Source organism: Lacerta agilis, chromosome 9 (assembly GCF_009819535.1).
Source record: "Lacerta agilis isolate rLacAgi1 chromosome 9, rLacAgi1.pri, whole genome shotgun sequence".
Lineage (NCBI taxonomy): Eukaryota > Metazoa > Chordata > Lepidosauria > Squamata > Lacertidae > Lacerta > Lacerta agilis.
The window spans coordinates 45,895,369-46,183,726 of NC_046320.1; the positions used below are offsets into that span (position 1 = coordinate 45,895,369).

At 41.4% G+C, this 288,358-nt stretch overlaps 6 protein-coding genes and 1 long non-coding RNA gene across 14 annotated transcripts; 2 read left to right on the forward strand and 5 right to left on the reverse strand.

Moving 5' to 3' along the window:
- Window positions 1-39,369: 39,369 nt before the first annotated feature.
- Window positions 39,370-47,248, reverse strand: SPRY1 (sprouty RTK signaling antagonist 1). 4 transcript variants are annotated; one of them, XM_033160011.1, is made up of 3 exons: window positions 47,089-47,247; window positions 45,694-46,500; window positions 39,370-41,675 (listed from the first exon to the last, which is right to left on the reverse strand). In XM_033160011.1, the coding sequence occupies exon 3, from the start codon at window positions 41,618-41,620 to the stop codon at window positions 40,658-40,660; it is 963 nt and encodes a 320-aa protein (XP_033015902.1). In that variant the 5' UTR covers window positions 41,621-41,675; window positions 45,694-46,500; window positions 47,089-47,247; the 3' UTR covers window positions 39,370-40,657. The 4 variants fall into 4 exon arrangements, with proteins under 4 accessions (XP_033015902.1, XP_033015903.1, XP_033015905.1 ...); XM_033160012.1 differs by lacking the exon at window positions 45,694-46,500 and having other exon boundaries at window positions 47,089-47,248; XM_033160014.1 differs by lacking the exons at window positions 45,694-46,500; window positions 47,089-47,247 and adding an exon at window positions 42,224-42,390.
- A 10,337-nt stretch (window positions 47,249-57,585) lies between these two features.
- Window positions 57,586-204,753, reverse strand: SPATA5 (spermatogenesis associated 5). Of its 3 annotated transcripts, none has more exons than XM_033159729.1 (16): window positions 204,665-204,753; window positions 200,899-201,023; window positions 198,839-198,996; window positions 197,960-198,018; window positions 196,448-197,083; window positions 195,126-195,255; window positions 194,763-194,819; window positions 193,953-194,076; window positions 193,281-193,536; window positions 178,917-179,071; window positions 177,700-177,909; window positions 174,806-174,859; window positions 172,820-172,899; window positions 159,969-160,095; window positions 88,624-88,788; window positions 57,586-57,793 (listed from the first exon to the last, which is right to left on the reverse strand). In XM_033159729.1, exons 1-16 carry the CDS (start codon window positions 204,666-204,668, stop codon window positions 57,617-57,619), a joined length of 2,517 nt encoding a protein of 838 aa, XP_033015620.1. In that variant the 5' UTR covers window positions 204,669-204,753; the 3' UTR covers window positions 57,586-57,616. The 3 variants fall into 3 exon arrangements, with proteins under 3 accessions (XP_033015620.1, XP_033015619.1, XP_033015618.1); XM_033159728.1 differs by lacking the exon at window positions 204,665-204,753 and adding an exon at window positions 203,011-203,292 and having other exon boundaries at window positions 200,899-201,020; XM_033159727.1 differs by lacking the exon at window positions 204,665-204,753 and adding an exon at window positions 203,011-203,290.
- On the reverse strand, window positions 131,783-141,499 carry LOC117052689. Its single transcript, XR_004427310.1, has 2 exons — window positions 141,014-141,499; window positions 131,783-132,115 (listed from the first exon to the last, which is right to left on the reverse strand). It is a non-coding gene; the product is annotated as an uncharacterized LOC117052689 (long non-coding RNA).
- On the forward strand, window positions 204,724-219,292 carry NUDT6 (nudix hydrolase 6). Its single transcript, XM_033159730.1, has 5 exons — window positions 204,724-205,009; window positions 205,628-205,831; window positions 209,768-209,823; window positions 216,417-216,471; window positions 218,795-219,292. Exons 1-5 carry the CDS (start codon window positions 204,754-204,756, stop codon window positions 219,184-219,186), a joined length of 963 nt encoding a protein of 320 aa, XP_033015621.1. The 5' UTR covers window positions 204,724-204,753; the 3' UTR covers window positions 219,187-219,292.
- A 272-nt stretch (window positions 219,293-219,564) lies between these two features.
- On the reverse strand, window positions 219,565-239,402 carry FGF2 (fibroblast growth factor 2). The gene is made up of 3 exons (XM_033159731.1): window positions 239,188-239,402; window positions 221,643-221,746; window positions 219,565-220,018 (listed from the first exon to the last, which is right to left on the reverse strand). The coding sequence occupies exons 1-3, from the start codon at window positions 239,372-239,374 to the stop codon at window positions 219,833-219,835; spliced, it is 477 nt and encodes a 158-aa protein (XP_033015622.1). The 5' UTR covers window positions 239,375-239,402; the 3' UTR covers window positions 219,565-219,832.
- Window positions 239,403-277,053: 37,651 nt separating this feature from the next.
- BBS12 (Bardet-Biedl syndrome 12) lies at window positions 277,054-282,308 on the reverse strand. Of its 3 annotated transcripts, none has more exons than XM_033160527.1 (2): window positions 282,275-282,308; window positions 277,054-279,538 (listed from the first exon to the last, which is right to left on the reverse strand). In XM_033160527.1, exon 2 carries the CDS (start codon window positions 279,531-279,533, stop codon window positions 277,320-277,322), a length of 2,214 nt encoding a protein of 737 aa, XP_033016418.1. In that variant the 5' UTR covers window positions 279,534-279,538; window positions 282,275-282,308; the 3' UTR covers window positions 277,054-277,319. The 3 variants fall into 3 exon arrangements, with proteins under 3 accessions (XP_033016418.1, XP_033016417.1, XP_033016416.1); XM_033160526.1 differs by lacking the exon at window positions 282,275-282,308 and adding an exon at window positions 281,071-281,164; XM_033160525.1 differs by lacking the exon at window positions 282,275-282,308 and adding an exon at window positions 280,469-280,605.
- A 329-nt stretch (window positions 282,309-282,637) lies between these two features.
- Window positions 282,638-288,245, forward strand: LOC117053303 (caltractin-like). Its single transcript, XM_033160937.1, has 5 exons — window positions 282,638-282,765; window positions 286,044-286,199; window positions 287,107-287,235; window positions 287,324-287,461; window positions 288,039-288,245. The coding sequence occupies exons 1-5, from the start codon at window positions 282,676-282,678 to the stop codon at window positions 288,126-288,128; spliced, it is 603 nt and encodes a 200-aa protein (XP_033016828.1). The 5' UTR covers window positions 282,638-282,675; the 3' UTR covers window positions 288,129-288,245.
- The last annotated feature ends 113 nt before the right edge of the window (window positions 288,246-288,358 follow it).

Consider the following 288,358-nt stretch of genomic DNA (forward strand, 5'->3'; position numbering starts at 1 on the left):
CATTTGTAGTATACTAGCATTGCAGGAGGCAGGTAAAAGCAACATAAACAATTAATAGCAGCAATTATTTTTAAGCTTTTTCTACAAAAACTGTGCTTGAACAATCTTTGTGTTTCTGTAGGGAAGTAATAAATACAATTTTGGCAAAAATCAGGAATAGTTTTGTGTTGCCAGTATACTTTTAAATGCATTCTGAGGATCTATCCTTTCTTCAATTTGCGATGGACTATGTTTTCAGTTTGTTAGATGGAGAGATGGTTCAAAGGCAATAGTTTTGCTGCCTGACCCTGGGCCTGTTTTTGAAATATCTTTCTGCTTTTGAAATATTGGGGAACATTTATCCAGCAACGAGTGAGATTTAAAGCAGTATCTTCCGTTCTAAATTGAGATAGTCTGTCACAAGGCTATTCTCTCTTTTTCTCCCCTCCCACTCCCCTCACAACCCAATAGCAGGAAATCAGTGCTGTTACCCTACGGGTAACACCTGCTTCTTGGGAGAAAAGCAATGACAAACCTAGACAGCATCTTAAAAAGCAGAGACATCACTTTGCCAACAAAGGTCCGTATAGTTAAAGCTATGGTTTTCCCAGTAGTAATGTATGGAAGTGAGAGCTGGACCATAAAGAAGGCTGATCGCCGAAGAATTGATGCTTTTGAATTATGGTGCTGGAGGAGATTCTTGAGAGTCCCATGGACTGCAAAAAGATCAAACTTATCAATCCTTAAAGAAATCAGCCCTGAGTTCTTACTGGAAGGGCAGGTCCTGAAGTTGAGGCTCCAGTACTTTGGCCACCTCATGAGAAGAGAAGACTCCCTGGAAAAGACCCTGATGTTGGGAAAGATGGAGGGCACAAGGAGAAGGGGACGACAGAGGAAAAGATGGTTGGACAGTGTTCTCGAAGCTACCAACATGAGTCTGACCAAACTGCGAGAGGCAGTGGAAGACAGGAGTGCCTGGTGTGCTCTGGTCCATGGGGTCACAAAGAGTCGGACATGACTAAACGACTAAACAACAACAACAACAATAACAACCCGGGTGGGGGGAGAATTCAGCTGAGAGCTAACAGAAGCAACATTCAGGGTTGGTTTTTATCCACTTTGCATGCTACTGGCAAGCCAAAGATTAGATAATGAAAGTACCAAAAGATTAGCTTCATAAGGAAAGGAGTTCTTTGCCGTTCTTCTTCCTAACATGCATGGCTATGAAGTGAAAGGCATGCCACAGCTACCCATGGCACTCTACAACTTCAAATGTGGTGTCTGGCCCAATTGCCCATGCAGGGGCGCAGCTGGGTACTTATGCCCTGGGCCTCGGAGGCCTATGCTGGCCAGGAGGTTTTGCCAGGAAGTGGCTGCTTTTTCATGTGAGGTTCATACCTTTATTCTAACAAGACTTCTGCCCGGGGCCTCAGACAAGCTCTGCACAAGCTTGATTGCTGTTCCTCTCTCTGAGCAGTTGGATTACAGCTAGCACCTTTTACAAATTCGTGTAATAAAACTTAAAGGGGAATGGGAAATGAATTAGCTTCCAAAGGTCCGAGAGTAGAAATGCAAACCACTGTTAGTAGCAGTATTCTTGTTATTATGTTTATGTGTGTAATGGGTGTTCGCTAAACATAATAAATCAAACTGAACTGGACTAGACTGGTATCATTGGTAAGCAGTTTTCACAGGCAGGTACCCACCTTCAAGCAGGCAGCCTTACAGAAGGGCCACAGCTCAGTGGTAGAACATTTACTTTGCATGCAGAAGGTTCCAGGTACAATCCCCGGAATCTCCAGGTAGGACTGGGAAAGATTCCTTCCTGAAACCCTGGACAGCTGCTGCCTGTCAGTGTAGACAGTGTTGAGCTAGATGGCCATTGGTCTGACTTTATAAAAGGCAGCTACCTATACTCCTAATCACAGTAAGCAGTATCCTCAATGCTTCTTCCACCGTAATTTATGTGCAATTGCTTCTAATGCATTTATTCAATGAGAACTGCAAAATTGAAACGAAATATACTATCTCCTCCATTATGCACATATAAGGGGATTTTTGGAAAGACCTTTCCCTTTACGGCATTGGTTATTCTGCCAATATAATTTAGAAGATTTAGAAGATTGAGATTCTGTAGCCCATCATAACTTTGCATTCCCGATTATCAAAGTGACCCCAAACACATGCAAAATGAGCATTTGGTCAGCATACCTTTTCTTTTTTGCCAAAAAGCAATGGAAGATATAAGCATCTCTCTCACTTATCTTCCTAATTTCCCGAGTATGATATATATTTCCCCACATTGAGTCATATGGCTGGGCAACCAGGGAATCTCAGTTTCAGGGGCCTGCTCTAGCCTGTCAAAAGAATCATATTACAAGGAATGTTGATGTACTTCTACACCAAGGAGAAATGGAGGGAAGAATGAATAGGTTTTGTAAGACTTTCGTAGAGAACACTTGCCCCAAACGTTGAGCTGGCTCTTGTATCACCAGAAACTAAAATGTTTGATCCATTTTATATGCATGGATCCAAATATGTTTTACTTAGGAAGTTGTCTAAAGTGCATATCTCATATTTTATTTAGATTGAAAAAACCTACAGCACATGTAGCTAATTTTCCGCATTAACAGCCTGATGTCCTGAAAGACTAATCCAGTATTTAAAGCAATGTCAGAACAGGAAAGTGGGGGGGGGAGAGAATTAATCATAAAGACATAATACGTGATAAGAAATGTCTCTTGCTGGGAAATACAAAAAAGAAATCAAGGAATGAAAGGGTGCAAGCCAAATGAGGCATGTTGGAGCATCCTGTCATTAACCCATCTTCCATATAATAACTTCAATATACACGTTTTCCTCAAATGCAGAATACTATTTATTTAGCTGCTATCATCTCAGTTTAATACATACATGTAAGTATGGAACATCAATCTTTCAAATAGGTCATACAATATTATAATGAACTAGGCACAGTTGATAGGTAAGTTCTAGTGAAAGTAGGGACGTGGGTGGCGCCTGTGGTCTAAACCACAGAGCCTCTTGAGCTTGCTGATTGGAAGGTCAGCGGTTCAAATCCCTGTAACAGGGTGAGCTTCCATTGCTCAGTCCCAGCTCCTGCCAACCCAGCAGTTTGAGAGCACGCCAGTGCAAGTAGATAAATAGGTACCGCTCCGGCAGGAAGGTAAATGGCGTTTTCGTGTGCTCTGGGTTTGATTTTGCTTTGCTTTTCAGATTTTCCCAGCACTGGCAAAACAGGAAGTCACTCTCAAAAATGGGTGGGGTGGATTCTGGTTGATGGAAAAAATCATGTGAATGATGCCCAGAAATTCTTGACTCAAAACTCATACTAAAGCCCAATGTGAACAAGCCCCTATTTTATATTCTGCTGATCCATGACCTAGTAAGTGGAAGGCTGGAGGGAGATTTGAATTAGGAATGTGCCAGGTTGCACCACACACTATGCCAAACCGTGCAGATAGGCATAGTAAGTATAGCTTTAAAATCAAATACAGCATGAAAAAGTCCCATATCAATATCCTAGATGGAGGCGGAGGGGGGAGAGTAGCCTTGCTACTTAATAAATAGGGTCTTTTGTCTTTAGGATGGAAATGTTAGTGACTCCTTTCTAAAACACAGCTCTATGCACACTTGTTAGCAATTGACGTGTTCCCAACTAGCAATTTGCAATCAATTGTTGCTTAAAGGTGATGGAACAAAAAGAGGGGGGGGATTTGAAAAGTGTATATATATTTTCCTGCTCTCCTATACCCAAATACCTTGAGTTTTTCCATGCCAATGGCATTTGGCAATTATAATCACACAGTAAAATACCTAAGGTTAATGAGTAACCTCAAAAGGAAGTTACTTCACATAATGACAGCAATTTCTCTGAACTAAATGTTAATAATAAGGCCTGTAATACCGTAAGAAGGAAATGGTGGCAACTGGTAAATGGAACCCCGTTGCCTAGTAACAAGTCCTTAAGGTATGAGCTTTCCCCCTTCTTTCTTTATCTCTCTCTCTCTCTCTCTCTCTCTCTCTCTCTCTCTCTCTTTTTTTTAAAAGCAGCAAGGAAAACATTTCCAGCCTGAGCTGATTGTGGAAGGTACACATTTTATAACTCCGGCAAAGTTCCCCTAAGCAGGAAAACAGTAGGAATGGCCTTAGTTTTATTAACAACCAGCCCAGACACTAAAATAAATACCGTAAATATAATAGTTAACAGTACAGTTTAAAGGCCCGCCCTAGTGTGTGATAATCAGTTTTAAAGAGACATGGTAGGAGACAAAGAAAAATAATAATTAGATCACAAAAGTCATTTGAAGCCACTCTTCATGCAGCACTTTTGTGTTAAAAGCATTAAATAACCAAGCAATGATGCAAAGGGCTAGATGGCACCCTTTTCAGAGAGACAACCAAAGGGTTGTGCAACCACCTGCACTTCAGTAAAATTTCAGGAGGCTGTCTCACTTGAGTCAGACAAACAATGCCCTCCAGCAACGAGAAGCGTGCGCTAAACAAGAAGCCACACTTTCCCCAAACTGAGTGTTTTTTAACCCCGCCAGCTACTTAGTAGTGGCAAAGTGTTTGGGGTTTCAGGTGATACTGGGTGCTTCCAGATGTGTGGAATATGTGCGTCTGAATCATTCCATTATTTTGCGGTGTCTCCACGATGTCATTGGCATCAAGACGCCAGCCCATTCCACCACTTCCCTCTGCCCATTTCTGGGGGAAGGGGGAGTGAATTCGAGAAGTAAAAAATCAAAAACAAAAACCACCTGCTGGCAATAACCCTTTCACAGTATGTTACCAATCAATTCACAGATTTAGCTCTGTCTGGAAGCGACTTAGTCTGAAACCTCATACTAAGGCTTCACATTTTAGGGTTTGTTTTTTCCTTCTATCATGTCCTTCTATATTGCCCTAAGTTAGAAGATCTGGCATTCATGGAAAGGCAATGGGTTGCCCATGCAGAAGCCCAGCTCTTGGGAAATGTGTTTCAGTGCCTGGTATCAGGGTGATGGTGGAAAGGTGAGACCAATAGAATGGATATATCGCTTGTTTATACCCTAAAGACATAAGCCAGTCAATTCATACTGCAGAAAGGGCGACAAGGGTGTCACATGACAGCAACTGTCCATTCATGCATCTTTCTCCAAATGACCCTTAGAACAGGACAAGCAAGACAGAATGCAGATAGTCATCTACTGTATGCAACATCTGCTATTCAGAGATATACTGCCTCTGAGCTATGGCTACTGATTGACCTAACCTGCATAAGCATAGGCCAAGCACTGAGCTACATTTTGAAAAGTCACATGATGGTATCCTTCCTAGGCAGTATGAGTTAAAACCAAAAGTGGGGGAGGGAAAACAATTTTTAACACCTCCCCCATAAAAACAAAAAATTCCCTGCATGTAGAAAACCAGCACATCAGGAAAAGGACTGTGTGAAGTAAGCCTTAGTGAGAGGTGGCGGTAAGCCTCACTGAAGACAGTAGGACTTACTTCTGAGTAGATGTACATAGGATTGCAGTGTTAGTATATGTGGAGTCTGTGCAGAATCTACTGTCAGTCATTTAATTGGATGGCCCTGGTTTCTATTTCTTAGAGTGAGCAATTATTCCCATTCACTGTCTCCACACTGTCATTGTTGTTTATTTTATTTATGAATTGCTTCCCATGAGGCATTCCGACTTACAAAATAAGAAAATTGCCAGATATGTTTTTTAAAAGTTAAAATAACTGCTTATATAAAACATTTTTTAAAAATCACACACACACACACAGACGAAAACAAGAATAGCACATATACATTCAAATCCAATACAGATAGATACCTCCAATTAGAAGGCTTCTTGAAAGAGGAACCTCTTTAGCAGGCATCCCCTCCCCATATCAAAACAATAAAGAAGGTGCCTGTCTGATTTATTACTGCAGAGAGTTTCAAAGGTAGAGGTTTTCACACTAAAGGCTCAATTCTGACATCTTGTGGAACGGACCTCTGGATGGGATGGTATCTGCTCCGGCCGAACACAGCGATTGGTTGGCCTTGTATGTACAGTGATGCTACTTTTTTAAGTGTCTGTTTATATCTTTCAAACATCATTCCCTTTAATTAACCTGTTTATAAATTCCATTGACTCCACATCTTCGGCATTCTTCTTCTTCTTCTGACTACTAAAATAAGATGTTCAAATCCCTTTATCATTTTAGTTGAGCTTTTCCAGCTCTTTGATAATATCTGAAAAACAAGCCAGTATGCACTACAATATGCAATTTTCTAAAAGTTGGTGGTGTCTTTTTATCTAATGGCACTATGATACTTGTTGCCCCCCTCCCTTTTAACCTTCAATCCCTTCCTAATTATTTCTGACAGTGAATTTGGTTCTTGTTTTTCCCCACCCCACCCCCAGTGCTGAAACGCCCCAAGCTGCGATTTTCAGTGAGCTGCCAGGTATCATAATCTGTGCAGTGTTATGTCTACAGGAAGAATGTGTAGTTCTCCCATGTCTGTGTTTACAGGAAGTGGTTCGGTGTATAAGGGTTAAAAATATCACAAGAATACAACATCCTCATTGCTCGGGAATGAAAAGCAAAAGAATACTTCCTGGATAAAAGTACACGAGAGTCAAGAAAAAGCAGTGCTGATTTCACTAGATCAGCTTCCAGTTTGGGGACTATTTTCCACCTTGAGGGAACCCAATGGTTTGGGCAGGGGTTCCTAAAATGTGGTTCATGGACCACCAGCAATCCACAAGCTACATACTAGTGTTCCATGGAATGCGTCTGTGGTTGAAGATAAAAGACGGCACATCCATTGCATTAAGTATCCATACTGATATTTAATAGTCTTGCTATTGCTTCTTTTATTTCTTATATTGCATCTTGTTGTATTACAGTCTAAATAATATGGAATTCAACTTGTAATAGAATAAAATACAATGTATGGAAAATAAAAAGAGAAATAAAAAGACAATGTAGCATAGGACAGTGCATTTGCTAAAACGGGCCAAAAAATCATTAAGTGGTCTGCCAACGCCATCAATCAGCAATTTTCAGGTGGTCTGTGTACGCGAGAAAGTTTGGGAACAACTGGTCAGGGGATCAGAGTTTTGGGATTATCCCCTCTCAGCATTCAGGCCCATAGGGTGACCATGGGCCAATGACACCCTCCCAGCCTAAACCATCTTATATGGTTCTTGTGAGGATAATGTAGTAGGAAGAGAAAAACACCAACCCTGCCCTGAGTAACTGGAGGGGGCTGAGGAATAAATGAAAGAAATAAAGTGTTCTTAACTATCGGTTCAGCCTGTGACATGCAAGAGGCTGCATCATGTCATAATATCGCACCAAGGTAGCTTCATTGAAGGCCTCGGTTCCCATTCCTGTGAGTGACATCATGTTAGCTGTAGAACTTGGGAGCCGCAGAATCTAGAGAAGGTATGAACGTAAATACAGCTTACATGAAAAACTTCCAATTTAAACGTCTTAAGTAAGTACAGGTGTTTTGTGGTTGCTACTTGCTGATCTGGCAGCAGTTGTTAGTCATTTGATCAGAAGGCCCATCTGCAAAGATCTAAAAGATAAAAGCTTTGATTGTCTGGCCTTTATATTTGTCTGGCTCCTCTTCACTCATTCTTGCAAACTGACAAAGCTTCCAAGCAGTAAGAGAAACCTACCCAAGCCATGCTGCTTAACAGATGTGCAAAAACTGAGCTGCTGCAATATGTAGCTGATAGTTTGATTAACTGTTCCTAATGGAAATCACAGACTTCATACTCCTTACAGTTACAGGGTATAATTTCAAGAGGGGTTGTTTTTTTTAAGTTTGTCATAAGCTTTTCTCTGGGTGATACTTGAGTTAGCTTACAAACAAACTAACATACTCCCCTTAAACATCTTCCTGGCTGTGTGGAATATTCTTCTCCATATCTGGGGTGTGTTAAGGGTCTGGATGTGTGCAATGCCAGCTGTTGTCAGAGAAGGTATGGGTGGTCCTAGGACATCCAGGATGTTTTTCAGGATCTGCACTGATCTCATCCCATCAGAAGGAGGCAAGTGACTGAAGGGATTTAAACAGTTTTGCACTGCACATGCAGTAGGATTCATTTTCTGAAAAAGTTAGGGACTCAAGAATCATGAGTCTAGAACAGGGCTTCCCAACCTAAGACCTGGGGGCAGGATGCGGCCCAATCGCCTTCTAAATGCAGCCTGCGGACGGTCCGGTAATCAGCGTGTTTTTACATGAGTAGAATGTGTCCTTTTATTTAAAATGCATCTCTGGCTTATTTGTGGGGCATAGTAATTTGTTCATTTCCCCCCCTCAAAATATAGTCCCGTCCCCCCCAAGGTCTGAGGGACAGTGGACCAGCCCCCTGCTGAAAAAGTTTGCTGACCCCTAGTCTAGAACAAGCACACAGCCAATGGTGGAGAAAGTAGAAATGGGGAAAGTCAGGAACACATGGTAGTTCTAAGAATACATATGTCTGCACAGGTTCAAAAACCATGACCATCCTTGGAGTCCAGAAAGACACAAGTTAATAAGCTGCATACAATATGGTGCTATCTATAGCAGGTATGTCTAACATTGCACCACAAAGAATGAATGGCAAGTCTGCTTTTGCAAACAGAGGAAGATGTGGGATTCACTCCTATTTGTGTGTGTGTGTGTGTGTGTGTGTGTGTGTGTGTGTATGCTCATGAGATTTGAACAGACAGTGACTGACCAGGCAGACACCTCAGGGTCCTAGTGGAGAGACCAATGAAGATGTCAACCCAGTGTGTAGCAGCTATGAACATGGCAAATGCCATAGGAGGGATCGCTAGGAAAGGAGATTGAAAATAAAATTCCCAATATCATAATGCTGTTATACAAATCTGTTGTGCAACTTCACTTCAGATACTGTATACAGTTCTGAGTGCCTCAGCTCAGAAAGGATTTTGTAGAGTTGGGAAAGGTTCAGAAAAGGGCAACCGAAATGATCAAGGGGTTGGACAACTCCTCTATGAGGAAAGGTTACAACCACTTAGACTCTTGGAGATTTGGGGAATATTATGCAGCTTAGTAATGTAAATAAACAAACCAACAAATATTTGGGTCTTTTCAGATTTGGGGGGGGGAATGAAAAAGGGGAGACAAACGGTACATGATAGAGGATGTGTAAAATCAGGGGCGTCGCTAGGGGGGTGCGGTGGGGGCGGTACGCCCCTAGTGGCAGGCGCGACAAGCAGCGGGTGGGGGTGACAAGCGGCGGCCCCTCCCGCCACTCCCCACGCAACGCCGGTCACCCTGGGAGCAGCAGCGCTGCACGGATGGGGTGCTCCCTCGGCCGTGCGCTGTTGCTCCCGGGGCGACAGAGCAAGCGGCGGCGCATGGGGTTGACAAGCGGCAGCCCCTCCCGCCATTCCCAAGCGCTGCTGCTCCCTCCATCACCCCAGGAGCAACAGCGCACGGCCGAGGGAGCACCGGGTGACCGGCAGCGTGGGGAGTGGCAGGAGGGGCCAGCGCTTGTCACCCCCACACGCTGCCACTGGCTCAGTCGCCCCGGGAGCAGCAGCGTCGGACCGCCGCTTCCACAGCCTCCTTTTGAGCCGCAGAGCTTAAAAGCGGGCTCTTCGGCTTAAAAGGGGGCTGCAGAAGCGGCGGCGGCACTCCCGGAACGCCCCCGGGGTGGGGCATCGTGACGTCACAATGCGACGTCATGACGCCCCGCCCCCGGGGTGTTTCCTTTGCCGCCCCGGGTGCCGCGGAGCCTAGCTCCGCCACTGTGTAAAATTATGCATGTTGTGGAGAAAGAAGGTAAAGGAAAGTCCCACTCCCTCTCTCACAATACCAAAACCCAGGACCATCAATGGAAGTTGAATGTTGGGAGTTTCAGAGCAGACAAAGGAAAGTATTTTAACACTCAGCATATAGTCAAGTTATGGAATTAACTCCTACTAGATGTAGTGATGGGATGTGGGTGGCGCTGTAGTCTAAACCACAGAGCCTGGGGCTTGCCAATCAGAAGGTTGCCGGTTCGAATCCCCGCGACGGGATGAGCTCCCATTGTTCGTTCCCAGCTCCTGCCAACCTAGCAGTTTGAAAGCACATCAAGTGCAAGTAGATAAATAGGTACCGCTCTGGCAGTAAGGTGAACGGAGTTTCTGTGCGCTGCTCTGGTTCGCCAGAAGCGGCTTAGTCATGCTGGTCACATGACCCGGAAGCTGTACGCTGGCTCCCTCAGCCAGTAACGTGAGATGAGCGCCGCAACCCCAGAGTCACCTGCGTCTCAATAATAAAGTACTTTTCTATAAAAACAGATATACCGGTACCTCTAATGATCTCAAAATGTACAATTTGATCCTATGACAACTCTACTGGGATACTTACAGTGGTGGCTGGTGCCCATTGGGAGTGGTGGAGTGGCAGGCATGGAGGCCAACAGTAGGTGGCGCTGGAGGCAGAACTGACTAATTCTACTTTCGCCCCCATCCTCATCTCTGTCAAGTTCCACAGTGGCAACAATGTGAGAAATGCCACCCCTCCCTTGGACTGAAAGTAAGAAGGTAGGCCGGTGGCAGAGTGAGTTTGGTGGGGCAGTGCCCCATTTGCCCTAGTGAACCATTCTTCACAGGATACTTCTATGAATCAAATGAATCCTAACAGCAAAGAGCTAATGGGGAACTTGTTAACAACAGCATGGATGCTGATAGCACAAAGGGTAGGGATTGTGCTCCATCAATGCTGAAAGAGTGGTTGATAAAGTTTTGGTTTTTTTAAAGAAATGGCCAAACTCATGAAATTTGTGTGGCTAAGGGATGGAGAATTTCAGGAATAACTGGCTCTCATTTACTAAATTCATAAAAACTAGATACAATCTGGATATTGACAAATGCATAGGGCATTTCTCTGAGGCAAAAAAAACAAAAACCCACCAGGATAACTGCAGGCTTTTTTATTTTACTTTATTTAAGTGGTTTCCATGTTATAAAAAAATTAGTATCTATGTTTATATAAATACCGTATACTATATACATTGTGTTTATTCATTATTCAAAATTTTATTACTCTGCTGCTGTCCAATATTTATGGAATTTGTTTTTTTATTTTAAAGAAATACACTATTCTTCAGATTTTTTTGCCTTTTAAATAGTATTCTCTTTTAATCACCACCTCTCTTTTGAGTATTGGTGGAAAGTTAATGTTTGACTAGACCAGGCTTGGGCTCTATTTTCTCTCTGCATTGCTAACAATTCTTTTGAGTGACACCCAGCCTAAGCATAGTCATGGTTAAATGCATTCAACAACAGCTGGGAAAATGGGTCACTTGTTGACAGCTGACTAACCCCGTTTCAGAGTGAAAGCACAGGATGTGTTCCAATGGCTCGACATCCGAAGGGATCTTTCTTTCTTTCTTAAATAACTTACAATGCTTTCTCTAGGGAATGACAAATTTCTCATTTCCAGGACTTGTTAAAGCAGCCGAAATAACCACTTCTAGGAAATTCTCATCAGGCTTCAAGAACTAGTGGCCCTGTCTATTTTCGCGCACACACATACAAATGCACAAATACTCTTTTTTTTAAAAAAGAGCTCACAATTCCTTTGATAAAGTATGCTTGAATAAGAGTCCCTTGTAAGCTGAACCTACACCATTTCTGAATCAGCCCTCAAAAAAAGTCAGCAGAAAGCATTGGGAAGTTATCCCTTCCCCCTCCACCTTATGTTAAGTCGGTGAGAGAAACAAAAGTGTTTATTGCACACCAATAAAACATACCCAGGCTCGAAACACTCATAGAAAGTGGGTGGAGAGGACCATTTCCTTCTTAGTCTTTGCCCAATAATTGGGGGTCTGGGTGCCAATTTCCTTTCTGGGGGGCCTCCTGTGGTCACAGGCAGAAATTTAGCAGGTAACACTATTCTGAAAACCACAACTTAATGCCAGGCAAAGCTCCACCAACTTGTTGTGTGTGCAGGTTTGCCAGGTTAAAACGCACACTGCAGATTTTCTCCCGGCAGGTAGGGGGTGAGCAGCGGGGGCAGAATGTGGTCCAGTCCAATAAACAAAACTTCTCACTTATCAAGTTGGCCAATGAATTGTCTTCCCATCTCTCAGACAAAGTCGTGGGTAAGGAAAGAATTCAAGAAGGAGGCTACCTTAAATGGTTGAAAGAAGACAAAATACCCCCCTCTTCCTCATTTAAGACAAAAACAAAGGTTGTTGGGGGGGATTGCACCATCTGTCCATGTCTGTGCTCCCTCTTGCTCCACACTGAGAGGATTTGTGAGGGATTGAAGTGCACCTTATAGACTAGAAAAATCCTTGGCGGCTGCTTAAGCCCTGTTGCCCAGACAATAGCAAGGCCCGAGAATCCCCTTCCTCCTTCTTCCCTGCCTTCCTTCCTGTTGAGTGTTCTGCCTGACTAAACAAACTAAATGTGCCTAACTCCCCTCTTGCAGCAAGTGGACTTGACCGGAGTTAAAACCAACAAAGACGGATTCTGATGGGAGCTGCCCAAGCGCTGGGCACAGAGTCAACAAGCAGGTCTCATTGAAATGCTAATGAGGCCATGTACTCCACAGCACCTCCAGTGTCCTTAACTTTTCAACCCCCCACCCCAGCCCAGCCAACAGCAAGCTATTTACAAGCTGCTCTAATGACTCACTAGGCTAAGCCCAGTGGCCTAGACTCAACAGCTGAAAGGGTTTGCAGGGTTATCGCATTCAGCGGGATTTCACGGCAAATCCTCCTCATCTGCCGTTATTTTTTTGTTTTTGTTTATTGATATACTGCTATATAATAAAAAATATACCAAAGCGGGTTACACAAGGCTCTATTTGCAATCACTTACTGCTATCGCAAAGTGCCTAGATTTACTGAAAGGGTAAAAAGGTAAAGGTATTAAGGTAAAGGACCCCTGACAGTTAAGTCCAGTCGCGAACAACTCAGGAGTTGCAGCGCTCATCTTGCTTTACTGGCTGAGGGAGCCACCGTTTGTCCGTAGACAGTTTTTCCGGGTCATGTGGCCAGCATGACTAAGCCGCTTCTGGTGAAACCAGAGCAGCGCACAGAAACACCGTTTACCTTCCCACCGGAGTGGTACCTATTTATCTACTTGCACTTTGACATGCTTTTGAACTGCTAGGTATCTTTTTGCAAACTGCTTGAAGGGTGGGTCTTTTTTTAAAAAAAAAAAGCAATCAAGGTGTGTATACATCTTATGAAATAAATATGTTTAAAATTGTGCATTGGAAAAAGAAGACATTCAGACACACAAAATAATCAGTTGTTTCTGGTGCCCTTCCATTTACCATCAAATCTCTCTGCAGCTCTTGCAATATGGTGAAATACCTCCCAAGGACACTATAAAAAAGTCCCGTTTCCATTCACAGGGACATTGTATGCATGCAGCCAGATGCCCAGAAGTGCGGATGTATTGACTTCTTCGTTAAGGCAGTGGTGATACACTGGGCTAGAGACTTTGGATATAATATCCAACTTTCATCCTGGGAAAAGTTATGGAAAGAGGAAATAAAATTAACTGTATGCTGTTCGTTCAAAGAAAATTATATGAAAATGATGTATCACTGGTATCTAACACCGAGTAAAATTGCTAAAATGTACTAAACAAGTTCTAAACCAGGCTTCCTCCAACTTGGCCCTCCAGATGTTTTGAGACTACAATTCCCATCATCCCTGACCACTGGTCCTGCTAGCTAGGGATCATGGGAGTTGTAGGCCAAAAACATCTGGAGCAGGGGTCAGCTACAGAGGTAAAAACACGATGATTCCTGGACCGTCCGCGGGCCAGATTGAGAAGGTGATTGGGCCGCATCCGGCCCCTGGGCCTTAGTTTGGGGACCCCTGATCTGGAGGGTCAAGTTTGAGGAAGCCTGTTCTAAACTGTGTTTGAAATGTAAAGAGAAAGAGGGTACTTTTTACTCTTTGTTGACATGCAAATTGGTAAAGGCTTTCTGGGAAATGATATATAATGAGTTAAAGAAAATGTTTGAAAATACATTTGTTAAAAAACCAGAAGCCTTTTTACTAGGCATTATAGGTGAAGAGTTCCCAAGAGAAGATCAAATACTTTTTATGTATGCAACAACGGCAGTGAGAGTGCTACTAGCCCATAGATGAAAGGAAGGAGAAATACCAACAAAAGAAGAATGGCAGATGAAACTGATAGAATATGCAGAAATGGCAAAACTGATGAGGAAGATCCGAAACAAGGAAGATCAAGTATTTTCTAAAGACAGGAATAAATACGTAATCTACTTAAACGACCACTGTAAACAGTTATAATCTTTGGCAGGCACTTGTAATGTGGAATTGATTTAATCATAATTATAGTTATATAATAGCTAGATAAGGGTAAAAGATGCAGTAAATTTAATCTTAAAGGTGGAACCCATGGAGGGATGGAAGGAGGTCTAAGAGTTCGAAAGAACTCTGTATTTTAATGTTTGAAATCACGATGTTTTATATGTATAAAAACTTTCCAAAAACTTTATTTAAAAAAAATATATTAAAAAGAGGAAGTGTGGATGTGGTTCAGTTGTGGATGCCCAATCATTGTATCTTAAGAAAGTCTTGAACCAAGAAGGTGGTGAATTCAAGACAGTTCAGTCCAGAAGGTACACACTTTGACTTAAAACAGTTATTCAAAAGTTGGTTTCTCATCCTGTCGTGATGGGTTTGTTTCAATTTTTGTGCTTAGACATATGACTGCACTCTATAGCATCAAAGACCTCATGCATCATTCTGTTTCTACCTCTTCCCCTCCTAAAACTTGACCTTACTAGCTTTTGCATACAGGTACTTTTAGGGACCCAGGTGGGGCTGTGGGTTAAACCACGGAGTCTAGGGCTTCCTGATCAGAAGGTCGGTGGTTCAAATCCCTGCCACGGGGTGAGCTCCCGTAGCTCGGTCCCAGCTCCTGCCCACCTAGCAGTTCGAAAGCATGTCAAAGTGCAAGTAGATAAATAGGTACTGCTCTGGCGGGAAGGTAAACAGCGTTTCCATGTGCTGCTCTGATTCGCCAGAAGCAGCTTAGTCATGCTGGCCACATGACCCGGAAGCTGTCTGCGGACAAACACCGGCTCCCTCAGCCTATAGAGCGAGATGAGCGCCGCAACCCCAGAGTCGGACACAACTGGACCTGATGGTCAGGGGTCCCTTTACCTTTTACTTAGGTTTTTGCTACTGCTCTCGAGGAGGCTTCAAAAGACTTGGTTTTTTTTCAAGCAATAAATGGCACCAGAATTTTTGCCCCACTCCTGCTATAGGACAACTATGTTTGTTTTTAGCTATTGTAAATAAAGGCTTTTAAAATAATATTGTTTGTATGTGTGTGCTTTTAATAAAGGGAGAGAGGGAGGGGAAGATTTGTTATCTGTCTGGGTAAAAAGCGTGGGGTTCGTAGTCAGAATAGAGGTGGTAAAAAAAAAAAGTACAAAACTGGATCCTATCCAACAGGACATAAACCCAGAAGAATTGCTTGGTCTTGTGATATAAATAGATGTTATATAATAATTGTTATCTTTTCCAAAGGTTTACAGTCATACACAGCAGCACTGCTCCAAAGTCTGAGTGTAATGAGTTGTTACTCTGACTTTCAGTGCAGGCTCAGTTGGGTGGCAATTCAATGCTCAAATTGCCCCACGCTTCATGGAGTACCAATCTTTGTACAGTCATACCTTGGAAGCCGAACAGAATCCGTTCCAGAAGTCTGTTCAACTTCCAAAACATTCGGAAACCAAAGCGCGGCTTCTGATTGGCTGCACAAAGCTCCTGCAGCCAATCAGAAACCGCAGAAGCCCCGTCGGACATTTGGGTTCCAAACAGCATTCACAAACAGGAACAATCACTTCCGGGTTTGTGGCATTCGGGAGCCAAAACGTACGTGTACCAAGGTGTTCGAGATCCAAGGTAGGACTGTATTCCTCAAGGAAGGATGTCAAATGGCTTTACCACTTGAACTTGGAGGCTATTGCGGTTTCACAGCCACACAAGATTTAAGATGGATATCATATGACTTTGCAGCATAATGGTATACTTTGGCTTATCATGCATTTGATGATGGGGGGGGGGAACAAAAGCTAATCCAGAATAAATATATTAGTCTTTAAGGTGCCAACATGCATTCTACTCAAAGTAGAACAATTTAAAGTAATAGACCTAAGTTAAAAAGGTAAAGGGACCCCTGACCATTAGGTCCAGTCTCAGGTATCAGAATAAAGACTGGAAGCTTTATAAAACATTTTAAACAAAGGGAAGATGAGAAAGAAAGAAAGAAAGACCACACTTTTCCATGTAAATTACTTCTCAACACTTTTAAACTACTGCTGTCCCCACATCCAAAACTGAACCCCCAGGCATTTGAAGGAAATGCCAAGAGAAGAACAAGTGACTCATGTTTCTTCTGACACTGCTTCCAGGTCTCATTTGAAGGAAGGAGATGCACAAATCCCCTGTGGGGGGAAACATGTGTTCTTTCATCACAGGGGGATAAAATCACATTCCTGGAGATGTCCATCTTTCACTTCCTATGAAACCCAGAAGCAAGGGTCACTTGTATTTCAACTCTTCCCTCTTTGTTTGAGCATCCAAAGAGGCCCTAAGCTTCTTCCAGAAGTGGAATTTACCATAAATGTTACTGTACAATAGCTATTACCTGACCCAAAACCCTTTAGATAGGTCAGGCTGTAAATCTCTTTAGCATAAGCAAAAGCAGGAAACAAGGCTTCTAGCTGGAGCAATGCAGGAGGGAAAACAGCTCTGCCTCAGGATGTTTTATAGTGTGGCCTCTTATAGCTTAACGCACCACTATTAGCATATTGCTGCAATCACCAATGGCACTTTCCCCTTTAACTTCCCCTTGAATTGCCATCGAAGCTCATCAAATGCTTCCGATAAAAGGAAGCCAGCCTTTGCTTTTACTACAGTGCTCGGCAATGCAGATAAATTCTGGGGCTCAGACACATTCTCTCTGCTGGCCCCACTATCAAGAATGGAAGAAAAGTCAGCTGAGGAACCCAGTGTGATTTTTATAGAAAGTGTACTCTATTGGTGGAAATACAATAAGGTTATCTGTTTGGGGGATTTGTTTCAAATGAATATAATATGAAATCCAGTAATATGTTGGGGGGATTAGGGGAAAAAAGATCATATTTGCCAAGTAAACCAATTTATCTTATATCAAATATCTGCACTGAAGGGAATTGTACCAAGTCCATCCTAACAAGAATCCCAGCATGGGAAGATCAGCCATGCTTCAACTGGAGATAGATACAGTATATTGATATATATAAAGATATATGCCAATTAGCAACTGTGCCTTTGGTTCTGTCATGATGAAACTGATCTCCCTGTTATTCTTGCCTTGTGTATCTTGTCTTTTAGACTGCAGGGACATCTTATATTTATTTATGAACAGGGGCTAGTTAATGCAGGCATTCTAGAAATAATTAACAACTATCACCATGGGGTTTTGCTTTCTGTCAATCATATACAAGCAGAAGTGTTGGAAAGGGCCCCACCGCTGCCACCTGAAACTCAGTGTATCTTTGGGCTAGATGAAGAAGGGGCTCAGGGCTACTGGTATAGTCTTTCCCCATGTTTAGGGGGGGATGTGCATCCTGTTTTACAAAGGATACTGCTCTGTTTGAAGGACTGGCAGAGGGCCGTCCTCTTTCTGAAGGCAACCTCTTTTTCAGGTGTGTGAAATCTTCTCCAAATGTTATTGAACTACAACTCCCCATCATCCCTGACCATTAGCCATGTAGCTGATGGGAATTATAGTCCAGCAACTTCTGAGGGACCAATGTTTCCCTGTTCCTGTTTTATTTGAAGGGTGGTTTAGTATAACTCCAGTTTAAATATTTTTAAAATGAAGGGGGCCTTGAAGTTGCCCATACCTGGACAGCAGGCTGAGAAAGTACCCATGATCACTTTCCCACTGTGATGAGGTGTATTTAAAAAGAAATTATGCAGCCCACACTTCCTCCCAAGGAACCCATGGTGGAAAATATGTCAATACTAAAACAATGTAATTAAAACTTCTAAAACCAGTTAAAAACAACCTCCTAAAAGGAATCATTCTCAAAACTAATGATTTCACAGTTGCCAGGAACAGATCTTTCGGCCATCAAATGCCTGGGTAAACAGGAAAGGTTTTTTTTTTTTAAATCCCTAAATGTTAAGAATGAAGCAGAATGGTGGGAGGGCATTCCACAAATGGGGAACCACCACTGATAAGGCCCTGTTACGGGTCAGTCACTACCAACTGGGCAACCCCCAATGGCAGCACCAGAAGGTGGGAGAGGGAACTGGCTAGCAGCCAGCCCCCTGCCCCTTTGAAGAAGCTACCGTCTCTAAGCTCATATTTCTGGGAAGCATTTACCTCAGGATTAGGTTCTGCTGAGGTTGTAGGCCAGGCACAGGCAAACTCGGTCCTCCAGATGTTTTGGGATTACAACTCCCAGCATCCCATCATTTGGGAGTTGTAGTCCCAAAACATCTGGAGGGCCGAGTTTGCCTATGCCTGTTGTAGGGCCATCTGCCTGAGTGTCTGCAGCTGTTCAGGATACTCCCCGAACTAGTGAACCATCCACTGGTGCTGGGGAAAGGAGAGTATAAGGACAGCCTGATGGGGATAGTGGGGGTGAGGTATGTGGGGGTAGGATTAAGATTATTAAAATGCCTTTTACTGGACATGGTTTTGTGCATGGCATGGTGTCCTTTCAGGGTGGGGGTGGGGCTGTTGTGTTTTCCTTTAGGCCGTTTCCAGAGACTGGATGTCGTCCAAGTGAAAACTGGTTTCATGTGCCTTGAGTGAGAGTCCAACCCGCCATGGAAAAGTGCCCTTCTTGGGTGGGAGGCAGGAAGGAGTGATTAGCCTGTGTCCCAGGTGAGAGCATTTGTTCTGGCTCAGTATTGTCTAGTGCAACTCTTCAGCATTTCACTGAAAGGATACCTACACTTTGCCACTGTGCTAGATGCAATCCCATAGAGGGGGATTTCCCACAGGGCCAAGCTGACACCCTGCTATGGAAGCAGGGTGGGGGGGTGTTTTCTTAAAGGCTGCGTATTCTCCACAATAATACAAAACACACTGCCCTGCTCTCAAGCAGCTCCCATGCATTCTAGTCAGATTGCACCCGCAGTTAATTATAAACATGCAAGATGAGGGAAGCCCTGCTCTTTAACTCAGCTTTCTCATAAACGCATCACTGCTTCTTAAAAGCTTTTTAATAAAAGAAAAGAAAAAAATCAAATGCGCTAGATGATGATGATTATTATTATTATTCTTGAGCCCTCAGACATTGGTGTTTTTCTTGAATCTCCTGCTGAGGAAGATGAGGCACCGCAGCGGCAGCAGGTGCAGTTTGATTCACAACCACGCTGACCTTCTGTAGGAGCATGGCAGGAATTTTAAATAGGATTAGCCAACCCAGACAAGAAAAAGGTCACAGGACATTTCCACTGGAAATTCTCATGCAAATAGGCCTTTTGATACGCATGACGTTTTTTTTCCACACACATCTAATAGCTATGCATACAGAAAAAAGGAAATACTGAAACATGATGGCTAATGTATGTTAATCTTGTGAAGGTGTTGACTTCCCAGAAAATGTCGGGCTGCCAAAGGATAAGGGCATCACAGACCCCGCCTAGAAGAGAGTTCTAGCAATATTAGGACCTTGCAGGGCTTGTGTATTTTGATTCCCCTTCTTATTTCTGGTATTTTCTGTGTTAAGGTTTAAATTATGGGGAGAGGGGGAATCTGTTTGCCTTAGTTTGAGCCCTTTTAGAGGTCATGTACTTGCTTTAGATCTCAAACATTGCAGCAGTTACTCAGTGGTAAGGGGAAGCACTCCAAACATGCTCAGAGGCACTATCCTCTTTACTATTGTGTTGAAAGTAGAGTCCTGGGCAATGGAAAACAGTTTGGGGAAGTCAGATTCTTGCTGTCTTCCTCTCCAATAAGAACATGAGCTGTACTGGATAAGGCCAATCTGTTGAATGTTACAGTTTAAGGTTCATTACTGTTCCACATAAATATCTCTTTAAAAGAAAGAAGGAAATGAACTGACCTAGTTTTGCAGCTGTGGGGCAGTACAGCAGGTGATGTTAAGTTTGTATTGATTTAAGGCGTATCAGCAATCAGATACAGTATATAAGGAGGTCTGCGTACCTCTCTCAGTACCCTAGGTGGTGGGTCACTGGATGGGTCAGGTTTCTGTAATGTTCTTATAGCTAATGTAATTTCTGTTATTTTTCCTTTAATTAAATCAACTCCTAGTTATGCTTTACAGTCTCCTCAACCCTTTGTTGCACAGTTGCTCTTTTTAAATATGCCAACACAATCAAGTCTAGCATCCTGTTCTCACAGTGGCCAGCCAGATGCTTATGGAAAGCCCACAAGCAGGACCTGAGTATAATAACACTCTTCCTGCTTGTGATTCCCAGCGACTGTTATTCAGAGACATATGGCTTCCAAAGGTGGAGACAGAGCAGAGCCATCATGGCTACCGGCCCTGTTTTCTAATGGGCAATGTTTCTGAGGAGAGCAACTGTGGCATTCTGAAGGCAAGGCAGTTCAACTTCTTCTCTATCCAGTGACTGAATGGCGCCAAACCAAGCTAGAAGCATGCTACTCCCAACAAAATGTCACTGGAATCTATTCTTTTAGATTAATTATGAGGTTGTATTGGAGTCATGTTTGAGTGGGAGCACAATTATAGACACTTCATGTAAGTTTGAGGTAACTTGCCACAGCATGTACATGAGGGCTTGGTAAGCTGAAGGCCTCAACTCCTCTTTAGGGGAATGGGGTGAAACTGGTAGTAGTCCATCCTTTATAAACATTCATCATTTACACCTCATTTGCTGTCTAGAACCCAAGCTATGCTGCCATCATATCAACTGGGGATGAAATATATTGGGTTTACCATGTTCTTGGGTTTAGGGGAGGACACCTACCAGATTCAGATGACACATTTCCTTTGAAAAGCTCCTCCCACTATCTATCCAAGGAAGATCAGTAGCAAGTATGGGATTGGGCATGAGAAAAATGGTAGATATACCAAACATGTTTAGATAAACTACGTTTCTGAATCCCACCCACCCAGAAAAGTTCATGGCTGAACCTGGAGCTCCCTGAAGAGAGTGCCATATTCTTAGAAGGGTGAACCAATGAGTTTCAGTCTTTCAGATAAAGACCTCACTCTCCCTCATCACAGATGGATGTGTGCCTGAATGAATTAGTAATAGTGTGATAAAGGGTAAAGGGACCCCTGGTCCAGTCACAGATGACTCTGGGGTTGCGGCGCTCATCTCGCTCTATAGGCCGAGGGAGCCAGCGTACAGCTTCCAGATCATGTGGCCAGCATGACTAAGCCACTTCTGGTGAACCAGAACAGTGCATGGAAACACCATTTACCTTCCCGCCGGAGCGGTATACCTATTTATCTACTTGCACTTTGACGTGCTTTTGAACTGCTAGGTTGGCAGGAGCTGGGACCGAACAAGGGGCACTCACCCAGTCACAGGGATTCGAACCGCCGACCTTCTGATCGGCAAGCCCTAGGCTCAGTGGTTTAGACCACAGCACCACCCACCTTTTTGCCACTTTGCCCTGGTACAAATTAAGCCACAACAGGGATGGTGTTCTATTAAACAAATACTTTAAAAAAAGAAGTTAGGACTACTGTTAAAATTATGTCAGTTTGGAGTAGGTTAGAAATTATTTTAAAATCGTTACCACTGAAGATTACTGTTTTTCAATTCAAATGCCAGTTAAAAGTAGGTCACATGATGTGATGTAGGTTGGGAGGAAGATCTCAGGTTAGGTACGGAAAGATGAAATAGCATTGACTTAAATGGCATTGGCTTCTTTGCTCTGGCTACATCAAGGGAGATATTGGGGGGGGGGGGAGATGCCTGTTGTCCAGTGGACTTTATTTTTTAGGGTGGAAGGAGGCCCTTCTCAATATGAATGAAAACATTAGCACAGGAAAATTTTAGCAGGGCAACTCCCTCTGAGAAAAGTCAGCCTTGGAAAGAAATGTGTACCATTTGAATTCACAAAACACACTTGAAAGGTAATGATTCTTAAATTAAAATGGCAAATTATGTACCAGGACAAAAAGCTTTTTCCACCCTGATGGGTCTTAACAAGAGCAATAAACCATGTCTAACTGCAGCAATATATAGCTACCATCAGCATATTGCTAAGCTACTGCACTTCTTTGCTAAATCGGTTGGTTTCCTCTTAATTTGCCCTCATTGCTGAAACCGAGGGGGGAAATGTAACATAGTTTTTACAAAGCCTACAAATATGAAAGGGTGAAAAGAGCTGAGAGATGCAAAAGGGCGGGAGCTTATCCCTTATGTACACATTTACTTATTTCACTGCCATATCTGGGACATTCCCTATATTTCAAAATAAGGAAAAGAGCAAGCATTGCAGTAAAAGTTTGCTGCTTAGAGTACTATGTATCTCAGCCGCTCTGCTTACTTTGTTTCCATACAAGGGTGTTTTTGGCAAAATATAAACTTGCAAGAGATTTCCAAAATCCACAGTTGGGCAATATATTAGGATTAACCAGAATGCAACATTATCATGGCAAGCTTTTCCGTTTTCCAGAATTTTTCATCAAGCAAGATATGGCACAGGGTGATGCAGTGGGGTTCATTTTCTTAATGTGACAAGGAACAATACATTTGTTTGCGGAGTTTTGTCTTATGTGACAGCTGAATTTCCCAACTTGGTGTTATTTAATGACACCTCCTGAGTTCACCAAATTACCAAGGATAATGGTTCAGTCTGGACCAGTCATTATTTTTTTATTTAAGTAAGCAGATTGCCTCTTTAAAGCCAGGTAATGCTACTTAAGCAGATGGTAATCTGCTCCCAGTTTGTAGAACATTTATTGAAGGGCAGTGGCACCCCTTTTGGGGGCTTGTTTGTTTGGCATAAACTAGACACGATCATTTGATTTAAAATCAAAGAGGACAGTAAAGAGCCTGTAGGCCAGACCTGTGACCCTCCAGGTAATGTCAGACTACGGCTTCCATCAGCACTAGCTACCATGGCCAGTAGTTAGAGGTGATGGGATTTGTAGTCCAGCAACCTCTGGAGGGACACAGATTCTCCACCCATGCTCCAGATGTCGCAGTTTGTATTGATCTGGATGCAGGTATTACTGGTGAGGGGGTTAATGGAAGATAATCCAAAATTGGATTGAGGTAAGAAATTAATCAACTGGGGAAATAGAAGAACAGGAGGAGAGAAGCAGGTTTCACAATGAAATAGTCACATTGATATTTATGTGTGGTGAATCGGGCCTCATCTCCAGTCCAGTTACCTCTCTCTGTTTATGGCTAAAATGGTAAAACTAGACATGCCCTGGCATCGCCCCCCCTCGTAAATTCTTATAACAGTTTGAAGTACTTGTATTCCTGTTCCTGCCTTCAAGCAATCCCAAAAGGGAGAGGGGGAGAGGAAAAGGGCTCAACTAAGCCAGATCTTTCCAAAGCACAATTACTCGGAATTTAGATCCACTGAAATCAATGAGACTTGCTTACGAGTAAATATGCATCCTGATTCAAAGCATGTTCTCTTTATTTTCCTTGCAGGTTTTTTTTTTAATCACAACTCCTAACTCTACCAGGAGGTCGTCATATATCTCCAAGCATGTGATTTTACTTTGCGATGTACCATTCTTTAACTCACACGCATGATTTATCATGGCCCACAAAAGCTGCTCTGCAATATTCCAGCATCTCTCTCCGCCCCTTGTCGTCCCACATGGAGCCTTAGCTGAACTAAAATTTTTGCAAACCTTTACATTGTTCTTCCTGACACCGGATCAGCAAAGACAAAAAGCAACTGCCAGCTCAAAAGCAACCCGGTGATAGAGCCTGGTGCTATCTAATCAAGGGCAAAAGGTCACTTCCGAACAACTGGGCAATAAAAGATTATTTCCAGCCACAAAACAGAAAGACTCCATAGTGGATGCTTGAAAGAGGAGGGGTGGAAGGAGGGCAAAAGGGCTCCCGTCTGTGGGAGGAAGTGCATTGAATAAAGCCAGCAGACAGGAACCATCTGGCTCTGAGCGTGGTCTGTTCTTAAGAAGACAGAGAAAGCCCCCTCAGAGGGGCCAGTGACTCCATGCAATGATTCAAACTTTTGTTGTAATTTAAAAGCTGCTTTCCCAGGCACCAAGAAATTGAAAAAGACAACTTTCCCAACACAGGGTCTGAGGGACACGTCTTATCGCATGCTGACTGCAAGACACATCCCTCATTTTTTTATACAGCTCTTATTAAAAAGGTTGGATCCTAAGAAGTCAGTAAATTGGAATTCCTGACTGTTAAGAATCGGATAAGCATGAATGCACATTATATTTTAAATTCAGTAATGGTCTCTTTGCCTTTCTCGCTAAAATACCCTTCCTAGTTAGGTGGCCTCATCAGATGAAAGCAAGGAAACGAAAGGAAAGATTAGCTAACTAGCTGCCTACAAAACAGCAGAATGGCTAGTATTTCCATACAAATAGCACTGAAAGTTCAGTAGAGACATATATTACCTTGCTAAACAATCTTGAAGTTCTAAGCAGTTCAGACAGACAAATATTCATTCTTGAGGGCCCAAATATTCACAAGACAAAAAGTCAAACCTTCACAACATGATGGATGGCTGTTCTCCCTACCTACTCCTACATGCAGAGTTTTGGAAAGGAGATGGAAAGTCAGTTAACCATTCTTTACATTGACAGTCACCATTGGCTAGCAACTGAGAACAGTTCAACTCAGAAGCTCAGCTTGATACGCATTCATTTCAACATAGGAACAGCTTCAATACAAGTCATGGCAAGCCTGGAGATTGGTTGGGGCCTAAACAAAAGTTACCTGCTGTCAGGTAACTCTTGTTTAGAAGGTGGATAATTTCTATATCTTTCTGTTGTGAAGTGGTACATCACATGGGAAGATGGGAGGGCTCCAACCTTAAGCACACACTAAATGAGGCCTGAGGGGAACTGGTGACCCGCCAGATTTGTTAGACTCCAGACACCATCATCCCAGACCATTGGTCATTCTGACTGGTGTGGATTTATCCATCAGTATCTGGAGGGACAAAGGTTCCCCAACCAGAGCTGCCTCTCTCCATGTGAACCTACCCAGACCCTCATATCACCTTCTGAGGCCCTTCTTCAGGTGCCTCCTCCACAAGACATCCAGAGAGTGGCAACATGCAAATGTACCTTTTGTGGAGTGGCTCCACATTTGAGGAATGCTGTCCCCAGGGAGGGTTGTCTGGCACCTTCATTATACACTTTTGGGTGCCAGGCAAAAAAACCGGTCCTCTTCAACCAGGCCTTTGGCTGATTGACATCTGATGCCCTTTTAAATGTGTGATGGTGGTGGTGGGGTTGCTTTTGTTCTTATTTTTATTATGCACTTTGTGTTTTTATATTGTAATTTTGTGTTGTGAACTGCTCTGAGACCTATGGATGAAGGGCGGTATACAAGTTTTATTATTATTATTGTTATTATTATTATTAATAGACCAAATCCTACTTCTGAGCAAACACATTTACAAAAAAGCTACAGTAAAAAATAAAATAAAACCCAGTTCCCTATGCACCAAAGGACATAAGCCAGTCCCAGGATATCAAAGGGACATGGAAGACTTTCCAAATGTGAAAAGGCGATGTTTTAATCTCTACCAACTTTTGGAAGAGGTGAATCAAGGAAAGGAGTTTAGGTCTCTGTTAGGACCTGTGGACAATGCCAGAAAGGGTATTCTGCCTTCAACTATACTATAATTGTATTACAACACTTCACAAAAAGTCCCCTTACACATGGCTACTTATCTGTTGATTCCACTGAAAATCATTCTTTTTGAGGTGTTGTGAGGCCCAATGAAAGTTCTTCCTGTGGCAATGGCACATTCACACATGTGATGCTGCAGTCATCAGGCAATGGACAAGGATGCCACAATGCCACATAAACTGTGAACAACCATACTGCCAGAATAAAGTAAGAAGCAGGCTAGACTCATCTCACCAGAAGACGTCACCTTTATTCTTGAGAGCGCAGTTTCCATGGAAGAAGAACTTTGGGGCCTAAAACTCTGACAACATCCTTTCCAATTTTCTTTTCCCCCAGTCAAGCCAAAAACAATTTTGTTGTCATCTTATTTTTGACCAGGTTTTTACTGGGTGCTGTTTAAAAATTATAGATTTCCTAGCTTCTAACTCATTGCTACTTTTTTTCGCCTTTCGGTCCTTGTAAATGGCAACTATTTTCTTATAAAGGGATGTGAGCCCTTGTAAGCTGTGGGACCCAGGCAATTGGCTCAGTGCAGCAGAGCTAAGTTATGAAACAGGAAACTGTGATGTCATGTCTAGTAAAGCATCAAAAAGCACCTTGTTTAAAATAGAAATATCAGATGAGATCATTACTTTTTTTCTTAGCATATTCTAATTTTTGGCATAACACCCACCTATCTAAGAGTCATTGTAAAAAGAACACTGCAAAGACTACCCAGGATCCAACCACAGTGTCAAATATTCCTATGAGCATCACTTGTTTTGGCAAATGAGGTTTCATTGGAAAACATGAAAGGAACATCAGTTTTACGTATAAGGAGCATATGCAACTCTCAGGAAGAACAAATGGTCTGAATTACGATGGGCATTTGATAGAAACCGAAAATCCTACCATACATTTAGAATTTTATTCAACTTGTATGTGGCCAATTTTATCATTGCCATATTTGAGGGTGGCGTGGGAAGAGAGATTAACAGGCTTGACACTGATGGACCATGATTCTGATCTAGTCAAAGTCAAGCAACATTGATTTCAACAGGAAAGAGTCTAGCAAGTGTTTAACTTTCCCAACACAACCAGCAGACCTTAAATATTGGATTCATTGGGAAAGTACCGGTAAAACATTCCGGTTTACACCATTCATTGGATAACTGAAAGTTCTGTTCCTGGCAACCCTGAAATTGTTAGTTTGAGAATAGATTATTGCTTTTAGGCGTTTTAAACTGCTAAAAGGTTGTTTTAGCCAGTTATCTTTGGAAATGTATTTTGGAATGTGCAGGTTAAAAATTGAATACATAAATAAAATATGGAAAGCTATAGGGTGGATCATAATCATGGTCCATCTGTATTGGTCATGTGATAATCCCCCTCCCTCCAACTCTAACAATGACAAATTGTGTCAGCTGGTTGATGAACTGATGTCAGGAAGAACTCAACAGAGCACTGGATACCCAAATTATCCTGACTGGGGCAACAACTCTGCCTCACAAATTCTTCCAACATAGTCCTCAGTGAAAATGTATTCCCTAGTCAAGTGGTCTAAGGGAAACATTACAAGGCAGGCTTTTAAAAAAGAAACTTGAAGTTTAGCTCCAACACCAACAGTCTTTGGAAGTTTGGTCTACACAGTTTGAATCTTGGAATCAAGTAACTATGTGTGGGCACGTCACTTGCTAAAATATTGGTTTACTCTTTAATGCTATGGCTGAATTCAGCACACAGTTCTCCATTATCCTATGGCTCAGACTATGATAATCATCAATACTTTGTTTACTAAAGAATGATCAAGATAATTTGGAGAAAAAACCTATTTCATAAATTTGAGAATATTATTTTCTCTAATGGATTTCATGTAACACTAAAAAATTTTAAAATATTATCTCCCGCTTTTCTGCTAAAGTAACATTTGAAGTTTTATTTGGTTAGAGTATTTTGGGAACTTTGGTTTGGATGCTCAAGTAAAAAGAAGAAGTAAGGACTTCTATGGATTTGCTTGGATAGTATCACTTGGTTGCTTGCCTACTGATAATTTATATGAAGAAAAAAGATCACCATAGACCAGATAAAATGTAGGCAACTAGGTTTTCACTTACCAGCACTGCACCATAGATTGCCTAATGGGGAATCAGGTGCACATGTCAAAAAACAACACCTGCAATATCTCTCTCTCTCTCTCTCTCTCCCCTGGAAGGCTCAGGGGAGAAGTTTGCTTTCCCAGCTGAAACCGAAGGATTTATTGCTGTTATGCAGGTGCAGAAGGTCACAGTTGTGTCCTAAGAAGGAATAGGCTTCTGGGTGAAAGGACATTTACAGCTGCATATTTGGCACCAGCCTGGTCCCGTTTTCTCCACACCAGAAAACAGCTCTTGTTTCCAAGAAATGCAGGTGTTTTTTGAAGAACCAGTGCAGTCCAGTTCACAAAGTTAGGGCTGATTCATACATGCATGTACATTATTGATTTTTTTGGGAGGGGGTCACTTTTACTCCTGCAGAAATGACAGGTGGGGGCTGGCATGTGCTGATGCCATCAGAAAGTACTGTGTTTGAGGTGATGTGCAAGTGCTGAGAAGGCCCATACACAGGTCACAGCTTGATGCTGCAGTCATTCAATGATGAAGATACATGTTAGTGGATCCCAAGACCTGGATCTGGTTGACCATGGTGCCACTTTTGCTGTGGACTCAATATTTAACTTTGAACAACTCACCACCTGTTGTTATAAACTCTGTTGACATGGGGTGCTAATAGTAATTTAAGATGTTTCTTTGAGGAACACAGTGAAGATTTGAAAACACTTTCTAAATGTCTATAAGAAATGTGTGAAAAACTGTTTCCATTGTACATAATTTAAACGCCAATTCATAGTGCTATAAAAGTTCATCTACTAACATAAAAAATATTCTCATAAGTGATAGGATTGTAAAGCATGTAACATTGTTCGTTCCCAGTAGACACAATAGCCAAAGCAACATAATGCTCAGTATCAGTCAACAGATTCTAAAAAACCACACAAATCCAATCCACATTTTGTCTGAAATAAACAATACCCCACACCTCTTCAGTCCCACTGTCATTAATACGAATGCTAGACATCATCATCATGTCTAGAAGTCAACTCCCTCAATTTCAGAAAACAAACATTTCCTAACCCCTAACAAAAAATACAACAAACCAAAACTTCATTAAAAAAAATTAATTGAACAAAGCCCTACCCTTACACGCATGGTTTTCTCCCTGAGGAGGTGAAGCGAGAGAAGAAATAAATCATACCTGACATAAGTTAGTTATGCCACTTAACACATGATAGGAGGGCACTCATAATATGGTGATGTGAGCGTGGAAAAGATAGAGAATATATGGACAGCAAAATCTACAGACCAGGGCCAGTGTTATAATCCAGAGCTTTTTGCCTTGATTTGGGTTCCCTTCCTTCAAGTTAATTTAAGAGAAAAGTTACTAAGGCTGCAAGCCTAACATCCTCATTGAATTCAACTTTGAGTAGACATGGTTAGGATTGTGCAATTAGGGGTGTGTACTTCATTCTTTGCTACCTCTTTAAACTGAATAGCATGCTCAAGTTTAAAACTAAGATTTGCATCTCTACCTTTGTTGTGAAGTTGACACCACAGCTCTCGTCTCGTGATGAAGGTGCAATAAAATTGCATGGAAAAGATAGGAGGATTTTGAAAGAAAACATGATGGTGAGGAAAACATAGCAAAAGGAAAAAGGTGTCCAGCTTCAAGTTGGTGAGGTTGTTGACGCTGCAACGCAGGCCAAATTTTGTTTGTACTGCACATGTCACAAACGGGCAAACTTCTTCACGCAGCACGTAGTTAAACCATAGAACTCGCTCCCACTGGAGGCAGTGATGGCCAAGAGGATTGGACAAATTCTTGGGGGACATGGCTACCAAGGGCTACTAGCCATGATGGCAATGTTCTGCCTCCACAGCTGCTCGTGCTCGGATCCTGCTTCCTGGTTTACCACCAGCCACTGTGAGAACAGGCTGGTGGACTAGATGAGGCAATAGCCTGATCCAGCAGATTCTTCTTATGTTCTTATGACACTATGCTTGTCTATAAATTTTGAGTTTTATTCATCTAAGAGACTCATTGAGTAACCTTGGGTCAGCCACCATGCCTAGCTCACCTCACAGGGCAGTTGTGTGGATAGAATTGTGGTGGGGAGAGGACAACCATGCAATTTTATATCTTTCAGCTCCATGGAAGAACAACAGGATGCAGAAAATAAACCACTTAAGTATCCAGGACCAGTGGATTTACCATTCAGTTCAACTTCAACAGAGGCAGCTGTGCAGGAACTCATACACTCCAGTAGCATAGATTGAAGCCTGGTATGCTGCAAATCTGTAGAGCCACAGAGGGCTAGAGGCTGTTATTTACCTTTTGACAACCTCTTTGCTCCTTTTTTTCCAGAGGGTTTCAGAGGACCACAAGTTGACCACAACTGGTGGATTTCAGAGAGTGAGACTTCCCCCCACCCTAACAATTTGACCACTGATCAGAAATACATTTTTCATTAAGTTTTCAGTATAACACCCAGTTAACTTTGTGATGTTTAACAGTATCCAGCAACTATAAATGAAGCATACGTAAAAACCCCTATTAATGAATATTCATAATAGTAAATACTTTCTTCCCATACCTGATCAGCAAACAATTAAAAATAGGGTGTAATAGCAGAGCACCCACAAAAAAAGATACCAGATCGATGAACAAAGTTGCACTGCATATCACTTTCTCTAATAGTGAATGCAGGTGATGAAAGCTGACTGAAATAGGGCTAAGGAGAAACAAAAGACAGATATTCACATGCTTGGGGAACCTCCCCTCCTCCAATGGAGATTCAGCATACCAATGAGAAACAGAAAGTTAGAATTTAATATTTTGGAGGAGAGTATGACTGGCAGACATTCTGAATAGGAAGACTTCTGTTGAGTAAACACATACTGCAACACCTTGTTGCAGGCCCCAATTGTTGAAGTATAAATTGCCATGTTTCAAGAGGATGAACTTTTAAAAAGCAAACGAACAAGGCAGACTGATCTCTCGCAGTTGTGTTGCGTTTTCTAACAAACTGCTTCACTCTCGCTTTTGCATTTGGGGTGTGTGTGTAAAATTCTGTCCAATCTATGCACCAGCCAGACCCCGAGAGCCACATTTACTAATGCAAAGACAGTGACAGCAGGAACTTACTGCAGCTTTTGAACTGGCATATAGAAGAGTCTTTCAAGCTTTTATCAGCTCTAAAAAAAAAAAAAAAAGGAGGGGGAAAAGGGAAGCAAACATTATCTATTGTTAATTACCTGTAAAGTAGGGCTTTAGCCACTTCCCCTGTTCCTAAGAGCTCTGAAGTGAAACCTGAAAGAAGCCACCCATTGTTTTCTATTGTGCAAGAGCCAGAAGCAAATAGGGCTCAGATTGCAGCTCTGAAAAGCAACAGGAAATTGGCGCACAGCTAATCTGCCCTGAACTATTCATAGTAACAAAAGGCTACATTCCTGCTAAAACATTCCCCATTAGAAATCCAAGGCAGATCTTGGAAGAACGACCCCGCAGAATAAATTTGTGGAAATAAAAGGTTTTTAATTAAAAGACTGGGATCTGGGCATAAGTTGCTGACCATGAAAGTAACATGTATTATGTATTTTTCCCCTCCAGCAGGGCGAGTCTGTTGCAGCAAAAAGAACAAAGGAGTCCCGTGGCAACTTAAAGACTAACAAATTTATTTATATGGCATAAGCTTTTGTGGACTAAAGCCCAGGTTGTCAGACACTGGCCGTGTTAACAATTGTTAAATCTTCTAAGATGCCACAGAAGGGCTTTGATGCATTATGTATGCCTCATCCTCCTTACAACCCCCTTCCCAAAAGCCAAATGTTCAGGAGCATTGTTATCTTTCAGGAGATTCTGAAGGCCAGACCAGCTGTGGCCCTCATAAATCCACCTTTGGAAGCCATCTAATAGGGCCAAGCAATACAGAGAGCAATTAGCGTATTGTTCAATTATTCAGTAATTAAACATATAGGTACAGCCTAGGTAGCAGAGTCTTCCTTTCAAAAGCACCTAAGAGGAGCCTGCCGCATTAGGCCTATGCCTCATCTAGTCTAGCATCCTGTTCTCACAGTGGCCAACTTCATTTCCCACATGACGATCTGGCTGTTTTACTCTCTCTGCAAAAGGGATAGGGAGCCTGTGGGCCTCTGGATGTTGCTGAACTATGACTCATATCATCTCTGGCCACTGGCCATGCAGCCAGCCTGAAGGAAGAGTCCATAGAACCCCCATCTCTTCTCTACAAGTGGAGGACATAAGGGGAAGCCCAGTCTTCTATTTGCACAAATGGAAACATTGGTCATAAAACACTCCGCTTTATGGGGATGATCAGGAACTCACCTCTCAAGTACTTTTAATGACAAGATGTATTTCCAATTTCAGGGCCAGTAAATTGCTTAATTATCTAACTTGGACTGCAATCATAAGCACATTTACTTGGGACATTTCCCATTGAACGCAATGGAACTTTTGAGTTAGGCATGAATAGGATCCAGCTGCTATCACTTCTAGCAATGCTTAATTGCAGCTAGCTAAACTATGTAGCCCAGGTAACTTTGAATCAATGCAGGATGTTTTGCTAACTATACTGTTGGTTTCATAACTTCATTACCGGACTCTTAAGGTTAAAGTAAAATGTATATAGTTTACTATTTTAATGTGAAACAAGCTCTAGAAATGTGGCTGTAGAATTCAAATAAACTGGCCATTATACAGCCTTTAGTTCATGTGAGCAAGCAATGTTGTTCATGGATAGCCATTTTTATCATTAACTTAGAACCCAGCATCTCATCCCATGATGTGTCCTCTCAGAGAGTGGATTTATAAGAGAAAAGCATTCATTTATGGAAATACCACATTCTGTCACTATGACAAAGATGTGGAAAATTAACTGGCAAAAATGAAAATTAACTGGTGTATCTGAAGAAGTGTGCATGCACACGAAAGCTCATACCAGGAACAAACTCAGTTGGTCTCTAAGGTGCTACTAGAAAGAATTTTCGATTTTGTTTTGACTATGGCAGACCAACACGGCTACCCACCTGTAACTGGCAAAAATGAAGTGAATGGTGGGAGAACCTCTGTAAGCTTCAACTGCTCTCTTGGGAGAGATAACTGGTATCCCCATCTTCAGAACTGTAGCACTGTGGCTCCTTAATAATTGTTCAAATGTTCACCACAGATACTTTAGCTGGGCAATCTTGAATAAGAACTCATCACATCTTGGCAGAGATCTCTAAAGGGATTTTCAAGCCATTTCTGTCAGGCCTCTAAACACATTTCTTCAATTCCATATTAATACAATTGTTGTTATTTAAAAAACAAAACCCACAGCAATTAGCCACACAATTTAAACCAATGCCTTGTTGCATGAAGTATATGAAGAAATCAAAAGAAAATACTTTTTAAAAAAGGAAAAGGAAAGAACCTAACAGCTTGGTTGCCTTTCATTCAGTGATCTCCACAGCTGGAAGGCAGCACCTATAAATCACAGCCAATAAGTTGATTCCTTGCATTATCTTCACTCACTGAGCCTCAGGATGAATTCACACATCAGTTCTGAGAAAGTGATTTAGATGGATCTATGCAGAGTCAAGTACCTCCTGCAGCCTTCCTGTTATTGCTTCACCAGATACCCAGAGCGCAGCTCACCTCAAACCAATTATGCCACTGTGTTGCAAACTCCGTTAATACACTCAAGACTACATTCTCAACATGCTAACTTGGGTGTGTGAAAAAGCCTACAGTAAAAAGGAAATATATCTGCTCCATGTGGCTATTTCAAATGCCAGTTAATTAAAAAGTTGGCTAGGGCAGTTGTTCATTTCAGGAGAGCTATTTTGCAAATCAGAACATTAATCTGTCAACCATATAAAGAGATTTCATTCCCATATCCGGCACCTGTCCTAGCAAGCTCATCTTCCAGCTCTCTCTTTTCTTCAGACAGACAAAAATGCTAGCATTTAAAGCAGCAATGTGGAGAACCTGTAGTCAGGGACAATGTCCAGCAACTTTTGGAGAGCCTCAAGTTCCCAAACTCTGATTTAAAGAGCTGGCCACATGACCCAGAAACTGTACGCCAGCTCCCTCGGCCAGTAACACATGATGAGCGCCGCAACCCCAGAGTCAGACACGACTGGACCTAATGGTCAGGGGTCCCTTTAACTTTACCTTACAGCTAATAAAACCATAAATTCACAAAATAATATATAAAATTCTAAATCATTTGCCTTTTGATAGACCTGAAAACCAGTTTGCAACCACCTTTTTTAAAAAAGAAATAACCATTATAGTAATACCAGTTTTGATTCAAACAAAAAAGATCCAATCCACTGATTTACATAATGAAAGAATTCCCAGTATTGTCAAAATATGAAAACTCACTAGCTTGGTTATTATCCACATTACCAGCATTTCATTTAGCTTAGACCCATTGCAAAGTGTTGAAACATGCTTCTTGGCAGAATTATCTCTTGCATGGGCTTTCTAAATAACATGCAAGTGATCAACAGTTACCAAATTTTGATACTTACTGTTAACATGTGTTCAAAGCAAAGTGGGTTTCAGCAGCCCACCACCTCGGTATGGTTGCTGGAAAACCCAAGGAAGGAAGCAGGTGCTCATGCTAGCCTTGTCATCACTTGCTTGGAGGCTAGACACCCTTTCCTGCAGGTGCCATGCATCAGCCTCTCAAAATTGGCTTCTCTCACCCACCTGAATCTATTTACTGATTTTACTTGCAAAAAAATGTCTGTAACCACCAACACTAAGAAAAAAAAATATTGTGGCAGTGAACGGCATAAATCAACTATTACATTCATAAAACAAGTGCAAAATTTAATCTAACCACAGGGCTAGAAATAAGGTTTAAGTCCAGTTCACATGACAGAAGAATCTCTTTCATATCCATCTTTTAATTTAGCTGAAAAATGCATTGAAGGCTGTATACATAACATTCCCATTCATGGGAACCTACACCATCTAACCAGATATTGTGCTATTGGCACTGGGAAAGGACTTTGAATACCACCATCGCATAAAAACTTGTTTGTACTCTTCTTTCTTCTTACAAAATGTACCCATGGAGTCTGGTTCAAATTTACATTTGCACACAGGAATCTGACTTAAACAAAATCAGACCATTTCTCCACCCAATTCAGTATTTTCTGCACTACAAGTACCATTCTTATAGCATCAGAATCTCTGTAATTCAAAAACAAAACTTGATCAAAGACGTAGTTACACAGTGTCTCATTACCCACCCTGTCAGAACACTTCAGTCTCATTCTTTCCTTAATGAGACTTTGAGGCGAAGCCATGCGATTAGTCCAACCGCCTGACATTTTAATATTGACCAGCAGTGCTGTAAATAAACCCAATGGGTCACAGAAGCGAGCTTGATAACCTTCTTCAAATGTTCATATCATTACCGTGGGAAGTACTGAAAAAGGTTCCAACGGAGTCTAAGGCTGGGGTAGCCAGGGTGACTGCCAGATGCTGTTGAATTACAATACACTGAGTACATTTGATCTCAGGCATTCTTGGTAGACACCTTAACTATACCGGTACCACACAGAGCTAAGACACCTGCAGCACGCCCCAATAAATTCCCCAAGTAATCAACGGGTATTTCATTACCCTCATGAAAATATGTGGGAGCATGCAAGATCTAAACTCATTATTAGACAGAAGAGCAGCGTAACTGATCCCTCAGCAGTGTGGTTTAGACTAAACATACTGCAATGTTCAAAGTATTATATTGTGCATACAAAGAGCTTGTTGAAAATTATATATAGCAACTAGTGTTTGTATGTATGTATGATCCATGATCACTGCAGATGGTGACAGCAGTCACGGAATTAGAAGACGCTTGTTTCTTGGGAGAAAAGCAATGACAAACCTATACAGCATCTTAAAAAGCAGAGACATCACCTTGCCGACAAAGGTCCGTATAGTTAAAGCTATGGTTTTCCCAGTAGTAATGTATGGAAGTGAGAGCTGGACCATAAAGAAGGCTGATCGCTGAAGAATTGCTTTTGAATTATGGTGCTGGAGGAGACTCTTGAGAGTCCCATGGACTGCAATAAGAGCAAACCTACCCATTCTGAAGGAAATCAGGCCTGAGTGCTCACTGGAAGGACAGATCCTGAAGCTGAGGCTCCAATACTTTGGCCACCTCATGAGAAGAGAAGACTCCCTGGAAAAGACCCTGATGTTGGGAAAGATTTAGGGCACAAGAAGGGGATGACAGAGGACAAGATGGTTGGACAGTGTTCTTGAAGCTACCAACATGAGTTTGGCCAAACTGCGGGAGGCAGTGGAAGACAGGAGTGCCTGGTGTGCTCTGGTCCATGGGGTCACGAAGAGTCCGACACGACTAAACAACAACATGAACACATAACAGTATCCAATTTGGGAGAAGTGCTAGTTCCCTGCACATGTGCAACTTCAGCCATGTACTGGTTCCACCATTTAGCATGCATTAGCATGTGCCAGCTTCTGGTGCTCCTTAAAAGCAGAGGCTGAAATAAGTGCCTGCTTGATTGTAGGCAAAGATCCATGCTACTTAGGCTTCTCTGGCTGCTTTTCCTGCTGCTTCCCATGTTCTATTGTTGTGAAGTAATAGCCCTAATAATAGATCTAGAAAAACAGCTACAAACATGCCGCTTTGATCATTATAGTACTCTAATTTCCTAGATAGAACTGAATGCTAGGAATAAATTACCCAATTTTTCTTGGGTTGGTGGTTTGCCAGCTCCTGCCCACCTAGCAGTTCGAAAGCACGTCAAAGTGCAAGTAGATAAATAGGTACCACTCCAGCGGGAAGGTAAACGGTGTTTCTGTGCGCTGCTCTGGTTTACCAGAAGTGGCTTTGTCATGCTGGCCACATGACCCGGAAGCTGTACGCCGACTCCCTCGGCCAGTAACGCGAGATGAGCACTGCAACCCCAGAGTCATCCACGACTGGACCTAATGGTCAGGGGTCCCTTTACCTTTTTTTTTTTTTTAAACACTATTAGTTGTGCAGGAAATAAAAGGCGAACAGTCCATTGACCAAGTTACATAATCTGAAAATAATTGTGGTTCAAGTGTTCACATATGAATGTTCTGTTTTAGACTAGCCTGTGCCTTTAAAAAGAAAAAGAAGAAAGCCTGAAAACTAGCAGGTCCAATCCAAATGAATAAAACAGCAATGCTCTTAAAAACTGGTATATCACATAATTGGCATTGCTCAAAGTTCAATTCGCAATTACTATCCTAAACGCAACTTTTCACATCTATCATAGCACACTCAAATCACATTTTACAATATTCACCATATGCCCAAAGTATGGTATCTTGTGCATTTTGAACAGATACAGAAGACAGGAGCTTGCATTCTAGACAGTAACCACAATAGCAACACAAAAGCAATCTGTATGAAATACTCCATTTCACAGACAAAACATACTGTGAGTATTGTGAAAATATATTCTCGAATGAGAAGCACAATCACAAGGGGGCATTGAGTGCAACAGTGAAAAACAGATGTGCAAAGAATGGATCATATCAAAAGATACTAAGAAAAGATATCACAACATCCTTCTTTTCCTTGTGAAAGATAAATGATTTTATGAAAAGCAATTGGAGAATTGGGAAATGAGATCCTGTTTATTAGCCAAGTACCTTGATAAATTATGAGCATTATGAAGATTGTATTATGTTGCTCTTTTCAGAGATCCCTCCTCTTTCTGTTACCACCAAATAGATTATCAGTGCTAAAAGGAAGAGTAGATTCGGTCTCCTATACGAACCAAATGTGCTGTGGTAGCTGACTGTGCTTATGTGGTTTTCTATGTTGGGGGTTTTCTCATCACCACAATCTCTTGTACATGCAGGGTCATATCTGTTTCCGAAACAGAAAACCGCACACAAAATCCAGTATCTGCACTTACTTACACCTGCTAAATCAGGATGCTTCTACAAAATGCCGAGATGACACCAACCCAAAACTTTTAAGAAAATATCCATACTTTTACTAGATAAACTGTTCTGACTTTTTCCCTTGCAAAAGTGCAACTTTTAAGGTCAAGTAACTGACATTACAGTGAGCCTTTTTTTACACAAACATTTTTAATAAACCAACAAAGAAAGAACACAATGAATGTGTCACTGTTGCTTCAGTCACAAGAGCTGGACTCACTTGAATCTTCTACAAGACCGAAGATGGCAATGATCAAGATTTTGGAAACCACTGCTTAGCAACATGTGCTTTCTTGAGAAACTTAAAATAAGGAAGGTTGTTTGTATGGGCACTGCAGTTCCCACTAAATCTCAAAAGGTACAATAGTATGTCCCAACTCCAGCTGTGGACAACAGATTAGAACAGTGCCAAGAGATAGATTGGTGGAGCAAATTCTGTATTAAAATTTCTGTGGAATCATCTGGCAGCTAATAGCGGTGAACAAACAGGCCCCATTGGGCCACAAGAATTAGGAATGCCCAGAAGCTCCTTCAACTACTGGACTTTATTAACACAAAGTACTTTTGTTATTCTGATTCTTAATTTTTTATTCAGATGCAAACTTGAAAATAGATGCATTTTCTTCAGCTGATATGCAATTCAATCAACTAACATGTTGCTGCTAATACGGCACGATTGGCATTTCAGAAAAAGAAAGCACTTAAAACTGCTGATGGTAAATGGAAGTTTCCATAATGCCTTCTGAGGAAGTGAAACAGAAGACTCCAGTTGCCATACCAAAAAATAGTAGAAGAGAGATTCAGCAAGATAGGTCATTTTGAAAACAGGGGTGGGGGACCTGTGGTTCTCCATAAGTTGTTGGACTCCCCCTCTCCTATCAGTCCCAGCCAATGGTCAAGGATGATGGGAGTTGTAGTCCAACATCATCTGGGGGGCCACTGGTTGCCCTCCTGTCTTGTAAATACCAATGAGTGGTATGGATACAAGACATTTGCACATTTCATGAAATTAGCAGATGCCAAATTATGATTGGTTCGGAAGCTGTTCTTATTTTGTAGTACGCTTATGGCCTTGTAGGTTAAGTCAAACTTATTTTGGGGGGGGGGCAGAATCACAATGGTCTTCACACAACTTGAAAAATTAGGAATCTAGACATACTTGCTCAGCTGGTCCTTCACAGACATAGAGCAATTTTTGCAATCCCATTTTCACACTTAGAGCCATGAGGACTACAAACTTTTGAAGACAATGCAAGAATTTGTTTGTAAGTAGTCCACAGAAACATCATTTGGGGTCCACATGTTTTCCACCCCAAACAAAAATATATGAATGCTGTGAAATATGTTAAAAACTTTTCTGAAAACATTTTTTAAAAAAGTGATTAAATAAAACTAGAATACTAGCAGTGGTTTCACAGTCATGAAAAAATGGAAAATAAAAGCAGCAGTAGGCCTACTCTTACTTACTAATACTGCTATTAACAACTTATTGTTATATTAAAAAATAAAGAACCCAAGAGACGTTTTCATTAATTATTATATTTTCTGCATTATAGTTTAACATATGTACTTTCTTCTTGTCACCCTTATTTTCGTTAAGTATTGGTATTTTGTTATATTCAGACAGGAGTACATTTTTGGAACAGTCCTTTGTAATAAATATCATAAAATAATAGAAATTCACATAATAAATATTCTTTACAATAAAAAAGTTTTAACAGACCTTTTGTCTTAAAAATAGTCAGAATTCAACTTTGTGTTTTTACATAAAATATACAAAAGCACCACAATTTGTGGCTAAGGCAATAAAAACAGAGGATTAAAGTTATCGAGCACAGAGTAGAGTTAAATGTCATTAAACCACAGAAATAATAGAAGTGTTAAAGAGATCCAAGAATGTTTACACAACTTAAAACTGTATGATACCTGAAGAGTATTACTCAGATGTGCAGAAATCAACAACTTTAGCATCAAAAGAAGAGAAAAAGGGGGGGTAGTGAAAACCTTGGACCTTGTACAAATCTGAAAACTATAGAAACCAATGAAGAAAGCTGTAGTCATAGAGTCATAGAATTGTAGAGTTGGAAGGGACCCTAAGGGTCATCTAATCCAGCCCCCGCAATTCAGGAATCTAAGCTAAAGCACCACAATATACTCATAGCATTTCTAGTGAAGTTGGTGAGTGAGTTTGTGTGTGTTGGAAACCCAAGCTAGATAAGGATTTGCAATACGGATCACGAAATTCTAAAAGAACTGTTGAGATGGGATTAAAAGACAGGGTGGCTGCAATCCATAAAGACAGCAGGACTAGGTTTGCTAAGTTTTTAACCCAACTATTTTAAAAAAATGTTTTTTCTTTAAAGCTTCATAATTCAGCTCTTTCACACACACAAAAATACTTTGAAATAATCACTTGGAAGCCACTAAAAATTAAGTTAAAAATTGTTATAGAGGAAAAAACAAAAACAGCATCTTTGGAAAGTTGCTTGCAGAGCAGGCGGCTTCAAAAACAAAACAAAACCCAATTCCCTCATTACTTCTTTCAGGAATGGATTACTCACAAACCTGAAGACGACTTGCCATATTGGGAGATTAGATGCAAGTACATGGGCTACACTTACCCAAAGACCAAAAGGGGGGGAAAAACCCAGATTTGCCTTTTGCTGAGAGAAGCTATGGTGTGAGAAGAGGATCATTTGTGCATGTAAGTAAGGAAAAAAGATAGGGGGGTGGGGCAAAGACAGAAAAGCCAGCCACAACCTGAACGACAGTCTGAGGAACTCAACCTTTCCCCGTGCCCCCATAAATCAGGAGGGCTTGCCTTGACCCCTCGAGGGGCAACTTTCCAGCTTACAATAAACTGTGTTGGAGTTCTTGCACCTGCAACCTGGGCGATTGATCCGGTCGTAACACCCTCGGCACAGTTTCAGGCATCCTTTTGCCGGAGGATAGCAGAGCAGGCAAGGCAAAACCAAGGCCATGGCTCCCATGCACAAATACCTAGTCCAGCAATGTGACTGGGAACAAGAGCACGGATTATCTGCGTAGGAGTCCCCTTCATCATCGTTGGAACAGTGGTAGAAGATCCCTTTGACCAGGCACATGCAGGTGCTGTACTCCACCATGCTCTCTGCCGAGCACAAGCACTGCCTGTTGCAGGCCAAGCAAGAGGGCAAGGCCCTGGGTGCTGTGCACTCCCCACATTTGCACTTCCCGCACTGTTCACAGATAAACTTGTGCTGGGCCTGGTCCTCTTTCAAAGGACTCTTCAGGTCCTCCACGACCAGAGACGATGGCTTAGGCTGCGTCCAGATGGGCCTTTCCAATCTGTGGCCTGGCCCTGGCCTGCACGGGGGCGACCTCAGGAGCAGGCCCTGCTCCGAGGAAGCACTGCTGTTACTTCCAGAACTGGCTGCGCTGCCGGTGCTCGTCGACCTGCTGAGCACAGGAGCCCTCGCGTTGTGTTGATGCAGCGCGTGCCCCGGGTGGCTGGGCCGGTGCTCGTAATTATTATTCACATTAATCGGTATAGTTTCGTGAGTCCTTTCATGCTTCTCTTGCCTGGGAGCTGTCCGTGGGGCAGACTTCTTCACCACAGATGGGCCCTCCGTGTATTCGTTGCTGCCCCTGATAGTCTTGATCTGGTCTAGAGACAAGATCGTGGGGGGCTGAAGCTCTCTCTCATAGTCCACCCTTTGCCGGCTGTCCAAAGAAGGCTGCTGAAGGACCACTAATGAACTGCCACTTCCATGCTGACCTTGGGACTCCATCTGTCGTGATCTCTACTTCTGGCATTCACCAGGAACCTGGCATGCATCGGAAATCCTAAAAGAGAGGCAGAGAGAAAAACAAGAGTTGAAAAGGGAGAAGTGGGCTGCTTCTCCTAAAACGAAAACACAACACACACACACACACCAGCAGCAAAAAATAAAACACACCACCCAAACAAATAAAAACATTTTACGGCAAGCCACAAATTGGCCTAACTACCTATTAACAATATCCCAGGGATGGAATTACACTGGCTCCGAGTAAAAGGGAGCATAACAGTTTAAAATAAATACGTATGTGTTATATGAGTAGATATTGTAAATAAAGCACACCGAAGATTAACTTATAGTTTAAGGAACGAAACAAAAATCTTTCATGTTTGCATACCTTTTCTTTCCAAGCATGAAGTTATGAGCGTTATGCATGCACATTTTACTCTTATAGTTATTTCATGCTACATCAAACATAGCTGAAGCTACTTCAGGTACTGTACATTCCCACTCGGGTCTAACCACTGACTGCAACATAAAATGTGCAGTAGCACAACACTGAGCTTCAAGGCCACATTACAGAATCACATTCATGCCCCCAAACTGCAGGACCTGTAAGAAGTTCTTGCCCGTTTTCGCTGTCAAAGCCACATTCCAATATCAAGCCTGATTTTAAACTCAAATTCAGCATAGCTGCCTTTTTAACTGCTATTCCATGACGCCTGAAGCATATTAGCAATGGGGAAAGCATGTGAAGAATTTTTTTCTTTTCTGGGAGTAAATATCTCTTTCCAAAAAAAAAAAAAATTAAAACAATCTAGCACGCTCATTAAAGCAAAACACCAGATGTAAACATCCTGTTACACAATAGGCTTCCAAGTATTCTTGGACCATAAGGCAGGGTGTGAAAGGAGGGAGGTGGAGGCAGCAGGAAAGGGTTGCAGCAGAAAAGATAAGACAAATAAAGTATGGCATTTAATCAGTTGTTTCGGAAGATTATATCCACCTTCACGTGTAAGTGAAAAGTATGTTATCTGCTGCACAAAGTAAGAGGGAGGGGAGGAATAGTTGGACAGGATTCAAAATGGCGTATATTAGACCAGATACACATGAATGTTTTTGTTTGTTTGTTTGTTTGAACCAACTTGGATCTTTATGGACCACTATTGCATCCACAGTTGCAAGACACAACTGAAGTGGTCATCTGTTAATTTCTAGGGAAGCTATTTTTTTTTAAAGTGACAATGTGCTGTTCAAAATATTTTTTCAATAAGAGTGAAACACTTGATTTGAAAAAAAATTCCCGCACATTCCTCACCTGAACAAAACAAACGGTTAACACACTGGGTATTTTAGCAAGCAAGGTCAGCAGGAAGAGTCCATTTTAGGCATAATGCAGCAAAGACTGAGTCTCCTGAAGGAGTTCATAACTGCGGAATATTTGAGCCAGATAGCAGCTCACATGCTTAAGCGCTGCACACACCAGATGCCTTAGTTTTAAGATGCTGCTTCCATGCCTTTATGGAGGTTGATTAAGGTGGGCCACAAATATAGAGCCTTAAATGCCACCTATTCCGACTCCCTGATCAAAATAATAGTGGTTTTTATAAATAAATGTGGATCTGTCATTCAGTAATTAGACAAAAGGAAGTAAGGAAACAACCAACATTTGGTTTCCAACAGCAAATGTCAGGAAAACTGTACTGTCTCACAGCTGAAGGAGCACAACATCTCCCCACCTGTGTTCTTTTTCCAAGACATTTTAAAAACACCCCAAAAGAAATCATGCAGCAACTTAAAGAGGGAAGACTAAGTTTCTTTAATCAGAACATGTGGGGAGGGGGAAGCAAGGAACCACTCAGGTTCACCTATCACCTATTCAAGGTGTAGAGAGCGCAAGACAAAGAGCTCTGCTCAACTCAATCACACCTTATCTGCCTCACACAACTTTTCCTTTTCATAGGCTTTTATAAAGAGCACAAGAGAATTCTTTCTATTGTTGTCCTTTTTTAAGAGTTAGTAGCTTTCAGCCATTCTTTGAACCAGACAGGGTTCTTGGGGTGTTAAAATGTAGGGTGGGAACTGCTACAGAGCTTCTTAGGAGGGTGGGATAGAATTGTTTGCAAAAGTCACACACAAAAAACCAGACAGGTATCCTATCAGTATTTCCTCCTAAGCAAATCCCAAAGTGTTCATGGAGCCTTACTCCAGAACAAGCGGGTTTAGGATTGCAGCCTTAATTCTTCCAACAAAATAAAAACGCAGGACACAGACAACACAAGCAGCAGTTCAGTACAATCCTACGGCTACATAGAAGTAAATGTTACTGTGTTCCACAGGGCTTACATTCAGGTAAAGTATACACAGGACTGCCGTCTGTGGCAGCTATCTATCTTTCTATGTATCTATCTAATATTCTTAACTCCCCACCCAAAAAAGGCTTCCTTGTAAAACATCAGCCCTGCGTTTCTATCAGCAGCCTTCTAACAGCAGACTTCCCATTTGAAAGTGGGGGGCGGCAGGGAGGAGAGAGAAATGCTGTAAAAACTCAGCACTGAATGGACTCTCAAAGAGAAAATGAGAAGCACCAAGGGCAGCACTGCCCACTCTGCAACCCGATCTCAATGGAGGCGATGAATGCAGAGCTGACAGAGAGGAAGAGGAAAAAGTTATGAATGAAAACAAGGGATTATTCCCCCCCCCATCCTCCCCACCCACCCACCCCATTTGCAAGAGGAGGGGAAATGGCTGAGGTTACCATTACCTCAGGGGGACGGACTTTCCAGTACTTAAAGCTGCACTGCACACTCCTTTCTCTACCTTTCAAGACCAATGTGAAAGTTGTGTGTGCTAGTTTGAGCATGCAGGGATTTTTCCCCCTCTCCCCCCTGGTGCTTTCTGAGGAGGCGGAGTGGAAGGACGGGGGAAGCCTTTTTATCTTTGTCTTACCCACCATTTCCTCCTTGCAGCCTCCACGCCTTTCTACTGACCTGCTAAAATCTCACTCAGACTCAAAAGGGGAAATCCCTCCCTCGCTGACTACATTCAATGAAGCGCACACTCACACCACGAAGCAACAGAAGTAGGGAAAGGAATAATCTCACTAGTACGCTCCAACCACCAGTTGCAGCTACCAAAGGCAAACAATATTTTTGAACGCTTGCTGAAAAAAACTACAGATAATACAGTAATGCTAAGGATGGCCGGAATTTCCACCTGCCTCTAGCACATTAAGAGAGACCATCTCTGTTTTGCAAGTGCACCAGAGGTCCCTCCAGATACAGGATGTTAAGAGGCACCTAATCCACATTAAACAACTTGAGAATGGGCAAGCAACTCCAGGTGGGTTCTATGTCCTTTGCGCACTAAGCGAAGGTGCAAATAAGTGTTGATCACGTGGGATTCAAAACCAAGTATAAACCCCAACCCACGCCTACACAATACTCGAGTTAGACAATGCAGCCATAATTCAAATGTCACCCAAGCCACATACTGATCACTTCTTTCTGTGTAAACAAGCCCGCAGATAATGCCAATTAAGTTTCATGTCATTGCAACGAACACCAATGGAAATCAATGGATGTGTCAGCTGCCTTAGTGGGAGAATGCATGTAAAAAACAACAACACGCACACACAGGGTCTCACACCTTAAGCCAGAGGCTTTGAGGAAGTGCATTAGCTAGTTCTCCCGCCAGAAGCACCTGGCAGCAGAGGTCGGTCCTCCCTCTCCCCTGCTTTGATCCACCCGTGTCCCGTCCCCCCCGGGCTTTCCGCAGAGTCCGAGCCTATTCCTTGCTCGCAGCAACAAGTTCAGTAATCTCGCCTGCGCGCGTTGCCGTTCAGCAAAACGCCAGCCGAGCGCCACCCCCCCCCCCACCACCACTCAAGCGCCTGGGGAAAGAGGACGTGCGTCGTGTGGGAAACAGCCTTGGCCGCCGCCGCCAGCCCCCCACCCCACCGCGAGGGGAAGAGGAGCCAGCAGGGCACCTGCTAACCCCTCGGGCTCCCCCGGCGCGAAACCAGGCGGCGGCAGGATCCATATTGCCAAGTGGAAGGCAGAAGAGGACGGGCGCAAACTTACGTCTTCCAAGGGCCGATCCGCGCGAAAGTACTGCCCTGCTAGGTTAGATCCATAGGGCAGCGGGGCTCCGGTAAGTCTCCACGCGCCCAGGCGCCGCAATCCTCGCTCGTGGCCCCCGAGACCCGCTTCTTCGGCGCCCGCTTTTCCTGCTGCCGAGGCTACGGAGCGGTCGCGACGCCCTCGCGCGCAAGGAAATCCGCCTCGCCGGCCCGCCAAACACCTCTCCTGCCGAAGCACGCACATTCAAGGGGGTGCCCTACACGCACCCCTCCTCGAGCTGGTTGTCCACGAGCCGAGCAGGGTTTCTCTCCCAGGAGCAGCGACAGGCAATCCGGTGCGGGAGGGGGGTGGAGGCTGGAGGGGGGAGAAGAGGCGTCTCCGGCTGCCAGGTAAAAAAGGAGACCGAGCTGCTTTTGCAACGGCTGTCGTTCGCTCTGCAGCAATGCAAAGGCACTCAGCTTGGAGAGGGTCGCCTGGAAGCAGCGGAGGAGGTGGGGAGCGAAGAGTGTTTGCAAAGCAAGCTTGCTGCTGCTGGGGCTGCCCCGCCGGTTCCCTCCTGCTTTCCTCCAAGTTGGAGCTTTCTTCCCCCCTTTTTTTCTCCTCTCTCTCTCTCTTTCTCCCCCTCCCTCTCTCCTTTGGAGGCGCACGATTTCCCCTCCCAAGTAAAGCGCGCGTGCAGGCGAGCGAGTCCAACTGCTTCCTCGACTCCGAGCTCTTTTTCACCACATGGTCCTTCGCCCGCAGCTCCCCTCTCCTCTTAGGCTAGCCGGGGAGAAGGAGAGAGAAGAGAACGTGCAACGGGAACGCCTGGGAGAATAACAATAAAAAATATATTTTTTTTTTAAAAAAAAACACGATCTGAGCAAGGAGTTAAGAAAAGAAAGAACTGTAGGCACGAGAAGAGTGAATTCCATATGTAAGGGAAAGGGGGAGGGAGGCAATGGATTCTCTGCAAAGCTGCCATGTGCTTGCTGGTTGACAGTCTTGCTACACCACCAGCATGGCGGGGCGGGACGGGGGACAGACCCCGCGGATAGAATGCAAATCGGGGGTACACACGCACACACACGATCTTTGCACAAGAGGAGCGAACGATCCACTTGCATGAGGCGGGGTGGGGGGACTGCGGATTGCCGCGTCTTCTTCGCTCGAGGCTACTCGGAAGGCTCGCAGTGTAAAACGCACTTAAGTCGCTGCATCGTACACCAGATCGCAGTGAAATGATACAAGGACGTGTTTTTGAAAGCGCTTTTTAAGCGAGCGGTGGGCTGCACGCGAGTCGTCCGCCTAGCTCGGCCGATATGTACGGGCACCGAGCAGCACCTGAGCTACTTCCGAAATGCCTCGCGCGCAAAAAAAAAAGTGGGGGGGGGGAGCCCTCCAGATCACGCTTACCGAACGAACAGGTTCAGAATCCTTTTGCAAAGCCTAATCGCGGCAGCTGGAGGTAAATCCAAGGACGCAGCCCGTCGCCTGCCGTTGTTGCCGCCGCCTGCTGCTATCTCTTCGCCAACTGCTCTGCCGCTTTCGCGTTGCTGTTTCAGAATGAGCCGAGCTGCACGGCAGCCTTGCAGCGCCGAGCCCCCACCTCAGCCTCGCGTCACGCCTCCAATGATGTCAATCTGTCACTCAGGAAGCGGACGGGAAAACCTGGGCTGGATTACTCTCCCCCTCCCCTTCTACATTTATACGTCTTGCTTATTCTTTCCCATTCATTCATGCGTTTACCAGTGTTTGTTTACCAGCCTTCTGCATTTCTTTTGCATACCGCGAAAAAAGCGACGCAGACAGCCTTCCCCTATAGCGTTAGTCATTCACAGACTGTGGAAGGTTTATGGGTACAAAACTCAAACCCAAGTCCTAAAGTACCTATCGAGATGACTTCACCCCAAGCTGTTCTTTTTTGCTTATTCTCTATGTACTCACGAGTGGAGGGCTGTTCACCCTTTCCGTCAACAGAGCATACACGGTATATTAAGAAATGTACCCCATTGAGTTGAGGCACATTTAAATCCAGGTAACTGGGTATAGGATTGCAGCCATAATTATCGTGATTATAGAACCAGAACCTGGTTATTCTTTCGGATTAATTTACCTAGAAAGAGCATGCAATTTATTTATTTTTATTTTATTTTATTTTATTTAAACACTTTATCTACTCCTTAGCTATAATGGTCTCCAAGTGGTTTACAGAGATTGTGCTCTTATAGCACAATCATGTGCATGTTTACTCACAAGTAAGCTGCACTATATTCCCTAGTAAATGTGCATGCAGACTTATTGACATTTAATCCTAACCTTAAACTAAAGGATCAAAATTGATACTGCTAATTTAATAAATGTAAATCCAATTAAATTAAATTATGGAAATATAATTTTGACTCACGAATGCTTTGCATGACAGTGCTTGACCCCTTGCTTTTTCCTGTAAGACCAACTGCAGTCGTTAACAGTCGTCAACAGGTTTTTCACACCTATCAGCCAATCACCCATTCCCACCACCCTTCTGAGTAATACCCCTCCTCACTCTCTCACTATATATAAGGGTCTGGTGACTTCTGTTTCAGTGTATCTGAAGAAGTGTGCATGCACACGAAAGCTCATACCAAGAACAAACTTAGTTGGTCTCTAAGGTGCTACTGGAAGGATTTTTTTAATTTTTAATTTTGTTTTGACTGGCAGACCAACACGGCTACCCACCTGTAACTAGTGCTTCTTTTAGTTATTAACTTTATTTCATCCCCTGGAATTGTACAGTTGTGTAAAATAGAATTAGATTTAGTCAAATAAAATTTGCTGCTCACAAATGCAGGGGGGATGGGAAAGCTGAGGTAAAAGTACCTGTCCAGCTTCTAGGTATATAATGGGAATAAGCACCATCTTGTTCTTCTACCCAGATAGCAAAATGTTTTGGGCCTGTCATAAACAACTAGCAATCCCTCTCAACTTCAATAAAAATCAAGGCCAGACCCACCTGAATTGGCCTGAATTGGTTTGGGATGGGGGCACAGCCCTATTAGCTTCCTGCCAAATTAGATTGACATCAACACAATTTCAAAAGATAGAATTTTGAATCAAGATGGTGGATTCAGTCTAAATGCTTGCAGTTTGGAACAGTTCAGTGAACCATCTTCATTCAAAATGGCATTTGACGGTATCCAAACACAGATCCAAATTGGGTGACAATATCTTCAAATGTGTCCAAATCAGTTCAGTTTGGAATGGTTCATTCTGCCAACTTGATTCAAAATGGTGCCCAACAGTATACAGTCATAGACCAAAACCTGCTCCTCCGTTTTAGCATAGTTTGGAATGTTTTGGTCCACTATCTTGATTCAATATGGGGTCCAATGGTATCCAAACATAGACAAAATCTGGCTCCTCAATCTTGGGAAATGTGATGCCCAATTGGGTGATGATATTACAAGAGATTTTTGAATGCACAGAGGACAGATGGACAAGCAACTTTCCAAAATACAGTAATTGCTGCTGCTGCTACCAAAGTCAGGGGTCACACTTTCTGGAGCTATAGAAATTTGTGACATGTTTAAGGACTGTAAATTTGACTGTACTTGTATTTGTAGGGAGAATGATGAAAGGAGGTGGCTGCTCTAATTATAGTTGATAAAGGCACCAGAGGAAATCTATCATGACTGATAAATAGCACATCACTTCAAAAACAACCGAGGTAGAAATCTTGCCCATTTTTCCCCAAGCAGAAGCCACTCCCTGGGTGTGGAGTAAATTATCAAAGGAAGTGGGAGAGCTTTGCACTAATTTAAATAGATTGCTTTGTGTATGTTTATATTGTCCATTCGCTAGTGAAGACCTGGGATCTTTCTAATGAGGCTGTCTGGAACAAATCAGTTTACGGACTCTTATAACATGTCCTGCATCTCTTAGAACTGGAATGTCCATTATCCTTTAGGTGGTGTAATATGTCACTGTCAGTTGAGCAAAGTCTCAAGGGTACCTCAGTGCTGTGCGTCTGTCTGTAGAGAGAATCAGGTTTGCTATTTTGGCACACCGCAAATTTGCCAATCTGTCTGCTACTCTTTACTCATCCAAACAGCCAACGGGAGGTTAGCCCGTTCATTGTAGGTGCCACAATCCACAGAATTCTCCTTCGTGTGCTTCTGACTCAATGACAAAGGGCTCAACCAATAGCACAGGAAGCTGCACTTGGAGCAAGTCCTCGTCTGATGGTGATATAATAAATTTATTAATCAGGGATAGAAAACCAAGGCTGTTTTTTGTGGGCAAGTCCACAGAGGTGCTTTTTGTTGCAAATGGGTCACTCAGATCACATTTTTCTGTGTGCATGATTGACACACGGCTCTCCACACACTTTTTCATAGGTATCATTCTGCTGTTTCCCATCCACAACAGTGGGCAGTCCATGATGAAATATTTCCATGCTCTTTTCTAGCCCCTCTCCTCAGTTACTCCTCCTCCACCCCGCTACATTTTACCATTCGGAGCATGTGTGCAGGTGTTGAAAATTTAAGTATTAATATAGAGGTATTGTGCAAGACTGATATTTTGCTATGCCACAATTCTGATAGCTATCGGTTCTGATAAGGAGATATTTGGGCAGTTATTATCACCATTCTGATTTATGCACTGTGATTAGTCTCCAAGGCAGGCTTCCTCAAACTCGGCCCTCCAGATGTTTTGAGACTACAATTCCCAGCGTCCCTGACCACTGGTCTTGGTAGCTAGGGATCATGGGAGTTGTAGGCCAAAAACATCTGGAGGGCAGAGTTTGAGGAAGCCTGCTCCAAGGTAATTCCCGTGTTGAAATCTTCACAGAACAGCACTGCTGAACTACGTTGATGAAATCCCAACATGTGCTCAGTGTGCAGCATGTGGAAATGGGCATGCTGCTAGGTTATGCTCAGGTAAAAAGCAAATGGAAGTTGGGGTGCAGCAATAGGAACCACCCAATGAAACATCACCACACATGTGACAACCCCTCCCCCTCCCAAACCCCACAATTGTGCTAATGAGTTTTCATAACAGCAGTGGATGTGTGGATAGATAATGGATCATTTTTGCTTAGCGGATTTTCCCAGTAAAAGGAAATCTGGAATAAAAAGAATTTTGATGATGACAACATTCTATGACAGTACAAAACACCTGCACACATGATGTCCACAATAAACTTGCATCTGGAAGCACCTGTTGCCACAGCTTCAAGCTTGAAGAATGGTTTATTTAAATTATTTCTAAACTGCACTTTGTCCAATGGATTCCAGGATGGTGTAAAATAAACATAATCCATGATTCATACAAATACCATAAAAACAGTACCCATGGGTGAGCAAATACTACTTCCCTTTCTTTCCTGCTTGTCCCAATCTGCTTGGTTCCTTCTTTCCAGACGACAGTCTCTAGCCCTGACTAATTATGCTTCTATTTCCTGTCCCCTCACCATTCTTGACAGCAAAGCAGTGACATCAGAACTGTCCTAACAGCAGGGCTGACAAAAGCCTCAGCATATGTGTATGATGCGTCAATTGTGCATAAACATGCAGTATACATTCAACTGACCCATAGATTCTGCCCTTTTTATGCCACAGAAAGTGGGGCGTGGTGATTGTTTATTGTTTGAACACTTCTGGCCAAATCAATGTAGCGCCGAATAGGCAATTGCATTTCCTGCTTTCAGGCATAACCCTCAGGGAACAAAGCCTCAGCATTTTTCATGGGATCCGAAAGAGACAGTTGCCATGTGCCATATTAACCATATGGCAGGATTAGTCAACACAAATACTTACCAATATTATTCATGGACTGGGATTCACAAATAGCAAATACAGGAATCCAGAACAGTTGACTTGTTCGATGAATGGCATTCTTATCACTAATGAAATTTGAATTTGCAGTTGACTCCTGGAAGGCAGAAAATCTTACAAGGATTTGGAAGCAAGGGGGAGAACGTTCAAGCTGAGGGCACAGTCTCCTGACTGGTCTGTTCCATTCCTTCCATGTGTATGATGTGCAGGGTAAATGAGTTGCTAATTGCTGTAAATAGGGATTCGTTGCCATAAGCACATCTGTCAGTTGAGCAACACAAGGGCAATGTGGGAACATGCACATCTGGCAGAAACTACCACTGGAAGTATTTTAGTACCTTATTAACACTCCTTCATTGAAGCAGTTCCTAGAATGAATATACAGCTCTTGACTCATGAAAAGGAGAACACTTAAATATGAGAAGTAGGTTCTCCAAAAAAATACATTATATGATCATGTAGTTATGCATCTAGAAAGTTTACAATGCATCTGCATACACGCACAAAGAAAGACAGTCTCTTTATACACACAGGCAAGGAACATGCAGACACATACAGTTCCTCTCACACTCATACAGAAAGCTCTCCCTCCATCTGACCCTGCTGCAGCTGCTACAGCTATGGATATTGCTGGGCATTACACATGGACGCACAGAGGGGAAGCAATGGAAAACTAGGTGGGTGTAAGAAATCTGACTTTTGTCTCCCTCACACAGCAAAGGTGCCCAAACCAGCCAGGGAAGTCCGTAAGCTTTTATCTAACCAAAGAAGAATTCTGATTATGTACTTCATTCACCAGTTTATATTCCTATAACTTCCATCAAAACCTAATTGTTCATGCCATTTATTTACAAAAAGTTCAAATGTAACCTGAAGCTTCAAGTGAGGCCACCATGGAAAAACAGACATCTGAAACTGCCCCTTCCCTTTTGCTGAAAAAAGTAACTACCTAGGGGTAAAGCTTCCTTCGTTTTTTTAATAGTTGGGAAATAATTTACTGCACCAAGGATTTAGCCTCACAATGGTAATATTGTGGTCAAAGAAGTTAAACGATCCCAAAGCATTTTGTAGATTTGAATGCCGAAGGTGGGCTATGGTGACAATATACCCACAAACACCCTCCACCCCTTCCTTAATCTATCCCTCTCTTCCTTGCTAATTTCTTTCCACCCATGATAATGGGGGGGGGGGAATCCTCCTGTTTTAGAGATTTATGCTCATCATAATCAATGTGTTGCAAAATTGGTGCAAAAATAAAAATCACCCGAGCACTTGTGTTGTCTTCCAATTCTTTCTGGGAAATGAGAAGGCGGGGTGCGGGGGGGGGGATTTAACAAAGCTTTCTGTGGTCAATTGTGTTATTGAGGCACTTGGCACTACCAGCTGATTCTGACTTACTATTAATCTCTCAGGAAAATAAAACACTCCTTTGTAGTTAAAAGTCTAACCAGTTACTACTGTGTGTTTTCCCTCAGTAAAAGCTTTCACAAAAAAATGCACATGCTGAAAGCCTTGAATAGAATCAGACGGTGACAACTAGTTGTTTCAGTGTTGCTTAAAAGCAAATCAATCAGTTTAAGCAATATTTCTCCTAAGTAACATGAATGCAACACATATTATCATGTTTGTGCTTCCAAGCTCAGTTATGCCCAGAAAAATGACATGCTTGTGATAGTATCTCCAATACTGAGAATATGTAAAGTGTATCACTGTTTTGACAAAATAAAAAAAATCCTTCCAGTAGCATCTTAGAGACCAACTAAGTTTGTTCTTGGTATGAGCTTTCATGTGCACGCACACTTCTTCAGACACACCAAAACAAAAGTCACCAGACCCTTATATATAGTGAGAGGGTGGGGAGGGGTATTACTCAGAAGGGTGGTGGGAATGGGTGATTGGCTGATGTTGTTGTTTAGTCGTTTAGTCGTGTCCGGCTCTTCGTGACCCAATGGACCAGAGCACTCCTGTCTTCCACTGCCTCCCGCAGTTTGGTCAGACTCATGTTGGTAGCTTCGAGAACACTGTCCAACCATCTTGTCCTCTGTCGTCCCCTTCTCTTTGTGCCCTCAATCTTTCTCAACATCAGGGTCTTTTCCAGGCAGTCTTCTCTTCACATGAGTTGGCCAAAGTATTGGAGCCTCAGCTTCAGGATCTGTCCTTCCAGTGAGCACTCAGGGCTGATTTCCTTCAGAATGGATAGGTTTGATCTTCTTTCTGTCCATGGGACTCTCAAGAGTCTCCTCCAGCACCATAATTCAAAAGCATCAATTCTTTGGCGATCAGCCTTCTTGATGGTCCAGCTCTCACTTCCATACATCACTACTGGGAAAACCATAGCTTTAACTATATGGACCTTTGTCTGCAAGGTGATGTCTCTGCTTTGTAAGATGCTGTCTAGGTTTGTCATTGCTTTCCTCCCAAGAAGCAGGAATCTTTTAATTTCGTGACTGCTGTCACCATCTGCAGTGATCATGGAACCCAAGAAAGTAAAATCTCTCACTGCCTCCATTTCTGCCCCTTCTATTTGCCAGGAGGTGATGGGACCAGGGGCCATGATCTTAGTTTTTTTGATGTTGAGCTTCAGACCATATTTTGCGCTCTCCTCTTTCACCCTCATTAAAAGGTTCTTTAATTCCTCCTCACTTTCTGTCATCAAGGTTGTGTCATCAGCATATCTGAGGTTGTTGATATTGGCTGATAGGTGTGGTAAACCTGTTGATGACTGTTAACGACTGCAATTGGTCTCACAGGAAAAAGCAAGGGGTGAGATGGCTAAAAATAGCTTTGTCATGTATAATGAGATAAGAATCCAATGTCTCTATTCAGACCAGGTCTCTCCATGGTTTTAAGTTTGGTAATAAGTTGCAATTCAGCAACTTCTATTTCCAGTCTATTTCTGAAATTCTTTTGTAATAAGACAGCTAAATTTACCCTGCACTGTTTTGTCAGTGGTTTCAAAACTACAATAAGCAAACATCAAAACAAAATGCCAGTTTGCAATATCACTTTGGGATTGTGATTCTTTTATGCCAAAGGAACACACAGAAAGATAGTGTAAGAACACAACCAGTCTGGCAAATTCAACTGTGCAAATGCATCAAGACTATTTCAGTCTTTTTAGGGGGTGAAATTAAATTTTTACAAAATTCTCCAGCAAGCGATCTTAAAAATATGTATTTGGGGGTGAGGAATTCAAAACTGCTATTATTTTTGTGATTGGACAACATTTAGGTTGATAGTCTACTATTGATTATAAAGCATATAAACTGCTTTCAGAAAACCAAATAATTTTATCTTCTGAAAATGCCAGGTAATGCTAATTAATTAATTAATATATAATACAACTGTGAGTACCTGGCAATCATTTTTAATTATTTCTGTGCCATTTTACACACATTTTACTTACGAAGCAAAACTAAATTATATTATATTGATTTAATCAAAATATATTTTGAATTCCCAAGTCATGGTATAAAATGTTAGCACCCCTCATCTTTGGAATTAGAAAGTTGAAAAATCCAACCTACCCTACTATTCCGGGCATCGAAAATAAAAGAAGAATAGTTCAGCGGTTTCTAAATTAGTATTTATGAATTGCACAAAAGCAAGATTAAGGTGCATAGAAACAGTGCTTTTGGGTTCTTCCTTTTACTTCTCTTCAGATAAATCCAGTGTTAGATGCTCTATCATCATATTTGGAACAGTAGCTCAATGTCTTTTAATGGGGGGAAATGCAATTTAGGATGAGGGTGAAGACGGAGAAAACGTTTTCAGCATGGAGGAAGTGGTTTGAACACATAATTGCTCCATTTGTTTTCGGGGCAGTGAAATGGGCATTCAAACCACATCCATTTCTGTCTTCACTCTTACAAAGCTCCTAAGAACACTTACATCAGTGCTGGTCTGTCATCTTTGGTCTGATAGCGTCATCTGTTTTGCTTAAAGGAAGTATTTTGAGTGCTGCCCAAGGTTATATGGTCAAATGTATCCATGCAACCCCCCCCCCCCCAGAAGCCATTATTCCAATCTTGGAGAGAATATAGAAATTTCCAAGGTATGTGGTGGAAGTGGTGCTGAAACATTTCAGATGAATAAATTATCTGTTGTGTGGTGGGGGTGGAATTAGATGAACAATTTTGCAACTAAATGCTGTATATACATTGGGAAGATGTCCCTGGGGAAAATGTATGACTTGAAGCCAGATCCTAGGCACGTTTAGTTGGAAGTATATTTCACTGTTTCCAACAGGCTTAACTTCCAGGGTGTGGGTAAGATTACAGCCTCAGCATATGGTGAAAGTGCTGGAAAGGAGACAAAAGGCTGTATCCAATGCTGCAGGAGCGTTTTGCAGGAGCAATAGGATGACTGCCCCCTCATCTCTTCCCCCCTACATAAACCCCAAATCCTCCAACCATCCGGAACTGGTTTTAAGTCTTCCTTTGATGGAACTTGCTGATATAGCCCACATAAATCTTAAATAGTTTTGTAGAAAATGGAATTTCAGGGAACTCTTTTTTGCTTTTATTGCACTTGGGTTGGGGGGGGGGGAAATGATATACAAGTTTTAAGATGGAATGAATGAAGGTAAACTGTGAGATAAAATGTAAAGAACAGCACGCACGCACGCACACACACAACTCTGATATGAATCCCCATAGATGGAAATGTTATAAAATTATGATAAAAAATTTGGCAGCAATAACTCAGGTATGATTGTTTTTTTACTTAAGGGCAGGCATGATGCCTCCTGCACTTTCCACCACTGCTCCAACTCAAGCCAGGTACATTTCAGGTTATCAAGTTTCACAACAGGAATTTGGAAGAAGAAGTCCTAGCAATCTTTGCCAAATCCAATGTCTCTATTGAGTGACTCACTCTGTTGCCCAGATTTCTCCTAATTTGGGTACAACAGTTGGTACCTGAAATAGACGTGATTAGAATGTAGATACTTAAGGCCCAGGATGAGTAATAAATCCAAAATAGCCATCGGAGCAGGACCAGCATGTGGGAGAGAATGAAAAAAGAGGGAAGTGTGCCAGCAAACCTGACAAATTAGCGAGTTCTTCGTGTAAAGCCTGCTGGGCCATCTTAAGGAGTGGCAGCAACAAACTAGGAAGTCTCTCTAAGCACGCACGTGCTCTGGCAAGTATGAGTGCATAAACATCTTTCCTGAGCTTCGTGTTCAGGAAGCGCATTGGGCTTCGTGACAAGTTACACCCAGAAACAGTGTCCTTTGGTTTATCTGAACACCTCTCATAGGACTAGGGTGCTGAAAAAAATGTGACTTGCTCTTCCCTTTTGTTAGGGGTGGGCTGTGGGTAGTGGTCCTGCGAGAGTCAGGAGTAGGAACTGGGAGCCTGGAGAAAAGGGCAGTCAGGTTCTAAGGTTAAACCAGAAGGCAGGATGAGAGATCACATCAAGCACCAGGATAATTCCACGCCCCTGTCTTGTGCAGCACTATTGCCAACAAACACTTGTTGTGGTTGGGCCAGGTGGACAAAAGACGAGGAGTCAGTGTGGCATGTCCTGTATCAGGAAGTTTTAAATGTTTGATATTTTAGTATGTTCTGATATGTGCTGTGAGCTGCCCAGAGTGGCTGGGGAAACCCAGCCAGAAGGGTGGGGGTATAAATAATAAAAAATATTATTATTATAACACCAGGCCGTTCTGCAGTGGGACTGAACTGAGGTTCATGCTGGTTCTGCAGCAAAAAGGTGTGGGAAATAAAGGGGGTTTATAAAGAGATCTGATGAGCACCCTCAGTCTTTGGAGGCTAGCTACGAAGAGTTTAGGGTCCTTAGCCTGGCTATGGAGCATCCTTTTGGATAACCTGCCCAAACTTGTGGGTCCCTGAGCAAGCTTGGGTCAGGTAGGTCTCTTTATTTACCTATCTGTGGGGTGTGGACAGGGAAATTTCTGGGACACAAAACAAAGGCATGGAGTGCCACATATGACACCTGAATTCAAGTTCCCGCAAACTCTGCTTTAAATTATTTGTGTTAGTTCTAAAGCAGAGAAGGGGAACCTGTGGCCTCCATACATTATTGGATTACAGCTATTCAGCTTATAAAAGAGCCCATGGAGTCACATTATACAATGTACAATTATTAAATAAATCAGTTTCTCAAAGTGAATGTAGCCCACTCTGTTGATGATAGCCGTCATAGAACTTCTGCAGAGAATCTGGAATTCGAGGAGTCACAATAGACAAGGCTTGTTGGAAATGCCGCCCCATAATGCATTTTGCTTGTATATCTTCCTGAAGGGCAAGAAGTGCAGCTTCCCTACAAACCGCAGTTATCTGAAAAAGAAATATATGTATTTAAATAACAAGATTTATTGCTGGAACATTTTATCTGCTGAGGACTGGTGGCAGAGGACAGACACAGAATGAAACAGAGGGCCACATTCATAATTTTCTTGAGCATCTATGGAAGCATCTGAAAAAAAAAATCGTTCCAAGCCTGGCAAAATCCACCAACAACACATTTACATCCTGATGTTTGTTATTGTAGTATACGCTGCCCTCTTATATAAATAAAATATGCATATGGCAGATGCTGAATTAAAAATCCACCAACTTATGCCAAACAATTGAGTAAGCATTCCAGAAACGACTATCAAATCTTTTGTGGCTGCTTTCCTGTCTCAAACTGTAACTTTAAAAAAAAAAAGGTGGAGGGAAGGGGGAAGCAGGGAGGAAAAGCATACAATTCAAAAGGAGAAGCAGGAAGGAAGAAAAAGTGTGGAAAAGAAGACTACTAATATCTTAAAGCCTGAGATGGGTTTTTAAGCTCCCTGGACTTCAGACAGCGGAAACAGCCTCATGTTAATGTCATTCTAAAGACACATTACTGTGGTGAAAAGCGCTTGAGGAATGAACAGGGGGACCATGATTTTCAGTGTAAGAGGGAAAACAGTGATTGATATTGACTGCACCCTTGTGTGTCTAAATGAAAGAGCCAGCTGAAATGCATTTGTCAGCCATTCAGTATATTTTCCTTGTTTGTTCACTTGCTGAAAAGACTTCCACCGCCCATGCAGGACTAATGGCTGCCAAAGTCTTTTAGTAGCTTTTTAGGGGATTTAGCATGTGTTTAGCATGCCTTCAGAGAAGAAGAAGAAAAAAAGCATGGATTTGGACATCTTTGTCAAGTTACTACAATATTGCTGTTAGTTCTGATCAGTGCTCTGCTGCTCTGCATTTTAATGCTCCAGAGCACAGTGAAGACATTAAAGCAAAAAAGAAAAAAGAATCACACACACTGCCATCTCACAGGTTAAAGTCTATGTATGCAAGTTAACGGAGGGAGCACAGCCACAGGAACCCATGCTTATTAATTCCTAAACTCAGAAAACACCCCACAAAGCCTGATAATTTCTCAAGTTAACACATACCTTGATATGTTTTTCTTGTTCGCTCACTTGTTTTTTTGACACCAAAAGGCAAACCTTTCACAGAAAGTCTTATTCATGCCATTGTATGAACTCAGAATGAACATGAACACCAAAAATCAGAATTGTGTGTGAGCAATATATTCTTCCAGTGGTCACATGAAGCACACTCACAACCAGCTTTTCTGCTACGTACTTCATGTTTCCAGTGATTACGTCAGGGGTTGTCAACCTGGTCCCTACTGCCCACTAGTGGGCGTTTCAGCATTTTAGGTGGGGAGTAGGGGGTACTATGGCACAAGCTGAATCCTTCTTCCATTGAGCACTGGCGGGTGGTAAGGAAATTTTACCATCAAGAAAGATGCATTAGTGGGCGGTAGGTAAAGAAAGGTTGACTACCCCTGGATTACATAATCAGTGTTACATGAAAAACTGGTAACCAAAACTTGGTTGCAACACTATCTAAGTAGGGGCATTTGAGTAACAATGACACATTAACAACAACAACAACAACAACAACAACAACAACAACAACAACCACAATTTATTATTTGTACCCTGCCCACTCTGGGCGGCTTCCAACAAATATTAAAAATACATTAAAATGTCGCACATTAAAAACTTCCCTAAACATGGCTGCCTTCAGATGTCTTCTAAATGTCAGGTAGTTGTTTATCTGTTTGACGTCTGATGGGAGGGCGTTCCACAGGGTGGGCGCCACTACCGAGAAGGCCCTCTGTCTGGTTCCCTGTAGCTTTGCTTCTCGCAGTGAGGGAACCGCCAGAAGGCCCTCAGCGCTGGACCTCAACGATGGAGGTGGAGACGCTCCTTCAGGTATACTGGGCCAAGGCCGTTTAGGGCTTTAAAGGTCTATCAAGCATCAGAGTATTTGGATTATTTCTGAGAGTCTGATCCAGTGTGGCCTGTGATGCACTGCCTTCACTGGAGAAGATGCTAATGAGGATAGGTAGTAGATGAATCTCACATGCAGAGCAAGGTGTTCAAGAGGGATGAAGCCTCAAAGTATAGAATGGGAACTAACTATGCCCTTGGAATTGAATGGAATCGAATGGAAATGCAGACAGCAGTGAAGAAAGGAGACATCTGTACTCCTATGCACTCTATCATGCACACTAACTCAAAGTACTGTGGATGACGTGCAGCAGCTCACAGCTTAGCACACGCAGCTGCCAGTGAGTGGTGGAGGCTCAGCACTGCAGGATGCAGGCAGAACATGCAGGCTCAAGCAAGACTATTAACCTCTAAAATTCCCAGCCAGGTCATTCATGCAGTTCAGCAAGCCTACTTCCCACAGCTTGTAGCCCTGAGAAAGAGGCAGTTGCGGCCAGCTGGCAGCAGTCATCCCATGTCAGGGTCAGCAGTGAGTGGTGTGTATACAGTACATGTGGGTGGGACACAATGTCTGCCTGTCTGTCTCAAGAAAGTCACATCCCACATGTCAGCATGCAGACTGAGAGAGCAAAGGTGCTGCTTCTTGCATGTTCAATTTCTGAAGTGCTTTCTATATGCTCATCTACAGTCTGTAGCTTGGATTACTAGTGATCCCTCCAACATGCATTTTCAGCTCTCGGTGTCGTGTATTACCTGACTATCTTTGACACAAGCTAAGCCTCATCTGTAAAATGGGTAATTTTTTTCCTGGAATGTCTTCAATAATATTACATCTCCAATAATATTAAGTATACAATAATATTAAGTATACAATGGTTGGTGACAGGAACTTTACACACAATCATTAAATGTGCTTCTTAGATGAGCATCTTCTGTGCATTTTGCCCATTAAAAATGGGATGCCAACCCTAAGCAACATATTGAGCCCTGCTGTTGGGCTCTATTCAGGTGCCAGAATGGTTTATTTCAAGGATCAGCAATCCTATCTATTAGGATTCAGCCAGTCAACTATTTTGCAGAAGGGAAAACACAACAGTGGTGATACTTGCTTTAAATGGCAAGATCTAATAATAAGATTATGTTATTAGTGCCTATCTTATTCCTGGGCATGTTTTGCAATACCAATCTTTGTGCGTGCACGCGTGCACACACACAAAACTAGAATATTTGACATTTGACATTTCAACAGGACTAGCATGTCCAAGCAAAAATGCCACAGGAAGAGAGTGCAGCACACATCCATGCAATAGCAGCATAGCCCTAGTTTATATATGTATCAGTGGGAAAACTGTCATTTATTTTAATGAGGCTTAGAAGACACCCTAGTTGTTTTGATCTCAAATTATTTTCTATAGTTACTAATGAGTAAAAAAAGAACACACAGAATAGAGACCAATAGTAATATTCAGAGAGGGGGTTCCAATTGTGTCGATCATTTTCTGCTTCCTAGGTGAAAAATACTCTCAGGTATCAATTATTATGCTCCTGAAGCCATGGACGGATAACCTAACAATTCATCTGCCAGGATGAATCAGATAAGATGAATAGCTGATTCAGCTTGCTTGAGTCAGGTCCATTGTGGTTTTAAGCACTAACTTTTTTCCCCCAAAGGGCTGAAAGTCCTTTTCAGTTTCTTTGTATTTGAAGTGCTCCAAAAAAAAAAAAACTTTATAAAGAATATCGAGAGACGGGGTGGGCAGGGTGGTAGTGGGGAGAAATGAGCTTCTGTGTTTAAAGTCTTAGGTATTTTTTAAGAGTGGCTTGGTTAATGCATCCTCTGCCAGGAACACCTGTGAACTATTGAATTTAATTGGGCTGCAGCTGGTGCAGATTGTATGTGCATCCAATGGCAGCCTGATAAGCCCGTCTCGTACATTGTGTTGCATTTTCCTTTCCCTTTCATTCAAGCTTGTCATCCCCCCCACCCCGCCCCCCCCAGATGGTTACAACAGACTGTGTGAGAAAGGGATTAGGGACCTGGAGCAGATTGGCATCCTGTGGTGGTTTGTGAATAGTGCAAATTGTGGAGCTTTCCCGGATGACGACTACCTGCAAGAGTGCAGGCTAGCTTGCCGCACACACACACTCCTAAGTATGTCTAAAAGTAGGATTAGAGAGTGGGAACATCAGCTTTCCCACTCAGCATGAAGTACCGTGAAAAGGCTTCAGAATTAGACCTTTCAAACAATGGTGAAACCCCAAGGGTCCAATCTGAAAACGTACCCCCCAACTCAAGTCTTTTCTGTGACTGACTCTTACTAAATCAGTCGTATGCACCTGCTTACATCACAAATAAGCCCTCATCACAAATAAACCCCAAATCTGACCCCGAATAAAAAAAAGTCAACATAAAGGAGGGGAAGTTTAAGGCTGCCATAGTTTCTTTGGACAAGGAATTAGGAGGTCAAAAATCATAATTTGTTACTTAAGATATCTCTCCTACATCCTGCTAAGAAACTTCATATAACCATCATTTTAAAAAGCCAGCTTTAGCTTCGGTCTTCTTTCATTCAACCCCCCCCCCCCCATTCCTGAGTTTTGGAGTACATTGTCAGCAATATCCTGATGACACACAGCTCTGCTTCTCTTTTACATCTGCAGGTGTGGCAGGAGATGCACTGGACCGTTGTCTTGCCTCAGCAACTGACCAGATGAGAGTCAATAATACTGAAAATCAAGCCAGATAAAAACCGAGGCACTGCTAATCGGTGGTTCCCTAGACTGGATGGATGGATGGAAGGTGGCCTCCTCTTGATGGGGTTATACTCCCTCTGAAGGAACGGGTATGAGACACAGGGGTTCTTCTTGATTATTGCTATTGCTTGAGGCTCAGGTGGCCTCATTGGCACAGTGCCTTCCATCCACTTCAGCTGGTGGCCCAGCTGTGGCCCTATATGGACAGCAATACTCTAACTTCTGTTGTCTATGCTCTGGTAGCCTCTAGGTTAGAATACTGCAACACGTTTTACATGGGGCTGCCTCTGAAGATGGTTTGGAAACTTCAGCTGGTGCAGAATTCAGTGGCTAGGTTGCTCACTGGGGCAAGATGGTTTGAGCATGTAACTCCAATTCTTCCTTGACTACACTGGCTGCCAATTAATTTGCAGGCCTAATTCAAAGTGCTGGTTATAACCTAAGGTATGAAACAGTTGAGCACAGCAGTACCCCAAGGACCTCCTTGCTCCATATGAACCAAGCTAGATCCTGCAATCACAATCCGAGGCCCTTCTTTATGTGTCTCCTCCATGAGAGGTCTGGAGAGAAAGTGGAGGCCAATGAATGTCAAAATTGAGCCCTTCTATTTGATCTTACTAAACATATTAAATTATTAAGCCTAGAGGAAAACACACATATAGGATCTCAGAATTCCAAACCAGCTTTGAAGAAATACTGAAATTCTCAACAAAATAGTAGTAATTTATGCCCTAGAGCCACAACTGAAGGCTAAGTGACTTTGGGAAAATATTGTCATATGAACTTAAGTTTACAGCTTTTGCAAATATCACATGTACTTTATAAAAATAAGATCCGCTTTGTGTCTATATGTATGCTTATCAAATATCCGCATGATACTTGTTTATCTCTACTGATGCTTATCTAGTTGTCATGTGTTTGCACAGACCTAGTAAATGAGAGACAGATGAACTGTGTTCCCAGAATTAACACATGGACCATGCAATAAACAGAGAAGATTATTTGTGTTAGGCTTTTTTATGGGGTTATGCCAAATCCTTGTACACTGCATAAAGGGTCTTTTAGAAAGATCATGTTCATTCTCAATCATTCTGATAAGAATTAACACCCACAGGGTATGTTCTGGATGTAGCTACAAGCTTAGTTTCCCTTTCTTCTGTTTGTGATTTTTCAACTATACATGAAACCTTTCCAAGCAATATATTAAATGTAAATTCCAATTTAACATTTGTAACTACAAGCTCTAAATGCAGCTGCTTTCCAAAACATACTGATTTGATACAGATCCCATCATTCTGGCAAAGGCATGGCAGGACTGCACCTTTAACAAAAGAATTCTGTAACAAAAACAAGTTTGCACATGCTGGGATGGAATATTTTTAAACAACATGCCCTGCCAAGTGCTAGTTTCAGCTGTATTTGTGGAACATAACTGCATACATGCCCTTCAGAATGAAACTACGTTTCATTTCTGGAACCCAACTTCAGAATAATTATTTTTTTGAGAAAACCTCTACAAATCAATCCACATAATCACTTTAATACCCTTGTAGTGTCTCTAGTACAGGCACATTTAAATACCTGGATATATAAGCTCTCGTGTGTACTGTATGTAGGGGGTATCGCTTTCAAGACTTGGCAAATCATAGGGTCATATATCTCAGCACTCAAAGGACCTCATTGGGAAACACTTGTCAGCTGTGGTCAGCACAGTTCAAGAAGATGATGACTGATAGAGTCAAAGGCAAGCTGAAAAGATGACAGAGTAGAAGGCAAACCATATTTTGAAATACTGCAGGAACCAAATATGGTTAAGCCTATGGACAAGAAGATTACCGGGTAAGTGGTGAAACTTTAAATAAAAAAGAAAGCAGAAGTTAAAGAACTGAAGTGCCCAGACAATGGGAGAATAGATTAATGTTCTCATAAATTCATATTCTTAAAATAAGGTCATCAATGCAACAAGTTGCTTAAGGAAGCTATACACTTTCTCAGCCCAAACTTAGACGTCCTATCACAGATCTCCCACATCTTCTAATTTGGCTATAACTCTTATTTCCATTGATACAATGTGTCAGAAATTAGAGCTAATTTTTATAGATAACATTTCCCTAAATACCAGGTTGTACACATACTATACTGATGGTATTCAGATTTTGGTGAAATCTGTGGCCAAAATAAGGACAGATAAGTGTCTCTAATTTCCAACTTGCTGGAAATTTTGGGTGGTTATAGTGCATGTGTCTTTTTCCAAGGAATTCATAAAAGAATTGCCAGCTGCAGGCAACCATCCAAAACACTTTCTGGAAAGCTGAAGAGCAGGAAGATTGCAAAGCTCTAAAATCATCACTGCCAGAATAGATAATGTTCCCTCTAAAGAGATGAAAGTGGCTGATTTTCTGCATTGGGCTATGAGCAGAAAAATGTGTTTTGGCCACAAGTTTGTATGCCATGATGAGAAGCACAACACCTCCCCCCAAATGTGGAATAAAAAATACAAGTCCAATTCCAACCCCCCACACCATCACTCTAAAGGCAGGAAAGAGGTAGCTGAAAGTGGATGACAATGTCAGTTTTTCCTCTGCTATTATGGGACTTAACAATTGTGTGTGTGTTTTCTTTGCACAGATCTTAGCAATTAAAGAATTCTTATAATATAGCTATTAAAAGAATGAAGTAGTATGGAGGTGGGGGGGGGGGCTGAACTACTAGATTGGCATATGGATTCTAAAAAAACTGATGCATCCATGCATGGCTTTGTCAAGAACAAACTCTGTTTATCTTTGTTTTTCAGTCCCCTACCTTGTCCAACATACACAAGTCAGACAGGCATAATACCAGTACATTTCCAAGACTGTATGACGTTTGTGTTATTTTTGTGCTAAAGAGATTTGACAACATCTTTGAAAGGATCAAGGGGATCAAGCTTCAGAGTTTCTGTTGGCTTCCTTCACACAACAGTTCTATATTTACTCAGATAGGAATGTTAAAGATAGGTACATAAAACCAATGGCTTATCTGAATTGTGGATTTTATGAGCAAGGCAGTGCTATGATTCTCCAAATATGAAGTGTAGCCCAGACCATTAGGACTTCCATGATTTTGAGTTCACATGGCCTTCCCTATGAAGCATGAGTCTCACAAACTCCATCCTTCTCATTAAGCTAGATTCTGTACTTGGAAAATGTGTAGTCATCAGACAATTCTTTGCACAGCTGCATTTCTTGTACTGTGGCTGCCTTGCAGCATCCATCTCCTAAGATAGAACCTGGAAGAAGTAAGGGAGGAATCAGAGGATTGGAAAGAAAGTGAGGGTTCCAGTCTTTGTGCCTATCCTAATAGCTTAGGTAGGATTAACAAGGTAGGGTTCTGGGTGTTTGCTCTTTTCCCACAACCATTCCCACAACCCTACCTAAAACCATACAGGGAAGTGTGCAGCTACCCAGGGAGGTAACATAGAGGCAACTCCTTGGAGGTGTAAGGAGATTAATTACTGGATTCCTTCCCCTTAGCTTTACTCACCACAGAAGAAATGTAGAGGAGTTGTCAATGATTATAATAATGCTATTATTGCATGGTTATTAATGTGGAGTTTATTGTATTGTATTTTTTACCTTTTTAAAAATTGTGATTTGTAAACCACTTAGATTTCTGTTGAAATATGAAGCGGTTAAGTAAGTTAACGAACTTAAGAATAAAGAGAAGAAGTGACAGCAACAGCTACCCTGTTTCATGAAGATGCACTTAAAAATGTCTGGCTTGTAACTAGTATAGGGCTTTTGTGAAAATATCAAAGAAGATAAGCAAATGACATTGAGAAAGACAGAGCAGATAGGGGAGAGAGCATGACCAACTGAAGGGAAGTTCAACAGCATTAGCAATTAGAAGCTTTTAAGTATAAACATAAAGATAACTCAGATTTGCAGTCACCAGATTCACACACAGGAATAATTAGAACTTCAAAATGCTAAAATGCTCTGCTAACAAACATGATGCACTAGTATCCATTGCTGGCGTCCTCCAAAGATTTAATGTACTGTATAACATTCTGGATTATTCAAAAACTCCTGAAACGAACATTTTCCAGTTCAGACCATTAAAGAGGAAGAAAGCAGGGGGATCTTTCACCCCCAAAACATATACAATATTAAAATTTCATTACCAAACATATATGTGATGTGCTTTCCAGAGTTAATTTTTAATTTCCTGACTATACCGCATGTGAAATTTTCAAATACTTTTGGCACTCGTTTCATGACATATGTGCACCTTATTGCAGGAAAGCGGAGTCAGCCCAATATGGAAGCCTCCAGACTAACTGAGCAATCCCTGCAACTGTAAATGTTTCAAACTGAGTTTCAGGAAACGACAAAATGTTACAATCCAAAAAGGATTACAAATGCAGTATAATGGTTGCCACACTCTTCCCAAAATCAGCTCCACAATAAGAGAAGGCAGGTGTTTTAGCCAGCTTACATACAAAACTGATGATTTTCTGTTTGTGTTTATAAAAGCCATAATTCATAACTGACAGAAGGCTGTAGAACTTGGCACCTTCCCTCCTACAAAAGACTTCCCCCATTTATTCAATTTATTTTGCTTTACTTTAAGTCACCCTAATTATGCCAGCATCTTCAGCTGATGATTGTATTAGTCCTGAAACAGTCCCTAAACAAATGAGAGCTTTGACTTCCATTGTTAAAAGTCCTGCTTCCAATTTTTGGAGTAGGAAATTAAATAACTTACAAATGAAATACTGGGCTTAGGACCAAACATTTGAACATTGCCCTGTCCTTTTCAGAGCAAGGAGGAAGCGGCTGCTGCAGAAGGGACAAGCCAAGAGAAATAATGTTTAACCTCAGCCCCATGTGAAAGTGATTTGAGATAATCGAAGGAGTCTGCAAATATGCTAAAAATGGGACCACATACTAACAGAAGAGCTTTACCAGGAAGTGAGAAATGCACTGGACCCTTATCATCACGAGAGCTATGTGGGGAAAGTGCTGCTACGGCAGGAGCAATAGTGAAGAAATCTCTTTTTAATTTAAAAGTACAAGATTGTGATAACCTGTCAAGTCCTTTTCCTGTGTCAAGGCTTGGTATACAAAGCAACATGGATTTCAATTACAGGAACAAAGGCTGCATTCCTAAGCATACATAAAAGCGTAAGAAGAACCTGCTGGATCAGGCCAATGTACCCATATAGTACATCATCCTGTTCTCACAGGAGCCAACCAGATGCCTGTGAGAAATTCTCAAGACAGACCCAAGCATAAAAGTACTCTCCCCTCCCATGGTTTCCAGCAACTGGTATTCAGAAGCATTATCTGACTGACTGTGAAGGCAGAGCACAGTCATTGTTGCTAGTAGCCAGTGAGAACCTTACCCTGCATGAATTGGTCTAATCCTCTTTTAAACCATCCAAGTTGGTGGCCATTGCTGCCTCCTGCGAGAGTAACTATGGATTGTATGAAGCAGTGCTTCCTTTTATGTCTGGTATCTTCCAACATTCAGCTTCACTGGATTTCCCTAAGTCCTACTGCTCTCTATCAATTTTATCCATGCCATTACAAACTTCTATCATGTCACTTTTTACTCACCTTTTCTCTAAACTAAAACGTTCCACGTACTGGGAAATACAACCCTACAACCCATTAAGTTCCATAGGACTTTTTTCTCAGTAAACACACACAAGGTTACACTGCTAGCTTATTTTTTAAAACGTTAGACTAATTTCCATTGTTGAAGAAGTGTGCAAGTTTTCAAGTTACACGGGATGTTTTTAATACTCACGTTTTACAGGTGAAAGCCACAGATGCTGATATTCAAATAACACAAGTTCAGTCACTATATATATATATCTGTATAGTACTATTTTACTTATTTATTTGACTGAACAGGATTTCATAGAAACATAGAATCACCGAACTGCAGAGTTGGAAGGGACCACAAGAGCCATCCAACCCCCTGCAATGCATGAACCTCAACATGCGGGCCAATCTGAAACCATACTGGACCCTGCTTTGCTTTGCAAATGTGCTAGCAGTTTTATTCCTGCACCACTGCTTAGTCATCAAAAGCTCAGTTTGGATATTAAAATTACTGATAAAATCAGATGCTAGAAACAAGTTAGTCTAAGATTTTTTGAAATGTAAATAAATTCAGCAGTTTTAAAAATAAGAATTATAAAGCACATGCAAAATTTTCATGACTAGGTAAGGCTTAAACAAAAAAGTTCTTAAAAGGTAAAGGTAAAGGACCCCTGACCATTAGGTCCAGTCATGTCCGACTCTGGGGTTGCAGCACTCATCTTGCATTACTGGCCAAGGGAGCCGGCATACAGCTTCCTGGTCATGTGGCCAGCATGACAAAGCCGCTTCTGGCAAACCAGAGCAGCGCACGGAAACGCCGTTTACCTTCCCGCTGGAGCGGTACCTATTTATCTACTTGCACTTTGACGTGCTTTTGAACTGCTAGGTGGGCAGGAGCAGGGACCGAGCAACAGGAGCTCACCCCGTCGCGGGGATTCGAACCGCCAACCTTCTGATCAGCAAGCCCTAGGCTCTGTGGACAGAAAGTTCCACAAAGTAGGTACTGCCACACTGAAGGATCATTTCCTTGAAGGTGACAAACATAATATTGTCACTTATAAATACTTGGTATTGTAACTTAATTGGAAATCAGATTCCCTTGCTGATCTATCACACCAGAAATCTAATATACTACCAGTCATAAAGGACAAAGTGGTGGGGCAAAGGCTTCCCACGATGACCAAACAGATGGTTCTAGGAACCCCATAAGTACTGGTAGATTTCCGTCTTGCTTTTGCTCTCAGCACTTGATACGCAGCAGCCCATTGGATCCAAACTTGTAGGTGCCAAATAACACAACAGATGTGGGGATCCTATTCTAGCTTTATTTTTTTGCCACATTCAATCAAAGGCAGAAACTATCCTTTTGTAATTTAATATTTGAATAATTTAACAGTTAATATTTTTCCATATGGTACAGAGGACAACTTAAAAACCAAACATAAAAAGTAGCCAAGAAAGAAACCATCTGGGCAGATAACAGACCTGAATTTTATTGTATTTTGGTCTATGATGGTATCAAGCATGCAGGTCTTACAGGGTGATAAACTATTCCCCCCTCCCCCAGAATGTTTCCACCATAAATTCATTTACACTAATGCCTGTAGATAAGCTGGCATAAGTTGTTTTAGTATTCAGTTAAGCAGCAAATAATTCAATTTTGGTTGTGGGAAACTATTTCCTAAGTACCTCCTGCTACACACTGTGCTAGCAGTGGTTGTGTAAGAAATTAATTAAAGTGTTCCTGTTGCAAAACGTTCTGGAGGATGAACAAAAGCACAGTGAAATGCAAGTAAACAAAGGAGGGTAAAATATGCTTACCAAATGTTCAATGTTTTGGCTGGGCTGTGTACTAATTTTTGCATTAAAGGCTTCCATAATTAAAAACAAAATAGCAGCAGCAGGAAGAGGAGGAAGTACAATCAGCAGGGACAGGCTATCCTCAATTCAAGACCCGGGTCAGGATCCTAAGAGCTATTAGCCTGGGTCCTATTCTCTCTACAGCCAGGGCATCTGGCTGGGGGTTCTGACTTTCTGATTTAAACATCTAACCATAAGGATGCATCATAAACTAGTTTTTAATAATTCCCTCTATTTAGTATGGGCTGCTGCTGTTCCAAGTGGGCAGGAGAATCTAGTTTATGGAAAAACTTGTACAGTTCTTTGGATGTGTACCCTAGTGAACCGAACAGGATTCCCATGTGGAACCTAGACTGTTCTAAGTGTAGTAAAGGAGACATCACCATAGCTGTCAAGTTTCAGATTTGAAAATAAGGGATCAGCAGTCTCACCTATCCCGGGGACAGTCACATGTCAGTGGTGGGCAGAGCCAGAAGCAAAAGTGGGCGCAGCAGCAATGTAAACTCCAAGCGGGCTCGGGCTCGGAGCAGAGCAAAGAGGAGGGCAGCCAGCAAAGAGGAGAGCAGCAATGTGCTCCGTGCAATGGAGCCCCATCGTCTTCTTGTCTGATCCCATCAAAACAGGACAGGAAGCAGCAGCTGCTCAAAGGCAGCCAGGCTCCGCCTGCCAGCTAACCCTATTGGCCGGCTGAGGGGCTCGGCGGCAACGGATAGGGGCTGATGCAGTGGGAGGAATACGCCCCCCTGTAAGCATGGGAAACGGCTCCCACTTGCTTTGAGGGCTGAGGCTTTTCTCTCCAAGTAGGCGAGATCTTCCCACCCAGCCCCTGGCCAGCAGGGGAGGAGCTGCTTCCATTAAAAATGGGAAATTTAAGGGAAATAAAAAAATAAGGGAGAGCAGCGGGAAACTGCTTAAAATAAGGGAGAATCCCGGGGTAACGGGATACTTGACAGCACTGGACATCACGCTTTTAATTAAATTGAACACATTGTTATATTTTCTCAGAATATTTATTTTCTCAGAAAAATAATGTACACACACACACGGTTCATCTGGAAGCTGTATCATTTTTCTGGTTTCATAAACATAGGATGACAAGTTTGTACTCATTAGTCAAGGTACTGGAGAACTACTGCTTTTGCATCTGGGCATTATGAAATTCTTTGTTTACATGCTGTTGCTTTGTTTATAAGGTGTAGAAAGAGTACTGACTTATATCAGGGCATTGTAACATTCCCTCCATTACATTCTGTTAAACATTCTGTTTAACCATCTGGCGTGATTTAAAAGAACAAGGATTCCAGCATCCATTTCTTTACTACAGAATGTATGATCCACTGGCACGGTGGGATTCATTTCCAGATAAAGGATTACAGGCAGATTGCTTTCTTACAAACTTATCTAAACACTGTCTGCTCCACAACATCAACACAATATTTGATGAGTAAAGCTGTTGGCAACACTAGTGCAACATCACAAACCATTGTGATATGGCAGGGCTGCAGGCAGTGCCAATTTTGAAATCCATAGTAAAGTTGGGATTAGTACAGATTTTCAAACCAAAGGTGACGTTCATATGCCATTTCAATTGCTACACTCCCTGCATGATGAAATTATTATGTACCTTCAATCTACTTTAAAGCTCTTTGGGATCAGACAAAAGATCCATCTAGTCTACCATCCTGTTCCCCACAGTGGTCCACCAGAAGCTTCTAGGGACATGAAGGCAATCTCACTTTCCCATTGTTGACAACAGCAAGTGGTACTCAGAGAGGCCTTTGATTCTAGAGGTACTAATATTATTTATTTGATTTCTTACTTTCATTTACCACAAGGTCCCAGGGTGGGTTGCAGCAATTTAAAATACAGAATTAAGATCAGTTTAAAACAAATACAGCCCTAAAAATATATGGTAGCATATAGCTATCATGACTTGTAGTCACTGATAGGCTTATCCTGCATGAATTTGTCTAATCCTGTTTTAAAGCCATTTAAGATAGTGGCGAATGCTACATTTTATGGCACCAGTGTCTTTAAATTTTATACTTGAGTTTTGTATTAAATTTGCATTAATTTTGTATTATACATACATGAACTAGGCAAAGCTAAGCACTCAATGGGTAAATTAGAATATGTTGATAAATCTCTCCCACTGCAATCAATGGTATGTATGCGCAATTTGGGTTGCCTCTTCTCCATAGTCTCTACTGTGCATCGGCATGAGTTGAAAATAGCAACATAAAACAAGCTTTGTTGAAAAGCTCCCCGCAACCACACCTAGGGAGGAACTACATATCTCAACAAGATATGTTCCCAAACTTGTTTCCTAAGATAATGCAAATCTCGCTTTATTGGCCAAGGGAGCCAGAGTACAGCTTCCAGGTCATGTGGCCAGCATGACTAAGCCGCTTCTGGCAAACCAGAGCAGCGCATGGAAATGCCACTTACCTTCCCGCCAGAGCGATACCTATTTATCTACTTGTACTTTGTGCTTTCGAACTGCTAGGTTGGCAGGAGCAGGGACCAAACAATGGGAGCTCATCCCGACGCAGGGATTCGAATGGCCAACCTTCTGATCAGCAAGCCCTAGGCCAGGGGTCAGCAACCTTTTTCAGCCATGGCCTGGTCCACCGTCCCTCAGACCATGTGGTGGGCCGGACTATATTTTGAAAAAATAATAATGAACGAATTCCTATGCCCCCCCAAAATAACCCAGAGATGCTTTTTAAATAAAGGTACACATTCTACTCATGTAAAAAAAAAAACCAGGCAGGCCCCACAAATAACCCAGAGATGTATTTTAAATAAAAGGACACATTTTACTCATGTAAAAACACACTGATTCCCAGAACGTCCGTGGGCTGGACTGAGAAGGCAATTGGGCCACATCCGGCTCCCAGGCCTTAGGTTGCGTATCCCTGCCCTAGGCTCTGTGGTTTAACCCACAGCGCTACCCACGTCCCAAATGGGGAGCTTAACTTTATCCAAATACACACATTTCCCCCTACAAATGCCCTCCAGAAGCCATTATCTCTGGTCTTGAAAACCAGGTGGGGAAATAGGGTGTTTTTTTATAGGGAGTGGGAAGCTGAATGCTAAATTGGTGCGTGCAGGAGAGTTAAGAGCACACACATGCTGTCAATTTTCCCATTACAGGACAAACAAACCCAGAGTTAGCAACCCCAATCCTTGTCTTGAAATGTGCTGTTCTACCTCTGCTTTATTTACCTACTTTGTGTATGGTAGTCATACCATATGCCATTACATAGCTTTATGCAAACAGTGTATGCAAACTCCACTTTAAGTTGTTTGAACTTCATTGTTTCATTTCCTTTTACCCACACTAACTCGCCAAAAACAGACCACTGAAAAATTGTACATGGTTAATAATATTTCATAACCTTCATATTTTTATCAAACTAATGAAGAAATATATGACTCTGTGAGCCTATGTTGAAGTGGTATTGGTACCCTCTGATGTGTAACAGCTTTTAGATGGATATGCTATCTTAATACTTAACAGTGATGTGTATTGAGGGTTCACTTGGGATGGGAGGATGTTCTTTCCACTCACTTTATTCCATCATGCAACTCTTGGAGATCTATGGGAATCTCCCTTCCACTTTCCTGTCTAGGATGTATGCTCCTTTATTTTTCCATAAGACAAATAATGTTTGGAGCAGCCCATTTTGCAACCAACCACTTTTGTTCCAAAACATAACCACCTGCAGTTCCTTGTTACTGGGTGTTTCATGATCCATGATTAAACTGGGATGATCTGCACAGGAATCTTGGGTGCACTCAGGGAGAGTGTTCAATTTCTACTTCTCATACATTTACATGACCCACCATGTCTGTATTGCACATTCCCTTATTTGCCCAATCAATACTACGTGCAAAACAGGATTCAACAAATATACCATTGTGAATACTAGGAATGCTTGCAGTAAATACAAATCAACACCTGCCATTCTGGTTCAGAAATAAATGTATTTTTAAATGGCATTAGTAGTGCAAAGCATATTTTTAAAAGATTCCTATCAATTGCAATTTTGCAAGTCAGTTCTGCAGATCAAGCATACAACTAGTTTCTCTAAAACATTCCCTTTGCTATTTTGGAATTGCCCTTCTTGAAATCAATGGCACATGTAAGCACTATACCAAGCAGAAGTAGGATGGAGAAATATACATTGCATGAACCAAATATAAGTTGCATGAACCAAAAATGTTTCTTGTTCTTTCTTATGCTGCTGCAGCAACATAAACAAAATAGTTTCAGTACATTAGCTTCTCAGAAAACAATATGCTTCTTAAACCATATGGCTATTGTGATGATGTTTGTAACATGTAGCCAAATCACACAATTCAACTTGAGCAATTGTCTACATTATATAGACTTCTGGCAACTAAAAATATTTCTCAGTACTAGGTTTTTGGGTCAGTTTACACTATACTTTAAATAATTGATTACATAGGTATGGTTTATTTTAAAGCATTATTCCTCATCATTTCAGAATCGCACCATCAGGTAAGCACACAAAAAGCTGCCACATGATAATTCTTGGCAGAATAATACTGCCATTCATACATTTCTGGCTCTTCTACAATCTCACATCTGAAGCTGTACATGGCCAGAATAAATATAAATGCTTCAGCTTTACTCGTTCTACTGAAGTATTAAGTATTGAACTTAATGCACCTTAACCAGGTTATAGCTTTGACCATGCACAGTTAAACAGATTGAATGAAATATTGAAGAGTTAACAGCCACTTATTAAATACCCCAAATGGGGTTTACAGTATTTTTACTGACTTTCATTGATTTTACTGTTGTAGCTGCACCATATATGTGTGGCCTTGTAAGCCCCTCCTTAAAAAAGATTGCATAAAAGTATTTTAAATAAATAATAAGCACACATTTTTCTCTGTATCCACACTCCTTTTGGTTCAAATTGTGAACTTGGGCACTTTTCTCTCACATGTAATGTCTTTATTCATACAGACAATGGGTGAGAAAAGCTCTAACAGGATAATAGCTTTCTGCTTTTGCAGCAGGAGAGCCCCCTTTTCTCCTCCTCCTTGGACCCCCAAAATCTACAATGGAAGCAGAGGGTCCCTTCTGTGCAAATTTTTGGGACATGCAGGGGGCTGGAAGGAGAAGAGAAGAGAAACCGGAAATCTCATTGTATATGCAGATTTCCGTTGTGCAAGCAGTCATAATTGGATGTCGCCCAATGTTATTAAATTCTTTTCTGGTTTGTTTTCTTAACAAACAGTGAAGTTATATGGGCAGTCACCTGCTTTAGGAAGTGTGCTTTGTGAGCCCAATGTATGAACTCATTCTGTACTGTACCGCAGAACAGGAGGAGAAGCAGCAGCAAAACAAAGATGAATGACTGCTACCTAACATCAAACTCAGAATGCAAGCCTGTCTGTTATCACAGCTCTAATATTAGTGTGTATATTTGCTTCTGCTGCCAAATGTTATCAGTGTTGTTCTGACATGCAGGGAACAACCTGTTCTACACGGATAATAACTGGGTAGGAAATGGCTCCCGTTTATCTATGTGACACTCGTAAGGTAATTTTATCCACCGTGGATATCATAACGTAAATGATGATCATTTGAAAACACTTGGGATACTTGGGTTTCTGACAAAACTAAAGCCCTATCTTCAATCAGAAATGAGCAGGAGGATGTGATGGTAGATCTCAAAATGCCTTGGGTTATCAAAATATTTGAGGTATGAGACATGCACACCTGTTCTGTTTTGTATAGAAGTCTCTCAGAGCTGAGGGCTGAAGCATAATATTGAAAAAGACAAAGTGGAGAAGATCTGTGGCTTTCAAATTAACTCAGAATTGTCAGTCAATAGTCTGAACTTGATTTTTTTAAAAAAACCAATGCATAAAACCAAGTAAGCAATTGGGTTAAAACTGGGAAATCAATAAAAATAAAATTGGCAAAAAAGAAAAGAAGAAAAGGGGGCAGGGTGTAATAGGCTGTGCATGTGCCCACTGCATGCTCTGCCGATGTGTGCAGAGGTCAGGAATGTACCCTGGTGCAAAATTGCCATTGTCTGTACCACATAATACTACTTCTTTTAATTACTGGTATTTATTTTATGGGATAAAATGAGTAAAGAAATTAAGGCAATTTTTTCAACGGCATTACAATTAAGTATATCCTTTCAGACAAGAGGAAAAGCAGTACTGGATCTAGAAAGGCTTCAGTGTGGAAGCCCTGTTGAAATGAATGAAATCTGGCAGAGCTGTTCTTGGTGGGTGGTGGCCAATATGCACAAGCAAAATGCCTTCACAGTGGATGAACCAGCGATAAAAGCTGTGGTTCCACGCACCTTCACTATATGATAACGCTAAATATCTTCATATCATGACTTTAAAAGGTCTGCAGACATGTTACATTTGGCTACAGCCTCTGTACATGCAGGAACAGCCAAGTCCAGTCAGGAAGTTTCTTAACTTGAAACGCTCAATTAATTACTGCAATATATACAGCACAGATTTATGGCTTATCAGGGAAGAAGTTCAAAACATAACATCTTTTGTGACAACCAAATCTTCATTTCCCCCCAGAAAATAATTATATTCTAGAAAGAGTTTATCTGAATAAGGCAGATGACCGATTAAAAGGCAGGCATTAGAGGATGAACAGATTATAAAAGGCAGTATTAAAAATGAAAGCCCACCCCTCTCTCAACCAACCATCCAAACTACCTGGCATAGTTTATCACATATCAGAGGACCTCAGGTTAGTTTGCATGATTTTCCACATACTCATTTAATCCCCACAACCCTGTGAGGTAGGTTAGGCTGAGAGGCAGTGACTAGCCCAAGGCCACCCAGCTGAGTGAGGATTTGAGCCTTGGTCTCCCAAGTCCTAGTTCAACACTCTATTACACTGCACCGGCTCTTATATTCTCATCCTTTAGAAGAGAGGTTAGTGCACTGGTGTTTTAATGTGTGTGTTTGACTGCACTTTACAGCTTGCCTGTCAACAAATGGTGCCAAAGCAAATTACAAAAAAGTCACAATTAAAACAGGTACAATTAACATTATAATAATAAAATAAAACCACAGAGCAACCCATAACCGTATGGCTTGATCACATGGCTTATTGTTTGATCTTGTTGAACTTCATTGCTTGAATCAAATGAAATGATCTGTTTATTTTAATGAAGAGCCATCAATAAATACCTATGTGGTTTTTCAGCTGACAGTGTCAACACATTTGTGAAAGGTAGAAGTATGAGAGCCCAGAACATGTAGAGGTTACTATCTTATACAAATATACATGTTTCTTTATATGCAGCACTTGGCCCTTGTGACTGGGAATTTCATTTAAACTAATAACCCATGTTTTTTTTTAAGCAAGCCAATACATATTTTTAGCTTTGACTATGCAATGAGGCTGAGACCGCCAAAATTCCACTGATTTCATTATCCTTCTCTATTATTTGTACATTAGACTACCTCTAATGAGGAAGCCCAAGAGAACCGTTTGGTAATTTGGAGTGGATGTAGAACAAAGCAATCTGATTTCTGACAAAGACGGGTGTGTGTGTGTGTGTGTGTGTGTGTGAGAGAGAGAGTAATGTAAATTGCTTAGAGCACATTACTAGAGCTTCCTTATAAGCATTTTTTTAAAATTATGAAAATGTATTTTAGCCTATCACTGAAAAGCTTGGGATACCTTCTTTACAACTGCCAATAGCAGGTGCTTGACCATACATACAAATAATGGTGCCTGTAGTCTATAACACGGCATAGTTCAAGACCAAGCAGTTTCCCAGAAAAAAATACTAAGTCTTCATTTTTGTGTGGGCTTTTGGTTATTGGCTTTCAAATCAATATAGCACATATGTATGCTCTTGCTTGCTGTCAAGCATAAACTCTGCAAAGCTTGTACTTACAGCACTATAAACTTAAAGAGCGGCAAGTTTTTCTGATTATTTGGGTTACCTAATCTAGCATAACCATGAGCATAATCAAGTACCTTGTAGCTTAAAAATCCCTGACAGAGGCTAACTACTTAAGAAGCAAAATAATAATAATAATAATAATAATAATAATAATAATAATAATAATAATAATCCTTCCAGTAGCACCTTAGAGACCAACTACCGGTAAGTTTGTTCTTGGTATGAGCTTTCATGTGCATGCACACTTCTTCAGATAAGAAGCAGACCCTCTTCAAACTACAATACACACCCAGCACTTTGGGGGAGGGGATGGACAGACTAGGCCAAACTGGTACCCAGGAACAATCTACTGTAGTAGGACCAACTTAGAAGGCAAAATGACAGGCTACTGTTGTCACAATTTCTAGCTGAAGCCACTCAAACATATCAACAATGATCTATCTATAGCACATCTTGAAAATGATACTTCCCTTTCACAGGTCTTGAGTGGTAGCACTGTACTTGCTTACTGACAGCCCTCAATCTAAAACTGCTGCTCATTACTACCACCAACAGGTCACATAACAGAGATATGGACCTAGGTACTATAGGAAAGAGATGTCATCTTTGTCTACCTACTCTGGCATCAGGACCTTATAATATGCTCCACAGCATCAGGCATTCATACACCTGATCATCTTCAGTGTAATATATGGATATTATTATTATTATTATTATTATTATTATTATTATTATTATTAACCTTTTCCCAATACGGAATACAAGGTGGCTTACATATAAAAATAAGAATTGCTAAGAGCATAGAAATAACAATCATTAAAAACAATTAAACAAATATGACACCAGAAATGACAGTAATCTAAAGCTGATGGGGCGTACATTTCAATCTCTCCTGGCAATGTGTTAAGGGGCTTTCGAGTGGCAATCTTGGAACAAAGGAACTTCAAAGGGAAACTGCAATGTGAAAAACGATTGAATTCATCAAGAGGGTCAGTGGACTCATTTGTGGGCTCAACTGAGACAAAGGATAATTAGCACATTGTGTGTGTTTATTGCATTATCAATACCAGGATGTATTGTGTTATCAAATGTTTTGTGAATTACCACTGTTAAGCAGAGGCAGTGATGATTACTCAATTTTCTCCATTTTATTTCCCTCAATTTTCTCCATTTTATTTCCCTCAATTTTCTCCATTTTATTTCCCCATTTACAGTTTTCTCTAATAAACACAAGCCATATAGATAGATATTGGTATTGAGTGCGGGGATTCTTCGCTGGAGCTTCCCGCGTGCAGGACAAGGTCAACTGCACACGGGATACCAGTTGCTGGGGGATCTGCGGCCAGCGTCTCACGTGCGTCCTTGCACGGGCGCCGGCCAAGCCTGCGGATGGGACGGCCGGTAATTCCGGAGCTTAACTCACACCGCGCCGTGAAGAAAGCTGTCCGCCAGGCTGAATCTGAAGGGTGCGTGAGTAGTTCGGATGAATGAGTGCCTCGTAGATGTACCTGCAAGCACTTGCGACCTCCTAAGTAGTTCCCTAAGCAAAGTACCCAAATAAAAGGTGGCCAAAACTGTGGCCAAACAAAAGCACTGATAAACTGCAAAAAATTAAACTAAGACGAAATGAAGACAGACAACCATGGTTTCTTTTGATGGCTTTGGCTAACCCGCGTGGGCTTTTACTTCTCTCTAAACCTTGTCCTTTCTAAGCCTATTTAAGCTAGCTGACCCTTTCCCGCCAATTCTTCCGCGATCTAACCTCTCTACCTCCTGCACACTCTTCAACCCCAACCAACCCTCCAAAAAACCCACGGTCTAAGACCGTCTATCTTTCCCGGCTTAACCTAACTATCTGTCCAACACGGGGAGCCGCAGCCTTTTATTGACAACGAACAGATAACGTCATGATCAATACTTTTACCAATCAGAACACTGTTGCTGCCCTTGAAAAGGGCGGGAAGCAGATTAACTGACCATTAACAAGTTTAAACCTTCATAGCCAAAAAGTCTAAGCGGAGGGATCTCAGTGGCAAGATGCCTACTGAATCCTGCTTTCACTTTCGCTTTTACTTGGAAGTATACATTAAATAGTGCACATAGTTAACATTCAAACAGGTACAAATAATTGCAGGTGCAAGGGCACCCACGGAGTGTATTCCCACAATTGAGATACTGTAATTCAGGATAATACTTCATGCATCTGACGAAATTGGACTGTAGTCTCCAAAAAGCTTATGTTGTAATAAGTATGTTACCAAAAAGCTCTTTGCAATTTTCCCAACAGATATGTATCCTAGAAAACCTTCAAGGAATGAGGCTCTACAAACTTTTTTTTGGTGCTTGTGCCACTGCAGATGACTTTACAGTTTTTCCTATTGATTAAATTTCAGCAAGGTAGACTTTGTTAAATTCATTGCTTTTCAGTAGGTACAGTGTACACTTTTTTCTCTTTTTGCTTTTGTCTTTTTAAAGTTTGAAAGTTTAGTACAAACAGATGTATGCACTAAAAATATGCAGTTAATTTAGCTTTTCTTTCAATGATATTCCTTTTAGATCATTTATCATACTTGCAGCTTTCTTCTGAATTCTTTTCAGTTTAAGAGCATGTTTTTAACAGAACTGGGGTGCCCACAACTAAATAGTACTCCAGATGGGATCACAGAATTGCCTAGCTGGATTTCCATTCTCTTTCTGAACTCTATCAAATATTCTATTACGGTACCTTCCACATAAAAATATAAATTTGGTTACAGCAAAACCATCTCAATTAGCACACTGCCTTCAAGAGAAAAAATGGATTTCTATTGAAAATGTTTTTTAAAAGGGGAGGATCTTTTTCTAAAAACCTTGAATTTAATAATAAATAATGCATGATTAAAAAATTAATTTAAAATAGTGTAAAATAACTGATGGGAAAGACTTTTCAAAATGAAGTCCCAAGAACTACTGTTCCCACCACACCCATTTTTACACCTTGGCCATGCCCACTTTGACATGAGGACCCTGCAGAGTTGATCATGGGTTAATGTGGCTCTCAGTTTGAAAAAGGTTAGCCACGCCACCTACCCCCACAACATAAAAGTGCTGCATGCAGAAAGCACCAGGCATTTCACTATTTGCTACAAGAACTAAGATTATGATAAAATTAAAAAAAATTCCTTCCAGTAGCACCTTAGAGACCAACTGAGTTTGTTCTTGGTATGAGCTTTCGTGTGCATGCACACTTCTTCAGATTATGATAGTAACTATATCTTGAAGAGAGTAAAACTGCTCCCAAGGAGCATGAAAAATTCTCAAGGCTGACCAGTGTAATTTGATTTGTATTTTTTTTTAAAAAAATGAACTTGATAAAATAAATATAAATAAATATTAAATCTGCAACTTACTTAAAAACAATTTAAAAAACCAGCCTGAAAAAACAAACAATAGCAACTTCCGAAAGAGACCATTTCCTTCTAGAATTAAATTCCCAACGGCTTATAAACAGCAACATGTTTTTCCTTTACTGGGAACCACTGCTAAGTCAGAGGACAATAAAGAAGCATGGCCCCAGGGAAGACTGGGACGGAAGGGGGGGAAGGGGAAGCAATGCTGGATGATAGATTGCTACTTTCCGACTTTCTTTTGTAGCCTCTACTAAGTGACAGCAGCCCCCGTGGTGCTGGCGACACACTTCCTTCTCCTACATTCTACACAGAAGAATTTTTGACAACTTTATGTGAACAAATGTTGGACGGTGGGGAAGATGGAGGAGATATAAAATTAGTAAACAGCAAGTGAAGACTTGTGAAAATCCACTAATGTGTATTTCCTCCTTTGCAGTATAGTATTCATACCAATTCCATATTCTCAAGCACATACATGTATAAATGCCTACCTGGTGGTTAAGCATATTACCCAATAGGTTTCTTGACCGGGGGGGGGGGTAGGGTATCCAGGTTGGTTTTTTTAATAGTACGGAGTTCAATCAAACAATCTTATAGGGAAATCCCTCACCTTCTGGCCTGATTCTGCTAACTCAGAATCTGGACAAGGATACAAGGATGTGCACTCATTTTTCCAGTTGTGGGCCATTCCTCCTCCAGGCCAAAGAACTCAATTCAGTGTTTCTCTTGTCTCCAGGACTGAGGGGAAAGGGCAAGTGTATCCTCTCTCTCCTCCTTCCTGGATAGCTGACTGCTGCCTCCTTCACCAGTGTGCATATACAGTGGTGCCTCCTAAGACGAAATTAATTCGTTCTGCGAGTGCTGTCATCTAGCGAAAATTTCATATTGCGAAGCACCAACGGGGGAAGAGCGGTTTGAAAAAAAAATTGCGAAAATTTTTCGTCTTGCGAGGCAAGCCCATTGAAAAATTCGTCTTGTGAGACAGCCTTCCGCTAGCGAATGCCTTTCGTCTAGCAAGTTTTTCGTCTAGAGAGGCATTCGTCTAGCAGGGTACCACTGTATCTGGAAGAGGCTCACATAATTCCATTATTACTTGACACTAGTGGTGGGGTGGTCGGGGGGGGGCAGGAAAGAAAAGTGGAGAGACAGACTCAGTTCTCTGCTGGCATCACACATGCATTCTACAGATACACATCAAGCAAGTTTATCAAGCGTCCTATCCATTTCTTTATAGTACAGCCACATGACAGAAATTTGAGCTATTGAATGAAAGATACATTCAAAAGTGCAACAAGGCCCACACATTTCTTAATGCTTCATGTGTGAGAGAGGCTGATATAATGGATTATAATAAGTATTGTTATACTACATTTTTCATGTGCTGACTCTGTATGAACAGTCAAGGTTGTGTTGCAAATGTAATTGAGAGTGAGAGAGTCTGATGCTAAGTACAGTGGTACCTCGCAAGACGAATGCCTCGCACAACGAAAAACTCGCACGACGAAAGCGTTTCACGATTTTTTAGGTGACTCGCAAGACGTAATTTTCTATGGCCGTGACTCGCAAAACGAAGGCATTTCGTTCCGTGAGGCATTCATCCACGAGGCATTTGTCTTGCATGGTACCATGTATGGCAGAGCGTGGAGTCTTGCCTGGCTTGTCAGTGAGGAGAGCTGCGGCGGGAGAGCTGCAAGGAGAGCGGCGGGAGAGCCGCTGTATGGCAGAGCGTGGAGTCTTGCCTGGCTTGTCAGCAAGGAGAGCTGCGGCGGGAGAGCGAGCGGGGAGAGCAGGCGGCGGGAGAGCTGCAAGGAGAGCGGCGGTGGTGGAGGGAGAGCGGGGAGAGCCGCTGTATGGCAGAGCGTGGAGTCTTACCTGGCTTGTCAGGGAGGAGAGCTGCGGCGGGAGAGCGAGTGGGGAGAGCAGGCGGCGGGAGAGCTACAAGGAGAGCCGCCTGCCCGACAACAACACTCCCCCTCCTGCTTCCCCTCAGGCACAGCTCAAGCTCGGTCAGGAGGACAATGCCGGGCAGCCCAGCAGAGGCGGAGCTGGGAGTCGCTGCGAATTAATTTAATCTTGCGAGGTACCACTGTATGTTTAATTGGAAAGTCAATGGGGCTTTTTCCTAAAAAGATTGTAAGCGACTCCTGAACCAGAATGGAAATGTGATACAGGAATACTTCTTTGGATGTTTGGGGGTGGGGGTTGTAGTTCCCAAAATAAAATTATCCCCAGTGCTCAGCAACAGGCATGTTCCCCTATGAATTTTGCAAACAGGTTATATTTTTTCCTTGATTTTTATGAAACAAACAAACGAAATATAGTAGAACTCTGTGCAGAGTCATTTCCAGTGATAAAACTGTCTACATTTTCTTTACTGAATAGAAGAGGTGGTTTAAATCAGCAGCGTCCTTCCTCGTGACTTACATTTAATCAGATGTGCTTTAAGGAGTTGAGCTATGCTCTGCAATATGACTTTACGGCAACCCAAAGATGCTTTCCTGACATCAAATAAGTACATGGTGCAGCATGAGTGAAAGTTGATCAGCATTTTGTTGTGCATGCTGTGTGCCACTCTTGTGAGTTATTGCTCGGCAAGGAAGATAAAATTTACACCAAGTCCTCTAGGTATAAGTGATAGATTTGTAGTTTCTACTCACATTTAATGTCTCTTTGGTAAGCATGGTTATATGATATGCCATATAACATGATGCCAGCCTTGGCTCTCACACTATAAACTGTCTGCCATAAAGTTAAGACTGTCTCACATCTTAATTTTCCATAAACGTATGCACCTCAAAGAGATGCATTATACTAGAAAGCAGGATGTTTCAGTTTTTATTGTTCTCAGCAGAATGTTTCACACACATGCTCGACCTGCTCATGAGAGTTGTCTTTATAACTACTTTTGAATTTAAAAATGAATTTGCTTTAGAATTGGAAGGAGGAGATGATAACTAGGCTCTGGTTTCCAGAAATGTTTAAATGGTAATTTCTTTCGTAGAAATCTTATAATTTATTCTATATATTTCCTCCACAGTTTGAAGAGAAAAGATTTAGGACAAAGCAGATCAGTCGTCCTTTTAATTTGAAAAGAAAAATGATGTAATAAACCTCTTTTAAAAGTCAGATTTAGAATAAGGATCAGCATACGTGCTTATTAAAAGAAGGAATCAAGTCTCTATTCTGCCAAGACATGTTTAATCTAAACTCACCCTTTTATTGTAGATAATGTATGATAATTATAATTATATTATCCTTTCCGGATAAGAGAGTTTCCGAATGACAGAATTAGCAACCTGACATCTGTCAGGATTCACATGATTTCATTTTTACTTGCAACAAACAGTTCTTTAGGGCTTCGTGTGCAATTTTAATTACAACACCAGAAAGCAAATTAAGAAAGCCTATGCTGAGCTTTATAGAATAAGCAGCGCCAGTTTTATTGAGACAAATTCTGCGCAATTTAAAGCTGGAAATTACTAAGATGAAGCGACCCCTAAGAAACGTACACCACTTTCCCTAAAATATCCATTTTTTAAATGATAATTTTGAAGTAGTGAATCAAAGCTTTTATTTTATACGAAACAAGACGTAACACTGCAGCTACTGAACTCCTATAAGTAAAACAGCTTGGTGCCTAAATAACCTTTAAAAAAGACAAGTTTTAGAAATCATGGCCAAGTTTAAAGGGCTGCATAGGGAACATTATTATTATTATTATTATTATTATTATTATTATTATTATTATTATTATGTTTAATGCAGTCTCCACGCAAACAAACAAACAACAATTAATTAATTAATTAAAGCATTAAAATTATAGCATCATTTTACATAATCTTAAAGTATTAATGGTCAATATAAGCTCTCCACAAACATGTTTGCAAAATTGGTGGGATAAATTTGCTATTTATTCCCCTTATGTAGGAAAAGAAGGGGGACCAGACTTCATCAAAGGTGTCTCTCTTTATAACACCTTTTGCTAACCCTTCTAAGCCCAGTTAGGGCATAGGGAGCTTTTTATAGGCATCAAGACCCTTCTGATGCACCAGCTTCCTACCACAATTCCCTATACTACCCTGAAAATCACGAAACCCTTTAGAATGGCATGATGCAGTTGTGCATAAAAAAGAGGAAATCCAAGAAATGCATGCACAAAAATATTTGGTTACTCGGGACTTCTGGACCCTGAACCTTGTGATTAAGCAAAGAACTACCCAACATAATACTGTATCATTAACACTACCTTCTAACCTCATTTCCAAGAATCTTTAGAAATTCTGAAGGCTGAAAGTACAGTGGTTCCTCGGGTTAAGAACTTAATTTGTTCTGGAGGTCCGTTCTTGACCTGAAACTGTTCTTAACCTGAGGTACCACTTTAGCTAATGGGGCCTCCCGCTGCCGCTGCGCGATTTCTGTTCTCATCCTGAAGTAAAGTTCTTAACCCGAGGTACTATTTCTGGGTTAGCGGAGTCTGTAATCTGAAGCGTCTGTAACCGGAGGTACCATTGTAAGCTTAAAACTTCTGTTCGTTGGCATAAGAAGTATTCCTTCATTTCAATTGCTGTTTCTGTGGACTGATGAAAAGGCGAGGAATGTAAAAATTAAACACTGTAAGGTGATTTATGCTTTCTACCTTTTCATTAGCTCATCATCTTCTCTAACTTTTGTTCCTTCAGTGGAAAGAAAAGAGGAACATTTGTGCTCAATATCCTGCTGCAGACTTGTTACATCAAAAGGCACACAATCAGAAATGTTCAACGCAAAGTTGATCAGAATAGAAGAAAAAAGGTTTCTCTCCCAAATGAAACTAGAGATTACAGGTAGCAAGGAAACTAATAACAAACACACTATGAGATACAGGTACTTCTTTATTTGGAGGACTGTGGGTGGAATTGCCTGCCTCTGACTTCCCTGGCAAGTTATTTCTTGTAAATAGGCTTTCTTGTCTAAGCTATGCAGCTATTACTTTTAAAAACTACTTTCAAAGCTAGTCAACGAGAAATCTAAACATGAGGCATAACTAGGATTTTCTTCTTTTTCTGGGATAGATGGCAGTCTGATTTGGATACTATGTTTCCTCACAATCTTTTCAGAAGAAAGCAACCGAGTACAATTTTGGAGAAAGACTGTTTATTTGGGATGTCAGTTATATTGGTATTAAAAAACAAACAAACAAATTAATTTTCAGCAAGTTCATGCTACTTGAATAAATAATTCTTTAAAAAAAACCACAACCACCTCTTTTCTAATTCCATAATATTTGATTACTCTGGAAAACTGCTTTCACTGTGCAAAATCTGGTAACAATTTCAGATAAATATTGACTGATTATCACTTTATACTCTCTTACTTACATGGATGTATCTATGGAAGAATGGGAGGGGTTGTTGTTTATTACATATATGAAAAATGAAAAAACAGTAAGGTGCATTAAAAATAATAGTTCAGCACTACATGAATAGTAAAGTATTTGCACTGCTTACAACCCCAGTGGGTTGCAATAATTCTGCTTTTTGCTATAAGTGGTTGCCATAAATCAAGTATGAAGTTATCAACTAAAGTGATTCCTTTTTGTTGTAAAATGTAAAATGCTAAGGCAGGGAACTAGAGATATAATGAGATAAAGCTTGTTAATGAAACTAGGCAATCGTCTGAAAAGCTCCTCTAAAAGGCTCTAAGAAACGGCTATTGTGGTTTTCATATAAACATACACACACATATAAATGTAGTGTTATAGATAAATCTAGTGAGACAATTTCTGGGTGTTAGTCACAGCTCTATTGGCCTCCACCACCAACTCTGAACAACAAATGGTAAGGTCAATCAGTGCATATATACCATATGCACACACATTAAATATAGATCTACCCACTCACTGTGATCACTAGATAAACCCCTCTTGGTTGTGCTTTGTCCTGCAAATATTCATATTATGACCACCTGATGACAGGCTTTCTTTGTGGTGGCCCCCTTATGGAATGGTCTCTCCCGGATATCTGGCAGGTGCCAATAGTACAGATATTATATTCGCTAGTAAAAAAATGTACCTGTTTACTCTGTCCTTCCTGTATCTTTTATATGTTATAGTCATTTTTATTGTTCCTTAGATAAAGCAGATGTAAATCTTTATACTCTAATGATGTTTAATGTGTTTTAGTGTATTATATTATTTTTTATATTATCTTGGTGACACCTGGTTTAGAGATGGATTTTACATGATTTAAATAAAGAAATATGAAATCACTATAACGAATAGGGATTTAATAATGGTAACTCAACTGTTACTGCTGCATTGGTCAACTTTTCACTTTGTACATCACTGTAATCCAACGGACAGCTGTTCTCTCAGAGCACATCTACATATGACTGTCTCACATTCTCAATTCAGTGGACAACTAGAAATATACAAAGCAGTTCTTGATAATACACATACCACAAGTGGGGTGCCACAGGGTTCTGTCCTGGGTCTGTTGTTCAACGTCTTTATAAACAACTTGGATGAAGGAATTGAGGGGATGCTCATCAGATTTGCAGATGACACCAAACTGGGAGGGGTAGCTGAGTGTTTTCTTGATTGGGTCAAAATTATTATCCACTTGCATGGCAGAAATTAACATGAAACTCATATGGAAATCACCATTTGCTATGGTCCTTGATCTTTCTGCGCAAATCACAGCATGCACACATTATTTATGTACTGTAATCTGCACACAGGTTTCACATTAAGTGCTACACAGAAATGCTTTCACTATAGTTTTTGGTTCTTGTTTTTTAAATGTGTGAAGAATTTCCACAGGTGTCCCTAGGGTCCTTTGTACCATTGGTAAGGAGCTGTACTGGTACCGTCACCCCAGAAAAAAATCACTTTACCGCATTTGCCACATTTACTATTTTATGTGACCCAACTACTCAAAGTGTCTGCAATGCAGACAAGGTGAAGAGGAAGGGCAAAATAATTTGCATGTCTTTGTGCCACAGTGCGCAAAGGTTGGGAAGCTTCTCCCGCATTTGATCTCGCCCTGACAGCGGTGGCACTATACCACACACATACTGTATACATCATACATGCCATAGTCTGATAGGTGATTTTTGCATGCCATCTCCCCCCCCCCCCCGGCCAGTTCCACCAGCTACTAGGTATGCTTCTGATATGGATTAGAAATAGACAGATCTGACCAACTGACTGCACGGCCTTGACAGCAATTTGTTCCTCAATGTGTAAAATGCCATTTCACTTATGATGTTATGAGGAGGAACACAAACAAGATTACAATTACAGGAAATCAAACATATAGTAATAATTATTAGGATTTCACACTTTCATATATGGCACTGTGTTCTTACCTCTGCTCCTGAATACTTCTGTGTTTGTTGGACAAGCTCATCTATGTGGACCTCCTCAGACACAGGCATGGCGGAAAACTGGATTTTAAATATTTCTTTACGAGTGGCTGCATCAGGCAGAGGCACGTATATGATTCTGTCAATTCGACCAGGTCGCATCAAAGCCTAAGGTGATTTTAAAAAATCAATTTATTGGATCAGAAGGAAGCTGACAAAGAAAATGACTTACAGAATTATTTTTCTCTGATTGTTGTAGCAGCTTTTTGACATAGGAATTAACATCTCCATTGCAAAAGTTACGTAAGATATAATGCACAACAGGAAGCTGATTTGCACAGTGGCTTTCTAGTAGACATACTGAGAGCAAAACAGACACCTATAATTTGCACTCATCTTTATATGCCTTTTCTAATATTTGCATCAGGTAAGTAACACAGGAAGAAGTAATAAGTGTAGCACCTAACGCAGGATTCCTGCTAAAACAATGCAGCCCATGCCACATTCTCCATAACATATAGGCCCAATTATTTGTTTGTTTGTTAAGAATTATTTGAGCCAGTTTTCAGAGGTGAAAAATATATAAACAAACACGAATTTAATTGCAGCCAGTATAAAACAATAAAGAATAAAATAGTACCATAAGTAAAAACAAAAGAGGCAGTCAAAATACCAAAGAGACTACCTACTGATCAACTTTAAGACTTGCCTGGGCAAATAAATGAGTTGTGACATGGTGTCACCACAAGGTGCATGTCCCTGACCCTACTTAACATTACTGACTGCTGCTAGCTGGAAGTGCACAAAGCATGGTGGATGTTTCCCATGCAGTGACTTCTCATGAACACCAATCCTCACTGAACCAAGGCCCAGTACTAATGAACTCCCAGTGACACAAGAGTTGCTGCAACACTGCTGCTTCCTTGGAAACCCCAGACAGGTGATGCTCACACAAGGAGGAATTGCAGCACCATCATATCCAGCATGCTTGTGTTCACAGGATACAACCATGTTGTGGTAGCTCTCTTGTTGCCATAATAAAATGAATAGGGGGCTTTAGGTCACATACACACCATGTATTTAAAGTACTCTTATGCCACTCTTAAAACAGTCATGGCTTCCGATGCTGAAAGCTGATAGGAGATCCCTCCCAGAACTACTATCCCATGGCACCATTAATCAACTACAGCTCCCAGGGTTTTTTTTTGGGGGGGGGAGCCAAGACTCTTGTAAGAGTAGTACAAATGTGGTTTAAAGGTATGGTTTGAATATGACCTTGGTTGTCAAAAGGATTGCAGCTTATGGGCCATCCTGTATTGGATAATGCACATCAGACAATGCGCACAAAGTGAATGTGGCAGAGTCACATGATATCCTTTTAACTATGTTTAACCTTGTGGAATTGGCCCCATGGTGATGGCACAATTGGGGTGGGTAGTATTCCAGTTGTCTGAATCCTTCCTTATTTCATAAATAATATGAAAAAATAATTTTAATTTGCTGATAAACACTGCCATCTTGTTAAAAAACCAAACAAACAAACAACCCCACATCCACAACAGCTTGCATGCAAATTCAGAATTTTAAACACATTTTCAGCTGGATGTGTTTAAGGCACAGCACGTAACCCAAGTTGTTTTTTATGTTATAGTTCTCCCTTGGGCAGTGTAGTTTGAGTTCCAGTTGACTAGAGATATTGCACGGTTGTCCTGGGCTCTCAGCCAATAAGACTTTTCCCAGCCTGATCATGTCAGTGAAAGTCACGCTGAAAAATAGTAGGAAGAAGCTTTCCTTCCTGCACAGCATTGATCAAGTTAACACCCTTCCTAGAGTTTCTTTAAAAAGACTATTGTGAGTACTCTGGGGTGGAAAAAATGTATTGTGCATGCTAAGAGATGTCCTGTTATTTTTAAAACAAAAGCGCACATATTCTCAGCTAAGGAAACTATACAGCAAGTTCAGTGCAGCCGCCCAAAGGATCATCAGAGTGTTTCCTTAAAGTCTAAACAAGCTAGGAGATATAACTGCCAGCTCATTGTTCAGTCAAGTCACATTTATATCAGGATGCTGCTTTGGAATTTTTAACATTTTGGCACACATCCAGTATCCCTTTAGGTGCACGCAGTAGGCATGCACACTTTTTTAAAAAACAGCAGCAGCAATTCAACATGGCTTATGGCAAAGGCTACACTCTCCTGCTTCATTCTCTTAAGATTTCTGAATATAATTGTGGGAGGGGGGCAGGTTTGTGTGCGCACATTTTGTTTTGCATAGCATCTAAACTTGAAGGAATGGGGGGGGGAGAAGGGTCACTGAATAGCTTTTATTTTCCTTTTCAGGGGGGGGGGGAATTGTTCTCTTTCACCCTCCTCCTTTCCCAAATACTTATAAAAGGATGTGGCAGGAAGAAACAGCGCCCACTGAGTAGAAATCAGGGTGAGCCACAGCAGGTGGAGCCTGATCTAATGAGAGGCAGAGCCAACTAATTCTAGTCTTCTCCCCAAGACGTGTTGAGATTGGTGGGGCAGTGTCCCCCCCCCCCCCAAATGGACCAGCCTCTATTGGAAGAGAAGGGAAGAGACAGAGCATTCCAATTCCAAATCCAGTACAGTACAAATACTAACTGGAATAAAAAGAAAATCCACACTGAAGGCTTGTTGAAAGAGGAAAGTCAATAGGCACTGAAAAGACAAGAGAGATAGATGGCACCCGCCTTAAATCTAATGGGAGGGAGTTCCAAAGATACTTCCACAGTCACCCTGATGCTGACATAGTGCAGAACAGACCTCTTGATAAGATGTTATCTCCAGGACTCCCTCTCCTTTAGAAGGCAGTGATCAATTGGGTACATAAGGGATGAGATTATCTTTCAAGTATCTTTTATATTGAGCAGTACAAAATAAGAAAACATATTTTTGGCCTCCCAACTATGTTCCAGATTTAGAAGCTAGTTTATTTTCTTCCAGAGAACCCAATGGGAATAGCTGAGAACTGAGTCGGCTCCTATTTTCTTGATCCTTTTTTTTCATCTGTTTAATTGCTCTGTCTCCTTGCTTAGTAAGAGCCAAACAACACACCATGTTGGGGATCCACAGTTAATATATTAAATGCAATTTTGATATGCTAATTAACAAGTGCTAATTCACAATCCCTCTCCTCCTCTCTCTCTCTCTCCCTCCCCACCCCCCTCTGTGTGTGATTCAGATCAGGGCTATGGCATGGGAAGAACTGCCCTTTCCTAATCATATACCCCTGGGGTGGCTTTTACATTGCAACTCCCAAACAAGTAGTTTGTATGATGAGAATATTAGGAGATTATGACCAATATAGAATGTTGGGAACTGACTATTTTAGACAGAGACAGGAATAGAATTATTTTAAAGAATCAGGCTGTACAACATTTCTGTCATGTCAGCCTTGCTCAAGACCTGAAGCATTGTGCAAACTGACAAGAAAAGACTTGATGTGTTTGACAGCAGGTGTTCAGGAAGAATCTGCAGTATCAAGTGGCAGTACTTTTGTAAGGCACAGTCAACAAAGCAGAAACATTTTACATGGCTATTACCCAAAAGTATTAATAAAAGGTTGGGGGGAGAGAAAGAAAGAGAGAGAGAGAGAGAAAACAACAGGTGGCTTGATGTTCCTAGCAAGATTTGACAACTCAGGAGGGCAGATTGATGAGATTAATGTAAACAAATAAACACATCAATTTAGCAAAGAGTAAACAAGGGTCTATTCTGGATTTATGTGCATCCAATAGTTAAATGAGATTTGTTAATATTATATTGCAAAACAGGTTATCACAGTGGACCAGAAGAGTAAGGGTCACAAATCGGGTTCTACCATGAGTAAGAGCACGTGTTGCGATCGGGACCAGGCAAGACACATTCCCTTCCTGTGGGGGTGGGGCCGGTAGCCGGCCTTAGTAGCTACTGGTCAGTTAGGAGTTACTGGGCAAAAGTTAATGTTGCAATTTGTGATGGACAGCTTAGCGTCCTATTTAAGCCTCAGCACGCAGGGTGATCCTCTCTTGGCTTCGGCTGCTGATCACCCGTCCCGCCCCCCCTTTTTCTTAGGCCTCTGTGTTGACCTTGCAACTGCCTGTCATGGGGTCGTCTGCTTTGCAGGGGCCCAGTAGGAATTTGTCCATCTGGCCGATTGGCTGTGCCTTTTGGTTTTGCCTACTGCAGTAGCAAATTGTCACAACTTGTAAGGTTGGCAGTTAGGCATTGGTTCCTGTGTGGATTGCTGGTTTGGGCGCTGCCCATCCAGAATCAGGTTGATGCTGGGAATTCCGTTAAAGGAATCCGGCGACTCTTATGCTTTGTCCGAAGCCCCCGGTAGGGGTTAGGGCCATAAGCCGAGTCCCCGGGACCACTGGGGAGAGGGACGCGTTGCTTCCCCCCGGTCCTTAACTCTACTCAGCGGCATTCTCCCAATCGCTGGTTTTAGGCCAGCCTCTGTCCCGGTGTGACAGTAGTCTGAACCAATGCCTACGCAACCACTCACCAAATTTGTATTTAAATAAAGTTGTGGCCCTAAATTATTTGCCAAAAACCCAAACCAAAAATGATGTCTCCTGTGTCAAGTCAATGGGGGGTGGCTTGAGGTCCTCGATACGCAAATCATGCACTTAGGAAAGGTCTCCAAGAGCTGGGTTTAAAGAATTAAACAGAGCTGGGGAAGTGACAACAGAGTGCTACTTAAAACCCTAATGAAATTTGGCTGCAATCCTATGCACAGGTACCTAGGAGTAAAGGTAAAGGTAAAGGGACCCCTGACCATTAGGTCTAGTTGCGGACGACTCTGGGGTTGCAGTGCTCATCTCGCTTTATTGCGAAGGGAGCTGGCATACAACTTCCAGGTCATGTGGCCAGCATGACTAAGCCACTTCTGGGGAACCAGAGCAGCACACGGAAACACCATTTACCTTCCTGCCAGAGCGGTACCTATTTATCTACTCTCACTTTGACGTGCTTTCGAACTGCTAGGTTGGCAGGAGCAGGGACCAAGCAACGGGAGCTCACCCCATCGCGGGGATTCAAACTACCGACCTTCTGATTGGCAAGCCCTAGGCTCTGTGGTTTAACCCACAGCGCCACCCGCATCCCTACCTAGGAGTAAGCCCCATTGAAATAGATAGATATGTCTAGGATTGTGATGTTATGTTAATGCTGTACTACTGCTGCTTCTCCTCTCCTGTAGAGTTATTTTGAAGGAGGAATGGTGAAGCACCTCTAACATCAAATAATGGATGAATGAGGACTTATTATTTACTGATCTAATATTAAGCAACAGCACACACAGGCTGGTGAAGCACAGCAGACAAGCAACAACGAACACAGCCATGGGGAGGGTGAGAGCAAGAGAGAAGGTACAAATATCAAGGCACATATTAGACATATGACTTGCAGTGCCTGTTGAAGACATTCCTCCTTCAAGGAGCTGTTCTAAGTGGAGATTTTTAAAATACTATTCAGTATCTGTACTGGATTTGAACTGATTATATATGTGTATGTTGTTGTTGTTTTAAATTGTGTGTTTGTGTGCGTAATTGTTTCAAATGTCTTTACAGACGCAAATTTGTAATAATTTTTTTAAAAATGCAATCATTCTATGTATTGTAAATGTGTATTATAAATTGCTTTGGGATAGCTCATGGTAAGAAATTCATAAATCAAATAAATAATAACATTCAAACAAGGGTGGTGGTGATGTCACTGAATCAACATGGCAAACTGGGAGCTTTTCTTCCAGCTCTGCAAAAACCTTTTGAAATGGCCTGAAAATGATGACGAAACCTGCCACAAGATTTAATACTGATTTGTTATAACCCAGAGCAGTCAAGGTGCAAAGAAAATAGATATTATCAACTACTCAATCATTATTTTAGTGCACAAGGCCTGGCAGCCCAAAGTGACTCTAACAACCTGATAATGGCACCAAAAACTCCCTAGGTTGTGGAAAGAAGATCTGGTACTTTTCAAATGTATTTTTGAACAATTTAAGAAGGAAATGTCTGCTGACGCTAAATCCATTAAAAGTAAAGGTAGAAAGCATGAAGGATTCCATTATAGAGATAGCAAAAACCACAAACAGCATTCTAACAGCATGCTAATGTTTTCTTTTTGAGTCAGCTTAGGGTAGCCACCCCAACCTAAAGCCCCAGATGTTGTTTGACTACAACTGAAATCACCCTTTGAAGAGTCGATTTAACCAGAATAGGGCAGTTTTAATCATGTTAAGATAATACCAAGTGTGGAACAGTTTTAATAATTAAATATATATATATATATATATATCTTAATAGTGAATTTTTATGTGTGTTATTTATTCATAAAATATGCTGGTCAATACAACAAAAATCCAAGTTTACATAAAAACATTCAATCAACTTGAATTGAATGTTGAAAAAACATTAAATAAAACTTACTAAAAACACGGGGGACATGGGTGGCACTGTGGGTTAAACCACAGAGCCTTGGGCTTGCCGATCAGAAGGTTGGCGGTTCAAATCCCCGCGACGGGGTGAGCTCCCGTTGCTCGATCCCTGCTTCTGCCAACCTAACACTTCGAAAGCACACCAGTGCGAGCAGATAAATAGGTACCACTCCGGCGGGAAGGTAAATGGCATATCCGTACGCTGCTCTGGTTCACCAGAAGCGGCTTAGTCATGCTGGCCACACAACCCGAAAGCTGTACGCTGGCTCCCTAGGCCAGTAAAGCGAGATGAGTGCCGCAACCACAGAGCCGTCTGCGACTGGACCTAATGGTCAGGCGTCCCTTTACCTTTACTAAAAACAAGATAAAAACACAACACAACTATATATCAGAAAAAAACCGTGAACAGTGCACAAAACAAGTCTAGGTAATCTTAAATGTTTTAATGAGACATTTAAAGGTCCCCATCTCACAAATTACCCAACGAAGGGGATTCCTCTATTACCAAGAAGGCCTGCTTCCAAGTTGTCACCAAATGTCGATCAAATGGCCGTGGAATGATTGGCAGAGTCTCCTCAGAAGTTCTTAAAAATCACCTTGATCTGTACTGGGAGGGGGTGTCATTTGTTTTTTAGTGTGTTTTTAAAAACTTAGGTAAAGGTAAACGTACCCCTGACCATTAGGTCCAGTCGTGGACGACTCTGGGGTTGCGGCGCTCATCTCGCTCTATAGGCTGAGGGAGCTGGCGTTTGTCTGTAGACAGCTTCCAGGTCATGTGGCCAGCATGACTAAGCCGCTTCTGGAGAACCAGAGCAGTACACGAAAACGCCATTTACCTTCCCGCCGGAGCAGTACCTATTTATCAACTCGCACTGGTGTGCTTTCGAACTGCTAGGTGGGCAGGAGCAGGGACTGAGCAACGGGAGCTCACTCTGTCGCGGGGATTTGTACTGCCGACCTTCTGATCGGCAAGCCCTAGCCTTGTATTATTTCAGAAAACATCTGAAGCCAGCCCTGTTCAGAGAAGTTTTAATGTCTGACATTTTATTATTTTTTATATTTTGCTGGAAGCTGCCCAGAGGTGGCTGGTGAAACCCAGCCAGATTGGTGGGGTATCAACAACAACAACAACAACAACAACTCCAGTAGTGCTACACCCATCCATTGCCCCATTCCTAGCATAGCACAAGAGTAAAATAAAATAGACACCTTGGACCAGCAGAAGTGTTGCATACTGTTGTATACTGGCATCCATGTGTGCTTTTGCCTGCTCAACACCAATAGCCTGCACAACAATCTCTCCTTCTTTCATTAACATGGTTACATTGGACCTTACCCTGAGTACAGGTAACTCACAACTTACCGTACATGCATTTAACTTGTTCACGTTCAGCTTTATGTGCTTGGCATGCATGCATAAATAAATGGGTGTAGAAAGGGGGTGGGTGTCTGGGGGAAAACCACATTGGCACCCACCCACCATTGAACCCAATGTGTTTTGACTATTCGTGATTTTGGCTTTAGATGCAATTCCCAGAACATAACCCCAGAATAAGTTGAGAATCGCCTGTATAATAATGATGCAATCCTTTACCCATTTATTTGTAAGTAACTCCATTAAACGCCATTAGACTTACTTCTGAGAGCATCTAAATAGGATTTCCCTATAAATTTCACTTCCTAGCCCTTGACTGCAGTTGTTGGCCAGATAACGAATCTATCCCTGACTTCTAGTATTTTTTTTTTTATCAGAATTTATTGACATTTTCACAAAATAACACAAACCCAACCCACACCTACAAATATCAAAACAAATACAAATACACATAATGTCAGGATTCTTCTTCTTGTCTGTATACCTTATTAAAAAAAAAAAATTTCTAGTTCCAAATCTTGACGTTTGACTTCCCCCGCCCATACACCTTCGGTTTTAAAACAATACACTATTTCCTTAACAACTTTTCTCTATGAAAATTTAACTTTACTTAAAAAAGAAAAAACACCTTTGTCTTATTCTTTGCATTATAACCTAGAACTTAACCAAATATTCTTACAGCTAAACTTATTTCTTCTATCATTTATCATGCTGCTTTTAACTTAAGCTCAATATCTCCTTACTTATTTAACATAGACTTGTACTTAACAAACTTCACACTCCGATTTCGGATACCATGGCAGACCATCTATATTATACATTAATTAGTTCAACCCACTCCCCTTCTGTCCATTATCTTCTCCTGTCCTTCACCAGAACCAAGTCTCCAATTATATTCTTCTAAATATCCACAGATCCAGGTTGCAACCACAACGAACCCTGCATCGAGCTCCAAGATGTTCGTCCTCTCCATTCTGAGTTTCTCCGTGCCTTTGTGCCATGCTTCTTCTTCTTGTAGAAATCTTAATTCTATGTCCCTCGACCCCGAGCTGCCACCTCGGAGTCTGGATATTAAAAATCTTTCCGTTCCAGGGCTACTGCCACCCCCTGAAATCGGTCCCTGTTCCATTCGGATTTGCTCAGCCATCTCCAACCATCGTTCCAACACATCTTCCAACTCTTTGCAGAAGTCTGTTTCCATTGAATAAAACTTTCGAAAAGCCTCCTCTGTGGAAAACAAATTCTTTCCATTTATAATCGCACTCAAGGCTCTTAGTTTTCGATCAAGCAGTTCCAGTTGAAAGACAGTAAGTTTTTCCTCCTCCTCCCAATCCTTCAATGCCAACATAAGCGCAAAGTCCAACATCTTCGGGGGGGGAGGTGGGTATCAAGTTACGTTTCCTGTCTTTTCCTTCCTTTGTCTGAATTTTTTCCTACGCAAGTCCAAATCGCCGCCATTTCTTCCGATCCCGGAGTATAAAGACCAAAACTTCAAATGGAGATATTTTTTCCTCCGTTAACCCCCAAAAGGAGATCTCAACAGACTCAGTTCTCAAATGCCAAATGCTTTCTATTGATTGTTGTAGCAGCAGTCACTTAAAGAGTTAATTTCCTTCACCACCCGAAGGGAGAGAGGCGGGCTGCCTTTCTTCTTCTTAATCCCAGAGCTTTCCCGGAATACAAAGAGTCAGTTAATTACTCACAGCTTCTGGTTTCTTAGCAACTCCTTAATGACAGGTAGAACAGAGACGCTCATCACGGACTTTGCCGCCGCATGTAAACATCCCGGTTGGGGCATTTCCCCTAAAGCCCGGCTCCGTGGTCCCTTCACCCCCACTCCCCCTTTACAGGGGGAGCGGGGGAAGGGTTCGGAGCGCAACGGGCACAGCCGGGGAGCCCAGGGCACGGGACGCTCTTCCCGTGCCCCCACCGAAGCCCCGCTATGCGGCTGCAGGGCTCCTAACCCCCGGAATGAACTGGGTGCTTCGCAGCCGAAGCAACCCAGGACCGTCCATAATGGCGCCAGCCGCCGGAAGCCCTGACTTCTAGTAGAATAATTTTCAGTAAAGTTAAAATTAGCTGAAAGGGGGCCAGGGGACGACTCTATTAATAGGTAATACCCCTTTAAAAAATTGCACATTTACATATGAGAGTCCTCTGGTCTCCCAGCAAAGAACTGCTAAGCCTCAGGAATGCTTTATTATTATTATTATTATTATTATTATTATTATTATTATTATTATTATTATTATTATTATTATTTTAAAGCAACTTTTGAGGTGGGGGTTTAAAAGAACCCCTTTAAGAAAAGATAACAATTATATGTAATGAAACCTGGAACCAGACTCTTCTGGCAATTAATCACCCAGGAGCCGTTGCAATCCTGCAGGCTGTTTTTGACAGATTCCGAGTTCTTTACAGGAATCACCAGGGATAAGATGTGCCTGGGCTGGCTTCTGACAGCAACTGCTCATATATAAAGTGCTCAAATTTTAATAATAGGGGGAAAGATACACAGACACGCAATATGCATATGTGTGTGTGTGCATGATCATGCACTAAAACTGTTATCCAAAATCCAGAACAACAGTTTAACTCATATTGGGCAAGATTTAATTTTTTTAAAAAGAAATCTTTTCTTAGCAAAATACAGCTCTCCATCACTTAACAAAGATACTTCCTGTTTTCAAGCAGTTTGGAAGGCATGACTTCCAACCCAAATACTTAGTTTGGCAAGCTCTTACTGTGTTGATAGATGCTTTTATAACCACTTCATTCCACCTGAAGTTTCAGTACAAAAGCAGAGTCCTTCCACACACCCACTTTCTCCTTCTTGGGGTGGGGCAAGGGAAGAGAAGGAAATTGAAGGAATGTTATCACAGCGGTGCAATAATAGAGGTTACCTTAACACCAGCAATATGTGGACATGTACCTTCACAAAACGACACATTTGAAGGAGAAAAATGACGCTATTTGCAAGTAAAGAATGAACAGCAGATCCTAGAGCAAATACAAGTATTCAAAGGAGGACTTGTGCACAGCTAATGACTTTAGGCTTGTAAATTAAGATGAGTTCACTGAATACAAACCAGTCTCATGCTCAAACACTGCTAGAACACAGGACTGTCTCCTCACAGAAGCAGAAAACATATTTAATTAACACTTCTCTTTTCACAAATCCTTTTCTAGTAAACACAGACACAATCAGAAACAATCATCCTTCTTTCACTGATCATCTGCATCTCTCTGTTTTGCCCAATCTGAAATCAATGGGTTTGTGCCAGTAAATGAAGATGAGAATCAAAATGTGGTTTTAAAATCCCAGCTATAAACATATGACTAACTCATTTAAGTTTAAAAAACAAAACAGACAGCAGCCATTCTTGGCAATCCACTTGACTTGCTTTGTTTGGCTTCCCTTGTTCTCATTCTCTCTCCCCACAACAAAGGAAGGAGAAAATATGTGATTCCTGTTTTTCTGAAGGAAAACAGAGTAACCTTAGCTGAAGAACACAGAGAAGAGGAGGAAATACCAAACAGATTACAGGCAAAGGCAGGTGATTTACAAGACGGAATAGCACTACAGGACAGAACCAAAATATGCAGAGAACTGTAAAGATAAAGGTAAAGGACCCCTGACAGTTAAGTCCAGTCACAAACGACTCTGGGGTTGCGGCGCTCATCTTGCTTTACAGGCTGAGGGAGCCGGCGTTTGTCTGCAGACAGTTTTTCTGGCTCATGTGGCCAGCATGACTAAGCCGCTTCTGGTGAAACCAGAGCAGCGCACGGAAACGCTGTTTACCTTCCCGCCACAGGGGTACCTATTTATCTACTTGCACTTTGACGTGCTTCCAAACTGCTAGGTTGGCAGGAGCTGGGACCGAACAACGGGAGCTCACTCCGTCACGGGGATTCGAACTGCTGACCTTCCGATCGGCAAGACCAAGGCTCAGTGGTTTACACTACAGCGCCGCCCCCCCCGGTGTCCCATGCAGAGAACCGTAGAAGGGGACAAACATTTGGAGTCTCACTACAGTGTGTCGTCCAGAAGAATTAGCCACCACTTAGTTACTGTTTACCCCTTGTGCAGATTGGTAAAGGGGCAACCCCAAGTTCCTCTACTCCTGGTCTTCAAAAACAGTATTTTAGTTATGTCCTAACTAGATGCATCCATCAAAACTGTGTACATTCAGGGTTTTGGCCCTAAAGTGGCTGTGGAAGAAAGGGAGCTCAATAATTTGGCATAGACTAGGCACAGCCAACACATGCTTGGACTACACAACTTCCCTTATCCTTGATCACGCTGCTTTAGGATGATAGGAATTGTAATCCAAAAACATCTGGAGTCAACCATATGTTGCCTATCTCTGCATACACTCTTAAATCAAACTCCTTTAATGTTCAGTGCCCAGACTAAATTCCAGAGAGACTTAATTTCCGGATCCAACACATACATAACACACCACAGGGATTATTATTAAATGTGCTTGTACCTAGGCAGGGTAATCAGGGAACTCCTGTCACATCTCCAAATGACTTGAAGTGACACATTTTTACAAGTCAACAGGGCCAATACTTGTGGGTAGGTAAGTATAAAAAAGACCCAGTTCTAACACTCATTTTCATTCTGTAACATAATTCTTCTGGGAATGGTACAAACACAGGAGCTGCATGTCAACTGTTCCCTTAATCGCTGAATGATCCAACAATGCTTTGCATGAGAACTGTCAATAAAACTACCTTGTGAATCGACCATAAGGTATAACCGGAAAGCCAAACATAGGGATGGGAACTGGCAGCCTTGAGACAAAGCTGTCCCCCAAAGGGGTTGGTCACTTGGACTCACAGTTGTTCAACACAAAAGTGAAAGTAGAATGTGGAAATAGAGCAACTTTGGTGGAATCTTCTCTACCACTTTTTACCTGCTTGTAAAAGTGGCTCTCTGACAAAGCTGGACACTTACATAAGTCCCAACAAGTGTGTAAAACAGACACCGTTACCAGATTCCTGAAATACTTTTGGACAGGTGAGAATAAAAATGCTTTTAAATAGCAACTTCATCTCTTTCAGAGTATTGTTTGTGAAGGACAAACACTTTCCAAATGGAAGCCTTTAACGTTACTGAGGTCCAATCCAGACAGTACATTTTTTGTTCATGAGAACCTTCTCACTGTCCCTGGGTATGTACTCCCATGGACAAATGTGATGAATAGACACAACAATCAGAGACAAAGTCTGTAAGTTTTTCTAGTTGCCAGGATCAGAGTGGTTACTGCTAATCACTCTGTTCACAAATCTATGCTTGTCTACATTAGTTGGGAGTTTTTGGGACAATGAGAACTGTTTGCACGGGCAAAAAGTGTACTATGAAAGCCCTGGGATTTCTTCCAAGTCTCAAAATTATTTTCAAAGACTATTTCGCACATGTGGGGAAATATTCCTACTTCAGGAAAAATGTGATTTAAAAATGTAGCTTGTGTACATTGACTCCACTGACATTATAAGGTTTACAAATTAAAAGCATTAATAACATAGGTCACCAAGACCTAAAATAAATGGAAGAGGAAGGAAATCCATCAATTCCCACAGAAACAATTACTACTAGATCAGTGCTACCAAAGTTCTTCCCACAATAGCAATACATCTGCAGAACAGAAACCTCCCGATTCTGATATCTGCTCTCAGCACAGCTGTGTGCAATTCTGCATAACAGCTCAAGAATTTCACAATTCAGCTGGTTTCATAATTTTTGCAAGATTTACTATCCCACTTGACAGCCATGGGATTCTCTGCGAGCAGAGAAATTCCCAAGACAAAAACATTGGAACAAACACCCAAATGCTGCATTTTGTCCTGCTCGCCTTCCTCCCTGCACATACCAACTCCCTATGCACAATTCCAGCCTGCCATTGGCCACATAGTACATCATATTTTATTTCAAAGGTGGAAGTCTTGGTGACATCAATTCAATCATATGCTCAGGACAAGCGGAACTGCTGACACTACAGCTGTGCATAATTATGGGGTTCTGCCTTGCAAATAAATCTGGACTTTGCTAATTGTCCTTACTCTGTTTGGCAAAAGAGAAAAATTAGATCTAAGCATGCATAGCATTCTGCAGCGTGCCTACACCTTTAGGGTTCCCCTATTTTCAAAGTTATTTGAACTGCTTCAAAAGAGATGACAAATTTTTAATTGCATGGTCCAGAAGAAAAGAAAAACAACTTGCTCCATGTGAAAGAGTTGGTTAGCATATGGTAATTATTCACAGCATTCCCCTTACACACACTCGCTCACTAACTAACACCACAACCTTGTTTCATCTGCAGCTGTGGAATTTCATTTTCTTTTTCTTTTTTTCTTTGCCTAAAGAGAACTCTTCCCTCCACTTCATAAGCCATAAATCTGTTGAAACAGACCACTTGGGAAAAATCTGCATTCCAGACAAAAGGGAAAGGGGTATTATTGGAAAAGGGATTGGTGAGCGCATTTACAGCTCACTCTGTAGAGCTATTAACCAAATCTTTAATGGCAATCACAAAACATACTATAAAACAAAGTTAACACTATTCCAAGTATATACCTACTATGCAACCGTATATTTTAACCTGCACAAGGAGAGAAGCATGAGAAATCATACACTACACAAAATATAAAGTATGCAACTTATAACCATTAAAATCAATGAGTGTTTTGGAGTAGACTCCAAGCAGGATGTGGCTTGCATCCAAATTGTAATAAAGTCATTGTTATGATACTAGGCACTTTGTAACTTCCATCCACAAAGACCAGAGCACTTCCAAAAGCATCAATTAAACCTCCTCTAAATAGCTGCACTTTTTTTATGCAGACAGAGATGTAAGATGGCTTAAAATGTGATCCTAAGCAGCATATAATGGAAGTTCGACTGAAATCAATAGGACATTCAGTGACATAATGACTATGATCCAGAAAGCATGTTGCATGCTACAGAAAGGCTTCTGCTAATGGCCACTGCTGACAAAGTGATCCAGATTACTGTGCGCTTCTCTGGCTCACAGCCAATGCCTTTAGGATCAGGGCAGTAGTAATGATTTACTTGAGAATTTACATATGTAATGGCTTCAGGCTGAATACATTCAAGATGAAAATTTGTTTTGATACAGGGTGGCCCGTTGTTGTTGTTGCTGTTGTTGTTAATAGCATTATCATTATTATTATCATCAAATAGCTTATACAAGAAATGACTTTTTATAAGGGTCTAAAAATATGTCTCTTATTAACATTCAAATCAAAATATACCAACACTTATAGCACTTAGGAGATAATTATCCACTTCCTTTTCTTTCAGTTATACAACCTGATCTGACAAAGTGGCAACAAAATGTTAATAGTAGCTACAACCTGTAATACAACCTGCATTAAAACTACATTTTAATAACATTTGTCCCATTTTTGTTTTTATTCTAATTTTGACTGGCAATAAAAATATGCAAAACTTGGTTTTCTGCCACTTCCTAACTTCTGAAATTAACAAAAAGTACAATATTAAGGTGGTGTTTTTGTTGTTGTTGTTGTTTTTTGTTTTAAAAGAGAGAGTTAGCATAATTCATTTCTGGAATTGTTTCCCAAATTTATAGTTTATTTCATTAAATTTCAATAAAACAGGTTTAAGAGGTAATAAATAAAGCAAAAGCATTTAATCTCTAAGCATGAATTTAAACAGTACCTGTGGCCCCACATACTCTTAATGTGAAGTAACTTAAAAGCAAATCCACAGGAATTATTGTCAAACAAAGGCATGATTATCAAAGCAAGTCATTTTACATTAATTGCAAGTTGTAGAAGGCAAAACACATGCAATTTATTCTGCCGCTCTTCCAAAACAGTTTTCATTCAGGAATGCCAAATAAATGGACTTAAAACACGGCACGTGACTATACAATTACATAGGCTCTTTACAGGTGCCAAGTATGTTGCATCACACCTATACTAAAATCCCCAAGGGCTCCTGTCTTGAAGGAATTAACTGGTCTGTTAATCTAAAGAAAATCTTTTACATGAATCCAGGAGCTGCATTAAAAAAAAAAAAAACTATAGGAGTACAAATCATGGAATTTAAAATCAATATTATTTTTAATACTACCTTTTCATTTCAATTCCAAAAGCATATCCAGACATTCAAAATAAAGGCGAGTAAGAAATTTCAAATCTTTGATCAAACAAGATGTGATAGCAGAACTGCCAAAATCGTGTCAAAAGGGAGAACACAGTTACATGAAGTTAGACCACTGATCCATTAGCACAGAATTTTTTTCACAGCAAACCTCCTGACCTAGAGCAATCCAGATTTTTTGAGCAACTTCCACCAACTGTAGCCTGCATGACTGGATTGTGGGAGCTGTCAAGGATTATGAGAGATGTAGCCCAAAACATCAGGACGACACCAGTTTAGAAGTCTACGCTGCCTGAAAGTAACTTTCTAGGGCTTCACATTAGGAGTATTTCCTATTTCAATGCTAGGGACTGAAACTGACTACACGTCTGTACAAACTGCTAGGCAAACCCACCCTAAAAAAGCAACTATCCCAAAGATGCAGATGTTGACCTACTACTAACACTTTTCCGAGGGGAACTGATTGCCTGATCCCTCCTCCCATTTAAATGTGATTCTTGGATAATAGAGCTTTTATTTTGCAGTGGAACTAATGCCTACACAATCCTCCAAATAAAGTTTAACCTGCCTTGCTGCAACTAGAGCTAAAGAGTGATTAATAAATGCATTCACAGTCAGAAAGTTAAACCCTATCCTAAACAAACAGAAATGGGAAGTTCATGTGGAAGATGAATTGACAGAACAATGCATATCCTTTTCTATTTCTTTTATAAGCACCTTATTTAGTCCCTCAAGGCAAGCTGCCCAGCCTTTCTTATTGTCTGAACATGTTACCGTGAACACTTCAGTATCTTCCATATATAACACAATGAGAGGTTGTCCTTGGCTAGTCTAACACAATTTTAGAAGCAGAGACTGGGATACAAGCCAAACACTTAAGGCAGAATCCTGAACACATTAAAGCTATTCCCACTGCTGCTTGAAAACAGCAGTTTTAGATATGAAAAACTTTCCAAAAAAAAATCTACACACTGTTTCTCCTTCAGACCAGTAAGGCTGAATACATTCCTGTGCTGGAAATTAAGTGCAGCATAGACCATTCCAAAGGAAACTCTATGGCAAGCATCCAATGTGAAGGTATAAACTTTCTCCCCTAGAGTTTATTGGAGAACAGTGATGGAGAGTAGGCTAATTTGGTCAGTGTAAAATTATTGGGTCACTGGCAAAGGATGGAAATGGGAAGCTGTTTAGGAAGCAGTGCTCAATACAGAAGAACAAAAGTAGTATGGTTTGATGTGGTGTGATCTAAAGGCAAAAACATTGGTGTAAAAAGTTGGGTGGGGGGCCTCATTTTGTCACCCTAGTAGAATTTGTTCCTTAAGAAAACAGAAAAATGAGACACAACCCTAAAAACTCCAATCAACTTAAGGTTCTGAACATTTCCACATCACCTACATCATGTTTGATCAAATTCATCTCATTACCTTCTGCACCAACATTTGTCAATATTTTTGCACTTTTACAACAATAAACACTACAAATCCCATGGTGCAATGTTTCATGAAATACAGACTATCCATGTTCAATAAGCATAATATGCAATATCTTTATTTATTCTTCTGTAAATATTTATAATAATTACAGTGGTAGCTCGGTTTTCAAATGTCTCCGTTGACGAACGTTTCAGAACTTGGATGCTGTAAACCTGAAAGTAAATGTTTTGGTTTTCGAACGCGCCTCAGAAATTGAACATGAAATGTGGCTTCCATATTGAGATTTCTATTTTAAGGTTTCCGTTTTGAGTTTTCGAACGTTTCGGAATGGTCTTCCGGAATGGATTACGTTCGAAAACCGAGGTACCACTGTATTACATTTATATCCCACCTTGATCTTCAAGGAGCTCAAGGTGGCATATATGGTTCTCCCTCTATCCATTCAATCCTAACACATTGTGAGGTTAAGTGAAGAGGCAGTGACTGGCCGAAGGCCACCCAGTGAGCTTTATGACCGAGTGGGGATTTGAACCCTGATCTCCCAGAGTTCTGATACAGATTTTAACATTCCAGAGAAAACAAACTTCATGTTTCCAGTTCTGACAGTGGGACAGCTTGGTACAGGGAAATCTAACCTGTAAAATTTATTTACACTATTTAAGAACTGCCTTTCAGCAACCCTTGGGTGGCTTTAAAATAGGATTAGACAAGTTCATGGAAAATAAGGCTACCTCCACTATTGGAGATTGTATGCTTCAGAACACCAGTTGCTCTGGAGCAGAAGTGCAGAGAGCGCTGCTGCACTCAGGTTCTGCTTAGGAGCTTCCCAGAGGCATATCGTTGGCCACTGAGAAAACATGACAATAGGCTAGATGGGCTTGATCCAAGAGGGCTTGTTGTTATAGGAAAAGCAGTAGCAATCAGCAAAGAGCAGCCATGCCTCCACCAACTGAGTCACAGCTGCATACTGGGACAGAGAAGGGGACGGGATGAGGCATTTTCACCATTTCACCATGACAGCAGGAGCATGGATTGGCTCTGCCAGCACATTTGTGCCCCCCCCCATCCCATGCGTTATGTAGCAGTGGCTCAGCCAGGAGGTGGTCAAATGAGCAATGCAACCTCACTGCACTGCCTGATATGGAGGAAAAGCAAAACCTCTGCAACTGAATCTAAGCCAACAAAACAAATAGAAAATACAGAAGAAGAAGTGTGCATGCACACGAAAGCTCATACCAAGAACAAACTCAGTTGGTCTCTAAGGTGCTACTAGAAAGATTTTTTTTATTTTTTTTATTTTGTTTAGAAAAAACAGAGATACACTACAGATGTACAAGGAAATGATCATTAGCAGGAAAAATTGCACCCTGGAAGGAAATATTTAAACTGTTATTTCTTAACAGATTTTCCTGACATACATGGACCCAGAAATAGAGCTCACTAGTAGATTTCCCATGCCAAATTTTGGACGGTTGGGATGAATCATTCTGATTCTTAAAAGAACACAATGTTCAAGCTTTATAATGGTAGGATGCTGCTTTTACCCTCCACCTTAACTATAGGGGTGCTCCCATTCCTGTATAATTTTAATTTGAATAGCTTAAATCCTTAAGGCACTTGTACGATAGCAGAGTTTATAAAGAAATCTAATCCAATGAAATGCATGCAGTTTGACACATAAAACTTTGAGACTTTAGTATTCATTTCCAGGGGGAAACTTAACCCTAATTTGTATTTAACTCTTAATGTGATGTACAGGGGTTAACACAGTTCAGTACTTTTCCTGGTAACTTTGGAAGAATGTCAACATTCAGCTACCTTTGCATAAGCATCAAAACCGAAAAAGTTAGCTGAGGGGAAGAGATAGTGGGTGTGGATTAACAATGGTGAGTCATATGAACATTGCAAGCAAAAAAGTGTTGAGCCTTTGATGAGGTATGTGAAGAATGAGCCACAAAGTAAAAACTTTCTCTGTGGACGGCATCCTAAGAGGTGGAAAGGACATGCACTCATTTTTGCATTATGCTAATGAAAAATAGCATGCAAAAGTAAACATAAAGTTCCCTTATAAGCTACAATCCAATGCATGCTTTCTTGACAGAAAGTTCTAGCGAACTTTCAGGACTAAACATGCATTGTACTGAAAATGATATACAAGCTCATAAGCCTGGGTATTAAACATAAAGTTCCCTTATAAGCTACAAACCAATGCATGCTTTCTTGACAGAAAGTTCTAGGAACTTCCAGGACTAAGCTTGGGCATTAAAAAAAAAAGTCCATGAGCAAACGTCAAAATTTAGAATATTCTTTAAACCCAGCCTTGGTGTTTCCTCCTCAAACACTGTAAACTTCCAGGAAAAACGTGATGGAAAGATTTTCTACCATAATAAAAATTCAGAATAAGCTTATTTGCTTTAAAGTATAGCTGTCAAGTTTTACCTTTTCTCATGAGGAAGCCTATTTGGCATAATAGAATTTCCCTTAAAATAAGGGAGAACTTGACAGCTATGTTTAAAGGCGATGGCAAAAACATCACATACAATGACAAAAAGGCACAGAATAAAAATAGTGTCTAATTTTTAAAGAACAAAACCACATTCTACTGAAAATGCAAGCATTTGTTGGAATTAAAGTGGAAATTGCTGCTGCATTTTAGCTCCATTAATGCCACCAGAAGAGACAGCAATGAAAGGATAAACCTCTTTGCATGGAGCTTTGCGCATGCAGCAGAGATTCTGGATCAGGATTATATTCTACCCTGCTTTAATAAAAACTATTTCAAACATGGAACCATGCTAGTCTTGCTCAAAAACAGCTAAAGTTTTCAAAATGATGCATGATTGGAGCACTGAACAAACTGCAAGAGATCCTAAAAGTTTTAGGTGAAAATTTGTACACCAGCTGACCCAGGGGTTGGCAACCTAAGGCCCATGGGGCAGAAGCGGCCCATGGAGGCCGTTTAACTGGCCCATGAGCCGCTAAACCGGCACAGCGTGGCGCAGGGACTCTCTTCCATGGCTCTGGAAATCACTTCTGTGTATGACCAGATGCCGTAAATCGCTTCTGCGCAGGCACGGTTTTCGGCATCTGGGCATGTGCAGACATGATTTCTGGCATCGCACTGTGCGGGCCCGCCCCACGGAGGATCTCCGCGAGAGTGATCCAGCCCATGTCCGGTAAGCCTTGCCGACCCCTGAGTTGACCTCTTGTAAGGAATTGCAGTTGAGGCTCGGTAAGCTCAAGGCTAACACCAATGCTATCTCCATCGTTATTATGTGTACAAAACATATATGATTTTATGTACATGAATTATTACAAGATTAAAAAACCCCAAACTAATTAAGACCAGAGCATGACTAAACACACACACACAAAAAAGCCATCAAAAGGAATTGCAATACTATTTGATGCTTCTCTTTTGGCAATGTGCCTCCCCCAATTTCTTAGAGGAAAAACAAATGTTTCTAACAACACATGCATATTTAAACACTGAGGCTCAGCAAGGCCAAACCCAGTTCCATGAGTAAATGTCAACAAGCTTAAGTTATGCACTGAACATTTCTTCCAAAATAATTTACATTTTTATCTCTGATAATTTACCCATAAGATGAAGCCTGATTACATGTATCATCTTCCAAGGAATGAGTAATTAGATACACCAGATAACAGAAAATCCACTGAAATCTTCAGTTATTTGTGTCAATTGATTTCAGTGGGCCAGCTCAACAGCAGATATCACCCTAGGTCAAGCATCATCTGAAGGGACACAAGTTTCCCATCCCTGTCCTAGGTGCTTTGCTTTGCAGGTGAAAAGGGTTTGTGGTCTTCAGCTCAATAGAAATGCAAAGCACTTCTGGTCCATTTCTGTATACATGAAGAACTATAACAATTCTAAAATAAATAAATAGGCAATATTATGAGACTGAAGAAAGCAATTCATCAGGTTCTACTATGAATCCATTTTCATTATGTAACTTGGACTTGTGAGCATATTTCTCTATGTCACCTTAGCCAGAACTCTGTAGATTTCTTTCTTTAATTTGCTCTAAATTTTCTTAAGGTATCCAAAGAACTGATTTGAGGAAGGGTGGTGTTTTTTACATAGATTTTCTAGTTCTCTCATTGCTGCATTTCAAAAAAACATTAGCCATTGAAGGTAGTCCATACATGAACCCATACAAAGGTGTGGGGGAATGGAACTTAACTAGATTTTAATTCAAAACATAGCATCATAGACAAATTGATGGATTATTGCACTAACAACGGCTATTAGCTATTATTACACATAGAGCAGAAGTGAGTAAGACATTGGAGTCCAACAACCTCTGGATGTATCATAAGAGCAATTTAGCATGAACCAGCATCAGATCAGAGTGGCTGGGGAAATCTAGCAAGATGGGCAGGGTATGTATGTATGTATGTATGTATAAATATATTATTATTATTATTATTATTATTATTATTATTACCTTCAGATGCCTATTCCCATCAGCCAGTATGGCCAATAATCAGGGATGATGGGAGTTGTAGTCTGGGAACATCTGGAGGGCCACAGGTTCCCCAACCATGATTTAGAAGAAATGCAACTCTGCAAACCAAATGCTACAATGTAAACTTCCTGTGAACTCTGTTTGGCTGCTGTTGCTGCACTGCAGCAATTTTGGAATTACCCACCATGGCAATTCCCATTTACACCTAGGAATGTGTTTTAGATATGAATTAAGAGGCTTCTAAAAATTGCTATTAATGGGTAAACATGTATTTTGTGAACCTATAACACTTATGTATACATATATACAGGGACACATGTTCATAGCTTCTGTTTTCCAAGCCTCAACAGGAACTGAACTCTCTCTCCGTCCCCCCGCCCTTTATATTTTACATAGCAGAAACCCTCACTAACCTCTCCCATCTCTGCATACAAGGGAACATGAATTCTCAGGTGCCTGGAAGCCACAGAAGTTTGGCAAAGTATTTGGCTCCATTTTAAATATTATGCTGATTATACAAAGCATAGAGAACAAGTTCTACTTTGTAAATACAATTAACAACTGTTAAATACATGCCATTGACACTCAAATGTCTTATTTTAACAATTTAATCTCTGAGCTCTTTTGGGATTCTCTCTCTAGCTCTTTTAACCAAATAAGGAAATAAATGATGAATCTGCTGCCTTATCTTCTGCCTGCTCTCAAAACACACATGACAAAGTTCCCAAAAGGAGGCCAAGGCTTTGAGAAGTGGAAGCTCACATGTGGGCTCAAAACATGTGTTAAAACATCTGAACAGGTAACTATTTTCTGAAAAGAGAGTCAGGTTTTCTTAGTGGATCCCAACTTGGATATTTCGGTCAAAGAGCTCATCACCATCATCCTTCCTGTGGCTCCAAGTTACTCCATAGTAACCAGGTTCATAGAGAGAAGTCTTTCTTTGACTTTGACAGAGCAAATCTAAAGGCTGAAGTCAGGAATACAATTTGTGAGTGACTCTGGGCATAAGGCAAAGGAAGAAGATGAAAATGGAGCTGGTGTGAGCATTGATAATGTGTTTTGAGAGATCTAAGAGCTATGATACATTGCTATCAATAAGCAAAAGGGGTGGATACTGGAAGCAGAGAAAAGAGAATAATAACAATAGCAGTCAACAGATAAAGGCAAGGCAAGATATGAGGCAGCTACTCATAGCAATACTCTGTTACACAGAAAGAATCACATTCATATGTCAGGAACAAAAAAAGAAGTGTACTTATTGCTGCCCTATCCAAAACAGTATCTCATGAGGCTAAAGAAATAGGAGATCCAAAAGGCCTTAGGCGGGCAGTCTATTGCACTTGTGGCTCATTCTGAAAGCAAGGTGGAGGGCTAAGCCAAAGCACACCAGATTCAAGATGGGAGGCAATCACACCTCCATGGGGCAGTGCTTGTGGGTCTATCTCCTAGCAAGTGAAAGATAGCTGCTTTAACCAAAAATTATCCTCATGCTCCTGCTGCCAAGGGATAGTCTTAAAGTCATATTTTGGTTTCAGTGTTGTTTCCAAATGAATGCTCAGATGAACATCCAAATGACCATTCTCAAATGTGTGACCTCAATAGCACACTTATGCGCTTGAATGGGGGTCCCCACAAAAAGTGCCACTGAGAGCCCCCTGATCAGGCCTGGTATTTTAGCATGGGTGGGGTTACAGGTAGGTAGCCATGTTGGTCTGCCATAGTCGAAACAAAATAATAATAATAATAAATTCCTTCCAGTAGCACCTTAGAGACCAACTAAATTGGGTGGGGTGTTAGGATACCTTTTGTTGTTAATAGTCCTAATCTGCATCAAGGGAGGTGGGGGATTTGCATTACAAAAAAGAGGTCCCATTCATTTTAATGGAACCTTTTTTGCAACAAAAATTACCTGCATGGAGGCCCCATTGAGGACCACAGAACAGCAAATGGTTTGAGGCCCCCAATGCACGCATATTGGGATCCAAATCCAAACCAGAAGGCACACTAGCAATTTGTGTGTATGGCAGAAATCCTGCACTCAAGAATTAAACAATCAAGGTACTGTATAGCCTGACCACGCATTACTTTTTAAAAATAACTTCCATAATGTTGTACCTATACTCAAAGGTTAACTATAATTTATTTATGGATGAACTATTTTCTGGTATTTCTTTTTGTTCCCTGACAGTGCACCTGCCCAGTCTCGCCACTGGACCACTAATTCCTATTGAAGAGCTATAGATGAAACATCTTCAATCTAGTGCAACTCCCATTATATCTGATCATTGGCCATGTTGGCTGTGGCTGATGAAAGTTGAACCTGAAAAGCGCCAGGTTGCTGAAGACTGCTTCAGATGTATGAAAATCTAGCTCTGGTGGTGGAACTTAACTCAATGACTTGTAGGAACCTTATGCTTTGCTATCAATCCAGTCTATTTTATGAAGTGCAAACCAAAGTTTTGTAACAAAGGAACAGCTATTCTACAAAGCACAGCTGTATTGTTTCCTGCTGACAAAATATGAACATGGGACCTGGCATTTATAAAAATTAAACCCCAATTAGCTGCAGGCACTTTACATGAGCCCTAAGCTATCTTCTGGCAATACAGTCAGGTGAAACAGATACTACACCCCCTAGATAAATAGAGCTGAGTGAGGGAGTGAAATGAATTGCTGACACTTCCGGGTTTGAAAGGAGACAGCCACTGCGTTCAGCTCCTTTCCAGGTCAGACTGGCTGTCGCCACTAATACTGACAGGAAAAGTGAGCAAGATGTAACTTGGGGAATGCTTACAGAGGATGATAGGGCCAGAAAAAAAGGGGAAAGACCAATGTATCGGACCTGCTGCACCCACTTTTTGTTCCTGTTTCCGATGAAAAACAAAAGTTCTTATATAAAGCCAATCACTTAGGAGTTCAATATTAGCATAGGTTTCAGATAAGGTTGCCAGGTCTTCTGGAGTAACTCAGGAGGTAAAGCTTTTGTGTTTAGTGGTGGTGTCTAATATATATATATGAATTCTGAGGTCTCTTCTATTTTATATGCAGTGCACGATTACTCTTTTACATATGTTTACAAAATCCCTTATGGCTTATAATAGCTTCTGAACCATTTAGCGCAGGGGTCAGCAAACTTTTTCAGCAGCGGGCCAGTCCACTGTCCCTCAGACCTTGTGGAGGGCCGAACTATACAGTATTTTGAGGGGGGGGGAAAGAACGAATTCCTATGCCCCACAAATAACCCAGAGATGCATTTTAAATAAAAGCACACATTCTACTCATGTAAAAACACCAGGCAAGCCCCACAAATAACCCAGAGATACATTTTAAATAAAAGGACACATTCTACTCATGTAAAAACACGCTGATTCCCAGACCGTCTGTGGGCTGGATTTAGAAGGCGATAGGGCCTTAGTTTGCCTACTCATGGTTTAGCCGGTTTTATTGCAATCAAGTGGTATATACATTTAATTAAATCAACATCCAGCCTAATTTTAATTTTAAAAATTCCTGCCCATGCTATTCTGTATAACATGTAGCATTTATCTGGCCCGCGGTGACCCCCGCCGCCTGCTCTTACCGGTGCAGTGCGGCTGCCCACTTCTGGGTCGGAGGAGCACCGGAAATAGCTTGCGCGCATGCGCAAGCGTCATTTCCGGTGCACATCTGGGTCGGAGGAAGCCCGTGCACATGCACACAAGCTATTTCCGGTGCTCCTTCCACCCGGAAGTGTGCCAGAAATAGCGTGTGCGCACACATATGGGTGCGCGCTCCCCTGCCTACCAGCACACCGTGCGATCGGTGCTGGAGACACTGGCCCGAGGCGCGGTAATTTTGCTGACCCCTGATCTATGTCATCCAAGGTAGTGGTGAGGATTGGCTGGAAAGAGTTGGATCCCTGAATAAATCAATAGAAAAGCAATTTGGCTCAGAAGGCTCTAGAGCAGCTTTACCCAAACTGGTGCCTTCTAGATGTTGTTGGAAAACAACTCCCATCAGAACAATTACAGATGATATGATAGGATCACACCACTACATGTGGTGGACCTGCAAAAAAGTGGCCATGTTCCGGGAGTCAGTAGTTCATGCCATAACAGGGGGATGCGGGTGGCGCTGTGGTCTAAACCACTGAGCCTAGGGCTTGCCAATCGGAAGGTCGGCGGTTCAAATCCCCGCACTGGGGTGAGCTCCCGTTGTTTGGTCTCAACTCCTGCCCACCTAGCAGTTTGAAAGCACGTCAAAGTGCAAGTAGATAAATAGGTACCGCTCCGGCGGGAAGGTAAATGGCGTTTCTGTACACTGCTCTGGTTCACCAGAAGCGGCTTAGTCATGCTGGTCACATGACCCAGAAGCTGTCTGCGGACAAATGCCGGCTCCCTCAGCCTACAGAGCGAGATGAGCGCCGCAACCCCAGAGTCGTCCACGACTGGACCTTAGGTCAGGGGTACCTTTACCTTTATGCCATAACAGAACAAAACAGTGTTAAATCCCTGGAGCTGGTTGTACTCAACTTTTACATGGGTGATAACATGAACCTTCATTTCAAATATATTATTGGTCAGTTATTGATGGCAGCTAAGCTAGTAGCAGCAGGCTATTGAGAATTTCTGGAAGGAGCACCAATTGTCATATGGTACAAGAAAGCATAGCAGTTAGTTTTGGTAGAAAAATGGGACTAACAAATTAAAACTTGTGAGGAGTTTGAAATGAAATAGTCCATAGCTACAAACATTTGAATTGGAAACATCAGTTGATAAATTTGTTACCAAGAATGGATTGTGAAGACTGTACAATTTATAGTCTCTCTCATAAGAACCTTGAGACAGCAGAAGCAGGTCAGTCATTACTATGTATCTTCTTGGATTTTAAAAATATTTTTATAGTTTCCTCATGCTACAGATAATCAAAGAACAGTAAAACAAACAAACCGTTCCCTGCCCTCGGCAGGAAATGAGATTATAAATTGCCATGAGGCCAGCAACCCTTAGAACGACATAATTCCAGTCATTTATCCAAATGAATAAGCAAATTATAATTTAAAATTACACTAGTCAGAAATTTTGCAGTGAGGGAGGTTCCTTCACATTGTCTTTTGCTGTATGCATAATAAAGATATACCAGTCTATTGTAAATGTGTCATTCTCTGCAGATATGTGTCCAAATCTGCAATTTACTTATTTCATTCCTATCCTACCTTTCCTCCTTTTCATTAGCCGGATTTGAGCAACCAGTTTTAATGAATTTATTTTCTCCTTAACTTCCAATGAGATCAGGGACATTGTTTTTGTCCCTCCTCTTCATTTTATTCTCACAACTCTGCAAATTAGGATGAAGAACAGTGACTGGCCCAAAGCCATTCAGTTAACTTCACAACAGAGTGCTAATTTGTTACCAGTCTACCTTCCTATCCACTATATCAAACCCTCCAACATTTCTCCAATGAAAATAGGGACGTTCCATTCCATAATGATAATTTTACTGTTTATACCCCACACATCTTACTGGGTTGCCCCAGCCACTCTGGGCAGCTTCCAACATAAATAAAAACATAATAAAAGATTAAACATTAAAAAACTTCCTCATACATCGGATAATAAATGTTGGAAATGTAAATAAAAAGAAGGAACCTTTTAGCACATGTGGTAGACATGCCCCAAAGTAAAAACACTTCTGGGAAAAGATTTATAATGAGATGAAAAAAGTGTTAAAACACACTTTCATAAAGAAACCAGAAGCCTTTTTATTGGGAATAGTGGGGGAGGAAATCCCCCAAAAGGACATTACATTCTTTTTGTATCCCACAACCTCTGCGAGGCTACTATTAGCTAAGAACTGGAAGAGCCAAGATTTACCAACTATAGAGGAATGGCAAATGAAGATGATGGATTTTATGGAACTCGCTAAGCTGACAGGGAGACTGCGCGACCAGGGAGAAGAGATGGTGGAAGAAAACTGGAAGAAATTTAAATTATATTTGGAAAAAAATAATGTAATATTTATTAAAGCTTAGGGAATCAATTATAGGTTTTCGCAATTTACCCAGGAATTAGGTAAATTTTAAATTGAAATAAATTTTGGTTAAGAAGGTAATTTGTTAGAAACTGCCAAAGAAGATTAGGGAATTGAAATTCAGAATGGGGGGATTGGGGGAAGTCACTTACTGATGTAAAGAAAAAGTTGTGTTATTGTAAGAAGAATTTCTTTTTATTTTATTTTTTATGTCTTTTTGTGTTGTATTTTTCTTTTTTCCTTCTTTCAAAATGAATAAAAATTATTTTTTTAAAAAAACTTAAAAAACTTTCCTATACAGGATTGCCTTCAGACAGCCCTAGGGATGGATAGCTTCATAATCTCTAACATTTATCCAATGAAAAAAATGGACATCCTAAGGAAAAGTGGGACATTGCAGGATCAAATCAGAAACTGGGATGGCTTCCCTAAATCAGCGACGTCCCTGGAAAATAGGGATACTTGCGAGGGTCTGCTATATCACACTGACAACATCCCATTTGTAAATTACATACGGAATACTGTGACACACCTCACATGACATTGGACACTTGTAATTCTATAGCAGTACATGTATTTAAAGCAAAAAATTGATGCTGAGATTTGAGAAATGGTTAAACCACTTTCATCAGTCTCAGATAAGTGCAATTTCCAGTACAACAGGTTCTTTCGAATATGAAGCCAGTTCACGACAATTTTGCTCTGTGTAAGAGGAAACTACACTTTGTGGGGTGTAGAATCTGGCTCTTAATCATATTTATTTAGCATCTTGAGAATTAGGGTCACAAGAAAATGGTGAGCCTTTGCCAGCTTCTGAAATAGATGCTTTAAAAATAATCTCACAAAGTATACAGAACACGGACAACTACTTGATGATGGCTTTACTCTGCCATTCTTATATTTCAATAGCCTAGGATCAAAATGCTGTTAGCTTAAGACGCGTTAAAGCTCTAACAAATTCACTTGTTCTCAAAAATCATGTAAATGCTAAAATAAGGTTTGTGCCTTAACTGACATACCTTATGTTTGTTTATATCCCACCTTTTTGCCAGAACTGAGAATCAAAGTGGCTTGCAAAATTAAAACCAACATGTATAAAACATGGATTATAATTTTTTGCTAAAAAACATATAAAAGATAATAGTTAAAATGTAACAAAAGTTTAATAGAATTAAAACAATGTAAAAACAAATAATGCAGATAGTAAAAACAGCACAACACTATTAAAAGCCCTTTCCTTAAAAACAGTCAGTTTTCAAAAGTCTACTGGGATAAATCAATCTTCACCTGCCAGTGGAAGGACAATGAGGGAGTCAGTCTACTCTAGCCTCTCTAGAAAGGGAGATCCAAAGTCTGGGAAAAGGCAAAGCGAGAAAGAGAAAGAGAGAGCGGTCCTGCATTCATGGACACATATACTCTTCCTCTTCAAAATTACTCTTCAAACTACTTGCCGAGCAAGTCATAGCTCCCTGGAGCTTAGATCATGACATTTACTGTGGACAAGTGCAGGGTTGAAGTGGATGCACCTAGTTCATGCCTGTACTGAACACATCCAAAAATCTGTGTAGGCCCACTAAAAGATGCATGGATATGAAGAGTGGCAAAGATTCACACTAAAACCAAATGAAACACAAAGATGTGTAGAACAAAAGCCAGAATTCAACTGTTGTGTATCCTGACTTTAAGATGACTGGATCTTTCTTCCTCTTAATGTTTGTCTACTGTGCCTAGCTCAGAAGCCTATCTAGATTGGCCTCTTTCCCACCAGGCCTGCAAGGCAGTTGGTTGCAATTACAGGCATCTCCACACTTAATAGTAACACTATTAAGCCTAGTTGCTAATTGTGAAACCTATGCGTAGTCTACTTTAACAGTCTAAGGAAAACATTTTACATCACATCTCTTAATGGCAAGTGATAGCATTCTGTATTTATTAGTTTATTTAAAAATGAATTAAATGTGACTGATCGCTGTTTACGATAAAAAGCTACCACTATAATTTATTGTTTTAAAAGGAGTTGTAGAGATTTTTAAAAACCCTAAATATTAACTTTGCTGTGCACACGAGTTTTCTCTCCATCTGACCCAATGAACCTCTACTTGTAACCCTATACCAGAATATGCCTCCACTCTGTGTTTCAGTCATATTAAATGCTTTACAGATTTTAATCATCTATTCATTGGTTGCAAAGTAAATATTATATCCCTTTCCTGTAGGCAATCAGATACCACAGTGATTTAATGGAAAAACATGTTGGTGCTTCATGCAAAAGGTATCTTTGCTGAAAATGGGTTCTTGATTACGGTAAATGAGACTTAGCACACCAGTCAATAATACTGAATGGCTTTTGGAAACATCTTTCTGAACTAAATTAATTAAACTTATGTGAAAAGTAATTGTCCAATATGAAATCAGGATCAATGATAAGTCAGGAACTTCCTGCCTGTAGCTGCAAAGGATTCTACGTTCATTTTTTAAATACTGTACCAACTGCACAAACATAAAACTGTTCCTCCTGCTGGCTGCTTTGCTTACTCATTTGCAGGAAGAATTTAAATACTTTTCCCTGAACAGATAATTTAACGTACCGGTAAGTTCATTGTGCTGTGTGTGCACACAAGGATTATAACTTTTTGACTTTTTTTTTCAAAACCAAAAAAGATTTCCTGTATCATAAAGGGTTGAAATTTTGCTTAGAAACACAAAAAAGGGGATTAATTATTCTCAGCTGTGAAAAAAGGTCACTCCAAATTGAAAAGTTGGAACCACTATACGTACTGCTACTACTCATAAGTATTAACACCTTTAAAAATTTTATGGAACTGTTTAGAACTTTTACAAATGCCTGGAACTTCCTAAAACTGTTCAGAATGTTCTAGGAGAATGCAGATATTGGTCTATAGAAAGAACACGCAATCAAAGTGATGCTGGAACTTTATGGTGCTTAGAGCAGAAACAAAGATTTATTCTAAGTGAGGGGTTGGCAAAGTTTTTGTGGCTTGGGCCAGTTCACGGTTCCACAGATGCCGTGGTGGGCAAACGCAATTTCCGGCGCTCCTTCTGGAACAGAGGAGGCCTCGTGCGCAGCTTGCCAATGGCTGCAGAAGCTTCCTGCAGCCAATTATGTTTGCTCACCTAGAATTTAGGTCTTAGATAACCAATATTCTACCATTTGAATTCATGGTAACTAATGCAAAATAGCAGGTTTCTGCTATCCATATATATCAGCTTACTCCCCCCCCCCAACTAAAAAATAGCAGCTGTAACATTTAGCCAAGGTATTTCAACCTTTCAGTAACAGTTCTACTGGCAAAGTATTAAGAAAAGAAGTAACCTTCCCAATTTTTTTTTATTTTCACCAGCTTCCTCTCACCCCTTCTTCAGTGATCATGGAAGAATTTTTCTGCATTTCTCCTTTTGGTTACAGACTAGCGGCTCTATTACACTATAGTGAATAGACTACTTTGTTGTATCATTTTTCTATCCAGATCTGAATCTTTCCTGTGTATGTCTAACAGGCAAAGTAAAGGTTTTGAAGGCTACCTCTAGTCTTCCCTTTCCTCCCCCACTGGCCAGACTTCCTTCCTCTGATTAATAGAGGTGGGCTAATAGTACCTTCATTCACATTGATAAAAAGAGATCCCGTGACAGCAGACATTATTCACATATCCTTACAAACGTAAAAACACACCCAAGTGTCATGCCTTCTGTAGCTAGATTGTCTCCATTTTTCACACAATCCCCATAAAATTCTATGCATTATAGTGATAATTATGCAGGATGAATATAAAATAAGGAAATGGAGGCAATTCTCATTCCCAAATTCTTTCATGTGTGATCATGTAACCTCCCCCCTCCCAGGATTAGAATTTACCTTTCTGCTTTACATAGTCTATTCCTTCTTAGTTAAATATAAAGAATCCACAGCTTACATAATGTTTCGTCTTCCTGGGAAGCATGCTACTGTGTCATGATGCTAGAAATTATTCCAGAAGTGACTTCCTAGATTCAAAGGAGTAAACGTCTCTCACAAATAGCCTCTAGAACCTGGACTTGCTGAACACTACTCCCATGCCCTTAGGTAAGTAATATAATTTATTTTAAAATGAAACAAGTCTTAAAGAGCTTATATCAGTTTCAGAGTTAAAGGCAATGGCCTTTCCACCATGCACGAGTGGAAAGGGCTTCTGTGTAGATGGTTTTCACCTCTGACTGCAACCTCATGGCACACAGTGAATCCCACTACACCCACCCACACCTGTACCAGCCTTTTTGCTGAGCTACTTTTCAGCAGCACAAGAGAGTGCAGTTGGAAAAGGGAAAACTAGAAAAGCACCAGCGCTCACATAGTATCCCTTTGGACCCCATTCATCACCTCCACCATATAAGAAAACAATTGTATGGAAAAGCCCTCCATATAACAACAAAAAGCACAGACATCCATTAGATTGCCACAGACAAGAGAACAGAAGGGATGCAGGGCCACTATAAGAGAACAACATCTTTTGGTTTCTCTTCTTCTTCCACATTGGCTGGTCATTAGAAGAACCTGTATTAAAATTTGCTCATTTCCTTGCCACCATCCCACACCTATGTTCCTTTTTTCCAATGTCTTCATAGATTATAAACCTGGGGGCAAGGACTGTTTTGTTTGTCATGTTAAGGAACATGCTTTGGGAGCCTTCTTTGGCTGAAGATCAGGAAAAAAATGGACATAAATAAAAATAATAGTAGCAGTATGCACACTATTATCTACATTGGTAACTCATAAAATCAATAAATGTTATGTTATTATTTTCTACAACTGAATGTAGCAAATAGTTTAAAAATAAATTGCTTAAAATAAGACAGCAGTTCTCACCCTACAGTCGCTTAAGTCAACTGCATTTAATTTAGAATTACAGCCTCAGACAGGATCTATTGTTACTTCCAGTTCTGATAAGCACAAATCAGTGATAACACAAACTAACAATGTCCTGACTAAAATTAAGGCTCATTGAGTATTGGAATGTGTGAGGTCCTCCTTTTAACATCCCAATTTACTTGGGACATTTGAGGATGACATTCTTGTGTCATTTGACCCATATGGGAGGAAACAAGGGTAGGTCATTAGAAGCTACTTGTATTTACAACCCTCTGTAAAACACAATGAATACAGGAAGCTTCCCACTGAGATAAAGGCTCACAATTTCCAGCTAAAAATAAACAAGCAGCTATAGTCTCATCTGCTGGCAACTATAAAGGGAGACCGCAAGTGCCAAACTGACAGTAAAAGAACGCTCTGGTACATTCTAGAAGCAACTGGGCCACAAAGCAGTAATCCTAGGATCAGGGTTGTTTTGTCATTAATGTTCGGGACTAGAGCAGAATGCACAACAGAAAAGAACTTGAGTTGTATCCAATGCTAGCTATATTCAAGGTAGGCTTACTGAAATTAATGAACATGACTAATCTCGAAGGGATTATTCCAAGTAAAATTTAGCTAGACACAACCCTGAGTTCACAAAGCAGATTTAAAATGAGGTAAAGTGAATGGTTTTCCCAGTAGAGATGTATAGAAGTGAGAGCTGGACCATAAAGAAGGCTGATGGCAGAAGAATTGATGTTTTTGAATTATGGTGCTGGAGGAGACTCTTGAGAGTCCCATGGACTGCAAAAAGATCTTAAGGATTCTTAAAGATTCTTAAGGAAATCAGCCCCGAGTGCTCACTCGAAGGACAGATCCTGAAGCTGAGGCTCCAATACTTTGGCCACCTCATGAGAAGGGGATGACAGAGGACAAGATGGTTGGACACTGTGGGAGGCAGTGGAAGACAGGAGTGCCTGGCATGCTCTGGTCCATGGGGTCATGAAGACTCGGACACAACTAAACGACTAAACAACAAGAGTGAATATATGATTTCTCTCACATTCTTACTATACTTGCTTACTATACTATACTTGTTGCTAAATCCATTCTTTCTTTTTCTTTCTTTCTTCTCTCTCTGTTTTTTTAAAAAACCAACAATCCAAGAAATTATTATTTTTGACTTGGGGCAAGATTTTCAAACATTTATTTTTCCATATGGACAATTAACCCAACTTGGGCAAATGCAACCAAAATGTTAGGTCAAGGCTGACCTTCAAATGTAAGCACGTTCATTTTAGTGCTTTGTGATGTCTACATGTTGACTCTGCCTGCTTATATATGCTGTTCTCACCAAGTTCTTGGATGCTCTTCCAATATGCCTGGAACTGTCCTTCAATGTGCAGTGCTTCATTATGTGTCCTTATCACCCTCCCACTGGCTGGCTGACAGTAAGAGGGGCATAAGAACATGCTGTCCTCTTCAGCAACACTCCTCAGCTGATTTGTTATTGTTCGTCTCCTGACATTGTGGTGTAATATACAATTAGCAGTATCATAATCAAAGAAAAGCACATGCATATACAAATAGAAAATGCATTTCAAAACTGCCTTTCAAATAGTGTATACTGAATAGCAGCTATATTACCAAATAGGGAATAATTATTATGTTGAGGTGAAACCCCATACAAAATCCCGAACCCCACCATAAAGCAAGATGTCAGCTTTGTTAACTGATTCTTGTTTCTTATTCAAACTGTCCCTAGATTATAAACGACACAAACTAACGAAGCAGCTGTTGTAACTAACGCCAGTGCCACAGCTGTCCCTTCATGCTTGCCATTATCTCTATTTGTGGACCAAAACTCAAACATCATCTAGTGCCATAAGCAATACAGCCTGTCGTTAGAGACTTCTGGCCATTTGTACACACTAAATTCAGAGTTACGGTACTGAGGCAGGCATCGTAGGACAGCATCCAAATGATCACACAATTATTTTCATACCCAAGGGGAAATTTGGGCTTCTGCTTCTTGAACTGAAGCTCCCCACACCACAGAGCACATTACTTCTGAAACTGAAATCTTTGTGACGCAAAATGGGGAGAAAAGAAAAGAAAAAGTGAAACAGCCCACTTGCTGTTTTTAAACCAGCTGTTTACAAAAATGCATTTGGCATCTAGTCCGTTTCAAAATACCTGCTATAATTTTTAGAAAATCTATAGTTGAGGCATAATGCTTTCTCTTACAAAATTACTCCCGTGCTTAGATCTTTGCCAAAAGATGTTTGCCTGTCTTTGTTCCTGAAACTTCCCATAAATTCAAACCATTTAACTCTTTTAAGATAGAGGAAACACATACTTTTCTAAATGTTTCCAAAGCAGTTTTAAAAATAGTAGTTGAAGACACAGGGATCGTGCCCTAAGGTCAGGAAGACATCAGACTTTTGCTTTTATAGTGAAAACTCACACTTGACTAAATTATGGTGATGTCTGGGGCAACAGAAGTGGTAGTCTAAAACATTTGGAGGGCACGCAGTTGGTGAAGGCTGGCATAGAGTCACTGATAACATCTGCATGTCACAGTAAGCCATATAGTTAAGGGCTTACTGTGCATGGGCCAACTGAATCCACTCCTCACTGCTGCTAACACAGGAGAGAAACAAACCACAATCCCCAGCTTCCATCCCTCTTACACTAATTCATTCATCTTCTCTGCAATCTCATCCTCCTTTAGCACACCAAATAGGTTGGATGCACAGGAAGCTCCTCTACATACAACCCAAGATTTCTAATATTCATGCCAAAACACATTTTGGTTTCAGGTTTGAAGTTTTGTTTGGTTTCTTACACAAGTTGATTTTTTCGACATACAGCATGTATTTCTATCCCCTTTTGAAGAGAAAAGACTACCTCAAAATACGACAGTGCAATGATATTGTCCATATACACAGCAGTTAAATGCCCCAAATCCCAAAACAGGCAGCATTGCTAAGCATTACCAAGATCGCTCTTCAGAATGGTGCCTGTACTGCACATGACTGTCATGAGATGTGCTGATGCCATCTACCCTCTTTCTAAAGAGGGGTTACAGTAGATTCATTTCAATTTAATGAAACAAATGCCAAAGGAAACCATTCAGACAAAAAATCATTTAGAAAAGGTTGTAAAAGAAAGTTATAGGGGGATGGGTTCGTGTCAAGCTTATAATTAACTGCCAGACTGAGCTAGGAAAAAATGGTGAAATATACAGCTTATAAGTTTTCACTAGGGACACAGAGACTTAACTGCAGTCTGAGATAATAACAGATGCCTGTATCATAAATCACAGGCACTTCAGATGATCCTATACAAAGTCCACCAGAAGAATTACCGGGAAGATGACTGACATCCAGTATAAAATTATGAGCAAGTACTATTTATTACTATAAATTCAGTTTGTATTCCAACTACTCTACTGGAGATCTAGGCACAGTACACTGGCAAAAAGTCCTTAACAATGCTGTATGGCATTTTAATGAATGTCAACAAGCCAAAATTAAGGTACAATTTCCAGTATTCCATTGTTTTTAGGAGATGCCAAGTTAGTAGAGCACAAGACTCCTAATCTCAGGGTTTTAGGTTTGAGCCCCAGTTTGGGCGAAAGACTCATGCATTGCAGAGGGTTGGATTAGATGATCTTCGTAGTCACTTCCAGCTCTAGAATAAAACCCAATCTAAAATCTTGATATGATTACATTTATGATAAAACACACAAATTGAATTGCTGGATAGGCCAAGATTTATCAAGTTCCAAAACGGTTTGCAGCCATTTGTTCCTCAATCATCGTAGTGATGTAGCCATTCTCTAGTTTCTCCTCATTATGTAGTAATCATACATATATTCCCTCTGAATGCAGGCATTCCATTTTTAGCCATTTAATAACTTCCTGTAAGTCTTGGGTGAAAGCCATATGGACCTAGAGTCTTGTTACTTTTTAAATTTCCCAATTATTTCTAAATTGTCCTTTCCTGCCTGTGTATGACAATATATCTGAGGTGCTATCAGTGGGAAGGGGGGAAACTGTTTTGATACAAATAATCCTCCAATATCTACTGGTTTTAGTGTGTAGCAGTGAGTTATAAACTTCCCTGACTTCCTTAAACCTATTTGATCACAATTTGGTCTGCTTAAAAAAATTGTTTCCAGTACCCCAACATGTAAAATTCTAAGGAGAGATGTTAGAAAACCTGTTGCAACTAGCTTTGATCCAGTGGTACCTAGAATGAATGGGAAAGCATTTCTGCGCAGACAAGACGAAAGATCTGCACTTCCCACCATTTCCCCCTCCTCTATCTGAAACACCCAGCCCCATATCCCACGACATCCCTAGGGTTTCCCAATTCTTAAGATTCACTTTCCGGGAGTCACAAGGGTCTGCAGCACTGATATGGAGAGAGAGAAGCCATAGTTACAACTATGAATCCATTACCCCAGGCATGTCCAATAGGTAGATCATGATCTACTGGTAGATTGCCAGGGATTCCAGGTACCTGTAGATCCTGATTGACCTCTGGCCCCTCAGCGATCTCCTTACAAAAAAGCAAAAAACAAACAAACCCAACTTGGGCTTCCTAAAAAAAAAGCTCCACAACTTTGGGTTGTTGACTGCCAGTCTTTTTACGACAATGCCAGTTTTTTTATACTGTGAGTAGATTGCAGTCTATTGGGAATTGGACGTCCTTGCATTACCCCATTGTTCTAATCCTTAGGATCCAACCCACTGTAAGAAAGAGCAAGGTTGTAATGAATGAAGAAATACAAGACAATTCAAAACCAACTCCTAGGGGATGGAGAGAAAACAATCCTGCACCTGTTTAAGTCTCTTAAAAATTAAAATCATGAAATCTGGGGGGGGGGGGGAATGAATAAAAGCACCAAGCTTTAACTATTTTATAGAGCTAAGTGAAATTCAACAGACTCCAATCTGAATAAATCAATAATAATAATAAATGTACTCTAGGTGGAAATAGCAAATTAAGATATTGTTCCCCTTAGGTATGGTTAATTGGTTTACTATTCTGATATATCATCCAAGTAGTAAGGAGGGGGGGGGGGGAAATAGACTCCATTTTTTTAAAGAACATTTTTTAGTAAACCTTTTTTTAAAGCTAGCAGAACTTATTAAAATAGAATTTTGCTGGGGCTTGTTGGAGTTCTAGGTTGTTTTTAAATTGCAAAGATCTTGTCAGTTTAAAGACAAGTCAAGTTCCCACATGAAATATTAATGTTCTCATTTTACATTGGTGGGCAAGTTTTATTCCGACAAGCCGCAACATGCTGGCCAGAGCGCTTTGCTCTGCTGGAGAAATGCTTGATATTTTTTTTAGATCAAGATTTGAAAGGAAAAGAAAAATGCTCACTCGCATAGGCTACTGGACAGTAGGAGCTAGATTCTCGATATATTTTAAACGATCTGGAAGAGTCATTGTTCAGTGCACTGCAAAAACTTCATTCAGAGCACATGGTCCTAGGGAACAGCCCATTAAATGGAATAGCACAGTAGCTGTGTTGTCAGCTGCTTATTGGACACAGAAGGCAGGACAAGAGAAAAAAATGGTATTATTTCAGTTTTCATCCAACAATATCTCAAATGATTAGGGAAGGAGTTACAATTTAAGAACACTAAGACTGTTTATCCCCCAAAATCACATACTCTGAGAAAACTAATGTTAAAATGTATGAGCCAGTGAGCATACAAAAACTGCTTGGCTAACTATAACCAGCAAAAAATTGTAGTAATACAAGCCACACAGCTCCTACACATCCGTGTCTCTTGTTTTGAACGGCAACTGGAAAACTACCACACTAAACATCTACAGACTGCTGCAATTACTTTGCAATGTGCAAAAGTAGAAAGTCTCAGATGCACCAAATCATACACACCAGACACACAAGATATAGAAAACTGCTGAAAATGCAGAACTAACTGAATAAACCCAAATATCTAGCACTGTGCAAGAAACACATACCTGGGCCAGGGCCACTGAGAGCAGATTCAGGTCCTGGTGGGGGGGAAATCCTAAGATCCTAATGACTAATATCCATAAGCACTCACACGATCGTTGCTAAACTTGTATGTATAATACAACACAATGTGTATCACACAATAACTTCATTGTATTCACATAGTGTTCACTTATGAGAACATAAAAATGTGACTGTGCATAGTAAGATGAGACTGCACTATCATACTGTCAAAGCACATACTGTAAGTGAATGTTCATATAGAGACGGAAATACTAAAAAAAATACTGTACTCTGTTCACGGCCCAAGCAGTTATTCAGAATTATGAGCACACTGAACATAAAATATATATTTTGTTAAGAATTACATTGAACTATAGTTATATTCTGTTCCTAATATATAAGTAGCAGTTATTTCACTGATTAGAGCAGGGGTCCCCAAACTAAGGCCCGCGGGCCGGATACGGCCCGAGCGAGCCAACTATCCGGCCCGTGATTACCCCCACCACTGCCTGCTCTTACGGGTGCGGCGCGGCTGTCCATCTCCGGGTTGGCGCAGCGCCGGAAATAGCTTGTGTGCATGCACAATCGTCATTTCCGGCGCAATTCCGGGTCTACGGAGGCCTGTGTGCACGCGCACAAGCTATTTCCGGCACCACTTATGGGTGCACGCTCCCCCGCCTTCCAGCCCACTGCGCGATCGGCGCCGGAGGAACTGGCCCGAGGCTGGGCAAGTTTGCCGACCCCTGGATTAGAGTCTATATTGGCTGAATACTAACAAAATTCAGTCTACTATTATTATTTTCCTTGAAATTCACCAATTTTACAATGGATATAAAAAAGAATATATAAATAAAGATACTGAGCAATACAAAACATATGCAATATGTGGTCCCTTTCTGGACCAATGGGCCACAATAATTTGTATCTGCTCCCCGCTTACCAGCCCAGATCTAGGCTTCTTTGTACAACACATCCAGATAAACAGGATAATTCTGAATTAAAATTCAAGATGTAATAATAATAATATTTATTATTTGTACCCCGCCCATCTGGCTCGGTCTCCCCAGCCACTCTAGGCGTCTTCCATCAAATATTAAAATACATTTAAAATATCACAGTTAAAAAACTTCCCTAAACAGGGTTGCCTTCAGATATTTTCTGAATGTCAGGTAGTTGTTTATTCTCTTGACCTCTGATGGGAGGGCGTTCCACAGGGCGGGCGCCACTACCGAGAAGGCCCTCTGCCTGGTTCCCTGTAGTTTTGCTTCTCGCAGTGAGGGAACCGACAGAAGGCCCTCGGCGCTGGATCTCAGTGTCCGGGCTGAATGATGGGGGTGGAGACGCTCCTTCAGGTATACAGGACCGAGGCCGTTTAGGGCTTTAAAGGTCAGCACCAACACTTTGAATTGTGCTCGGAAACGTACTGGGAGCCAATGCAGATCTCTCAGGACCGGTGTTATGTGGTCCCGGCGGCCACTCCCAGTCACCAGTCTAGCTGCCGCATTCTGGATTAATTGCAGTTTCTGGGTCACCTTCAAAGGTAGCCCCACATAGAGCGCATTGCAGTAGGCCAAGCGGGAGATAACCAGAGCATGTAGAGTCATTTATGTCCCAGTGTCAGTTTGTTAATCTGAAGAGGTAATGATCTCAACTAAAATATGAATAGGGTGCAATTATGCATTTTAAATCAAATCTAAAATGACTAAATAGTCCTACATACATAGGAGCAGAATATCACCATGTGACATTATACCTTTTTATAAGGTTGGTTTCACCTGCTCCGATTGTTTACTGGTATCTGATGTGAGGTTTTGAAATGCCTTTTTTGGTCTTAAAAGACAAGACACCAATATGCATCATACTTTTGCTCACGGAAGCGGGGCCAAATGGCTCCAATTTGAGATCTTTGCTATTTACTGTTTATGGACTAATTAGCTTATTCCCTAAACCAAATGTACACATGGAAAATTGCCATTAAATGGCTAATCCTAAAATCCAGCATTGTAGCCAGAAAGAACAGATCCTGTCCAGGAGCTGCCCTAGCACAGCAGTGTTGTGAAAATTTGTGCTTTGAATCCAATACAACCTGCCAATCAATACAGCATGCAAATGGCACACATCAGCATCAAGCATGCAACTACATATACCTTTGGATCCACATTAAAGGCTTGAATGAAAAGATGTGGAGCTGTGGTTTCATCAGAACCCTCTCAAAGCACCTGGTTGCTAAGGTGAGAACAGCGAGTCCACAAATTCTCACCATACAAAGTACTATAGTACATGGCACCAATCGGCCCAGTTAGATAAGCATCCAAACCAGTTTAGATTATTGGAAACATGCCATTCCTAGAACTCAATTCCTTCCCCTCCTGTCTTATCCTCCTTCATGAGAAAGAGGGGACAGTGAAAGCTTCTGCTTTCACTTTAGAACAAACCAGTGTCACATTGCATCTGAGCTCAGGAAACCATGGGTTTGTTCTCACTAAAGGTAGTGAAAAGTATTAGTTAATTTCAGTTTCACATTTCTCCCAATACTGTATACACGTTAGTATACAATTTCCCCTGATATCATGTACTTTCATGTTACTTCACTAATAATATAGCATTTTTTGCACGCACTTTACCTCCTGCATTACTTACGATGATGAACTTCTACACATTTTTAGGCTCATTATACTTTTTAGTATTATAAAATCCTATTATATAAGGGCCCTTTTATACATTTCCAGTGTTTAATTTTAAAATCAAACGTTGAGAGAAATAATTGCAGCCATTACTGTTTACAGCTTTGTTTAGTCTTGCTTATGTCAGGAGATAAACACAACATGTTATACTTCCTGGGAAATATAAGCAACGCATGCAAAACAGTACAATTAATCTAAATATAAATCAACATTAGAATCCTTCATTAAAATTATTCCATGACTTAATTAAAATGTCACAAAACACCAGAAAGTGCTGCCAACCAAGAAGTTACAATATGCTATAAGCATTACCGTATTTACGGAAGCAATCGCATGACACTAGCCCCAAGAGCTTTAGGAAATGAAGTTAAACCAAATACATTCCACAGTGCACTCTCATTTGTCCCAGCTCACTGAATCTACAAAGTGTCAGCCAGCACAGGATTAGTGCAGGCTATGTAGTCCACAGAGCAGATACAACTGTCATACGCTCAAAAATCATGGTTTACAAACCGGATGCCACCTCCCCGCCCGTCTTTTATCCCTTTTCTGGATTTTTCTGCGTCTCACAGCACTTCTCCCCAATCACATCAGCACAGCTTCAATAGTGTTATGTTTGTTTTTGATTGTGATGGGGGCAGAGATGGCTTTATCACATAGAAAGGTGTTCACACCTTGACTGGAGACGGAATTAGGAATGATTTAAGGACTCCAATCGATGTGAAGTTGGTTTGAGAAACAATGCATGAAACAGTAGGGTTAAAAGAAAAAGTACAGGATACACATGCATTTTGGATAACCTCATGTTAATTAAAAACCCAGCACTGGAAATGAAGTGAGTGCACAGTAAATGGGAGTATGAATGCAGCCCATCTCTCTCTCTCTCTGGAGAATATTCTCCACTCTTTGGTAGCTGCTAAACTTACTTGTTTTGAAGTAAGCCTTGTAATTTTGTTGGAACTGATTTTCATGTGATAGCAGCCTTATTTTAATTTCCAGTTAACAATTTAGTCATAATTTGTATGTGAAAAGTGGTTTTCATTCAAGTAATCACAAGAGTTCTGCAACGAGCAGGGGCACTTGTCTCGCCTTCTGGCTCGCCACCTATGGCTTCTATTGGGTTAGACAGGCTCTCAGAGAAAGCTTAACACTCGCTCTGTCAGAATTCTAGAACCAAGGGTCATCCAATGAAGATGAATGGCGGAAGATTCAGGACAGACAAAACGAAGCGCTTATTCACACAGTACATGGCTAAACTATAGAATTTGCCACTACATATAATGATTTTAAAAACTTGGACAGCTTTAAGAGGAAATTAGAAAAAAAATCATAGAGGACAAGGCTATCAATTGCTCCTAGTAAAGATGGTTATATATTGCCTTCAGTATCAGAGTCAACATGCCTCTGAATACTAGGTGCTGAGAAACAACAGTAGGAGGAGGGCTGTTGCATTTTTTGGGTTTCCCATAGGCATCAGCTGGAAAATAAGATGCTAAATTAAATACAACCTGATCCCAAAGGCTGCTTTTAGCTTCTTTTTAATAATGTTGATTTTGTTCAGGAAGCCCAAGATTCAAAACACTGCTCATCTATGAATCTTTCTATTTCTCAGCCTAACAAACCTAAATGAGTAATTCCATCAAAGCTGCCCTTTGTCCCTTTGAAAGCAACCGGGGGTACAGGTGTACTAAATGACAAAAATCTCTCCATTTTAGTTACCGGTATTCTGCCAATCACAACCATTGCAACAGTATGAAGCAATGTATTTCAGTCAGTTCTACCATGTGCAATGATTTAAAGGTCATTATATTTGAAACCCTCAGGCCACATTTAATCAGCTAAAATGAAAAGACCAGAAGACTGTAGATTATTGCATCTTGCCTTCGTTTCCTCCTTTTCAAACTACATGATGGAGTGTAAAGCAATGCACATCTTGCTCTACTGAAAGAGAAGTGAACTCTGGTTCTCCCAACAGCTGACAAGTTATGTATCCTCTCTCATCACTACCACATTAAGGCTGAGGTTGTCACATCCATCAGGGTCTTTCTGCAACATCTGTCAAAAAGCAAGGCATTTATTAACACTGAACAGGATCGGCTTAGCTGGGCCTTAAGCTAATGGAAGTACTGAATTGTAAACAGGTAGTGCTCTAGGACACAATGTGTCAAAGCAGCAGAATTTAAACAATGATATGTAAAAGAAAATGAAAACCTAATCACCTGGAAGTAGACTCTAAACCATTTCAGAGCATCAACCCACCCCTGCCCCCAACAGAGGGAGCAATGCTGAAGATTTATAGCCTGACACAATTGACTGAAGAAGCAATGGTTGCTAATAGATATCCATACCCCCAGATGCTGAATTATTGTAGGGAAATGAAGGGTTTATCACAAACATGTGTTTGTAGACATGAGAGGGCTCATTGGATATTCTGGGTTACGTGCTATAGAAGCTGGAATACCTTCTTTCCACACTTTTGTGGAATATAGTGTTCTAGTCATCTTCTCTCACTTCTTGTGCAAAGAGGTACGTTTTCTTGTTATCCTTTGTCTCCACTAGGTTTGCTTCTAGAGGCTCTAGAAACACTTTAGTTCTGATTAGTGGAACTCTTGCAAGGTGAGCCTGTGGACCAGACTCTTAGCCCCCTTCTCCAATAGCACAGCCAGGTGTTCTTGCATGCTATCGTGTTTGGCACCATCATTCTAGCTGACTACTGCACAGCATCAAATAATGAGTCCGCTAGGAATGCTGCTGAGATGATGATCTTGTACAACCGATCCTTGGTTACCAATCACATGTCAGCTTCAGCAGATGCCATGTCTTTTCCAGAGAAAAAGATGTTGGTTGTAGCTGCTCAAATAGCAGCTGAAGAAGCAGGCTATCTGTCAGGCCCGTCTTAGAGGGATCGGCCGCCCTGGCGCAGCGATCCCTCGGCGCCCCCAGCCTGCCACCTCTCCGCCCGCCTCCCTCCCGCACTGGCCGCCCCTCGGGAGGGGGGGGTGGGCGAGCGGGGCATGAGGGGCGTGGCGTTGGAGCGGGCGCCCGCGCTCCGGCGGGCGGAGGATGAGGGGCAGGCGCTCGCGCACTGGCGGGCGGGCTGCAAGCCGGCGGGCGGGCGGGCTGCAAGCCGCCGCCCTCGGCTCCCAGAGCCCCAGCTGGAGTGCTGGAAGGTCGCGCAAAGCCCTGCGCCGCTTCAGCGCTCCAGCTGGGGCTCCGGGAGGCGAGGGTGGGCGGCTTACAGCCCGCCCGCCCGCTGGCGCGCGAGTGCCCGCCTGCCCGTGGGGGCGGGTGCGGGTTGGGGAGCCCGGTATGCCGGCGGGCTCGCGGGGGCGCCCCTGGGGTGCTCGGCGCCCTGGCGCGCCGCACCACCGGCCTCTATGGATGAGACGGCTCTGCTATCTGTATGAGAAAGCAGGACAGCAGAGTACCGGTATATTCATGGCTTCCTGACACTCCAGCTAGGATTTTGAGGCAAATATACAGGAAGCTCTGCTGCAAGCCAGTGTTGCCTGTTCCGCTTGAATCACTTTATCAAAGACTGCCACAAAGGAGCATAATGGATGGTTTATTGCTCCCTTGTGGGAAAGCTGCTTTTGCACTCTTTGACAGAGGAATTGAAGGGCTATCTCCTTCCTTCTAGTTATCATGCAGCTCCAGGAAAAAAAGTGGAGATGAGAAAGGTTTATAATACCCCAGTCCAAAAAATAATAATTTACCAATTTCTCTTCTAATTAGTGGGGGAGGGAGATACTTTAAGTGTATGCTTTGATGTTATTAATGTATGAAAATGATTTATCAGAGAGGAAGCCAAAAAGTAAAATCAAGTCACCAAGAATACTTGAGGGCAGAATGCAATAGTAAAAAAGAGCCACAGGCAACAAAGGAAGCTATATTAAGAACTTTTCAGATGAATTCTAATGAATAGTGTTATTTTCTTTTGTGAACTTCAGTGTGGCACCAGAACTACACTTGAAATACAACTTGCTCCCATCCGAAAGTTTTTTGGGGGGCTTTCATCCTTGGAAGCTCTATTGCAGACACAAAGCCCATGCAGGATTTCATTTCACTATGAATTAGTGTCTAACATTGAGAACGCCTTTCATCATCGGCTTGTATTGCCTTCAGGTGCCTATAAATTCCTTTCTGTCTTTGTGTAGCACTTGTCTATCAGGATGTGTCATCAGTTTTACTGCAGGCAAGAGACAGACACACCTCTTCCTGAGACACAGACAACACAACAATTACCACAGCCACTTCGCCTTTGCCTTTATCATATCAAAACAAAATAAAAAATAAAAAAATCCTTCCAGTAGCACCTTAGAGACCAACTAAGTTTGTTCTTGGTGTGAGCTTTCGTGTGCATGCACACTTCTTCAGATACCAGATATCATTCTTTTTTCTTTTGTTTTGACTACGGCAGACCAACACGGCTACCTACCTGTAACTTTATCATATCAGTTCATCATCAGCTGCTAGTCACCCAAACCTTGCTATGGAAGTTACAAACTTTCCAGGATCTCAGCTTAAGTGCTGCAAACTCTGTGGCTCAACATGAAGCTACTGAAGAACCTGCAACAGTATCAGCTGTCAAAACATAGAATGGATGGAAAATGTAACACGGCTCCAGTGTCAAGTTCCTATAATAAGCAATTAATATACAGTGGTACCTCGGGTTAAGAACTTAATTCGTTCTAGAGGTCTGTTCTTAACCTGAAACTGTTCTTAACCTGAAGCGCCACTTTAGCTAATGGAGCTCCCGCTGCCGCTGCGCCGCCAGAGCACAATTTCTGTTCTTATCCTGAAGCAAAGTTCTTAACCTGAAGCGTTATTTCTGGGTTAGCGGAGTATGTAACCTGAAGCGTATGTAACCGGAGGTACCACTGTAATCGAAAGCTCACTGCAAGCAGAGGCTTCCCATTGACTCCTAGAAAGGGCAAATGCACAGATATTCCCCACTGCACATCAGGACATGCCACTGGAGAAGAAAATAATGTGGAAGTAATGACATTTGTTTGAGTGCTGTATTTGGTCAGATTAAGAAAACCAGTTAGTTTCCACCAACTCTTTAAAAATGTGGTAGTAATAGAATTGTAGAGTTGGAAGGGACCCCGAGGATCATCTAGTACAGTGTTTTTCAACCTTTTTTGGGCAAAGGCACACTTGTTTCATGAAAAAAATCACGAGGCACACCACCATTAGAAAATGTTAAAAAAAATTAACTCTGTGCCTATATTGACTATATATAAAGTAATTTTTCAATTTTTCCCACGGCACACCAGGCAACATCTCGCGGCACACTAGTGTGCCGCGGAACAGTGGTTGAAAAACACTGATCTAGTAGTCCAACTCCCAGCAATGCAGGAATCTCAACTAGAACATACATGGCATATGACCATCCAACCTCTGCTTAAAAACCTCCAAGGAAGGAGAGTCTACCACCTCTTGTGGGAACTGTCATCGTTGGGAATTTCATTTGCACAGCTCCCATGAGTTCCAATGGAGTTCAGGCAGGAAAGACTCCCAGCACTGTTCCCTGTTCAATAGTTTTCAAGCAGCTTTGTGCTTTTAGGAGACCAGTTCAACCACAAAAATCCCTGGCCAGTTTAAAGTTTCCATGAGGCTGTTTCGTAGCGTTATTTGAAGCTTCAGTTTAGATTATTGCATCTTGGTACAATTTCACATCAAGCAGAGGCAGGAAGCACAACGAAGGACATCAAATGTATATGTAAGAAAAGCTTAAGGGATGCTCAGTAGAAAAATGGAGTTCCAAAGTACGGAGAAAACTAGCTGCTCTAGGCCTTCTAGTATGCTGCCAGAGCATTCCAGTTTTTTTTACCATGCATCTTGACCCAATTACAGCAAGGCAGAGAAAATAGTACTCAGGCAAGAGCCAGCTAGTGAAGAAAATTGGTGCAAGGGGGCAGGTACGCAATGACTGAAATGTTCGCCTTAGCACTTAAAGCTCCTCAAACCAATGACTTAGCTGCCACCTAGCATGCCCTTTTCACAGCAGCAGTGGAATTTTCCTATAGTGCAACAGGAATAATGCAGCAAGTCTGCCTGAGCCACACAAACACCCACACTGAATGCAGTTGGCACTCTAGCAACTGGGTTTTTCCTGCCTTCTCTACTGCATAAATAAACTAACCTACAGCATCAAATGATTTTCTTTTCTAAACCCATTCAGCCTCCAAGCCGTTAAATCCCACCCAAATGTGTATTTTGCCTTTGCTTTGCTTTGTTTTTTTTCCACCAGAGCTTTGATTCTGTTTCATAGGAAGGAAGTGATGATAAACAAATCAGAGCACAAAGCTTGCTAACGCTGGCAGGCACTTTCAAAGCTATTGACAAAAAAAAAGCTTATTAAGCACAAGTCCTCTTCCTTTTACAGTCTGCCTCCCTAATCAGGATGCAAGGAAGAACTAACTCAGTAGTTCCTCACAGGGGGAAAAAATACTATAGGCATGTTTGATTACCAGACACAATATAGTCTGTCACACAGGCTGCTTGCCTGCCACTACTTCTCATTTCTTTTTAAAGAACTGAATGAGTCACACTGAAACAGTGCAACGGTGGTAATAGCTAAAGGAAGGAGTGCTGCTTCCTTTACATTTCTTTAAAGCTGCATTCAGGCACATTTCTAAACTCAGGATTGTGCTAAATACAGTGAACATATAAACTAAGGAATATACAGAGAGACTTGGCTTCTATATTCTAAGGAAGGATACACACATGGCAACAAACACAACTTTGTTAAGCAGCCAAAAAAGTAGGAAGATAGGCATTTGCTTTATGCATAATCAGATCATTGGTCCAACTGTCTCAGTAAGGTCTACACTGAATGGCAGAAGCTCTCCAGGGTTTCAGAACTCCACACAGTTCTAATGTAGTTACAGCAGGGGTAGCTCCAAATCTGGTTGGACTCTAATTCCCATTATTCCTGATCACTGGCTACACTGACTGGCTCGGTCCTACTTATAAAGAACATCACATTGTGAAAAAGCCTTTCCTATTCACTGAATAATAACCAATTTCCAGTAACTCTAATATGCCTAGTTACAGGTAGGTAGCCGTGTTGGTCTGCCATAGTCAAAACAAAATAAAATAAAAAATTCCTTCCAGTAGCACCTTAGAGACCAACTAAGTTTGTTCTTGGTATGAGCTTTCGTGTACATGCACACTTCTTCAGATACACTGAAACGGAAGTCACCAGACCTTTAAATATAGTGAGGGAGTGGGGAGGGGTATTACTCAGAAGGGTGGTGGGAATGGGTGATCAGCTGATAGGTGTGGAAAACCTGTTGAGTCCTGTTGTTGTATTATTGTGGGTGAGGAGTTGTTTTAGATTGAGTGTCTGTCTGTAGGCGATGAAGGGTCTTCCTCCCAATCTAAGGGGAGGAAGACCCTTCATTGCCTACAGACAGCCACCCAATCTAAAACAACTCCTCAACCTCAATAATACAACAACAGGACTCAACATGGACACTGGTACCAGAGCCTGCAATAAACCCAGATGCCAACTTTGCTGCCACATAAACCCAGACAACACCATTACTGGCCCCAACAACATCAAACATACCATCTCAGGACTATTTAATTGCTCATCTTCCAACATTGTATATGCAATCAAATGCCAACAGTGCAAACAGGCCAAACCCTACACCAAAGGATAAATGGACATAAATCTGATATCAGGAATCACAAGACAGAGAAACCAGTAGGAGAACACTTCAATCTCCCAGGAAATTCTATAAAAGATCTCAAAGTAGCTGTCTTAACACAAAGGAATTTCAGAAATAGACTGGAAAGAGAAGTGGCTGAATTGCAACTAATCACCAAACTTAAAACCATGGAGAAACCTGGTCTGAACAAAGACATTGGATTCTTATCTCATTATACATGACAAAGCTATCTTTAGCCAGCTCACCCCTTGCCTTTCCCTATAAGACCCTGTAAAAATTGTAGTCATTAACAGTTGTCAACAGGTTTTCCACACCTATCAGCTGATCACCCATTCCCACCACCCTTCTGAGGCTTGGAACCTTGGTGAAAATCTCTGCTCAGTCACAAAGTCATTATCAGCCTTGGGCAAGCTTTACAACAGTAAAAATAGAAATAAGAGTGACCTACTTTTTCAAGATTGTTTTAGGGATTAATATTAAACAGATTATAAAGCCCTTGAAGACTGAAATTCAGTACATAGCTACTAGCATTAAGACATCAGGCCTCAGTATATATTGCTGATCACTTAAATGTAGTCTAGAAATCCTGCAGAAAGTGTAAAAAGTAGGAGTAATGATAAATTGTAGAAAGTAATAATGATAACCACCAGCAGCAGTAAAATGATATGACAGTGCCAAAACCTAAGACACTGACAAAAATAAATAAATCTGGCAGTGCCAGGACTGGCACATGCAGGTAATTCCAGCAGAAACAGTCATTTTTCAGAAATATATCCTGCAAAGTTTCAGACCTCATGTAGCTCAAAACATGTGTGTGGTTATACAGTACATCTCATTATGGAGATAATACAAAATAAGCAGAAATTGATGAGTTTATAACAAATTATGGTTTTTTAATGGTTTTATTTACTTTTCAAATTACTATTACACATTATGTTGAGCCACTGAAGACCTTAATTTACTTAAAGTTGTCTGTTTCTCTATTTTGAAGCCAGTAACTAAATATGAAGCTCTGAGGACTGTACATTGTCTGACTTGCATACACAACATTCTGTACACAATTTTCAGTGAGCCCTTAAATTATCTTGTCCTTACCCATTTACACAGTTGCAAAGTTTGCTGAGTTTTGTAAACAGATGCTTTAATATACACTGGCGGAAAGAGGGGAATCAACAGTTAATAGAAAGAACAACACAGAGGAAGCAGCAGCTTACAATTTTAACTGTATTAGAGATGCTAATAAAAGGCATCTTAGAAGAGATGATGAAGTCTAATTTGAAATTTAACACATTTTAATTATTTTAATGAGGGTGCTCAGGGGGGGGGGAAGAGGGTGCCTAGATTTTATGAGGGCCCCATTCGCTGCCGTCTTTAAACCGATTATAGGAGGTCCATAATCAGGAGGATTCAGCTGGTGAAGTGTGGAAATTTCATTATGGCACAACCTACTTTCTCTGCAACTCCTCACGCTGAATAGGGAACTTAAAAGCAAAAACCAAGTGCATAACTAGATGTCCTCTTTGCCATTAAAGCTATGAATCTGAGGCACGCTTACCAGAGAGTAAACTTCTCTATTAAATTTATAGTATGCCTTTCTTCCTTACTGCTCAAGGCAACATATATACTTCTCCTTCTAACTGTATCCTTGCCTCATCTGTGTGACGTATATTAGGTTGAGAGGCAGGAACTACACAAGTCACCTGGTGAGTTTCACAGACCAGCTGGAATTTGAACATTTGTGCCCATCAGGCAGTTGCTTTTTCTGCCTGCCTTGCCCTGCCCTCCAGCCTTAGGAGTCTTTCTCAGATGTAGCTGGGAAAAGAAGTCCAGAGATTTATTTATAATAATTTCATAAATTGCAGGTCTTTATCAATTTGATCATTTTACATGGTTTTGTATGTATTGTGGCACTTTACAGGTATGTATTGTGACTTGCTATTATTTTTATTGATTATAGCTTAGTAATTGTTAGGTGTGAATTTCTTTTTAATTATTCTTCGCTGATATTTAATTTCATTGTGTGATATGATATATATGATATGATATATGATATTGTAATGGATTATTGACTATTACTTTACTTGATTTGTTGTTTATTTTAAAGTTATGTTTTTATTATGACTTTTTCTGTATTGGATTAGATTGTTATAAAGTGTGTAATCTTTGTTGTTTCTTCAGCTTGTAAACTGCCTTGCATATAGTAATACAGAAAGGCAGTATACAAAATAAAAGTGAAATTAAAAAATGAAATGAACACGGGTCTCATTAGCCTAAGTTCAACCCTCTACTCACTTCACTATGTTGACCCTCATTGAACAAAGTGGACTTATCTCTCTCTCTCTCTCTCTCTCTCTCTGTGTGTGTGTGTGTGTGTGTATGTATGTGCATCTGCTGCTGTCTGTCTGAAAGCAACCCCCTTCCCCAAAACTGAATTCTAATGAGGTTTCTGCAGGCATTGGACATTCATTCATTTTATTTGCATACCACCCTATACCTGCACATGAAAGATGTGGATATGTGCTGGTGTGTGTGCATTGATGTAATTATGTTGGCTGTGCTTGCTTTCCTTCAGCCAATACAAGAGGTTGCTGGGTCACTCTGGGTAGTGGAACCCTAGAATGAGCTCCTGGGATGCAGCACAAATCTTCCCAAGCACCTTTTGCTTGGCGATTACCTGGAGCAGAGATGGTGAATCTGTGGGAATTCAGATATTGTCAGATTCCCGTCAACAACAGCCCACAGAGCTAATGGTCAGGTTGAATGGGAGATGTAGTCTAAAAAATATCTGCAGGACTGCAAATTCCCCATCCCTGTTCTAGAACCACCAAGAGGCAGGATTCCCTTAGGCAGCAAAGGAAGTTTCAACCAACCTTCAGCACTGAAAGGGATTTTTATTTTCTGAAAACAAAAAGGGTTGGATTGGGATTTGGTGGGCTTCTACTTCTGCATTTCTAATTTAAAAGAGGATTGCTGAAAAATACTAATTGGTAGGTATCAGATAACAGCTTACATAAAAATACAAAATTGCATCATCAGCCCTATATAACAGCTACTTTACTTAGAAATTAGCTTGCTGTTGGGAATATATCTTGATTTTGGAGTGCCTTTAATACCTTTACCTTTTTGCTACAAAACCTAGAAAAGAACAGACTGTTTTTTTATGAGGGGTGGGGGGTGGGGGTAACCAATCTGCTCTTAATCACATCTATCATTTAAAAACAGACATGAGAAAGAAGGCTACCCCTTTATAATTATGGACCCTGATAATTACCTGGTGGTTAGCAGCAGATCCATTCTCAATGCATCTTCCTGTGTCTTTTCCTTTATAATGTAATCTAATCTCCTGACTATGCTTTCATCTGGCACCCAGTACTGCACACTGTTTATAAAACAACAATCTCATCCTGGGTAATGACAGAACAAAGGCAAAGAAAAGCAGCTTTTGTAATAATGCAGCACTTACCACTTCAAAAGTGGCTAAGTTGGTATAATTTAGGTTGCCTTCCCCTCCCCGCCACTTTTTGTTTTAAACAATTATTCTCAATGGGAGACCTGTTCTAAAGTCAGCCCTGTGCTGGACAGGATTTTCAACAGTGGTACAAGATATTAATTAAGCTAATTAAGAAGTTCAGGAAAATAAAAAGCTAGCATACATAGGAAATACATAATATGTTGGTTTGCTAGCCGTTGTCTAACATTGCATTCAACTGTAATTTTTAAAACCCATATTCTGTTTCACTTACTCACTTTCCAAGGTTGCAGGAGTATAACTAGTGGTTAGAATTCACATATGCCAAGATATTAATTATGTACAAACTATGATTTTAATTTATAGTCTTTAATTTAGAGTCTCTTCCTATTACTCTTCCCAACTTCTACTTCATTCCTCTTGGGCTGAATTTCTTCACATCCCATTACTACTTTCACTCATCACAGTGTTTTCTAATTTGATAACACACTGCCTGATTAAATATTATAAGATAGGAGCATGAGAAGGTGAGACAGAAAGGCCCACTCCAATTTTTCAGCTGAGACTCCAATTGACGGTTTGCTCCTTGCCTACCTGATCTGTCTCCATTGCAGCTTTTCATTATTGAGACAGTAATATACGGGTGCCTGAGTTTGCTTGTTTTGTTCATCCTGTACATCCCTCTTTCCTTTTGTGCTGTGTCTGTTAGATAGTAAATCTGCAAGAAGGGGCAGCTTTATTTTTATTCTTTATATAGATTCTACAACATTCAAGTGATGAACAACATCTATAAACATCAGTCCTACTGAAAATAATTGCAAGTGCTTTATTGTTCTTCTGCAAGTTCATTTACTTTCCATGGGATTAGCAAAAGATACCTACATTCTGCTTTATTGTTCTTCTGCAAGTTCATTTACTTTCCATGGGATTAGCAAAAGATACCTACATTCCCAAGGGGATGATGCTTACAGCTAAATATATTGCCTTGATTTTTCTGCTTTACACGAGTCTTTATTAATATTAGAAATTAAAATTTAGTTTTTCAAGGGTATTTAAAGTTAACCTGGCCTGTGTGAATAAGTTCCAATGATTTCCATTTCTATTAAAATACAGGTGCATGTGTTGTCCGGCCCAAAAAAAAACGTATTTTTGATTTTTTTAATATATATATTAATTTGCAGAAAAGATCCATGAACAGCTAAACAGTCAGAAAAACCTATTCACTGAACTTCTTAAAAGTGTGTGCATATTTCAGACCAAAATTGGGTGTTTTTTGTTTTTGTTTTATTCCACAAGAATAATTTACAAGCTCTCCTGTTGAGGTAAATCTATACATGAAATTAGCCCCAGGTTTCAGACCTTGACAAAGACAACTGAGAAGCTTAACAGCAAGTAAAAACACTTTTGTACTATGGTAAGTTATCAAGCCATGGCGTTAGCATCTGTTTTAAAATCACAGCAGCTCATAATTCCCTTAGGCACTGTTGCAGGAAAAGTAAGGCAGTTCATTTCCCCTCCCTTTTCTTTCCCCCTCAGCCGAGTTCCGTGAGGAAGTTGTCATGACACAGAACAGATGTGAAACGTTGACTCAATTAAAACGCACGACTTCCCATGAAATGCTCATCACAGAGAAGACCGTTTACATTGTCTTCTGTCATGAAGATTGGCAGGAGGTTAAAGGAGCCGTGCCACATTCTATCAATCGAGCGCTTAGCACCAAATATTCTCTCTGTTCCTCTAATGCAAAGAGAACATACACACATTGTTCTGCCACAAGCTCCCCCCTTTAATCCATTTCCGACATCAGAGGTGACATCAGAGATGAAAATAGTGATTAGTGAAATGCCTTTTACGGAACAAAAGCAGGTACCAAAGAGAGATAACTGCCTCACAAATATGTAGCTGACAAATTGTATTTGTAATAAATAATGTTCCAAATCAATCAATAAAACTTATTTTAGTTTTTGTGAATTATGCACCAACAGAAATTTATTGAAGCATTTATAAACTGCCTCCATACAAAAAATGTTCCCAAAGTGATGCACAATACAGGTTTCTAAAAGCAATGTGTATAATAGGGGGGGAAAATGTGAACACACCAAATCCTACAAATGTCAAGTTACACAATTTCATTATGTATTATAACATAATACACACCAAGGAAAATCCACTTAAAAGGGTAAGTTTTCAATTGCAACCTAAAAGCAATATGGATATGCACTTGTCTAATTTCTATTGGAACCTGATTCTAGAGAGGTGGAGCTACAACACTGAAAGCTTAGGGTTTCCTCTTCTCCATCCCCCACTCAGCTCTGCTCCAGAGGCTTTCCGAAATCTCTAGAGCAGATTTTTGGGGACATGGGGACTGCTAGGAAAAGGAGGGGAAAGCTCCATTTTGCAAACGGAGGTCTCTCAATGTGGCGGAACAGGAGCACCATATACAGCTCTATATTTTTAGTTGATATCAAGAGTACCTTTAGCGAGCAAACAATGGAGTTGCCAAGCAGGGATATATGGGGCAAGGATATTTCCTGGTATTTGAGACATAAATCCTAAACCTTTTAAGAAGCAGGATCTCTCACATTACAAAACCATCAAAGTCCAAATTAAACTTGTCCTGGCAAAAATTCTCCCTGTGTAAGTGGGGCAACACTTAGTGAAATCCAAAAATGAAATTACAATTTTATCAGGAAAAGGTTCGTGAAGATACCAAAAGTCTGTGCCACATTCATGACTCCAAAATTAATGAACATATGATGATAGTCAGGGCAAGCTTGTTCTCTCCTGCTCTGGAGGGTAGGAACAAAACCAAAGGAGATTCTGACTAAACATCAGGAAAAACTTTCTGACAGGAAGAGTTGTTCAACAGGACACAGGAGATACTTTTATTCCACCCACAACACAACGATCTATGTGGAGAGGATACTTGAACTGACAATGTACAAATAAATGTATTGCTTGTGTACTGTATACTGCATATGAAACTTAACAAGAATGTTACTGTAGTTATATGTTGTTCTTGTATGTACATGACAACCAATAAAAATTATTTGGAAAAAGAAACAGTGGAAGAGTCTCCTTCAGGAGGCTGTGGACTCTCCTTCCTTGGAGGTTTTTAAGCAGAGGCTCTCCGTCTTTGAAGCTTTACCTGAGATTCCTGCATTGCAGGGGGTTGGACTAGATGATCCTCGGGATCATTTCCAACTCTACAGTAATATGATTCTAAATGTTTTTAATATCCACCGAATACTGTATTGAGCTCAGAAAATTCTGTACATGGTTATCCACACTTGTGTACCACAATAATTTGGGTAGGGCTTTTCAAAACACACTGTTTTGGAGTTTGATTTTTAATTTTATTTAGTGAGCCTTACCAACCTTTTGCAACTGCCAGGCTCGAGGGGAAGTTAAGTCCTGAAAGCCTCACATACTTGAGGCTGATGATGTTTAAAGGCCCTCCTTGGCAGACAATTAAGGTGTGTGAGCTTCGAAGAGTGAAGCCCAGTTGGGTCAGATGCTTGGAGCCATGCTCTTCTGTTGTTTATAGTCCACACAATACTGCTTTGGTACTTTTATCCATAATATAATATATTTACAGTGTTTTCAAAATCATTTTTGGGGAGGAAGGCACTTTATTTTTTTGTCAAATAGATACAAAATTCAACACATTTTTAAAAATATACTTTCATTTAAAAAATACAGTATCTTATTTAAATTGTGTGCTCTGCCTCACAGAAGCAGACAGCTACCTTGAGTTGCCTTTGCTTTGTAGCAATGAACAGATGCTTTCCCCATAGCAGTGTCCCTGCTTCCTGCAGCAAAGTTATTCTCATTCGTTACTTGGGAACTGTATATGCATCGCTGTGCTCAGTACTTAATTTTGCCAAGCCTCAGCCCAGGCATCTGTTTTCAATGTCAGTCTCAGAACATGTGTGGTAAAAACAGACGAGTGCTTCTACACAGGTGTAGAGTTCATCTGTCTCACCACTGGGTAAATACCACAGAGTTTCCACGCATCAGGGATAATGGCAAAGGGTTTTCAGAAATAAAGGGGGTATTTCCAGACATGACTGAACCAAACATCCCTTTTCTTGAAATTAAGCATCGTCTGTGTTGGATGAGGACCAGTATGACCTACAATGCAAAGAATAAACCAGGGACATCATCTCAGATGGGAGGAAGCACAAGATATGCCCCACAATTAATGAATGGAAGATTTAACGAAGACCAAAGGCCGACCTTTGGATACAATCACAGTTAAAATATGAGAAAGCAAAGCATTTTTAGAGCACTTGTCAATTATCAGTTTCATTCTTCATATGATATAGCAATATGGGCAATGCAGGAAAAAGCAACCTTTCAAAAACAAAGGGATTAATATCTCCCAAGCATCCCCAGTCTACAGGCACAATAAATATTTTATTAAAAGTATTCGTAGCTTCCCATTGCAAAGTAGCATCAGAGAGAGGGACATGAAATTAAAAATACAATAAAGATCACACACATCTCATATTAAAACCAGGTATAAATCTAAATGTGTTTATTTATCCTCTCTAGTATGCTAAATTTAACAACCTTGAACTTTATATCACTCTGGAATGATTTGAAGATTTCAGGTACATTTCCTATAAAAATATTTTCCCCATATTATCTTTCACTTGTAAAACAAGTCTTTTCACCTCAACATTTGTCTAGACTAGAGCAAGAAAGGCTAAGACACTTGAGTCCTGGTCTAGATTGGGAAGTGCCTGTTTATAATGAATACTGTACATTCCAGCGCTTAACTGATATCTAACTGACCACTAACTGCTAGTTTTGTTCAACGGAAACAAGAAACTATTATTGGAACAGTCAGGAAAGAAAGAAAATGAACAAGGAAACGGAAGCATGCCACATTTAAAGACATTTCAAATAGTGCAGCTGTAGTGCTCATTGATAATCTGCTCTGCCAGCTGAAAGATGTCGAACCCATATTTTGTTCTCCTCCCCCAGCTCCGCTGCCCTATTGTGCTCAAATGAAACAGATGATATCTAATGTGAAAAAAGTTTTCATCAGCTTTTACAAAGATAGAACAATTGTATCTATAAAATATTTGTAATAAAAGTTCAGTATTTCCATAATATAAATCGTTCAATACATATTGGTACTAAGATTCAAATTTCTCTCTGCTAGTACTTTTTCACAGTGGCATAAGATAGCATGAGAAATTGTAAGTGCTGGACGTTTGTGGTCCCAGATACAAGGCAGGAAGTAAAATAGCTAAGCAAGGTACTGGAGAAGGGGGTACAGAGTTGGGCTAGGAGCTGCAGGTGTTGTGTTGCAGCCAAGGGAGTAGGAATAGTGCATCAAACAATATTCAACAAAGTTTCTAGGCCTTGGAGCATGGGTGACTGGGCAAGTTTAGAGGGGACACAAATCTCCACCATTAATCATGGGAAGTTTGCCATCAATAATCAGAAGAAAAATTTCAGAAGAAAAAGATGCCACTGAACAGGCCTGTAGCTGCAGGCCAAAGTTAGCAAGACATCTAGGAACAGCCTAAAGACAAGCCAATATCCAAGCTGGGTGACAGCTGAGTTAAGGAATCTATATCATAGCTGAGGGCTGGTTCACCAGATTTGCAATCAAAGGGTCACAGGTTTAAACACCTGCCTGAAACTTTGGAGAGCTACTTGCAGTGTATCTGCTAGGGCTCCTGAAACCCCTCACTTCTTCAAAATTGGCGTGAGCATAACAATATGTTTACCATAAAATACCATGGGTACCGTATTTTAGACACTTAAAAGTAAACTTGCGGGCCCACTTTTATATGAAAACAAAGATTGATTTAAGTAACTAATTAAATCAATGAATTCCAAGCATATTCCTCATTTATCTTGCAGCCATTTATTGTTAGCCTTTTCCAACTAACCTCATTCTAGGAAACAGTTACTTTTAGACAGCTACCATAAATGAAATGTTTATTATCATTAGAGGAAGTTATTTATACTTTTCTTCCAAAATGACAAAAGAGGCTACGGATAATTTCAATGATTCAATTTACATTTTCCTCAGAATACAATAAAACTAATGTCCACCGAAAGCAAGTAAGTCTCTAGAGCTAAGAATGTTCTTTTAAAACTAAGAACGTTTTTAAAAAGGCTTTAACATCTGGATGAGCTGGATTAGCTCAGTCAGTAGAGCATCTCGGGATTATGAGTTCAAGCCCCATGTTGGGCAAAAGATTCCTGCATTGCAGGGGTTGGGACTAGATGACCCTTGTGATCCCTTCCAACTCTACTATTCTTTGTCTTACATATATCAAAATAAAATTCTCAACCCACCCAATGCCCGACAGCTATTCTAAAAGGTTTATATCAACAAAATGTAGACGTGACTTTTTAGTTTAAAACACAGACCTCAAAAATAGGTTTATAGCCTGCACGTACGCAGAGGCTCTGTCTGATCATATTATATTGGTTACATATGTCAGTTCACACTGAGGAAGATGCCAAGCTGGGAACTGTATCTGGTGAATAGCTGAGATTCCCCACTGAGGTTTTATTTGTTCTTTACTTTTTAAACACAGAGGATAAAATTAACATTCAACTAACACTGCCTGTTCTGTGTTGGATACCCAAGGACCGGTTAGCTGTTGTGGCCACCCCTATCTTAGAAAGAGGCTCCCTATGGCCATTTAGGTGCTGTGGTTGAACTTCACTGAATGACAGAAATAACCTGCCATGTATCGGTGGTACAGCCAAAGCCAGAGCTGGAAGCTAAAAAGGAGAGAAAAATGCAATGTGTTGTAGCTGCTGGGGGCCTAACAAAAAGCCTCTACGTTGGATTATTGACATTACCAACATACTTAGTACATGAGCCTAGGCCAGAACACAGCACTAGCTATGTTTGTCAAAAAGAAAAAAAATCTGTTGAAAATAGAACAATTATGGCTCATTTGTAACACGCTCTCCCTAGAAAGGCTTGCCTAGCACTAAATCTCATGTCTTTCGAGCTCTAGGAAAATACCATTTTTATTTCACCGGGCTTTTGAACTACATTAGCTTGGTGAAACCAGGGGTGGAAACCTGTAGCCTCCACTTGGACTTGGACTCCCAGCCCCAGTCAGCATAGCCAGTGATCAAGGATGATGAGCTTGTAGTCCATCCCCAATACTCAGCTACACCATAATGATTTGCTCTGATATTTTGCTGGGTCAGTATTCTTATTTGTATTGTATTGTATTGTATTGTATTGTATTGTATTGTATTGTATTGTTGTCATGCAATGATCATAAATGACCTCAGGAGGTGCCATGTTGAAGAGTGGAGAACTGAACAAATAAAATTGACTGATGAATGCATATGCTGTGCTAAAAAATAAGATTGTTGATGCTCTGTGCATACTTGAGTCACTAGCTTGTTTACTCACTCTAATCTTAGAAACAGTGGCCAAAATGATACATCTTCTTTTTCAATGGAAGAGGATAATAATAATTTTGTATTAAAATAGATGCCAAACATTTTTTAAAACCCCTTAAGACAATTCCTAAGTGTTTAGAATACTTCTTTTTACATTTTAATGCACATATTCAACTTGAAATACGCAGGTATGTTACAAAAATACAGTCAATTCTTTTCAAAATGTGGACAAAAATTACTGATGAACAGTAAACATTTTCTTCCATCCACCACTTTCAAACCAGAGTAATAAAAGAAAACAAATATACAAATGTCATTTCCAAATCATATTCTTATAAGGTTTCAAGGGTATCATTTATGAAGCACAAAGATTTCCTTCTTTAGCAGTGTTCCAAACATCACTCTATTCGTGCTTAGCTCAAGACGTGAATATACTTGCCTAGAATGTAAGTGAAGTATTTACACAAAGGCAGCTCTTTAGAAACCTTTTATTGTGAACACAAAACAGGAAGTACAGTAATACCAGCCAGTAGATGTTAAATAACTCTTAGTGTAAACTGTGCTGTTAGTTTAATATGCATAACGTTAACCCCTTAAGGTATAATGAGATGAAACATGCGCAGTAAATACCTTGACTCATGAGGAAAATCTACAGTATTTCCCACAGTTTTTTTCATTTTAAGCAGCACACATGACCCAGCTAGCAGAATGGAAGTCTGCTGAGCATAAGGACTAGCAAACAGTTTGAGCAAGCTTGAGGTGGTGCTACTTCTGACAGGAGTAATTTCCAGAACAGAAAAAAACAAGAAGCTTCTTTGACTACCGTGGTTAACTTAGAAAGCAGCATTTCATATCAAGACCTCAGACAGAAAACCACAATATCAGAACTCCAGTGGACTATACCACTATTTGTGTGGCATTTTACAAAAGAGCAAAATAAATATGACAAGGTGAATTTGCATCTGTGATTTTTTGTGGTACTTCCAACTCTTCAGAAATATTACATAGGTTTTCCACTTTTTTCAAGTTTGTTCCTGGGGAGAATGCTTGCATTGCAGTGCTGAGTTTATGTCTTGCAAGCATGCAAATCATACAAGTCAAGGCCGATGGGAGTTGGAATCTAAAACATCTGAACATAGGAATGTAGAAAGCTGCCTTGTTCCAAGTCAGACCACTGGTCCATCTGGCTCAGAACTGCTTGCACTGACTTGCAGTGAGTGTCCATGGTACCAGGCAAGAATATCTCCTAGCCCTTTCTAGACATGCCAGATATGAACTTGGGGCCTTCTGCATGCAAAGCAGATGCTCTACCACTGAGCTAAGGCCCTTCCCCATCTGAAGGGCACCACATTGTTTATACCCTTTGTTTACTGGATTGGGATTATCCCCAAACAGAAATGTTTACCAGGATGTAGCACTGAATTTATTCAGGAGGTCTCCTCTGACCCCATGTACAGCTTTTAAAGCTCCATGTCTCCCACAGACATACATACCTAAGGCCATTTTATTCTCAAGCAGAAAGAATTGGCATTGGAGCTCCATACTTCTGCAGCTCAACCAAGAACGGCCTTAAAATTGCATTACTCTAAAGAGCAAAGCATTCTGTAATCGTAGCTAGATAGGAGCCAAATTTCCTCTCCAATGTAAAAGTATATGCATGTATCAGCTTACAAAGCTCAATGTGTTTCGACCCAACAAAGATCCCCATCTGCCTTACCTGACAGAGTATCTCTCAGAATTTCTATATGCACTGTATCTCCTAAACTTCTAAACTCTAGCTGCTTAAACTGAAGCTTGGCTTGACTGCCACCTGCTGATACTTTGAGAACTGTTTCGATGCCCAAAACACCAGAATGGTATGTTCTTTCTGTAATTACCATCAGTGGTAACTGAAGCAAAAAAGGCCACATTTTATCACTTAACATTTCACACAGAGTAGAACAAAACTGTTGAATGGGGAAGACCATGTTTAAATGCTGCTTTTAGTCCACAGAATTGTATTCTGCTACTTGCTTTCCCCTCAATGAAACATTTTGTAAATATTAACAATAATAATTTCTGTTTTATGTCTTTCCCAGACTCTTTTTTTTTAACAGGAAAGGGGATGGCATGGGGAGGGGGGAATAGGCCAAACATCACAGTCTGCCTAAATTCCAGTTTCAGCCATTAGCACAAACATGTCTTAACTAGTATTTCTTTGTAGCTATTTTCTGTTAAAAATAAACTGGTTTAAGCTATATAGGCCCACAGATACTGGCAAAAGACTACTGTACAAATAAATGAAAGCCTGCGGCTTACCTCCTTCACTGCATTTATGGGGCCCTCTCACTTAGAGACTTGTGCTACAGCATCAATGTTTGCTTTTCATGGTGTTATTGTCCTTCAAGATCACTTGGGGTACTATGACCTTTTTTCACCCCAAGGGTATGATTTGAGACCGAAAAGCATTCGGAAACGAAAAAGTTGCTTGCCAACAAAATGTTTCTACATAAGTGAAACAGAAAAACTCTTTGAGATAAAATGCAACTAAGCTACATAATGTTGTCTGAAGAAGTTAGCATTTTGAGAACTAGGCACACTTTGTATCTACACGCTTTTAATAAAAGTTAAATGGCCATTTTTATAAGTGCAGTAACATGTTCCAGGGTGTGTGCTTGCCAATTACGCACACCTCGCGTGTTGACTGATGAACACACACCCTGGCGTGTGTTCTTGCTTACATAGCCCACGTGCTGGCTTGTTAAGTAATGGAATAAAGCTTGCCTCACCAACTGGCTGAAGCTACCTCTGCTTACTCTGTAGACTTCCACAGAACATGGACTGGTGCTGCTGAGCACTTCATCTGAAAGAGACTCAAGGGACAAATTGCTTCCTTAAACCTTCCTGTGTGTGCCCCACATCTGGCAAAGAAACAGTCGAAAGCCATTGATAGTTCCTAATGTTTTTGAGCATCAGATGAACATAGTAAACTATTACTACTTTGCAATGTGAATAAAATGCCTTTTTTGTCACACTTGGCAACAGAGTTTTATAGCAAAATGAAACCATTAATCTCTACACTATCGTACAGAGGAAGATAATATAACCCACTTAATACAGAAGTACAGCTGGGTGCGGGACTAACCTGAGATTGGGGAGTCAACCTATCTTGGCTAGGTTTGCCTGCTTAGAGCAACACTTGCCTACCATGAGCACTCATAGGACCTTGGTTTGGAACCATCCTTAGCTGCTATACGCATGTCAGCTGACCTCTGCCATGTAAACATTTTTCAGGAGCTTTAGTTGATCTTGGGAGAGAGCAGGTGGTTATCAGCTCTCCAGCCTAGACCATTCAACTGCTGAATTACTTAACTGTTCTCATGTCAGCTATAGATTACAGATTAATTTACACTTATACAGAGAGCACTGTTCTGGGTGCCAGAACCATATTATCTTCCAACCCTCTTTTGCAATATCTACAGGTATTCCCAGCATTTCCCCCATTTGATCACATGAGATGATTTTATTATTCCAGGAACAACATCTGCTATATCTGTAAAACAAAACAAACAAAACAAAACAAAGCCCCATATTCACTAAGTCAGCCTCTTGAAACAAGCATTCAAAGGTTATGTGTCCAAGTAACTTACAATTTTAATATATCATTTTTCTTCACAACACTTTGTTTTCGCAAGTATTCTAACAATGTTAGAGTGGTTCCTGGTGACAATTTCTATAGTCTCTCCAGTGGTTATGGTATAGTCTTAGATGGCAATACAAGAACAGGCCTTTTCTGTGGTGGATTCCTTACTGTGGAATGCTGTCTCCAGAGAGGCTCACCTGGCACCATCATTACATATCTTTAGGCACCAGGCAAAAACATTCCTCTTTACCCAGGCCTTTGGCCATTAAATAATCTATGGCCTGTTAAAGCTGGGGGGGGGGGGCGGCACTGTTATTATGACTATTTTATTATTATTATGTTTTTATTATGATGCTCTGTAAAATGTGTTCTCAATGTAGTACTCCACCCTGGGATCTTTTGATAAAGGGCAGTATATTGATTATTTATCAACAACAACAACAACAACAACAACAGGCATTTAAGATCCCTCTTAATTCAAGGTAAAGATTGATTAAAGAAAGTTTGCACTGAAAAACTGAATCTGTTTCAGGATTTGCCCAGCTAGTGTCTTATGGAGACTTCCTCTGAGGAAAAGGTGTGACACTTTGTGCAGACCTCCAGTCCAACTGAGGACATGGAAGAATCCACAGCAGTCCTAAGGCAGCCTGAGACCTTGATAAACGCATGTTCTCCATTTTCTCCCCTTAAGTAAAAGTATGCAAAGAAGGTCAATGCACAGCTAAACTGCAAGTTTTGCCTTACAGCTGTTTAAAGCTTCCAAGTGCAATGGGGTCCCCAAAAACTTAATACGTGCAATTGCAAATTCCATGAATTATTTCCCGCATATTTTCAACGTACACAACTCTTCTGACATATTTCCTCCTCTGCTTTGTTCTTCTTGCAGCATATCATAACTTGCTGCTTATCTGCATTATGTTCTTCTTACAAATTATTAAATTATTGTTTAATTTATTGTATATTTATTAATATGAGATGTTTCCATTACACTACTGTTTATTCCTGGGTAAATTTTATTATGCTAGTGAACATAAGCTTGAAACATAAACATAAACTTTTGAAGTTGTGAGCTGCCTTGAGCATGGTTTACAGTAAGAAAGGTGGCATATACTAACTGATGATGATGCAAGCTCATTAGCAAGGGTGGCAGAAGACCTGGTGGGGAACCCAGAGTCTACACAGAAGCACTCATTTGGATGCTAGTCTCCTCAAAAGGAAGGGTCTCTCAGGAAGAGGAAAAAAGACAGAGCCAAATCAGCTGTGAGCAATGACTCAGCAGATGGATGGGAATGGGAGAACTTGTGTTGCTGTTATAACTATACTGGAATAATAGCTCCCTTCCTCAGTTCCAACTGTTTAAAGCAGGGGTAGGCAACCTAAGGCCCAGGGGCCGGATGCGGCCCAATCGCCTTCTCAATCGGGCCTGTGGATGGTCTGGGAATCAGCGTGTTTTTATATGAGTAGAATGTGTCATTTTATTTAAAATGCATCTCTGAGTTACTTCTGGGGCATAGGAATTCATTCATTCCCCCCCCCCAAAAAAAAAATAGACCGGCCCACCACATGGTCTGAGGGACGGTGTACTGGCCCACAGCTGAAAAAGGTTGCTGACCCCTGGTTTAAAGGCTCAAACGGTTTTTTAAAATGCTGGCAAATGTAGGTGAAATTCACCGGTTAGCAAAGCAACCGTTCTTTGTCATAGAATTCCCTGTGCACACTCACATCCTCATTGAGACTTGAATTCCTATGCACAATTTCACTGCTGAGTAGCGAGCAGCAGGAGATAAAGCAAAATCCATACAAGTACATTCTGCCATCACTATTTTGCCTTTGCACTGCTCCAGATGGAAGAACTTGTTCCGTTAGGAAGAGCCTGATATCTCGAACAGAAATTCATAGTGGAGCAGAGATTGGAAAGCTGTAGCCCACAGATGTTGGGGGACTACAATTCTCATCATCCCCAACCAACATCTAACTCCCATCATCCTATGCTGGCTGGGGCTGATGGGAGTTGTAGTCTGTCATCTGGAGTATTGTGGGTTGCCCATCCTTTTAGCAAAGTCACCAGAATCAGAGAAGAGTAGGACTAAAAGAGGGAGAGTTCATCAGGTTCATTGACTCCCGCATAACAAGCTCCACCTAATAAAATTCCTTCTTCTGTACAACTATTAATAGTGTACATATCTCATGACACTTTGCATCCAGTCACCTTAGAAGGCTTAGAAACAACATAAATCAATCGGCCATTTCAGAAAGCTTTATGTGGACTGCAACAAAATATTTTAAAAGTAAGCATTTATCTGAAAAGCACATTAATGTGTTGTTGTGAGAGGTGCTTTCTGCTATGTTTTACTATACTTGAATTTAATTTCATATAATCTCACTCACAAATAAATTCATTAATCTGTATATGCTTTTATGGAGAAAAGCAGCCACATATATCCAAGTCTTATGGTATGGCTGTGAAAGCTTACAAATGCAGCCCAACAAGTTCTTCTACTACCTTGTTTTGTCTGGCAGATAATAAATCTAAAGTGAAAAAGTCACTGTGCTCTTCAACTGTCACCACAAAGAAGGGGAGGGGGAGACAACAACTCAGCAGCCTCAAGGCTGATTTACCACACTCTCTGTACCTTCGCAATTGAAGGGTTGGAGGGGGGATTACTTCTGCACACCTGGAAATATTTATTTACTATGCTTAAAGAAAGCACCCTGAAAATTCCACTGGAAACAATTCAGACACCTTTATGAATGTCAGCATACAATCAATAAATAAGGAACACCCTACAGGCAAAATTGTTGCTGATGTCAATAACACAGTGCTGACAGAGTTCAGTGGGGCCATATCACAACCAATAATATTTATTGTCTCCTAGCACACTCCTTATTTAAATTAAGGAATTATCTGAAACCTGCCTTAACTCTGCCCTATTATTTAATTAGACAATTCTTAGTCTATCAAGATGCTGGACCTCATTGTTCCTGGAAAGCTTCCAATCCCAGTTCAAAAACAGGTGTTGATTTTGCTATTTAAGACCTTAACTGTCAAAGACCTGATTACCTCACACACCAGTTTCTAGTTTGAACCTGACTTCTCACAAAGGTAATTTACAAAGGCCCTGTTCCACGTTCCCCCCTCCATCAGCCCTACTGATGGATGGTAACATGAGACACGTCCCCCACAGTGGTATCATCAAGGTTGTGATATTTGCTCAGTTTTTAGTGCCATGTGAAAATATTTTAATTCAGAGGTCATTTCAGAATCAATGAATTTGTGTTGTCGTCCCGTCCCCCCCAAGTCTAAGTTTAACAGGGTTTCTATAACATTGTAAACTAGTTTTCTGACGTTCAGATAAAGCCAGGCTGATTTAAAAAAAAAAAAAAAGCAAGCCCATAAACATCAAGGAAACTAATACTAAATAAGAAAATGCCATTTCTACTGAGAATTGTAGGTACAAAAATTAACAGACAAAATATTAAGCTTTTCCTATAGGCAACAACGGCAGCAAGAATTTTATTAGCAAAGAAGTGGAAACAAGAGGAATTACTGACAAAGGAAGAATGGCAATTGAAGCTAATGGAGTATGCAGAACTGGCCAAAATGACAGGAAGAATCCGAGGACAGCGGGACCAAAAGTTCATCAAGGACTGGAACAAATTTATAAATTATTTGAAAGACAATTGTATTCAATCAAATACATTGGTAGGATTGCAAGAAGCTTTGTAAGGAAAGGTACAAAAACCACTGTAGGTAAGAATAAGAATGTATGATGTTCTAATGTTTTTGATTTTAAAGCAATGGTTAAATAGTGAAAATGCAGAAATTTGAAATGAAAGATAGAAAATCATAAGGAAGGTTTGAAGGAAGTCTGGGCCCTAAAAAGCCAAAATGTATAATATAAGAGGAGATATTGCAATGGAAATTATTATTGTAAAACTACCGTATTTTCCAGCGTATAAGACGGCTGGGCGTATAAGACGACCCCCAACTTATCCAGTTAAAATATAGAGTTTGAGATATACTCGACCGCAGATTCTCCTCCCGGCGTATAAGACGACCCCTGACTTTTGAGAAGATTTACCTGGATTAAAAAGTAGTCTTATACGCCAGAATATACCGTAATAAAAAGGACACAGGGAAAAAGGATACCTTCTAAAAGTCACTCTCATGACTAAAGGAGTGAAAAGGGAGCGAAACAATTTCTTCATGGATCTGCCTGGGAGGTTCATATTAATATGTTTTTGATTCAGGAGTTGCATGGGCATATTCAGTCTATATCTCTGCTCTGCAGCTAATTTCATTGCTATGTTCAACTTTTACAGGACCACTGCCATGACAGAAAATTATAAGAAATGAATTATTCCTCACATCTCATGTAAATCTGATAAAATTGTCCTGCAACCAACAGCACTTAATACTGCATTTACCAATCAGATGCAAGACTGAAAAACCCAATAGAAATACATAAATGAGCATCGTACAATAACCACAATTTGTTCCAGACGAAACAAATGCTGAACATGTTTACAGCTTCAGATTACCTGATTTATGACAACTTCAACATGTTGCCAGATGATAACTTATGTATTGAAATTCTTTCCCTTTCCCTTTACTAGTTCACCCATAAAACTTGAATATTTGAATTTCTTTCATAAGCCTCCAGACGGGCAGAACTTTGATGTTTCTCAAAAGGAAAGACTGCTTTTTAGCTGGAGGCAAAAACTAAAAAAAAACTTTTTACTGATTCTGCCAAATCACTCACTTTTTATTTTTCATCAAAACTAAAACTACTTTTAATTAACACTAAACTCCACTAAAACAGCTCCACTGTCTTTTGGACATTGGATAAGCACCAGATAAGAGTCTTCCAAGTAAAATCTAACAGGTCTTTTTCAGAGAGAGGTTTTTTAATTTCATTTCCCACCTGTGAATGGCCTCTGCAGAGAGAGTGTGAGGTGTAGCTTTGATCTTATAGCAGAAGTAGTAAGAGAATTTCCAAGAACTTTTTCAAAAAAATTGTAATGGTTAAAAAACATTTGTTATGGGTACAGAGTATAAAGAAATTTAAAATACACTCCAAGACAAGAACCATTCACTTATGTGATATTGGAAGTTGCTTCTCTTGCTTCCATCTAGTGGTACAGTTTGTACTGTATGCACACCTTTAATACCCAATATTTTAAAACATGCCAATAATGAAGATTGTTGTTGCTATACTGGTTCCAAGAGAAAGAGGAAACATGATGGTCCAAGTTGGTGACTTCAGTTACTCAGAACACTCCATCATTCCGAAGTGTTACAAATACCAATATTTTTAGCCTGTTTGAATTCAGCCATTTACCGCAAAAAAATTAGTAACTCAAATATGAATGAGAAATTAACTAGCAGCAGTTGATAGGCTGATGTAATTAACCCTTGAGGTTTAAATTTATTGTAAAGTTTCATTTATCTTTTCACAGACTATCTCTTGGGATTTAAAAGCAAACCAAATACAACACATACTGGAATATTAAATTTCATAACATACTAAGAGGCAACAACTTTTCTTTGAACCAACTAAGAAGACGCAACCTCTCTATGTTTGATCCAATTGACAGGGCAGCAGAATGAGAATTTTCAACTCCTGGTTCAGCAAATTAATACCAAAGCAGACACTAAGGAAGAATTTTCCCCAAATGTAGGTACAGTACACTGTGAGATAATTTTTTGATTATGCTACGAGCATGTGCACAGCATCACCCTGATTCTAGAGGAGTCTATTCTGCTATGCAGATTACAGAAAAACCAACATGATGCCCCTAATTTATGAAGCTTGGATGCATGAACACAGTCTGATGTGGATATCCACTGTTTTACAAGCAAGCACATATATTTTGCATTTTATTTCAGGATGAATATGGTTTGGTTTTAAATGAAACCAGATCTAAACTCTGGTCATATTTTTCATTCACTATATTCCCCCCCCTTCTGTTCCATGCTACGCTGAAGTTTCTCATTGGTCAAGAAACAAAGAGCACCATGAATCTAAAGACAATATAGCACACTGACACTACTCTCTCTCATTAATCTTCATTTGTCCAATCACATCCTGTCATTCTCATGCAAATAGGGCACTTGAGGATGCAACTGCTGCACACTGCTGGGATGAGCTGTCAGAAACACCAGGGTGCCATCACAAACCACAAACTATCACTTCATTCTCAGCCCTTATGCTCTAGGCATCCCAGCTAATGTGTTTGACACTCAGATCTCACCCAGCAGGAGCTAAAGCAATCCAATTCTTCAGCTACACACACATTACTTCCTGTTGTGAAACAATCACAGAGTTCCCTGGGCTTGTAACAGCTTCTTCTGTTCTAGCCTGCCATTACAAGTAGATGCCAGAGGTATTATGGATGATGGAAACCAAGAAAAGGACATTCTTGCTGGTAAATTTCTGTTTCTGTCTCACGGAGAACGGCACTCAATTCAGGGAGGGCTAACAAGCTATCATCCTAGATGCCTATGAAGGTTCAAAGTTAGGAGATTGGATGCAATTCTAAACAAAAACACATTTGAGAGAACAAAGACACAATGCACAATTTGCTTAAACAATATTTGAATGACTACCTACAATTTTATCTATCGGAGGACAGCAACAGTGTATCTGCTAGGTAACTGACTGGTGTTGGGAAAATTCCCTCCTGCCTATGGAAAGAAAATTTTCCTTTCACCCCACATGGACTGGAGATATGTATTTAGTACTTCCAAGGCTGGCCAATTCTAAAAAATTGGTCCATTAATGCTGGAACAAAGGACCCCAAGATCCCAAGCAGACCAACCTGCTCAGGCTTCCTCAAACTCGGCCCTCTAGATGTTTTGACACTACAATTCCCATCATACCTAACCACTGGTCCTGCTAGCTAGGGATCATGGGAGTTGTAGGCCAAAAACATCTGGAGGGCTGAGTTTGAGGAAGCCTGAACTTGTTCAAAGCTGTTCCGGCTGCAGCAAACATGTCTATCTTACTGCCTTGTGAATGCATAGACTTCTTCGTGGTCAGTTTGCATACTGCTTTCAAAAAATGCTGGAGAAGCAGCATTGGTGGAGCGAACCATGGTTTCTTCTGAAAATCAGGAGAACAATTGTTTTTGTTAAGCCTTATACAAAACCCCTTTTTTAAAAAATCCAGTACTTTACAAAGACGTTTGACTACAATCTTAAAACATTTCACTTCCAACAGGGGCGGAGCAAGGGGGGCGGGGAGCGGTCTGCCCCGGGTACCGCCCTGGGGGTGTGACACTCTGGGGGCGGACCCCACCCCCGCGATTGACGCCGGCGGCGCGGCAACTTTTAAAGGGCTGCAACGCGCGAACAGCAGCACAGTGTCTGTGCTACTGTTCATGCGCTGCAGCCTTAAAAGTTGCCGCACCGCACGGAAGGGGTGCCGGCCGATCGCGGCTGCCATCTTGGGTGGACATGCGCAGTCCACCCAAGATGGCGGGTGCGATCGGCCAGCACCCCTTCCGACTGGCGACGCGCCGAGTTTTAAGGCTGCAGCGGGCGAACAGCAGCACAGTCCACCCAGGAGGCTGCGTCATGACATCAGGGCGCGCATGCTAGGGAGTGGCGCCCCGCCCCCAAGGGGGGTGCCTTCACGTTTGCCGCCCCAGGCGGCAAAGCAGCTCGCTACGCTGCTGACTTCCAATAAAGTAGCTTTAACAAAAGTAGGGGCAAGTACCCAAACCTCTTACCTTGTCTATCATATCTGGTCGGTTTGTCGCAGCCAAAACAGTCACATCCTTTAGCTGTTCAATCCCGTCCATTTCTGTCAGCAGCTGTGCCAAGACGCGGTCTGCCACATTCCCAGTACTTGAAGAGCTAATGGAAACACAAAACGAAAGGCATAGTAGGGATGCTAATTTCTAAAACACTACTTCAGAAGTGGGGGACATTTTTCAGTTTGAGGACCACATTCCCTCATAGGCAACTTTCCAGGGGCTGCATGACACTGGTGAGGAGGACTAGAGGAAAAACTTTGCACAGGAGAATAAATTCCAGGCATGCAAAAGTCAAATGTTTCTAAAAACGCCACATCCATCCTACTTTCAAGGAAGTAAGAGGCATTGCCACTGTTCAAGGACACGTTTGGCTACACAAAAGCACTCAATCAAGTGCCTAGACAGCATCCAAAGGACCAAATAGAGATGCCTAGAAGTTCTATTTCATGGGTAAGCAAACTAAGGCCCAGGGGCTGGATCAGGCCCAATCGCCTTCTCAATCTGGCCCGCGGACAGTCCGGGAATCAGCGTGTTTTTACATGAGTAGAATGTGTACTTTTATTTAAAACGCATCTCTTGGTTATTTGTGGGGCCTGCCTGGTGTTTTTACATGAGTAGAATGTGTGCTTTGATTTAAAATGTATCTCTGGGTTATTTGTGGGGCATAGGAATTTGTTCCCTTTCCCCCCCCCAAAAAAAAAATATAGTCCGGCCCCCCCCCCAAGGTCTGAGGGACAGTGGACCGGCCCCCTGCTGAAAAAGTTTGCTGGGTCCAAGGTTCTCCATCCCTGTGCTACATTAGCCTGATGAATCAGCTTTCCCCTATTTGCTATGATCAAGTTAAGAATAACCTAGTTCCTTTCCACATTCTGAAAGAGTAAGTTATTGGCAAGATAGGTTACGAGTTTGTTGGTGGTTTATTTTTCAGCAAAATATCAGTGAAACTGACCCCCCCCCCTTTCCCCCATTATCACTAATGGCTAGGATGTAGTTAAACAGTGCATACCAACAAGAACACAAACATGAAACCAATTTCTTAAAAACTGAAGCTATTGTTTTGGTACCAGTATCCTTTTCCTGAAACTCCCGCCAGCTTGGCTACCAAACACCAACAAAACAAAGTATGTCAGAACTTGGCAAGTGATTTATTGTGGCATTTGCACGGGTTGATTTTGTAAAGATGTACTGGCAACATTAAAACGCTGCTCAGACGGTGCTTTAGTTTCTGCCACCAATGCAGGTCACCCAACACTAAGTGAAATGAAGGCCTTTTACAGATTCATTTCTTCCACCTTCCCCAAGTAAGACCAAACTGAGCAGTGGCCAGCTAACCCATAAAACCACCTTCTTATTAATTTTGCACATCTGTTGCTCCAGATGTTAAATACATATGTTGTTTTGAAATCACCAAAAGGTTAAGTCTCAAAAAGAAAAGACTTTTTTTTCTCCTGGAAGAGATTTCAGAAGTTAGCCTATTTGTGTTTTGTGTGGGGTTTCTTTTTATTAACTACATGTGAAAAAGTGAGTTCAAAAATGCAGTTGGGTATTTAATTATAACTTCCACATTTATTACTTTAAATATGTAATAGGTACAAAATGGCAGATGCAAAGCTTGTTTTACAAGATTGATCCTGCTGACATATGAGCTTTTTATATTTGCTTTCACAAGAGTCTGTTCCATTTTATGAGCCCTGCCCTCAGTAGCATTTACAATTGGGTCTTGTGCAATAATTGTCCTAATTTTGATTTATGGCATAGCTAATGTGGGGTGCACATGGGGCAAAACCAGGGAAGTGAGTAGTGCAGCTAAGATACACTCTTGTCTACAAGTACAAATTCAGGCAATGAAACCTGACAAAATAAAACCTTCCTGAAACGTAATCCCAAACATGCTCACTCAGAAATAAGTCTCATTGAGCTCAATGCGACTTGCTCCCTAATGTGTGTGCAGTCTTAATTCCCACTGGTTTCAGAAGAGACACGTGTTTAACTCGCCTACAGAACAGAGAATTAAGTCATCAACTTTATCTGGATTGCTCTCTCACTTTATTCAGTTGATGTTATCTACATGGATAATCAACCCCCCAAGAAATGCCCTGGAAGAGCGCAGTTTGTTCCAAAAGCAACCTTGAACAACTGTTGCTAAGTGGAGCTGAAAATTTGGAACAGGTGGAAAGTGGGAATGAAGGAAAGATGACAAATACTTAGTCACAGAATTTAGTATCCAGATACTTGCACATGTCAAAACTCCCAATTGGAAATGAATCAACTAAGGACCAGAAAGGAAAGGAAACAGAAAAAGTAGAATTACTTTCCTTTTGCATATACTTCCGGAACCTAAAATGCAATGTTTCATGTGTATTTTGCTGTTTTCCAAATATGTATTTACCCTGTAGTCCTTTGTTGTACATGACCCCTGCCCACACTGATATTAATATAGATTTAAGTCCTCCATGTAGCCCAAAGCTGCCGTGCTTTCCTTTATGCATGGAACTCAGCTGTCAGATTACACACCATATTTAGCATGACTCCTACAAGTAAACAAGCCCTTTTGGCTTAACAGGCTATTCTATAAAAATGCAGACAGACAGACATTTATAGCAGGAGATTTCTCCACCAGCTGCTCCAGAACTGCGTCAGCAGCATGTGTGCTCAGATGTTTGAGCTCTGCATAAACTGTTAATCTGAAGGGTGACATACAAGCATGTATTTTTTCCATTTTCCCATGATTTCCCAACAAGAATTTCAAATTAAAGCAGGCAATGCTCATTAAGGCTGTCTCGGTTTTTTGACGCAAGCACAACTCAGATACACAAATTACGTTTAACGTTTCAGAGCAATTTATAAAACCAGCATCCACCCAATAAGCGTTTCTTCCTCACCACCGCCAGCTGACCTGTGAACAATGATGTCATCATCCCAGCTCTACAGAAATAGTAATCAGGCAAAAACTGATGCAAAACTGTTTCCTGTCAACAAACCTGACTGTACGCCGAACAGAATACCAGTGTTTGTGAGGTGTGCCTGTTCACCTGTCCAATGACAACTGTCTGAAGCTTAGGGAGTCAATAGCAATGACAGAAACAAGCTTTTTTAAAAGGTTACTATTGAAGAATGGTCAGGAGTGCAAGACTTAAGAGTGAAATGATATGAGCTTCCTACAGTGCCTTTAAGATAAAATACCAACTGCAATTGCTGTCTATCTTGTACATTCAACTTTGTGATTTCACAGTGTTTAAAAAGGCAAAGTTGTAAAACTTTCATGGCACCTACTGGTATTTCCGCCCACAGTTTTGATTAAAGAGTGATTTTCCATACTCCCACTTTCTATACAATTCACAATAAAAGCAGGTGTAATTACACTGACACCCATGCTTAATGAAAACAGCAGTCGCTATCTGGAAAATGCAACAAGCTGACCACCTCTTGGACTTGTTTACAAGCAGCAACATTTATACAACAGCGTGCTCTTGCATTATAGATTAACCTGGAATTCTAGAATAACCTGCTTCTGTCACCAGTCACTAAGAAAATTTAAACCATCCATAAGAGTGCACTGCAAGACTGGGGGGGGGGATCCATTACTGCAAACAGTAATGACGGGGAACCCCAGGCCCGAGAGCAATATGGCACTCCAGGGCTCTATGTCTGGCCCTCAGAACTCTCCCTAAAACACACCCACCCACTAGTTCTGCTTTGCACCTTTGTTGATAATGCCTCGTTTGTCTATATGAAGGAGAACAATGCTGCTGGAATGCAGAAACTAACCTACTGTACAGAGGTAACATTTATGTCCACTGCTCCACCCACTTTTGCCACTGTCCTCATCCACCACTGGCAAGTGGCCTTTGGAAGGTTTCCCAAAGGGCAATGTGGCTTAAAAAGGTTCCCTGCCCCTGATTTAAAAGCTCCCCAACAGTTATTACTGAGAGCATAACGGAGTTGTTCAGATATGCCAACTTAACAAGTTATACTTAACAAGTGGGTTGTTTACCCCCGGGAGACTGAAGGTTGGATTTAAGGAGGGAGTAATTTAGAAGCGAAACAGGGCCAGCAAAAAATAAGAGTGATGTTTACACAATTCATACATTAAAAGAAAGACACAAAGAACCCCAAGGTGGCCTGACAAGGACCTGTGAGCTTCCATGCTTACAGAACCTAAGTAGTAGTTGAGCCTAGCAAAAGAAGGGAAGGACTAAAGTAAGGAACCAGAAGTCAGACATACTACGTGAGGGCTATCAATTTTATCGCTGCTAAAGCAGTATGAGACACAATATGTTAACATCTCAACTACTCAGAAGATTAAATTTTTAACTACCCATACCCACAGAATCTGTTTTTCAAGTTATATGTAGAATTTCCTTAAAAACCATCCACAACAGCTGAGAGCATAAACTGAAACCTTAGTAGAGTCAGGGCCCTTCAAACAGAGTACTTAGCAAGGCCTACTAAGGGAGTTTATATAGGCCTACTTCTGATTAAACTGAATTCTTGTAATACCATGGGGGCTACTTTAATCTCTGGAAGTTGAATAGATTAAACTGAACCTGAACATCTTCCACTCTATTTCTAATGGCTCCCTAAGCTACACCCAAGCAAGTTTCTGAAACACAGGCGGAAGAGGAGTATCCAATTTGCACTGCGTGAATGTTCCCTAAGCCCAAGAATTGCTTGTACTGTTCTTTTACATCTTTCTGTGGGACTCCTAGATCTGTTTTTGGGTTCCCTCTGGGGCAGATTTGGAGGTGGCACAGGGCATGTGCAGGATCCTTGTGCTGAATACCACCCATTGTGTTACCATCATCAAGTATGTCTCACAAAATACCCCACAGGTGCCCGCAATACACAGTGTCACAGTTGCAAAGAAGATGCTATCTGGGGTAAATGCTGAGAAAATGTAGTAACAAAATACTATAATCTGTAACACTGAGATTATGTGACATCCTAGCAGCACAAATGCAACCATGTGGGAAGCTGTGTGGGTTGTGTGCAGAAAAAGATTAAAAAGCACACCTTAATTTTATTACACACACAGGTCACATCTGCACTATACATTTAAAGCAGTATCAATCCACTTTAAACCACCATGGCTTCCCACAAATAATCCTGAAAGTTGTCAGGAAAGACCTCTAGTTCCCACACAGAGGTAGTTTCCAGAGTAGATTAGTGGAACTCGGGAAATTGTAGTTCTGTATGGGGTCCTAACCACTCTCAGCTCCCTTTAAAAAACAACAACCACAGTTCCCATGGTTCTCTGGGGAAGCACCGTTTGAAGTAGTATGACACTGCTTTAAATGTATTGTGCAGAAGGGGACACACAAGTAAAAAATGACTGCAACACTGTTTTATTTCCTTCATTTTACAAATCCTAGTGAAAATGGATCTTGGAAAAAATAGCTTTCCGGAGTATTGATTGTTTTTTTTAAAAACAACAACCTACCTTTACCCTTTTAAAACAAGCTTATCCTCTACAGTTTATACCTTCAAAAATCTAGAGAAATAAGAACAGTAGAGAGAAATCTGGCTTGCTCCACTTCTTATACATGTTGTACATTGTCCTTGAAAATCACGTGTATTTTATGGTTACCTGAAAATGATTTTTAAAAACCTCAAGCAACTTACTTCCAGAAAAATTACAACTCCAACACATGTCTTTTGACTAGTATTCCTAACTTCTCTAGAAGTTTTTGAGGTAAAACATTCCTAAAATACCAAACCCCCTGCCTGCCAAACACACTCCCACACTAAAATCACCACAATCACACAGTATGAAGAATGTATTGAGTCTGACATTTCTGTCAGGCTTTCACAGGAGGAAAGCTGTCAGCAAAGCACACCTGCCAGGTCAGACTTTTCAGTCCAGCAACCATGGTTGTAATTAACTGTCACACTGTTTTATTTCCTTCCTCTCACAAGTTCTGGTGAAATATGTTTTTGGCAGGACAAGGCTTTCCAGAGTGCTTATTTTCAATAAAAGCAACAATCAAGATTTCCAATTGCTATTATGGGCATCTGCCAAGACAGTTTCTAAAAACCTGTTATTTTGGCCTTTATTGTAACATAAACTCACTTTTATGAATGACTATTTCCTCAGGTAAAGACCACAAGACTAATCAACTCTACTCAACAATAAATTCCTGATCTGTGTTTAAAGATATAACAACTCACACTTTACAAGTAATAGTATACAGGTGAAACTCGAAAAATTAGAATATCGTGGAAAAGTCCATTTATGTAAGCAACTGTATTCATTAGCTACTGGAGTATAATATATGAGATAGACTCATGACATGCAAAGCGAGATATGTCAAGCCTTTGTTTGTTATAATTGTGATGATTATGGCGTACAGCTGATGAAAACCCCAAAGTTGAAATTGTTAATTTGGGGTTCTCATCAGCTGTACGCCATATTCATCACAATTATAACAAATAAAGGCTTGACATATCTCGCATTGCATGTCATGAGTCTATCTCATATATTAGTTTTACCTTTTAAGTTGAATTACTGAAAGAAATGAACCTTTCCACGATATTCTAATTTTGAGTTTCACCTGTACATGTTTTATTCCACATATGTACACAACACACGATACGTATGAGTAATATTCCATACAGCTAGGTAAGACAGACCTATAAATTGCTCCAGAAACATGGAAGGGGCTCCTCAGAGTTATCTTCTATACAAAATGTTTTCATACACAAAATATATTTTGGTGTCATTGTAGCGTGTTGTATGTATTACTGATTTGGGGGCACGGGGATTTTTTTTTACACTGTTTTAATTGTGGTTTTATATGCTGTTAATTATGCATTTCAGCAGCATTTTTTTTTACTGTAAGATTTGCATACTCCTAAAACCTACATCCTGTGTACGTGTAAGTAACATGCATTTAACTTCATTCACTTTAAGTATCAATAAACAAAACAAATGCATTAATGAAACAAGTGCATTAATGGTAAGATGCGAGGTTGCTTAAACAGTAGCTTCATTAGGGGTGTTGACATGTTACATTCAATGATAATACAACCTGTCAACATAACAGTTGAGTTGTACAATTATTCATATGTGACATTCAAAAGAATGTAGAGTCTGTGTACCAGTGGTTACAGTAACTGAGCTGTACAAATAATAAAATATTTACTGTTTCACAAAAATAAATTTTACATGCATAGGCAGTTTGCACCTGTGTTCAGTGTAACATGTAAACAAGCCTTATAGCACCATTCTGCAAAGGGATATAAGCTTTGTATTTATAGTGCAGTGCTTATGCACAGTGAAAAAGATAACCAGTTTTAATATTCCAATATTATATTCAGCTTGCAGCAGCTGTCTTTAGAAGGAAACTTGACAGCACTTTTCCATTTCCTTTCTTTATTTCCCCCCTTCAGCATTTCTCCTTCTGTGCATTCCTGGAAGTTAATCAAGCTGAAAACTGTAATCAATCATGGGGACAGTAGAGCCAACTGAAGTTTAATCTGGACGTACTACAGACTACAATGTGGACACAAGCTGGATTCCTCTTACAGCAGAACATTATATCAATATTTAAATACAATACCAGGGATTGCTGGTTGGAATTTTAAACAAAATCTAAAATATTTATCCTGTCCTATACCCAGCAAGAAATGGTCGGTCTCTCTCTCTCTCTCTCTCTGGAGTGATCAATGCTTCACTGGAAGAGGGGAAGTACCACCTGTCTTGAAGAGGCTGTGGAGTGCCCCTCCTTAAGAAGGCCACCATGGATCCAGAAATGTTAAATAACTATCGCTAGTGGCTAATATCCGCTTTGGAAGCAAGCTTCATTCATAGTTGGAGGTAACCGAGAATCTGGATCTATTGTAGTGATGGCACTGAAACTACATTGGCCACCCTGGATATGACATTTGTCAGGAGAGAGAGATGGAGAGTGGGTAACCCTGCTCATTCTTCTTGACCTTTCATCAGCTTTCTATACCATTACCGTGGTATCCTTTGGGAGGTGGTGGGGGTTGGGAGCGTTGTATTGCAGTGGTTCTGCTCAAACTTCCAGAAAGTAGTTAAGGGAGGCCACTGTTTGACACCACAAGAGTTTTCCTGTGGTATCCCACAGAGTTCTATCTTGTCACCCATGCTATTTAACACCTCTATGAAGACAATGGAACCTGAGATATTGGCGTAAAGTGCCACCAAAATGCAGATGACAGCCATCTCTTATTTCCATCTCAATCAGGAGAGGTGGCTAAGGTGCTAGACTGTTTGGAGGCAGTGATGGGCTGGATGTGGGCCAACAAACTGAAGCTGAATTCTGTAAAGACAGGTGTTTATGTGTTTCGCATTACTGAGTCAGAACCTCACTTATCTAGTTTTTTGTTGTCATGCAAGGATGTGCATCTAAACTGAAGTAGAAGCTACTTTTTAATTTGTCCTTTCCACCTGAGTTAAAAGTGCTTCATGTGAAGAAAAATATATAATTACCATACTGGATATAGAGTAAGTGTTTCACTTGTAGCTATAACGTTTGAATTTAAGTCACAAAAATTGATACCTTACTACATATTGTTTTCTGGTGCCGAATACTTACAGCTAAACCTGTAGATTTTACTATAGATTTCGGCCTTTGATTTTTCTTTCACCATTCAGTCACTTCATTTGGCACGACCAGAATACCAGATAAATGTCCATGTGCATTTAAAGTGTAATCAAAAGTTGTTCCCTAAATGGCTACATTTTTGAGAGCACAGTGGTTACCTTCTGTTCACACGCTTCCCCTTCTTGGCCTCAGAAAGCAAACTGGTGCCTTATATAGTTCTCTTCCTTCAATAATGTACAGCAAAGCACTGACTTTTTAAAAAGGAATTTAACAGTAGTGTTCTCTCCAAGCCACAATTTTTCATGCCTGAAACTGCTTATAAAAAACAAAAAGGAACAAACATGTCTATTGCCTAAAACTCCCCACAATCCTACATGTATAAACAGCATCCTATTTCCAAAGCACGTAGATATCCCAAGTTCAGCAAACAGACTGTCTGGACTGCATTTACACAGAACCATGTTCATTCATCACCTTCAAGTTTAATTACCAAGCCATTTCCTCTTGGCAAAGTTTACCGGTCAGTGGAATTAGGTTTTACATGGTCAGGATACCAAGGAATTACAAGTACCCATAATTCTCTGCAGCTGCACAATTTGTTAAGAATCTGAAGCTTTGAAAAGGAAAGGATTATTTAGGAACAAACATTCCTTCTCGCATACAGTTGTATCTGGAACATTCATGTGGACATGACCTCAATGCAGACGTCTTTTATGAAATAATGCCAAGAAAACGCAGCTAACTAAAAGAAACCCAATATTAGTCAGAACCACAGAGAAATAGGAAAGGCATCCATTTCTTCAGTAGTACAGATTGTTCCTTATTGTATATTTGGACTGTGAATTGGCCAGTTTCATTTAATATATGCCAAATTCACCACTACTTTCAGAAGATTTATTAAATACTGTAACAAAGACTGCCAAACTGGTTCTACGAGAGTCAGCAGGAACAACCACAATGTCTCAAAACAAAACCTCTCATTTTATTTGCTCAATTCCACTTCGGAAATCAGGGACACAGCCTTCGCCATTCTTTATTATTAAAGTTGGCAAATAACATACAAATCTTCTCATACATTCTTTAGTCCTCCCACCGCCTTGGCAATTTCCTTCACTTTCCACCCCACCCCCCTTTAGCTGTGGTTTCACCAAATAAGAGGTAGCTACTATGATGGAGATACAATCAATTCTTACAGAAATCGCAAGTTAGTCCTACCACTACCCACAGCCTCCAACAACTGTTTTAATCTTTTGTATTCTGTGGATATTCAGAGCACTATCCAACTAAACAGTTCCACTACCACAAGCACTTTTGGCTGTACAGTGGAACTTCCCCTTCCTGTTCTCTCCCCATGTGGCCCCACCACCCTAAATCTGTTCCAGGTGCTTGGGATATCTCCCAGAATATATCTGGGTGGCACGCAGATGAGAGGAAGTTCTGTTGTCAAAGGTGTTTGTGCTAATAGAAATGTTTAGCAGGATACTGCTCTGTTATGCATTTGCATTATGTTGTTTATGTTAGTATACTGAAACCATCCCGTGGCCTTAGGACAAAGGGTGGTATATATTTAACAAACAAACAAACAAAATGAGCACTTCAGGGGTGCATGGGGTTACTTTAGCGTCAGGTAACAATCTTCTATTTCAATTATACATGAAGCGTATGTAGCTGCTACTTGATTTACATTTTTCTGCTCTGTATATGTGCAAAGGCAGCTGATATACAAATGCTATTCTGCACACAAAAGCCACCTGCAGTATCTTTTATTCCAATATTTTTACACAAACACTGCCAATTAATAAGGTAAACTATAACCAGAAGTAGCTATCTGTAGGGAAAGGGCACAGGGCGTTTAACGACAGCAATATGTTCTGTAGAAAAAGCACAGGGGGACTAGGGAGACAATATCAACAGGTGTTTCCTTGAAAACCTCAGTCTGGTTATAGAAGAGGAAATGGATCTCTGGAGCCTGCAAATCGTTAGCATCTCTAATGCATTTGCAAATTCCTACTGTGGAAAATCAGCCTGTAAAAACAGGTCATTTCCAATAAGTGCCTTGTCTGGTTTCCTACACCATTTAATTCCAGATGAATTTTATGAGAACTATGTTACATATTTTACCTCCCATATGGTTCACATTTGACAATAAAATATTTGTGTCCTGCTCTGCTCTTTTCTATGCTCCAAAAAGCAGATGTCTTCAATGGAACACTGAAGGTCACACCTGCTATCTCCAATGGACAGGCCAAGACTGCGTTTTCTCCTCCTCCATCTATCTCCAGATAAGATGATGGTTTGGGAAGTGCACCTAGCTAGAATGGGAACATTCTAAATTTAAGGCTCCAATGAACATACTGGACAAAACTGGCCATTTTCATTTTTTCTTTATAACAGCCTTTTCATCATATTGCACAGTTTCAAAATCTTTATTAAAAATATATATTTGGCATGTTTATTCCTGTTTGTAATTTCTCTAATAATTAGTTTAGACATGTTTAATAGTGCCCTGGAGAATGGCTAAAAGTTTATATAAGTGTCATAATAAAAAAAGGGCAGGGAACGAATACAGCAACATATATAACGAGACAACACAATCAGATTGCATCAAAGGGCAGAAATTACAGCAACTGGCTAGTGTTCTGTTTCAGTTCTATGTTCACGTCAGATCTGACAATTTAGCTCTAAAATTTTGCTACTGCTAACGCAAGAGACTACTGTTCTGGTAACTCTACATCCCTGTCACACAAGCAAATTACAGCTGGAGATGTACAAAACAGAAAGCTCTTATTGTTGGGTGAAATCCAACATTAGTCATATTCAGAGACACTGACTTAGTAACTTAAGTCCACTGATTTCATTGGGTATACTCTGTGTGACCTAGCTGGATATCATATCATATCATCATCATCATCATTATCATTATCATTATCAAATGGTTCTGGAAATGCCATTCCTTTACTTTAAACAGTGGTATTGAGCATAGTATTCTTCAGATGCTGTGGACTCCTACTTCCATTAGCCACACCCAGCCAGCATGTCCAATGGACGGAAGTGATTGGCATGTTAAAACACTACATCACTACATCTAGAGGCACTATGATAGACAGGCCCTGGGTCTGCCTCCTGGTGACCCAACAACCAGTGATAAATGGTGAGACCAACAACCAATCAGGAGAGAATGTGTAGAATTTAAGTTAGACCCTAGCAGTTTAACAGTCAGATAGACTTTCCATACAGGTGGGCAAATGGCGTCTCTGCCTATCTGAGTGGGCTCAGATAGCAATTATCCATCAGTAGGCAAAGAGAGCGAATAGGCTCTCACTTAGATACAAGGATTGTCTATGGGCAGACTATGCTGGACTATCTAAAAGGGGTTAGCTAGGGAACATGGCTTTGATTCCCTGTGGGGAAGTTAAATCCTAGAACGGGCTGGGTGGGTGTTGCTGCTTGGGACACATATCCATGCTAGGTGTGAAAAATCTACCTGAGACTTGGTTTGACAAAGAGTATTGTTTAAAAGTTTCTCTGTAAACAGTGTCTTTAACAAACTTTTGTGCCTCATGCGTAAAACCATCAAGCGTTAAGTGCTCGTAGAGTGTAATTAAATAAATATAGTTTGGGATTCTGCTCTATGGCCATTTCCTATTCTAATGAAAGTGCAAGGCAACATTCTCATGACGTGCTCTGACTCCAAGCCGAAGATCTTGGAAATCACATTTGCATTGTCAACACATGCACACTTTCATGCTTGCATGCAATGCATGATCAAGGATGTATGCTTGGTTACAATGGAGAAGTATGGGTAACCTTCACCTGTGACATTTGCCTAATCCAATTTCCCCCACAGATGCTATTATCCCAATGGAAGGCAGTCAGGGAAACAGTCTTCCCCTATGGGGTTAACAGTCATTTCACGGGGGGACTTCAATCTGGAAAAGAACACCAGGGTGGTGGGGTGGCAGGGGTGGGAGTGATCTCCCCCAGCATCACTGTTTCAATAAAAATCAATAAAATTAGGATCCTTCTCTTGGTGGTCCTTTAAAAGCAGGGGAGTTTTAAAATGTTTACTGAAATGAAAAAAGTCACTTATTTGAATTACTGCTAGGTCTTGCAGAACACTTATATCCCTAATAAAAGGAACCAACCAATTTCCATCTAAATATGCAAGGCAAACAGATACAAAAGTCAACTTCTTGTTCGTGTGAAAGTACAAAACAGTAACAGATCCAGAACCTTGTACATAATTTTTCTTACCTCCCCCTTTCTACTGCCAGGGCATCTATTTCATCAAAGAACAACACTGAGGGTGAAACAGCTCTGGCTTTCCTAAAGATCTGACAAAACAAAAACAAAATAATTGTCAGATTGTCCAAAGAAGTTGCATAATCACAAATAAAGTTGTTACCCTTGTTTTCCCTCCAATATCCAGGGTAGGTTGCAATGTCAATTTAAAACCATAATGACACAACCTTGGATCATCTAGAATGTCCAACTGATGGACTGCGCATTTGTAGACTGCGGAGTTAGCCATTTCAAATAGCATTGCTGGTATCCCTCCAATTAGTCTCTAAACAGCAGCAAAAAATTTTGTGTAAATATACTTTAACAGAACATACTTTATTCTGTGAACCGCCCTGAGACCTCTGGGTATAGAGCAGTATATAAATTGAACTAAAATAATAATAATAATAATAATAATAATAATAATAATACACTATACATATCTAGGGATTACTATTTTAAATGTCTTTTAACTTTTTAATACTATCAGTTGGCAAAACCTTTTAAGAATTAGCCAAAGGATATTCCATGCTCACCTGGTAAAACAAAATAGTTACCAGCTGCTACAGAATTAACAGGATAATTGCTATCATTTTAAAATTGTCAAACAATAGCCAAGCTATTGAAATGTTTCTCCATTCCACGAATGCAACTGGTTGAACACAAAATATTGAATTCTATCCTACCAAAACAGCATACCAGCAGCATTAGAATAAATGAATTCTTAGGGCAGGATTCACCTAATGATCCCCATCAGGGGAAGCCGTTTCACTTGTGCAATTGGGCTTTCCCCCCCCCTTTCCTCACCTCCGTATTGGCTCAGGAAGGTCAAGAGAACCCTCAAGACAGGGGATTGTTCCATCTGGCAAGCTGATCTTCTTGTACAGACATAACGTTCGTAATAGTGCAATGTTGAATTCTACCCTTAGTATCGATTACTGCTTACAAAATCCTTTTGTTGCCAAATAATAATTTTGACTATACAGTCTACAGGTATCAGTTTTAACTAAACAAGCAAGAGTATATAAACAATATGTATGTATACTGTAAGTAATATATTGTAGATATGATATACAATGTACTAAAAATATTTAATGAGAACAGCATAATCAGGTCAACGATTACAGCAGCATTCCCCTCCCCCCAATCAGCTTGAAGAATCACTGTGGTCACGGCTGGCAGCTGCTGTCACTATCTGCCTCCTTTCTCCATGCGTGTGACCCCAGTAATAACTTGGCCTCTTATATATAGAGGGGAAAGCCCTGAGTGATGTAGGCCATTCTGCAAATTGCATCTTTCAACTCTACAATTCCCTCCTGTGAAATGACATTTTTGCTAAGAAAAAGAGAACTGTAAAAAACACCTTTCAAATTACAATTAAAGTCCTGATCACAGTAAACACACAAGTTAATTTAACTGAAACCAGTGTTTCCCTACTCCCACTGTGTAAGGCACCACGCTGCCTCACTCTGGAGTCTCCATTAGACCCTTCAGTGCTTTAGCAGCATCCTGGGCACAATGCTCCATTGGAGGCTTGTATCCATTCAAGCAATATCCTAGTAAGATAATCTAGAAGCAACGATTCCCCATAGATCATTGTGCCAAGGATAGTGCTATGAAAGTGCCAAAGGTCTTCAGTGACCCCACAGCAAAACCATCCTGCTGCAGGCCCCCAGTAAGTTTGGATAGGAAAAAGAAGCGGGAAGAGATATCAGGTTGAGCTTCCAAGAACACCCTCCACTCTTAGCAAATACATACACAAGCTGACTTCATCATATCAACATATGGCAGTAAGCAATGAAGACTGCTATAATTCAAAGCCTGTGAAAACTAGTTACTGCAAAGCAATGACTGCATGATGCAACAAAAAACTGACTACAATGTAGGGGGGAAATGACAGGATGTAGTATTATACATCCCTGTGCACTTAATATTCCAGTTAAATTAAGAGCACCTTACCTCTCTGACTGCACGTTCAGATTCTCCAACGTATTTGTTCATCAGTTCAGGGCCCTGCGTGAAAAGAGTCGCACACATTTCCCTTATGCCATACACAGCTTTAAAGAAATCTGTCACATCACATAGAATTCTACCTTGAACTTTTGAATATCTGCTTAATCAGAGATAAACCCTATAATACAGGATCTTCCAAGGAGACCCTGCTGGATGTTCCATGATTAGCAAGGGTCCTGGGTTGCATGGCGCCACACACAAGCCCCCTCAATCCTGATGACTAGTGATTGCCACTTGCATGACCACACGGAAGCGTGTCTTCTCAGTGATAGCACCCACTCCCTGGAATCCCCCTACCTTCAGTAAATTAATGAGGCAGAGACAGTAATGACCTTCCTTTTTTTTTAAATTACTTTGATTTGATTTTACAAATATAAATTTATAAGCATACCAAATACACATCCATATAAAGAGATTATATAGATATATAGATATATAAAATATATAAAGAAACTCAAGAGATTCAGACAGTAATGACCTTCCAATGCCTCTTAAAAATATGCATCTTTACCCAAGCTTTCCTGGACTCTGACTCTTAATTTTTAATTTTCCTGTTTTGTGCATGGCTGCTTTATTGTGAAATGCAGTTGCATTTTGTTTTTATTAAGTTTTCAGGAGGCTTTATTAAAATGTTGTTGTATTTTTATTACTTTTATGTAAACTGCTAAGAGATTATATTAAGTAGTGCAATATTTGAAATAAATCCCTGTGACTGTGGAAGTGAGGAATGAAACACCAACTCAGGTCTGCATTTTTGGTGCAGCTCCCTGGATAGCTAAAGCTACATGCCCTACTCCTGGTTCTCTTGCACTCCGCTTAATAAATGAGTTGGCAGCAGGTAGTTCAATATGTGCTAAATTTTTAAGTCTATTACTCAATCAGCACAGATCACAGAGCGACATTTCGTACTTCTGCTTACTAAACAATAGCTAAAGGAGGATCTGCCAAAAAACCTCATCGGAACACTAGCCAGTTTCCTTCTGGAGGTTCAGTGATGGCTGCTCTTGAAGGAGAGCAGCAAGATTTCCAAGCCTCATTAATCTATTTTAACTGCTGCAGCCAAGAGGAAGGAGAAAAACGGTGGAGGAAATTTCAACTGGAAAATATTTTGACGTACTTGACCCAGATGACAAACCAAACTTAAGCACATGTCAAGGGCAGAGAGCCACAGAAAGGCATCCGAAGAGGGATACAGGACATTAGAAAATGCCAAGATGAAGTCAGAACTCTGACAACATTGTATATTTTTGTAATTATTGCTAATCGGAAAAAAGGAGAAGCTAACACTGAAAGGATCTTATTTAAAACAGAAAATAAGACACCAAAAAAAACCCCACCTCCCACTGCAATTGGACACATTTACTAAATACAAATAATACGTTGCAGTCACTGACTCTCTGCTGCCTGCATAAATGTTGTTCTTGCTCTTTTGAGGCACTACAAGTTTTGCCAGCTAGTTTCTAAAGTATTCTTAAAATCCAGAGAGTGCTAGATCATTTGGCACTCCTGTACATTTAGAACATCAGAAAGGCCTAATTATTTAACACTTCTCTTTTATGGATTGTTAGCCCGAGGTCAAGCAACACATTACACACAGTTTTCATATCTTGTTAACTTGTTTTTAAACAAAAGCAGTTTGGCAGTGGGTGTTCTTGTATGGAGAAATAGCAAAGGAGTGCTTTAACCTCCTTCCTGTGTACTGTTTTTCCACTCCAACTCCCTGCCTCCCAACCAACTGCTAAGGTTTCCAATTATGTTTACACCCCATATGCACCTGGAATCCTATCACAGGAGGGAAAACGGGGGGAATTCCAGCAGAAAAATAGCAGAGACAGGAAAGGGTTAAGGATCCTCCCCACTTCTCTGCACAAAAACACTTGCTTTTGTTTATAAAAACTGGCAATTAAGGGGTTGTTACTCAGATTTGCACGTAGCCTAGCATAACCTATGAGTGGAAATTATTAATCCCATCTAAGAACACAAGAGCTCTGCTGGTTCAGACTGAAGCCGTATCTAGTCCAGCAGCTTGTCCTCATAGCGGACAACCAGAAGTCTACATGAAGTCACAAGCACAACAGAACTCTGCACCACTCCTGTTCCCCAGCAACTGGGGGGCAGCCATTGACAGCCTCAACCTCCATGAAGTGATATACTCCCCCTTTAAAGCCAGCCACCCATGTGGGCTGCCATCCCTACACCTTGTTTGTAGCCAATTCTACAGTCTAACTATGCACTGTGTAAAATAGTTAGAGGGACAAAGTCAAGCTTCTGCAATTATAGGCAACACACCATCTCATTTAATTAAGTACATAAATCAGTTTTTAGCTTACTGCTAATTTTAATTATTACTTGAATGCTGTTTTAAACAGCTTTTACTGATAGCTTTACTGCTTCTGTGAGATGCCTTGAGTTTTTTTCTTCACAATCAAATGGTATATAAATTTTGTGAAATGAAATAAATTAATAAACAATCGAAGGCTGTTTACACACTGAGCTGTTGTATTCAACTATGTTCTCATGAGAGAAGACCCACAAAACTTAACGGACCTAAATTAGTCATCCCATTCATTTCAATGGGTCTACTCTGAACAGAAGGAACACTGGATACAAGTATTGCTTCAAAGTGCATCAGTTAAACAGGAAGGTGCAAGTGATTTGCTTTTCTTTGTCCAAAGTAGGACAAAGGAGGAATGCCATGTGTTTCTAATGAAGAAACAGCTCCCCCATCTCACTTCAGACACAGGCCAACACAAAATTACCAAGAAGCGCAGGTGTATCAGCATTTCTTGTTCCACACACATCCTATAATGTCCTGCCTTAAGACTAGAATTGCCATTTACCTTCACTGCCAAGAAATTCAGCCCACTTTCATGGGCCAATGCCTTTGCAATCATGGTTTTTGAGCATCCTGGAGGTCCATAAAGTAGTACTCCCTTTGGTGGCTGAATCCCCATTCGAATGAAAGACTCGGGATGCTTCAGTGGCCATTCCACCGCTTGTTTCAATTTCAGTTTGACATCTTCTAGCCCTCCTATGTCTGACCAGGATACCTGTAAAACAAACAACCCCATCATGAATCAGTAGACTTTTTTGTAGAGTACATGAATAGAAGTATTCTACTCACACACAAAAAACAGTAGATGTTAGATACCTGAAGAAGATACCTGAAGAAGATACCTGAAGAAGTGTGCATGCACACGAAAGCTTATACCCAGAACAAACTTAGTTGGTCTCTAAGGTGCAACTTGACAATTATTTTTTTTTAAAATAGCTGTACTCATTAGTCATCTCAGTAACTAACAGCCGACCCCTTGGCCTTCCCCACCCTCTCCTCCATACCTTCTTCTAAGTCAAACCAGAAGAGGAGAGCAGAAGAATCAGGTGTTTACTATACTGAGGCTTGTGAATTAGCAAGGCCTAGTGTCAGCACATCCAGGCAGCCGCTGCAGGCCCAGCAAGGTCTACCGCTAGTGCCTGCCTTTAGAAACAAAACAAAACAAAACAAACAAACAAATGTCCCGAGGCTCCAATCAGCACCAGAAATGTGAATCTGGGAGTCACCGCCATTTTTAGTTCCCCACAATATTCCTGATGTAGTGTGACTCCAGAACACTGAGGGAAAGAGAATTGGTGGCTTCCAGAGCCCACGGTTCAGGCACTTACCAGAGCAGTGCTGCCATCGCTATGTCAGCCTGTCATGGAAAACGAGTATCAGCGCCTGTGAGAAGCCCCATCAAACCTGGAGCCAACCCTAAAATTAGCAACCACCCAGGGCAGAAGAATCCTGAGGTAAAATGGCTTTGCAGCAGCAGCAATGAATCTCTGCCCCTCATCAGTAGATCTCAGGGAAGTTGACAACGCAAAATTGCAATATTAAAAACCACAAAATACATAATAAACTCAAGAACAACAACAAACCAATAACAAACCCCTCCCACAACACATTTAAAAGTGCATCGGATGTCTCCCTTGAGCTACTATTGTCATCAGGCAGTGACTGCTATCAAGTATATGGCTTGAATAATTATTTCAGAATATTGTACTGGGCAAAACTTACCTTTGGCACATCAACTGCCACTTCCCTCATGGCACTGGGCCTGACGTCGTTCATTGCCTGCAGGAAGTCGCTGCGAGTAATTATCACCGATCCAGACACATCCTCATCCAAGAGGTTTGCTTTCTCCCCAAGTACTCTCCGTAAAGCGTACAAGCCTGTACAAGGCACAGATACGAAAACACGGCATCAGATTATCGCTCCCCACAAATACATGGCGTGCCACGTATGACATGAAATAGATACACCCAGGGATAAGGAGAATTCATTTGAAGTAATCAAGCAGGGAAAGAATATGACAAATTTACTATATCTCAATCATGTAAGATTTCATTCATATAAAATAATCGTTCCTCTGTGGGACGAAAACATTAAGGAGGGAACAGATGAATACTGGCAGAATTTCTTAAAGACCATGTGAGCTAGGCCCTGTAACACACACACACAGCCTCACATCAGCCTTTGCTCACAAGCTTACATAGTAAAAGGAGAGCGAGAATATATGAGGGCCAACCTGGGCTCTAATATAATTTTGTCTGTCCCATATGAAAAAAGATCAAACTCATTTGCTTTTCCTCAGTGGCAGCTGGTAATATTTTGACTTGGTAGGGCGGCAAATTTAAACCTTGCTGTTTTCATCGTAATAGGATTTGCATAGCATCTATTTAGAAAATTGTGCCTTTGCATAGCTTCAAAGTGCCACTGTCACCTCTTTTAAAAAACCAACAAAAACAAACTTCAATTATTTATTGCACAGCTATGGGCAACGGAAGAATTTCCATGTAAGATGGCCCAAGTATGATTCTCAGAAAAAGATTAGCTCCATACCTCTTATGGAGCCATATGACATGATGTTAAGTGTTTGAATTCATGTGTTGATTACACCTACACAAGCACTGGGGGGGGGGGAGCTAAACAAACACAAACCCATAAAATATGGGAAAACTTACATCTAGTTGCATGTGATTTTCCTGCCCTCAAAAATCAATATAACTTTTTTCATTATCCGAAACATTTACTGCTCTAAATTAAAAGAACAAAGTTCACCAAGTAATAGACAAAAAAATGATTGCTTCATTTGAAGTAGGGCATATCAGAACATATTTGCAATGCATGGTTTGGTCCTGAAAATGTGAAATAATAACCTCTGCTCACATGCAGAGTATATCAAACTAGCAAGTAATCATAATCAAGTCTCTTATGTCTGGAAGGGGCTGGAGGGAAAGACGAGAAGCCAAAAAGACATCATTAGATGTGCTCTCAATATGGAACGTTCAACAATATGCCATATGAATTGTTAACTGCAAAATACACCAATGCCCTTTATCATCTAGTGCTGTCATGCATTTTCTTCGTATAAAGCAAAATATTATTTTCAAATTAAATATACTGTAATGTGGTATAGAAAGAATGATTGCTGTTCCTAGGTTCAAGCACACCAACGCTTCCAAGTTAAAAGAATAAACCAGTTATTTCACTGAGAAAGTTATCCAAGATTTTTGTTAAGAAATAATGTCCCACTTTGTAAAAGAATTTAAAAGTTAATCCGTTTGTTTAAAGAAGCAAAATATTTATTTGTGGTTTGAGTCACTGATCAAAAGTAATGACCTCTTTCGGTCTTCATCAAGTATACCCTCTTTATTTCCAACCCAAAAACCTTTCAATAAAATATGGTACGCAGAAAAGTAGCATTTAACAACCTGTCCCACTTCCCATTACATGACGTATCTTTAAAAAGGAGTTCTTGTTTTTTATCTGTAGCTACTCAGTTAAAAATATCCAGGAAAAACACAGTTCCTATTAAGCACCGTCACTGCAAGGGTCAAGCAAGAACACTGCCTTCCCCTGTTGTCATAGTTTTACAAATCAGCAATAAAGAATTGCAATCTTAAAACTGAAAAAAAGATAAGCAATGTCAGAACTGTCTAAAATAAAGCTTGAATCCATTAAGCCTTCTAATGATTAAGATATGGGTGTGTGCACGCCATGCTACAGGTCAGCCTTTAATTGAAAGAATATTTTACAATAAAGGAATAATGAAAGACAGATTGGAAGCAAGACCTCGGCTCTTCCTGTTTCCTCTTGTTAGCATCATTTGTTCCTGCCCTCCCCGCTGATCCTTGACCTTAAAAATTGGTTGCATTATGGCCAGGAAAGGATAAAGTCAGTACCTTGCCAGGAAGATAAATATATAACCCTTTCTTTAAAGGCACGTTAAAAAAGAAAAAAGACGTCCAGATTAGGCTTCTAATTTGTAAGATTGCACAAGCCCTGAGTAATGAAGTCAAAATGCACATTTTGTTTAAACTGCAGCCCAGAAAATAGTGAACATCTGGCCAACACAAACGAGGTTTTTCAGATAGGGTTTGTTGGAGCACGTTTTGGATCAGATGCATCCTTTACCTTCTATTGTAAGTTGGCTTTGAGCACATACTTATGTATCAGATGGCACCTATTTCCAGTGGCTTAGTGAACAATCATGTTCTCTTACCACCAACTAATTATTTGACCTCCCTTGCAACTCTTATTCAAAACAAGTAATCATTCTGAAACAAGAGGCTACCTAAACAAAACAAAAATCTACAGTATTTGCTTTAAGGGTTTTTTTTTATGTGGTTCATGTGGCCTTTGTGAAAGCAAATCTCTGCCAGTTGCTGCATTTACCCACATTCTTCCACTTGTGCGACCTGCAACAAAATGTTGCAGTGTGAAATATTCTTGTCCTCCATGACACTCCATTCCACAGTCAACATTCCATAGCTACCAAACACACTCAGTTCTCGCTGGTTGTTTTGGGGGGCATATCTCTGCCCACTTTCTCTCATATATATCCTATTTCTGCAAACTATCAAGTTATTGATACCTCCCTCTTGTGCATGGGTGGAGCCATTTTGGTTACATAAGAAACACTCCCAGCCTAAACATCAGAAATAGACAAATGACCTAAAATGATTGCTACCTAACAACAGTGGAAGGCTTTAAGGATGTACCATAAGAGAACCTTGTGCCATTACTGCTCCTAAGACAGTGCCCAAATTACAACAGGGCCAGAGGCCTGCTAAAATATGACACACACACACACACACACACACACACACACACACACACGGTCAGTACTGGCATCCCTACTAGCTCTTGAGAATACACTTATCTGGACAAACATTCCCCTGATCTCCTGTTTTAATTAACTGTTATGTTGTTTTGATGAGATTGTTTATTGTAGATTGTTTAGTTGTGGGTGGATGCTTATTTTTTATGTTTTGATGGAATTGTTTATTGTGTATTTTAATTATGTGTGACTATATTCTTTATCATCTGTTTTTTGCTTGTAAACCACTTACAGGACACTTTGACAAGTAGGGAGCATATTAAGTAATTAATTAATTGCCGCATTGGCCTGAATATAAGCCACACCCGAATGTAAGTCACTCCCTTAAAATTCTGCAGGCACTCACACCCGTTCCGTTTTACCGTATGTCAGTTTCAGCAGCGATATCGCAAAAGCCAATTTTTGTAAGGTCGCAAGTTTAAGCCGCACTTTTTTTTTTTTTTTTTTTTTTAAAAAAAAATAAGGATTTTATTAAACAAATTACAATTACAAATTACATACTTACATGTACATATACATACACACATACAAATACATACAATCACATAATACAAATACACAAAAAACAAACCACATAAATAGATATAAATTCATGTAATACTAATCCGAATAATTTTATTAAATGAATTCTTTAAAAATACTCTCTTATTCTAGCCTCCTGATTACCTCAGTGAGGCTAAAATTATTTATAGTTCCTTCCTAAGGCTTCCCATTTTATCTCTTCATTAAATTTAATATTAAATATACTTTCAATATTTGGGACTCAGCCCGAATGTTGTTCTTTTGATGTTATCTTTAACTTCTGTTTCCTTTTCTTTATTCTTTTTTTTCCATTTTGTAGTGCGGCAGAGGCTATTCCATAATAGCTACTGTATTGGTGTTACATCTTTTCTTTAGATATTGTATAAAGTCGTTCCACTCTTTTATAAATTTTTCTTTTGGATTGTCTTTGATTTTTTCTGTGAGATGTGCCAGTTCTACATATTCTAGCGTTTTATTAATCCAATCTTTTATATTTGGCACTGTCGCACTTTTCCATTTTGTGCCTATTAAAGTTTTAGCCGCAGTTGTGGCATATAAAAAAAAACTTCGTACTCTCATTGGAATATCAGGCGTTGTTATGCCTATAAGGTAGGCTTCCGGAGTTCTTTTAAATTTGATGTTACATATTAATTCTATTTCTAGGTGGATCTCTCTCCAGAATGACTCTATCTGTTTGCATTCCCACCATAGATGATACCAGTTCCCAACTTCGTCACATCGCCAGCATTTTTTACTTGCATTCCAGTACATTTTAGAAAGTTTGTAAGGGGTGATATGCCACCTATAAAACATTTTAATCATGTTTTCCCTGATTGAGTTGCATGCAGTGAAACTCCAGTTCACCTTCCATAGATTTTCCCATCTAGCTAACATGATGTTTTGACCTACGTCTTGTGCCCAGCGTGTCATTGAGGTTTTTATTTGTTCCTCCATGACCATCCAGTCTAACAGTATCCTGTATGCTTTTGATAGCGTTTTTGTTTTAGAATTTAACACTTCCAAATAAAATTTGGAAGGTTCTTTTTCAAATCCTATTTTGCTATCGACTTTATATCTCTCAAAGAGTTGATAGTAAGTAAACCAGTCCTTTACTGTGTTCTTTAAATTTTCGTATGATTTTAGTTCTAATTTTTTGTCTCTTCTTTCCAGCAAATCAAGGTACGTTGGCCATTTGGTCGTTCGAGCGTGACCTCTTCTCTCTTGGGCCTCTAATGGGGAGTTCCACCATGGCATATGTTGTTCCAGTAGATGTTTATATTTTAACCAAACTTTCATTATGGAGCCTCTTATGATATGGTTTGAGAAGTCTTTATGGATCTTATGCTTATCATAGTTTAGATATGCGTGCCATCCAAATCTCAGGTTGAATCCTTCTAAATCTAACATTTCCAGATCTTCTAGTCGGCACCATTCAGCTATCCAAGTAAGGCAGGCGGCATCATAGTACAAGATTATATCTGGCAAGGCCAGTCCTCCTCTTGTTTTGATGTCAATCATATTTAAATGTTTAATTCTCGGTCTCTGACCTTGCCAGATATACCTCGCAATGTCCCTCTGCCATTCTTTCAGCTTGTCTTCCCCCCCCAGTATAGGGATTGTCTGGAATAAGAACAGGAGTTTAGGAAGCACCAACATTTTCACGGTTGCTACCCTCCCTAGTAAGGACAGTTTTAGCTTACTCCATTTTTCCATGTTGTACTTTATGTTGTTCCAAATCGGGATGTAGTTATTCTGGAACAGATCTATATTTTTTGGGGTGATCCACACTCCAAGATATTTTGCTTTCTGGCATACCTTTATGCCTGTGGTCTTTTCCAACCGTTCCATGTCCTTCTCTGGCATATTTTTCACAAGCATTTTTGTTTTTGTCTTGTTAAGCTTGAATCCTGCCAGACTTCCGTATTCCTCTATAATTTCTAAGGCCCTCGCTATGCTTTCCTGTGGTGTTTCAGTTGTTAAAATCAGATCATCCGCGAAGGCTTTTATCTTGTATGTTCTTCCCAGACTTTTGATACCAGTGATTCCTGAATCCTCTCTAAGCTGGTTATTCAAAATTTCCATCACTAGTATGAATATTAAGGGGGAGAGGGGACACCCCTGTCGGGTCCCTTTACTTATTGGAAAGCTTCCTGTTATAGAACCGTTTATTATGAGGTTGGCTCTTTGTTCCTCATAGATGGCGCATATACCTTTGTAGAATGTGACTCCCATCTCCATCTGCTTTATTAGTTCCTTCATGAAGGCCCACGAGATTTTGTCGAATGCCTTTTCTGCATCCAGTAGCATTATTGCCGCTGGTTTGTTTATTTTAAAGTCCAGATATTCCAGTATGTTGATAATTTGTCTTACATTGCTGTTTAGGTGACGTTTGGGTAGGAACCCTGTCTGATCTTTATGAATTACTTCCTGGAGCACTTCTTTGAGCCTTTGGGCCATAATATCTGCATAGATTTTATAATCTGTGTTTAGAAGTGCGATGGGTCTGTAGTTTGTCATCAGGGTAGAGTCTGATTCTGGTTTGGGTATTAGCGTAATAAAGCTATCCTTCCATGTGTTCGGTATTTCTCCCGTGGCCAAGATCTCGTTTATTGTATCACGTAGAGGTGAAGCTAATATCTCTTCTAGTTTTTTATAATATAGGGCTGTGAGGCCATCAGGGCCTGGGGATTTTCCTATTTGTAGTTTTTTGATGGAGTTGTGGATTTCTGTTTCTGATATAGGTAAGTTGAGGTTCCCCAATTTCTCCTTTGGCAGCTCTTTTAACTTGTTCTTTTTTATGTACAATGTGATCTTCTCTATATCCTCTTTTTCTTTTCTGTATAGACCCGTAAAGTAATCTATAAACGATTTGTTTATTTTCGCCTGATCTGTGATCCAGTTCTCACCTATTTTAATTTTATTTATGATACCTTGGTTTTTCTTTTCCTTCAGTTGCCAGGCAAGCAGTCTGCCTGGTCTATTTCCGTGTTCGAAATATTTTTGTTTTGTAGCCTTAATTTTCCATTCTATCTCTTCATTTAATATAATTTCGTATTGCATCTTAAGAAAGTTTATCTTATCTTTGATGGTCTCGTTATCTGGATCTTTAAATAGTTCTCTTTCCTGGTTTTTTATCTCTTCCCAGAGTTCTATTTTCTTTTTTCCCTTTATTTTATTTTGGTAGGAGTTCTGTTGTATAAAAAAGCCTCTTAAAACGGCTTTGCTCGCCTCCCATACTGTTTTGATGTTGACCTCATTATCAGTATTGATCTGAAAGTATTCTTTTAAAGTTCTCTTTGCAGACGACAGAATCTTATCATCTTTCAGAAGGCTTTCATTCAATTTCCATCTCCTACCTCCTATCTGTTTACCTCTTATAATCAGTTGGATTTGATTATGATCTGATATGATATTAGGATGGATTTCTGCTGTATGGATCTCCCCCAATAACTCTTTTGTTGTCCAGATTGCGTCTATTCTACCCGCAGATTTTTTAGCGTGGGAATAGTGCGTAAACTCTTTTTCAGATGGATGTTTGAATCTCCAGGCGTCAAATAAACCAATGATGTCTACCATTTGAAAGAAGGAATTGGGTAATCTACTTTGTTTTGCGTCCGCTTTTTTTTTAGATCTATCTATTTCAGGTTCCACCACCCCATTAAGGTCGCCCATCATGATGAGTTTCTCCCCTATATATTCCTGTAGTATCTCCTGTAGCCCCTGATAGAATTCTTTTTTCTTTTCATTAGGGGCATAGATTCCAGTTAGGATCATTTTCTCTCCTTTAACTTGGACTTCTACCATCAATATTCTCCCCTGGTCATCTCTGTACAAAAGCTTCGGTTCCAGTTTTGAATGTACATACATTACTATGCCTCTTTTCTTTTTGTTATATGAAACAATAAATTCTTGACCCAGTTTTCTGTTCATTAACAATCTTTGATGTTTTGGGATGATGTGTGTTTCTTGTAGGCATGTGATGTCGTTTTTTTGTTTTTCCAACACATGAAATATTTTATTCCTTTTCTTTTTCTCGTTTAACCCATTTATATTCCACGATGCTATTTTCAATTCCATCATTTATTTTCATTAATTAATATAGTTTATTCAATAAAAAGTATCTATTAGTTGGATTCTTCTTCATCAACTAATTCTCCTACTTCTATTTCCTGTTGTTTTTTGTCACCGAAGTCCCCCTTATAGGTTCTCCTGAATCTTTCCATTTCTTCTCCTGATAAACATTTTTTCCTCATCCCCTTATAAGAGAAGGATATCCCCTCTGGGAACTCCCATTTATGTTTTATATTTTTTTTCTGTAGAGTTTCTACCAGAGGTTTAAGCCGCACTTTTAACTTTTCACGGTCGGAATTGGGGGGGGAGCGAGGTTTATATTCAGGCCAATATGGTAATCAACAACAACAACCGTTTCTAACCGCCCCCCCCCCCCTTTTAAAGAATGATCCCACAATTTGACTAAAATTGTGGGGAGTAAGATGTGGTGCTTCAGAATTTCATATCAGAACCCCTTATAAATCATACATTCTAAACGCATGAAGAATCTTGCTGGATCAGATCAAAGGCCCATCTAGCCCAGCATTCTGTTCTTATGGCGGCTGACCAGGAACTATAGAAAGCCCACAACCAAGACCTGAACACAACAGCAATATTAGTTCAAATATCTGGATCCAACAACAGCATTTTAAACCACACAAACAAGGGAAGGGGTTGTCAAATTTCTTTTCCCTAAACAATATGGAATTATTAATCTATTATTATATTAAATTTGCATATCTGAATATCTCAGGGCAGTTCACAGCAAAAACAAAAACAAAACAAACTGAGAATACAAAATGCATAATAAAACCAAAACAAAAGCAAAACAATACCCCCCTCCCCAAAACACATTTATAATGTTAATCAGCCCAACACCTGGTTGAAAGAGAAACATTTTCACCTGTCACCTAAAGATATGTGTCAAAGCAGCCTGGCAAGGCTCCCTGGGAAGTGCATTTCCACAAATGGGGAGTCACTGCAGAAAAGGTCCATTCTCATGGTGCCATCCTCCAGACCTCTCGTGGAGGAGGAACACAAAATTAGAGTTGTTCCTAGAGAATTCTGTGTATAAAAATGAATTTGGAAATGTTGGCTATATTGACTTGTTATAAAAATGTAAGAATTACAAACCCATTGAATGAAAGAATGCCGTGTGTCACCTCCTGGGTTCCAGATTCATTTCCTACTTTCTCAATGAAGGCACTTCAGGTAATGGGGATTAGAGCTATAAGCAAATACTACCCTATTGTGGTGTAGTGGTTAAGAGCGGTAGACTCGTAATCTGGTGAACGGGGCTCGCGTCTCCGCTCCTCCACATGCAGCTGCTGGGTGACCTTGGGCTAGTCACACTTCTTTGAAGTCTCTCAGCCCCACTCACCTCACAGAGTGTTTGTTGTGGGGGAGAAAGGGAAAGGAGAATGTTAGCCGCTTTGAGACTCCTTCGGGTAGCGAAGAGCAGGATATCAAATCCAAACTCTTCTTCTTCTTCTATAGTGGGGCAGAGCATAGGAAGATGAATGTTAGGCAGTGTGGATCATTTTATGTATGATCTCTTTAAAGACATGAAACATTAAGTATTCCTTGTCTATATGCCAAGTTTATTAAGTAAAAGCCTGTTGAGAATGTGTGCATTACTCAGACATTTTAAACACGGGGAAGGGATGTGTGTAATGTTACGAATTAGCTGTGAAAGCAATACAAGATTTATCCTGTTCATACAAGTATAACCCTCAGGTCGTTTGCAACCTATACACTGCAAGTTCACTTGGCTAAACTGCTACATGGAGGCACATGTAATTTACAGTCCTTCATGAACAACCTAGAATTTGCTGAAACATGCCTGTTGGCCTAAACAGATGTTATGGCAAGGCATAGAAGGGGAAAGCAGATTAATTTCAATTCCAATAGTTTTATTACACGGGAATTCTTTTCCACAACGATGACTGTACACACTTGCTTTATTTGCCAAGGCAGAGTGTCAGGAGAATTATTATTCTCAAGTCTAAAACTATTCACAGCTGGAAATAATTGTAGTGAGAAGAACCAATTCATTAACAAAACACTAGTTCTAAAAGTTACCTAAATAAAAATTAAATTTAGACTTAATATATAAAAGTGCAATTTTCTCATTCAGTGGGTTTGTAATTATGATAGAAAGTATTCTTATAAAAGGCCAGCCACTTAACTTTCCCCCACAGGACGATTTTGACAAACCTGTCAATCACCCGACATCATAACAATATCAGGTGACTGATAACTGTCAAAAGTCCCCTTCTGCAGCACTTCTGAAATGCCAGACAACCAGCTGGCCATCTGGAGTTTCAGAAAAACTGTATAACGCACTTCTCACAGAAAGCTAACTGACGAGGGCAGATATGAAGAGGAAAAAGAAGTTATCAGCCAAGATTCAAACAAACATGACGCAAAATATATAATTAGATGTGTGTGAGTCTAATTAAATACAACATTTGAAAACATATGTGGAACAAATGAATGAAATGGAGAGTCGAGAGTTCCACTGTGGAGCTTATATTGACTAGCAAGTATATTTAGCATTGCAGCCCAAGTTTGACTTCTCTTAGTTCCATCACAGTGTTCATTTAAGAAAGGGAAACAAAGGGGTGGGGTGGGGGGATTGTTTCTGGATGCAAGTAGAAGATCAGCATGTTCCATCTTGTTTTACACATGTTCCCTCAAGCATCAACATCCAGATGTAACTACTTCTACATAAAAGCAATTACTCCAAACCGATGTTCTTAAAAATAACCCACAAGCATATGTTACAGCTTTGGTCAACAAAAGCCATTATGCCTTGCATGTGGACACACAGGCAGTGATGTATCATGATGTTACCTCCTAGGAGAGAGAGAAAAGTCGATTGTTCACTTCATTTTCAAGATTTAACAGGTCTTTGCCAGATTGTGAACAGACCACCAATACTTTGTAGAAGTCATTTCTATGCTTGTGGTTTTAAGTTTACTTGCAAGTTATGCAAGCACTCATGTTCCTTGCAGCCAGGATGAAGATTTATAAAACATCATGAAGGACCAAAAAAATATCTTTTAAGCCCATCCCAAGTAATTGCCTAGAAACAACTTGGCAGCTTCCAGCAATACTTACTTTCAGGGGTCTAAAACTTGTTTTGTGCTTGTTTACTTAGAAGTTAAGACCTACAAAGCTCAATGGGACTGGCTACCCAGTGAGGCTGCCTAGGATTTTAAACTTGGGTGGATCTGCACTCACGGTTTTTAACATTAAGGGAGGGTTAAGGAATGGTTTTGATAACATATATGGGCACATGACATCCTAGTTTTAACGTTCATAATACATCATTAAAATGTGACACCAGAGGGCGCTGCAGAGCAACCAGCAGCAGGGAGAGAGCATTTTGACGGGGATAAAATAGAATAAAAAACGCTTTAATTTACAAGCATGCCCTGTGACGTTTTAGAATGATATATCTACTATCGGTCAATTAATGTTAAACAGGTCAGTGTAGATACAGCCCTTGATTTCCATTTTCTTTAGTTAGTTATTATTATTATTAATAATAAATTAACATATATTGTTTAGCAGCAGATAACACAACTTGTCCCACTGCCACTTGATTTTGTCCAGCTCTCAAGCCCAAACTGATTTTTTAACTCTGGGGAGGTTAAAGGGCAGTTCAGCAGTTCTGTGTGGGGAACAAACACCCACAAAGATGCACACATGGAACATGTGCAGACATGGACTGGCATACACTGGGAAGTGCCTGGAGAGGGCAGCCAAAGGGAAAAACCAACCCGAACTTTGCAGATGTACCACAGAACGAAAACAATTCCAAGCATGTCATTGTGATGGGAGCATCTTCCATACCCAGCTGCAACCTCACTATTTAAATCATGTGCAATTCCTTTCAGTATTTGAGTCTGTAACTTTTTAACAAGTCTGCACAGTGTAGCCAACAATATCTTTTAAGATAAGCGCTAACATTTTTCAAGTCAGCATTTCCATTCACTGTAAACAAGAGGACCCTTCTCAGTTCCTGAAAAATAAATTTACATTCATAATCAATCCTGCCTGGAACTTCCAGGCAGCCTTAGAAGGATAAATTTATAAGGAATTGCTATATTTGGAAGCCTATGTTGCTAGGCACTTTATAACATTCAACACTGTTTATTCCACTTACATCCCCACTGCCCAGCTAACATGCCATTTGTTATGCTGTTTTTGAAATGCAGCGGAGGTCTCCCTTTGTATCATTATAAACATTTAGAGAAATAAAACTCTCATCAGCTTCTACCAGAATGGCCAGTGGTCAGGGATGAAGGGTGTTGTAGCCCGAGAACATCTAGAGGGCACTGTTTTGGGCACCGCTTCCTAAGTAGAGCATAAACATATTACTATGTAGTAGTGGCAACCATTTAGACAGTAAAAATCAGAGCACTCTGTGCTGCATTCTGAAAATATTCCAACCCAGTAACTTTTCACAACATGTCAAAACAGGAAACGGTGGAAAGCTAGGAAACAACTAATTCCAAGAATATTTTCCCATAATGCATAGTACTGCAAGTTAATACTGCCCCCCCCAAATTAAAAAGTGTTGTGGAATACACATCATTTAAAAAGAAGAAGAGAAGAAGAAGACGACCCAAGCTTAAGAAAGGAAACAGCATTCTTTTTAGGTAAGGGTACCATCTCCATCTTTTGGAATACTTGCCTTTCAACAAAAGATTGTACTCAAGGCGTTCAGAGCTCAGAGAAATGCTTTGGAGAAGACAATACTCTGTTTATGGTGAGACATGCTTCCTGTAAAGGACCCAGAAAATTGAGTTTCCCAGAAGGCAATGGCATAAGGTAGGAGACGTAGAGGAAAATGAAATGTCTTCATTGACGGTATGTTTCCTTGCAATGCACAAGTTATCATTCAGCAAAAGATTTTATTTGGGTGTGGTTTACTGTAGTCTTGCCTTTTACAGGGATTCAAGAACAAAAAAAAACTACAGAATCAGAAAAAATGCAATAAAGTGAAAGTGAGCCATTCCTGTCCCGAAAGGCCAAGTAAGGGAGCATCAACAAAAATTATACCTGGATACAAAACCAATGCAGTGGTTGTCAGTCTTATGGATACAAATGGTGAGAAGGGTTTTGTATAGAGCAGGCATGTCCAACAGGTAGATCGTGATCTACTTGTAGATCACTGGACGTCTGTGGTAGATCACTGGCTCCCCCCAAAGAAGCTCAGCAGCTTTGGCTCCCCTAAAAAAAGCTCTACATCTTTGCCCTTAAGCCCCCCAAACAGGACTTTCCCTCCTGAAAAAAAACTCAACTTTGACCCGAACCCCTCAAAACATGGGTGGCTTTCCTTCCTAAAGAAGCTCAACCACCTCAACCTAAACCCCGCAAAAGGGGGTAGATCACTGCCAGTTTTTAATTCTGTGAGTAGATCGCAGTGTCTTGGAAGTTGGCCACCCCTGGTATAGAGGGAAGCTCATTTTATTATTTTAGACATTATAGTGAGATATATAATCGCCTAGTTATGCAGACAATGATGCTTTGCTCCATAAATTATATTTTATAAAGCAAATCTGGACAACTCTATCCAGTGACTAAACTGGTTTTTGAAGGAAGCATACTTTACCCTTGTGAGATTTCAAAAGAAAGAGCACCTTCATGAAGAAAGCATTCTACAATAAGCTCTATTAAGAAACTTTACCATCTGTAATTTTTTAAAAAATGGCAGGAGTCTTCATATTTTATAACAGAGCACACTAATAGCCTAGGTTTACAAAACAGTGAAGCAAGCTATACATACAATTATTGCAGGTTCTTTATGATTTTAGACTCTTAAATCTAAAGATTCTGTTCACTGTCGCATAGAGTTGTAAGCAATTTCTTTCAGCTAGCTAGCGGATGTGTTTAGATTGGTTGAAACCATTCTCCCACCACTAGATGTCACCCCAGTATAACAATTGATGAAGAAAGCTCACAACAGAAGGGCTCGCTTTTTTAATATCAAAGCTTTGCAAATATGCCACTGAAATTATTGAAGTTATTGCCATTTGTAATAAAATACTGTTCACTTTACACAAAATAAGCAGTGAAATCTTATGCACATTCAATCTTAAGTCAGTTCCACTGCACTCAATGCAAATTACTCCTAATTTTCTCATTCAGTTATCTATAAGCTTAAATACTCTTCAAATCAGAATAGTACTATATTGTCCAAAATAAATATAGCCACACCTTTTTATTTGTAACACAGGGTTTACCCTAGCAGTCTGCTGGACAGGAAACACCATGTTCAGAAAAGTCACGTGAATTAAATGTCCCCTAAACAGAATTCAAACGTTAAGAAGGTTGTCAATCATTTTTTTAAATAGATGATCTGCTGTTTAAACAATCAGTTAAATTTAAATACACTTGCATGTCAAAAAAACCAGACAAGTGCCTTTTTGCAATATTAAGGAAGTATGAGCAAATGCACAATTGAACAAAGTTTGCATTCCTTAAAAGGAAAGGTCATATGTAGTGTATTTTTCACTGACTATTACAGTAAAAACAACCAAAATGACCTCAGCAAACTGAATAATGAACCACCATGCCTTCTTTTCAGCCTTGCTTGTTAAAAACTGTCTTCACTGATAAGAACTACACACTCATATAGTTAATTATTTGATATAAAAGTGTTTATAGTTCACCTGCTTCTTTGCACACTGCAGCTAGGTCTGCTCCTACATAGCCATGGGTGCTGTCAGCCAACTGAACCAGCTCTGTTGCCGTCAGTGAATGAGGAACTTTGTTAAGAAGCTTATTGAAAATGTCCAGTCGGTCCTGAGCGTTGGGAACCCCAATTTCAATCTCCTTATCAAAGCGGCCAGGTCTGCGTAGGGCTGAATCCAGAGCATGGGGACGATTAGTTGCTCCAAGTACTAAGAGCTGCCCTTCATTGCCTTCCTGAATGACCAACACAAAACAGGTTCACTGTAATTCAGGAACAATGCAGTATAATCAAAAGCACTGTGCTTTGGGATTGGAGACTTAGGTTTGTATCTCCACTCAACCATGAGACTTGCTGTCTTTAAGCAAAATCTCTCAGGCTAAGGCTGAAATTCTATGCATGCTATCCTGGAACAAAGCACAACTGAATGCAGTGCTTTTCACACTGTTTACAGAATACCATTACTTTATAACAATTACAGATGAGGACACATAGGAAGATTTTTGAGCCCAATCCCAGTGAAGAGAGGCCTTATTTTTGTAATATGGAAATTTACCAACTCATCGCCAAAGGATTCCACAGGAAGGTGTTTGAACACAACCATTTTTTCAGGCCCACCTTAGAGCCAGTAACTCCATCATAGTTTACTTACTGATCCAATGCCATCCATCAGTGTCAACAAGGATGCTACAATTCTCTTCTCAACTTCACTCTGTGCCCCTTCTCTCTTTGGGCAGAGTGCATCGATTTCATCAATAAATATAATGGATGGACGGCTGAAAAGGAAATAATGGAAAGCAACACATCTCTTGAAACAGGCACATTAGGAAGACACAGCCAAATAGATCTCATCAACTTACTCCCTTTAAGCACTGAAATGGTTATTGAAATTCAGCATTGGCTAGTTTAAAACAATTCTGGTCTAAAAATACAGTCTGAGGCGTTGCTTAACACCTGAACAAAGAGGCTTCATGTATTTTTAACTCCTCTAGTACACAGTCTTATGCAACAATAGTGGGGAACGTCAGGCCCAGGGTGTGTGGCAAATGTGGCCCTCTGTGACTCTCTATCTGGCCCCTGGGTTATGGTCCTCCTTCTGGCCACACTTCCTCTCTCCATAGGCAATGCCCCTCATCAGCCTTACTTTGAACCCTCCTTGAGTGTTTCTGCCTGGCTGGAATGTGATCTTGAGCTCTGATAATGCCTCTTCATTGCCTGGAGAGTGGGGTGTGAGAATGTGTAGATATTCACCTAGTGCACAAAGGTAACGTCCACCTGCTTTGTTCTGCTTTCACCTCTGGCCCTGGTCACCAGACAAAATTTTTACAACCCTCTAAGAATTCACAGGCTGTAACAGAGACTCTGGGGCTCAAACCAGGAATCTCGTGTCCTAGGCTTGGAAGCTTACAAACTGAACCATTTAGAATAAAAAAAAACTTCCCCAAAAAAAGCACAAACATACCGTGAGGAGGCTTCAGCAAATATCTGTCGCAACTTGGCTTCACTTTCTCCATAAAACCTGCAACAAAATCAAAAACCATTTAGCAGCTTATTTTTGCCTGTTTACAAAAACTTGGGCATTTTATCCACGCAGTTCTCCCCATGGGCACATATACTTAAATGCTGTATAAACGGTTTCATATAAACAGATCATCAATCATTCCTTCACTTCTCTTGACAGATGTAGAAGTGACCTATTTTCCCAAAAAAAAATACTGCGGCTCTAAAGTGGGTCTTTGTTTTGTTTTAAGCAGGTACAAAATATCAACTGTAGCTGGAGGGCAGGAAAAAGCAAAGCAAGGATAAATAAATTAGGAAGACTTACTTGCTTATTATTTCTGGGCCGTTAATGGTGGAGACGTGAGCCCCAACCTCATTTGCAATTGCTCTGGCTATCAGGGTCTTCCCTGTTCCTGGAGGACCATAGAGCAGCACCCCTCGTGGAGGTGGGATTCCTTTAACGAGTCAGATAGAAGAGGAAGAGATCATAATTCACAGACTGGCAGAGATTTTAAAATTAATAATGATAATGATGCAACTACTCCTGTAGTGACAAATACAAATGAGTCTGAAAAATACCATGAACTGTATATGAAGACACTAGCATCTTGCAACTTTCTGCAATGAGATCTCCCACACTTGCAATATTTCCAAGTACGTATATCAACAGCACATTTCTATGAACAATTTTAAACAACAGCTGTACATTTGTGCCTTTCTAAAACTATGTAATTAAAAAGCAGGTTTGTCTCAACTTTTAAAAAACCCATTAAGATATCAAATCTGCTATCTCACTCTTTCTGGTACAGTGGACCCTCTAGTTACGTACCGCTCTGGATACGTAACGTTCGGGTTACGAACGCGGCAAACCTGCAAGTGTATACTTCTGGATTTGGCCGTGCGTGCATGCGCAGAAGCGCTCGATCGCACCACACGCATGCGCAGGAGTGGCGCCTCTGCCTACAGACTTTTCGGGTTGCAGGCAGACCCCGGAACAAATTTAAGTCGTGTCCGGAGGGTCCACTGTATTGGCAACACAGTACTTCTAAAAGCAAAATTAGAGTGCTAGGGCTGCAGTCAAAAATACAGTTCATAGAATCATAGAATTTGTAGAGTTCGAAGGGACCATGAGGGTCATCTGCCTACTCAGAAGTAAGTTTTATTTACTTCCGGTGCTGGGCACAACTGTAGTACTTACAGCCTACATATCAATGTTAGCTTACAATGCTGTACAATACAGATTTTTTTTTTTAAAGTTACTAAATATAGTTTAAAGATAGTGTTAATTACCGAAGCCCGCTGAAACACAATAAAAACGTAATAGAAAGAGAACCGAAATCCTGATCTTACAAAATAATAAAGATGCTAAAACACATTAATTATTACAACAAAATGCATTGCCATCCACACACACACACACTCCGCATTCTTAAGCCAGAAAACAAACACTCTGCAAAACCCTGCACAGATTATTCCATTACCCTACATGCCTGAAAAGGTATAACGGAACAGCGAGTAAAATCAGTTATAGGCAGCAGCAAAAGATCTATCATCAGGGCAGAAATAATGTTGCTCTTTGCACAGGAAAGATATGCAAATATTTAATAGCAAGTTGTCAACAAGACATCTAATTCACATCTATCCTACCATAACTTCTAAACAGGCCAGGCTGCTTCAGGGGTAGTTCAATCATTTCTCTTATGGTTTTTAGCTGGTTATCGAGTCCACCTATAGAACTGTAAGTAACCTTCGGTTCCAGATTGCATTCTTCTGTTTCTTTAGTTCGAGATTCAACGAAACTTATCCTAGTCCTTGAAGATATGAAGTAAAATGGCTCAGAGCTCAATGATGCTCCTATTTGACTAGTGTGCAGTAACCCTTCATCAGTAATGCAGGCCTCGCCACCTTTTGACTTGGTAGATTCAGGTGCAGAAGAGGAGGCTGCAACATGGTCACCAAATAACTGCGTTGAACCAGAAATCTCTTCCTCACGCACCATGGTATCTATGGAAGCATTAACTGATAAACTGTGATCCACCTGCTTGCATGGTGTGCTGGTAGATGTTCCTTCTTGACTGTCTTCAATGAGCAGTTTGTCAAGTTGCACAGATAAGTCAAAATCACTGGTATAAAATGACAGTTTCTGTTCTAGCTTAGAAACGGGATCGTCCTGCATTTCCCGCAGAACCCCGTCTGTTCCTTTCACCTTCATAACCATCAGGTTGCAAGATCGGCCATAGAAAGTGATTTGCAGGAGGTTTCCTGGTAAAACCACCTTTCCATCTATAAGAAACAAAACAGGAGAACTTAAAAACACCATCATTTCCCCCCCCCAGCAGTTTGTGTTTAAAAGATTCAGTGGGGGGGGGGAATGCTTCATTCCAGCTGTGGGACAGAAATTCAGGAGAGACTCCCACTGGAGGAAAACATTACTTTCCCTAATTCCACCTTCCCACCAGCACTGCCTTCCACTCTGTTCTATCAGATTCCCAGCCTTCCAGAACAGCTTTTCAGGTGCCACATGAGGAAATTGGTAAAAGCTTCCCCCCTGCACCAAGGTTGTATAGTGGAAAGAGTTCCCCCCCCCATAGGTAGTCTAGATCAAACACAATGTCTTACCTTTGGTGCAATATGTGTAATTTATTTCTGTATTTTTATATTAGTTTTGCCTTCTCACAGTATTATGCATGTGGCTATCAGATGGAATGGTGATAATATTGTTTTTTAATGGTATACTCCCTTACTATTTTTCTTATTCTTCTGAATAAATAAAAGCATTTTTTTATAAAAAAAAAATGGGAGATGGAAAAATAAAAGAAGGTAGAGGAATATAAAAATAAAGGAATTTTAAATATAGGGAATGGCGTGGCTGAAGTGCGAAATTTCAAATCCTCTGAATTCTCCTTTTCTTTCTATTACCATTAAACCAGAGTCATATACTGACTACTGTATTTGAAGATTCAATCCTTACCTACAGAATTTTTCACCAGCTGGGTGACAATATGGGAGAAGAAAGGAAATGCAGTATTTACAATTATAAACTTTAGCACAGAATGTATTATTTAGCATAAGAAAGAAAGAAAGAAAGAAAGAAAGAAAGAAAGAAAAGGTGATTAGAAGGGCACAATACACCAAGAAAAAATAGATTAAAACCCATACCTAGATTTCTTAGGAGACTAGCAGTCAACTCGTCCACATTAAGGCAAGCATCTTCGCTCCTGGAAATGTGTGGGAAAATTACAACATGGCACTGTATTACCCACATCAATAATCACTGATGAATAGAAAGTTATTGCTAAAGCAAGTGTAATTCAAGAACAACGACATGTAGCCTAGCATAAGAAACTAACAGTACAATCATACACATGTCTACTCAAAAAGAAACTGACTTTACTGTGACTTGCTCCCAGGTCAGTGAGCAGAGGACTGCAGCCTACTGTAAGTGGTTTTTTTGTTTCCGTTATATTAAAAAAGGTAGTTATATTGATCTCTCTTTTGCAGAACATGGGAAATGCTGGTTCCAATCATATGACACAGGATGGGTTCAACTTCCTGCAATCTGACTGTATGATAGGATTTGGTGCTGTCAGAAATGCAGTACCACCATGAGAGAGATAAAAGGTTGCAGCGGTGACACCAAAATACTGCATTCCAACTCCAGTAACTCCCTTGTGTCGCCCATTAACAAAGTCACTTGCACCCTATCTGTGTCAGGTATATTAAATCAATACGCCCAACTACAAATCTACCTTTGGGAAATACCTCTTGGACCGGTTCACATCCTACATTAAGCCATAGTTTAAAATAGACAATGGACTGGATTCAACTCACATGTCCCACCAGCAGACACTCATGAGAGGACTTCCACTAGTGTCGTGGGGTTCCCCACCTTCCTCCTGCATGCGCCCCCAGGTGGCTCCCGAAAGCCAGAGAAACCACAGGGAGGGGTGGTGTGTGTGTGTGTGTGTGTGTGTGTGTGTATATGTGTCGTCTTGGCCACTGGAAGACAGGAGAAAAATGCATATATTCTCAACACACCTCAGCTTCAAATATACATCCTCTGCCTGCAGGACAGCACCAGTCACAGGTTCGACGATGACTGTTTCGCCAAGTCCCACTTTCAGATTTTTTTGTGTAATTCCACTTAAGCCAATTTTTCCACCAGGAAAGCCTGCAACAGGCCATGCAGTACAAACCTATCAAAAAAAAAAAAAAACAGAACCAGCAATAAACAAATCTTAAACTGCTCCTCTCAATCCTCAGGTTTTTTTTAGGGGGGGAGGCAGTGAGCACAGGGGAGGGACAAACAGTGGCAGAGCATCTTTCTTGCACACAAAATGTCCCAGGTTCAATCTCCAGATAGGACTGGGAATGTCCCATCTGAAACCCTGGAGGGCAGCTGATAATCAAAGTAGACCATCCTTAGCTACATGGACCAGTGGCCTCACTCGTTAAAAGGCAGCTTTTGACATTCAGAAGCAACGTGCGAAAAGACGAGAAGCATTTGGTATATATTCTGGATCGATCTCTCTCTCTCTCTTGGACCAGAAACCGTGAAGACGCTGAAACAGCACTGCGCTGCTTTACTTACTTGTGGGTAGGAGGTGCAAGGGCCGTGTGATTTCATTCTGGATGCAACGGGACATTGCAGTTCACCAGAAAGCCCATAACACTTCCAAGAAATTGCTTCAGAGACTGAGTTCCATCATCTCTTCCCTTCCTTCCTTCCTTCTCCTCCCTGTACCATCACTTTCCACAAGCTCCAGGATATCATAGCCCTGGAGATAATAGCATAGCCTTTGTTGCCTCTAGTACAGGAGAGGACAGGATCTATTTACAAATCTCTGGTGATCTGCAATAGGCTCATATTTGTTTAACAACAAATTCCGTGTCAGTTGGTAGAACTGGCACAACTACACATGCCACATAATGCTTGATCCACATTTGCGAAAACTCGGTCATTTAGTGTGGCAGTACCACAACTTCGGAACTCCCTGCCTATTGAAATTAAGCAGATGCCTTCAATTTACCCTTTTCAGTGCCTTCTAAAAACATTCTTCTTTAGACTAAGCCTATCCAGAAAGTTGAGATCATTTTAATCTGTTGTAGTATTTTAGCTTCTGTAGGCTTGAAAGTAGGGCTGCAAACATTTTTATTTTATTGTCTTATCTTTTTGTAAACTGCTTTGAGGGGTTTTTTTTAAAAAAAATAATAATCTAGCAATGCAGGAAAAGGTAAAGGGACCCCTGACCATTAGGTCCAGTTGTGTCCGACTCTGGGGTTGCGGTACTCATCTTGCGTTACTGGCCGAGGGAGCCGGCGTACAGCTTCCGGGTCTTGTGACCAGCATGACTAAGCTGCTTCTGGCAAACCAGAGCAGTGCACGGAAACACCGTTTACCTTCCCACCGGAGCGGTACCTATTTATCTACTTGCACTTTGACATGCTTTCGAACTGCTAGGTGGGCAGGAGCAGGGACCGAACAACAGGAGCTCACCCTGTCGCGGGGATTCGAACCACCGACCTTCTGATCAACAAGCCCTAGGCTCTGTGGTTTAACCCACAGCGTCACCCGCGTCTCTAGCAATGTATAGATTATATGAAATATGAATAACAGCAATGACTGGACTACTGTAATCTGCTCTTTGTGGAGTTTCCCTTGGGATTGTTCTGGAAGTTGCAGCCGGTGCAGAATGCTGCAGCAAGGTTTGTTTGTTTGTTTAAATTTATACACAGATTGTAAACAACCACCCTCAAAGTGGTTTACAAAAGTTAAAACAGTAAAATCAAGCTGACTTCTAAGATCACTTGGCTCAGCCCTAGCTGATGGAAATGAAGGGCCAAAAGTTGCCCACACCTAGAGAACGTCATAAGTTCTGAGGACCTGATCACTTGCTTAAAAGCATCACACCCCAATATCAGAAATTTTTTCTCAATGTAAAGCTTAGAAATCAGCCAAGCCTTCTCCCAGGAAATCTCATGGAGGGCTGTACCATGTCAGGAAGCACTGGTTTGAACTGATTCCCACTGATTCAACATAATCATTCTTCCACCATCACCACCACACCCCAACAATTCAACATGAAAAGAACCATCACCTCTTGTTTTCCATTTTTACTGGTGAGCAACACTGGTCGGCCTATGCATATATTTGCCAGTTTCATGTTGTTGAGGGCCAGCTGAACAAGAGATCTTCTGTAACTTTTGGGGACTTTGTCGTCTGCTAAAATGAAAGAAGAAACAATGTGTGCCGTGATTTATCATTTGTTCAAGCAACGATTTCTAGCAGTGTAATAACAACAATAACAATTTATTCGACCGTCAGTCAGAACACAATCCTTATCCATACAAATTTTAAAACCTGAGACAACTCAGAGGGGTTTACACTAAAGCACACAGTAAAAGTAGATTATACATAAAGACCCAAACCGATACTATCGATTTTAACCTTACGTTGTTTAAGGGCCAAAAAAAGAAATTTGGCCACCTCAAAGGTTGAGGTGAATAAAATTATTCACCAAAAACGAAACCTAACATTCTCCATCTACCAGGCTAAAGTGGCCTAAGAGTGAAGCTATCAGTTTTTGTCTAAGGTCAACATAAAATGGACAGGTTCTAGCAGTGTAAAATCTGTTCCCCCCTGTAAGGTTCGTGTGTTGGTGCCTCACGAGTAACGAAGCAGGAGCCCAACCTGTCTTTTTATAGGTTTATTGTGCAAAATATTTACAGTGCAGAGCTTTCAAGTACATGTCTGTCTCAGTCGCTGGCAGACTCTGGGTGTGACCCCTTCCGGCTCTTTCCCCAGCATAAGAACTTCGGCACCCCAAGTCTCCTCCTACCCTCCTTGCGTTTCACCCCTCTGCGCAACTGGGGCGACGCAACTGGTGAGCACAAGGACTCTGTAATCCTGTCCCCACCAGACTCCCTGCTTGTCGCTCCTGGCTGGATGAGGCGCTGGGGCTCTCCATGGCATCTCCAAGCCCTCTCCTCACCAGGCTGGCCCCTTCCCTTTCCTCCCCACTGGAGGTGTGGCTGCTTTCTGCACTGGACGTACTGCTGCTCAGTTGGCATTGAGGCTCTCTGTATCCTAACAGAGCCTCCGGTCCCCTCAGCGGGCCAGGTAGCGGTTCCCTGACACCCCCACCCACCCAAGAAAAACATTACTATGAGTAACCAACTGCATTGTCACAGAAATTATTGCGTCTAATTTTGTATCAAAAGTTGTTTACACTATTGGCCCTCACAATCACCCAAAACAGAATATGAAAGTGCAAAAATGTTTATTTATGCAAATAACATCTAAAGCAAGCAACCAGAAAAACTCTAGGACACCATCCTAAAAGTTTTCGTGCAGGATACATGGTAAGATTTTGCTACAGATGTTTGTTTTAAATAGACCTTGGCTGTGTTTGTATGAACACATGCAGAATAGCCTTGAGATTCTTGGAGGAAAGGAGGACATCAATCTGGGAAAATAAATAAGAAGCTGCCTCTCCCTCACTTGTCTCCTCTGAACCACTTTACAGAGTTACCTAACTCCTATGAAGACTGACAAAAGAGAATTGGATCTTTACGGGTCATAGCGAGGAGGGAACTTATATGTGGATTTTTCCATGCGCACACATCTGTCTGACACACACCAAAGTGGGGGTGGGGGAAGTGTTTTCAAGATTCCAATGAGGAAAGACGCCTGCATGTCAAACCGACACATACTGCAATCACCCCATAAACTTGTGTCAAGAGGCAACGCAAAATTCAAGTTGCTCTTTGGAGTTCTTCTTTGGGAACTATAGAGCGGCATAGGGACTTACAACTCACTCAACTTAAATGATGGAAGTCCTGCTTCCCCATTAAAGAAAAGGAGGATCGGGGACAAAACTGCAAGACAGAAGAGTTCGGGAGGGAAAGTGTGGCATAGCTGCGAAAGCATTGAACCTAGACGGGGTGGGTGGGTGGTTGCCCAAGATTCATTTGCATGGAGCTCAGCGAGTGATCGTGGGCCAGTCCCACTTTCCCAGGGTGGCTGTGAACATGAGCAGGGAGGGGCACCGAGGATGCAAGCAAACCATGCTTGCTTGGCTAATCGTAGTTGCTTAAAAAAAAAAGCTCCACATGCAGGACTCCTCCAACACCTGTGAGAAAAAGCGGTTCCTTCCAGCTGAGTCGCTTTAGCTCCTCTGCCAGCGGAGGCTCAGGGCTGCCAGCCTTACCTTTGCTCAGGAACTCTGCAGCAGCCAAGCTCAGCCTGCCGGGAACCTCGTGAGCCGCCTGCCGCAAGGCAAGCGGGGAAGCGGCGTCCGGGTGGGGAGGCCGCCCCTTGCTTTTCCTCCTGGAGGAGGAGGAGGAGGACATGGCACCGGGCAGGAGGGGAGCACGCGGGAGGCGGCGCAACGGAGCCGGAGGTGCTTCTTTCCCGAGGAAGGCCGGCGCCGCCCAAAGAGGAGCTCTGCTTGCAACGCGGCCGAGAGGCGCCCCGCGCAACCTCCCACTTCCGGACCCGATCGCGATCCTTGGGTCTCCTCCATATGCGGGGCTGGAATGCTGGAAGCACATAGGCGCCAATAGTAAATGCGAAACCAGAAGCGCCCCTTTCCCCGAGACGCTTTGAAACAGCAACATTTTATATATATAAAAAAGTGTGGCTGTTGTTTTTTTTTAAAAAGTTTTTTTTTTTAAGATGCGCAAATGGGAATCTTTTAGGGAACTATTGAGTTGAATCCTCTCAGCGCCACCCCTCGACTCCGCCTCAGAGGAAAGCTACCTCGCATCTCATAGAGTTACAGAAATCCTACACAGCCCAACAGCAACAAGAACCCACCGACAGCACAGGACTCAAGATAGCTAACCTGACCCAACAATACCCCCCCCCATCCCACGCAAACAAATCTCACTGGCACCGGCGTAGCAGCCCTCGCTGACGCCTGGGGCGCCCAAAGTGGTTTGAGCCTTTTTCTACGAGCGAAGAGATTGTCCCTCTATCGCTGCAGCTCTGACCGCTTTGTCAACCGAGTTCGATGCCATACCCGGAATTGTCATTCGGAACTGCTTTGGGACTAAAAAGACCCGGCTCTTGCGCCACGTCCCCTAAGAGGAAGGTAAGGCTCCTACGCCGCAGCTGTGGCCAACACTTCCAGCGTCAAACTGAATTTGGGTTTTCACTTTAATTTAAAGCGGCGCTGTTGTTTTTAGCCAGCGATCAACAAACTAGAAAGCAAGTCCCGTTAAACTCCACTTTCAGCGTTAAACTGATAGTTGTCGTGAAGCGCAACTCTGTGCCTAACTCAGAAGTTCAATAGAGCTTATTCCCAGTTAGGTATACATGATTGCACCCTTTTAATGTATCCACTTAAAATCAAGTCCCATCGGTTTCAAGGTGAGAAGGTGCAGAACTACCGCTTTAGAGTGGTTTCACCTCCGCCTTCATCGCTTCACTGCTATTCTCACGTTACTTCGCCACTGCGGTTAGGCGTGTCCGACTGGGACCTGGGAGACCCGAGCTCAAATCTCCACTCGAGCTATGAAGCCCAACGAGTGACCTTGGGCCGCTTCACCTCAGCCTACCCCACAAGGTTGTTGTGGGTATTATTAAACGAGGAAGAGGAGAACCACGTTCGCCACCAAGAGTTCCTTGGAGGAAAAGGGGGGGATAGAAATGCAATAAATTAAATAACTAAATATATGTTAACATCATCCACCTCTCTCTCTCTCTCTCTCTCTTTCTCTTTGTAACAGCAGATGCAATCAATTAAATAACTAAAGTTTAACATCATCCATCACTCTCTCTCTCTTTAACAGGAGAGATGCCGCGAGGCAAACTGAACCGCCCCTACTTCCCTTTCCAGGAGGCAGTGAGCAAAGCTTTACCCATGACTACCGGAAGTCTACGCCATTAGCCTTTCCCCCGTTTCCTATCTCTGAGGCGTTCGCTTGTTGCTGTTGCCGGAGCTGCCGCCATGTTAGGGGCCGGGTGGACGGCGCGTGGCCGGCGGCTCTTGCCGTTGGCTTGGCGGCTCTTGCAGCCTTGTCCTCAGCGCCGCGTTTGCTGGAGTCGCCGCCTTCGAGGAGACGCCGCCGCCGCCGCCGCCTCTGGCCTTGCCGAGGCCGGGCTGCAGCCGCTGCGGGATAAATTTGGTGGGCTGAGCGTGCGCCTGTCCCAGCTGCGCTCCCCGGAGAGCCTGGAGCCAGAAACCTTTCGGAGGTGCCTGCAGGGCAAGTGCATTTTGCTGAGCCTCTGGTGCTTCTTTGCAGGGTCTGCGCTCGGCCTGGCAGACCAAAGCTCGCTAATTTATTCTGCTTTTCCCCAACACTTTTTTTCCTGGTGGGCGATCAGCTTGTTGGTTGCGTAACACCGCCGAGTCACATATAACAATGATGCACCCTGGATTTGCCGATATAGGGTTTAGAATCCCACCATGCCTTGTTTTATCCGAATCATAGCTTCGTATCCTGGCTTCTTGCCCAGTTCGAATGGAATTAATTGAATCCATATTTAGTTTTCTTGCACAACAAAGGAAGGAGAAAAGCAACTGTATCTTGCAGCCAAATTGCCTCTTTTTTTTTGTATCTCTGTACAAATACAGCCAGCGTGATTAATGCCAGCATTTAGCTTTCAGATACAGGGCATCATTCAAAATGATAACTCATTTTAGCTTGTGCACATATTTCTTTTATCACTGAAGCAACCATAGCCACCCCTTATATATGGACATGGTATAGAGGGCTTGATGAGGCATGTGACCCTCACTTGTTCCAAGCCTCCTAGAGCTAGCGAGCCCCACCTGGCCATAATAGACATCAGTATATTCTGCTGTGCTTCTCTCCTCCCAGATTCTATCAGGCAATGGAGAACAGAAGGCCACGTAGCAGTCTGGCTGCATGTTCCTATTCAACAAAGCAGATTTATAGCTGTGGCTGCAGAGCAGGGCTTTGCCTTCCACCATGCAGAATCGGACTCTGCCACACTCACCCTTTGGCTAGCAGAAGGACGCAGCAGGTTACCCCATTATGCTACTCATCAAGTAGGAGTTGCAGGTGAGCTTCAGAGAGAGAGAAACATTGTGTATTGTTGTCTTATGTTGGTGCTAACAGTGGCTAATAATAACCAGAGTTGTGGCTCCCGCCTCAAATCACAAAATTTTCCAGACCACAAAAAGTTGGTTTAGGATTGTAGCATAGCTAAATCGGTAGAGGGCAGCAAAGAAGAAAAAAAAATACTTTTTGATTTGTTTTTTAAGGGCATGTTTGAGCATGTTTCCGAGCTTATGGGAAAAACAATACAGTCGTACCTTGGAAGTCGAACGAAATCCGTTCCGGAAGTCCGTTTGACTTTCAAAACCAAATTGCGGATTCTGATTGGTGGTCCTGCAGCCAATCAGAAGCCCATCGGACATTCGGCTTCCATTAATAGTTAAAAAACTGGAACAGTCACTGTTCGGGTTGGTGACGTTCAGAAGCCAAAATGTTCAAGAACTAAGCTGTTCGAAAAAACAAGGTACAACTGTACAGTAATTAAAATATGGCTCGCCCACCCAAGTCTCAGTGATGCAGACCAGATAAGCCTCCTCATCCACAGTCGGATCATGACTGAGGGAGGTCTTATTCAAAGCCAACCTGGCATTCAACAGCCGCCGCCGCCACATACCTGAGGTAGCTGAAAGGACAAGCACAATTTCCCAGATTGGACAAGGGGCATAGTCACTGACTGCCTGTGCTGTGTGCCTGTTATCTGGCCTCCCCTCACCCTACCTCTCCTTACTTAGCTAGAACCACCACAAATGAACATTTTTTGTAGCAGTACCTCACTCCTGCAGGCTATTTCCATCTCCAGACAACTGTAAGAGCCTGCCTCTGTCGAGTGAAAAATATAATGCTGAAAGCACTGTCAGGGTATGCATGCCAATCTCAGTTTCTTAAAGAAACCCTGTTGTCTTCAGCGATTTTGGAAATATAATGGTAGTTAGATTTGCCCTAAAGCACTTACATTTCAAACAATCGCTACTTCCTGCCTACTTCTGCAGTAACTCAATGCACAGGAAAATATTAATAATAACGTACTGTATGGTTATTATTTTTCGCACAAACTTTTTTACAACACAAAAGTAAAAAGGACATTATGAGTGAATCAAAATTAAAATTTCCGCTGAGTCATACACTTCACTACGTTGTTAAAAATAGTATTATGCTTTCAATATGCTCTGGTAACCTCTAGGTTAAATTACTGCAACGTGTTATACATAGGGCTGCCTCTGAAGACAGTTCAGAAACTTCTGCCGGTGCAGAATTCGCTGGCCAGATTGCTCATTCACACTTAGTGTCATAGAAATCTGAGACTCCTTTTGTAGTACAATAACCTAGCACATTCTTAACAGGTAACTTCCAAATTAACTGAGCTTTTGCTTTGCATCCTAAATAAGATTCCACACCAACTAGAACACTGCCAACCATGTACCGGAAGGACAAAGTCATATCATTGTATGCCATAGGCTGGAAGACTTATGACTAATTTCCTAAGGAATGTCCTTTCAGAATGTTACATCAGGGTTGCTGTTTCATTTATAAACCATTCCTCCCACACATAAAAGTGTGATTAGTTTATTAAGCGTGCATATGGAAAAACTTTTGCTTTGGAGTCTATATGCCTTCAGAAATGTAATCTCATTGTCCTCCAAAAATGCAGGATAAAATGGAACATGCAGGTACCCCACAGAAGTCAGTGGCTAAACATGCATTCAGAAGCCACTGCCTGTCCATAAAAGGTAAAGGGACCCCTGACCATTAGGTCCAGTCGTGTCCGACTCTGGGGTTGTGGCGCTCATCTCGCATTACTGGCCGAGGGAGCCGCCATACAGCTCCCAGGTCATGTTGCCAGCATAACAAAGCCGCTTCTGGCGAACCAGAGCAGCGCATGGAAATGCTGTTTACCTTCCCACCAGAGCGGTACCTATTTATCTACTTGCGCTTTGATGTGCTTTCAAACTGCTAGGTGGGCAGGAGCTGGGACCAAGCAACAGGAGCTCACCCCCTCATGGGGATTCGAACCGCCAACCTTCTGATCAGCAAGCCCTAGGCTCTGTGGTTTAACCCACAGCGCCACCCGCATCCATGTTGTTGTTCAGTCGTTCAGTCGTGTCCGACTCTTCGTGACCCCATGGACCAGAGCACGCCAGGCACCCCTATCCTCCAACGCCTCCGGCAGTTCGGCCAAACTCATGCTAGTCGCTTTGAGAACACTGTCCAACCATCTCATCCTCTGTCGTCCACTTCTCCTTGTGCCCTCCATCTTTCCCAACACCAGGGTCTTTTCCAGAGAGTCTTCTCACATCCATTGTTGTTGTCGTTCAGTCGTGTCCGACTCTTCGTGACCTCATGGACCAGAGCACGCCAGGCACGCCTATCCTTCACTGCCTCTCGCAGTTTGGCCAAACTCATGTTAGTAGCTTCGAGAACACTGTCCAACCATCTCATCCTCTGTCGTCCCCTTCTCCTTGTGCCCTCCATCTTTCCCAACATCAGGGTCTTTTCCAGGGAGTCTTCTCTTCTCATGAGGTGGCCAAAGTACTGGAGCCTCAACTTCAGGATCTGTCCTTCTAGTGAGCACTCAGGGCTGATTTCTTTGAGAATGGATAGGTTTGATCTTCTTGCAGTCCATGGGACTCTCAAGAGTCTCCTCCAGCACCATAATTCAAAAGCATCAATTCTACGGCGATCAGCCTTCTTTATGGTCCAGCTCTCACTTCCGTACATTACTACTGGGAAAACCATAGCTTTAACTATACGGACCTTTGTCAGCAAGGTGATGTCTTTGCTTTTTAAGATGCTGTCTAGGTTTGTCATTGCTTTTCTCCCAAGAAGCAGGCGTCTTCTAATTTCGTGACTGCTGTCACCATCTGCAGTGATCGTGGAACCCAAAAAAGTGAAATCTCTCACTGCCTCCATTTCTTCCCCTTCTGTTTGCCAGGAGGTGATGGGACCAGTGGCCATGATCTTAGTTTTTTTGATGTTGAGCTTCAGACCATATTTTGCGCTCTCCTCTTTCACCCTCATTAAAAGGTTCTTTAATTCCTCCTCACTTTCTGCCATCAAGGTAGTGTCATCAGCATATCTGAGGTTGTTGATATTTTTTCCGGCAATCTTAATTCCGGTTTGGGATTCATCCAGTCCAGCCTTTCGCATGATGAATTCTGCATATAAGTTAAATAAGCAGGGAGACAATATATAGCCTTGTCGTACTCCTTTCCCAATTTTGAACCAATCAGTTGTTCCATATCCAGTTCTAACTGTAGCTTCTTGTCCCACATAGAGATTTCTCAGGAGACAAATGAGGTGATCCGGCACTCCCATTTCTTTAAGAACTTGCCATAGTTTGTTGTTGTCGACACAGTCAAATGCTTTTGTGTAGTCAATGAAGCAGAAGTAGATGTTTTTCTGGAACTCTCTAGCTTTCTCCATAATCCAGCGCATGTTTGCAATTTGGTCTCTGGTTCCTCTGCCCCTTCGAAATCCAGCTTGCACTTCTGGGAGTTCTCGGTCCACATACTGCTTAAGCCTGCCTTGTAGAATTTTAAGCATAACCTGGAGAAGGAACTGGCAAGCCACTCCAGTATCCCTGCCAAGAAAACTCTCACATCCATAGGAGGCTTTAAATTTTGGGTAAGGTGGGAAGAGAGACAGAGAGCAAAACTGATGCAGAGTGGAAAGATCAGGTGCACGCAGGCACATTTTGACAGGGTTGTGTCATCAGCCTCATAACTAAGAAACATCTGAGCCACTTGTTTCAAATTTGGGGAAGTGATCGCTATATTGGTCTCGTCGCAAGAGATGGCATTTCCAATGGTATCTTTTCTCTAAAGAATCATCCTTAATTTTCCCCTCTCCCCTTAAAGGGCATCTAATGCTTTGAATATAACATTTGATCATTAGTTCTTCATTAAAAATCAGAGGATACAGAAAATATTCTTTCTCCAACAGGTGCTGTATTGGATGTCCACACTGGGAAAGTATTGGTCGTACAGGACAGGAATAAAGTAAGTCTTTCACATTATCTAGAAGAAATAATTTGGTGCCGGAGACATACGTCCGCTTGCAGGAAGGTTTTGGCACAAGATCTGCGCATTGCACGGTCTCGTGCATAAGATCTTGCACACCATCTCAAGATGTGTCCTTGCTCAATGCCTGCGCTAAGTCTTCCACTTGCTCTTGCCCTTTGACTTGAATGTAGTGAATTGTATTAAGAAGCCTGTTCGTCTTTTATATCATGTAATGGCTAAAAGTTAACTTTATTCACTTCCATCTGTAGTGACAAAATGACACAAGGCCAATACTTTTGAGTGTAGATCATCTCTGTGATCATTGTTTTTGTCAATGATTAGTTGGGATAGCAATGGTCTGAAGTAATACTTTTTCATCAGCTAACTAACTATACTTAGGAAGGGTAATTCAGCTCTGGAAGTTCCTAAACAATCTGTACAAAAGCTCACTGTGAGTTTTACTGGATTTTGATGCTGGCATTTTGCTTTTGTTTTTCCTTTTAAGATGTTATCTTCATAATCTTTTGTTTGAACTTAAGGCTTGAGTGGGTTTTGTTTTTTCAGTTTGTAGAGCCTTCACACACACTTTATTTGGTGGGTTGAAATTCAGCCATTTGTTAAATTAATAGATACCCTGTAATCAGCAAGTGCACATTAAAAGTGAAGTGCTGTGTATTCTCACTCCCCAGTGTCCCATTGACCACCACAGCGGAACACTTCTGAGTAAGAATGCATTGGATCAAGCTGAACATACCTTGTTTGTGCCTTAAAATGTTTCATAGCCATTACGGGATGTTACAGACAGAATTACAGGGAGTACGGTAGATGGGTTTGGTAGAATCTAGGATGGAAACTGAAGAAAAATTTAAACCATTAAGCTGCGAGGAGCAGCCTAATTTCTCTTGGTATTTTGGGAAAAAAGCAAGCTACATTTGAGGTTTTAAAAATAAGCTACTGGGCGTCTGCTGTAATTTGCTTGAAGAGAATTTATTAAAAGTTTTAGCAGAGACAGCAAGGCAGCCAAAACTGGCAGAGTAACTCTACTCTGTACAATTCACTCTGTAAGCAGTAACCCGTGCTGAATTGTACATGACTTAAAGCTACAATGCATGAATCAGTTGCATTGGCATACATGCGTTGAATCTAATTTAGACCTATGGACTTGAATGAGATTTTAATAATAATGATAATAGTAATAATTAATAATAATTTATTATTTATACCCCACCCATCTGGCTGGGTTTCCCCAGCCACTCTGGGCGGTTTACAACACATACCGTATTTTTTGCTCCATAAGACGTACTTTTTCCCTCCTGAAAAGTAAGGGGAAATATCTGTGCGTCTTATGGAGCGAATGGTGGTCCCTGGAGCTAAATTGCCCAGGGGCCAAAAGAGGATCATGCTTTTTATTTTACAAAGAGAAAATGAGGTGTTGAAAGGACCCGCTCAGCAGCTGATCAGCAAGAGATCAGGAGAGAGATAAGAGTCCCGGCTCCCTTTCAGCCCCGCCCTCCTTTGTTGAATGTGATGCAGAGGGAGGTTGTTTGTTTCCCCAGCGACATGTGACTGGCTGATTAGATTATCTGTCTGGAAACTGTAGAAAAGGCTCCCTTTCCTTTAGAAGCTGCAGAAATGTGAGTTGAACCCCATAAAAATGGGGCTTTTCCTCTTTGCTTTTCCCCCTTTGCAAAAGGAGCTTTGCTTTTCCCCCTTTGCAAAAAAAGCTGCAAAACTTTTAGCTGATCCTCAAAAAACAGGGTTTTTCCCTTTGCAAAAAAAAGCTGCAAAACTTTTAGCTGATCCTCAAAAAAACAGGGCTTTTAGAGGAGGAAACCCAGAAAAAAAATTTTCCCTGGGTTTCCTCCTCTAAAAACAAGGTGCGCCCTATGGTCCGGTGCACCCTATGGAGCAAAAAATGCGGTAATTTTTTTTGTAAAACACCAGTCATTAAAAACTTCCCTAAACAGGGCTGCCTTCAGATGACTTCTAAACATCAGATAGTTGTTTATTTCCTTGACATCTGATGGGAGGCGAAACTGCTGAGAAGGCCCTCTGCCTGGTTTCCTGTAACTTCTCTTCTCGCAGTGAAGGAACCACCAGAAGGCCCTCAGCACTGGACCTCAGTGTCTGGACTGAACAATGGAGGTGGAGATGCTCCTTTAGGTATACTAAAGTCTTAACAGTCTTATGGCCCCTACAATATTACTGTGTTGGGTTATACTGGAGCTGAAGCCAATGTAACGTAGACATTGTAACTCATACTCAAACATCAAGAGATACCCACCCATCATGAGGTAGTTTGATGACGTGCTCACATTAGTCATGCAGAGAAGGCACCAGTCAGTGGATAGCAGTGGCTGAACCACCCCTTTGCTAGGAAAATGGGGCCAAAGAGGAAAAGGATTGGATTGACATTGCAATCACAACTGCCAGCACCATAGCCAAGCAGAGATGATTTTCTGCTATGCAACCGGGATAGTTGTAGTTGAAACCAGGTAAGGACAATAGCTATGATCAGGTGGGGCAAATACTAGGGCCCATCACATGCTTGTATGGCCTGGCACTATAAATAAAGGTTCTGGGCCAGACAGCTATGTTTACCACTGCTTCTCTTACCCCAAAAGCTTCTGATTGTCGCCACCAACACACACATCGGAGGTGGAGCAAAGGAGTGTTGGGTATTGGATAGGTAATAGTGGCTGCGGATACTTCTCTTTATAGCGTGGGACAGAGGAAGTGCAAGAGCATGATTCTTTCAGCGCTGCCACCCATTCCCACCTCCCAGTAAGCTTTGAGGGGGCTCTACCCGAATGAGGGTATCTTGTCCATCAAACTGGGTACCAGCACCAGCCATAATTCAGCAGTGTTAGGCACCCTGGCCCTTTGGGATTGTCAGTCATGGGGTTTAAACCCACTTATCTCCATGTTATACTGTGACCACTGTGGGTTCTTTTTCAAACAGAGGCGTGTTTTGTCTGTGACATCATGACACATTTATAGACCCAGCACAGCAATAAATTACACATCTGAGCTGATAACCAGAATAGACCACTATTCATGGGGCTTGCCAGATTATTTAAACTGCACATATACACTTCGCTGCTTGGCCTCAAGAGCTGAACCTGCCAAAGCACAAGTGTTAGTTGTGGTCGTGGTGGTTTCTGTAATGTGGAACTGGAAGGCAGCCACTGAATATCCATCACACGATAATTGCCTCCACTCACTACAAATCTAAGGTAGATATGAATCAATAACTTGGTGAATTAAACCTCCATCCTCTTAACAGTTTGAGGATCCAGCTATGTATCTTAAAGTCAGCGGCAAATATAGTTGATGAAAGATACATTAAGAATGGCATAGAAATAATAAATGGAAATATAAAACTCTTAAGAATCTTATGCCGTATCTTAAAGCCATTTATTACCTATACTAAAAAAATGCTGGGATAGTTAAAAATTCTCAGTCAGCAACCAAATTATATATACCAGGAAGCATTTATTTCTATTGTTTTCTATAAGGTCTTGCTTATTTTCAGTTACCTTCTGATACTCTGGTCAAATAATTGCTTTTTCTTCTTCTTAGCTGTACGATTAATTTTCAACTTAATGGAAAGGCAGGCATTATATGTTTCATTTGTAATTCAAAAGTTCAAGGACAAATCCTCCAATGTAGCAAGTAATGTAAAACTGCCTGCATTTTGACAAATTGCCAGGTTAATGCTTAAGTTTGGCACACAAATTGTAAGCTGTTAACTGGCTACAGTTATATAGTTTGCAGCACAGGAAAATTCACACATCCCAATTTGGAAAAAATAACACTCTTTTTTTCTCTGGGTATCTGATGGGTGATGGAGAATATAATATTAATAGATTCAAGAAATAACAATTCCTCCAAAAATATGTTTTAAAACACACTTTTAAGCAAGGGAGAGCGAGTTTATGAAGAACCATATTGTACTTGTTAAGGATTTGGCTTTCTGCCTTAAAAAAAAAAATTGCTTGAAATTTGCCAGCAGCTACTTTTAGATTCAGAAACAGTGTGCTTAGAAACTTCACAGCACTTTAGATTCCAGTGGTGTGGCCAAATGTATTGAAAGTTCTAAGTCTATGTATTTGTGTAACGGTGACCTGCACTGTGTTAAGACCTGCACATGTGACGCCATGGCTGAAGAGCATTAAAATGCAAAACAGTTCCCAGCGATGAAAAACAAAGTCTAAAGGCCCATGAAACAAAATAGGTTACCCGCCAATTGGTTTTATATGTAAATTAGTGAAGAACCCATTAATATGCTGTGAAGCAGGGGTGGGAGTGTCTCTCTGCTTTCATACCCTCATCTCTTTTCTTCTGATGGGACAGGCAGTTTTCTGTAGTATGGCCCCTGTTGCATTATGGAAGCCAGAAGGTCACTCTCTCTCTCTCTCTCTCTCTCTCTCTCTCTCTCTCTCTCTCTCTCTCTCTCACACACACACACACACACACACACACACACACACACACTTGCTTATCCCATGGGGATAGGGAAGTAGCAGCAAAAGTGACCAAGATGCATTGCCTAGAGCTGAGGTGGGGAACCCTTTTGAGTGCCAGGGTTAATCCCCCCCGCTTGGGCAACTTCCTCCTTCATACCCTACTCATCTGGCTGGGTTTCCCCAGCCACTCTGGGCGGCTCCCATCAGAATATTAAAAACACAATAAAGGATCGAACATCGACCTTCCAGGGGTCACATGTAGTTGGGGGCAGAGGCAAAAGAAAGGGATGCAACTCCTATTTTTTATCCAGTAGGCTACATTCTACCCATGCAAAAGCCAGACTCATGTCTCTATCTGGGCAAGAGGCATGGTGATGGTTCAAGGATACATTCCAGCCAAGCGAATGCACTCAGGGAGAATGCACAGCAGAGCTGATGGGGTCTTCATCTTCTGGAGAGAGTCCTGAGAGCCAGATAGAGAGGTTTGAAAGCCTGTGCTCGGCCTGCAAACTGGAGGTTCCCACTGCTTGCCTAGAGAATCCGTTAGTCACGGTACTGCTGCAATAGAGCAAAATGAGCAGGGGCAGGGTGGAGCAGAAACCTCTCCCCATGCACAGTGTCAGTGAAATAACTAAGCATGCTCCTCTCCCCACAACCGTTGCTCATACTTCATGGCAGGAGCCTTCACCATGACAGGGAGAGAGCATATAAAACATTGAAAATAAATTAGCTGCACTTAGATCCCGTTGAAATCAATTGGACATGTCATTCAGAACTAAACAGTGGTTGGTATCAGTGTGGGCTATGTGCAACAAACTGTGGATCCAACTAATTGACTACAGATATTCTAGATTCATGTAGGATAGCTGTGTTGGTCTGACGCAGTCGAAATACAAACAATAAAAATAAAAAATTGTCCAGTAGCACCTTATAGACCAGTGATGGCCAAACTTGGCCCTCCAGCTGTTTTGGGACTACAGTTCCCATCATCCCTGACCACTGGTCCTGTTAGCTAGGGATGATGGGAGTTGTAGTCCCAAAACAGCTGGAGGGCAGAGTTTGGCCATCACTGTTACAATCCAACTAAGCTTGTTCTGGTATGTACATTTTCATTTTTGTTTCATTTTTGTATAATAGCTAAAAGGTGTTTCGACCTTGGATACAAAAATGAAAATGCACATACCAGAACAAACTTAGTTGGTCTATAAGGTGCTAGTGGACAATTTTTATTTATTTTTATTTTGACTACAGAAAGTTTTCCTTCTCTTACTGTGCACAGACCAAGTGAGTTGGAAGGATACTACTGCTTTAGGAAACACTCAGCCCTCACCCTCCCCATAACCACACATTAATCTGAAGCTGGTCTAACAAAAATAGGAAAGATAATCAGAAATATGTAATGCATTATCCCTGGGGTGCTAATCAAAGCAATGCATTCAACATACCTGTCCTTAGCAGTAGTTATCACACCATGCTGGTAAAAACCTTTATCCATTTTGGTCTTTAAAAATTACGCAAACACATGATTCATCTGATGGCACACAAGAACTTCAGCTTTATTTTTCAGCTTCATAACCAAAAATGATGTGGTACACATTATACATTATACACACATTGGTCGTTACAGACACAAAAGAAAAATTCATAGCCAGTGCAGTATAGAACAGTACTACAATCAATCACTGTTTAGAAAATGTACTGATGTTTGCAAACATTGAAGTAGAGTATACATGATTAAATATTAGATTACATAGGCTCCAGTCCAACAGAGAGTTAGGTGCACTTAAGGCCATAGGCTTAAACTTGCCTAATTCAGCATTGGATTGTGGCTATAGAATATAACTACCTATAGCAGCTTTTAAAAACTGTTAATGAGCAGCAGTGTTGCAAGTATAAACCATCTAACAGTCATTAGACAAATCAGTGTATGTTTTCTTGCAATATAATAGACATCCACTATATGTCTATTATATTGCAAAACACGTAGACACCTAATTGTATTTTGGTATCACATTTGCAAAAAACAAAAGAAAGGACCAGTCAAGAGAGACGGCAATTTATTTCTGGTGTCTTGTCAAAGGAAACTGATTAACCATATGGTTGTTTTTATTCCCCTTTAAGACAATAAATGCATGGAAATTTCCAGGAGGATTGTCTGAACCAGGTGAAGACATTGGTAAGTACTTGGCTATTTTGGGTAATTACATAAGGTTGGTCCTTCCCCACCTCCCAAGTCATCATGCCTGCAATTTCTTTGAAACCTGTTTATGGCAAATGGGAACTTCTGGCTGTAAGTAGGTAAAATGACGAATCCTATATACAGCACATCAAAATTGTTTGCATCCTTATTCCTAATACTGTAAGTAATTTTTCTTAATTTATATACACAAGGCATGGCATGATTTTATATCTAAAAAAATAACTCAGTGAAAACTGTCTTAATATACTAATCTAGTCATGACATACCGGGTACTTAACTTAGTATTTAGCTACACTGGAAGCATATGTTGATTTCAGTGAAATTGCTTTTTTGGTTAAGTGAGCATACTTTGTAACCTATCAACCTAAGCTACACCCTCACCTGGGAGTAAGTCCCACTGAACTCAGTAGGAACTATTTCTGAATAGATATGTTAATCTCACAAAATATACCTTGTCTGCAAGGTGGAAAACAATCAACATACTAAAGACAGAATAGCAATTTGGTAGCACAGCAAAGCAGTCAGCCAACATTTTGCTAACGCATCAACAATCAGCATGTACTGTGCAACTCACATTTTGCTATATGGCATGGATTATGTGCATGAGTAACTCCTATTTAAAATTTATTACTGGTATGTTGTTTCTCAAGGTTTGTGGTGCCTTTGTATTGGATGATGTTCAAGGCAGACTGTTGCAAATTTTGTTAAATGATATGAACATTATAGTGTCATTATATTAAAATAAATGTGGCTGCCCTGACATTTTTGTAGGCCAAATCATGGTTTGCGAACCTGCTTCTAACCCAGCCAAAACCAAGCTTCTAAAATGGTTTCATGCTAAATACAGCTAGGAAAAACGTTTGTGCAGAATTAATTCTAACCTTAGATATCTCCAGATTTGAAAGAGAGGGGAAACAGCATACATAGGAAAGGAAGAGTGTCATGATCACCAATCTTTTCGAGGGAATTAAGCAGCCCCTGTAAGGCAGGCTAGGGGAATTAATTTAGAATCCTACATTTTAATATCTGCCGACTTCCTTGGCCTCAAATGAAGGAAACTCGGAACAGGGAACAAACTCAGAACAAATGGAGAGCCCACTTGAACATTTGAATGGGAGATCATAACTCTAGGGCCATAAATGATCTTACACAGTCGTACCTTGGTTGTCAAATAGAATCTGTTCTAGAAGTCCTTTTGACTTCCGAAAACATTCGAAAACCAAGGTGCAGCTTCTGATTGGCTACAGGAGCTGCTTGCACTCAACCGGAAGCTGCTGAAGCTGCGTTGGACATTCAGGTTCCAAAGAACATTCGCAAACGGGAACATTAACTCCCGGGTTTGCGATATCAGGAGCCAAAATGTTCGAGTCGCAAGGCATCCAGGATCCAAGGTACGATTGTAATGTCAGTAACACCATTGCTAGATCACTCTTAAATCCACAATGAACTCTTGCAATAACAGGCTACTTACTACTTGGGAGGAGTGGCTCTGTCTTCCACATGTGCTTATAATTCTAAGTGCCACAGTAGAACCCATTTATTTGAGTTTACTTATGGGCACTGATACTGTATATTGCCCATGATTAAAACCACAGAGTGATTAATAATTACACCTAAATCATAGACCTAATTTCATAATTCCTAATTATGCATTTGCTGGGCTGGGCTTTTTAAAATTATTTTTAGAGCCACAAATACATTTCCAAAATGTAAGTTTTACATATCAGAAATTAAGAAATGAATTAATGCCGCCTATATTTAAGGCCAAGATTGTGTTTTCTAGCTCTGCAGTCTTGTGTTTTGAAGCTCTGGAATAGCTCAGTCGGTAGAGCATGGGACTCTTAATCTCAGGGTTGTGGGTTTGAGCCTCATGTTGGGCAAACTATTCCTGCATTGCAGGGGGCTGGACTAGGATGTTCCTAGTGGTCCCTTCCAACTCTACAGTTTTGATTCAGGTCGTACCTATGATTAATGATAAATGCGGTAGCTCAGTTTTTAAAAAGCACAGAAAACTTTGACAGCAATTGCTTTGTTTGGTGTAAGATGGTTTCAAATACATTGCATTTCAAATTAAAACACCTGCAATAGTGCTTTTATAATATCTACAACCAAAGTATTTTGTGGAGAGGTTTTTTTTGGGGGGGGGGGTTTCACTCAGTCTAACAGAGGGAGGGGTGGTGCTGTTGAATGCATGTTTACCACAACTGAAAATCTCAAGGCAAAGCGAGAGAGAAGATGGAGGAGAGAATGATAGTTAATGCTTTTTTAAAAATGAATTCTTTCTTTTCCTCCTCCTTAGGGAACACAGCAGTTCGAGAAGTTTTAGAGGAGACTGGCATTAAGTCAGAATTCAAGTCCCTCCTAAGCATACGGCAGCAACACAGACACCCGGGAGCCTTTGGCAAGTCGGATATGTACATCATCTGCCGAATGGAGCCTTCCTCTTTCAAAATCAGTTTATGCCAACAGGAGTGCCTGAGGTGTGAGTGGATGGACCTAGCTGAGCTTGCCAAGACACCACACACTACTCCAATCACCAGCAATATTGCTAGATTGCTTCTTTATGGGTATAGGGAAGGGTTTGATAAAATTGATTTAACCGTGAGAGAATTTCCATCTGTGTACACAGGCCTTTTCTATAAGGTGTACCACAGAGAGCTGCCAGAGAATTATAGAAACATGACATGTTAGCAATACATTTAGTGTTGTTGTTGTTTTGGCTTAGAAAAAAAATCCCTTGTACTAAAATATACGTATATTCTGTTCCAAATTAAATTCCCTTTTCTACATTCTAAAAGGACAATATATATTATTTCATTTGAAATGCTAATGTTTCTCTAGCTATGCACATTTTTAATCCCCTTTCATCTGAATGGCCCAAATAATACTGTATATTCTGGCTTATAAGACTACTTTTTAATCCAGGAAAATCTTCTCAAAAGTCGGGGGTCATCTTATACGCCGGGTGGAGAATCTGCGGTCGAGTAGATCTCAAACTCTATATTTTAATTGGAAAAGTTGGGGGTCGTCTTATATGGCCAGTCGTCTTATACGCCGGAAAATACGGTATATGTTTTTAACTCTACCCCCAAACCATCAAGTTGGAAACAAGCATAATATTCAGTTGGTGCATTGGTGTTCCAGCCTGACACATTCACATACATATATATATGGTTCCAGGAATTAAAACAGTTAGAAGGCTTAAAACATACACAGTTCTACAATCAATCTGCAAGTGCAGCTGATCCTGGCAAATATTTGGTCACATTTTTCTGTCTTGTGGCAAAGCGGACGTTTACCACTGTTGTAGTATATTTTATAGACTCTGCCACTAAAATCAACTCTTGGCAGACATCGGAAGGAAAAGGATAGCTTTCTGTCCTCGTCCAGTTTTTGGTCCAAGTTTGTACTGCCCAGTTCGTTTCAGTGCAACATACCAATCACTATGTTTACGAGATCGATATGTATTGTAGTTATTAGATTCCAAGCGTTCAAAAAAGAAGCATTCATCTGTTATGTATTTCTGAAAATGAAGGAAGAAAACATTATTCATAGTCTGCCACTGTCATGAAATAGTCTAATCAGAAGTATTTAAGACTTGATCAGTGTTCACAACCCATTTAGCAAAAGGATAATATACATATACAATCAGAACACTATTTTATCTCTGAAGCTCCCATAGATAACACACTCCCACACCCAGATAAATGAAAACTTCCAAATACTACTTCCAAATTGGAGAGCTAGTTTACAAAAAGATTTAACACAACAGCTTTTTGTAAACTAGCTGTCTACTTTCCTGATCAAAGGTCGACACTGTCTTATGTAATAAGGAATGGAAAATATTTAGTTTTTTTACACATTAAGCGTCCACCCTTAATAGAGATAAGGTAAGTGAGTCTGCAAACTTAAACACACTTCCTTAAGTGTAAATTCCACTGAAATCAGTGGCTGCATTTACATGGAGTGCTAAGCCAAAAATCCAGTTGAATAAAACAGAGTATTTATTTTATTAAATTTTGTTTACTGCCCTTCATCCGTAGATCTTAGGGTGGTTCACAGATACGCACTGTGTGCCCCTACAGGAAGCCCTCCGCTAGTCTCTTCACACAAGCAACTAAACAAGCCAGGATTCAGCACTCCATAATATGCAAACCTGAACGCTAAAAGCTTCAAAACAGACCAGGATACGAAGCCATGGTATAAACTGGCTTAATATCCTGGCTTGTTTTGAAGCTATTAACAATACTTTCTGGTTTGCATGTAACAGGAAACTATGGTAAGTGTTGAATCCTGGTTTGCTTTATGAATAGGGCTGTCCGCAAATGCACACCCCTTAGTGCATATCCTGGATTAGTATTACATGCAAAGATAATGGGAAATACTTCTGAGTGGACATGCATACTGTTGTGCTGTCAGTCCCACTGAAATTAATTGGGCACAAACTACAACTTGCCCATTTTAATCAGCGATGTGGGGTGGAAAAAATTTCCTGGGCTCTATTTTTTCCACAAAAAGTGTCAATAGATTCATTAATAATGAAGGGATGCAAATACATTACGGTATTAGGAAAGCTTTGTAGTTTCAAAGTTTTTAACTTTGTTTACTCAAAACAAGGAAAATAAGCATGCTAAATCAGATTATCCTCGAGGGCATCAGACATTTTTTGATGCAAACTGAAAAATTTCTAACACAAAATGTCTGGAAAACGCACATTACTGATTTCGATTACACTTAAGCACAATTATCTCTGGATTCCGCCAGTGTATTTACTACCATATTTTTATTTACTGACTTCCATTACTAACCTACACTAATGGTAAGGTAAATGCTAAAACATACTTAAATAAAATATTGCTTAACCCCGGCCATCAAAGATAGCCCAAACATAGCCAGCCCATTGTACCTCAGTTTTTGAGCGTTTCAGAAGCCAAACGGTCTTCAGGAACGGATTATGTTCAAAAGCCGAGGTTCCACTGTACCACAGTGGAAGTCCAAGAAAGGTATTAATTAATGCCTACAGGTGGAGCTGTGTTCTCCTGTAACCGCACCAAATTCTGAGAATCTTTAAAAAGCATTAAAGGCGTTCCATGACATCTAGCTCCACTCAACATGAGAGGGAGAAAGAAACAATAGCATTTGCTTACCAGTGCTAACAACCGACCATCTTCATTCATAGAAAGGAAACGGTTTGCACACACACCTTTGATCGACACGACTCCTCTCTCTTCTGCCTGAAGCAGCAATTTGACTGGATAGGAAGAAAGACAATGTCAATGTTCGAGAAATTCCCAGAAAGTGTGAGCTGTGAAGGGTAGCTGCAATGGTTTTGAATAACCCTAACCATGTGACCCAACCTATTGCACTATAGAATTTATATTTTCTTCCTCCACATTTGGAAATTCAAAACTGCAAACTAGGTAAACTGTAACACAATTCATACTAATTTGTACCAAGTCTTGACCAAACATAAATATGCAGGGCATTTACCTCCAAAACAGTTCAAAATGGCACTAGGATGCAATCTGTCTACAAATAAGTACAGGAGAATTGGCACTTATGTGGGGGTTCTGTTCCCGGCTGCTGCACACATCACCAGGATGCACGCAAGTGGAGACCCCCCCTGTTCCGCCCCACCCCATTCTTGCCCTGCCCCCACCCTATCCCCTTTCGGCGCCAAACACAGCACGCTTGTGCGCGGCCATGTGAACCTCAAACAAGCAGGAGTAGGGAATTGCCTGTAGGTGACTTCAGAGTTTGATATTTTAGTGTGGCACTCCTTGCCTATTGATACCAGGAATGTACATTTTTCAACGCCTGCTAAAAACATTTTTGTTTAGACAAGCCTATTCAAATGTTTATCAAAGTTGATGTGAGTTCTGATCTGCTTTCAGTCTACTGCTGTTATTTCAAGTTTTCAAATGTCTTAAATTATTATTGTTAATCCTTTGATCATTTTATTGCTTTATCTTTTTGTAAACTACTGAGGTTTTCTGCAGTCAAGTTGTTTGAGAATCTTATGAAATAAATATAATCATACGGCAAACAAAAAGCATTAGATAAATGATTCCTGTCTCTCTGCATTTTCCTCCCAAATTAGTTAATGCATTTTTCCCCCTGTATGCTTTTCCAAACCTGCCAATACTTGATGGAGAAGATCCTAATCATTTATCCTGGAAAACAAAACTCAGAACTAATCTACTTCATTTCACCAATGTTTAAATTGCTAAAGACACTTAACGGAAGCAAGGAAAGAAACCATCTTACAATTGTGTATCACTTAAAATAAAACAGAAACACTACTCTGAAATATATAGCCCATTTTCCAATTTTTTCCATGTACTACCAAAGCCTGTTTAGTCATAAACAGGCTCTTAAAAGTGATTCATATAAACTGCTTCCAGACCATTATAATGGATTTGATCTTAAGAACTGTACCAAAATTTACTTGACATAAAATATTTGTTGATGCTACTTAAACTGAATGTGCTCCAGAAATTTGAAATGCAATCTTTGCTACTGAAAAAACTGAAGATGCAGTGCACTTTTACCAAGGAAAAAACTACAGTTAGGTAAATGTACCTGCATCTTTTCCCACTGCAGTGGGAATGTGATTTTGATTTGGACAATAGTCAACGGATAAGCACTATTTTCTTTTCAGCACTGCAGCCTCCCCAGGCTGTCTCCCCGCCCCCAGCAAACAAAACCATCAGTTTTTCGTTATACCCATCTGTGTATAATGTATTGCTTGCCCCATGGATACTGGTTTGGGAATTAATTGCACTTTATACCTTATATAAAGTAAGGATGTAATGAAGGCATAGATCCATCTTTAATACTAATCTGAAAACCTGTGCCCAATTGTGTTGTAGGAGGGAATGGGAATTTTTCTTCTAGTCCTGACACTTCCTTATATCTATTTAAAGGGGAGGGGTGTACGTGTATCAGTCCTAGCATCTGCCTGGACCTAGGGGGGTTTCAGGAGGAAGCAGAACACATTGCCCTCCCCTGTTCTTACCCCAAAACATTCTGCTGCTGTACATACTTGGGCTGTGAGGGTAGGGAGGGAATGGTGCTCATCCACCCCTCAAGAGATTCACAATGCTCTTAAAAAAAACCACTTGCCAACAGAGATGTGAAGACACAGTGTCAGTACCTTCATGGACAATTAAGATGATACATACTTAAATGGAAGGGACGTGGGTGGTGCTGTGGGTTAAACCACAGAGCCTAGGGCTTGCCGATCAGAAGGTTGGCGGTTCAAATCCCCACGACGGGGTGAGCTCCCGTTGCTCGGTCCCTGCTCCTGCCAACCTAGCAGCTCGAAAGTACATCAAAGTGCAAGTAGATAAATAGGTACCGCTCCAGTGGGAAGGTAAATGGCATTTCCGTGCGCTGCTCTGGTTCGCCAGAAGTGGCTTAGTCATGCTGGCCACATGACCCGGAAGCTGTAGGGCCAGCTCCCTCGGCCAATAAAGTGAGATGAGCGCCGCAACCCCAGAGTCGTCCGTGACTGGACCTAACGGTCAGGGGTCCCTTTACCTTTAACTTAAATGGGCTGGTCATATATGATAAACTTTATGTGGATTAAATAACACTGTAACTTGGCTAATGGGAAATGACTTTGGTAAAGTGTGTTGCAACCTCTTCAGCTAAACAACAGCACTATTGAGTGACAACCAAAGCTCAATATTATGAAAGATAAGACTTGCAAATTAAAAATCCACTGCATCCTCAGATGAAGTTATTTTCAGAGATGGTATTAAGTCATAGAACCAAAAAGCAGGTGTTGAGTTTGGAAACCGAAACCCATTCAATACATAGGATAATATTTTGAAACTCAAGTTTGTATTAACTGTTTAACTAAAAAAAAAAATTGACAATGTGAAAGAATTATAGCTATTTGTTTACTGCCAGCATAAACAGTACCATGTAGTTGCCAAATTTTTCAGAGGAAAAATAAATACATGACCAATTGAAAAAGCAAGCTATTTAAACAGTGGAGAGAAAAAGGTGAAACTCTAACTTCTACCTTTGCTAAGAAGTTAAAACGATGCCCTGTATTCTGCAAACAACATTCTACAGAAGTGTGATGACCAACTTTATTCCGAAGAGTCAGAAGCAATATTTTTACACTTAACTGGGGGAAATATTATATTTGGCCTATATTTTCTTCCTTTCTGCCTTCTTTAAAATTCTCAAGAGTCTTATGGCAGGAATCCCTCCTGCTCATATACCGACCAGATGTATTATCCAAATGGATATATTGAACGCTCAAAAGTATGAGATGGCTTTCAACGTGGTTTAAAGTGGAGTGCTTTTAAGTTGGACCTGGCCAATCAAAAAATGCCCATCAGAGAATAAAACCATTCTTTTATACCCACTTCCCAGAGTCTTACTTTTGTAGAGCAAGATGTTATTTCATTCTGTATAATGAGAATAAATAGACTCTCAACGAAAGCTACTAATCATCAGGTGAGAGAATAACAAGAGGACTGTTCACACATAAAACTAAGGCATGCTTTGTTCAACTTAACTTATTATTCTTTATTACATTTATATACCACCTTTCATGCAAAGATCACAAACTATTATTAGTTTGAACGTGCAAACCCAGCCTAGCTTACTAACCATAGTTGGTTTCCTACCACCAAACAATAATGCCATGAATTTCTTGTTGGTTTACAAGCCATGGCTGATACTAAGTGTAACTAGAACTTGGTGTTCTGTTTGAACCCAACAATCTTGCTTAAACCTTCTTTGTTTGACCAGCCCATTCCACGAGACAAGGGCAGAAGTCAAAAGCAGCTGAAAACAAGCCAAGCTTTGGAGAAACAAGCCACAGCTTGCTTGCTAGTCTGTAAGATGGCAAATGATTTGTCTAACTAATGAAGGTTAAACTAAGTCACCATCGGAGCTAAGTGTTGAGCTAGGGCTCTAGCATATATTAGAACAAAGCAGAACATGTTATATTAATGAGCCAAAGATTAGAACGACTTTGAAGCAGATGTGGCAGGGACATAAGAAGTGAAAGGGAAAAAGAGGGACATCATAAATACTCTGTGGAAATAGATAACTGGATAGTTGAGGTGGATGGGCTGTAGCGGTAGAGCACTTGCTTTGCACGCAGATGGTCCCAGGTTCAATCCCAGTTGGTGTAGACAAGACTGCACTATATGGACCAATGTCCAAGTCAGCAGCTTCTTCTGGGTGAACTGCAGAAAAGGCCTCCCACAGTAAGTGCCCCAATGCCCTTAAAGATGGGCATACTGGGCTACTACTGGTCACCTAGTGACTGAACAGCAATAGGTGCTTGGATGCATGTTTTACATTCAAACTATGAAGGGATCACTCAGAAGGAGTGTGACTATACTATGCATTTACTTCAGTGCATCTTTTCTTGAAAGATGAATGCTGTCTCTCTTAAAGGAAACCTGAAGTTATTTGATTTTGTATCAGCTTTCCAAGTTATAAAACCATTCTATTGTCCATGTTTTTCTATATACAAAATAGATGTACAAGGATGCAGGTACAACTGACTTTGTACTTGCACTATACAACAGAATTTCTGTGAAAGGCCTCATTTCAGGGGAATGCTAACAGATAATTTGGGATTAGCTGGCATATCCTGCAAAGGACCAGTGCTGCTTAATATAGAACAAGCTTCTGAATGAAGAATGGGAGCTGTTCAGTTGTGGTTATATTCTGCTCAATGCCAGCTTTAATTTTTATGCATTACATAATAGCGGGAAACACTTCTTCTGGCTAGTACAAATGACATAATGCATGTAACAAATGCATTTATGCTTCAGTGTAGCTATTTCTTCTAAAAGTATTTACAACTTAGCTGCAACAAGTTGTCCCCCGTGTTATAGAGGAAATGAGTTAGTTGTCCCCCGTGTTTCAGAGGCCTAACTGGCCTCAACCAGAAGTTGGGTGCTTCGTTTCATGCTGTGTGGAACATACTTTCATCAGAGATTCAGAAGTAATCTTTGCTTTTCACATTTTACGTGACTCTTAAAGATATAGATATATATATTTTGCCAACAGGCCTAGTTGTTAAGAGATTTTGTGGAGAAGCCAGTCATTTTAACGGTGGTTTTGTAGAACTTTTAATAACTTTTCTATGTATAAAAGCACACTCTGAATTGTATACCGGTTATTTCTGTAATGGTTCTAACAGCACAATCCTATGAATATTCAGTTATAAATGAATTCTATTGTGTAGAAAGAGGCTTACTCTTTAGTAAGTGTGTGGAGGACTTTGGCCTTATAGCACAATTCTACACCTATCTACTCAGAAGTAAGTCTCACTGAGTTTAATGGAGCTTATTCCCAGGTAAATGAGTATAACATATGGGATTGGGTGCATACTTTTTCCTGGAAGTAAGCCTTATCAAACACAATGGCACATGAAAACAAACATGCATAGGATTGCTTTGTAAATCTGGTAAAAGCAATCAGTACATATTTTGTTTCCAAAGCACCTGGTTTATGAATAATGTTTAAGGTGGTGGCACTGAAAACACTGTCTCTGGGCTGAGAACCAAAATGCCTGTGACATTTATACTGAGAATGAGTTTCCATACAACTCCTACTTCCAGAGGCAAGGAATTAATGAATTGTCAAAAACATGAACAACTTCTACATTGTTTTTAATGGCACTCATATATGCCTACCTAGGAATCCTTCCCTTTTCATTCAGTTTCGCTAGTTCTGTCCTTCAAAACGCAATGCATATTGTGGCACATAAGGAGGACAGGCACCTAAGGCTGCAATGAATTCAATGAGACTTACTTCCGAGTAGACATGCCTAAGATTACACAGCAAGATTCACACTGCTGCACTTCACAAATGGGAAACTGCCACAGAGGCTGTATCAGAACATCAGAATCACAGCAATATAAACTGGAGTCAAATATAAACACAATCCCTGTATAGCTAGTTCTTCATTCTCCCACCCAAACCCCACACAGTTAAAATATTTTTATATAAACTGTTACAAAAACTTAGCCCAGTTTTAATCCCATTATCAGCACTTAATATTGTCAAGCCTAGCTGCCTCCCTGCCTCCCAATCCCTCGTCTTTTTTTTTAGTAACTTCTGTGATCATCCTGTCTCCCAAATATTTGATTATCAAATAAAATTATCAAATAAGAGATTATTATACACAACAAACCAAAATCCAGATAATGTGAGAAAGCAAGTAAAAAGCATTTGAATCTTACAAGGAGAGCAAAAAGGTAAAGAAAAATCATACACACCATCTGAACTTTTACCATCTCTCTAGCGTGCAACTAATTTACATCAACTGACAAAATAATCAGCAAAACACTTCAGTTTACAAGAAGGGAGTTTGTGTACTCACTGAAAAAACCCAGGCTGCACGTCCCTGGATCAATGACTACCATTACTACCATCTCTGCTACGGAAAAGGCAGTTCCAAGCCAAGAGTTCGAGGCCCATCTCCAACATATTTGCAGAGGCCCTCTAAGGAAAATCCTTTCATGAGGCCCCTGCGTGACATACACTGCGGTTAAGTAACTGGGCCAAATGCATATAAGTTAAATCTTGCTCCTGCACATTCAACTAAAGAGCACAGGAACAATTAATTGGGAGTCTTCTTTGCCTGGTACTAGAAAGCAGCTAAACATACCTCCAAGAACTAATATACTCAGGGAAGGATGCTAAAAGACGTGAAAGCTGGAACCGAACTCAATGAGACTCACCTCCAAATAGATTATACTGGAAAAGACACTTCACACAATATAAACATACACAACTAGGCAAAAGGACTCGCCAACCATAGACTATGTAGGACTTCCAGATGGAGCTTTTAATGCAACCCAGTCGTTGCTCTCCCACTATAAGTGACAGCAGCTGATTTTCTACACTTCAGCAGCGACAGCATTTTTTTACATATGCATCCTGCTATGTTCTGTTCATACTGGTGGCTGTAATACAGCCACATGGATAAGCAGGGCCGCCTTTAGCATATGCGCCCCCAAATTTAGTGCTGCCCACGTCTACACCCAAGATATACTTCTCCGCGGTTGCAGGCGAGGCCATGGCAGTGGCGTCCTGCTCTTCTGAGTCTCGCTGCCATCGCCCCTCAAGAACCGGGCGTCCGAGCTCCACAAAGGTGCGCAGCTTCACATCCAGGTGCTTTAAAAAGCTCCCCAGGAGGAGGAAGGAGAAGAAGAGGGATGCAGCAGCCGTGCTGACGGTGGGCAAGAGAGCAACGCCTCTCCATGCAAGGCAGAACTCCGGGGAGGAGAAAGTGACTAGGTTGGAGGCGGCAGCAGCTGCTGGCTTTGAATGTCAGCTTGATCAAAATTATTTATTATTTCATAACAGGTAGATAATTAAGAGCTTATGCAGCTTCAGTGGCGGGCGCCTGGCACACACACCCCGAATTTGGTGCCCAGGTGCCCCGCACCCCTTGCACCCCTGGGTAAAGATGGCCCTGTGGATAAGTAAGAGACAGGGTGTCAAATCCCATCATTTCAACAAAAAAATCAATTGCTTAATTTGTGCTAAAGCTTTTTTTTGTTCAAGAACTACTATTATATGACTACTTTAATCATGTTTAAATCACAAAAGAGTGCATTTTAGCAGAATTTAAAATATATATATTTAAAATATAAACATCCTGCTAACATGATGCTTACCAGAAGGGTAATGGTGAATCTAAGGTGTAGCAATTGGGTTCACTACCTGAACTGTTCCCAGAACAAGTCAAAATCATCTTTCAAAAATGATGGGGGAAAGCAGCACAAAGGCCATCTATACCTGCAGAGATTTCTTTGCTGTTCCATTCCTTCGATAGAGAATGTATTTTACAAGCTCTCGGAACAATCAGAAGAACAGGGAAATTATAGGAGAAGATTTAACTATGACATATAAATATGTGATTCAGCCTTACATGTTATGCACACATGAATAAAAAAGATGGTCGCCGTGAGAAGAGGATGCTTGACTAGATGTGCCACTGGCCTCCAGCAGGCTCCTCTCATGTTTTTAAAAATACAGTTTACAAATTTACAGTTGCAAAGTTGTAACCTGCCACGAGGCCTAAAAAATGGACACACAGGAACCTGAAATAAATAAGTGATATAGATTTCAGTTCATGAACAGAATATAGCTTTCTGATCTCAGAAAACTTAGGAAGAACCCTAACCTATAAGCAGCGTAAGTCATTTAGCCTGTCAGCATCTATTTCCCTGTTCAAACGTAACACAAATAAGGCACTATCAACAGCTTGCCATGGGCTAAAAGGTAAGAGACTGCAGTGAGCGGGGCAGGGAGAGTCTACAAAGCCATTTACAGGTTCCTAAATCAATACAGGGACGCAGGTGGTGCTGTGGTCTAAACCACCGAGCCTTGGGCTTGCCAATTGGAAGGTTGGTGGTTTGAATCCCCATGACGGGGTGAGCTCCTGTTGCTTGGTCCCAGCTCCTGCCAACCTAGCAGTTCGAAAGCATGAAGGTAAATGGCGTTTCCGTGTGCTGCTCTGGTTTCGCCAGAAGCGGCTTAGTCATGCTGGCCACAGGACCCGGAAAAACTGTCTGTGGACAAACGTCGGCTCCCTCGGCCGGTAAAGCGAGATGAGCGCCACAACCCCAGAGTCGTTTGCAATTGGACTTAACTGTCAGGGGTCTTTTACCTTTTTTAAAAAATCAATACAACACCGAAATATGCCTCCAAAGCAGCAAGAAATCACCAGAAAAGTTGGAGCGTCAGTATGCTTTCAGCAACCAACTCCTGCCGGGAGGCTATCACATTCTCAACCAGCCACAGCCTCCTAACACGTTTCAAGGGAAATGTTAAGACTATGATTCTGTTGTATAATCTGAGAGACTAAAAAGCCAATCTACATGTTACCCATGAGATAAATAACGAATCTCTTAACGTTCTTTAAAAACAACAACCCTGTACTGCAGATGCAAGGGACTGCAAATTTGCTCATAGAAGCAAAGGAGAGGGGCTTATAACCCTTTCTCACTGCACCATTTTTATGATCAAGATCAAACGCTCACACCCACACCAGGCTGGTTAATTTCCAGTAAAGGAGGGATGCAGGTAACCGCAGCAGTCCAATGAGTGAAAACAGGGAGAGGCGATTTGGGGGTGGAGGTGGGGGAAGACAGTACCCCTTTCCCCCAGACACCTAATGTGCTCTAAATCACTCCCACTGCCTCACTCATCTTCTTAAGGATTCAGTAGTGCCCCAATTCTAATTTGTGGGCTTGATTACATCGGGTTATATCCAGCATAGTGCTAAATTAAAGTCACTCAGCGGCATACTTGTTCCACTGGCTTTGCACCAGTTGAATTTTATTTCAAAAGAGAGCGCAGAAGCAGGTTGCTGCTAAATTTGTTGTGCAATAGACTGTGCAAGGAGTTTCTGCTAATGCAACTACTGTGTTAAGATTCCTCTATTGTACAACACTAAAACTCATTCATCTCCTGGCACAAGAGACCTTGCATTAGCAGACAGCAAATGCTGGTTGCAGCCCAATATTGTTTAGTTAGGCCTAAGGCTCTGGTAAAACAGTAAAGCAAGTGAGGTGTGACTAGAACATTTACACAAAACTGATACAGAAAATAGAATGCAGGTTAAATAAAACTGAGGTAGGTATCTCTGACTGATGAAAGCTTAGGTTGCCTAAAAGCAAAAAAAAAAAAAAAAAGGAGGACACTTTAAAAATGATTTACTAACTAAGACACTGAATCTGGTGTAACGGAACTTAGGAAGTGATTCAATGGTCCCCAGGAGGATGTCCCAGAAGCCACATAATTTGGAGGTTATCCTTCTCTACGATCAGAGACAGAGATGACTTGACCACTGCACTTCATTGTAAGGATGCAAGCCACTTTCTCTTTCGAAGCAAAAAAATTGGGGCATACATATCTAAATACATATGTAATAAATAGTAAGTTGCGAAACTTGGAACTGATGCCATATTTTACATAGGATACAACAGTATTATTATTAATGAACACAGCACAGCACCATAGCTGAAGATGACACCCACAAATCCATAAGTGAGATAAGCAAGGTGATCCATTATTTTTGTCATCAAGTAGTCATGATATTGCATTGAGCCAAACAGAACTGCTATTCCTTTAAAAAAAGTGTTGTTGTTTTTCATTCTGTGATTGCATGTTGCTTACTAACCAAAAGTGAGTTCTGATTTCATTTGGTTATTCCAAAGTCCACAAAAACAAAGTAGGCTTTTTCAGATTCCATTAGCAGATGAAGAGCAGGATGCCTTGATTTGTTCATATTTTTTTGTCCTTGCAGCAGCACTAAACTTCAACCAGGAACCAAATCTAGGATCCCATGAATAACTACACTTTTGTTTGGTACATAATCACCTTTTTGCTTGCAAGGGACAGCAGGAGAGCGGGGAGCCTTAGTGGAAAAAATGATCAGAAGAGAACAGGTTAAGCAGTCTTTATGCCTCACTATTCATTCTTCCAGTCAAACTGGCAGCCTCCCACAATTGCTTTCCTTTAAAAAGGGAGAGAAAGAGGCATCTGCTATGTAACATCAAGCAAGCAGCTAAGGATGACATTTTCCTGGGAATCTTACAAGGACTGGGGGGGAAAATGACAAGAATTGTAAAAAGGGTTAATAGAAGAACTGGCGAAAAAAAAACAGAGGTAGAAAGGAGATGGTAGCTGGAGAGAAAGAGTAACTTCTAGCTTCTTCTACTTTTTACAAGAACGGGGTGGGAATAAAATGAAAGAAGGCAAGATGGACCATGAAAAATGCAATTTAAAATGAGAGAGGAAAGAAGACAGAGCGAAAATTAGCAAAAGGAAAGGAAATTATTCCAACAGAACATGCTTCAGCACTGAAAACGGTGAGAAAAAAGGATAGTTTATAGTGTGAGAGAAAACAGGAAGTTGAGGGTGCAGGATGAGAGAGAAAATGAGTTTTTTATTCATCACCTGGTAAGGTTTCTGGCTGCAAATGTTAAGCATTAGAAAGTCAAAGATGGAAGAGACATTATGGAAGCCTAAAAGTGGCCAGCATGGTACCCCTGAGATATTGTTAGACTACAGCTCCCATCATCCCCAGATGACACAGGCAGTGGCTAGGGATGATGGGAGCTGTAGTCCAGCAACATCTGGAGGGCACCACATTGGCTAGCCCTGACCTAGATAGCCATACAACATTCACTTGAGAAAGCAGAGTACAGAATACTGAGGAAGAGTACTATAACAGTGTAGAAAATGTGAGTGATTGTTAACCTTTAGCCACGGGCCCTTAGCAGAAAAAAAATGGATTCTAAGGAAGGGATAGAATAGGAAGAAAGTGGGACCAAAAGAAATAATGACCCCAGTTTAGGCGCAACCAAATAGCTTGATAATGAAGTCAACAAACCAACCTGGTTAGAGTAGCAGGCTTTTCACCAGAAAAAAGCCTCTGAGAGAAATGTGAGTATGAAGCAGAATTACAGGTTACCTAACTTTTGGTTACCTACCTAACTTTTCCTTAAGAAAAAAGACATCCTTTCCTGAGCAGGTAATCAGCACTGTCAAACCGGACAGCACCAAGCATATGTTCAACACTGCACAGAGCCCTAATCCATAAACAAGCACCATGTAAATGGTTCCAGTTGCTGAACACAGGAATCAAGCCATGTTTGTGCACGTGAAGCTTCTATGATATTAATGCATTATCTTCTATTAATTTTTTGCATTGTAATTTTTATTTCTGAACTATGTGTTGCAATTTTAAATGAAAAGTGGTAAATAAATGGCATAAATTTAAAAAAAAATAGGCACACAAGTCCAAGTCCAGAAAAAAGGCCCATGCAGGACAGTTGCATTCCAAATATGAACTATTGTTGCTGAGCGCAAGTAATCTGTCATATATGAAAAACCACAATGTTTACTGTCAGCCTCAAATCAAGGTTCATTGACCGTGCAGCATTATTAGTTTTGTTTGGGTTTTTTAAAAAGCACTCTCAAATATATTTTAATTGGATATTAATACAAACCATTTCATTTAAGTGACAGACATGCTGTTGGTATCTGTCTGTCTTGAGAGACAATGGAGTGCACCTCCGGGGGTGGTCAAACCGCTGTGTCAGCAGCACCAAAGCAACCTCCCTGGGGCACGAGCCTGGCCAGTGTGTATGGAGGTACTGGGCTGCCCAGATGACAAGACCTCATTCTCAGACTTGCTGATGTGGTCCAAAGGAAAGCAGAGCAATATGTTTGACACCAGCTTGGCTGCAGGGGCTGCCAGAAAGAAGCGCCCAAGGCACATCCAACAGTCTTAGGGACTCTACTCCGTATTTGTGTATGGTTTGCGCCTTAGCCTTTTCTTCTCACCAAGATATCCCGCAAGGCAGCGGAGGTTTAGGATCAGAGTTTCCCTTCTCCTAGATGGGCTAACGTTCCAGGTTGATAAGCCCTATCCCACCCACCCATGATGCACATGCAGAAACCACCTTCTTGACCATTGGACCCACTATTGGTCTTATCCACTCAATTGGCTGTCTTCACATGCTGGGGAAGTCCCGAACTCACTGAGGGTTTGAGACCCATCAGCAAACCTCACCTGCTTTAAAATACTTCTAGGTTGCCATTATTTCTAGGGGGGATGCAAGTCACCTACCAGCAAAGTCAGGTTGTGTAATTAAAACTGATTTTGAGTTCCTGAGGAATAAACTTGCTTCCTCCCCCCAAAAAAAGTTTTGCATTTTTTTTAAAGTAAAGGTGAAATCACTTCAATGTATAGGGTAACATTTGTTTGACACACAACATTGTTTAACCTTCCTGCAAACAAATCAGAATGAATGCCTGACAAATAGCCATTGCTGTCTAACCTCCCCATAAATTTTGTGCAAACAAATCAAAATGAATGTTCAATAAACAGGTCACTGGAAATCAACACTAGTTTCCCTCAGGCTGTACTTTTTGTTCTTTTCACACATGGACACCTTGCCTCCTATCCCTTGCTGGGGGTGAAATCTAGCTGAGTCATATTTTCTCATAACCACAGAGAATTCTCAGTTCTTTAGCATACACAGACAATATAAACTTTGTCCAATGCAAGTATTGCCTCAGGGCAACTGATACTGATAGCCCAACACACAGGAATCTGATAGGAAACAAATAAAAATATATTTAACACAGAATACCATTACCTTAGTGTAGATAATTCAAGCAGACTTGTGATAGGAAAATATATTATTAAGCCTCATGCCACTCTGTGTACATTATACCAAGTTTCAGTGATGCTCCATACAAGAGATCCCTCAATCTTTCAGAACATGTTATGTGATAACCACATACAAAGCAGAAAAAAACTTGAAAAGGGTAAATATGGAAGGGAGGGGAGGGAAGAGAAATGGGCTGGAATATTTGTGTGTGTGTTTCTTGTATCGTATGTGCAAATACCACAGAACCCTGTGCTTCCACTTTTTGGTCAAAAACAACAGCTTTGAGGACAAAGTAATATATCAACGTTCTGAGAAAAACTATTGCTTACAAAGGAATCAACGATCTGTGCTTTTAATCTTCAGCACATACTAACTTGTAGTGATGCAAGTTACTGTAAGCACATCTCTTCTAAGAACTAATCCACTAATGAGTTCTTATCTCCCAGAGATCACTTGTTTCTGATATACAGCTTAAATGCATCTAAGATTACAAATAAATATTTACAGGCCCTGCAATGGGGTGAAAAGACTGTGAATAAATGATATATTTCACACGCTCAAAAATACAAGTATTATCCTTTATCATAAACATGAGCAGTGTAAGTAAGTACAGTAGAGTATTATGCTTTGTTCTGTAATCCATTTTATGTAACCAGTGTAGGGGGAAATGTAGTGAGGAAATGAAGTTCACACACATGAGGGCATGTAATCAGCATGAATGTTTTAGCACTGCTCTGTATTTTAATACTTTTAATGTTTCTTTGTATGGTTGAATATAGATTCGGCTTAATCTTTGCCCAGACTTGTTTGTGATAGCAGGAAAAAAAAAACTTTCCAGAACCACAATTTCTGTTCATGGGAATTAAACTGCAACAAGTGTAATGTCTGAAGGACTTAACACCCAGATCTCCTCGGAATCCCAGACTGAAGCTAGCAAATTCATATATGACTCACAAAGATACATAGATCTTTTCCAACCTTAACCTTTTGTCACAGGAGCACCCTACAACTATACTTATATGAACAAAACTAGTATTAGAAGTAGAAGAGCAACACCCAGGAGTATTTGCACATGCAATACAAGAAATACAGTATTCACCCACCTGACACCTCCAAATCCACATTAGCTGTTTGTGGCCACAGTGATGCTGATTAACTGTTCACCCAGCTTCCATTCCCTTGGAGCTGACAGACGACATACTTACCACCAAGTCTCAATGCACAAGCTAAGCAAAGACTGCTGCCTAGTACTCTGAAAGTATCCCCATCTCTTCCCCCATTGACCCACTGATCGCTTCCTCCTCTAGCTCCCCAAAGGAGTTATGCCTGCAATCCTGGCTACAAGCAACTCCTGTGATTGGCTGCTCAGAGGGCCCTGTCAGTCAGAGCCCAGCTGAGTCAAGAGCCCTTGCCAACATTCCTTTGTTCCTAATCCTGGAACCACCTCCACAGGCTATCAATTTCAGAGTACATGGTGCTGTACTAATCTACTTAATGTAAAATTAGATAGATCAATACTCTGCCTTAGATTTAGACTTTCCTTTTGATTGTGTCTACTCACTGTTTCTTCCATGGTCCTAAATAAACTTCAATAAAATTTCTGGGCTATACTGGTTTCTGGACACACTCAAAGGCTCTTTATTTTCCCCCACCACCAACATTACTCTGCTTCTGATTTAAAGTGCTTGGGAGGTCAGGACAGGTGACAGGCTGAAGTTAGAATAGAATCATAAAGGTGGAAGGGACCATGAGGGTCATCTAGTCCAACTCTGTGCAGTGCCGGAATCTTATTTGCACAACAGCAAAAAGGGCTTGAACTCACAACCCTGAGAATAATTGTCTCATGCTCTACCAACTGAGAGGCTTCGGAATACACCTGTCTCCCTATACTCAAATAGATCCCCTTAAGGCAACTAAGAATCCTGAACCCCTTACCCAAGATGACAAATAATCAGGTGGCAGTGAGAAGGAAGAGGTGTAGGATGGGACACCCATTGTTTGTGAGCTGCACTAGAGTGCATGGGGTGTTAGGAAAGCAGTAGTACCTCTAGTAGGGGACACGACATGCTCCTTCTGTGATAGTTTGTCCACCTTTGGTCCCCACACTCTACTCAGCTCACCTGTGGCTCCTAGAAGCTGTCAACATGCAATGGCAGCCACACTCTAGGAAACAGCTTTGACTAGCTGGCTAAACCAGATGAAGGTAGCCAGTGGGACTCAAACCCTTGATGAGTTAGGGACTTCCCCTGCATGCAAAGACAGGCTCCGGTGGAATAAGCAGACAAGCCCAATAGCAGGTCCAATGGTCAAGAAGGTGGCTTCTGCACAAGCTGCAGAGAGAAGAGATTCTGACCTAAACCTCTGCTGCCTTGCAGGATGCCTTTGGGAGAAGAAGAGGCTACGGAGTAAACCCTACACAAATCAGGAGTGGAGTCCCTAAGATGGTTGGGTGGCGCTCTGTACACCTCCTGCTGGCAGCTCCTGCAGCCAAGCTGATGCCAAAAGTATTGTTCTGCTTTCTTTTGGACCACATCAGTGAGACCAACATTGGGAGGGGGGCCTTGTCACCCCCAGAGGTGCATGCCATTGTCTTTTGAGACAGATGGATGCAAAGAACACAGGAGCAAGTTCACCAACATTACCTGACACATTTAGAAAGTCTACAGAATCCATTAAAAGGAGTTTCACTAATTCCTAATAAAATGTAAGCAGACTAGCAAGAGAGCTGACACCGTATTTTACATGCCACAAGTCTTCTTGTGTTACCTACATTAATCCCACAATAACTCTGTGTTAAATGTACCATTAAGTCATTTGCAAATATGAGAACACTGAGGCAGACAGAATCCCCATAACATTAAAAATTACTGTATTCCAATACAACTGGGAGTTCTAAAATTACAGGATTCTGTGTTAAAAGCAGATTTTGCAGTCAGTGCATTCCAGGACATACTATGTTCCTCAACTAATCTTATTATCATTATGAATGCCAATTCATAATTGCCATTCATAACCCTGAAATTCAAGTGCACCTAATAAATAAAACATTATATCTGCATGGAACAATGTTATAATAAAAAAAAAATTTACAGTTCACCCAACAAATCAAAGGAGGAAGTATTTTAATATTCTACAAACATTAGAATCCAAAAACTAGCTTTCTTCTTTTCTGTTCTTTTTAGGTACAACCTTCTTTCGCCCAGTTTCATGAGTTTGTCACCTCTTTTTACCAGTTTCCTTTATTTCCGAATAAGCTTAACACAAAACCCTCTCATTCTCAAAGCAACAATTGTGTCCATGCCCAACAAGCCTCTTTGCAATAATGCTTATGGAATGGAATAAAGTATTAGGAGCCAGGGCGGGAGCGGCAAGTTATACAAGCCTTGGGATGAAAGAGATTCTGTGCTTTGAGGAGCATGTCTGGGATTGTTGGGAATCCTAAAACTGGTGCCCATTATTACACTCAGAAGACCAGTAAGGGGCTGCGCTGCAGTCGGTGTGGTTTTGTGCATGGCATGAAAGGCAAAGGGAAACGATACAAAATATATAAAAATATAGAAGCAAGTGAAAAGTTGAGGTGAAATTACACAACACGAAGAACAAAAATGGTTCAAAACTAGGACTGGTTATGTAGGAAGGATCTCAGGTGGTGTCAACAGCTGAAGGTGAAGACAACAGGGAAGTCCATCTCTGCTGGATGTAACAGTTTCTGAAAGCAGTGGACGTAGCAATTATTTCCAGCAATTAGGGAGAAACTGGGGGAAAATGGGCGATGGATGATGTTAAACAATGTTAGTGCTAGGTAAGAGCAGGGAAGCTCCTATGGATGGGGATCATGTATTTGGCTGTGGGAACCATAGCATGTCGGTTGTGTGTGTGTGGAAAGCTGCAAGCAATGGTAGATATTATTCTGACAACTGGCTTAAACCTTTTTTGGGGGAACACTACTCACCAGCTACAGTTCCCACAGCCAGTTCTCCCTGCATTCCAATACACAGCTGGGAGCCAGATGCATTGAACTTAATGGGACTTCACCTAGAGATTCATTGTATCTGCTCCTCTGCCTTTTGCCCACGGATGGCCTTCCTTTTAAACCAGAGGTGAGGAATCTGTGACCCTCCAGGTGTTGTTGAGACTTGACTTCCAACACCACTGACCATTGGCCATGCTGGCTGGGGCTTAGGGAAGCTGGGAGACCAAAATCTAGCTTGCCATAAGTCCCCATCCCTGCTTTACTGGAGGGAAGCAGTGCATTTTAAAAAATATTTGTCATAGTTATTCTGGTGTTTTTGTTTGTTTGTTTTTTGAACCTTCATAATACCCAAAGATAACCCCTATTAGGAGAAATCACCTGCGCGAAATCACAGCCAATGTTCTTTAAATTAATTGACCCTCGGGGAGTTTTAAAACATGGAGGCGCCTCACTCTGGTTTGGGACTGAGGATGAGGCCAGCGAAGCCACGTCGGTTTGAGAGCAAAGACGGCGGGCCGGTCGGTCGGTACTTACTGTAAGGGTCGCTCTTCTCCCGGACTCCATCCACTCTGCCGTCGGGGTTGATCCTCAGGAAGAAGCCGCCGTTTTTGCAGTAGAGCCGCTTGGGATCCTTAAAGTGTCCGGGCGCGAAGGTGCCGCCACTGCCTCCGCCGCCGTCGTCGGGCATCGCGGGGAGGGTGGTGATGCCCGCCGCAGCCATCCCCGCCGAGCCCGCCGCTGCCGACGACGGCTCCCCGCGGGGTGTCCTCCCGCGAGCGCCTGCCGCCCCTGCGCCTCGCCGACGGCCGCCTCGGCCGCGTCCCCCCAGCCTCGCGCCCCGGCAGCTGCTTCTTCCTCGCCCGCCCAGACTCGCCGCCCGACGGCCACCTCCGCGGGGAGGGCCGGGGCTGACGGAGAGGCGAAGGCGCCCTCTCGCCCAAGTTCTCGCAAGTTCGTCGCTGGAGCTGCGCAATGCCGAGCCTGGCGCCTCCAAGAGACCTTTCACCGGAGCCAGCCAGCCAGCCAGCCAAGCCTCTCCGGCCCAGCACGCCGGGGAGTCCTCTGGCTGAAAACTTGCCGCTGCCGCCCAGTGCGCGGAGAGAGAGGGACGCAAAGAGGCAGGCGAGGCGCTGTTGCAGCTTCTGGGCTCGCCAATGTGCGGCCCCTCGACCAGGACTTATTATTTGCTTGTTTGTTCCCTCCCCTCTGTCCCTCCTCCGGCCTCCCCCCACCTCCCACCCATCCGTGTCTCTTTGCTGGGCCGGTTCTCTGCGTGCTGACCGGTGCGACGGGGAAAGGAGGTGGTTGAGTCTGCTGCTGTTGGAAACTCGCAGGGATGAGGAAGGGGGGGGGAGCGCCTTCCCTCCTCTTCATCCCTCCGTGTAACTCTAGCCTGCCCAGCGAGCGCTTGCACAATGCAGCCGCCGCTTCACCCCGGGCTAAGTGCTGCTCGGCTCACACACAACAGCGCTCTCCTTTTCCCGCCCGCCGGCCTGTGCAGTTGCAAAGCGGCACAAGTTGCTGCGCACTTCCCAAGCTTTGCCTCCGCTGCTCCAAGGAGGCGTGCGGCAAGGCAGCGGAGTCGCTGTAGAGGTGAATGCGCCAAAGGGACACTGAGGCGCCCCACCACCACAAAAAAAACCTGCCCTGGAAAGACAGCAACCTCCCTCCCTCCCCTCCTGTCCACACGCGAAAAGCGAAGCAGCAGGCGTTCCCTGGATGCACCGTACCAGCAGGAAGCAGGTGCGTGCAAAAAAAGCGCAAATCGCTGAGTGGACTCAAGCAAGTGAGCTAATCGCACTCTCCGCGCTAAAGGCAACGCACATAGATTGCTAGCTCATTTTGTGCACTGAACGGAATATGAACCACTAGTCTCAAGATGGTAACGCATGGGAAGAAGAGCCTTTCTGAATCTCCCAAGTGATATACAGCCCGGAGTGAGGCCTGCGGATAATTCAAGAAAGGGAAAAGGGTGGGCGTGTGTTGAATATGGCGAAAGCCTGGCTAGCGAAAAGCCCATATTTGTACAGTCTGAATGTCATGTTTACAGCATCATAAAGGAGTCAGAATTAAAGTTCAGAAGTGTGTAAAACTCTTTTTAACTCTTGCATGAGCATGGAATTCCCTTACCAAGGCAGTTCATCTGTCCAACACCCACTGTAATACTTCAAAGAGTATTTGCCTTGCATTGTTTAAGTAGATTGGAGAGCTGGTGGCTGTCTCTAGCTGGAGAACTGAGGACTGGATTGGCATTGGTTACAGTTGAATTCTCTTATTTTGATCACTGTATATTTATAGTCTTTTTTTTATTGTGCCAATTAACTTTATCGCTCACCGCTTGGAGTGCAGTGGGTTGTAAAGCAATTTATAAACGTGACAGATGGTTAGATAGATGTCATGGCTCCTTCCTTCCATCCCCCCTTCCTTTCTTGCTTCAATTCCTGAGATGAGGAAGTGGGAAAATTCATAGAAGGGTATCCAGCCGAGTCATTCTTTGTCTATTCCAAGTTGATAAACATTCAAGTAACACTGAAACATGCCCGGGCAAGATCTAGCTATCCCACATTCCCTTAGTGGGGAAAGCAATCTCACTTTGGACAGTTGGAATCACTGCGTTAGAAAGGATCTACCATCCTTTACACTACCTATCCAAATTTCACCAGATAATGGTCCAACCATGACAAGGGAGTGCATACCAGAACTTCAAATTCTCTTTGGAAATGGAACCAGCATATAATGTAGCTATTTATTCATTGGTGTTCATGTAGCTGGCCTCACCCTAATCTGCAGCCAACAACCTAGCAGCAGGATTTTGGACAAAATGACATTTTTGAGAGGTAGCCTCATATGCAATATGCTGCAGTGGTCTAATTTGAATATTGCAAGACCATAGAAAAGTGGCCCAGCTATCTGTTTTTCCCCAAGGCATCAGGTGGTACACCAGCCAGAATTAGTGACCAGTGATTCATGCCACATGGGCACTCAAAGGTATGGGTTCACCCAAGAACACCCCCAAGATGTGAAACTGACCCTTCAGAGGCAATGGAACCCATCTGGATCAGGTTGAACATACCACCTCTCTGGTTCCATCAAACCACCTCCCAACAATATTTCCTTCTTGTCTAGTTTATATACGAAAGCCAGTTCCCAACAGTCTGTTTTACTTTCCTTACATTCTAACACACACTTCCAACATTCTATCCAATGTTTCCAAAATCCACTTTCTCTCTAGCCTACCTATTCCGCCCCTCCCAAAAAAAACACTCTGAAGGCATTAAACAGGTCTAATGCCACCCCAAATATATATCTAAGTTTACTCTTTTATTTTAAGCAAAATATTACCTTGCCAGAGACTGTTGCAGTGAAAGTAAAATTTGCTCACCATTCCCGATGCTGAGTGACACCAACAAAATGATGGTAAAGGAGAGCATCCTTGTTCACCTGCAGGCTACTCCAGATCTTCAGGGAAATATGTTTCAGATGTTCTCCTTTAATTCATAGAATCATGGAATCATAGAATTGGAAATTTGGAAGGGACCCTGAGGGTCATGTAGTCCAAGCCCCTGCAGTACAGGAATCTAGTTCAATCCCCTGCAATGCCATCCAACCTTTGCTTAAAAGTCTCCAATGAAGGAGAGTCCACCCCCTCTTGAGGGAGTCTGTTCCACTGTCGAACAGCTCTTACCATCAGAACGTTCTCCTTAGTCGGAATCTCCTTTCTTGTAACTTGAAAGCATTAGTTCAGGTCCTACCCTGCAGAGCAGGAGAATTGAATGGGGTGGGGGGAAAGCTAAAGAACCAGAATTGGTTAGGGATGTTGGATGGCCACAAGTTCTTCATCCCCACTTTTCAGTCTCTGTAGAATTTTTACCTGGCAGCATTTCATCTTATTTTTCTTGGTTGGTTAGTTTCCTTGTTTACGAAACACTAAAATAGTGTTACGATTGCTGAAATGTTTTCATGATGGACTGTTTTTTATTTCTATTTTTCTTCCCTTTTATTACTAAAAAGTTCATTTGTTGTTGTTCAGTCATGTCCAACTCTTCGTGACCCCATGGACCAGAGCACGCCAGGCACGCCTGTCTTTCACTGCCTCCTGCAGTTTGGCCAAACTCATGTTGGTAGCCTCGAGAACACTTTCCAACCATCTCATCTTCTGTCATCCCCTTCTCCTTGTGCCCTCAATCTTTCCCAGCATCAGGGTCTTTTCCAGGGAGTCTTCTCTTCTCATGAGGTGGTCAAAGTATTGGAGCCTCAGCTTCAGGATCTGTCCTTCCAGGGAGCACTCAGGCCTGATTTCCTTAAGAATGGATAGGTTTGATCTTCTTTCAGTCCATGGGACTCTCAAGAGTCTCCTCCAGCACCATAATTCAAAAGCATCAATTCTTCGGCGATCAGCCTTCTTTATGGTCCAGCTCTCACTTCCGTACATTACTACTGGGAAAACCATAGCTTTAACTATACGGACCTTTGTCGGCAAAGTGATGTCTCTGCTTTTTAAGATGCTGTCTAGGTTTGTCATTGCTTTTCTCCCAAGAAGCAGGCGTCTTCTAATTTCGTGACTGCTGTCACCATCTGCAGTGATCATGGAAACCAAGGAAGTAAAATCTCTCACTGCCTCCATTTCTTCCCCTTCTGTTTGCCAGGAGGTGATGGGACCAGTGGCCATGATCTTAGTTTTTTTGATTTTGAGCTTCAGACCATATTTTGTGCTCTCCTCTTTCACCCTCATTAAAAGGTTCTTTAATTCCTGCTCACTTTTTGCCATCAAGGTTGTGTCATCAGCATATCTGAGGTTGTTGGTATTTCTTCCAGCAATCTTAATTCTGGCTTGGGATTCATCCAGTCCAGCCTTTCACATGATGAATTCTGCATATAAGTTAAATAAGCAGGGAGACAACATACAGCCTTGTCATACTCCTTTCCCAATTTTGAACCAATCAGTTGTTGCATATCCAGTTCTTGTCCCACATAGAGATTTCTCAGGAGGCAGATTAAGTGATCAGGCACTCCCATTTCTTTAAGAACTTGCCATAGTTTGCTGTGGTCAACACAGTCTAATGGGAATGTTAATGTATCGCTCAGAATGTGGCTTAGCATTTCAGAATTTAGGCAGTGAAAATGAATGAATGAATGAATGAATGAATGAATGTATCAATATGAATATGAATTTCCTGATATGTAAACAGGACAGTGCTGCTTAATTACTTTATAGGTCACTACGCTCTTTAAGGATGAATGCTCATTCATAAATATCAGAGGGAGTCCCCTCTGAATCCCACCAGCTCTCTGTAGCTTTGAACCAGCATTGTGCAGGAGTCAGTGTGTTGGACTAGGACTAGCTATTCCCAGGTTCAAATTTCCACTCATCCATGAAGCTCATTGGGTGACCTTGGGCCAGTCACAAACTATTCTCAGCTTTATATATTTGTTATGATGAAAAGGGGAAGGGAGGAACATGTACACTGCCTGAGAGCCTGGCAGGAAAGATGGGATGTACCGGTAAATGTACCAAATAAATAAATGCTCAGTCACATAGAAACACTGGTAGCAGTAGGCATGGCTCCTTTTAAATTCACAGTATGCTGGTATGCTAGTTATCCTTCACCCTCCTGTAACCAGTTTTATATAGTACATTAAAATACACACTATTTCTCACTCATAATTCTCAAAGCTGACCTCTCAAAGATGGTGAGCTTGCTGGGCAATCGCAAGGCCAGGTTTTGTACTGGACAGAAAATGTCCAATTGACTTCCAAAATACTGTGCCAGTCGAGAATTTGGCATGTATTCCTATGAAATGGACAAAGGCCAAATATGCAGTCATGGTTGCTTGCAAGAAATTAAGGCTCTTCTGGAACATGGGAAGAGCTTGTATCGCCAGAGAATGTTATGATCCAGAAACAATGGATTCTCCTGTAGATTGGTTCAAACCCAAGACTATATTAAAACTGCATGTTTCTAAAACCAGCAACAGAGGTTCAAACAGAAATGTAACCTGGCTTGAATTTGAACATCCTAATAATAAAATATATTGCCAAATAGCAACAGTATACATGGAACCCACAATGTTCTCTCGTTTTAAAGAGCTCTTATTAACAGTGTTGTGAATTTCATTAGAGTGCCTACTGCTTAAGATGGACATGTAAGGACATATTTCTGGCCCTGGCCTGGTATCCATTAAAGACAAGACAATGTTTTCTTCCTTGAAGTGGCATCTTGTTGTGCAATGTTCAGACCAATGTGGAATGCTCTATATACTATAGAAAAGTGGATCCATTGTTTCATATCATGCATATGCTATATGTGGAGATATACTGTAGCCTAAGTATCAATGGGATAATGTTATTTATTTATTTATTTATTTATTTATTTATTTATTTATTTATTTATTTACTGACTGGCAGAAAGTAACCAGTGTTGCTTGGGAATTCTAAGAAACCAAAATATACTAAGATAAATTGATAATGTAATTTGTTAACGTCTAGTATTGTAGAAGCTCATGTAACCCAAGTCAAACTGGAACATACCCAATCGCTGTTGTGGTTGGCACTTGAAAGAAACAAACAAGAGAGGCAAACTTGCTTTTTATATAGAGAAGGAGAAATAAGACAGAAGATACATAGAAGGAATATATTATGTTTCAGAGGGAAAACCCAACTTCAAGTCTTTTTCTAAAAAGCAGAAGAACCTTAGACACTTGGGCTTTCCAAGGGAAAGAAGGATTGTACAAGAATTCAACATTTCTGCCAAGTAATATTCTAAGTTTTCATCAACACTTAGGAAAAGACATCTCTATCCTAGCATGACACATGGTATTCTGATGATGTGCCATCTTTCTTTCTTTCTTTCTTTCTTTCTTTCTTTCTTTTTCCTTCCTTCTTTCTTTCTTTCTTTCTTCAGCAGTGAAAAAATAAGCGGAAAATAAGATGTTGTCATGGTTAAAAAGTAGAAGCCAGAACAGCATTGCAACTTGGAAAGCTGCTGCCAGTTGGTTTACAGGCAAACGGTGCCTCTGGGAGGCACCTCTCTGGAGCGGGGTGGGGGGCAGCTCTGAGATCGGGGACAGCAGCAGCTGCTGCCCTGAGGACTCCCAAGGAGAGGGGAGAGGAGAGGAGGATGCTGAGGGAACACTCCACAAGGGAAGGTGTTCGAAAAAGGGTGAGGCTGCAGGCAAGGAGAGACATAACTTGGATCCTGAGCCCCACAGGGGTACAGCAGAAGGAATGTAGTTGGTTAAGGGAGCCATGGACTCAAAAAGGTTGAAAACCTCTGCCCTATGAAGCAGAATTAAATGTATTCTACAAAGAGAGGATCCCCCTCCACTCAAAATATTGTGATATCTAGTCTTAGACTAATCCTTGGCGCAATAGGACTCAAACTCATAATGATGGCTGAGCACTTCACAGTCTGTGGTTGTACTTGGTGACATTTGCGGTATTAACATATGTATACTTGTTTTACATTATATGTGAGGGCTTTTCATCATGGCAGGGGAGCATGAGCAAGCCAGGCAGTTATGTGTGTTCTGGTATTCGGCACAACTAATAAAGGAAATTAATTGTGATAGATATAAGGAGGTGATTGGTTGCTTGAACCAGCTTTTTAATATTCAATGCTAGGTATTGATCACTCCCCACATCAAATGGGGGGCGACGTTTGCGTGGTCACGCGCAACCCCTTGAGCTCCTAGGCGACACCTGGTATTTCGGACTGGCTGTGCCTTCCCTCAGGAGGGATACCTGGGGTCTCCGCCTACCCCAGTAAGTGCCCAATCCCGCCTGGGGGAGGCGTTGACAGGGGATTGGCCAGATAAGGGGAGGGACCACACAATAGAAGGTAGCTTACCAGGAAGCCTATGCACTGGAGAAGCTTATGCAGTGGAGAGGGGTTGCTGGAAGCTGTAAAGGTAAAGGGACCCCTGACCATTAGGTACAGTCGCAGATGACACTGGGGTTGTGACGCTCATCTCACTTTACTGGCCGAGCGAGCTGGCATACAGCTTCCGGGTCACATGGCCAGCATGACTAAGCCACTTCTGGCGAACCAGAGCAGGACACGGAAACGCCGTTTACCTTCCCGCCGGAGCGGTACCTATTTATCTACTTGCACTTTGATGTGCTTTCAAACTGCTAGGTTGGCAGGATCTGGGACCGAGCAATGGGAGCTCACCCCATCGTGGGGATTCGAACCGCCGACCTTCTGATCGGCAAGCCCTAGACTCTGTGGTTTAACCTACAGCGCCACCAGCGTCTGTAGCACTGCATAATTTGACTGCTGTACATCTGGAAGCACAAACTACGCTGTGGAGTTATTAACTACGGGTAGCACAAACTATGTTTTTGTGTATTAAATCTGAACCCAGGCAAATGAAGGTTTCCCTTTAGAGCTGCATTATTGCCTTTGGTTTCCGTAAAAAAAGAATACTGTATGCATAAAATACTGTATGCACCTAAACCTAAACTGAAAAGAAATGCAAGCTCAAAAGTTTAATGGTATGCTTATAAAGCACTATGCAGCAAACGAGGTTCATGACCAGCAGACAGGCTTTTTACTGGCCTATGCCTACAAAACAAATATGCAGAGATATAGCTGGCAGATTGCCAGCCTATCAGGAATTGGTTAGAGTGGCTTGTCTGCTGATCAATCAGCTTCATAAACTGACCCACATCTCCATATTGCAGCAACCTTTTGAGGTGGAGCAATGTCCCTACCTGTGGTTTGTCAATGATCTGTGAACTCAGACATAACAACAAACCACAGTTAGCATAAACTGTGGTTTGCAAATCAGCTTCAAGCTGTGGTTTCCAGTCCTGGTTTGTTAGCTCAATACAAACCACAGTTTGTTGGCACCATTTAGAATTCAAATATTAAAACAAATCATGTCTGAATCCAGCTATTATTCTTTCTAGTAGCACCTTAGAGACCAACTGAGTTTGTTCCTGGTATGAGCTTTCGTGTGCATGCACACTTCTTCAGATACACTGAAACAGAAGTCACCAGATCCTAGTCACTAGGATCTGGTGACTTCTGTTTCAGTGTATCTGAAGAAGTGTGCATGCACACGAAAGCTCATACCAGGAACAAACTCAGTTGGTCTCTAAGGTGCTACTAGAAAGAATTTTCGATTTTGTTTTGACTATGGCAGACCAACACGGCTACCCACCTGTAACTCCAGCTATTATGTCTCATAAAGGTGACCAAATACCTGGGAAATTAAATGTGTGAATATGGTTATGAATTTGGAAATAAGGCTTCTCGATTGCTTGCCCCTGCTCTTTTTAAAAAGGCAACCAAAAAGTCTTATTAAATGTGTTCATGGTGATAAAGGTGCTTTGTGTCAAGAGCTAAGGCCATTAGGAGGGCATTTGCTCATTTCTGCACATCTTTATATTCATCTGATAAATTGCCAGAGTCATCTATTGATGATTTTCCATCTAAAGTACATCTTGACTAATTGTCAGACAAACACAGGGATCTTTTAAATCGCCTGGTGACAGAGGAGGTGGTAAAAGACTAAATAAGAGAAAGGCTCTGGTTTCTGATAGGTTTTGGTGGGGCTTCAATAAAGCATTTAGGGACTAACTACATTTCTCAACAGCATTCTCAATGGAGACCCTATATTCCAAGGGGAAATACAAAGCTAAATCAGAAATTGTGGATAATGAATGTTTGGATGGGAAATGCTTGAAGATCAAGGCAGCAAAGAACAAACTGAAATTAAATGAGATTTGACACCCTTCAGGCTCTGTATCCAGCAGGACTCTTTAAAAATAAGAACTATCTGAGCAAACGAAATACTTTTTCTCTAAAAGCAGTCAGGACAGCCCTGAAATTTTTTATAGAAAACTGAATGACTCTTTTGTGTGGTTGCCATATGATTTAAGTCTAAAACTTTGCTCTAAAAGAAATTGGGTTGGTGAGGAGAGAAAGCCCCCAATTAAATATTAGGTTTATAGTATATTTTGCTATAGAATGGTGTATAAGGCTGGACAGATTTTGCTGCTAAAGCTAGCTGATTTGCTTCTTTTCTTAACCAACGCTCATGCAAACAGCTTGGTTCTTAAACTGCTCTTTGAGTGTGTATTTGTTTTGGGTTTTTTATACTGGGGCTGCATGAGTACTGTTTTTTTTATTATATACTCTAGTATTATGCTTGGATTACGGACATACAGAATAATTGAAAGCACACTTCCATGGCCTCATGAACATATGGCTCTTTGCAGCAGGGTTAACACAGAGAAGGCAAATAATAATGTAGAAAGCCCAAGGAGAGGAAAAGTCTGGAACCAAAATGTTTGCAATTAGCATCATTGACTGCACATGCTGGCTACAGTTCAGTCCTTGTGTAAGGGGGTACAACAAAAGCGTCGCAGCTGTTTAATTCAGTCCCAAAGCTAATCGTTTGTGATTTTGCAATACTGGCATCGTCAACACCTCTCTCCATTTGCCCGGCTGCTTTCCCCCAGGGAAACTAGCACTTTACCACTGAATCAAACCAAATGGCAATTGCTTTTTCCATGGATTGCAGTTTGTTCTTATTCAGCAGTAAAGAGCATGTTTTCCAGGGAAAAGCTGTGGGACAAGTGAAAAACCACTCGGACCCTTGCCTAAAAAGCACGAGACAAATAGAAAACCACTTGAACCCATGATTTCTAGGCATGGGGCAAGTGGAAGTGTGGAGAAACCCTCAATATTAATGAAGGCTCAATATTAATTAATTAACCCTCAATACTAATTAATTAGCTCCCCTGGCAGGAAACAACACTCACCTCGAGCTGTCGGTTCTGCACACAGCAGAGCTGAAGGCCAACACACCCTGGCCTCAGACACTGGCCAAGAGAACGTAAGAATCTGCCGCATATGGAATCACTGGTCCATCTAGCTCTGTATTGTCTAAACCAGGCATGTTCAAAGTCTGGCCCAGGGGCCACTTGTGGCCCCCGGGCTGGTTTCAAATGGCCCTCCAGGAAATTTTGAAAAAGCAATCGCTTCTTGGCCCCGAGTGACTGCCCGCCAAAGCCATTTCCTTTTTGAGGGCTCGCCACGAGCTCTCCCCTTTGCGCGGGGGGCATGGCTAGCCCCCGCACCATTACGGAGTCCCTGGCTGCGTCACTCCTTGGGTCGACCAATCTGGTCGGCTGGGGGGGGCATGGCTAAATAAATAAATAAATAAATGCTATAGTATATGTTCGGGACGTTGATGCTGCAGCGATGGCAGAGGGGCTGCCGTCGCCTTGACCCAGTGCCGAATTTATGTATAGGCTAAGTAGGCTGAAGCCTAGGGCCTCTAAATCTAGGGGGCATCACTAACCCGCCTGCTCCCCAGCGGGCAGTCTCCCCTCTCCCAAAATTGCAAACCGAAGACTTCATGCGACGGCAGGACAACTCAGGCCTCTAAATCTAGGGGGCCTCGCCAGCCCCTCTCCCAAAATTTTAAACCCAAGACTTCATGCAAGGGCGGGGCAACTCGGGCCCAGCAACTATAAGACTCAGGGCTAGCCAGTGGGGCCCAATTTGAAGCAGTGGGGCGCAACTTGAATGTTGTTTTTTTGGAGGGCCCCAGTTCACAGCCAAATCTGCAAAATCTTATAGATACAGTATAAATAAAATCCATCTAGATTGCCCTGGTGTGGGGGCCCCTTAGGAGCGGCACATGGGGCCCAATTTGGCCAAATTGCTCCAGTTGCCATAAGGTCAGCACTGATGAGACTGTGCAGGGGTTGGACTGACAAGCCCCTTCTAGGCCCCTGCTGTCACTATTCAGAGTATAGACTCAAGGACTTGTTGTGGAAATAAAAGGGGGGCACTTATTGGAAATCAGTTTTGTCACCTCTTCCCCACCAGACCCCAAGACAATGAGCCTAGCCACCTTTTATTCACAGTCGCATAAGCACTACACTACAGCATGGCCATAAACCTGTATATTCAACTGCTGAAATATACACCCAATATATATACTCCAACAATGGAGATTTATGTTACTGCTTTATGAATGAACACTGTGTTTTATGAATGGACTCTGTATTTTGTGAATTACCTAAGAGCCACCAATAGGGAGCTCTAGAATCTGACAGCTAACCAATTGGGTACTACCAAACAGCGACCCCCTAGTGCTCAGCCTTTGCACTGTTGACTGAACAACCCCTGTTGTGCAGATAATGGAGAAAGCTCGTAAATTGTATCCCTTCTGGCATCCTTGCCATCTCTATTGCACTGGTGTAAACCCTGGTGCACCAGAAGCCCAGAATAGCAGCAAATAAAATCCGCTCATATGTCAGTGACTGTCAACCAGTTCTTCCAAAGTCTTCCTAAATTATAAAGCTCCAAAATACAGGCCAAAAGAGAGCAGGTCTGGGAAGAGCGAGGCATACAGTGGGCACCACCAGTGAAAAGGTCCTGCTCCGTGTAGCTCCTGCCCTGTCATTTGATAGGGTGTCCATTTGCCCTCCTTCTTGACATGGAATGCTTTCTATTGGAGTCTCCAGTTCCAGTACAAAGACCATAAGAAGGGAGAGCAGAGACCTTGAAGTTCCCAACAGCTGTTAAGCAAGCAAGCAAGCAAGCAAGCAAGCAAGCAAGCACACAGGTCACCTTTGTCATAGTCAGGACGCCTATGTCCTGGCTAGGCCTGCACCCAATCTTGTTTTTGTACAATCTTGTTTGTCCTCAGTAACCAAAATTATATCATCAACATATACAAGCAGAAAAGTTATTTTCCTTCATTTGCAAGGAATCGTACAAAACAAAGTGGCACTAATAAAGAAAAGTTCCAGGGTGGCAACAGAAAGCAAATTTAAAATGCTTTTGCAGTTCATCAAAACTATCCAGCAATATAAAGTTATAGGAAAACTGGTGCTATTAACAGTAATCCTTATACAGTGGTGCCCCACTAGATGAATGCCTCGCTAGATGAAAAACTCTCATGCTATCTGCTGCTGCATGTTGTAGTCTCCATCATCTGAGGCAACAGGTTGACAAAGGCTGCCGCAGAGTCTCAGGAGTTGAAGGAGCCCAGGAACAGGGGCATCTTGCCCATAGAGGCAAGTGGAGTGGGGCACCAGGGTGCCAAGTTTGCGCCAAGTTCTGGAGGGCGCCTGGGAAGAGGTGGAGGCTGGGCACGGTGCCCTCACCTGCCATGCTGAAGCAGTGCCATGCCCAGAGCCTCAGCCTCTTCCCTGCGATCAGCAACTCTGGGAAACGAGGGGGGGGCGCTGGAGGGATCTTTGAACCATGGCACCGAATAGGCTTAAGATGGCCCTGACCAGGAAAGCAGATGCCAATAATAATGGAGAGCTTGTTTCTTTGAAGTTTGACCACAGCCATTGTTCTTTTCTGTCTCTTCAACACCCAAGTGTAAATGTAAGTTAAACCCAACAATTTCTGTGGGAAGCAATCCTAATAAAAAAGCTTCACAACTTTGGGGTAAAATCCTAATAAAAGCTCAACAACTTAAATCCTAATAAAAGCTCAACAACTTTGGCCTGCCCTCATGCATGTTCACTTCATCAAATCTGGCCCTCTTTAAAAAAAGTTTGGACACCACTGCAGTAGAGCTTATAGCCAGGCCTGCTGCAACAAACAGCTGTGCAAGCCTTTGGGAGGCAGAGGCATGAGAGGGTAGCAGAGGAGTGAGGGAAAGAAAAAGAGACAGAGGCCAGTGTTGCCTGAGGCACCCCTCATCACCATTCAAGGCACCCCAAGGTGCCCACAGCACACTGGTTGAAAACGAGTCATTGGGGTTCTTTCCACCTGAAGATGGAAGGGGAAGAGGATGGATTTATCCCTAACTACATGCACATTTAAGAACTTGCACAGTTTCCCTCTTCTTTTTGTCAAAATCAACTCATTAGCCATTAACAACTTCTTAGCATAAGTGGGTGTGGAAGTTGGCTCCAAATTTCAACAATTGCAAATGCTGAGGTAGTGGATCCAATGGACAATAATTTGGGGGAATTCCAGCAACACCACCCATTAATGTCTTATCTGGGACAGGAAAAACAACAACTATTCTTCTGTTGCTTCAGTAAGACTTGACCACAGCAAGACAGAAGGTCATACATAAAGTCACATTGATGGATTAATAATCAAGGGATTGGGTTCACATCTTGTAATGGAAATAGAACTAGGAAACACAGATTAGTGTTGAGTGGTGACTGTTCAATGTAGATGGGCCCACCCAAGTGGTGTGAATGACTTAACTCTGCTCCCTGCGTTCTTGCACAACCCACGTGTAGATAAGAAGCTAACAGGGCTGCGGAACCTTTTCATTGCATGGAACAAAATAAGAGGAAAAAACCATGAGGAAATAAAATATTTATTAGTTTGAAAACCAGCATGGTAAGGTATCAAACCAAGGCCAGGTAAACAAGGCTTTGGTCTCTGTTTATGTGCAAATTACTGACCTAATTAAATGGGAATAATATTGATCTCTAGAGGGCTTTGGGGGAGAGATCTTGGTGCTGCAACAGTAAATGTATCAATATAGCCTCTGTATTTGTTTTGTTATTATTTATTTATTGCATTTCTATCCCACCTTTTCTCTAAAGAGCTCAAGGTGGCATACATGATTCTCTTCCTCCCCATTTTATCCTCACAACAACCCTGTGAGGCAGGTTAGGTTGAGAGACTGACTGGCCCAAGGCCACCCAGTAAGTTTCATGGCTGAGCAGAGGTTTGGCCGGGTCCTAGGCCAATGCTCTAACCACTACATTACACTGTGCACACTCCCATTTACGCTACATCCAGTGCACTCCCACTACTAGTTTGGGAAACGGTATTCACACGGTGTTAACCACAGTCCATATCTATCCCATACTGTACAAGGAACAAGGTTAATTTTTATTTCTTTAAGCTTGAGTGTGTGTTTGGCAGGGCAGTTGGGGGTTGCAGATTGGCTGCGATGGAGGGTTATGGTTTGGTCACCCCCCAAAAAATTGCCCTACCTTGGAGGTTGTCTTCCCAACAAAAGCTCAACAACTTCAAGGTCGTTCCCCCCCCATATGATTTTGGATTTTAAAAAAGCAGTGGTCATCTTATACATAGGGGTGTCTTGTAATGGAAAAATACAGTATTTCTTACACCCTTGCAACATCACCGTTATTATTATTTCAGGTCAGTTTTGTGTTGAGGTTTGGCTGGACAATTCAGATAAGTAATATTTGGCAGGATGCAGACTGTACTTGGCCCATGGCCCGCCGATGACATAGGAAAACTGGCGCAACATTCCCCTCCAAGGAATAAACAAGCCTTGTCCACAGCTAAGTGTCTTGAACGGTACAGTCAATAGTACAGTACATACATATCTGGGGGAGCATAAACTAAACCTTCCCACAATCTGTGAAGTACATCAATTATCCCCATTTAACAGACCAAAAGTTAAAACTGAGGGACTGTCTGTGAAACCTGGCATGATCACTTTGTGTTAATTTTAAAGGTTGAATGAAGATGAGTCTGGAGGAGCTGTGGCAACACAGAGATCTAACCAACATACAGGCCTCTCAACCCGGTTCCCTATAAATGTTTAAGTCTACAACTTCCATCAGTTTCAGCCAGGGTTGTTGGGTGTTGCAGTCCAAAACATCAAGACTGAACCAGATTGCGAAAGGTGGCTTTAATGTTATAATACAATAGCTTGTAGTAGTATTTTGTGAAATAAACTTCATTTTACTTTGCTGTCTGTTTAATTATTGTATCACTTCTAATTCCTGGCAATCAAAGGTCTTGTAACAGGCAACTAACTATCTTTGCAGTTTGGTTCGAAACAAGATAACATCAAAGACTGAAATACTTAAAGCGCTGGGAAGTGTTGATAAATATTCTGGTATGCTATCCTCTCAGCAGGAAATTGAAAACCTTCCTCCTTATTTAATTAGATTTGTTACCACACCACACCAAAGGTTTGTTACACTTTGAAAATCACAGTGTTTCTAAATGTTCAGGAAACAAAGATAAGGCATTTTGTCCTATGAAGTTTTAGCTGTTTCTTTCTTGAAAGATGATGGCTTTTAAAAATGAAACAACAACAAAAACACAACTGTGTGTCTGGTGCCACTGGAAAGATTTCGGGCAGATAATTAATTACACAACAGGCTGTAATTTTGTCCAGGTTTCTTGAGGTCTTTCTTTACCAGTGGCACTTGCTTTGCAACATCTTGGAACATGGCCTAACACTGTGTGCTGGGGATCCCTTTATTGGGCCCCAGATTGTGTGGATTCATGGAAACAATGCTGAAATAAGTGAAAACAAACTGGAATGTTGTGACGTTTTCACTTATGTACTCTCTATTGTGACGGCAAAACTAGTTACCAAGGAGGAAGATACTTTTTCTCTTCTTCTACATCCTTTACGTGCCATTTGAACACACTGACCATTTTATCTTAGCAATCATTGCCAGCTTAGCAAACTAAAAAAGAAGGAAGTTTTGCTGTGCTAAGTCAAAGGTTAAACCTCAGGCTATCAGTTTCGCTTCTTTTCCTGTGTGTGCAATGTGGGCTTAGATGTAGGAGAAACTGGCAGCCCCTCATCCCTGCTCAGGGATCGTCTAATTCCTTTTTTCACACTGTTTTGATAACAGTAGGAAAAATTAATAAAAATATATTTTGTATATATATATATATATATATATATATGTCGGGGTTTGGGTGCTGGAGCTCCTCGTGCACAAACTTGGACTGCTCATGCACGAGGTACCAGTAGCGGGGAAAGCGGCCAGCGTTCCGCGTGCTTCTGAGCACGGGCGCCGGCCAGGTCTCACAATCTGAAGGTTGAGTAAGCCGGGTAATGACTCCGAAGGTGCATGAGTTCTTAATTGCCTTTTTAAAGAAATATGTTGCCTCGAGAAATAGGATATGCCCTGACTCTGAATAGATAGATCAACTTAAGGAAATTAAAATTTTTACTCTAAACCTTTTACTCCCTCTTTTACCCCAAAGAAAGACAGACACCGGTTATATCTTTAGTGGCTTCGGCAGAACCCGCGTAGGCTCGTCCCCTAAGCTAAGTTCTCCTAAGCTCAAAGTCCCTGCGCGCCCAATCTTCCGCGAGGCTAACTAAATAAACTAAAACCGAAATATCTTCCGCAAGCCTAGCCCTAGGCTAAACCTAAAGAAACCTAACTAAAGCTAAACCGCGATCTTCCGCGATCTAACTCTAACTAAAGGAAAAACCCATCCAACCCATCCAGCCCGCTCCTAATACCCTTAAACTAAACTTGACTTCAACTAAAACCCAACTAAAGCAAAACGGAAAGAACGTGCCTAAGCGGGGAGCCTCAGCCTTTTATTTAGGAACAAACGTGACATCATGATCAATGCCTCAACCAATAAAATCACTGTTGCTGCCCTCCAAAAAGGCGGGAAGCAAGTTTAACGCTCATTAATAACTTTGAACATGACCGGAACTACAAAATAAAGGCGGATTAATCTATTGGTGAACCAAACTATTCATTCTTACTTTCGCTTTCGCTTTTGCGCGTAACAATACCAAAAGTAGTTCCCGAAAACTATATTAAACAATTAAATAAATGTGGATCCTATAGCGGATCCGTGTAGCGTATTCTGACATATATATATATATATATATATATATATATATATATATATATGGAGGGGAGACTATGCCTGCTGGCCAGCACCACCCATGTTGGGCCCTGAACCCCACCCCCATATTAGCCATGTGAGTGAATGACCCAATAGCATTTTGGTGCTATCCCTGTGTGAATGCTGACAGATTAAAAAAATAGAAAAATGGCCCAAACCAAATGCCTATTCCATTACATTCACTCGTGGGTTTTGACAATTTTGCTTATGGAACTGTAAGCATTCATCAGGTTTTCTCCGAAATTTTAGGCACTCTCAAATTTTGTTTCGGATTGTCAGCATTCACCAAATTTCAGAAAGTCACTGTAACACATGTGCTAATAATTATGACTCTACCAAGGACAAGTTATATACCATGAACACATGACACTCATATGGAAATTGTGAACGGAACACACTTTTTCTGAACATGTGTTTTAACAATCTTTCAGAACCCATTTCCCTTGAGTGGAAGTGACTCTCTGTTCATCATTTAACCAAAGCACAAACATTTTTAAAACAGATGCAGTCAGGTGAAAAGAGATGAGATTTGAAAGCAAATTTTTTTTTGGCAGAAGATGGGACATGCGGTCAGAATCCTTCTCTGAGCCCTTGAGCATATCAGCTGTACTGTTTGGCTTGCTGTACTGCATCAAGAAGTACAGCCTTCTCTTTTGATCACATGGACCCAAACCAAATTATTTTTATTCTATTCCCATTTATATCAGACAAGGCCTGCTGGATTGAGCCAAAGGCCCATCCAGTCCAACACTCTGTTCTCATAGTGGCCAGATGCCTATGGAAGGCCCACAAGCTTCAGGATAGCAGTGAAACAGAATTTGTGTTATGTTAGTCCAGGAACTATAGTGTTCTGTGGTCCTCTTGTGAACTGCACAGTGATATGAAATCTCCATCCACACACTATCCCACACAACCCACATGAAAGAAAGCTGGCTATATGCATGAAAACATTCAGAGGGCTTCTTTCCCACATGCTGAACTCGGCCCAGATCCACTCAAGCCACACATTCATTGTGCCAACTGGATAAGTCATACCCTGGAGACAGCATGGTGCCCTCTAAACGTTGTTAGACTACAATTTCCTACTATCCATCAGTGCCAATGCTCAGGGATGATGGGAATTATAGTCCAACAATTTATGGAGGACATCGTGTCATCTAACCTTGCTCCGTGTGAAGAAAATTAATGCTTCCCTAGCCACAGCACATTTTCCTGGCCAATCTAGTCGAAAAGCTAGCAAGTTTTTGCATCATACTAAGGCTGATACTCAAGAGGATTTAGTAACGAATAACTGGAAGCAGAAATATTTTGGGCATTATTTTCTGGAGAACACAAAGGACATTTATTTGTGGGGCAGGATTTGAAATCTTCCAAGTTCATTGACATTTAGTGGGATTAAAAGTTTTCTTAAAACTTGATATCCTTGGAGGGAGGGAGGGAGAGAGAGAGAGAGAGAGAGAGAGAGAGAGAGAGAGAGATCACACACGACACTAGAAACTGCCAGAATTGGTGTGTGCTTAAAAATAGTTACAAGTCATTGGAATTCAGTGAGAAGATGTTGGAGAAAATAACCAGAAAAGACTGTCCCAAAAAGGTTTTAGTGGTGCTGTTCAGGGAGTCATACAGGAAAGATGTAAAGAAAATATTAATTAATATTTCACAGTCGTGTAGAGACAACCAAGCATGGAATTTACTGTTCTTTGACTGGTTAGCAGAGGAGTATGAAGGTCATTTATTATTATTATTATTATTATTATTATTATTATTATATATTTAGGCCTTAATTTACTGCCCATCACCACAGTAGTTACAGGGTGGTGCCCAATAAAATGCAACAATACATAATAAAATAATTAAAACTAATTCATATCAAATACACACATAACTAGTATAGTGTCAGTATCAAGGCAGAACTGACTTCACCAACTTATGGAATTTAACAAGAGATTGTATTTTCATCATGGAAATCTCAGTTACTGACCAGTTAAATGTTGCATGTATTAGTTCTGACACTGCTTTTATGGTAAAAAATGAGGTGCCATTACATATATCTTAATAAAAGTCCTTTGGGTGCCAGCACAAACTGGATGCCATGGGCAGGAAAAGAGAGAGAGAGACAGAGAGAGATGATGGTACAGTCACCAAAAAAAGCACTGAGCTGTAGCAGACTAAGCAAAAGCAAGAAAACAGTTTATTTCTCTTTACTCGTGCCCTTATTTACTTATTCAGTTGGTCCACCATTCGTCTTTTCACTTGCTTCTTTGCTGACACACCCAGTGCTAGTATTTATTTTCCTTTTAGCAACCCACTTGTCTATTTCCTGTTATTATTGATTTTCAGCTGTCTATAGCTATTTTGCATGTATAACAGCATGATGATTAAAGTCCATTTGGGAGGCTGCAGACAAGAGAACTCATGCTCATGCATCCTAAGATACAAGCTATAGAAAGCCCTGACCTACTGGTTCCCTGTGAGAGTGGAATGGGTACAAGGAATACTGTGATGGAAAGTGTAAACCCATGCATGTAAATTAGGAGCACAAAGCTGCCCCCTTCATCAAAGTGAGCGAGTAAGCCCTGACAAGCACTAGGGACAGGGCTTTCTCAACCCATATGCTATGGAACCCCATCCCAAGGGATGTACATAAGCTGTCCCAGGCTTTGAAAACCCACAGGTTTGAACAGATTTTCATATACAGATGCTTACTTTGGTTAAGCTGCTGTTTTGTTTACTTTTTACTTCTGTAGCTTTGGGAATGAAAATATCCCTATTGATGCCAATGCGTGTTGTGGGTGGAGAAATCTCCACTCTGATCACAGCGCAGCAGAGGTGGATTTAGGGTTATGGTTTGGGCGCACTGGGCGCAGAGCCTTGTGTGCACTGCAGGGGACACCACAACTGTGATTTAGAGTGGAGCGCAAGAGGTGAGGGAGGGGGGCAATTTGGGGAGTGCACAGGGCGCTGCTGGGATTTGAGACACCAAGGTCTGCCACTGTTAGGGGAGTGAAAGGATAAATCTCCCCTCCCTATGCTCTGCCTCCCCAGCAAAAATTATTTTTGGAAAAACAAGAAATGTAGATGTATATCAAGTTACCATTAGGCATTTGTCCATTTGCACCAGAGAGACAATCTGGGCTCACAACATTCCCCTTTTCCTTGGAATGTTTTTTTTAAATAGAAACATGAAGTCATTTTGATAGAAACATGTTTCATATAAGACAGGAAATCCCCCTGCACAGAAAAATGACTTGGAAGAATGAACTTGTTACATTTTTATATTGTTTATTATGATTCAGTGAATGCATTTTGATGTTACTTGCAAGCCACCATGAAAAGACTTGTATACTGAAAAGCGGGATATAAATTATTATAACTGCATTTAATTAAAAACCAGTGGAGCAGTCATTCAAGAATATATAACACTAAGCAAAGGCATGCATCGGCAGGAATGTTTCCATCTGCCTTCCACAATTTAAGTTCTGGCAGGTCCTTTTAGTGGGAGAGTTGCACAGTTCAGTTACTGTCAAAACTTGAGAGGGTTCAGGGCAGGAAGTTGGGGATCGTGGGCCTAGCCTGTTCATCTGTCTTAATGTATGTTGGACCATTAACTCTACACGGTTAAACTCTCTTTAATACCTTTCATTAAAAAAACAAATCCCACAGAAATAATTTTTGTTAAAAAATACGTCCATTTCCTGGATTAGCCTTTGCTACCCTCACTTCTTAATTTAGACTTGGTTTTCGTTCCAAAATCAAGAATATTTTAGTCATTTTTAACCTGGAATTTTCCTTTTCCCTCAGGTCTCCAACGGGCTGGATTTCCCATCATCATTACCATCACCTCCAAGAAATGCTTATCTTGTCATTTTTTCTTTAGAAATCTTTATCCAATGCCTGAATATTTTGTCTTCTAATCCCATAAATACTGGGAGGGAAAACAGTGTCGGGAATGGTATTTTCCAGCTATTCTGTTCATAACAAGAAACAGAGATCTGTCCTCTAAGCTACGGGAATCTAACCAAGGAATCTTGCACCTAAAATGTGAGGTTTTGAGACTCAAGCCCTGTTGGAAGTCATTCCTTATGGTAGGGGTAGCCAACACAATTCTCTCCAGATGTTGCTGGCCTCCAACATCAACCCCAGCCAGCGTGGCCAGTGGTCAAGGATGATGGGAGCTGTGGTTCAACAACATCTGGAGGGCACCAAGCTGGCTCCTCCTGCTCTATAACATGGAATGTTTTCCACCAACCCCATATGTATGTGGGGGCAGGGGGTTGGCTGCGGTTTCAAAACAGCAAAAGAAAGGTGCAGACACTGTAAAAAAATAATAATCCAAATAATTCTATGGTTTGTCATTAGGCTACATGTACCAATGAGCCTTGGCATAGAAAACAGGTCCCTGGGCAATGCTGTGGGGAGGCCTAGCTCAAATTCTGGGCTGCTTAAAACATCATCCATAGGAGAGAAGGGGTTGAGAAGATGCCTTGTCTGTTGCTTGCCTACCAGCAGCATTCCATAAACTAGGCACATTTGTGCATTATAGTTTCATTTGCTCCATGGTGCATCTGTAGTGCTCCTAGAACACATACTTTGTGTTATGGAGCAGCCCCCACCAGATCTCATAGGAACTCCCCATCTATGTAGACTTACCGCTATCACTAAGTGCCAGAACTCCCTGAGCTGCAGGACTCCATACCTCACTTTGGGGGCCCCTTTTCTTGTTTCATCACGCATTTAGTCTTGCTCAAATTTCCACCGAGATTCTTTATCCACCACAACCACGCTCTGAAGTTTGTTCTGAGCAACTACATTGCTCAGAACTTTTAACAGTCCTAGGCTGCAAGCCTGTACTCACCTAGGGGTGAGTTCCATTGAATTCAGTGGGACTTCTGAGTAGCCATATTTAGGTAGGATTTGACTATAAAGTAATTTTTGAAGGGCTTCTGATACAAAACAGCATAAGCAAGGAGGGAAGTAATATATATGAAGTAGTAATGCAACATCATACAGACTAATCCTTTCATCTTCTTTTCCACTAGCTAGATGCTCCACTAGAGTGATTGACTCCAACAGTCTCTAACTCATGCAGGTATATCTTCTGCCCAGTTACCCATTCAATTCACTTCAAGGGAAAAAGAAGATACGTGTCTACATTACTTTGGATACTTGGTATTGCTGAGATGACTTGGAAAGCTCATTTAGAGCAAGAAACTGCACAGATAGAAGTTTTATAAAAGTCACATCCATCTGATCCAAATTTAAAGCAAGAATTGGCTCAACACAACATCACTCCAGATACATTTTCCTGCCCAATGTGATAAATAATTGAGTGGCAAGCAGACTGAAAGATGATAGTCATGTGGTTGTTGAACTTGCTCGGCACAAAAAACAGCCCTGTTGACATGTCTTTGGTTATACTAGCACAATTGTAAAATCAGAAAATGGAAAAATTCTAATATTTATACTAAATCATGTATCAAAACATGAAAATTTCCACTCATGAAAAATGGCTCGGCACATTTATAATGGGTCTTCTTTATATATAAAAGACAAAACTTCTGTATACTCTTAGACAAACTGTTCAGTATAGAAATGCAGCAAAAGTTAGATTTGCGGCTTTTTCTTTTTGTACCATCATATAAAAACAAAGCATTTTCTGCATTGTTAACCATAAATAGTTTTAGGAGGTAGTGATATAGCCAGAGATATAGAAGGAACATAGTTTGAGAGAGGAAAATAACAGGACCTAGGTATTTGGCACTAATTGCAGATGCCCACATTACAGTTTGAATAGCAGTATTATTTTGGGGCTCTCACCTTTCTTAAAGTTTTGAATGTCATCCAGTGAAGAGGATGTTTTCACCATCTTTAGAATTTTGAAATATTTTTTTTCCAACCTCAATGACATGGTGAAATATCGTAGAGCAAATTATGATGTAATCTTCCATTTGGTAGCATTTTGCATTTAAAACGAGAAAAGCAAGATTCCAGATAGTAATATAACATTAAAATGAAAACTCTCTGTGCTCTGTGAGCTATTTTTGCCAGAACACTAAACCATGGTCTGGTGAGACAGGAACCATCTGCTTTACCCTCACCCGCTGCCCAAACTATGTGGTTTCTGGCACCACCCAGACTCCCCTCAACTTCCCTTTACCACCTTTTTACTCCCTGTAAGGTGTAAGGCACACAGCCCTGAGCTGAGTTTCTGAGGCATGTTTCTAAATTCCATTTGTTCCTTCAGCTCCCACAGATAGTATATACCTCAATATTTCTCATCTCTAATATCCCATATCCCCTCCACTGGTGCATTTTCTGTATGGGATTTCACTCTCAGTCCAAACTATCTGAATTGGGACTGTTCTGATAACTGATAATAAACGCTAGAAGGAACACAGATACGAAACTTTTTTCCCCATGCAATTTTAGGCTTTGTTCCAGTGTTAATTAAGCCAGCTGAGAGTCTAGTAACACTATTTGTATGCGGAGAGGTTATCCCAAATGTAATACATCCTGGGCTGCATTTCTTATTAGTAAACATACTAGGAATCAACTGAGTTATTTATGCTGTTCTGTACAGGAAGTGAGCTATTTATTAAGATGTACAAGATGTTTGCCCAATATATATTGGTAGGCTTGGAAAAAACATTCTGAGGGGAACAGAAGAGAGTTTAGCCAACATTAAGATACTTCACCCACCCTCTCCCAAAAATAATTTAAGCAGATGGTCCCAAGTTCAGTCCTGGGCATCTCAAAGTTGTGCTGGGAGAGATTCTTTTTTGAACCCCTTGAGAGCTGCTGCCAGTCAGCATAGATAGTTCTAAACTAGATATGCCAATTATTAGACATGGTACAAAGCAGCTTCTTTTATTTTATGTCCCTATGATCAGCAAAGCCTTCTTCACGCTTTCTTGCTTTTCTGATAAAACTTGCCCTATCAAAATTTCTTTTTAGATAGTAATTTCACAGCAAAAATGTTTGTGCGTGTGTGAAAGAATTTGCTATAATGTGTCACCCAGCACCACATAAGTCACAACAAGCCCTACCTTTTACCTCTGCTGCATTTGCTGCTAGATCACTTATATGAACAAATTTGACAGGAGTTATCTGCCATTAGATTAAATGCATCCAAATTAAGATAAATTATTTTGGTGATCTGATGTACAATCACGATAGACCTGACCCAACAAAACAGGAGTGGGGAGTTTCTGAGGATCTCGCTGTCTGGATCCAACTATCCCCAGCAATGGGATTCTGTATTGTATTTTGATATTTGTTGGAGGCCGCCCAGAGTGGCTGGGGAGACCCGGCCAGATGGGCGGGGTATAAATAATAAATTATTATTATTATTATTATAGTATGTCTCTGCATAAACAGTGGCATTGTGTAGATGTGGGTGACTGGGGGTTGACTCCCCAGGAGTTGACCAAAAATTGGGATGGGAAAAGACAGCTGAGGCACAGGAATAAAAGGAGCATACTTGAGAGGAGGAGGACTGGCTATGGATTAAGCATGGGGCTTTTGAAGAGGAACAGAGGCCACTGAGAACTACAAGCAAACCAAGTGGCAGAGATGGCAGAAGGAGGCCTCACAGAGGCTCTAGCCAAGGTTTCTCTACATCACGAGATGAAGGGATCCTGAGGGATCCAGTGCCATATCACCCATTGCAGCTCAGAACCATAGGAGGAAGAAACAGGAGACAATGCTCTGGGAGTGAAGTCAACAATTGGGCCTGATACTACTGTAGCCAAGACAAATCTATAATCTGTGGCACTGCACATTGGATGCTGGTTTATCTTTAAGACAAAGGCAGGGAACTTCAAGAAGTCAAATGTGGCCTTCCTAGCCTCTCCATGTGTGGGAGGTTAGCAACCAAACCCAGCAAATGCATATTCTTCCTAGTTAGCATGAGAACAGGCTAACACCATAGAGCTGTATTGCTGACAGGTAGGTCCTCAGATCATAGAAATATAATTTGTAGAGCGGGCTCTGTGTGATGACATTTCCTCTCCTCTCCTACAGAGGAAATAGCATATGGTACTTCCTGTTTCTTTCTCTCCTCCTGTGACCAGCCTTGAGGGTAGATGTACCCAGTGCTTACTCCAGCTACATGCCTGAAGCTGCTTATACTGTAAATTGGTAAAGGCAGGGTAAAGGACCCCTGGATGGTTAAGTCCAGCCAAAGGCAACTATGGGGTGTGACACTCATCTGGCTTCAGGCCAAGGGAACCAGCGTTTGTCCACAGACAACTTTCTGGGTCATGTGGCCAGCATGACTAAACCGCTTCTGGCACAACAGAACACCGTGACTGAAGCCAGAGTGCACGGAAACGTCATTTACCTTCTCGCTACAGCAATACCTATTTATCTACGTGTACTGGTGTGCTTTCGAACTGTTAGGTTGGCAGAAGCTGAGACAAAGCAACAGGAGCTCACCCTGTTGCACGAATTCAAATTGCTGACCTTCCAATCAGCAAGCCCAAGAAGCTCATTGGTTTAGACCACAGCACCACCCATGTCCCTTTATACTGTACATATAAGTATTTTGCCTGCATAGTTTTTATTGCTACTGTTGCTGCAAACCAATGCATGATTATAAAGTAAGTAAACATTATTATTTTTTTAACTGACCGGTACTTTACAAGTTGTCGCCTGATTCTTTATTAAGCAGGGTAAGAAAAGGGAGCCAGCTTACTTCATAGGTCGACTTGCTCAAAACTAGACTTTACAGCCTGATTCCTATGCTTTTCATTTTGCTGCCAAGGATGGGATTTTGAAACTGTTCAACCTACACATGTGGAAGCCTGGAGGGGTAAATTGCAACAAATATATCCTCTCCTACTCATTAAAACCCATCCCATACTGTGTGGCTCTCAGGATTCTTGCCCAGCTATAATTTCTTCTCAGTCACAGCCTCTCTCTCCAAGGCAATACTACTTACCAGTCCTTCTAGAATTTTATTGCCTGGGTGGAAAGTTTCCTTCAACTCTAATAATGGCTCTTGCTTGCCTGGATGGACAGCAGATAGGGGTATGTGAGTGTGTATAAAACTAGCCCAATGTAGGAAGGTAAAAATTACATGTGTTGTTCTGCTCACGTCTACCTCTAGCTTAGCCACCACTGGTGTGCAGTCCCTGAAAAGTGGCCAAGAAAGAATGTCATCCTCAGTCTGAAGAAGGTTCTCCACTCCTGCTAAGGCATTGACCAATGCTAAAGCATTAACTCAACCATGGGCAAAACAAGCTATGTAATACATAAAGGAAACTTTTTGATTAAGAACACTAAAGAAGAATTGAATAATTTTCTTTCTCTGTTTCTAGAATAAAACTTCCTACACTAAAATTATATTTTTAATTCTTCTCCTGATCGAAGCTTCTTTAGAAAGACCTTTCTCTCCAGAAGTTGAAGAAAAGGTTGTGCCCTCTTTGGAGTACACTAAAGTACTTCAGATGAATGTTCATTTCAGTTAATTAAAATAACTGCTTTTGGAAAAATCAAAGTACTTACCGTATTTCAAATTAACTGATGTACTCTGGCTGACCTTTCAGCCTTTGAAAGCTTGCCCAGTTGTTTGCTTAATGATCAACACTGGAGACACACACACAAAATCCTCTAGAAAACGGAAACACAAGAAATTCAATTGTGATCATCTGCTAAATTATGCTCCCTGTGTGTGAGAGGACCAGGAGCTAACTTTTTCCCTAGTGAAGATTTGTTAAAAATCATGCATGCTGTATATTTTTTTTCCTGAACTGGATAACAAATATAAAGAATCATTAATCAATGCATATTTATAGAGCTGGAATTTTTTGGGTTTTTTTTTTAACTAACGGAGCATAAAAAGTAGATGTGAAGTGAGAACTTTGCACTCAGAGTGTAATTGTATCCCAGGAACTATTTAAAGACAGCTGCATTTTTAGTAAGCCTTCAGGGTTTAATTGGTAGTTTAAACAGCTGAAGATTTAACTGATTAATCTGCATGGACCAATTTTAATCAGCTAGTCAGAATGTTTAGAGAGGACATCCTTGTATGCTGTTTTTGTTGTGGTATGTTACAGTATCGCAGATAGGAAACAATATTAAAGATAGTCATTCCTTCTAACAAAGAGTGCCGCTTTAAATTGGTAAATTGAGATTATCCTTACAAAGGGTTCCTTTGTTGAGGTTTCAATAATATGCTGACTTAATTTTAAATTTATGAATTACAGAACAATTCTAGTCTCTAGACCTGCTGATTTAAGGGGCTTAGGATGGAGATAAAATGCCACTGAATAAACACACCAGGTCCTCCTGACTTTGCTTCCAGTTACTAGATAGGCACACCACAAGCGACACAGGCAGCTGGGATGCTGCACCATGAACAGTTATACTGTGCTCCTCTTTAGTTTTCACTATTCAAGCCAAAGTTCAGCTTTGGGGATTGAGGGAAACTTCTAGTCTTTGCTCTGAAGCCCATGGACCCTCTTGACAGCACCATATGTAGAAAATATTTCATACTCTTTCCGAAGCACAGAAATGGAAACACCCTCTGCCAGTCTGTAGATTTCAGGCACAAAATCCTCCCCTGTCTTCTTATACAGGTAGGTAGCCATGTTGGTCTGCCACAGTCAAAACAAAAATAAAAATAAAAAAAATCCTTCCAGTAGCACCTTAGAGACCAACTAAGTTTATTCTTGGTATGAGCTTTCATGTGCTCATACCCAGGTCATACCAAGAACAAACTTAGTTGGTCTTTAAGGTGCTACTGGAATGATTTTTTTTATTTTTTGTTTTGTTTTGTCTTCTTGTACTCTGCCTGTTCCAGCAAGTCTCCATTGCAGCAATCTACTTTAGATTCTTCTCTCTAGACACCCACTTGTCTTGTAATGTCCCTATTTAATGTTTCCTGAACACCAGTACTTTCTCCTCATTTGATGAATGGGCTGTTGTTAGGATGACATTTGGGTTTTAAAAAAAAATGTGAACAAATACTTGTGTGCCTGTGCAGATATTGGTCAGACGTAAGGGGGGGGGGAGGATAGGGGAAATAATTTTGAGATATATGTGTGAGTGTGGCTCAGCTCTGGCACTGCAGCAAACCATGGCTAAGAAAGCTTCACTTTAATCGGTCTGGATTGGCAAACTAAAGTCAGAAACCATGGATTGAAGTTTTTTTGTTTTTGTTTTGTTGCTACTGTTGTTTGGCATGGTAAACAATTGATATGATAGTTGTTGCCCTAAGGAAGCTGCTAGATCAGTGAGCAGACAAAGAATGAAACACACAGAGTTCTAAACCAGGATTCGGTTTTATGTTTGGAAGCTTAAGCTGCAGTTGGCAAAATTCTGGAATTCAATCCGTTATGCATGTCACCTAATATAGAGCCCTGTAGAAGTTACTGGACTCTCATCCCCAGCTGGAGCTGGAGCTGGAGAGAGTCCAGCAATATCAGAGGGGGGACCATATAGGGGGCACACTTGATGTATGCAGTAGATGGAGTTTTGCAAGGTAGAAGGGAGGAAGGAAGGAAGGAAGGAAGGAAGGAAGGAAGGAAGGGGAAGTGTTTATTGGAGGTAACTGAAGACTATGTAGATATGCCCTAAAATAAACTTCTAAAGCTTTTCTAACGAAAGAAGAACACTCTGATGATTATGATGGAAGATAGGGGAAACAAAACTGAAATGCCAACAAAAAATGAGATGCTAATGAAGTGTTTATTGGCAGGGACTAGAGTGGAGACATTATGCCAAACATTAATTCCTAAAGCTTTTCTTAAAAACACACACACACACACACCCCCTGATAATGACCGTGGAAGATAAACAAAACAAAAACTGAAATGAAAGGCACTATGAAACATCCAAACTACCAGAAAGAACATTATAGTAAAGTTTGTATCTGATATTCATTTGTAATTTTTATTCATTTTGTATTTCTATTTCACCACTTGGACTTTTGGTAGGCTTCCCAAAACAGCTTGCAGAAAATACCCAAAAATATTAAATATAACTGCATAAAACCACAATAAAACAGCAAAAGAAAAATTACAAGCATCAATAAAACCACGTTTAGACATCAAGTGAATTACGAACAGCTAAACAGCAGCTGCAAATTAAAGTCAACCTACAGCTCCAAAAGGATTTCGATACAAAAAAAGCTTTTAAAAACTCACCAAAAATGGGTTCTATTAAAAAGGAATTAAAATCTGAATTGCATCTGGTAGGCTCCCCTAAGGAAATTCTGCAGTGAATGAAAAGTTTCTGATAATACAAAACACAATCCCCACAAGATTGCCTATAAAGTGGTACATATACGATGCAATATAATGAAGCGAACAACCTCTAATGTAAACACATTTATATTATACAGGCACAAGATTGCCTATATAGTTAAGTTAGAGAGGTCAAACTGCGTCCCACCATTATGAAGCCTGAATGTTCTACATATTAATAAAACAAAGGTGGTCTAAACTGTTTGAACTTAAGCATGTAGGACCTATGTATTTAGTGCCATAAATTGACCAAATTTAAAACAGATATTTTGAGAAATGGCTAATATATAGCAATTTCAACATTTTCTTTTCTTGCGCAAATCAATTCTTCTCCTTTATATGTGTTTTTTCCCAAGGCAGAGCATGCCAAACTTTCCCCCCTTCTCCCCTTTGGCTTTGTAAAACAATCGGAGGGAATAGCCAAAATCTAGTGCTTCCTGTTTTGATTAAAAATGCATTGTGCATTTATCATCAAGTTATAACATTTTCATTTTCAAACAGTGCACCTCAGTGCATTTTCCATTACTGCCACCTAATGCAACAGTCATTCAGTGCTTCTGTTACATCTCCCATGGGAAGCCTCTTCTCTAAACAAAGATGGCTGACAGGAGATTGACGGCACCAAACTTGTAGTCCCTTGGTTTAATTTAAATGTTAAACATCAAGATCAAGATCACAACCTATGGCAGTTCACGGGATTCCCATAAGAGTGCAGCATCATCACCAAGCACCTGTCTGCACAATAAGAGTGGAACCATTAAACATAGTATCCCCATCTCTGGCAGTTCAGAAGGATACCAATGACAACTGCAGGCTCTCTTCGTTCCACACAATTGTTAATAATAGTGTGAGCTATTCACCCAAATAAAACTTAGGGGTTTAGACAAGTTCATGGAGGTTAAGACTATCAATGGCTGATAGTGCCTATATACTACACACAAGATCAAAAGTGGAATGCCTCTGAATTACCAGTTCTTGGGGAACAAGTGTAAGAGGGTTATTGTCCTTATGCCCCACTGGGGGCCTTCTCCTGGGTGCCTGGTTGGTCAGTGTGGAGAAAAGGTGGTGGAGCTCATAGGTCTTTGCTTTGATCCAGCAGGGCTCTCTTCTTACATTCTGAATGGCACTTTAAGGCACCCTTCAGGCACTGAATACTTTGGCCACCTCATGAGAAGAGAAGACTCCCTGGAAAAGACCCTGATGTTGGGAAAGATTGAGGGCACAAGGAGAAGGGGGCGACAGAGGACGAGATGGTTGGACAGTGTTCTCGAAGTTACCAACATGAGTCTGACCAAACTGCAGGAGGCAGTGAAAAACAGGCGTGCCTAGCGTGCTCTGGTTCATGGGGTCACAAAGAGTCGGACACGACTGAACGACTGAACAACAGCAACAACTCAGGCACTACAAAATATACATGATGGGTATATTCTATATATATTGGGTATATCTATATAGAAACAGGTATGTGCAGTACTGCCCAACAGATAAAGAAACAGTAGAATTTGCAGTTGTGAACAATTTTGACTACCAGCTATGCAAGGCAATCTTTAAAACAATGACTCAACATATACTGAGTTAGATGATGTATGGGTTATTTGGTACACAACTTAGTCAAGTGTAATAGTACTGTTACATGGTAATTGAATTACCGTATACTTGTTTTAATGAAATACTGTGTGTGTGCGCACACACACACGCAGGAAAGGGAGGGAGAAAATGAATGAATGAATGAATGAATGGACGAACAAACAAACAGCTGAAAATACAACTGGAGGGAAAATGCCACAGTGTTTAGTACTTCCAAAAGCAACACAGTCAGGCATTGACAGACAAGGAGGAGGGTGGCTCCCTCTGCCTCAACACTACAGATGACTCAAGGCAGACAGGCTAAGTATGCAGCTGACAAATTTAAAGCCCAGGGAGCCAAAGGGAAGGTAACTTGGGTGAGGAAAGAAGCAGTAACATGGCCTGTGTTAATTAATCACTTCCTAGACCAACCTAGAAGGAAACGGGAGGAACCTAAGTACAAGAGCTTAGGGGAAGCCCATTGGCAGGTTCTGTGATGAACTGGGTTCCTGACTTCTGAGAACAAAGGACTCAACAGGTCTACTCTGAAGTAGCCTGGCATTCTGTGGAACCTCAAGGTCAGAGGGGAGATCACCCCACTATAAAGTGTCACAGAGTCATAAAATAGCACCCAACACACGAACGACAGTAAATGTGCATTGAGTTTCAAATGGTTCCATAGCAGCTACGTCACACCCACTGGTGAGGATGGAACATAACAAGGTGTACACACAGAAAAAGCAGAATACCCTTAATAGTGCTGAAAGTATAGAGCAGGGGTCGGCAAGGTTTACCTCACCTGGGCAGTTCACTCCAGCGGAGATCCTCCCGTGGGCCAGTTCACACGTGCGGCCATGATTTCCAGCATCTGCATCTGCGTAGATGCGATTTTCGGCGTCTGAGCATGCACAGACGCGATTTCTGGCACCTCGGAAGCGAGTCCCCGTGCCGCGCTGCACCGGTTCAGCACAGTGTGCAGGGGACTCGCAGAGCAGGCGGTTCGGGGGCAGCTTGTGGGCCGGTTAAATGACCCGCGTGGGCTGCTTGTGGCCCATGGGCCTTAGATTGCCTACCCCTGGTATAGAGCAATTCTGCTTACAGCTTACAACAGAGGAGTTGTAACACTAGGAGCCACCCAATCAGAAGCAGCATGATCAACAGGGAATACTGTAATTTAAAATAAGTGTGTTACCCACCCCAGGTAGGGGAAGTTTTCTGTAGTAGGTGGTTTTGTTTTGTTTTGCTTTTTGCTTTTTCAAGATTGATGCTTCATGCTGTGGAATTTGCTTGCTGCTGCATGCCCATAATGATCTTGTTGTTGTTCAGTCGTTCAGTCGTGTCCGACTCTTCGTGACCCCATGGACCAGAGCACGCCAGGCACGCCTATTTTTCACTGCCTCCCGCAGTTTGGCCAAACTCATGTTAGTCGCTTCAAGAACACTGTCCGACCATCTCATCCTCTGTCATCCCCTTCTCCTTGTGCCCTCCATCTTTCCCAACATCAGGGTCTTTTCTAGGGAGTCTTCTCTTCTCATGAGGCGGCCAAAGTACTGGAGCCTCAACTTCAGGATCTGTCCTTCCAGTCAGCATTCAGGGCTGATTTCTTTAAGGATAGATAAGTTTGATCTTTTTGCAGTCCAAGGGACTCTCAAGAGTCTCCTCCTACATTTCTGCAAAAGCAACAGCACACATTTCCAGTACTTTGTCCTCCATCGGAAATACTTTTCTACACTCTCTGGGTGATGGGGGAAGAGCCGGCCAGAGGAGGGGAAACAATATGACCAACCTGGAATGCACATCAGACTAATGAGCTGTAATTTGGCTCAGCAATGAGACTCATCTGACATCATCCTCATGTGTCCCACCCCAAAACAGGGGATTTCCTGCTGCTGTTTTACACATAACAAAAAGCATTAAGCATTTTCCAGTGAGTAATGATACTGTTTATTATGTCTAATATGCAGAGTTTTATTGAGGGCTGATTTATCCCACAACTTGCATTTATTTTTTTGCCTTGAAGTGACCTTTCTTTGACATCCTCATGGTGAACGGGTTTGAGATGCACTACACTGCCCATCAAGCCCCAGTGTACCTAACGCCTGAGGTTTCTGAGTGTTGCTCAAAATGTGACTTCCAAAAATAATACCTTGGGGACTATGGTTGTGTGTCGCTGTGTTTGCACAGTTAAAGAGTGATGCACTGTGCTTCAGAAATAGTGTGAAATAAAATCAATGCTCTGCATTGGCCAGTTAATATATGCATTAGAAATTTTGCTGAAGTACCATTTAATAGTATAGTTGGACTTTTTTGTTGTTTACCTCAGACAGCGTTCCACACAGAAGCCCCATGTAGCTCCTTTTCTGAGGTTAGCACAGGAAAACTGGCTTCCTTTTAATGAGAAAAAACAAGCTTTCAGAAGGCTACAGAACTGTCTGTTTACCTTCTATCCACTGCAAAAACATTCAGTGAAGAATCTTTTTTACGTCACATGTTCAAACATATTCATAAATAGTGACCAATGGAAACACAAAAACCAAAAAGAAGTTGGCAGGGGTAGGAAAGTACTTTTCTAAAATATCTTCAAGTAAAGGACAAAAATCAGAAGGACTAATAAAAGTTTTCAGCTGCAGGAAAAAACCTGGCAGTATATGGTATAGATCTGGGAAGAAATAATACTTTCAATGCTCATGAGATAACATAGATTTGTTTAAGGTGCCAATCAAAGAACTGGGAAAATATCTCCACACCTGCTCTGCGCTGAATTTTTAATTCACCAACTGCTTGTCAGGTATCACCATCTTCTACCGGTATGTGATAACCAGACAGATACAACTAACCTTTGCCAACTGTGTTTAGCCTCATGGGAAACCAAGTTATTCTAAACTGGAATTGCCTGTGAAATTATTTACCACCTATTTTTACTGTATGATGGTCAAAGCCTTTCCTTAGTATTAGCCCTGAACCTTTTGCATTCTCAGCAGTGAATTTCTTGACTTTGACAACTGTCCAAAATGAATATCAAGAAAACATGAAGCATGAATCCAGCAGTTACAAAGCTTCTTTGCTCAGTGATCTAATGCTGCGCTTTCTAGTCTGATTATTTCGGGTTACTAAAAATACCATACATTTTTTTAAAATGATTACTATATTCGTCAAAGCAGATCAGCTGTCAAATCATGCAGCCTCCCTATATAGCAGGCATGTCCAAAGTCCGGCCCAGGGGCCAAATCTGGCCCGCCAGTCAGTTTAATCTGGCCCCACTGGCGGCTATTCGCTGTGGCCTGCTAACCTGCCCGCTGGTTGGCTCTTGCAGCTGCTTGCCGTGCGGCTTTTGGACCATTGGCTCGCGCATGTGCCTCAAGAACCCGTCTAGCCTTCGTCTCACGCATGTGCCCTCCTCTCTGCTGGTTTTTCTCCAATACTGCTGGTTGCCTGCTCGCACTGGCCTGTGTTTAGCTCTAGGTACCGTCCTCCCGTCTGCTATCGCATGTGCCCACCTCTGTATCCCAGCCGTCTGCTGGCTCGCGGTAGCAGCCGTTCAGCCTTCTCTTCCGCCCGTCATTTGGCTCGCGCTGCCTCGCTCTGGTCATCCCTCACTCCCACCCACCGTTCCCTCTGTGCTGCCTGAGATCCAAGCTAAAAGGTATATAGAATCATAGAATCACAGAGTAGGAAGAGACCACAAGGGCCATCCAGTCCAACCCCCTGCCAAGCAGGAAACACCATCAAAGCATTCCTGACAGATGGCTGTCAAGCCTCCGCTTAAATACCTCCAAAGAAGGAGACTCCACCACACTCCTTGGCAGCAAATTCCACTGTCAAACAGCTCTTACTGTCAGGAAGTTCTTCCTAATGTTTAGGTGGAATCTTCTTTCTTGTAGTTTGAATCCATTGCCCCGTGTCCGCTTCTCTGGAGCAGCAGAAAACAACCTTTCTCCCTCCTCTATATGACATCCTTTTATATATTTGAACATGGCTATCGTATCACCCCTTAACCTTCTCTTCTCCAGGCTAAACATACCCAGCTCCCTAAGCCGTTCCTCATAAGGCATCATTTCCGGGCCTTTGACCATTTTGGTTGCCCTCTTCTGGACACGTTCCAGCTTGTCAGTTTCCTTCTTGAACTGTGGTGCCCAGAACTGGACACAGTATTCCAGGTGAGGTCTGACCAGAGCGGAATACAGTGGTACTATTACTTCCCTTGATCTAGATGCTATACTCCTATTGATGCAGCCCAGAATTGCATTGGCTTTTTTAGCTGCTGCATCACACTGTTGACTCATGTCAAGTTTATGGTCTACCAAGACTCCTAGATCCCTTTCACATATACTGCTCTCAAGCCAGGTCTCACCCATCCTGTATTTGTGCCTTTCATTTTTTTATTTTTTTTTTTTGCCCAAGTGTAGTACTTTACATTTCTCCCTGTTAAAATTCATCTTGGTTGCTTTGGCCCAGTTCTCTAATCTGTTAAGGTCATTTTGAAGTGTGATCCTGTCCTCTGAGGTATTAGCCACCCCTCCCAATTTGGTGTCATCTGCAAACTTGATCAGGATGCCCTCAAGCCCATCATCCAAGTCATTGATGAAGATGTTGAATAGGACTGGGCCCAAGACAGAACCCTGTGGCACCCCACTAGTCACTTCTCTCCAGGATGAAGAGGAGCCATTCATAAGCACCCTTTGGGTTCGGTCAGTCAGCCAGTTACAAATCCACTGAATGGTAGCATTGGGAAATCCTTAAAAAGGTCAGCAACAACAACTTTGGAGTAAAATCCTACACGCATGTTCACTTGATCAAATCAGGCCCTCTTTGAAAAAAGTTTGGACACCCTTGCTATAGAGGCGAGCATATACCGGTATTCACCGGATTTAATTAAACTGACTTCTTTGCAATGTGTTTAGAGTTCAGGCATAAAACAGAACTGTAGATTGCCATCTGCTGGCTAAAAGGGATAGTAATGATAATGATGGTGATGATGATAGAAAGAAGACAGCTCTCATTTCAATATCTTATTTCAAGCTCCAGCTCAGCTAATCTTCAGTTATGGGTGTTGCTGGGGTCCCAAGTCCAGGTCCAATCAGAGAGCAAAGAAAAGCTCACCCCCCTCTTTAGGCAACTGTCAAACTGCTCTTACTGTCAAGAGGTTTATCTTAACATAAATCCACCTTCCTGTAACTTAAAGCCAATTAGATTTAGTGCTGCCCACTAGGTTAGCAGTGAAAAAGTATTTGCCATCATCTATAGAACAGCCCTTTAGGTATATGAAGAGTACTATGGTCCCCCCCACATCTGGCCATTCCAACTTTACAAAGACACTGATGATCCCTTCTCAACAAGCATTTTGCAAATGCAAGCGAAGAAATGCTGCACTCATCTTTGACCTTTTTAAAAGTATCAACCCCAGTCCTCACTTTTATTGGGATTTGCTTGTTCCTGAAATGAATGTTAGTGGAATTAGTTATGGTGTTGATGGCTCACAAAATAGTTTGTTTTAAGTATAGAAGGCTTTTCATACTTTCCAGGGTCTGAAGTAGCTTCCAATTCCCAACCACACTTGAAAACTGTGAACTACCAATGTCATGCTTTAAAAATGTATGCATCTGAGTGCAAGACAGGAACCACAGTTTATGCCACGTATAAATCTGATCTTAACACAACTGGTGCCAGGCATTGGTGTCATGCCGGAAAGGTTTCAGCCTCAGGAAATCATGCAACTACCACCATTTACATTCATTTTCCACAAGAGCTTCCTACGATGTGTGAACTACTCATTTTAAAGGTAAGTCGTTTTAAAGGGTTTGTTGGCTGCAGTGTTATGGAGGAGATGAATGAAATGCATTTCCACTCACTAGAAACTTTTTACAGGCAGCTATTGCAAGGAGGAAGAGGGATCTGTACTGCAAACATGGTTCGAGGGGGGAGGGTTAGCCCCTTCCCCTTGCACAATTTTCCTCATGAAAATCCCCCACAACTGCTATTTGTCACAGCAAATCCAGGCCATGAGATTCAGTGAGTGACCTTGGACCAGTTGTTCTCTCTCAGCCTAACCTACCACACAGGGTTCTTGTGAAGATGAAATGAGACACAGATATTATATGCGTTACCGTGAGCTCATTGGAGGAGAGGTGGGATACAAACATAATAAATAAATAAAATAACAGAAACAAACAATACTTTATAATATAGTGCATATAGAACATGCTACAATTCTGAATTTATGCATATTAGCGAGGCCAAGAGTGGGGTCTTGTCATCTAGGCAGCCCAGGACATCCATACATACAGCCCAGGTTTGCGCCCCCGATAGGTCACTTCAGTGCTACTAATGCATTTGTTTGACTCCATTGCCTCTCAAGACAGACGGATGCCAACAACAGCAACACTACTGCTGGGCTAGAGTAAAACACTGGTGTTCCTGAGTCAGCAACTCCTTCCAACAGATGTGATGCACAAGAGTTGTTTTGGCAGAGCTAAGCTGCAGAGAGGCTTTATTTGAACTCCCCTTGAAGTATCTTATGGGTCCTTTGAGGAACTGCAAATGTGGGTAACATCAACAACTGAGATAAGGCCTCATATGTACTATACATTTAAAGCAGTATGGATCCTGGGAACTGTAGTTTGTTAAAGATGCTTAGAGTTGTTAGGAGATCACCATTCCCCTCACAAGACTCACAAGTGGCTTAACAATTACCGGTAATCCCTCTCCCCAGGAGAGGCATTAACAGATTTCCCCCTCAAGGACAGCCACTGGAACTTCCAAAAAAGAAATCTCAATGGCACTTTATTGCTTACACCCATGTAACCTAATGATTTACTGGTTCCCCCCTCCAAATTTATAACCTTAATTTTATTTGCAAGCCTTAAAACAAAGTTAAAAGGCACCATCTAAGAAGAATTGTATCAGTTTAAAAAGAAACAAACTAGATGTCCTGTAGAATGGAGCCCTTAAATAGTTCAGCTTGAAGGAAGCCATGATCATCACACCATTTTACATCCTGCTGAAATGCATGGAACTTACTGACAACACATTTATGGTCAATGGCAATATCTAGGAAAAAATAAAAGAAATTATGATTAAATGGAGATTATGAGGAACATGCCCTTCCATGACTTGAGTCCTTTATTGGGAATGGATTTTGATTTCTAAAACGAAGAAGGCAATCGTTCTGAATTTTATTCTCGTAATATATTTTTTGCTTCTGAGCTTGGCAGGAATACTTGTTAACATAATCATATGCAGGCCAACACATTACTTACAAAAACATGAACTCACTTGAGGCCTGCGACTTTAGCAACTGATCCCTCTTAGGCCCTGTGATAATTTCAGCATCTGTTTGAAGCACTAACAGCACCAAATCTAGAGCTCTACGCCACGCTTCCATCTTAGCGGTAATATTGTCATATACTTCCAGAGGCTTTTCAAATGTCCCACCATGTTCAGGGCTTGCTGTTCCCATCTTCCCCTTTTTAAACTCATCCAGCAGGTAGGTGGATGGCAAACCACTCAAGGCTGCTTTCCTGAGATGCTGTTGTATAAAGGTGCTGGCTTCAAGCTCCGATGCAGAGTCTGCAGTGTTACACATAACGGTACAAATGTACTGGTGCCAACCACGTGACAAAGCATTAAGCACCAGAGCTTTATATTGCTTTGAAGTTTCTGCAAGCCAAGAGTGGCCAGCATGTAATCCTTCTTCCCTAGAATTCTTGGCTGCTTTCTCCAGATTCTCAAGATAACTGAGGCACAGGAGCTCCACGGTGCCACCTCCTGGAAAGACTGCTTGATCGAGAAGGGCATGACGCACACGGTGAGCGCAGGTCCAAAACTGATCTTCGATGGCTTGCATCTTGGATATAACCGGGCAACTAAGCACAGCTGTTATCAGGTGAATGCCTTTTGCTGTTAAAGCAACTGGAATTTGGCCATCCAATCCAACCCAACTTAAATTTAATGCTCCACAGAGGTTCAGACAGACACCCTCACCTATGCAATGCTCATTCACTTGGGTGAGGTAAGTCACTCTGTCTGCTCTTGTAACATCACTAAAAGCCTTCAATACATTGTCAGCTACTCCGTTAATTGTCACTATATTATTCAGCAGGCATCTTTCTTCTAAACTTGCTGATGTGTTGCCTCGTACCAAAATTAGATTTACCCTGGACTGAATCAGAATATCCAACATGGAGTTGACCCACAATCTTGAACTGTTGTCTTCAGCATCTGGACTTTCTAAGAACATTCTTACATTCTGTGACCTGTTAAACCCCAGATGGTGGTATGTTTTGCTCAGGTCACCATCGGCAAGAATAATACGAAGAGGCCTATCCTGGAGCTGCTTAGCAACAGCAGCTTTTTCTGGGTGTAATAAAGTGATGTACCCAGGACAGACACAAGAATGACTTTCAGACATGCCTGGTAAACAACATGTCACAACTTCTGAAATATTAAATTGGAAAGGATGGACATCAGCCATTCTGATGGCAGTCTGCAGCTGGCATCTGAGAATATCCTGTACTAGTTTCATTGCATGCCAATTTCCATGGCTCAAAGACATTGCCAGTTGTCCCAAATCACTTAACCCATTAAAATGTTTTGTGCATTTGGCCAGCTGATTGGTTTGCTGCAGTGAAGGACTTTCTTTTATACTGCTTAAGTGCCTACTGAAGCGGGTTACTTTTGACATTTTCTTACGGCCTGAGGCACCCAAAGGACAGCTTTGAAAGCCGCAGCTTTTCTGACTCACAGTTTTGCAAACTGTAAAACCACAACTGGTACCTACCGATTTACCTAGTGAACTAACTGTGCTGCCTGCAGTCAATACTCCTGAACATGCACACTTTCCCTGACAATTGCATGCATTTGCTTCCTGGATGGTAGCAATTTCTGATTCTTTTTCTGATACTTGTGCATAATCATAAGGATGTTCAAGCAGGGTGAAATAACTATTGTAGGATTTGGTATCTGGGGTTTTCATTTCAATTACTTGTCTTCCAGCAGTGCCAGAACAGATGTCATTGGAGGCTATGTCATCACATTTAATAGGAATATCATATAGTCTTTGCTGCATGTTGTGTAGTGATAATGTAAGGCACTGCATATGTTCAATGCAAGAGTTCAGGCCTTCAAACATCTCAGCTACCACTATGGAAAGGGGAACACCCTGCTGAAGGCATTCAAGTACAGCCTTGCTCCAAATGCTAACAAGAAACAACAGGGTAGTTGTCCCAGTTCTATATTCTTTGTTCTGTGCCTGGATGGCTTCATTAAGAAGTTGTCCCACTGCACTAGTTAAATCCAAGCTTTCAAGAAGTCTTACTGTAGAACAAACCAACACACCACCAGGAGTACATTCATCAACAATAAATTTGGATGATTTCACTGGTCCTAAAAATGTCGTTCCGGTGGATGCCAAAGCTGAAAGTTGCTGCAGTCCAATATGCCTCTTTCTGTTCATATTCCGGAAAGCCATGACATCTACAAATGAAACACAAGACTTATTGGTTCTGCCTTTTATTGCCTTCCAGCTCTTACTTCATCCATTCCACAGTGTTGGATCTTACTTTTAATGTTTCCAAGGTGATATATCAACTTATCCATTTTCCTGACGGAAATAAAAATCCATGCTTCTCACATATTTGGGGGTACCAAGTGGGTGCAGAACAGGAAACTAAGATGCCAGCATTAGAATTAAGGAAAGTAAAGAAGCCACATCCACTACCAGAGAATCTGTGAGGACTTTATTAGGGAGAGAACCATCACAGGAGAAAGGACAGGAAATGGGGAAGGCTATATGTCTTTCTCCATTAAAATAATGGACTTGCATCATTTTTTGTTGCAAAACCTACCAAATCCTTAATTGTCTAAGTAACATAAGAAGCAGAAACAGGGGGTGATACTAGATGCAGCATCTGGATCTGTTTCCTGGGTGGAATCTAGGTTGGCCACACCAAAGGATTACAAAGTGTTCTATTTGGCAAGGCAGTTCTCAGAATCACCATTATGTCCTGAGGAAACACCTCTTCCAGGGCAGAAAATTTTCCTGGGTTTGAATGCTTTAGAAACACTTTTTACTTGAATGAATGCACACATACACACACAGATTATACTAGAGTAGGGTTGCCATGGCATGCCAGGTCAGAGGTTAAGAGAATCAAAATCCTACTTTAGCTGTTGCAAATGTGCATTTGTGTGCTCAAGAGTGTGCGCACAGGTGCATTTTTGGCACACACATGGCAATAAATTGGCAAAATAGCCCTCAGGCAATAAATAAACACATCTCCCATTTCTGAAGTAGCATGATCATGCAGGTCAAGTGGTTTTAAAACTCACGTGCATTATTAACTTGTTGGTTTATGATGGATAACGGGCTGAACAAATAAAGGGAACGTGACCCTATCTGTGTACCTTCCTTCTGTCCTTTGTGGTGTCCAGGTAATGCCTGGAAAAAATATCCAAGGCTTGCATGAAGAGCTTGCATAGCTAGGCAGCTGCCAGGGCCTCAATTTCCCAGGAAGGCTGTGTGCATAACAGCTGCTACTAAGCTGCAGGAAGGAACTGGGCCCAGTAGGCTCAAGCCATACTGCTGCATCACCCAAAGGGAAGGCACAGTTGCTATTTGCACAACCTGCCTGCCCTGTCAGCCAGGTGGCTCACCTGCACTTAGCACCGGAGAGAGGACTGCGCAGGTCTTGCCCTCTCCCTGGGCGGCAGGACCACCATAGCCCAATACTTCCCAGCCCACCACCCTAAAAAAAATAAAATCAAAAATTCTTTCTAGTAGCACCTTAGAGACCAACTGAGTTTGTTCCTGGTATGAGCTTTCGTGTGCATGCACACTTCTTCAGATACGAAGAAGTGGTATCTGAAGAAGTGTGCATGCACACGAAAGCTCATACCAGGAACAAACTCAGTTGGTCTCTAAGGTGCTACTAGAAAGAATTTTTGATTTTGTTTTGACTATGGCAGACCAACACGGCTACCCACCTGTAACTAAAAAAAATAATTACCTGCTTAACTTTAGGTTCCCCTTTGAAAGACGGCATCACGCCATGCCTTGAGCCTGAGCATCATCAGCTGTTTATCTCCCTTCCACGGAGCTCTCTCTCTCTCTCCCCCCCCCACCCCCTCTAGCCTGCAAGCGCAAACTCTCTTGCCCGCCCCGGACGGAATTCAAGGGACTCTACTGAGCATGCTCGTGAGCTCTGAGCACGCTCAGTAACATCTACTGAAGCCCTTGCCCTTGCCCTTACCCAGCCTTTGCTGGGGTGATAGCCCAGCCTTTGCTGTTAGTGGGGATGCGAAGGTAAAAAAGGGAGGGGGGAAGAGAAGTGGAAGAGCAGTGGCCGGAGACCAGTCAGAGAATGCAAAAGGGCAGGGGTAATGCCCCGTGCACTTTTTGGTTGGTCTCTGAAGGGGGAAGGGACCACACACACACACACACACACACACAACATATTTTAAGGTACAAGAATTGCTGCTACTGGATTTTCTCGATTCCCTCCCCCGCGCTTCTCTGTGCTCAGTCATAGCCGCTATTTCTTCCGAGCCGTTGTAGATTTGCAGAAAAGAGATGTATTGACTGTAATTAGTTTGAATATGCTGCCTTGAAAGTATCGTTTAAGTGTAATATTTCAGAGAAGTGCACTGTGTAATGTGTGCATTCACCCTCCTCTCGACTTGCACCACCAACACCGAAAGGATTAGAAAGTGCGACTGCTTGCCTGCAGATTCTCGGAACTCGCTTCTCAAAGTGGAAGTGTTTGCGGCTCAAACTCTCCTCACCCAGGAACCACATTAACTGCAGCCTTATTACTGGGTACACTTCCCGGAGAGCCAAGTCCCGTTTAAGTCAGCCGGTGCATAGGAGGACTGTGTGGTTAACGTGTAAAGCGTGCGGCGCGGGGAGAACAGACTGCAGGAACAGACTGCAGACTGAAGCCTTTTCACCTCGTGTTCTGACTACTGTATACCGCGCGGCGCACCCCACGTCCAGTATTAACATTCACGCCGAAAAAGCGTCCTGGAGAGCTCCAAAGCTTGCTCACAACTTCTGGGGACATCTCGTTTGGCATCACCGCACCGCACTATGGCGTTCAGGGTTCTCCCCACCCGGGTCAATGTGACTATCATCTAAGGGATTTGTGCTAGTGGAGACACACTCTGCACATGCTAAAAGGCAGTTTATTTTCCTTCTTCTTTTTGCTCCCTCACTTATTCCAGGACTCCGCAGTGCAATTGGGGAAGGGGCCAGATGGCAGCTTCCCGACATAAATCAAGCCTCTGGCCGCTCTCTCTCCCCCCTGTTAACAGCGCGCAAACCCCTCCCTGTCGCTTGCACCCAAGAATAAACCCCTCAACGGTCATCGCAAAGCGCAGGTGCTCCACATTCCGGCGCCCTACGCGCGGGGGGGGGTCGGTTGCCCCAGGACACCGCCTCCGCTTTGTTTGCGTATCCAAGCCAGAAACGGCAACACAGCGTTCTGCGTGATGTCACAAGGCCCGCAACTCCCCTCGTGCCACCTGGTTGGCCCTAGGAAGAGAAAAGGAGACGGGGCTTTGCCGGGAATCCCTTCTGTCATTGGACGTGTTCAGCTTTTGGGGGGCGGAGCGCCATGAGTCAGAGAACGCAGGTGGTTGAAGAGTCGGCATCCGCCTCTTCGTTGAACGAACCAAGCGTGGGGCGCGAGAGATTTTACAGAATGGTGAGTTGCGCTTCCTGCTGCCCGCAGTTCTTCATGCATTATAAAACAGTGCCTGCTCCCGCCTCCTACTTATGAGGACCAGAGCTGGTAAATCTCTGTTTGCCCGCCCATTCCAATCTCTTCAAAGCCCGCCCACCCCTGGAATATCTTTCAACCCCCCCCCCCCATCATGTTATTCGTGGGTTTCTCGCGGTTTCCTATGATAAGCAGAGGCGAGTAAAAACAACGCCAATACGAATCTGACAGCACACACAGTGCTCCTTTGAATGTTTACAGGGAAGTAAGACCCACTGAGTTACTTGCAGGTAAGTGTGCACAGGGCTTGTGCCACTTAGCTTTATAACTGATGCCTCCATCTCAAATTTAGAAGACTGTGGGGCAGCAGTTCCCAAGCCCTAGATCTCTTTGTGCCAGCCCCCATCTTTCCTGCCCCTCTCCACTTTTTAGACTTAGTTGGGGGAAGGGTTGCTTTCAGGGTGACTGGGTCTGCTTGGCTTGGCCCCGACTCTCCAGACGTCCGTGCAAACTTGTGTCATGCCTCCTTGAAGTACCAAGCAGCATCCCTTCTCTGAGGCAGTTTGAACACTATTCAACACTCTTTCTTCACACAGTGTGCATGTGTGTTTGTATAATGGTAAGACTGCCATCACACAGCCTCCACTAGAAGATTTGCAGTGCCACATCACAATCCTTGATTTGTATGAAGTCATGGTTGGGTAGGGGTAGGGGAGTCACCTCATGAGAAGAGAAGGCTCCCTAGAAAAGACCCTGATGTTGGGAAAGATGGAGGGCACAAGGAGAAGGGGATGACAGAGGATGAGATGGTTGGATAGTGTTCTCAAAGTGACTAGCATGAGTTTGGCCAAACTGCGGGAGGCAGTGAAGGATAGGCATGCCTGGCGTGCTCTGGTCCATGGGGTCACGAAGAGTCAGACACGACTGAACGACTGAACAACAACAAAGGGGGGTCAAAGAGAAGACAGGTTGCACAGCAGCAGTGACTGTGACATGAGAACTAGAAGGGAAGGACACTGAGAGGGGAAAGAAGTGGGAAAAATCTGAATAGATTTGCAAAGGAGAGTTGTTGTAGCTGTTTGTTTTTTTCTAAAGCTTTGTTTTAAACCACCACTTTCCCCCTCAGTTATCTCCCTCTGCTTGCTCTACTCTGTTATTTAAAACCTCAATTTTCCACTCACTGTCGCCCTCTGCCACTGTTTAAAACTGCCATTTTCCTTTCAGCGCCTCTCATTTTTTTATTGTACTCAAATTTTCTCCCTCTTCCTTTCCTTAGCTGCCCTGTGTGAAAGAGTTACCGGTAAAAGGATGCAGAGCCCTCAGATATTCCACAGTCCTTTAGCACAATGCATTTCATCCCTGGTACCTAACGTGTTGTTTTCAACATGAAGTTCCAGATTCAATGTAATCATTTAGAATAGGTATTTTATTAGCAAGCATAAACACCCATGTATGCATGTACAACATCTATCAACTGAACTGAACCTTCTCTAACTGAACAAAGTAACCAGCTAGTGTGCACCTAAGATTCTATTCATCTTAAAGATACAGCAACTTACCTATATACTTGAGTATAAGCCTAGTTTTTCAGCACATTTTTTGTGCTGAAAAAGCTGCCCTCGGCTTATACTCGAGTGAGGCAGGCGGTGGGGACGGCGAGAAAGAAGCCCTTTCTCTTCGCTCGTGCCGCCACCCGCTCTTCCCAGTCAACCATTCCTTAAGAAGTGTACAAGAACAGCGGTTCTTTACTCTCCCCAGGCAGCTTGTTCCATTCCTGAACTGCTTGCATAAATGCAAACTTGGCAAAGGAGGAAGAGGAAGGAGCAGCCCAAAGGGCTGCTTTCGGGCTGCTCGTTCCTCCTCCTCCTCCACAGCAGCAAAGGTGAATCGGCTTATACTTGAGTCAATAAGCTTTCCCAGGTTTTTGTAGGAAAATTAGGTGCCTCGGTTTATATTTGGGTCGGCTTATACTCGGGTATATACGGTATATAATCACAGCACAAGTGGCTACAGCATGGGAACGGATGTAGTCTCTGTGTAAGGGGGAGTTGAAAAAAGGAGTTATGGTGAAGGTAATAATGGCGTGTGTGGGCAAAGGGAGACTGCGAAATAGATGAGGAGATGTGAAAGTGGGTGTGGTCTGTGAAGGAGTTGCAAAAAAAGGGAGTAGGCATAGGAATGGGACTGATAATGAAAACAAGGGGAGGAAAGTGTTTGAAGAACAGGTGATGGGGGCTTAATAAGTGGGCAGTAGGTGAAAAGGATGCTTGGTAGTTCAATATGTGTGTGGGGGGGAGGAAGATTCAGCTTAGCATGGGAGGGGTTGTGTGCAAGGGTGGATTGCACAAAATAAGAGGGGAGGCATAGACATGGGCTGAAGGTGAAAATGGGTACAAAGCAGGGCTGCCAAACAGAAGAGAGAAGTGACTTCGGAAGTGGTGTTGAAAAAGTGAAAAGAGAGCTTAGTAGCTGCATTAAAAGGTACTGGTCTGTGCATATTTACTTAGAGCTCCTCTTGGCTTGGGTGAAAACATGCATAGAATGAGGTGGCATGGCTGCATGCTTACTTGGGGCAAAGGCTTATTCAACACGGACTGCCTGTGTATGAACAAACTTGTATTTGTTGAATGAGCTGGCTTGGACAATGCATCTCCCCAGTTTGTGGAGGTGAGCGTGTGTGCGCAGCTTGTCTCCACCCACCATGTCTGCCATGCCCTTCATGGTATATGCGAGGCAGGAAAAACCCAGTGACACTTGTACAATTCTATGTACGTAGACAATAATTGTGTGCGTGCTTAATTTCCTGCTTTTAATAGGAAAATCAGACCTGATGTTTTTCTTTTGGCCTATGTGCATTGATAACTGTACACATGTGGGCGGCCGTTGTACATTCCATCCCCACAGGTAGAGATGGGGAGGGGCAGATGAGGCTGCTGTGCTAGGAAGGAGGGAAGGAGCTGCGTGTGCTTTCTCCCCAATATGTGATGGGCCAGATCTGGGGGAAGGGGGTTGTATTGCCTGATCCAGTTCCATATCTTTGTGCAAGTAGTCATAATAGGTACTTCAATACAGAACAGTGAGTGGCGGGGAGGTAAACAATTGCAGCCAAAAAGTCCTCAGCGCTTTAATTTTAGCAACTTTGGCAAATAAAATGCATGTAGACATAAATATTTTTTAAAGGATGTGATAACTATGTATTTTGCTATTTTTAGCTTTCTGCAAATAATATTTTTAAATTCTCTCTTTCTCTCACTTAATGAAAGGCATCCAGTTATAGAAGACCAAACTTGGTTGCTAACCTGCGAAGGAAAAGTGGACTGAAACATGAATTGTCCGAGGAGCAAAAGCAGGAGGTCCGGGAAGCTTTTGAGTTGTTTGACACGGATGGGTCTGGCACCATTGACGTTAAAGAATTAAAGGTGTGTATTCTTTTAGTGCTTTATAGTGTGATCCTAACCATGTGTGCTTGGAAGAAAGCCCTATTGATTTTAGAGAGGCATACTCTCAGGGACGCGGGTGGCGCTGTGGGACGCGGGTGGCGCTGTGGTCTAAACCACAGAGCCTAGGGCTTGCTGATCAGAAGGTTGGCGGTTTGAATCCCTATGACGGGGTGAGCTCCCGTTGCTCGGTCCCTGCTCCTGCCAACCTAGCAGTTCAAAAGCACATCAAGCGCTCCGGCGGGAAGGTAAACTGTGTTTCCGTGCGCTGCTCTGGTTTCTCCAGAAGCGGCTTAGTCATGCTGGCCACATGACCCGGAAAAACAGTCCGCGGAGCGGACAAACGCCGGCTCGCTAGGCCTTGTAAAGCAAGGTGAGCGGCGTAACCCCAGAGTCATTTGCAACTAGACTTAGCCATCAAGGGTCTCTTTACCTTTACCTAGTGTGATCCTAACCATGTATGCTTGGAAGAAAACCCTATTGATTTTAGTGAAGCATACTCTCAGGATTGTGGTTTTTGTAAGTGAAGGCTGGCTGTTTCTTGCTTCAGAACTATTTCTACATACATACAAATTTAGCTTATTAATACACTAACTGAAACGACCATAGCTCAGTTATAGAGCATCTGCTTTGCGTACAGAAGGTCCCAGCTTCAACCTCTAGATAGGACTGGAAAAAATATATACTAGTCTGAAACTCTGGGAAGCTGCTGCCAGTCAGTGTTGACAATACTGAGCTAGATGGACCATTTTTTCTGACTTGGTTTAAGGCAGCTTCCTGTCTTGCTAATCAGCTGGTGCCCATTAGTCACGTAAGCTTCCAGGTGGCTCTCCCTTATGTTTCCAACACCAGCTTGCGTGTTTAAAAGTGGCTTGCATTTCTATTACAGGTTGCAATGCGTGCTCTTGGCTTTGAGCCAAAGAAAGAAGAAGTTAGAAAGATGGTAGCAGATATTGGGAAAGAAGGAAGCTGTGTCATAGAGTTTGAAGACTTTTTGACTATGATGACCCAAAAAATGGTAAGACATAATTTTGCTTTTGTGCAGTTGGAATAAGAGTCGGCACTTCTTCTTCTTTTACTTCTCTCCCCCTTCCTTTTCTTCAAAGAATGAAAAAGATACCAAAGAAGAAATCCTAAAGGCTTTCCGGTTATTTGATGATGATGGGACAGGCAAGATTTCATTTAAAAACCTAAAGAGAGTTTCCAAGGAACTTGGAGAAAACTTAACAGATGAAGAGTTACAGGTAAATGTTTTGCTTTGCTAAGGCTTTATTCATAGATGCTGCATATTTTAAATAGTTGGGTAATAGTTGGAGATGGCAGCACTGAGCCGGGCTGTTTTATTGTATTTGTGCATATTTCAGAGGGCTCTGAAGTACACCTGTTCAGCATTCCAGCCATCACCTCTTCCAGGATTCCAGGATATGCTGTTCCATTTCCCCCTTTCTGGTATTCTCCACACTCCTGCAACATGCAGTGACCATTTTGTAGCATTGAACATGCTCAGTCCTGACAGTTGGGTGTTTGGCCCCCCCCCCCCGCCTTCCCCCAAGAGAAAGGGGGGGGGGATGACTATTTTTTGTAGTTCTGAAAACATGAGTGTCTTCAAATCCCGCTGTTACCTTGTGTTTAAACAGGTCTGTTTTGACTACATAAGCAAAGGCATTTGGCAACAGAGTTTGCTGTTTGTATTTAGGATATTTACTCATCAAGCATTTTAATTTTGGGCATTATAATGGAGCTGAGAAAACACTTAACAAAATGAGTGCTGGATGCTTCCAGGTCAGTGCTTAATCTTCAGTGGGGTTTTTTTTTTTACAGGAGATGATAGATGAAGCTGACCGTGATGGTGATGGTGAAATAGATGAACAGGAATTCTTGAGAATCATGAAAAAGACCAGTCTGTATTAATGGCTATGTTACCTAAAAAGTGACCCACAAAGATTTACAAATATTTCTGCTATTCTATGATGAGCTCAAGAGGATGCCAGGTTTGGATTGAGGGAGGGAGATGAGTGGTGCTTTTTTGTAGAGAGAGAATATCTGCCAAATAGGTTCGGGGTTGTTGTTTTTTAAGGTGCTGGATTTAAACAGTTCCTGACTCAAAAACTGTGCTTCGTATCTGGCCAGGTTAATGTTTG

What these genes read in the sequence shown, in the direction of transcription:
- SPRY1 (XM_033160012.1), bottom strand. Translation starts at nt 41,620, where the DNA reads ATGGAGTCCCAAGGTCAGCATGGAAGTGGCAGTTCATTAGTGGTCCTT.
- SPATA5 (XM_033159727.1), bottom strand. Translation starts at nt 203,152, where the DNA reads ATGTCCTCCTCCTCCTCCTCCAGGAGGAAAAGCAAGGGGCGGCCTCCC. An exon ending in TTTGCTGAAGCCTCCTCACG is followed by an intron (nt 194,077 to 194,762) that starts GTATGTTTGTGC and finishes TTTCCTTTTCAG; the next exon opens with CCGTCCATCCATTATATTTA. An exon ending in AGAAGTATTCAGGAGCAGAG is followed by an intron (nt 57,794 to 88,623) that starts GTAAGAACACAG and finishes TTTCTTTTTCAG; the next exon opens with ATAACTGCGGTTTGTAGGGA.
- NUDT6 (XM_033159730.1), top strand. Translation starts at nt 204,754, where the DNA reads ATGTTAGGGGCCGGGTGGACGGCGCGTGGCCGGCGGCTCTTGCCGTTG. An exon ending in CTTTCGGAGGTGCCTGCAGG is followed by an intron (nt 205,010 to 205,627) that starts GCAAGTGCATTT and finishes CTCTCCTCCCAG; the next exon opens with ATTCTATCAGGCAATGGAGA. An exon ending in TCGTACAGGACAGGAATAAA is followed by an intron (nt 209,824 to 216,416) that starts GTAAGTCTTTCA and finishes TTCCCCTTTAAG; the next exon opens with ACAATAAATGCATGGAAATT.
- FGF2 (XM_033159731.1), bottom strand. Translation starts at nt 239,374, where the DNA reads ATGGCTGCGGCGGGCATCACCACCCTCCCCGCGATGCCCGACGACGGC. An exon ending in GGAGAAGAGCGACCCTTACA is followed by an intron (nt 221,747 to 239,187) that starts GTAAGTACCGAC and finishes CTTCCTATCCAG; the next exon opens with TCAAATTGCTGCTTCAGGCA. An exon ending in ATGGTCGGTTGTTAGCACTG is followed by an intron (nt 220,019 to 221,642) that starts GTAAGCAAATGC and finishes CTTCATTTTCAG; the next exon opens with AAATACATAACAGATGAATG.
- BBS12 (XM_033160525.1), bottom strand. Translation starts at nt 280,541, where the DNA reads ATGCAAGCTCTTCATGCAAGCCTTGGATATTTTTTCCAGGCATTACCT. An exon ending in CCACAAAGGACAGAAGGAAG is followed by an intron (nt 279,539 to 280,468) that starts GTACACAGATAG and finishes TTTCATTTGTAG; the next exon opens with ATGTCATGGCTTTCCGGAAT.
- LOC117053303 (XM_033160937.1), top strand. Translation starts at nt 282,676, where the DNA reads ATGAGTCAGAGAACGCAGGTGGTTGAAGAGTCGGCATCCGCCTCTTCG. An exon ending in GCGAGAGATTTTACAGAATG is followed by an intron (nt 282,766 to 286,043) that starts GTGAGTTGCGCT and finishes ACTTAATGAAAG; the next exon opens with GCATCCAGTTATAGAAGACC. An exon ending in TTGACGTTAAAGAATTAAAG is followed by an intron (nt 286,200 to 287,106) that starts GTGTGTATTCTT and finishes TTTCTATTACAG; the next exon opens with GTTGCAATGCGTGCTCTTGG.